At 40.8% G+C, this 288,358-nt stretch overlaps 5 protein-coding genes, 2 long non-coding RNA genes, 13 other non-coding genes and 3 pseudogenes across 25 annotated transcripts in view; 10 read left to right on the plus strand and 13 right to left on the minus strand.

Annotated features, from left to right (window-relative positions):
- Positions 1 to 3,657: 3,657 nt before the first annotated feature.
- LOC134328350 (NLR family CARD domain-containing protein 3-like) lies at positions 3,658 to 6,312 on the plus strand (annotated as a pseudogene).
- Positions 6,313 to 31,347: 25,035 nt separating this feature from the next.
- On the plus strand, positions 31,348 to 31,466 carry LOC134329730 (5S ribosomal RNA). The gene has a single exon (XR_010014951.1). It is a non-coding gene; the product is annotated as a 5S ribosomal RNA (ribosomal RNA).
- Positions 31,467 to 42,660: 11,194 nt separating this feature from the next.
- trnam-cau (transfer RNA methionine (anticodon CAU)) lies at positions 42,661 to 42,733 on the minus strand. The gene has a single exon. It is a non-coding gene; the product is annotated as a tRNA-Met (tRNA).
- Positions 42,734 to 42,986: 253 nt separating this feature from the next.
- Positions 42,987 to 43,059, minus strand: trnam-cau (transfer RNA methionine (anticodon CAU)). The gene has a single exon. It is a non-coding gene; the product is annotated as a tRNA-Met (tRNA).
- Positions 43,060 to 43,310: 251 nt separating this feature from the next.
- On the minus strand, positions 43,311 to 43,383 carry trnam-cau (transfer RNA methionine (anticodon CAU)). Its single transcript has one exon. It is a non-coding gene; the product is annotated as a tRNA-Met (tRNA).
- Positions 43,384 to 49,470: 6,087 nt separating this feature from the next.
- Positions 49,471 to 202,193, plus strand: LOC134328782 (zinc finger protein 239-like). Its single transcript, XM_063010007.1, has 4 exons — positions 49,471 to 49,529; positions 49,869 to 49,997; positions 51,778 to 51,897; positions 201,210 to 202,193. The coding sequence occupies exons 2-4, from the start codon at positions 49,952 to 49,954 to the stop codon at positions 202,010 to 202,012; spliced, it is 969 nt and encodes a 322-aa protein (XP_062866077.1). The 5' UTR covers positions 49,471 to 49,529; positions 49,869 to 49,951; the 3' UTR covers positions 202,013 to 202,193.
- On the minus strand, positions 60,241 to 71,991 carry LOC134328739 (serine/threonine-protein kinase pim-2-like). 4 transcript variants are annotated; one of them, XM_063009922.1, is made up of 13 exons: positions 71,933 to 71,951; positions 63,958 to 64,300; positions 63,636 to 63,687; positions 63,006 to 63,106; positions 62,781 to 62,889; positions 62,541 to 62,619; positions 62,196 to 62,411; positions 61,887 to 61,981; positions 61,659 to 61,709; positions 61,083 to 61,455; positions 60,817 to 60,993; positions 60,526 to 60,634; positions 60,241 to 60,331 (listed from the first exon to the last, which is right to left on the minus strand). In XM_063009922.1, exons 2-13 carry the CDS (start codon positions 64,170 to 64,172, stop codon positions 60,316 to 60,318), a joined length of 1,593 nt encoding a protein of 530 aa, XP_062865992.1. In that variant the 5' UTR covers positions 64,173 to 64,300; positions 71,933 to 71,951; the 3' UTR covers positions 60,241 to 60,315. The 4 variants fall into 4 exon arrangements, with proteins under 4 accessions (XP_062865992.1, XP_062865993.1, XP_062865995.1 ...); XM_063009923.1 differs by having other exon boundaries at positions 60,532 to 60,634; positions 71,933 to 71,948; XM_063009925.1 differs by lacking the exon at positions 71,933 to 71,951 and having other exon boundaries at positions 63,958 to 64,070; positions 64,151 to 64,300.
- On the minus strand, positions 183,122 to 183,195 carry trnai-aau (transfer RNA isoleucine (anticodon AAU)). The gene has a single exon. It is a non-coding gene; the product is annotated as a tRNA-Ile (tRNA).
- Positions 183,885 to 183,957, plus strand: trnak-cuu (transfer RNA lysine (anticodon CUU)). The gene has a single exon. It is a non-coding gene; the product is annotated as a tRNA-Lys (tRNA).
- trnan-guu (transfer RNA asparagine (anticodon GUU)) lies at positions 184,153 to 184,226 on the minus strand. The gene has a single exon. It is a non-coding gene; the product is annotated as a tRNA-Asn (tRNA).
- On the minus strand, positions 189,051 to 190,309 carry LOC134329114 (uncharacterized). The gene is made up of 4 exons (XR_010014765.1): positions 190,221 to 190,309; positions 189,562 to 189,630; positions 189,285 to 189,356; positions 189,051 to 189,156 (listed from the first exon to the last, which is right to left on the minus strand). It is a non-coding gene; the product is annotated as an uncharacterized LOC134329114 (long non-coding RNA).
- Positions 202,194 to 203,413: 1,220 nt separating the features above from the next.
- LOC134329653 (5S ribosomal RNA) lies at positions 203,414 to 203,536 on the minus strand (annotated as a pseudogene).
- A 307-nt stretch (positions 203,537 to 203,843) lies between these two features.
- LOC134329156 (uncharacterized) lies at positions 203,844 to 205,663 on the plus strand. Its single transcript, XR_010014811.1, has 4 exons — positions 203,844 to 203,994; positions 204,095 to 204,169; positions 204,841 to 204,904; positions 205,375 to 205,663. It is a non-coding gene; the product is annotated as an uncharacterized LOC134329156 (long non-coding RNA).
- Positions 205,664 to 206,287: 624 nt separating this feature from the next.
- Positions 206,288 to 208,066, minus strand: LOC134328754 (ring-infected erythrocyte surface antigen-like). Of its 2 annotated transcripts, none has more exons than XM_063009961.1 (3): positions 206,812 to 208,066; positions 206,568 to 206,724; positions 206,288 to 206,480 (listed from the first exon to the last, which is right to left on the minus strand). In XM_063009961.1, exons 1-2 carry the CDS (start codon positions 208,019 to 208,021, stop codon positions 206,609 to 206,611), a joined length of 1,326 nt encoding a protein of 441 aa, XP_062866031.1. In that variant the 5' UTR covers positions 208,022 to 208,066; the 3' UTR covers positions 206,288 to 206,480; positions 206,568 to 206,608. The 2 variants fall into 2 exon arrangements, with proteins under 2 accessions (XP_062866031.1, XP_062866030.1); XM_063009960.1 differs by having other exon boundaries at positions 206,568 to 206,727; positions 206,812 to 208,064.
- A 5,727-nt stretch (positions 208,067 to 213,793) lies between these two features.
- On the minus strand, positions 213,794 to 213,865 carry trnac-gca (transfer RNA cysteine (anticodon GCA)). Its single transcript has one exon. It is a non-coding gene; the product is annotated as a tRNA-Cys (tRNA).
- An 852-nt stretch (positions 213,866 to 214,717) lies between these two features.
- trnac-gca (transfer RNA cysteine (anticodon GCA)) lies at positions 214,718 to 214,789 on the plus strand. Its single transcript has one exon. It is a non-coding gene; the product is annotated as a tRNA-Cys (tRNA).
- A 143-nt stretch (positions 214,790 to 214,932) lies between these two features.
- On the plus strand, positions 214,933 to 215,004 carry trnac-gca (transfer RNA cysteine (anticodon GCA)). Its single transcript has one exon. It is a non-coding gene; the product is annotated as a tRNA-Cys (tRNA).
- Positions 215,005 to 215,151: 147 nt separating this feature from the next.
- On the plus strand, positions 215,152 to 215,223 carry trnac-gca (transfer RNA cysteine (anticodon GCA)). Its single transcript has one exon. It is a non-coding gene; the product is annotated as a tRNA-Cys (tRNA).
- A 5,372-nt stretch (positions 215,224 to 220,595) lies between these two features.
- Positions 220,596 to 220,713, plus strand: LOC134329673 (5S ribosomal RNA; annotated as a pseudogene).
- Positions 220,714 to 223,675: 2,962 nt separating this feature from the next.
- Positions 223,676 to 223,748, minus strand: trnak-cuu (transfer RNA lysine (anticodon CUU)). The gene has a single exon. It is a non-coding gene; the product is annotated as a tRNA-Lys (tRNA).
- Positions 223,749 to 224,452: 704 nt separating this feature from the next.
- trnai-aau (transfer RNA isoleucine (anticodon AAU)) lies at positions 224,453 to 224,526 on the plus strand. Its single transcript has one exon. It is a non-coding gene; the product is annotated as a tRNA-Ile (tRNA).
- A 432-nt stretch (positions 224,527 to 224,958) lies between these two features.
- LOC134328799 (uncharacterized) lies at positions 224,959 to 238,243 on the minus strand. The gene is made up of 10 exons (XM_063010028.1): positions 238,186 to 238,243; positions 233,638 to 233,832; positions 230,852 to 230,939; positions 230,608 to 230,774; positions 229,889 to 229,966; positions 229,395 to 229,463; positions 229,199 to 229,255; positions 228,876 to 229,098; positions 227,230 to 227,389; positions 224,959 to 225,245 (listed from the first exon to the last, which is right to left on the minus strand). Exons 2-8 carry the CDS (start codon positions 233,828 to 233,830, stop codon positions 228,992 to 228,994), a joined length of 759 nt encoding a protein of 252 aa, XP_062866098.1. The 5' UTR covers positions 233,831 to 233,832; positions 238,186 to 238,243; the 3' UTR covers positions 224,959 to 225,245; positions 227,230 to 227,389; positions 228,876 to 228,991.
- A 46,590-nt stretch (positions 238,244 to 284,833) lies between these two features.
- LOC134328709 (NACHT, LRR and PYD domains-containing protein 3-like) overlaps positions 284,834 to 288,358 on the minus strand; it is an 8,951-nt gene continuing 5,426 nt past the window's right edge. The window contains exons 7-11 of one of the 2 annotated variants that reach the window (XM_063009889.1): positions 288,345 to 288,358; positions 287,478 to 287,651; positions 286,662 to 286,835; positions 286,233 to 286,409; positions 284,834 to 285,998 (exon numbers count right to left, since the gene is read on the minus strand). The exon at positions 288,345 to 288,358 is cut by the window's right edge and continues 160 nt beyond it. In XM_063009889.1, coding sequence (XP_062865959.1) covers positions 285,992 to 285,998; positions 286,233 to 286,409; positions 286,662 to 286,835; positions 287,478 to 287,651; positions 288,345 to 288,358 — 546 coding nt within the window. In that variant the 3' untranslated portion in view covers positions 284,834 to 285,991. The remainder of the gene's footprint in view (positions 285,999 to 286,232; positions 286,410 to 286,661; positions 286,836 to 287,477; positions 287,652 to 288,344) is intronic. The other variant, XM_063009890.1, reaches the window with a different exon arrangement.

Here is a 288,358-nt window from a genome sequence, read left to right on the forward strand (position 1 = left end):
ATACAGCAACAATACATAATGGTTACTGAATAGTGCACTAGTGTATACTGTATACTACATACAGCAACAACACATACTGTATACTGAATACTGCACTAATGTATACTGTATACTTCATTCTGCACCAGTATATACTGCATACTACATACAGCAACAATACATAATGGTTACTGAATAGTGCACTAGTGTATACTGTATACTTCATTCTGCACCAGTATATACTGTATACTACATACAGCAACACTACATACTGTATACTGAATAGTGCACTAGTGTATACTGTATACTTCATTCTGCACCAGTATATACTGTACACTACATACAGCAACAATACATACTGCATACTGAATAGTGCACTAGTGTATACTGTATACTTCATTCTGCACCAGTATATACTGTATACTACATACAGCAACAATACATAATGGTTACTGAATAGTGCACTAGTATATACTGTATACTACATACAGCAACAATACATACTGTATACTGAATTTTGCACTAGTGTATACTGTATACTTCATTCTGCACCAGTATATACTGTATACAACATACAGCAACAATACATACTGTATACTGAATAGTGCATTAGTGTATACTGTATACTCCCTTCTGCACCAGTATATAATGTATACTACATACAGCAACAATACATACTGTATACTGAATAGTGCACTAGTGTATACTGTATACTCCATTCTGCACCAGTATATACTGTATACTGAATAGTGCACTAGTGTATACTGTATACTACATACAGCAACAATACATACTGTATACTGAATAGCGCACTAGTGTATACTGTATGCTCCATTCTGCACCAGTATATACTGTATACTGAATAGTGCACTAGTGTATACTGTACACTACATACATCAACAATACATACTGTAAACTGAATAGTGCAGTGGTGTATACTGTATTCTTCGTTCGTATGAGTAAAGTTTAGTAAAGAATCAGAAAAAGTACATTTAAATGTGCAGGAATTAAATCAGTTTCCTGTAAATGTTGTTATTAACATACCATGTCCTTGCTGGTGTTTCTCTGAACTGAAACGTGTAGGTGCCCCTGTGCTTTTTACATTGTCATTTATTTTTGGTTTTATCTTTACTTTAATGTTACTCTAGTGTGATGGAGGGTACAAGACCAGAGTCACCTGAACCCAGCTGTGTTTCCATGAAGAGCAACCAGTCAATGGATCCTCGACTTAACTTTAAAGATGGAGGATGTTCTACTGATATAAGGTCAGTATCATCTCATGTTCTAGTGCTTTAAATTCCACCTGATCTAACTTATTAACTTCATTAAACTTACTCAACGCATCAATTTATTCATGAAAATCTCCTTATCATGTCACGTGGGGAGATACAGGACCCAAGATAAAGAGATCAAATAACCAAAAAAACATTTATTAACAAAAACACCGAGAAGAACAGAAGATGACAAAATGAAAACAAAAAGTAAATTGGGCGAACCTCGATGCAATGGCTGGCCACTGGAACACTGAAACACAAAAAATCATCTGAACCAGTTCATACTATATACTACATACAGCAACAATACATAATAATTACTGAATAGTGCACTAGTGTTTACTGTATACTTCATTCTGCACCAGTATATACTGTATACTACATACAGCAACAATACATAATAATTACTGAATAGTGCACTATTGTAAACTGTATACTTCATTCTGCACCAGATTATACTGTATACTACATACAGCAACAATACATAATGGTTACTGAATAGTGCACTAGTGTATACTGTATACTTCATTCTGCACCAGTATATACTGTATACAACATACAGCAACAATACATACTGTATACTAAATAGTGCACTAGTGTATACTGTATACTTCATTCTGCACCAGTATATACTGTATACTGAACAGTACACTAGTGTATACTGTATACTTCATTCTACACCAGTATATCATGTATACTACATACATCAACAATGTATAATGGTTACTTAATAGTGCACTAGTGTATACTGTATACTCCATTCTGCACCAGTATATACTGTATACTGAACAGTGCACTAGTGTATACTGTATACTTCATTCTGCACCAGTATATAATGTATACTACATACAGCAACAATATATAATGGTTACTTAATAGTGCACTAGTGTATACTGTATACTCCATTCTGCACCAGTATTTACTGTATACTGAACAGTGCACTAGTGTATACTGTATACTTCATTCTGCACCAGTATATACTGTACACTACATACAGCAACAATACATACTGTAAACTGAATAGTGCACTAGTGTATACTGTATACTTCGTTCGTATGAGTAAAGTTTAGTAAAGAATCAGAAAAAGTACATTAAAATGTGCAGGAATTAAATCAGTTTCCTGTAAATGTTGTTATTAACATACCATGTCCTTGCTGGTGTTTCTCTGAACTGAAACGTTTAGGTGCCCCTGTGCTTTTTACATTGTCATTTATTTTTGGTTTTATCTTTACTTTAATGTTACTCTAGTGTGATGGAGGGTACAAGACCAGAGTCACCTGAACCCAGCTGTGTTTCCATGAAGAGCAACCAGTCAATGGATCCTCGACTTAACTTTAAAGATGGAGGATGTTCTACTGATATAAGGTCAGTATCATCTCATGTTCTAGTGCTTTAAATTCCACCTGATCTAACTCATTAACTTCATTAAACTTACTCAACGCATCAATTCATTTATTAAAATCTGCTTATCATGTCACGTGGGGAGATACAGGACCCAAGATGCAGAGATCAATGACCAAAAAAAAATTTATTAACAAAAACACAGAGAAGAACAGAAGATGACAAAATGAAAACAAAAAGTAAATTGGGCAGACCTCAATGCAATGGCTGGCCACTGGAACACTGAAACACAAAAAATCATAAAGGTAAACACAGCGGAGACACGAACCCCGATTGCCGGCTAGCGAGAGGGTCACGCTCACACTGTGGCATTTAGGAGCAGGTTTAGCCTGGAGGTCGTATGCTATGAAAGTTGCGCTGCACGCACTGAACTACAAAGTTCAGGGAAATTAGCCCGAACTCACGTAGGCGCAGTTTGGATCATCAGATAGCCACATCACCGCCGCGGATTGTTAGACTGGGAGGAAGCCGATCTGCTGAGCGCACGAAAAGAGAAACCAAACTCACCTAAGCGCAGTCCCGGGAATCAGATGGCCATGTCACCAGCTGCACGTCGCTGACATTGGGAAGGAGCCGATCTGTAGAGCACAAAAAAAGGGAAACCGAAACTGCATAAGCGCATCTTATCAGCTAGGAAATGTTTCAATAACTGGATGATGGAACATGCTAGTGTTCAGTACAGTACTGTTCTGTATATTTATTGGTTTTGTATAATAAAGACTGAAAAGCTGCACAATTGCTTATGTGTGTTTTTATTTACAGACAACAAAAGGAGAAATTAAATGTTACTTATAGAGATCAGCTGGAATCCATATTTAAGGTTTGTATGTATGTGTGTGTAATAATAATTATGTTGATTTTGGATTCTGGACCCTCCACAGAAGTTTTAAATGTTAAAACTTTAACATTTACTATTTATTAATTTAATAATTTAACAAAGAATGAGCTAAACAAGTTCAAAAAGCTCCTGAATGAAGTTTACCCATCATGCTCTGTGCAGGAAATGAATAAAGTGGATGATCTGAGTAGTTTCAGAGATGGGGCGCTACAGATCACATTGGATGTTCTGAAGATCATGAACCAGACAGAGATTGCTAACACCCTGCAGAGTGGTAAGACATCTAAATACTTTAACTTTATTAACTTCTTTAACATTAGATAAAAAATCCATATTCAAATTCGTTCTAGAATCATCTAGGCTTTAGATTGGCCATTAAATTACAGTATAACGTTTTATGAGAACCAGGTACTTGATATTAGATGAGAATTTTAACTATGATATTGGTCACTTCATCTCTACAAATCCATTATGATTAAAAAAATTGAAAATCCTATATTTAATATTATTATTATTTTTTTAATTCTATACTGTTTTTCTTGATCATGCAGTCAAATATTGATCATCATCTTCTGTTTATTGGAACTTTTAGGCCCTGTATATCAGAAAAAACTCAAATCAAATCTGAGAGAGAAATGTAAAAGAATCAATGAAGGAATCTCCCAGCATGGAAGCTCGGCACTTCTGAATGAGATCTACACAGAGCTCTACATCACAGAGGGTTGGAGTGGAGATGTCAATAATGAACATGAGGTCAGGCAGATTGAAGCAGCATCCAGGAGACCAGCAGCACAGGAGAAACCCATAAAATGCAACGACCTCTTTAAAGACACATCCATCAGAACTGTGCTGACTAAAGGAATCGCTGGAATTGGAAAAACAGTCTCAGTGCAGAAGTTCATTCTGAACTGGGCTGAAGGAAAAGCAAATCAGGACGTCATTTTCATATTTCCACTTCCTTTTAGAGAGCTAAACTTGATGAAGCAGGAAAATCTCAGTCTGATGGAACTTCTTCATACGTTTTTCCCAGAAGTAAAAGGTCTGCCATCATTAGACTGTGATGCTTATAAAGTTTTGTTCATCTTTGATGGTCTGGATGAATGTCGACTTCCTCTAGATTTTAACAATAATGAGCGATTGTGTAACATAACAAAGTCAGTAAATATGGATGTGCTGCTGACAAACCTCATCAAGGGGAACCTGCTTCCCTCTGCTCACCTCTGGATAACCTCTCGACCAGGAGCAGCCAATCAGATCCCTCCTGAGTGTGTAGCCCAGGTAACAGAGGTACGAGGGTTCAGTGACCCTCAGAAAGAGGAGTACTTCAGGAAGAGGATCAGTGATGAGAACCTGGCTAGTAAAATCATCACTCACATGAAGTCATCAAGAAGCCTCTACATCATGTGTCACATTCCAGTTTTCTGCTGGATCTCAGCCTCTGTTCTAGAGAGAATTCTGGATGAAGCCGAGGGGACAGAGATCCCCAAAACTATGACTCAAATGTTCACTTACTTTCTGATCTTTCAGATAAAACACAAGGAACAAAAGTACCATGGGAATTCTGACCCTGATCCACACCAGACAAGAAAGAGGATACTGGCACTGGGAAAACTGGCCTTCCAACATCTGGAGAAGGGAAACCTGATCTTTTATGAGGAAGACCTGAGAGAGTGTGGCATTGATGTCAAAAACACATTAGTGTACTCAGAAGTGTGCACCCAAATCTTCAGAAAAGAGGCTGGACTGCACCTGGGTCAGGTCTTCAGCTTTGTGCACCTGAGTATTCAGGAGTTTCTGGCTGCTTTATATGTATTTCTCACCTTCATCAACAAAAAAAGAAATGTGCTGGTGAAGAAACACACTGGATTCTTTAACATATTTAAAAACCATACAAACATGTCTGACTTTCTGAAGAGTGCAGTGGACAAGGCCTTACAGAGTAAGAATGGACACCTGGATCTTTTTCTCCGGTTCCTCCTGGGTCTTTCACTGGAGTCCAATCAGACTCTTTTACGAGGCATACTGCCACAAACAGGAAGTAGCTCTTATAACAAAGAGGAAACAGTCAGGTACATCAAGGATAAGATCAGTGAGAATCTCTCTCCAGAGAAATCCATCAATCTGTTCCACTGTCTGAATGAACTGAACGATGATTCTCTAGTGCAGGAAGTCCAACAATACCTAAACAGAAGAAGTTATGCTCATCATGATGGACACAGTTTGTTTCCTGCTCAGTGGTCGGCTCTGGTGTTTGTGTTGCTGAACTCAGATCAGGAGCTGGATAAGTTTGATTTAAGGAAATATTATCCATCAGATGAATGTCTTCTGAAGATGCTGCCAGTGGTGAAAGCTTCTAGAAAAGCTGAGTGAGTCATCTATAGACATTTGATTTAAAAGATCATCATTTAAACACTAATGATTAAATGTATAAAACTGAGAAGGTGCAATACTAAAGTGCTACAGTCTGATCTCAAAATTTGTCTGAAATTATTATAATTTACTAACTTAAAAAAAAAGACCCAAGAACAGTTTTACCAGAAACAGAGATGTGGATTTACTATCAAATAATTTATGAAGCAAAAGACAAATTCCAGTCATATTTACACATAAAACAGGTGAGGCTTAAATAATCAGATCCCATTTCTCTAATTGATCAGATTATTTTTCTCCAAGTTGGCTGGTTGTAATTTAACAGAGGAAAGTTGGGAAGTGCTGTCCTCCGTTCTCAGTTTAAACTCCTCCTGTCTGAAACATCTGTACCTGGGTAACAATAAACTAGAGGATTCAGGAGTAAAGCTGCTCTCTGCTGGACTGGAGAATCCACATCGTGAACTGGAGAAACTGGAGTAAGATCTTCACTTTCACACTGTAGATACAGAAGATCTGTACTAATTAAAAGCACACACTACAATGGCAGCTATTTAAATGCATATCAACCCTTACAGTGGACACTACAGTTTCAATCACTTCACTTCTACTTTGATTTGATGTTCATTATCCATACAGGTGATTTAACTTTTTAACTTTTTTTTTTGCTGACAGTCTCCTTATCATCTTTTATCTGTTGCACTTTATTCTTCTGCTTTTGACGATAAACACACACACACACCAGGATTTAGAATAAATGCACATAAATGCAGCTTCATTCTGTATTAGTTTTAATAGAAAAATTAAATAAGTTATTATTTTACATTATGATGCAAATGGTTCTTTTCACTTTTAAAATGTAATAAACAAATCATATTTTAATGTTATTTTAAAAACTAAGAAATTGTAATAATGTAACATAAATAATTAATAAATAACATGTATTTGTATCTTATCTGATTAAAAGTAAGTAAAGAAGACATGGTGTTGTGCAGTGTAAGTTAAAGGTGTTTCTCTGTTAAGCGTGATGATCTTAATGTAGAAACAGAAGAAAAGCTGCTGCTTAGTTTCTTATTCCCACAGAGCAGGCGAATCAACAGATGACGTTATAATAAGCCAGTGTGCTTGAGGTGCCTCAGCGACTCCACCTGCTGCGCATGCGCTGTTTGACTGAGCCTGTAAACGCGGACTGCTCACTCCGCCTCCTGCGCATGTGTAAACTTTCTCAGCACTTTTTATACCGCTCATTTATGTAAATACAGACAAAACAGACAGTCAGACAAAAAACATTAAGACTTTACATCCAAAAACTATTTCACGGATCATTTATTATTAAACCACTTTGTTTTTGGAGATATTTCATGTACATAAATACTTCTCAAAGCTGGATTTATATTTTATGTTTCCTCCTGTAAAGTAACAACACATTGAAGCCAGATTTATACTAGATGTGTTTTTCTTTGTCAGTGGCACAAGTAACTTGTTCATCTGTAAAGGTAATATTATTGCTGAGGAGTAGATTCACATTTTGGAGGAACTTGACGTTAGATATTTGATATTCGTTGTTTGTGTTGCCAAGTTATGGACTGTCTCAAAAGTGATCACTGGCAGCGAAAATTGTGCATTTGCTATTCAATAACTGCGGAATCTAATGATTGACCTTCCTTAAACCAACTGAGAATGATGTATAAAATAAAAGGTGTATAAATATTTGGCAATAATTACCCACAAGCTTTTAATAAGTAATAAACATGTACAATTATTTATGGAGATCTGGGATCCCAACAGCATTTAAACCATATTTTGTTAAAACTGACAGTAAAGAGTGTGATTATGTTTTAATAATGATGCTCAGCATTTTGATTTGGCATGTATTGCAGCATCTGCTTAACATGTATTTGTAAATCAAATTTTATTTAAATTTAACTGTGATATATGTGAAGTTTGTAAATATGTTACAGTAACAAGACAGTTAGACGTTGAAAGGTCACACTTGTTTTAAAAATATAATTTCAGTAGCATTTATACTGTGTTACACAGAGCATTAAAACGAGCTGTGAAATGTGTAACTACACTGTAAAAAAAACCAACATTTTTTTACAGGTTTTCCCAGTACATTTTTACAGTTTTTCCCTGTATTTATAAAAAACAGAAATTTTTTGTAAAATTACAAGAATAAACTGTATATTGAAAAGTGTCATGTGATTTACCAAAAAAAATCTGTATAAATGAAATACATAAAAAATCTGTTTTTTTACAGTTTTTAGATGACACTTTTAACAAAACTAACTGTAAAAATAAAGTAATCTTCATTGACAAAAATAGCAGAATCTTCTGTAATTTTCAAAAAGAAACCTTTTGTTATGCCGATATATCACTGTCAAATACATAAAAATACTGTTAATAATGCATTTAAAAATGTACAATTGCAAGAAAATATGTGAGCAAAGAAAGAAATATTTTGTAATTTTGCATTTCTTAACCACTACTTTACATACATAAATTGGAAAAACAAAGGTATTGCCTACCTTATGAGACAGGCAACAATACAATTTAAACAGATTTAAACTTTTACTTTATTTATGCATTTGTATTAATTTAAAGATTGAATTGTTAAATAAGTGCATTTATACAAACTGTGTAAAACCATAGTCAAATTTAAAACGTTATTAACTGTGATTTATTCTCACATTTATAATATTTAAATCAAGCATAATTTACCCATCCCCACATCCCCCAATAAACAGAAAGAGGTATTACACTCCATCTGTGCAACATGTTGGGTTCACATTCCAACCAGAGCACCACAGATATAAAATGATGCTCTAACCTACCAGTTACACACTCAAAAAAAGGGTTTTGAGTGCCTGTTGGTTTTGCATAAAGAATATGTGCTGGTGTGACACAAATCAATTACATTTTAGATTTAAACATGACTGCATTGTGTTTATTTAACTCAAATAAATGAACCATTCATGGACTCAACTTTACTTAGTTGCTTTATTTTCTTGGAACTACTTAATGCAATGAGTTTATCAGGTGAAACCGGATATGACGCACCGGGGATTACGCAATACATCGTGAAGGCACATTGTGTTTCAATGGCATCTCAGGTAATGTGAAGCTTTACAAAATATTTTTCCATATGTCTAATTGCATGCTAATCATGATGTTTATCTTATTATATTGTTTAATATATGTTACGGGGCTCAAACGCCTCGTGTTGTGTTTTCCCAGATCTTAAATAACAGTCTGGTGGGACCCAAAAGCAGATTTGAAAAATTGCAGTGAGTGAGATTCGAACCGGGATCGCGGGTGTTAAAGAGCTTTGCTCTACCCGATTCGCTATGGGCTTGGTTAAAGTGCTTGTGCCTTTAAACTACTTAACGGTGTAATGATAATCCTTGAATGTAAACAAATAGCAGAAGATATATGTGTATTTATTTGTATATATATATATATATATAACTGTGTGTTTGTTGAAAAAAGGGAAAACAGAGAGGAAAGACTGACTGAAATAGCGGAGACCGCAACTTGATAATAAAAAATAAAACGTGCGGTTTCGAACCCCGCACGTCACCGTACTGAGCTCGAGAGACTGATGCACTAACCACTACTCTATAGGGTGAACTAAAGAAACTTCGATCTGAATCACTTACTAACATATGCGCCTCAAACAGGCGGGAAACGAAACAAAGGATGCCAAACAAACCAAAAAATACACAAAGAAAAACTAATCTGATGAGCTACCCGCTGGCTGTTGGGTAGTCGTTTCAGAACTCAAAGAGACCTCAACAAAGGTGTGAGGTTACTAAAGAAATGATAAATTACTTTACTTTTCTAAAACTGTTCCAGTTATTTAAACAGGGAGATAACAAAAAGGTCTTTCTTTTAGGGGAAAACCAATGTTCCCGAAACAGAGAGAAAAAGAGGACGAAAGATGTCTTTTTTAAGAAGAGAATACCAAATTACCGGCGAGGTCTGGTATTACTAGATTAACACAAGACTCTGCGCCAAGTGAGCCGTGCGCAGCCTTTATAAAGGTGCTGCACAGCTGATGTCAATCAGCTTAATTATCCCTGGGTGTGGCACGCGGTCTCCCTCTAGTGGTGGGCGGATGGCGGTGTCTTACAGGACCCCCTCCCCGAGGGGTGTCTCCTGACATCCCCAGGCCGGTCACTCGATCCCAGTTAAAGGTCCGGATGAGATCGGGATCAAGAATCCGCGCTGCCGGTACCCAGGAACGCTCTTCCGGGCCATATCCCTCCCAGTCCACCAAATATTGGACTCGATTTTGGACTTGTCGGGAATCGAGTATCCTATTTACTGTGTAGGCTGGAGAACCGTCAACCATGCGAACAGGGGGAGGTTTTGGTGATCGGGTCCCAGGGGAACACAGGTATGGTTTGAGGCGGGAAACGTGAAAGGTTGGATTAACCCTGAACGAGGGCGGGAGTTGCAACCTGTAGGAAACTGGGTTGATGCGTCTGACTATTTTAAATGGTCCAACGTATCGAGGCGCCAGTTTTCTGTTACTGACCTTCAGAGGTAAGTCTTTTGCGCTTAGCCATACTCGTTGGCCCGGGCGGAAGGTATTTCCCAACCTTCTCTTACGGTCTGCTGTGCTCTTCCGTGAGGTTGTTTGGGCTACCAGGACCGCCCGAGCTCGTCGCCAGGTGGACCTGCAACGGCGTACCATATGGCTGGCTGACGATGTGGCCAGCTGAGTTTCCTGTTCAGGGAACAGGGGAGGTGGATAGCCAAACTGGCACTCAAAGGGGGACATGCCCAAAGAGGAGTGCCAGAGAGTATTGTGGGCGAATTCTGCCCACAATAGGTGATCCGCCCAGGTGGAGGGGCTGGTTGAAGCCAGACACCTTAGCGACTGCTCTAGATCTTGGTTCACCCTTTCAGTCTGCCCATTGGACTGGGGGTGAAAACCTGAAGAGAGGCTGACAGAGGCCCCTAGGGAAGCACAAAAAGCTTTCCAAAATTGGCTAGCAAACTGAGGACCCCTATCTGAAACCAGGTCTGTGGGCAGGCCATGATACCGCACAACCTGTTGAAGGATGAGGTGGGCCGTCTCTCTGGCTGAGGGAAGTTTGGGCAAGCCAATGAATCTGGCGGCCTTAGAAAACCTGTCTACCACCACCAGAATTACTGACAGGCCTTTAGATTTGGGCAGGCCAGTGATAAAGTCCAGAGACAGATGTGACCATGGACGATGGGGAATGGGCAAAGGGTGTAACAACCCTGGTGGCTTGGCTCTGGAGTCCTTGTTGCGTGCACACGTTTCACACGCAGAGACGAATTGCCTGATATCCCGAGCCATATTAGCCCACCAGAACCGCCTCTGAATTAACTTCAGGGTGCGAGTAGCTCCAGGGTGTCCTGCGAAGAAGCTCTCGTGCCCCCATTGCAAGACCTGAGTCCGGGCTGATGCGGGGACATACAGGCAATGGGTAGGGGTTCCCCCTGGGTCGGGTTCGGCTAGAAGGGCTCTCTTGACTACTTCCTCAATTCCCCAACGCAGCGGTGCCACTATGCGTTCTGGAGGAAGGATGGGTAATGTTGGTCGGGCTTGTAGCTCCTCCCACTGTCTGGAGAGGGCGTCAGGTTTGGCGTTCTTGGTGCCTGGCCGGTATGAGAGGGTGAAGTCAAAGCGACTAAAAAATAGCGTCCAACGGGCTTGCCGGGGGTTTAGTCGTTTGGCTTCCTGAATGTATGCAAGGTTCTTATGGTCCGTCCAGACCAAGAACGGATGTTTGGCCCCCTCTAGCCAGTGCCGCCACTCTTCGAGAGCCATCTTGACTGCAAGGAGTTCTCTATCTCCTACACCATAATTGCGTTCAGTAGGCGTTAGGCGATGGGAGAAGTAGGCGCAAGGATGAAGTTTCCTGTCCACGCCCGAGCGCTGAGAAAGGATTGCCCCTACCCCTACCTCGGAGGCATCTACCTCCACTAGAAAAGGAAGTTGGGGATCAGGAAGATGAAGAATGGGCGCCGAGATCAGTTTACGCTTAAGTTCGTCGAACGCCTTCTGTGCTTCGTCTGTCCACCGAAAAGGTCCTGGCACTTTTCGGGTAAGAGCCGTCAGGGGCGCTGCGACTGACCCAAAACCTCTAACAAACCGTCGGTAAAAGTTGGTAAAACCCAAAAAGCGTTGGACCAGCCTGAGAGAGGTTGGACGTGGCCATTCAGCCACAGCCTTGAGTTTAGCAGGGTCCATGGCCAGTTTGCCCTGGGAAACCACAAACCCTAGAAAGTGGACCTCGGGTATGTGGAACTGGGATTTCTCCAGTTTCACGAAAAGGTGGTTCTCAAGGAGTAGTTGAAGCACTCGTCGTACATGGCCGACGTGTTCCTTCACAGTTTTACTAAAGATGAGAATATCATCAAGGTATACAAAGGCGTAGAGACCAAGTGTTTCTCGGAGGACCTCGTGGATCAGGCGCTGAAAAACAGCTGGTGCGTTCATCAACCCGAACGGCATGACTAAGTATTCATAGTGACCGGTCGGGGTGATGAACGCTGTTTTCCATTCATCCCCAGATCTAACTCGCACGAGGTTATAGGCACTGCGAAGGTCTAGTTTAGAGAAAACAGACGCTTGTTGCAGTGTCTCGAAAGCAGATGTCATAAGGGGCAAGGGATATCGGTCTTTGACTGTGATTTTGTTAAGGCCTCTGTAATCGATACAGGGCCGTAGGCCTCCGTCCTTCTTGCCTACGAAGAAAAAGCCCGCTCCAGCGGGAGAGGATGAGGGTCTGATAAAGCCTTGGGCTAAGGCTTGCTGCAACATATTCCTGTCTGCTGGGTCCATGCTGGCAGAGTCTTTCTGTTACGGGGCTCAAACGCCTCGTGTTGTGTTTTCCCAGATCTTAAATAACAGTCTGGTGGGACCCAAAAGCAGATTTGAAAAATTGCAGTGAGTGAGATTCGAACCGGGATCGCGGGTGTTAAAGAGCTTTGCTCTACCCGATTCGCTATGGGCTTGGTTAAAGTGCTTGTGCCTTTAAACTACTTAACGGTGTAATGATAATCCTTGAATGTAAACAAATAGCAGAAGATATATGTGTATTTATTTGTATATATATATATATATATAAAGGAACTGTGTGTTTGTTGAAAAAAGGGAAAACAGAGAGGAAAGACTGACTGAAATAGCGGAGACCGCAACTTGATAATAAAAAATAAAACGTGCGGTTTCGAACCCCGCACGTCACCGTACTGAGCTCGAGAGACTGATGCACTAACCACTACTCTATAGGGTGAACTAAAGAAACTTCGATCTGAATCACTTACTAACATATGCGCCTCAAACAGGCGGGAAACGAAACAAAGGATGCCAAACAAACCAAAAAATACACAAAGAAAAACTAATCTGATGAGCTACCCGCTGGCTGTTGGGTAGTCGTTTCAGAACTCAAAGAGACCTCAACAAAGGTGTGAGGTTACTAAAGAAATGATAAATTACTTTACTTTTCTAAAACTGTTCCAGTTATTTAAACAGGGAGATAACAAAAAGGTCTTTCTTTTAGGGGAAAACCAATGTTCCCGAAACAGAGAGAAAAAGAGGACGAAAGATGTCTTTTTTAAGAAGAGAATACCAAATTACCGGCGAGGTCTGGTATTACTAGATTAACACAAGACTCTGCGCCAAGTGAGCCGTGCGCAGCCTTTATAAAGGTGCTGCACAGCTGATGTCAATCAGCTTAATTATCCCTGGGTGTGGCACGCGGTCTCCCTCTAGTGGTGGGCGGATGGCGGTGTCTTACAGGACCCCCTCCCCGAGGGGTGTCTCCTGACATCCCCAGGCCGGTCACTCGATCCCAGTTAAAGGTCCGGATGAGATCGGGATCAAGAATCCGCGCTGCCGGTACCCAGGAACGCTCTTCCGGGCCATATCCCTCCCAGTCCACCAAATATTGGACTCGATTTTGGACTTGTCGGGAATCGAGTATCCTATTTACTGTGTAGGCTGGAGAACCGTCAACCATGCGAACAGGGGGAGGTTTTGGTGATCGGGTCCCAGGGGAACACAGGTATGGTTTGAGGCGGGAAACGTGAAAGGTTGGATTAACCCTGAACGAGGGCGGGAGTTGCAACCTGTAGGAAACTGGGTTGATGCGTCTGACTATTTTAAATGGTCCAACGTATCGAGGCGCCAGTTTTCTGTTACTGACCTTCAGAGGTAAGTCTTTTGCGCTTAGCCATACTCGTTGGCCCGGGCGGAAGGTATTTCCCAACCTTCTCTTACGGTCTGCTGTGCTCTTCCGTGAGGTTGTTTGGGCTACCAGGACCGCCCGAGCTCGTCGCCAGGTGGACCTGCAACGGCGTACCATATGGCTGGCTGACGATGTGGCCAGCTGAGTTTCCTGTTCAGGGAACAGGGGAGGTGGATAGCCAAACTGGCACTCAAAGGGGGACATGCCCAAAGAGGAGTGCCAGAGAGTATTGTGGGCGAATTCTGCCCACAATAGGTGATCCGCCCAGGTGGAGGGGCTGGTTGAAGCCAGACACCTTAGCGACTGCTCTAGATCTTGGTTCACCCTTTCAGTCTGCCCATTGGACTGGGGGTGAAAACCTGAAGAGAGGCTGACAGAGGCCCCTAGGGAAGCACAAAAAGCTTTCCAAAATTGGCTAGCAAACTGAGGACCCCTATCTGAAACCAGGTCTGTGGGCAGGCCATGATACCGCACAACCTGTTGAAGGATGAGGTGGGCCGTCTCTCTGGCTGAGGGAAGTTTGGGCAAGCCAATGAATCTGGCGGCCTTAGAAAACCTGTCTACCACCACCAGAATTACTGACAGGCCTTTAGATTTGGGCAGGCCAGTGATAAAGTCCAGAGACAGATGTGACCATGGACGATGGGGAATGGGCAAAGGGTGTAACAACCCTGGTGGCTTGGCTCTGGAGTCCTTGTTGCGTGCACACGTTTCACACGCAGAGACGAATTGCCTGATATCCCGAGCCATATTAGCCCACCAGAACCGCCTCTGAATTAACTTCAGGGTGCGAGTAGCTCCAGGGTGTCCTGCGAAGAAGCTCTCGTGCCCCCATTGCAAGACCTGAGTCCGGGCTGATGCGGGGACATACAGGCAATGGGTAGGGGTTCTCCCTGGGTCGGGTTCGGCTAGAAGGGCTCTCTTGACTACTTCCTCAATTCCCCAACGCAGCGGTGCCACTATGCGTTCTGGAGGAAGGATGGGTAATGTTGGTCGGGCTTGTAGCTCCTCCCACTGTCTGGAGAGGGCGTCAGGTTTGGCGTTCTTGGTGCCTGGCCGGTATGAGAGGGTGAAGTCAAAGCGACTAAAAAATAGCGTCCAACGGGCTTGCCGGGGGTTTAGTCGTTTGGCTTCCTGAATGTATGCAAGGTTCTTATGGTCCGTCCAGACCAAGAACGGATGTTTGGCCCCCTCTAGCCAGTGCCGCCACTCTTCGAGAGCCATCTTGACTGCAAGGAGTTCTCTATCTCCTACACCATAATTGCGTTCAGTAGGCGTTAGGCGATGGGAGAAGTAGGCGCAAGGATGAAGTTTCCTGTCCACGCCCGAGCGCTGAGAAAGGATTGCCCCTACCCCTACCTCGGAGGCATCTACCTCCACTAGAAAAGGAAGTTGGGGATCAGGAAGATGAAGAATGGGCGCCGAGATCAGTTTACGCTTAAGTTCGTCGAACGCCTTCTGTGCTTCGTCTGTCCACCGAAAAGGTCCTGGCACTTTTCGGGTAAGAGCCGTCAGGGGCGCTGCGACTGACCCAAAACCTCTAACAAACCGTCGGTAAAAGTTGGTAAAACCCAAAAAGCGTTGGACCAGCCTGAGAGAGGTTGGACGTGGCCATTCAGCCACAGCCTTGAGTTTAGCAGGGTCCATGGCCAGTTTGCCCTGGGAAACCACAAACCCTAGAAAGTGGACCTCGGGTATGTGGAACTGGGATTTCTCCAGTTTCACGAAAAGGTGGTTCTCAAGGAGTAGTTGAAGCACTCGTCGTACATGGCCGACGTGTTCCTTCACAGTTTTACTAAAGATGAGAATATCATCAAGGTATACAAAGGCGTAGAGACCAAGTGTTTCTCGGAGGACCTCGTGGATCAGGCGCTGAAAAACAGCTGGTGCGTTCATCAACCCGAACGGCATGACTAAGTATTCATAGTGACCGGTCGGGGTGATGAACGCTGTTTTCCATTCATCCCCAGATCTAACTCGCACGAGGTTATAGGCACTGCGAAGGTCTAGTTTAGAGAAAACAGACGCTTGTTGCAGTGTCTCGAAAGCAGATGTCATAAGGGGCAAGGGATATCGGTCTTTGACTGTGATTTTGTTAAGGCCTCTGTAATCGATACAGGGCCGTAGGCCTCCGTCCTTCTTGCCTACGAAGAAAAAGCCCGCTCCAGCGGGAGAGGATGAGGGTCTGATAAAGCCTTGGGCTAAGGCTTGCTGCAACATATTCCTGTCTGCTGGGTCCATGCTGGCAGAGTCTTTCAGTTACGGGGCTCAAACGCCTCGTGTTGTGTTTTCCCAGATCTTAAATAACAGTCTGGTGGGACCCAAAAGCAGATTTGAAAAATTGCAGTGAGTGAGATTCGAACCGGGATCGCGGGTGTTAAAGAGCTTTGCTCTAGCCGATTCGCTATGGGCTTGGTTAAAGTGCTTGTGCCTTTAAACTACTTAACGGTGTAATGATAATCCTTGAATGTAAACAAATAGCAGAAGATATATGTGTATTTATTTGTATATATATATATATATATAAAGGAACTGTGTGTTTGTTGAAAAAAGGGAAAACAGAGAGGAAAGACTGACTGAAATAGCGGAGACCGCAACTTGATAATAAAAAATAAAACGTGCGGTTTCGAACCCCGCACGTCACCGTACTGAGCTCGAGAGACTGATGCACTAACCACTACTCTATAGGGTGAACTAAAGAAACTTCGATCTGAATCACTTACTAACATATGCGCCTCAAACAGGCGGGAAACGAAACAAAGGATGCCAAACAAACCAAAAAATACACAAAGAAAAACTAATCTGATGAGCTACCCGCTGGCTGTTGGGTAGTCGTTTCAGAACTCAAAGAGACCTCAACAAAGGTGTGAGGTTACTAAAGAAATGATAAATTACTTTACTTTTCTAAAACTGTTCCAGTTATTTAAACAGGGAGATAACAAAAAGGTCTTTCTTTTAGGGGAAAACCAATGTTCCCGAAACAGAGAGAAAAAGAGGACGAAAGATGTCTTTTTTAAGAAGAGAATACCAAATTACCGGCGAGGTCTGGTATTACTAGATTAACACAAGACTCTGCGCCAAGTGAGCCGTGCGCAGCCTTTATAAAGGTGCTGCACAGCTGATGTCAATCAGCTTAATTATCCCTGGGTGTGGCACGCGGTCTCCCTCTAGTGGTGGGCGGATGGCGGTGTCTTACAATATAGCTCTTTAGTTGAATAATATTCAAGTTTTATTGTTGTGCATGCTTTATTTGTTTAAAAATACTAATGCTAATTCGCGCGAGTGATTTATTTATTAACATCCTTCCAGGGTTTCTGTGAATCATATTAAAGTCTTGAGGCAGATTTTAATGGATTGCTGTTGGCTGACTGTATATTAAGTCCGGTTGCGCTGTGTGATAACGTTGCGGTGCCGTGGTGCTAGCTAGTGCTAAGCTAGTCAAGTTCAACAGCCAGTATTCTCAACTTGTGGCAGTACGGTTCTTTCCCGAAAGGTAAAAATGGCTTAAATTACTTCATGCGGAAGTATATTAGAAGAAGGTAGAAAATAAAAAGATGTGTAATATTTGCGGTGCCAGTGCATTAAAAAAACATGGACACACAACCTAGCTAGCTAGCTAAGATGTGAGCAGGCAGCTCGAGCCTGAGAGGAACGGCATGCTTTTCGTTTGGCGCTCACGTTCTGCACAAACTAAAACAAAGTGATTCTGTAACGTTAGTATCATTACAAACCTGAGTTTTGTGACTGTTATCCTCGAAAGCACACACATGTAAACAGTATTCAAGATTCAAGATTCAAGAGTTTTATTGTCATGTGCACAGAAGAACTAGCAGTTACACTGTACAATGAAATTCTTACTTTGTTCGTCCTCCAAACATCAATAAGTATTAAACATAAAACAAAATTAAACTAACAGAATATTACTAGAGAAAAACGTTTTAAAAATATATAAATTTAAACTATAAAAAAAACGTTTTATATACAGAGGAAAAAAATAGAAATAAAATAAGCAGTACAAAAGGCACATAGCAGCAGTTACATAAGGTGCAGAAATTATGCAGTGTTATACAGCATAAATACAGAAAAAATACAGCAGCAGTTATTTTAAAGTGTAAATTGTGCAACATTATGTGCAAGTAGCAGCAGTCATTTAAATGTGCAATAGTGCATTGTAGAGAATGTACAATGTTCATGAGCTAAGTTGTGTATGTGATAGTCCGTGTTTGTTCACAAGCCTGACTGCTTGTGGGTAAAAACTGTTTGTCAGTCTTGTTGTTCTGGCCTTTAGGCTTCTGAAACGTTTGCCCGATGGCAGAGGAGTAAAGAGGTAGTTTTGGGGGTGTGTGCTGTCCTTAATTATGTTGTGGACTCTCCTGACCACCCTGGTCTGATAAATGTCCTGTAGTGCAGGGTAGGACGTTCCAGAAATTCTTTGTGCAGTTTTTATTACACGCTGGAGTTCCTTCCTGTCCTCTGCAGTGCAGTTTCCGTACCAGACTGTGATGGAGCTGGTAAGGACACTTTCCACCGTACATCTGTAGAAGTTGCTGAGAATTTTGGTTGACATGCCAAATTTTCTTAGTCTTCTTAGGAAGTACAGTCTCTGTTGTGACTTCTGATCGGATAATCAATGAATTTGTAATGTTAAAGTATTTACTATAGAAATAATATTTTAGTTATTTACAACAAAATAATTGATGTCTTGTATCTTCTGTTTACAGATGGTTGGAAATGTGTATTTGCAGTTGGACTGACCTTTTACTGGTAATTTTTTCTACATTTTATGCTAAATTGAAGAATATTGAGCTACTTTTGACTGAACACTGAGTGATTAAGTTTAGATTAAGTGAAGAAGAAAAAATGTGGAAATTCTTACTATTTATCCTGTTTGGTTCTTTTACTTACTTTTTTGTTTTATGTATTTTATGTCTATTTTCTTATTTAAGCTGGTAATTTCTTTATAAATATTTGTCTTGCTGATTTTGATCCAATTTCATCTACAATTTAGGATTCCCCCAATCACACAATACCATCAGCACTAGGAGGGTGAAGGTAAGCACAAGTTTCCTCTGAGTTGTTACATCAACCACCCCATCTTTTCGAGTCAATGTACATCTGAGTTAAAATAAAGGTTGAAGTGAGATGTCAGATATGTTAAGTCCTAAATGGAAATTTGTGTACTGTTAAGTTTAAGAAAGTGATTTTCCCCCTCTGTTCCATTGTAGGATGGTGATATGGCAGCAACTGAACTGGTGATTGAGGAGACTGTTCTGGGGATCTATGTGACTAGAGTTGAGGGAGCTGAAGCCATGGACCCCCCTGCCAATACTGGAGTGGTATTAGAAGGTGGTGTGGTTCTAGAAGACTTGGGCAGTGTGTTCCTTGCCTTTGCAGTCCGGGCTGATTTATGCCTTATATATTTATAACCTTATGATTTAGAACTTGAGTTACCGTCCTACATTCAGATACACTTTTGATGTACTCCAAAAACTGTTTCTGGAACTAGATGCTAACAAACTGTCTCATAAAGCTCAATTACTAAATACCAAGCTGTTCAGTGAGATGTAGTCCATACTGAGTATTACACTTGTGACGTACGAATTCCACTGTGGTTGCACTTTCTGAAAACTTCAATGTTGGCACTGTTTTTTTGTACATAATTCAGATTTAGAAGTGTTTCATGCCCATGTTTTGCAGACATTTCACTTAACTGTATGCTGCTTTGTTAAACATTTTCCATTGAAATGAATTCTGATTGCACTTATTGTATGCTGTATTGTGTTAGACATCTGATTCTTACACTGATCAGCCATAACATTAAAACCTCCTTGTTTCTACACTTACTGTTCATTTGTGTGAAAATTATTTGGGTCAAAAATAGCTGAACTGTGGTGGATTTTGATCCATTTTGAAGCTGAAATTAACAAAAGCTATTTATATACTGCATTTTTAAAGTTCTATATATGTTCTAAAGTTCTATATAACATGTAACAGCTGCAAAATATCACAGTAAGTATTATGCAGACAAATCTTAACCTACTAAAAATTTTTGTATTTTGTATATTTTTTTAAATGAATAACAATTTAAAAGTACAGTTAACTTATGTTTTAGAGAAAGAAAATGCTTTTATTTTGACAGTTTATTAATGTATTTAGATAATAAAAAAAGACAATTTAACAGATATTTTTTGCAATACCTCTGACAGTTAATTTAAAATTGGGCTTTTGCTAAGTAAAATTACATGTTTTTTTTGTTTTATATGCTAATTTTTTGTGATAACAGTAGTAATTATCTGTACTTAAACTTTTCTTTATCATTTATAAAGATAATTATTCTGTATTTTTAGAGGTGTACGACACTCTTCTAACAATTAATATATGTTGAAAGTAGAAGATTTCATGAAATTATAGGACAATTTCCTGTAAAATTACAGTGATAGATGTTAATTATGGTAAATATAATTACCGTTTTTTACAGTTTATCTCTGTTTTAAATTTTACAGTTTTTTCCCGTTTTTTTACAGACATTCTCTGGCGCCCCTGCTGCCAGAAAAATACCGTTTTTTTACGCTTATTTTTTTTACAGTGTGGATTAGGGTGTAATTTGATTGGTCCACACTCCTGGACAAAATATGGGCCAAACCTAAAATTTGCACAGATATTTAGAAAGAAAAACAAGCCAGGCATTAGTGATGGGAATTATGGCTCTCATGGCGCATTATGGCGCTACTGGGTACCTCGATAATAATATCAATGATGAACAATCATGCACATTTGCTACCTTGCCTTAATCAAACAACACTTAAATGAGAAAAAAAGATTTATTTCAAAAGTATACGAATTGACAACAAGTATATTTTAATAACAATAGTTCAACAAAAAATAGTTTTAAATAATTGCAAATAAATAAAGTTTGTATCATCAGTTGTTTAACACATTACATTACATTTCAAGCATAAAAATCATTAAAAAAACACAAACAATTTTAGTAAAATTTACAAAAAAGTGCACAACTGCAGCATTTAGGGCAAGTTTGCATAAAAAACAAGTTCTCTGACTTTTGAAAGTTTCACTTGATTTCTCCACTCGGTAATACACGTGAAAGGCATGGCTGGATTACTGACCGGGCCAGTGGGGCCAGCGCCCAGGGGCCCTTGAGGTCAGGGTCTCTACCATACCATATCTTAATAAAATACTTTCTGCTGCACAATCTGTAGTTAATCTTAAGCACAAATCTACTATTTTATCTATGAGGATGTGAAAGGAGAAGAAAACGGTAAATAAATGGTATCATAGTGCTTTGGGGGCTATTCCGGCCCAGTTATGGGAGAGTCGGTGGAGATCTGGCAGCTGGATTTGGGTCAGTGTATTTGGCCTGATTCTGGGCAGTCATTCAAAAAGAGTCAGAGCCGACACGGGCTGCCGGCACTGAACCAGATGCGGCAGGCTCGGCTGGCAGGAGCTGCGCCGGAAGTGGGCCACAATTACAAGGCTAGCTGGGTACTAGGTTACTGGAGTGTTATTGCAAGGTTGTCTAAAGTTTTCAATAATTTAAAGGTTAGTACAAGGTTCCCTTAAAGGTTTCAATAATGTTAAGGTTACGGGAACGTTAGGGGAACGTTCCCAGAACTATAATGCACAACCAAACGGGAACGTTCTATTTCCGTAAAGAAAACTTTCCTGGGGAACCAAAGGGCAACCAAAATGATCCGTTTCCAGAACGTTCTGGGAACTGTTAGGTTTTTCGGAACATAAAAACGTACATTTAATATGGGAAGTTTTACGGCATTTTCCAAGCTTTACGACATCCAGGCCGCATGGTCCTTTGTCCAACATGGCGCCGGCTAGGCTCTCTCCCTGACTCCTACCGAGGGGGGGAGGCAGAGCCCGGGGCTTGTTAGCACACTTCATTGGCTCCACCAGCAGTAAAGGAGGAGGAGCCTAGCTGAGTTTAAAAACCGGCGGGGAGAGAGGCTCGGCCTCTTTCTTACGTGGTTGTGTGTCTAGACTGCAGGAGTAAGGAGCGCCGGTCGGCTTAGCTCTGATATATATTCACAGATCATTTTTACACTTAATAAAGTGTTTTTAAAGAGTACTTTCTGGACTTCCCGACTGCTTTCTTCAGGACCTTTTGAACAAAAGATTTATCCTAACAAATGGTAGCCAGAGGATGGTTCAAGAGGTCTGAGAATTGCATCAGAATTAATTCAGCTGACTGAGGTAAGACCAGGAATTCTGAAAAATCTTTTGTACTCAGTACAAGGCGCGCGCCTACTTAAGGTAAACAGACGTTCTCTGTATATATATTAGCTGCATTTATTATTTAGCGTACTGAGTGTGAAAGTGAATCTCAGAATCCGTAAGTGTCTGATTAAATTACTAAAGTATCATTAGATAGTTTAAAACTGTGAATATATGTTGGAGCTAAAATGTATGTTTCCTGATTGCTGAGTTTGAATCAGACCGAGCAAAATAAACGGTAAAGGGCTGTTCGGCAGGGCTTCACCCGGAACACCATTGGAGCGAAACGTGTCTGTCTGTTTCAAAAGCAGGGGCGCGTGATTCGAAAGATCTAAGTTTTAACGAGTCTGGGACTGGGTTAATTCTATAGATCTCAAATTTTCGAGCGTTGGATCTAGAAGTCTGGCAGTTTAAAAAACGGGATTCTATGATTCGAGCGTTGGAAATAATAGGGTCTGGCAGTTTAAAAAACGAGATTCTATAATTCGAGCGTTGTAAAACCTAGGATCTGGCAGTTTAAAAAACGGGATTCTATGAATGAGCGAGCGTTGGAAATCTATTACCTGGCAGTTCAAAGAACGGGGTTCTATGATTTGAACGTGGAAATCTTAAGAGTCTGGCTGTTCAAAGGACAGGGTTCTATGAAAAAGATTGTCCCAAAATTCGGGCTTGACTGTTATGGAAACGGAGTTCGGTTAATTAGACTACTTTAAATTCTAAATTCGGTTCGAAAACAGTACATCGGGAGTTTGTTTGTCAGTGTTTCTGTGCGTATTTATATGTAACCTTTTGTTTGTCCGCCATCTTGCACACGCGTGTTTTCTGTCTGTCCGCCATTTTGGCTCTGTCTGTCCACCATTTTGGCTCTGGGAGAGCTGAGCGTGGTTTTCTGTCTGTCCACCATTTTGGCTCTGGGAGAGCTGAGCGTGGTTTTCTGTCTATCCGCCATTTTGGCTCTATGTGAGCAGCTTGCCGTATCTCTTGTCCATCGGCTATCTTTGTCTTTGTACGCCTGGATTGGGTAAGTGCTGCAGTTAATTTTATAATCAACTTTATTTTTATAATCTTAAGATAACTGTGAGTTAAGACAAGTATTTGTTATGGTACCTTATTAAGTGTGTTTTAATGTGGGTAGCGTCATACATCAGTGCATGATGACGTACGCCACATACACGAAGCCAGTGTTCAGTGTTGCCGCTCTGATTCTGATTACACTGGCTACTGTAACAGAGTAGTTTTTAAAGCACATCACACAGACTGTAAGTTTACTTTTATTTGAGTATGTTACATTTTAAATAACATCTGTTACTGAGCAATATAAAAACGGTAAAGAAATCGCGGCTGGGGAACTGCTGCAGTGAATTTTACGACGGGGAGTCGATTCGTTTGTCTCGGTTCCTTTTAAAGAGCCGTTTATTCGCATAACGACTCCCGGAAGAGTCGATTCCTTTGTTTCGGTTAGAAGAGCCGGTTCATAGATTCGAATCATTTTACGACACATCGCTAGTGGTTATACAGTTTGAAAAAGTTTTATGTCATTTGAAATGACGCATTACACATCCCTAACTATTTTAATTGTTGCATCAACATGTTTCTTCTATTGCATTTGAGTTAAGGACAACGTTTCTTCTATTGCATTTGAATTAAATACTACTGTTGTGAGGTTTGTATCCACTCCTGTTTACATTACACAGAGGAGACCCCCTGCTGTTTACTCGGTGAGTACATTTTAAATGAGTTATTTTCTACTTTTTGCTTGAGTGGATTTTCAGAGTAGTAACTTTACTTGTAATTAGGTGGAGATTCATTAAGGTAATAGTACTTTTACTTGAATACAATTTTTTGGTACTCTTTCCACCTCTGATTAGGACATATGGTAATATATTAGATTATATATTGTCAAAGCTTATGTTTATTTGAGAGTGAGGTCGTGTTTTTCTCTGTATACAAATGCTGAATACAAGTAAAAGGTAAAAGCTATTATATTACTGTTTCTAAAATATTGTGTAGTTGTAAAGAGTGAGATTTCATAGCCCTATAAATCTTATGAGGTGTGATCATTTGTTTGCCTCTTGAATTAAATTGGAAATAATGCCTGAAGGTACCACTATTTCTGTAAAAGACAGGGACTCTGATCCCTTCTGGATTTGTGCAGAATTTTCTTTCTGTCTTTGTCTGCTACAGAAATATCCGTAGTTATACTAAGTGATCTTGAGGGTTATACTTATCTAACTCGGTTAGTGCCAAAGTATGTTCTATAACTGAAAGGAAAACATCTCACGTATCAAGTTAATGATTGTATAAATACTACAGTGTACTTCTAAAATTGAACATTATTATCAAATGCTGTAATGTACTTAATCCTACCACTTTTTACTAATTGCAGGAGATGGTGAACATCATGACTGTATTACTCTATCTATTTTTTCTGGGCCTGATAGGAATCCTGAATTGGAAATGTTTGTGAAAGGATTTGCATCCAGAGATGCTGCAACAGACAGGAAACAAGTGGGCTTAGTTAAAATTTTAGCAAATGATACTTTGTGTCATTGTCCCTCCTATTCAATTTATTGGCTTAAACTGTTGAACTACATGCTTTAATAACAGCCTCTAGACTGGCTGAAAGCAAAACTGCTGACATGTTTATGAACTAAACTTTCACATATGGAATCGAACAATTGGTTGTATTTGGTGGGAGAGTGTCTTGTTTTGACTAATTTAAATTTGGAAATCGCCCACCATACCTTGTTGCACAACTTGTGGATGCAATTCTGCTACCCAAACAGAGAGCAATTTTGTAAATTGTGCATATTCTAAAGTTTTGTTCCAATTTTACAGGACAATGCCAGAGGTGACACTGCCGACAAAGCTGTTGCACACCTTCCACTGCTCAATAACGACATTATTTGTTTACAGGTCCAGCTAATACCAGACTTTGATTGAACTAACTTTAAAATTCTGTGCTTTCCAACAGAATAGACACAATAAAACAATCTATGCAAATCTAGATAATAAAAATGCAGATTTAATGCTTGGTTGCCGTCAATTTTAATTATTTTTGTTTCAGTTGCCCACATCTGGTGGAAAGAGGTTAAGAGGGGTCGGTCTCTGCATATGCGGAGTCTCCACACTGATCTCGTTTAGGTTTATTTAATATTTTATTTTCAAGATTTGATTGTAAAATTTGAAAAAAGGGGGGAGTATAATGGCAGGAATGAGAGTTTAGGTTTAAATATGGCAGGAGTACTATGGCAGGAATAAGAATTTATGTTTAATATGCCGCTTTGTGTATTAAATTGCTTCTTTATTGAGATTTTGACGTTAAGTTTTGCACTTTGGTTGCATTTATGACAGGAGCGGTGGTTGCTCATTGCACAGGATTCAGGTTGTATCGGGCACAGACATGGACAGTTCGGTGTCTCTGGTTCGCCTCGCTTGCATGTCTTTGGACTGTGGGAGGAAGCCGGAGCACCCGGGGGAAACCCACACGACAACATGCGGGCTCCGCGGAGGGGGGACCTTCTTGCTGTGACAGTGTGCGACGGTGCTACCCACTGAGCCACCGTGTCGCCCAACTAATAAGGTTAAAAACAAAAGGAATAGGAAAAATGCATTGAAAAAATCAAAGCTCGGGTCTCAGGAGATTAAATATAATTGCTTACACGGACTCCGGTAAGATTCAATTTAATTGGTAATATTTTTTGGAAATTGTTAATTGGCAATTGTTAATATTTGATGCTTGTGTTGTATCCGATGAATCTTTTCTAGCTAATTGATCAGGTCAACTCACTCATTTTATATTATATGGTTTATTGAAGAAGTTAGATTGGTTCAATGTGGTGCAGTAAACCTTGTGGCAATACTATGCATGATCATAGATGAGTGGCAGACGAGTGCAATTTAAAGATTGAGGGAATAGTGAGAAGAAAATAACTTGTTAGGAGAGAAGTACATGAAGGGGGGTGACTGGAGACCCAGGTCATAGGTTTCACAGACACACAGCAACCCAGCGGGGGGTTGAGGCCATAAACTGCAGGCCCTGCATGAGTAAAGAGAAGTCTGATATTTAATCTACTGTGTACTGGCTGAGGATGGTGGACACTTATGCAGTACCAAAGATGATGTAAAAATTATGAATACCAGATCTTGCAGATGTGTGTCATGGCTGTTGTTGCATTCTGATGTTTGAGTAAAGCAGTGTTCAAGAGGCATATGGGGTGCTGAGGTACAGAATGCCAAAGTAATGACATCATCAGACAAGAGGAAGGGAAAGCTGATGTGAGACTGGATGGAGACGTTATGCAGTGAAATCTCAAGACCGTGTGGGACAGTAGTGTGTTTTAATAGACATCCACCTGAAGATCTGGGTTCCATAATAAAAAATGGCCAAAGTGGATCAAAGCGCTGGTGATGATGAGCATGAGGGATTGGCTGACTAGGAGCAGGAGATGGTCATGTGAGAGTCTGTTGGATTGTGGGAAATGGAGTCTGTATTGTTAGAAGCAGGAGGTGTGTTAGTACCAGTGACCAAAAGTTGGGGTAAAAATCTGAATGAATAAATAATATAAGTCAGGGGTTTGTAGGACTGATGGAAGTTGATATAGCAGAGCTGTTGTTATTTTAAGTATGGCAGAGTAAATAATAAATAGTGGATTGGTGATTTTGTATTGGAAAAAATGTGATTTAGAAAATTTGAAGGCTCTCTAGCATGCGGCGATGATGAAGTAGAATAAGTGTAGAAAATGTTAGATGTAATGTGTATGCACCTTCTGCTCTGATCAGTTTGAACTGTTTGAAGTGGAATTTTATATAGCAGGAAAGGGTTAATGCAGTATGAGAGACAAATAATGAAGTGATTGTTTGTTTCCAGGGGATCACTGTCGATTGCCCTGAAGTATATGTTTGTTTCCATAGGGCCATTGTCGGTCGCGGTGAAGTAATTGTTTGTTTCCAGGGGATCACTGTCGATTGCCCTAAAGTATATGTTTGTTTCCATAGGGCCATTGTCGGTCGCGGTGAAGTAATTGTTTGTTTCCAGGGGATCACTGTCGATTGCCCTGAAGTATATGTTTGTTTCCATAGGACCATTGTCGGTCGCGGTGAAGTAATTGTTTGTTTCCAGGGGATCACTGTCGATTGCCTTGAAGTATATGTTTGTTTCCATAGGGCCATTGTCGGTCGCGGTGAAGTAATTGTTTGTTTCCAGTAGACACTGTTGTTGTACTGAGGTTTACGTTCTTTTGTCTGAGTTGTGTTTGGACAACCGAGTGAGTTGTGCCAGTGAATGTTAAAAGAATACTCGTATTCTTCGACTAGGCAGGAATTTTCTGTTCTAGGGTGTGTCTCGTTAAAACCTATCAGTTTATCTTTTTCTTAATACGTGTTACAGATTTTGCTCGAAAGGTTGTTTAAAGCGGTCTAAAATGTCTAATTTCACACATAGAGAATTGAAACAAGTAGTTGTTAAGCGACTGGTAGAAACCTCCTCTGTCAAAGAGAAGGCGAAAACAGGCGCAAAAGTTGAGGAACTGAGTTGGACAGAGGTTGGTCTCTATCCACTGGAAACTAAAGCCCCACCTGGTTCTGAACAACGTATAAAAAAATTTCTAAATTTATCTAAAACATAGTTGACAAATGTAAAAGGGAATTGGAAGATGCCCCTGCAGTAAAGAAATTGAGCGTGGAAAAGCCCTTAGCGAAAGTCGTGTGCGCAGCTGCAAAACCTAATTTGGCCACACATCCAGTAATTTCAGGAAATTGGACATGCCTACTCTCATTGTTCAAAGAGATTGAGCCAGTAGGGTGTGAGAATTTATCCATGTCTCACCCACTAACTCAGGAACCAACCCCAACCAACATCAAAGCTTATAAAGACAATTACACCGGTTTCAGGAGCAACAAACCAGAACCGATAAACAGGGGACATTTTTCAGAAGGGATGTGTGTATGAATGGGTGTCTGTCCCTAAAACACTGAATGAACTGCCAAAGGCAGCTCACTTGCGGCCCTGACGCTAACCTTCCTTACTCGCCGGCGCCACATTGGTGTCAGAAGTGGGATCGTGGTGTTTGGGTGGCTCTGATGGTTTGGTGAGCCAATATGCCCGGTCTGTCCGAGTGCGCTAGCCCAGGTGGCTGTAGGGGCAGGGTGCCCGGTCCAGCAGTGGGTGGAAGAGCGACTCGGCAGTGTAATGGGGTGCGGTCCAGACATGGAGCCACCCAGTGGACGCTGGTGAGTGGGTCACCGGGACGGTTGACCATTAGGGAGGGGACAGTGTAGCGTCGCCACTGGGTCTGGCACGGGCTTTACCCAGAAAGCCTTGCGGCAGTGGTGTCTAAGCTCACCGTGGCCGTGTATCCCGTTGTTGGGAGTGGGGTGGCTGCGGTGAGGGCTGGGTAAGTAGCTTATATGTTTGTCTGTTGTATGATTGTATGTGTGTATGAATGGGTTAAGTGGCTAGAAGGGATGTTTGGGCCATGGAAGGAAGTTATTACGAGTTTAGCGATGTCAGTATGAGAGTGTGGGATTGGCAATTTTAGTGATATGTTGAGAATTCTCTTGTAGATAATTAGAAATAATTACTGATAAATGTTAAGGTGTGGTTCCTCTTTCACTGACAAAGGTATGGTGGGCATGCCTTGACTCCTGGTGAGTCCAAAGGATCCGGTGTGGTTAGAGTCCATGCCAGTTTGGTTAGAGTCCAAACTCAAAGCCTGGTACCAGGTCAGTTGGTCCGAGTCCAACTGTGAAAGCCTGAACGGGTTCAGGTCGGTTGGTTAAAGTCCAACCGTTTGTGTGGTAAGTTATTTTCTGGTCCGTGTCGAGCAGTCGGCCCTGAAAACCAATATAGCAATTGCTTTGTGGAATAATCAGTGGAATTGATTAAGTTTCCTATTGCATGGTTAGCAATTGGTTAGTAAAGTCAGTGAGGCTAGAACTGGTCAGGGAAACTACTTACCGGGGTCTTGGTTAGGTCAGTATGTGTAGGATTGATAATTTTAGTGATATGTTGTTGTTGTGGTATCCCGTGCATCAGGATATTAATAGAAAAATTTGTGATAGAAGTAGTGTGTAGAGGAAGCAGAGGGGGGCAGGATCCACTAGTTATCCAGATGATGTTGGCTGATTTGTCGAGATATCATGTAGATGATGATGAGGATGACCTTGAAGATGGGCCGGAAGACCCACTTCGAGCAGTATAAGTGCTACTAACTCTGCTTAATTAAAGGTAAAACCGACCAGAGAAGACGAGGAGAGAGGACCAGCACTACTGATCACACACCGTGATGAAGGAAGGAGACTTGGAAGGACTGGCAGAGGCAGACACTGAGGGGACTGGAAGACCCACTCCAAGGGACAGAAGTGGCACTAACTGGACCTGCCTACAGGGAACTAAACACAGCAGAAAGCCCGACAAAACCGACTATGTGGAAGAAGAGTCCAGCGGAATCAACGGAGCGGAACAAGACGAGGGTGGAGAATTTAGTTAGACTAGGAGAAAAAAAACATAAACATATAGTTCGCAGACACATAGTCCATCTTTGAAAACACTAGTTAAGTACAACACTCATAGTTTAGCTACAAAACGCAAGGGGTTAGCTCAGGATTGTGTATGATGTGTATATGTTTGGTACTCTGTTATTTTTAGAAAAGATATTCTCGGTGTTTCATCGTTTAAGTGTTTGTGCCGCTGCGGAAACAGGTAAGACCGACAGGGTAGAATCCATGGGACAGTAGGAGCCATGCAGAGAAACAGGAGCTATGGGCCCCTTCTGAATATCTGCAGCTCCGTCCGGTGGAGGACAACCTGAACGGACTTCCTGTGGAAGCTACGCACCCATTGTTTTCATTTTTTCTTCTCTTTTTGATTTCCTATTTTTTAAATTACTTTATTTTGATTTCCTGTTTTCATTATTTTTTGTTGTTTGTTTGTTTTTAGGGTTAGGAGCTGTTGCGATAGGTACGGTTCCTTTAGTTTAACTGGTAGCCTTTTTATTTTTAGAAACGTTTTATTGTATAAAATTCAGCCCAGTGGCCATGTAGTCAGAAGGGGTTAAATTGGGGGGTTGCTGACAGCTATCCTTATCTCCTGGGATCTAGAAACACCTAACCTATAGTTAAAAGTTATTGTGAAAGCATTAAGATGCTTTCAAGGGGGGAACTGTTAGGTTTTTCGGAACATAAAAACGTACATTTATTATGGGAAGTTTTACGGCATTTTCCAAGCTTTACGACATCCAGGCCGCATGGTCCTTTGTCCAACATGGCACCGGCTAGGCTCTCTCCCTGACTCCTACCGAGGGGGGGAGGCAGAGCCCGGGGCTTGTTAGCACACTTCATTGGCTCCACCAGCAGTAAAGGAGGAGGAGCCTAGCTGAGTTTAAAAACCGGCGGGGAGAGAGGCTCGGCCTCTTTCTTACGTGGTTGTGTGTCTAGACTGCAGGAGTAAGGAGCGCCGGTCGGCTTAGCTCTGATATATATTCACAGATCATTTTTACACTTAATAAAGTGTTTTTAAAGAGTACTTTCTGGACTTCCCGACTGCTTTCTTCAGGACCTTTTGAACAAAAGATTTATCCTAACAGAACCAAAAATTGTTAGCTGGGGTAATACTGTAAAAACTACAGAAATTTGTTACAGTGCACCGCTCAGCTGCTAAACCCTTTTTCACCTCCATTTTCTTCAAAACATCACAACAAATCAGCAGCATTCAGCTTTTCTTTCCTATTTACCAGAAAAGTCGTCATTTCATGCCTGCAACATTTTACAAAAACACTTGGGACGGGGGAGCCTTTATAAACTAATCAAGCTCGTCATATTTAAGGCGCTGTTTACTTCAACAAAAGTCTTAAGTGGAGGACCAAAGCAATTCATTCATTTATAGACGGTGGTGTTTATGCTGTTACGCTTCAACTTATGAACAGTTAAAAAAAAACTGACAACAAAATATTAAAACCTCGTGAAGTGGAAGACTGAATGATGGACGACTATAAAAGGGAAACTATTTGCAGTGTCTCTCGCTTACGGCCACACCACCCTGAGAACGCCTGATCTCGTCCGATCTCGGAAGCTAAGCAGGGTCGGGCCTAGTTAGTACTTGGATGGGAGACCGCCTGGGAATACCAGGTGCTGTAAGCTTTTATTTTATCCTCACACACCTTTACTTCAACCTCCTGCCAAAGGAACCGAAAATTTTCTTTGTTTCTTCATCATCAGAGCAATACGTGAAGAAAAAGGCCAGCTGACACTTTCATTCTGAGTAAAGTAAAGCACCTATCCATCCTGGCTGTACGAAAGGAAATTATTTTGTAAATATAACTAAAAAATATCAACGAATTACTTTGTTTTCCTGCTTTAGAAAATCTAACGTTTCCCTGAATTGCATTTATTATTAACTTTACTGAAAAGCCGAATTAAAATATTTAACGTTTAAAAACCCCATGGTGGTCTTTAGCCCGTGAACGGGCTTTGAATTTTTATGTTTGTGTTTCTCTGTATACTGTCACACCGTCAAAATATCATTGTTGGTAAACAAGGAACCTTCTGATAGCTTAAAATCTCTAGTTTTTAGCAACGTAAACATTGAGCTTATTTTGTTTATAAGTTCTTTTAAAAACACAAAAGAATTGTAGGTCTGAAAAATTTCTGCCAGAAATACAGCCTTTATATTTTGTAATATTATACTGCGGTACTTACTTTCATACCGACAACATTTATACCAAACAAGCCAGCACAACTTCACCATCACATTTCTGCTGTTTGTTTTACTTCAAATACATCAGCATCCAAAATATTACAGAAAAGTTTTACATCTGATAAAGCTCTGCCATCAATGCATGGCATGCAATGCATCAAGCACTCGGTAAACAACACCACCGCGACAAATGTATATCAAACAAAAGCATTAGAGCTAAACCAGCACATACCTGGATATTCTATCTTCAAGCTGAGTCCAAATTTATGTTCATTAGTCCTTCCATTCCAGATAAAATCCACTTTTTGTAAATGTTTACAAACACCGGCGGCCATTTTGAATAGTTGCAAGCATGTTGTATAAGTTTATAAGTCAATAACACGCGAATATCAGATCGTATCATAATGAGAGAGCGCTCACAGTAATCACAAAACCTTCCTCTAACAGATAGCGTTCACTTTTTGGCTGTGAGATTGCGCAATACCTCTACAGCCAATGTAGAGACAGTATCCATCTCACCACCTAATACTTGTTTTTCATTGGAGAAATGCAAAAATATTAGCATATTTTGCTTTTGATTGGAGGACCAGCTTATATCCCGCCCCACTTTTTGCATTTAGCCTCTCGGATTAGTCTAAACAGCTGTATTTCACCAGCCGTCACCATGGATACACATTACGCACGCTGGTATGTGAGCTTCTGAATCAGTAGAGTGAGTCAAACTTTTCAATACAGTGTGAATCAATTTAAACGACTCAGTTCGTGAAAAGTTCAACCGGCTGCATGTATTTTGTTACAAATGTAGCGGTTTTTATATGTGTGTGTGCGCTGGGGGAAGGGAGCGCTTACTGGCTCACTGTGAGAGTTCATCACTCCAAAAAACACTCAAATGTTATAAATAATGACTTTATAAAGTATAAATAATGCATTTTACACATTTTATCTGCAGTATAATCTGTTTATTGTCAGTTAGAAAGCTATGGAAAGCTTTGGAGAGCAGTAAAGTGTGATGCCACTCCAGGTGCAATAACTCAAAATCAGAATGAGTTAGAGGTCTAAAATTTGGGCCTGTGACAGAAAACCCTTTTGACTACAACTCTATATATGTTCTGTAGATGGTCTGCAGACCTGCAGTCCTACTTATACTCACTGAAACTTTGGCTTTAAAAATAAATGTAAAAAGCGCCTACATTTTGGGGTGTTTTTGTCATCATTTGATCATTGTAACATAACATCATGGCATTTGGCTGTGTTTTTCTGATACTTTAAAGGGTTTTCTATAACACTGAAGTATAATTTTTGTGTTATCTTATAAACTTTCTGAATGAGAAGCCTTAGAAACTAGGTATGTCTTTCAGGCGGAAAATGCACAAAAATAGGCCGGACTAACAAGGGGTTAAGTGAATTTGAAAGTGGAGTTCATAATTATGTACAGACATCATCCCCATCTAGTGGTGCTAGAAATAAGTTACATCTTGTTGATGGGGTAAAGATTTATGACATTATTATGTTTTATTATGATTTATTTTGCATCGTCGTTGTTGTATTTTTGATTATTTGTTGTTGTGTTTGTTGTTATTTTAAACAATTTCTTTTTTGAAAACTGTTCATAGGTTAAAGTGTAAAAGTATAAACACCACCGTGTATAAATGAATGAATCGTTTTGGTCTTTCATGTGAGACTTTTGTTTACTTTTAACCGAAGAACAGAAATTATGTTTAAAATAACAAATAATAAATGTACAAAAATCAAATGTAATTGTAAAATAATATTACAATCCCATCAACAAGATGTAAATTATTTCTAGCACCACTAGATGGGAATGATGTCTGTACATGATTTTAAACTCCACTTTAAAAGTCACTTAAAAGATTTTTTATTTAGTTACTATTATTAAACACAACCACACCACACCAACGTCTGCATTCCTAGTAAAAATACAGTGGCCATTGATTTGCTGATTAATACTAAATAGATCAGGTAGTCCTCTACACCAAGCATTTACAGACGTATTACAGTAAAGACGCAGAAGTGGCAAAGCATCGCATTCATCAGAAACGGCATTAATGTTTTTGTAGGTGTGTTTGTTAAAAGTCTAAAACCAAGTACATTTATAAACGTGTTTAAATTGGTACTTACACATCCTAACACAGCAGTGCTAAGATCTCCAGCTCTTCATTTTAAATATCAGCTCTGCTATCACCTGGTCTGGCTCCTTTACTCACGATTGGCTGTGGGTTTGTAAAGGGGCGGAACAAGGGCTGAAAAACGGCCGCATCTAGAGAGAGATAAATTCCAATTGGCTACGACTGGATTAGGGTGTAATTTGATTGGTCCACACTCCTGGACAAAATATGGGCCAAACCTAAAATTTGCACAGATATTTAGAAAGAAAAACAAGCCAGGCATTAGTGATGGGAATTATGGCTCTCATGGCGCATTATGGCGCTACTGGGTACCTCGATAATAATATCAATGATGAACAATCATGCACATTTGCTACCTTGCCTTAATCAAACAACACTTAAATGAGAAAAAAAGATTAATTTCAAAAGTATACGAATTGACAACAAGTATATTTTAATAACAATAGTTCAACAAAAAATAGTTTTAAATAATTGCAAATAAATAAAGTTTGTATCATCAGTTGTTTAACACATTACATTACATTTCAAGCATAAAAATCATTAAAAAACACATAAACAATTTTAGTAAAATTTACAAAAAAGTGCACAACTGCAGCATTTAGGGCAAGTTTGCATAAAAAACAAGTTCTCTGACTTTTGAAAGTTTCACTTGATTTCTCCACTCGGTAATACACGTGAAAGGCATGGCTGGATTACTGACCAGGCCAGTGGGGCCAGCGCCCAGGGGCCCTTGAGGTCAGGGGGCCCCGGGGGGGCCCTGGCCCAAAACATTTTGCGATGCCTATCAATATTTATGATACAATATATTTTTATTTCCGAGGGCACTCCATTTTAAGGATCCTCTGACTATTAGGGACTTTGACCCCAGGGCCTCTTGGGGGCCCTAGCCATTATTTTGGGGCCCCTATCCATGCTTTTGGGGGCCCTAGCCATGCTTTTGGGCCCCTTATGAAAATGGATGAGGTGTTGTGGCACTGCTCTGACTTCGACTTCTGGCTGTTAGGGGTCCTAGGAAAGAGGGGGGCATATTTTTAGAGGGCCCTGGTTATGAGAGCCCCTACCAGGGGGCCCTAGAGAAGAGCAGGGCATACCATTAGAGGGCCCTTGATCACGAGGGCCCCTGCTATGGGGCCCTTGACTTCCATAGAAGTCGTTTACCATGGCTCCTTGACTTTCTAGGGACCTACAAATTGCCAGGCAAGCTACCATATTTCATAACAGACGTTTTGTTGCAAATATGTGATTCAGGCCCTTACTTAATGTTTCTGAATTTGTATTGTTTCAAAATTATTATGTTCAATTTCTCTTAAGCGCAGAGACACAAATTAATTTAGCAATTTTGCAATTATTTAAATTTAAGACAAGCAATTTGTCTGATGAATGCTATCTTTGACACCGATTAAATTGAGTGAATTTGGCCAAGGGTGTGATTTCACTTATGTGAAAACAACAAGCCATTTGACTAGTTTCATGTTTCCCCTTTAATAAACAACAGTAAAGAGACCAGTGGTCACTGTAGCTCTAAAGGAATGCATGAAAGGAAAAGTGCCTTTTCATACAACAGAACTGCAAGCTAATTTTACTGAGTAGCACAATTTTGGTTTGGTGACAGATGATGAAACAGCAAGTGGTTTTGTTGTAGTAGCTGTGGCTGCGTATGCGTGTAACCCTGATATTTTGTTTGAGGATTATTTATTGGAAAACATATTTTATTCAGCTTGTTATTTAATGACTATTCAATGACAGTTTGACATGACTTGACATGTTTCAAGGCAGTGTGAAGGGGTCTCGACAATAATTAAACTTGATTTAATATCATTAACACAGCATTTTTAATATACTCAAAACCTTCCCCCTGTCTCCCTCTCCATGCTTCTCTCTCTCTCTCTCACACACACACACACACACACACACACACACACACAAAACAGCATTTTTTGTAGGAGATAGTGGCTGCCCCTCCCCCACTCTCTCACTCAGTGGTGAAAAATTGTTACATTGCCCTAAATTCCCACGGGGGCTGAGCCAATCAGGTGTTGCGAGAACTTCAAAGTGAATATGCAAGATCTATATAAAACCCCCTGCCAGTATCAAAACTCCTCACATTCAGACAGTTCAGCTTGCGAACTTGCTCTGTGCTTTTACTACAACTTTTACCTTGCTATTACCAGATCAGCAACCAACATTCATCATTGCCCTTTATACTGCATTATATTATTTTATAATATATATAAATATTTTTATATTATATTATACTATACTATATTGCATATATTCTGTTACATTCTTTTCATAGTCTTTTCAAAGGCTTATATATTATATTATATTATATTATATTATATTATATTACATGATATAATATTATATTACTATATATAATATATTAAACTTTGAAAGGTTCACAGCCTTTTTCAAGGCTAGTGTAACGTTGCTAACTAGCAACTCACAGCTTTTTTAAAAGCTTATTGTTATTTGCATATTACATTATTGATAATAGTAGAAGTGTAAGCTTTATAATATTAGTACATACATACAATACATTTACAATAACAACAATTTATAGCTAAATAGTTATAGGTCAGTCTTTTTTTATTACATATTGTATCTGGTTCTACAATTTTGTGATTGTATTTTTTTCCTGAACATACAACATAGAAACAACATAGTAAGTATTGGATAGGAATAGGAATTTGCAAGACAAGCGTCTATATTTGCATCTGAAGAAACACTTGCCATTAATAACATGGATCCCAAACAAAAAAGTGGTGCCTCAAAAAGAAAAGCAAAAAAGATTAAGGAAGCAAATCAGGCAGATTTCCTGAAAAGCGTTCCTTTGATCTCAAACTTCTTTGAGAAACCGCTGGATATGAGTGAGACAAGTATTGCTAATGTTAGCAGTGATCAGAGTTCTAGCAATAAAGATGTGATCACCACTGGCTTAGTGTCACCTGTCAGTGACTATGTACCTTTGCAGACCTAGTCAGGTGCAGAGCAGGAATGCCAGCCCTGCCAGGCTACCACAGACCAGCAGCAGAAAGACCATGAAAGGAAAGTTGCAGGTGTGTCAGACCCACAATCAGACCAGCCAGCTGCATCGTGTGAGTGTCGTTTTTCAAACGAGGAGGGCAAGGACCACAATTCCTGGTGTGAAACGGTCAACGACCCTGCTTTATGGCCCAGTACCATTACCGACCAAGCCAAGTCGATTCTTGTTAGTAGAGGAGAAGCTGCATTTCAAAACAGAAGTGCTAAGTACCCAGCCTCAGTCAGGGATAGAGGCATTGGGGGTACCAGTAGGCGCTTTACAAATGCTCTACTCAGTTGCTCTCTACCCAACAGGCAAACTGTGACTAGGCAGTGGCTACTTTACTCTCCTTCAACTGGCTGTGTGTATTGTTTTGCTTGCAAACTGTTTTCCAGTAAGCACAATACTTTTGTTCATGGATTTTCTGACTGGAAACATTCAGAGCGGATTGGTGAGCATGAGGGGAGTGTGGAGCATAGGGCTTGCATGCTAGCATTATATAATCGCTCCAGAGGCACAGCAACAATTTATTCTGGTATTGTCAAACAAGTTGATGCAGAAAGACAATACTGGCGGGAAGTTTTGAAAAGAGTTGTTGCAGTCATCCAGTTTTTGGGGGAGAGGGGACTTGCTTTCAGGGGAGATGATGAGCTATTAGGATCAGCCCACAATGGTAATTTTTTGGGCATTATAGAACTCTTCCTCTTAAGGGAAAAGGTTCTGTGTCCTACTTATCATCGACAGTGTGTGAAGAATTTATCCATTTGATGGGACAGAGAACAAAGCAGGCAATTGTTAATGAGATCAAAGAATCAAAATACTTCTCTGTTATAGTTGACTCCACTCCAGACCTTGCTCATGTGGACCAACTTACTTTTATTTTCAGGTTTGTTAATAATGACGGACATGTAGTTGAGCGTTTTCTAGCTTTTGAGCCTATTGAAAACCATAGTGGGGACAGTTTGGCAGAGTGTCAAGTCAAGTCAAGTCAACGTTATTTATATAGCGCTTTTTACAATATACATTGTCTCAAAGCAACTTTACAAAATCCAGGACCAACAGATACAAAAACCCCTGTTGAGCAAGCCGAGGGCGACTGTGGCAAGGAAAAACTCCCTGAAAATTACAGGAAGAAACCTTGAGAGGAACCAGACTCAGTAGGGCCCATCCTTCTTGGGTGGCCTGGAGGATACTTTAAATAAATACACGATTTACACAAATCATACAAACACAGAATTAAATGATCTAAAAGTCATAACTGGTAATAAATAGATAAATAAACAATTAAATAATAATAGAGTTGTTATCCGCTCTAGTCTTCAATAAAGTCTGTAGTGATTTCTTGTCGTTGCAATTACTCCAGACCAGTCACATCTGACAGGAGCAGCATCGTTGTCCCGGCAGTCTCGACTTTAATCCTTAACCTCGGCGGGTAAACAGGTTTCCATCAGAATGCCCTCGGGGTAAAACAACAGAGAATGTAGTTAATAATGTACAATGCTAGTTGACAAACAGTTTTACAGAGAGTTTTAGACTCCGGCAGCCCTAATTATTACAGCATAACTAAAAGGGAGAGCGAGCAGGTAACAAGGTCATGAAGGCTTTCACAGGACATCAGCGCCCATCTCCCCACCGTCATCAAACCTGAGTGATCGGACAAGAGAGGCAGGACGACAGCAACCCAACATCCCTGATCACCACAAGTTTCTATGACCTAGAACCCCCAAGCTCTGCGCCTTTGTCTATACTAATCAAAAGCCTGAGAAAATAAATATGTTTTCAGTCTAGACTTAAACATTGAGACTGTGTCCGAATCCCGAACAGAGGCAGGAAGATTATTCCAAAGTTGTGGAGCTTTGTAAGAAAACGCTCTTCCACCAGCTGTGGTCTTTTTAATTTTAGGAACTATAAGTAACCCTGCATCTTGTGAACGAAGTGGACGTGCTGGGTTGTAGTAATTAATAAACTCACTCAGATACTGTGGAGCCAGACCATGTAGCGCTTTATAAGTTAGTAAAAGTATTTTGTAATCAATGCGAAATTTAACTGGCAGCCAGTGTAGAGATGATAGAACAGGACTGATATGATCACATTTTTTAGTTCTAGTTAGCACTCGAGCTGCTGCATTTTGAACTAACTGGAGTTTGTTTATGGATCTACCAGAGCATCCTGTTAGAAGAGCATTACAATAATCTAACCGAGAAGTTATAAACGCATGGATCAGTTTTTCAGCGTCATTAACAGATAGTATATTTCTTATTTTAGAAATGTTACGCAAATGATAGAAAGCAACTCTAGTAATATTATTAACGTGTGTATCAAATGAGAGATCTGAATCTATTGTGACACCTAAGTTTTTTACATCTGGGCTGGGAGTAACAGATAACGTGTTTAAGTTTAGCACCAGGTTAGACAACTTGTCTCTTGCAGCTTTAGAGCCAACAAGTAAAACCTCAGTTTTATCTGAATTAAGAGTGTGTCATTGCTATGGTGGAGAATCTGGGCCTAGACTTATCCAACTGTAGGGGCCAGTCATATGATAATGCAAGTAACATGTCGGGAAAGTACAATGGAGTCCAAGCTCATCTTAAACAAAGAAACCATTTGATTTGTTATGTCCCCTGTGCAGCACATTCACTGAATTTAGTTGGTGTCAATGCAGTTGACAGTAGCCCAGAAGCTGGACGTTTTTTTGACTTTGTACAGGCAATGTACACATTTTGTGCATCATCTACACACAGGTGGGGAAAGGTTTTCCGTGATACTGATATCAAACTCACACTGAAATCACTGTCAGGTACTCGATGGAGCGCACGAGCTGAGTCAACTAAGGCTCTTTGGAAATATTATGCACAACTGAGAGAGGCATTGAATGATATGTCTAAAGATATGGAGGAGAAATGTGTAACTCGAAGTGAAGCCTCTGCACTCTGTGACAAATTGGACACATTGGAGATGGCCTTCATGGCATACTTCTGGGACACAATACTACAGAGGTTCCAAGCCACAAGCCTGCAGCTGCAGAAGCATGATATTGACATATGTACAGCTACACAACTTCTCTTGTCTTTACGAGACTTTGTGGCAGCACAGAGAGATAACTTTGAGGTGTTTGAAGGGGCAGCTTTAAATGTCACCACTGCTGTCTCCCAAGAGTACAGGCATGACCTCCAGCGTACAAAGAAGCGCAAAATTATGTCTGATGATAGTGCAGAGCCAGGTGTAGCATTTAACGGAAAGGACAAGTTTCGGATCGAAACTTTCAATGTTGTCATTGACAAACTTGTGTCCTGTCTCAACCACCGTTTGAATGCATACACACGCTTAACTGAGCTATTTGATGTTCTTTTCATGCCTGACAATATGTCTAACAGTGAGCTCACTTTAAAGGCTAACTCACTCGCTGCAGCATATCCTTCAGATCTGAACATGAGCCTGGCAGATGAATTGATACAATACAAATCATTCATAACAGAAAAAGAAAAATGTCCTAGTAAAATGCTCAAAACCATGATAAATTTGAATTTACAACTCTTTGCCCAGGGGCCCAGACTATCCTTAATCCGTCCTTGCATGAGTACTAGAGTAATTGTTCTTCATAACAATATGGGTGGCACTTGATAACAATTTGATTTGTTAATTTCATTGTATTGATCTTAAAATAGCGGTCTGTATACAAACAAATACACTTTTTTCATAAAAGAAGTCTGAATTTCTAACTTTTTAGATTGCTCTATACATAGATTGTAACACACTTTTGTTTCTGCTACACTTTATGTGCATCAGAACTCTGTAGTCATGTACTGGTGCTGGTCATAAAATTAGAATATCATGAAAAAGTTGATTTATTTCAGTAATTCCATTCAAAAAGTGAAACTTGTATATTATATCCATTCAATACACACAGACTGATATATTTCAAATGTTTATTTCTTTTAATGTTGATGATTATAACTGACAACTAATGAAAACCCCAAATTCAGTATCTCAGAAAATTAGAATATTGTGACCAGGTTCAATATTGAACCTAATTAACTCAAAACACCTGCAAAGACCTTTACATGGTCTCTCAGTCTAGTTCTGTAGGCTACACAATCATGGGGAAGACTGCTGACTTGACAGTTGTCCAAAAGACGACCATTTACACCTTGCACAAGGAGGGCAAGACACAAAAGGTCATTGCTAAAGAGGCTGGCTGTTCACAGAGCTCTGTGTCCAAGCACATTAATAGAGAGGTGACGGGAAGGAAAAGATGTGGTAGAAAAAAGTGTACAAGCAATAGGGATAACCACACCCTGGAGAGGATTGTGAAACAAAACCCATTCAAAAATGTGGGGGAGATTCACAAAGAGTGGACTGCAGCTGGAGTCAGTGCTTCAAGAACCACCACACACAGACGTATGCAAGACATGGGTTTCAGCTGTCGCATTCCTTGTGTCAAGCCACTCTTGAACAAGAGACAGTGTCAGAAGCGTCTCGCCTGGGCTAAAGACAAAAAGGACTGCTGAGTGGTCCAAAGTTACAGTATGTTCTCTGATGAAAGTAAATGTTGCATTACCTTTGGAAATCAAGGTCCCAGAGTCTGGAGGAAGAGAGGCACAGAATCCACGTTGCTTGAGGTCCAGTGTAAAGTTTCCACAGTTAGTGATGGTTTGGAGTGCCATGTCATCTGCTGGTGTTGGTCCACTGTGTTTTCTGAGGTCCAAGGTCAACGCAGCCGTCTACCAGGAAGTTTTAGAGCACTTCATGCTTCCTGCTGCTGACCAACTTTATGGAGATGCAGATTTCATTTTCCAACAGGACTTGGCACCTGCACACAGTGCCAAAGCTACCAGTACCTGGTTTAAGGACCATGGTATCCCTGTTCTTAATTGGCCAGCAAACTTGCCTGACCTTAACCCCATAGAAAATCTATGGGGTATTGTGAAGAGGAAGATGCGATATGCCAGACCCAACAATTAAGAAGAGCTGAAGGCCACTATCAGAGCAACCTGGGCTCTCATAACACCTGAGCAGTGCCACAGACTGATGGACGCAGTGCCACAGACTGATGGACTCCATGCCACGCCGCATTGCTGCAGTAATCCAGGCAAAAGGAGCCCCAACTAAGTATTGAGTGCTGTACATGCTCATACTTTTCATGTTCATACTTTTCAGTTGGCCAACATTTCTAAAAATCCTTTTTTTGTATTGGTCTTAAGTAATATTCTAATTTTCTGAAATACTGAATTTGGTGGCTGACAGCAACGTGTTTAGACTGAATCTGGCAGTTTTTGTAGTTGTAGTTTAGATAATAAATTTAAATATTGAAATGCAGAATCTAAATCTAAGCATAAAAAAATTGAATCAAACTCACACCCTTCTGACTGTAAGTGTATGTTCACCACCTGTTGTATTTACAGTGCTGATGAAAGTCACTAAATGACATAAAACCAGTCTGCAACTAAACTGGTCCCTCAAAGGACTTGCCCCGTGTGAGGATCAAACTCACGACCTTCAGATTATGAGACTGACGCGCTACCTACTGCGCTAACGAGGCTGACAAAGACATGTGGAGACATCTGAATCCGACCATTTCATTGGCTGAAGTTTAGGCACAATATTGAAAAGCAGAATCTAAATGTAAGCATTAAGAACAAGATGAGAATCAAACTCACACCCTTCTGACTGTAAGTGTATGTTCACTACCTGTTCTATTTACAGTGCTGGTAAAAGTCACTAAATGACATGAAATCAGTCTGCTAACTGGGCTTAGATTAGGCACAGTAACTAAACTGGTCTCCAAAAGGCCTTGCCCCGTGTGAGGATCGAACTCACGACCTTCAGATTATGAGACTGACGCGCTACCTACTGCGCTAACGAGGCTCACAGCAACATGTCTAGACTGAATCTGGCAGTTTTTGTAGTTGTAGTTTAGATAATAAATTTAAATATTGAAATGCAGAATATAAATCTAATCATAAAAAAATGGAATCAAACTCACACCCTTCTGACTAAGTGTATGTTCACCACCTGTTCTATTTACAGTGCTGATGAAAGTCACTAAATGACATGAAACCAGTCTGCTGACTGGGCTTAGATTAGGCACAGTAACTAAACTGGTACATCAAAGGCCTTGCCCCGTGTAAGGATCGAACTCACGACCTTCAGATTATGAGACTGACGCGCTACCGACTGCGCTAACGAGGCTGACAAAGACATGTGGAGACATCTGAATATAATATTAAATTGAATATAATATTGAAAAGCAGAATCTAAATCTAAGCATCAAAAACTGGATGAGAATCAAACTCTGACTTCTGACTGTAAGTGTATGTTCACCACCTGTTCTATTTACAGTGCTGATGAAAGTCACTAAATGACATTAAACCAGTCGGCTAACTGGGCTTAGATTAGGCACAGTAACTCAACTGGTCCCTCAAAGGCCTTGCCTTGAACTCACGACCTAAATGTAAGCATCAAGAACTGGATGAGAATCAAACTCACACCCTTCTGACTGTAAGAAGGCTCTCTAATTGTTCAATTTACAGTGTTGGGCTTAGATTAAGCTCAGCAACTAAACTGGTCCCTCAAAGGTCTTGCCCAGTGAGAGGATCAAACTCATGACCTAAATGTAAGCATCAAAAACTGGATGAGAATCAAACTCACACCCTTCTGTCTGTAAGTGTATGTTCACTACCTGTTTTTTTTTCCGTTAAAGCCGCACGTGATTGGTCAAGATGCGTGGTGACGTTTGTGTGTTTACACTGAGCAGGAGGGGCGGGGTTACATACACACACACACACACACACAGACACGGACAGCGTGCACATGAACAGGAGGGAGTGAAAGAGAGAGAAAGACAGAGAGCACTTGATGAAGTTTTACATTGTGCTTTACATAGCCAGACATTACACGCTGGAAAGGTGAGGAAAATGAGTGACAGGAAACAGTAAAGTTTGGACACGAGGAACCACTTTAACAGAGAAGTTCAGACCCACTGAGACCCACATCTTATACATGTCACTGTGTATTGTAGCAACATCTGTCCCCTCAGAGAGAATCTTTTCCAAAACAGGGCAGATCATAACAGAAAGGAGAAACAGGATCAACCCCTCAAAGATGAGCTCGGTTTTTCTGAATGCCAATCTTCACTAAATACTTACAAATACCGTCACCTGGATGCTGATTTTCCTTTTGCACATTTTCATTTATATTTTGTTGAGTGATGCTTTGTTGATGTGTTCTTTCACTCTAGATGCAAATTTACAAGTAATATACACAATCAGACCTTTTGGTCTAATTGAGATGGGTCTTTGTTTTTGTATTTTATAATTTATTGTTGTAGCACTCTGTTCCATGTTGAGTATATAAATAAAGCCATTTAAATAATAAACATTTGATACAATGTTTTTTTTTACATTAGTAATTCATTTTACATGTCATTTGTTAATACATTAGTTCAAGCAACAAAGAATATTTGTTTAAAGACTCAGCTCAGCTCAATGAGCTTGTTTGATTACTTTGATTTTCAATTTAAGATGGCAATAAGTAACTTAAATTTGGTAAACCTGTTAGGTTACAGTAAAGTACTCTGTTCTTGGTCATTACCTTTAATTGCAAGGGACTGAAGTTTTTTTTTGTTGTTGAAAAAATGTACAAGAAAATGTGCATTGCTTTGCACTGTTTACACTTAAAAAAAAATCGTGAGAAAATCGAATCGTGAACTCAGTATCATGAATCGAATCAAATCGTGAGCAGAGTGTATCGTACATCAAAGGCTTAGATTAGGCACAGTAACTCAACTGGTACATCAAAGGCTTAGATTAGGCACAGTAACTAAACTGGTACATCAAAGGCTTAGATTAGGCACAGTAACTAAACTGGTACATCAAAGGCTTAGATTAGGCACAGTAACTCAACTGGTACATCAAAGGCTTAGATTAGGCACAGTAACTAAACTGGTACATCAAAGGCTTAGATTAGGCTCAGTAACTAAACTGGTACATCAAAGACTTAGATTAGGCACAGTAACTAAACTGGTACATCAAAGGCTTAGATTAGGCACAGTAACTAAACTGGTACATCAAAGGCTTATATTAGGCACAGTAACTAAACTGGTACATCAAAGGCTTAGATTAGGCGCAGTAACTAAACTGGTACATCAAAGGCTTAGATTAGGCACAGTAACTAAACTGGTACATCAAAGGCTTAGATTAGGCACAGTAACTAAACTGGTACATCAAAGGCTTAGATTAGGCACAGTAACTAAACTGGTACATCAAAGGCTTAGATTAGGCGCAGTAACTAAACTGGTACATCAAAGGCTTAGATTAGGCACAGTAACTAAACTGGTACATCAAAGGCTTAGATTAGGCACAGTAACTAAACTGGTACATCAAAGGCTTAGATTAGGCGCAGTAACTAAACTGGTACATCAAAGGCTTAGATTAGGCACAGTAACTAAACTGGTACATCAAAGGCTTAGATTAGGCACAGTAACTAAACTGGTACATCAAAGGCTTAGATTAGGCGCAGTAACTAAACTGGTACATCAAAGGCTTAGATTAGGCACAGTAACTAAACTGGTACATCAAAGACTTAGATTAGGCACAGTAACTAAACTGGTACATCAAAGGCTTAGATTAGGCACAGTAACTAAACTGGTACATCAAAGGCTTAGATTAGGCGCAGTAACTAAACTGGTACATCAAAGGCTTAGATTAGGCACAGTAACTAAACTGGTACATCAAAGGTTTAGATTAGGCACAGTAACTAAACTGGTACATCAAAGGCTTAGATTAGGCACAGTAACTAAACTGGTACATCAAAGGCTTAGATTAGGCACAGTAACTAAACTGGTACATCAAAGGCTTAGATTAGGCACAGTAACTAAACTGGTACATCAAAGGCTTAGATTAGGCACAGTAACTAAACTGGTACATCAAAGGCTTAGATTAGGCACAGTAACTAAACTGGTACATCAAAGGCTTAGATTAGGCGCAGTAACTAAACTGGTACATCAAAGGCTTAGATTAGGCACAGTAACTAAACTGGTACATCAAAGGCTTAGATTAGGCACAGTAACTAAACTGGTACATCAAAGGCTTAGATTAGGCGCAGTAACTAAACTGGTACATCAAAGCTCTTGCCCAGTGTGAGGATCGAACTCATGACCTAAATGTAAGCATCAAGAACTGGATGAGAATCAAATAGGGCTGCACGATATATCGTTTCAGCATTGTCATCGCGATGTGTGCATGCGCAATAGTCACATCGCAGGACGTGCGATGTCACTTCATGCAAATTAAATCAAATACGTCATGCTACAACTTTTTTGCTGCTTGACACAAAAACGAAAATTCACACCGTTCTCATTTTCCATATAATATCTACCAGTGTGTTCAAAAACCTAGTGAGCCGCCTCGCTGTCTTACTACCTACACAGGCAGCTGCCTCAGTAGAGAGGATTTTAATAAGTCTTCGACTTATAAGGCAGGTTATTCGGATGCGCTACTTAGCGATTCCATCGGGTTTCGCATTTAGCATTTTGCCATTAAAACTAATAGAATGATGTGGGACGGCGCTAACATGTCAATATAACATCTGGATTCGTGTACAGATAACTGTTACATTTGCTGACAAGCCCAAACTTGCAAATAAAAACACTCCTTAAAAATAAATAATTATTTATTTACGTTTGAAAATAACTTCTTGTCTGCACCGTCAGCCATGTTTACTTTTCTGTGAGAGAGGAGATGCCGCAATGAATTCTGGGATTGCCTTCATCACTAAGGACGCTTCCGATTCTCACTCGTTCTTGAGTAAAAATAACGTTGAAATATTAAGATGCCTCAGTAGTGAGCTTAGTAAGGCATCTGGGATTTGGAACAGGTTTATAGCTGCTCTTTTGTTTGTATAGTTTTTTTTTAATAATATTTACTACTTGAAGAGGTTTTGATTGTGAAATAAAATATTAAATGACCCATTTTGTCAATCTTGTTAATTCCCTCATGTGATATTGAAGCTTTCTTAGTTTAATGCTCAGTTTCAACCGAGTACAAAGATGTAGCTTGTCATAATCTTTTGTATCACTTGTAGGCACCACCATTTTTCACAGATGAGCCCCTTATTTAGAGTAAGATACGTGCATTATTAAACTATTTAAATTAATCATGTTGATGCAAGATATTATTTCTCATTACTTTAAAATCAAGTTATTGATATCAAGTTTTATCATGTCACAAATTGTAATGCCAGCTACATTTTTATTGCCATAATTTAAAGATATTTTGTAACTCTGAAGCAATTTCATTACATTCATGGTACCATAGTCAAGTCCATGGTACCATAGTTAACTTGCTTTATAAAAATTAACTCCATTCAAATGTATCATAGAAATGTTAAGTGTACATCTATTAATACAAATATACTAATAAAATAAATGTAAAAATTTATAAAGGCAGAGTCAGAAATGTTGTACTAAATTGCTTTAGTCAGTTTGCTTTGTAAAACTTGAAGAACTTGCACAAACTTTATCATAAACTTAGTTCCCATAAACCAGTTTCACATCAAAACAAATACTGAACACTGTAAACCCTGCAGCAGTGTATTCAAACACAAATGCACAATGTAAACCATCATAGTGGATTCACAATGAAAAAGCATTAACATAAGTGTTACATCCCGTAGTGATCTATGGGTGATAGTACTACTACAATAATGAAATAATGAGGAGGAAACAATCTTTCCAAAACACACAATTTATTTATAAAATTTCTAAATAACAATGAAAACAACAACAAAGAGAAATCCAGCTCTAAGCAAATCTTTAAAGAAAAGAATTAAATGGACGAGACTAATAACAGAGATAAATATCAAATAAAGCAACACACTTAACCTAAAGAAAAAACACACACACACACTCACTCACACACACACTCACACTCACACTCACACACACACACTCCCTCAAAAACAGAGCTTAGTGTCACAACTTTTAATGTAACCTCAAGATCACTTTGAAACACACGAGTAAGCTCAGCCGATGCCAAGCGTGCAGACGACGCCCCACGATGCCGTTACAGAAACAAGTAATTACTGTAATGTGTTACTTTGTACCGTGTTACCCCCAACACTGCACACTGTAGTCCTCTCTAAATCTAACTCAGAGATACAGATACAGATATATGAGAGATACAGGGCTAATGGAGGTTTATTACTGCTGAGCTGCTGTTCAACTCCAGTCCAGTTGGTGGCGCTGGTGCGTCTTAAGTTGTTCTGCCATCCGCCATTAACCATCATAAGAAGAACAAGAAGCTGCTGTGTTTATACTGTAGAGCCTCATCTGTAAGTAAAATATGTATTTAATTATAACCCTTATATTTCATTATAACTACATTCTAATTCATAATAAAACTAGAGTTCATAATAAAACATCACTGTGAGGATTTGAGGAGCTTTAACTCCACTTCCATTTAAACACACAAACTATTAGCTGCTCCGCTAACTGTTAGCATCACACATGATTCAGTACTGATGAACCGATTCATTTGAACCGAGCCAGCAAAATGAATCAATTGAGCGGAACTGATTGAGTTTCTTCATGATTAAATCTCACATTTTTAAATAAACACGTGATATTTTTAAGCTTTGTTTACAGTTGAACTTTGTTTACAGGTGGTTTGTAGAGTTTTATAGTCACAGTCAGGTGAAAAGTGTAAGCGAGCGTCTTTAATTGTGTACTAGCTTGATGAAGTAAACGTTTTACTGCGCGTCTAAACCATGTATTACTGTACCCGAAGCGTTAAGGAGGGTAAAACCGTTTCTGATGCACAAAATCCACTCAATTCAAGAAGAGCATCGACTCTGTTATTAATGAAATACATTTCAGACATTTTTACTGGAGGAATTTGTTGTGATCGGATCTCAAACTCATGTGAAGTGTCTATTCGGTTGTGTTAATACCACTTTTTGAAAATCAAAAATTTGAAATCAAGTTAAATGTTACCCCTATGATCATAAAGAACATTTACTTTAGTACTGATGTTGTGATTTTGAGATAATTTTACTGTAGGAATTTGAAATGATGGGATGACAAACCTAATCAAAGTGTCAGTTTGGTTGTGTAAAGACCAGCTTCAGTTCATAATAATAACAACAGCCAGTTACAACAGTCTAAATAATTTCCCTTTAATTATGAATACAGCACATCTGTCTGTCTGTCTGTCTGTCTGTTAGAGCTTTAATAATGCAGTCAGCAGAAGAGGGACACGTCACCCCTGTGGATCTACAACATGAAGTATTCCAGAAGAAAATAATACAAAAGGAGGAGGATGAAGATGATGATTTCTTCTGTAAGTAAATGTGGAGCATGATGCCAGTACATTGTGGTACAGTACAGTGTGGTACAGTACAGTATGGTGTGGTACTGTACAGTATGGTACAGTACAGTATGGTGTGGTACAGTACAGTGTGGTACAGTGTGGTTAGTATTGGAGTCACTAATCAGTAATAAGAGAATGTGGATAGTGGGATTAGAACCTGTACTGTACCGTACTGTCCTGTGCTGATTCACTCCAGTCTGGATTTAAACTTTAATCTAACTAGGATTTATTTGTGATTGGAAATCAAACCCACAACCTTCAGTTTCCTCCAGTTGTTGAGTTTCTTCTTCTCATATTGATGAATTTCAGGTGAAGTCACTTTAATCCCTCCGGAACTTGTTGCTTGTGTGGAACTGCTCTTCTCAGAGGACCAACAGTGTGGAGGTTTCCAGATGAAGCCTGTGAAGAAAGAAGAACCTGAAGATACAGATGAACTCAGTAAGATATTTTTATAACGTTTTTATAAAATAATTTCTCCTAATTTGGTCGTGTCTGAATTACTTGTAATATTTGTGTATTTTTAGTGCATAAGTGAGCAGGTGAGTGAAATGAGGAGACAGAAGTAAAGAATATTAAACAGATCATGCTGACTGTACAGTGTGTAGACTAGTATATAATTACAGAGTAATGCCAGGTGAATACAAGTGGCTGAATGATTGGGTAATGAATGAGAATAAATAAAGTCGAGTATATAAGCTGATATATTCAATATATACATGATTGTTTGTGCTGATGGTCCTGGAGAGATGAGTCTGCAGCTTCCGTCCTGATCTTAACTGTCCTTATTGTGGGTATCAGACGTCTGATGACTGGGGTGTACTTGGGGATTTTGAGTCCCCTTCTGATGAAACTTTGGAAGTCCAGATCTTAAACTGCAGTGATTAAAGTCCCCAGAAACAATAAAGACTCCATCTGGGTTCACAAAGGTCTTTTATAGCTGTGTTAGCATTAGCATCTGGAGGGATATAAACTGCAGCAGTAACAATGCAGGAAACCTCTGGTGGTTATAATACCTGGTTATAAAGGGTCTACATGTTATAACCAGGTATTCCAGGTCAACAGAGCAGTAGGTATTAACTATGACAGAGTCCATGCACCAGGTTTTGTTTACATAAAGACAAACACCACCACAGAAGCTCTTCATCAGTTCCACCACACTGTGGTTTAGCTGCAGTCCATGATCCTCTTCTGTGTCAGGGTCCAGATTTTTATTTTGTCATGGCATATTGGCAAGGAAGATACAAGGTAGTTTTAGCTTAGCACGCTATCCTCCACATTTACCCTGTTTTGGCTCTTCCTCTTGGGATGAACAGCTCGCTTGGACGTGGTGTTCTGCTCACCTCTGGAAGTAGCTGGTTGAACTTGAATGGACGGTCCAAAACAACACTGAAAGCGGTATAAATGAATGTCCATCAGCGTCTGTCTGTCGTATGTGTAGTTCACACGAGTGATTCAAGTGAAAACGCAGTAAATTGGCAAATAAATAAACACTAGATCGCTAAGCCTGGTGAGACGCTCGGGTGCATGTGCCGCCATCTTGCCCAAAGGTGGAAACATGTATTGTGGTCAGATGAATCAGCATTTCAGGTCTTTATCAGCATTTCAGGTCTTTTTATGGAAAAATGAACAGCATGTGATCCGGACCAAAGATGAAAAGGATCCAGACTTTTATCAGCAACATGTGCTGCCTTCAAGACGTCGTCTTTTCCAGGGATGTCCAGCATTTTTTAACAAGACGATGCAAATCCACCTGCTGCACACATTACAAAGGCGTGGCTGAGGAATAAGAGGGTACGGGTACTGGACTGGCCTGCCTGCAGTCCTGACCTGTCCCTAATAGAGAATGGTCCCAACTTTTTTTGGAATGTGTTGCAGACCTGAAATGCAGGAATGGATGTTTATTAATAAATGAAATGAAGTTGAGCAGATAAAAGATGAAATATCTCAGCTTCATCCTGTCTGACATCAAATCAAAGTCAATGTAAGAAAATCTGTGTTTTATTATTTAGATTTTCCATACTGTCCCAAGTTTCTTTTTTTTATTATTATTATTATTAAATCTGCTGAAACCCTGTTTGAACAAAGGTTTATAGGTCGTCTTTTTTGACAGATAGTATAGAAGTACGTGTCTGTTAGTTCTAACTTAAGTGCTTAATAAAGAAGTTGGTTGTTACTACCAACAATAACAACCTTATTATTTTTTCTTCACAAAACAAAGAAATTTCAGGTGAAGGAACCTCGATCCCTGAGGAACACCTCACCCCAGTGGACCAACAGTGTGGAGGTTTCCAGATGAAGCCTGTGAAGAAGGAAGAAGCTGAAGATAAAGATGAACTCAGTAAGATATTTTTTATCTTGAGTAAAATAAGATTTGGATTGAATAGAATCAGAGGCAGCTGGGATGAAGCATCATACAGTGAAAGCTTGTATTGTGTTCATGCAGATCAGTGTGAGCAGGAAATGATGAATGCAGGATGAATCACGTTACAGGACTTTAGCATCAGATCTCAGTTTAACATTTACTAACAATCTTTATTATTTATAATGTTATAAATGTATTTGATTATTTATAATGTTATAAATGTATTAGATTATTTATAATGTTATAAATGTATTAGATTATTTATAATGTTATAAATGTATTTGATTATTAATAATGTTATAAATGTATTTGATGATTTATAATGTTATAAATGTATTGGATGATTTATAATGTTATAAATGTATTTGATTATTTTCTGCTTCAGAACTGAACAAGGATTTCTGCTGCTACTCGTGTCCACGTTCCTCTACAACCCAAAATCAGCTCCACAATCACATCAAGAGCTGCAACCATGTTAAATATGAGACTCTGGTGAAGATTAAGACTGAACATGAGTATCTGACGCCCACCAGAAGCTCCAGTAATCAGCAAACGTCCTCTGGTACTGTCAGCATTAACACGTCTCTCAGTCCCACACAGGAAGAAGGAAACATCTGCTCACAGTGTGGAAAGAGCTTCAGTACCCGGCGTGCTCTCAAAATACACCAGCACATTCACACTGGCGAGAAACCGTATCAGTGCTCACAGTGTGGGAGGAGCTTCAGTACCCGGGGTGCTCTCAAAATACACCAGCGCATTCACACTGGCGAGAAACCGTATCAGTGCTCACAGTGTGGGAGGAGCTTCAGTACCCGGGGTGCTCTCAAAATACACCAGCGCATTCACACTGGAGAGAAACCGTATCAGTGCTCACAGTGTGGTAGGAGTTTTAATCATCAGAGTGATCTCAAAAAACACCAGCGCATTCACACTGGAGAGAAACCATATCAGTGCTCACAATGTGGAAAGAGCTTCAGGGACCAGAGTAATCTCAAAATACACCAGCGCATTCACACTGGAGAGAAACCATATCAGTGCTCACAGTGTGGAAAGAGCTTCAGGTACCAGAGTAATCTCAAAATACACCAGCGCATTTACACTGGAGAGAAACCGTATCAGTGCTCACAGTGTGGGAAGAGTTTTAATCGACAGAGTAATCTCAAAATACACCAGCGCATTCACACTGGAGAGAGACTGTATCAGTGCTCACAGTGTGAGAAGAGTTTTAATCATCAGAGTGATCTCAATAAACACCAGCGCATTCACACTGGAGAGAAGCCGTATCAGTGCTCACATTGTGAGAAGAGTTTTTATACACAGAGTGATCTCAAAATACACCAGCGCATTCACAGTGGCGAGAAACCATATCAGTGCTCACAGTGTGGTAAGAGTTTTAATCATCAGAGTGATCTCAAAAAACACCAGCGCATTCACACTGGAGAGAAACCGTATCAGTGCTCACAGTGCGAGAAGAGTTTTAATCGACAGAGTACTCTCAAAGAACACCAGCGCATTCACACTGAAGATAAACCTTATCAGTGCTCACAGTGTGGAACGAGTTTTAATACACAGGGTGCTCTCAACAGACACCAACTCATTCACACTGGAGTAAAACCGTATCATTGCTCAGAGTGTGGAAAGAGTTTTATTCAAAAGAGTCATCTCAAAGGACACCAGCACATTCATACTGGAGAGAAACTGTATCAGTGCTCACAGTGTGGGAAGAGATTTACTCTAAAGAATATTCTTAAAACCCACCAGCGCATTCACACTGGAGATAAACCGTTTCAGTGCTCACAGTGTGGGAAGAGTTTTAATCGTCAGAGTAATCTCAAAACCCACCAGCGCATTCACACTGGAGATAAATCGTATCAGTGCTCACAGTGTGGAAAGAGCTTTAGGTTCCAGGGTGGTCTCAAAGAACACCAATGCATTCACACTGGAGAGAAACCATATCAGTGCTCACAGTGTGGAAAGAGTTTTAATCAACAAAGTGCTCTCAAAACACACCAGCGCATTCACACTGGAGAGAAACCATATCAGTGCTTACTGTGTGGAAAGAGTTTTAATCAACAAAGTGCTCTCAAAACACACCAGTGCATTCACACTGGAGAGAAATTATAGCAGTCCTCTCGGTGTGGGAAGAGTTTTATTACACAAAGTAATCTTAAAACACACCAGCGCATTCACACTTGACTTAAACCGTGTGAGTGCTCACAGTGCTAACCCTAGTTTTGACAAAAACATTTTAAGTTGGCTCACAAAAAAAACGTATCTGATTGTAAAAGTGAACTTTTAATATCACTAACATAATAACAGAACGAAATCTAAATACTGATTATATAGACTAAACAGCTCTAATACACAGAAATCAATACATGTGATTTAAACATGCAGTACAAATGTTCTTTAGCTTTGTGTTCAGGATATTGGTATAACATCATTCTTAACACTACATCTCCAATACAGTATTAAAATAGAAATGATACATAACTGGTAGACTTACGCAGACAGTCTGTCTGAGGATTTTATTCATAGACATTACAACATGTTGGATTGTCTTTGCTAGAATTAACTTAGCTTAGTTCTTTTCCAAATTGGATAGATCTGAGATAAAGCAAACCCTAGGCAGGAGGGGTTCTTTAAATGCATGAAGACCTCAGCATGAAATTATACAGATAAAGAGAGAAAAATAAAGAATAAAGAATAATTCATGGAATAGTCCTTTAGCAGCGTTCTGCTACATCAGTGTCTTCAGATAGATCGATGCTTTATCCAGCCAACTGTGGGGAATTTTCTGCCCTCCAGTAAACTGAACTTTAATACTTTTAAACTTGCTAAAAGTTGAAAGTTGAACAATTCCATGTAAAACACCTTAGTGTGAAACAATAAAAGTCTAAATATTATTACATATTACATATAATACATATAATATTACATATTACTAGAGGTGGAAAGTAACGAATTACATTTACTCGCGTTACTGTAATTGAGTAGTTTTTTTGTGTACTTGTACTTTTAAAAGTAGATTTTACAACCTGTAATTTTACTTTTACTTAAGTATTTTTTTATTAAGAATTGTAATTCGCTACATTTTAAATAACATCCGTTACTGAGTAAAAAAAAAAAACAATAAAAAAAACAATAAAAAAAACAATAAAAAAAAACTTGATCAAACCTAGACTGTATGATCCTGCTGCTGAGCATTTTTGAAACTGTTCACTGAGTTAACGAGTCAGAAAAGACTCACTCCGTTTCATTATGATGTTGTGCATAAACAACTCCATGAATCGGTTCATTTGGTGAAGAGATTCAAATGTATGAACCAATCAGAGCTTTAGAATTCAGATTCTGGGCGGAATTTCAATCTTTTTCTTCATTGGTTGGTGTATAAATGACACTTTAGTGAACGAATCAACAATTTAAGCTTTTTACCGAAAAAGTTGTGAGAATACATCTAGTTTTCATTAGTTAGGTGGATAAAACAGTTGGGTCTGGATTTATATATTCTGAACACATACAAGATGGTTTTATATTAAGTGGATTATATCCCTAATGGAACAACACATGGATATAGATCAGGTAAGTAGATAAGTGGTTATGATTTTCTGCTGCTATGTGATTGATCTGGGTCGCGGTTCTGCTGTTTACGGTTGGCTTTCATTTTGCAACCATAGCATTATGAAACATTGTGATTATTAATTAATTAATGAATAATTAGCGCACGCCACCTTCCTGAGACTTCCCTCAGTTATTTTAGGCAGAAATTTGCCAAGGTCCATGTGGTTTTTGTACTGTTGATAAGCTGTTAAAAGAGAAACTTGTGGAGCGCTCACAAACACGTCTGTCTCACAGAGAGGCGGAAACACTACTGAAGCCGGTTACTAAGGGCTCTGCCTTTAACCAGAGCCGTAGATAGAGAGAGTTGCGACACTCCTTGATCTCGCCGCTACGCGGTCACGTGGTTCATGTAACCCTCCAATAGTTCCAAACAAACCCGGCGCTGTCATGTTCTCATATGGGACAGGCAGCAGTGAGTGAAATATTAAACAGTAAATAATAAACATTTGTACAATTTCTGGGTATTTTCAACTGCGTTTACATTTACTGCATCTGCTTTAATATCAATTTGGTATATAAAGTGGAAGATTGATGTTTATAATGACTTAATAGGTCGTTCTTGTTAACACACAGTACATTATATTAGCATACATTACATAATGCGATATCATTAAGTAGTAGAGACAATATACAGTACAGAGATTAGACAGTTTTTTATGTTTTGTTTTTTACATAAACTAATCTCCCTTCACTTTCCTGAGGATTCATAATAATAATCATTTTGGTTAAACACTAAGCCATGTGGCTGGATTCATAAGGTTTACCTGCACTGAATGAACAGATTCATAAACACACTACCGTACCAATACCTTTAACATTATAGTGCAGGTACATGAAATAGCATTAATTCATGTCTTATTTCATGAGTAAGTAATAATTTATTCCTACATGTAATACATGAATTAATTCATAATTAATATGCACTAGTTCATTTTGTCTAATGTAAGTGGTGGACAAGGTACACAAACCATGTAGTTGAGTTGAAGTAGAGATATCCAAGGTAACATATTACTCCAGTAAAAGTAGTAGTAAAAGTAAAAATACTCTTTACCTCCACTAAAGTACTAAACTAAATTTACCTTCAAATGTACTTAAGAATGAAAGTAAAAGTATAATGATTTATTATGGCTCTGATGTTTTATTATCATTTCTGTAACAAGACTCTTGATTAATCAACTTTTAATTAATCAATTTTAGGTGAAAAGACTCTAGTGTCAATAATTTAGCTTAGCTGACTAAGCTAAATTCAGTTATACCTATTAATTAAGATAAACATGTAACATTTAGTGCTGAGCAAATGCTAAATAATAACAGTATTACGTATATTAATGACATCAAATTCATTATTTTTTTTAAAACAAAGCAACAAACAGCTAAAAATGCTTGATAAGTAGTGGAAATGAATGGGGCTCTATGGGATGTTTGGAACTATACAGAGCTCCACAACCCGGAAGCTGCACAGAAAATATGTCCCGCCCCCTTTCCAACGGTTCCCTATGGGAGTGTCGCCACTCTGTTCTCTCTACCGCTCTGCCTTTAACAACCTGAGAACCGGTCACGTGCTCATCACCGAATCATTTCATGAAATCAGAAACGTGTCTTATTTCGTTTTAGATATTTCATTCATTACATTTAAAAAGTTCCTAAAATAATAAATAAAACTCATAACAACTAATAATAATAATTGATTTGATTCTAGGAGTCGATCAGAGTCAGTGTACCGATTCCACGCTAAAATAATGAAGAGTCGATTCCTTGCCTTGTTCAATTCAACGAACCGATTCCACGGAACTCTCCAGTGTAGAATGGAAGCGAAACGGGCATTAGCACATTACAAAGCTTTTAATAATAGTATTTACATAACACACTTTACCATATGAATATTTTTTTTCAAGTTTCTAAACATGCACAAACTTTGCAAATTGCAATATTGTAAGTAATACAGGCACAGTGGTACAATACAGTATTTAGTGCGTGTGCGCGCGCGTGTGTGTGTGTGTGCAAGTAAGTAAAATTTATTTATATAGCACTTTTCACAGATAAGAATCACAAAGTGCTTTACAAAAACATTGCATGACAAAATATACACACACATCTACATAATAAAACACAAGATAAAATAAATTTAACAATAATAATAATAATAAATAAATAAAATAAAATAGATAAATGAATAAATAAAAAAATAATTCATTCAACATTATACATTTTTTTTAAGAATCTACAGAATCTGCAGATCTTAAAAAGTTAATAATTATAATGCATTTTATTTATAGGATATTGAACAATCAAGTAAATTACTTGTAGGCTAGTTTGAATAAGTGAGTCTTTAGGTGTGATTTAAAGGTGGAGAGGAAATCAATAGTTGATTTAAACGAAGAGTAAGCAGGAACAGATGCTGTGGAATCCTACATTTCTCTCTAAAGAGAATCACGGTACCCCCTCCTCATCCTGTGACACGAGCTTCTTAGATGTAAACAATCTCAGGTGAAGTGCACTGATTCAGCTGGGAGAAATCAGCAGGTTGTTGCGATGTCTCCGTCAGGCAAAGGAAGTCCATGATCTTTCAGGATATCATAAACCAGAGGACCCTTGCCGAATAGCGAACGGATGTTAAGTAATCCAAAGCGGAGTTTCATGATAGCCAACCCAGCCAGGCCAGCCAGCACATCACCAGTGCCATCAAACCCGAAACTCCCACGAGATCCCACGAGGGAGGAACGCGACATCCCGATGCAAGCACAAAGCCGAAGGTGGCCCGGGGGAGGCGTCCGCATCTTTCAAAATTATCCAGCACACTCCAGCCATCCAGTACCCAACAGACGCTGAGACCATCCGACAAAAAAGAAACAGAGCAACAGGAGCGGCGACAAACACAAAAAGACGAAAGCAAAAGAAAATGACAAAAATACAACAAAACACAGCAAAATATGACAAAAATACAACAAAACACAGCAAAACATGACAAAATACAGCAACGGCAGCGGCAGCCAAATGCGCCAGCGTTCACCATCACCATTACCAAAGTGTGCGAGTGTGCGAGTTACGTGTCACAGTCTAAGTGTGTGTGTATGTATGCACGCATGCATGGGAGTTTGTGAGTGCGAGTGTGTGTGTTGTGTGGGGATCTCGTGTGTGTGCGCGTGGGTGTGTGTGTGTGTGTGTGAGTGTGAAGCCCCAGCTCGTTAGCTGCATTAAACTCATGGCTAATTGTAATGCAGTCACCATTTTGTGAATCCACATGTGCATGTTAATAAATGTATTTGCAAATTGTTTGTACATTCACCTGTAGTAAGTCATGTCAGTTTAATGAGAGTTAACTCAGTTTTAGTTTCACATTTCTTACCAGTGTTAAAAGTGAGAAATATCTCAGGAAAACATTGTTAATGAGTTGTATATTATAATATATATATGATGTTATGATTTTGGAACATTATAATAGACATGTAGTCTATTGTATATTATATGAGTGCTATGTATCATAGACATCCTTTAAAAGGGTATTGTATTTTTTTGTTTCTTTGTTATATAAGTGTAACAAATATACTTTTGCATCTGACATTGAGTATTGTAGCTAAAATGTTTGAGTACTGTAGCTAAGATGTGAGTAAATGGTTTATGTATTTGTTCATTCATTCCAGTAAAAGTTCTAACTGAGAAAACATCAGGGGTAAAACACATGTGTATTTGTGTAAGCGTAATTGTGTCAGAATCTAAGTGTGGATGTATATATGAGTGTGTGTGCATGTCTATGTATACGTGTGTGAGCATGTCTATGTATGTATGTGTGTGAGCGTGTGTATGTGTGTGTGCATGTGAGTTTGTGGGTGTGCATGTCTATGTATACGTGTGTCTATTGTGTGTTTGCAGTGTGTGTGTGTGTGTGTGTGTATGAGTGTGCAGTTGCAGAGAGAGGTGTTCAGGCCCAGTGAGCTCAGCTGTCCAATCAGATGCTGAGGAATGATGGTGTTGAATGCTGAGCTGAAGTTAAACAGCATCCTAACATACAGATGTGTCATTTCTGTCCACATGTGTAAGAGCCAGATGAGGTGTGGTGGCTATGGCATCATCTGTTGAGCGGTTGGTATGATACGTGAACTGCAGTGGGTCCATTGAGGGGGACAGCGGGGTCTTAACATGCTTAATGACGAGTTTCTCAAAGCACTTCATGACAAGAGGTGTGAGAGCTACAGGACGATAGTGGTTGAGGCAGGACACTGACCACTTCTTTAACAAAGGCACGATGATAGTGGTCTTAGGTGTCACATAATTGTGGCACTATTCTGTATTCATTCATTCATAGTCTGTTTTACCAAAGCTTTATCTTGGTCAGGGTTGCAGTGGGTCTGGTAACCATTGGAGAATGAGCTGAGTGAGATTGTGTAGTTAATTGTTTATTATCTGTGTTTTTGCTGTTTTTGGTTCGACCTAAATCTATTTTAAGTGATTGTTTAAAATCTAGTGTGTGGTGCAGAGGTCTGGGAACAATTTGTGGTTCCAGAAACTTTTTACTTATAAATTCTCACACTAACAGATATTTGATCAATTATAAACTAGCTGAACTAACAAAATATTTGTGTCGTGGCTCTGTAGCTCTTTCAGTTCATGTGTTTTGTTAATCATTTTGTCTCTGAGAACTTGAGGAATCTTCTTCACATTCACAGTGATTGTTACATGAAACTACAATGAAACCAGGTGTTATTTACACAAGAACCTTTATTTTTATTTAAGGTCTTTCACACACACACACACACAGTCTTCTTTCTATAATCTTCATCCATGCAGATGCCTGTAGAATAAACACACAATAAATTACATTACAGAAACACAAAATACAATCAATATTTTAATAGCTTCATGTTATTACTTCTACTTATCCTAATTATATTAGCATTACAATCTTTGTTAGCATTCTCTGTGATCTAGACCATATCACAAGATCTTTTAGTTCTAACTTATTAAGTCTGTTTCATTCTTACTAACCCTAACCTCATACTGTTCTCTGTAAACCACTCATGCTGAAGGATTTCTTTAAGGCTGAGACGTTTTTCAGGCTGTTTCTCCAGACACCTACTTATCAGATGGTAGCATGCTGTGTGCAGTGATAAAATTAGATTAAAATGTTGTTGTATTTAAAACTAGATTTCTTATTTACACTTTCTATCATCGTAATGACAATATAAACTTGATCAAACTTTTTAAATCATGTTTTCATGCAGGTTTTACAGACTGTGTATTTCTAGATCTTAATGTGAGCTGTTTCCATTTTCTTACTATCAGAAAGTTCAGGTAAAAAGTCCAGACCCCCATCAACAATCTCCACTTCATCCCCGAACGGCATCTCTCCACAAACTATGGTGTGCAGGAGTACGCCCAGACTCCACACAGTAGCAGGGCAGCCATACATTTCCTTCTCAACTATCCACTCAGGTGGAGCGTATGACTCAGTGCCTGAGTGAAAGGGAGAAATGCTTTAGAGAAATACTTCTCCACTCAAATCCATTTCATTCTGTAACTAAGTACTTCTGAGGTGAACTTACCTGAAAATGAGGTGTACGCTGTTTCCTTGTGTAAGTCCCCACAGCCAAAGTCGATCAGCTTGACCTCCAGTGTCTCGGTGTTCACCAGAAGATTTTCTGGCTTGATGTCCCGGTGAAAAACTCCACAATCATGGCAGTGAATTGCAGCCAGAACCACCTGCCACATGATGAGCTGAGCCACAGCTTCATTCATTGGGAACTGCTGAATGAAGTCAAAGAGGTCCATACAGGGGATGGGTCGCTCCAGGATTAGGATGTAGTGCTCGGGCGTGTCAAACCAATCCAGTAGTTTCAGCACAGAATTACAGTGAGGTGGCTTGAATACCATCTTCATTAACGCCACCTCCGCAGGAAGTGGGTACTTCTCTTCAGGCTAATAGAACAACAGACAAGGTTTGGAATCAGTAGTAGGTCTAAACTATGATGAGCAGGTCTGTTAGTAAAGATCTGGGCTGGTCTAAGGCAGTAAGTGGACCAACAGTTTTGGTCTAGATCTGGTCTATGAAGGTTTTTATCTTGTTTAAACCTTGTTGAGCCTTGTGATACTTTATTAGTAAAAGAAAAAGATGAACTTACAATAGTGATGAATCTGTCGCGGGGGTCCTTCAGCACATATTTCACAGCAACCTGTTCACAAATACAAACACAATTAGTGGATTTAGTTGTACAGAAGTAATAATAATAAACGTTAGGGTTTAGTTAAAGAATCTCATCATCCAAATAGAACATTTCTCCTTCTGATTGTATCTTATTAATGTGTAATGCGCTACACTTCCTGTCTTGTGTTTATGTGCTGATGTTCACCTGTTTCCCATCTGCATTACAAACACCAGCATAAACCACACCACAGCCTCCTTCTCCCAGCAGCTCTCCCACAGTGTAGCAACAATCAAAACTCTCTGTAAAAGTGATTTTTATTCCATTTAAGTCAAATTCACATAGAAAATGTACATCATATCAGCAGTACTAAATATCTGTTATATAAAGGCTGTCAGTGGTGTTTGGCTGTATTCTGTATTTCTGCAGGTGTAATATAATCTCTATTGGTTGATGTAGCAGGTAACAGATGTACAACAATATATTATTACAGGAATTAGTGGAGATTAAACTGACCTTCATGGTTCAGGATGTTGAAGAAATGAACGGTGGTGGTTGGATCCTCTGGGCTTTCTTCATCGCTCAGGATTTCTTCTTCTGCACCTACAAAACAAACCCCTGAAAAGCTGTATGTACTATACTTACCACCGCTCTCAACAGAGGCATCAGAGTCATTCAACTCAGCAGCACATTCAAAGATCACTTCACCAAGGCTGATCTCAGCTACAGAGGCTAAAGGTCAAAGGTAGGAAGGTGTCGAGGGAAGAAGGTGAAACAGAAACAGTGAAACAGAAACAGTTCAGCTATTTTGAAGCTAAAGTCTGCAGGTAAGGTTTGATTCAGCTGTAATCTCAATATTACCTGAAGCTTCAGATGCTTTTTGGTGCTGATCTGATTCTGAACTAACTGCAGATGATGATGACGACTTCCTGTCTAGTGTCTATCAAACAGACCATACTGGTGTTACACAGATGCAGATAAAATATCATACAGGGAACAACATCACAATTCACACAATGTTTTTAAATGCAAGACTTTTTGTTGCTGTATTATTACATCATTAGATATATACACGTCTCAGTGATTCTCAGAAGGTGTTACCTCCGAGCTGTCTGATCTGTCAGCATCACCAGGCTTGGTAATGATGTTCTGTATTACTTTCATCCAAGCCTGTCCAATCTCCTCTGAATCAGCTTTCAAAAAACACCTCCTTCACACACACACACACAATACACATTTTAATTAAACGATTTATGTATTTTGTGTGAGAAAGGTGTTTACAAATGTAATATATATAAATGAGTATTATTATTGAACAGCACTCACTTAGTGGGTGAAACCAGCTGGAAGTGAAAGCTGTGTCTGATGTTCTCACAGTGTTCAATCCTACACAATCTCACATCTTCTATCAGCACAGTCGCCTCACGCTGGTTACAAACAAACAAAGTTTACACCAAAAATAACAGATGATCCTAAAAGCACATTTTAACAGTTCATGCTGTATAATGTTTAGTTTTACTGAATGTAAAGTGTTCTTGTGTCTATATGAGGTTCCTGCCAGGTACTTTGGTTACCTTACACAACCCCAAAACATGCAGAAGGTGGAGTGGCTACCCTGAAATGCCTCTGTGTGTACGTGGGTAATTAAATGGGTGAGTGAGTGGTGCTCTGCATGAGCAGGGACAGAGTAGTGTGTTTAGGACAGGACAAGATTCAGACGAATGATCTGCTGTGGTGACCCCTAACTGATTTAAATCCCAGCAGTGCTATTGACCAGCCAGACATCGACACAGACGTCATGGGCCATGTCTCAGGATTGGTGCTGAAGCCCCTGTGATGATTGGCACTTTGTTCAGGTGATTCCTGCCTTGTGATCTGTCTAGCGTGTGTTAACCAGACCCCCGAGACCCTGACCAAGGAAAATCAAATCAGGTTGGAAAAGGTCATGTGACTCACCTTAGACTTGCTCTTGTAAATGAGCTGATTGTCCTTAATCATAAACCAGCGCCTGCAGAGAAAAACACAGAAACACAGAAACAGCTGCAGCTACTGAATATTACTGACAATATTACTGCAGGAATGAAACTGTTCAGTACATCAGGGTTTGTTCAGTGCTTTATTTCATGTCAACCTGGACTTGGACTTGTTTTTATCTAATATAATATCTTATCTAAGGCTTTATTTATTTTGATCAGTTAATTAAGTGAATAAGTGAATAAAAAATACTGATATTTAATTAAAATAAAACGTTTTGAATCCACTTGAGCTTTCTACAAACCTGTTCCATGTCTTAAACACATTGCTGGCCCTCTTGAACAGAAATCCCTCCATAACGATCCTGTTCTCTCTGTCCACATCGTATTTCTGTCTGCTGTCCTCATTCAGGTCGTCCTGAGAAGACGTCCGAGGACGGGTCAGACAAACCGGCCAACAGAAGAATCTCTGCATTAAAGAAGCACGTTGGTTCTCACGTCTCTTCTGTTTCTCAGCCATGATGAGTGAAGAGGTGAAAACAGAGCAGCTTCACCAAACCTGAACTTTTATTCCATCAGGATTTAATAGAGCTCAGAACAGTGACTGTGACGTCACCCAGTTCTACAGTGGAGCTGAAACAACTTCAACTTCATTTACAGCCGATTACACACACACACACACACACACACACACACACACACACACACAATTACATATTACACACACACACACACACAATTACATATTACATGTGGTTACTGTGTGTGTATTGTACAATCACACACACACACACAAATAGGACTTAAAAATATCATGAATAAAAAACTGTGTTTACACTTTAATAAAGCCTCTATAGAGCAGTAAAGCACATGTTGCACAATAGATTAGGTATTTATTACATTAATGTGTTATCTTTGTGTTTTAATAATCTTTATATTAATAATTAATAAGCTTTAGGACTGAAGTCATTATTTACCCAGTAATTAAACTTTAGTATTTTAATAGTTAATAAAAGACTAATGTAGTTATTTAAAATAGTTTTTTAAATCATTAATAATTATCAGTGCGACCATTTTGTGTTTAAATTGTGTATAAAATTTATTATTCATTATTTTATTACTATGAATAACACAGTTGATGCTTTTGTATGAAACTGGTGATGTGGGTGTAGGTTTGGTTTTGTGTCACTAGGTGGATCCACTAACACAGTTCATTTAAACTTTCATGTAAATTATATAAACCCAAACCCAACAATATAAACCCAAAATAAACAAGCACTAACATGTTTTACCAGATCTACTTCATTTCTTCCAAAAAAAGATCTGAAATACTGATTTGTCTGACCACAATAAACGTTTCCACTGTGTGATGGTCCATCCCAGATACTGCTGAGCACAGAGAACCTGACACCACTTTTGGAAGCGTCTTCTGTCTTAAGTTGCATTAGTTGTGGCCCGCTAGCACAATCAAATAGAAAAAAAAATTAATTATACTAATTTAAGATGCAATTCTCCTTTTTACTAATTGGTGGCAGCAGCACTGTAAGTACGCATTCATGAGAAGTGACAAAACCGTGAATGAGACTCGTTGAGGTGATAAAAGCGACACAGGTTGTACAAACAACGATTAACGGGAACAAAATGTAACGTGACGTATTGTACTAAAACAACGACCTAAGAATTTGAGTGGTGGAGAGAACTTATGCCCAGTAATAATTTAGAGAAACTCAGAGTTCCTGTGTCGTTCTTTTAGTACATAAATCCACGTTAAGTTTTATTTTTGTAAATGTACCCCGTCTTATTTTACAGAGTTTCTAAAAGTTTTAAAGTTCAGTTAAAAATTCAGATAGCTTTTTCTGTATGTTCTGATTTGTTCACCTGAATGCGTACATTTGATTGTTATTCGCTGTGTGAAATGATTAAATAACAGCGTATTTATATGCATATTTTATTATTTTAAATAATGTCATCAGGGACTGTTGTCTCCCGGGTACTTTCACATTATCAAATCTGGCCCTCCTAGAAAAAAGTTTGGACACCACTGACATAAGGCTTCTTTTACACAGTAAAGTTTTAAATTGCATTTGTGCATGTAACTCCGTATTGTTGTGCTTTACAAAGGTTTACCAATATAATCCCTCACCCATGTGGTTATATTAGCTACTGATGAATAATGATTGTAGATACAGTTTTATCTGAGGCATTAAAGATCACTGGTGTTCAGTTTAGGCTTGTGCTCTTGACAATGACCCGAAGCACACACCCAAAGAGAACAAAGGAGTGGCTTTAGAGAAAGTCTGTTCATGTCCTTGAGAGTCCACACCTGAATCCAGTGGAGCATCTGTGGAAGGAGATGAAAATGGCTGTGTACAAATGCTCCCCATCCAACCTGATGGAGTTTGCAAGGATATGCCAAGAGGAATGTCCAGAAACAAGTGTGCCAAGCTCGTAGCTTCTTTCCCAAGATGCCTTGAAGCTGTAATTGCTGCCAAGCATGCATCATTCAAGCTTTAAGCTAAGGGTGTGTACAGATACGTAACCCCTAAATAAAGGATTTATGTCTGTAAAATAAAATTACTTATTTTCTAAACCCTGTTTTCACTTTGTATTTATTGGCGATTGTGTGTTAATGTTTGAGGCAAAAATTCTATTATAGAATAAGTCTGTAACATAATTAAACATGGAGAAGGTAAATGGAGTGTGCAGACTTTCCAGCTTGACTGTATATACCCTTCCAATATGCTGTTAAAACACAGAACACATAAGTGCAAAATAATATGATATACACAAGTGCAGATAAAAAAAAAACAGTATAATAAATACAAAGACCTACAACAAATACACAAAAAAATTTCTAATCTAAAGAGACTGAGAAGGACAGGACCAGAGACAAGAGTGGTGTTGGTCAGTACATGGTTCAGAGCGGGGGCGGCTCCTTCCTTTCTTCCAGTGTTAAACTAGCTGTGACCTGTCTGTCTGTCGGAATATCGTAGTCCAATCAGTGTCGAGTTGTGTTCCGTACAGTACGGACTAAAGTCTGATTGAAAATCGACTCTTATGTTAAAGCTTTTTTTTTTCGAACTGCAGGCACTGCAATGCATTTTGAGTGCAATGCAAAATGAGTGCAATGCAAAATGAGTTCCATGCACTGCAATGCATTTTGAGTGCAATGCAAAATGAGTTCCGGGAGGGCTCACACTTACGTGCTTGGGCTGGCACTTTTCCCACTGCCCCACTAAGCAACGCAGTCCAGAACCAGGGCTGCATGTCAGTGTGAAGATGGATTATGTAAAAATATTGTTTGCACTATTGAGAAATTTTTTTAAAAGATGTTCTTTATGTTGTTTTGCCTAAAATATGGTTCTGATTTATTATTACAAATAATGAAAATAATAAATGTTAAATAACCTAAATAAAACATTCTGATAATGTTCCTATGATGGTGTAAGACGCGTTACTTTTTTTTATAAGTGCAATCCAAACCGCCTACCCCCTGCTCAGGTAAACACCCGCCACCTCACCCCACCCTATACCTTCCACCAACCCGTCAGCCCAGGGTGTTCCTTATTTCCAGTTCTGAAAGTTGGCAACCCTAATTGGAGCAGCTAGCGATCTCGTCAACATGACTACCATTACCTCAGGATCTGCTGCACCTAAAATAAAATGCTATTTGATGAAGACTGAATTAAATTGTTAGTGTGAAGGCTTTACTTCATTTTATGATTAATAGTAAAGCTGGTCTCTCTACAATGCAGCTAACTATATACCAAAATGCATTAGTAATGACATACTATTTTTCAAATCAATGCAGTCTGCAAATGGAGGGGAACGTTCAGGACTCCCCAAAGACTTCAGCCAAAAGCAAAAGCAGTTTCTCTGTCAAGTCATTTCTGAAACGTCTTTTCAGGGTAAGTCATGATCATTTGAGAAGCAAAAATCAAAGATCATATTCAAATACAAGAACTTGGACATAACTGTGTGCTTATGTTTTCCTGAGTAGAAGAAGAAGAAAATTTCATTAACAGAAGAAAATGTTGAAGCTGTCAGCACTACAGGAAGGTAATAAAAGTGCAGAAGACTGAAAACTTTAGATATATGATTTTTTAGCAACAGATGGATATGAGCAAATGTTCATGTATTTTTTAAGGTTGTTTATGGCCTTGAGTACAGCTAGACAGCATGTCGTGTTCTATTATATCTTTTATTGTAAAATTCTTTAATTCTTAGTTTAAACAGACAGAGAAGTGTAATCATTTCTTCTGTGTTGAATATGGCATGTTGTGCTAATTTCCATGTGGTTTATAATGATGAGATGTCACCCTGTCTGTCTGTCTGTCTCTCTCTCCAAACTATAGTGTAACGGATGTGTGTAGGGTGGATGAAGCCCAGAGTGAAAAGGCTAAAACACCCACACCAGTCCTCTCCGACGACAGAAAACAGCAGCTACAGGACAGAGGGTAAGAAATGCAGCAGCGTATATTTGTACGTTCATAAAGGTTAATACTGAACATGAACCCTGATCAGTATTGTGTTTGTGTCTGTCTGATTTAATTGCAGGTTTGAAAACTTGGGAAACAGCTGCTACGTAAATGCCAGTATGCAGTGCCTGTTCAGCGCAGAATCTTTCTGCAAACAGCTCATGAAGAACATAAATGAGGACATGCCAGATGAATGAGCCAACCTCACTGGGTAGAGAAGAAGAAACAATGTTTTCTCAGTTTATTTATTATTTACTATTCAATTTCTTATTTTAGATTATGAGTGATGAGAATGCTGATCTGGTAAAGTGTGTTTTGTGCTTTTGCAGATGTTTTGCAAAGCTGTGGTCCATGAGAGAGAGCTCTGATTGGTCCACCAAGAACTCTCTTGTCTTGAAATTGATCGAGGCAGCTGCGCTTAACAACCCTGAATTTACACCTTACACTCAGAATGTAAGAAAACGCAACACAGACACCCTGAACATGATTGTTTTGTGTTTTAAGATGTGAAATGAACTCAGCTAACACAGTTGCCAGTAAGATTGAAATGTTTGAATGTTTAGGATGCTCAGCAGTTCATGTTCCACTGTTTGATGGAAATGGAGCAAACCATGAGTGGCGCAGGGGACATGGCTGTTGAATCCACAGTCAAAAAGAACTTCAACTTTCAGCTCTTGTGTATCATCACATGTAAAGGGTGAGAACCACTAATAAACTAAATGTTTACGCTCTTTCATTTGTTCTATTTTCACTAGAAATGACATGTCCACTTTGTGTGTGTAGATTTGGAGCTGAGAAAACCAGGATTGAGAACTATAACCACCTCTCACTTGGTCTTGTGCCTCAGGGATCCATCAAAGACGGCCTAAATGTATTTTTTAGGGTAAGTAGCACACACATCCATGCAAGTTCCAGTATGTACACAGTGAACAGGGCACTAATGCATTAAATGATGTCACACTCACACTAAAACCAGATTGAATTTTCTCTCAACTTTGCATTAAATGTGTGTGTGTGTGTGTGTGTGTGTGTGTGTGTGTGTGTGTTGCTCGCTCTCCATGATACTGAAAGTTTTCGGATTTGAAAATCGATAATAAACAGCTTTTATTACAAGTTACGATTAATTCTCTCTACTGATGCAAAGCTGAATGGGTTGATTAGATTACAGCCAATAAGAACAGTGCAGAAATAAAAGACTCGGTTCCTTTCGTTCATTTCAAAGATCCGTTCAATAGAATCGGATCGTTTGTGAACGACCCATCACTAGTATATCTGCAGTTAGCACTGAGCATGTGAGTGAGAGGGGAGCGCCTGTTTAGCGGAGCAGCCTTGTGATGTCAGGAACGAGATCAGTGAGCTTTAAACACAGATCTGCTCTGACAAAAGCGAGAGAGCTACTGATAACTTTACTGATAACTTTACTGAGAACTTTATTTCGAGATGGAAACCCCGAACGTGAAGTATAGACGTAATGAAGTACAGTGTCTGTGTAGCCCCGAATATTTTTTAAAAACACATTAGTTTGAATTCAACTGATTTTATTCAAATAGAATTATAAGAACTTTAAAACAGATTTTATTAGTAATTTACACATTTTGTTTCATATTTTGTATTTATAATTATTAAATAATTAATTTTTTCGGTGCATGTAATTACTTTTCCAGGATTATCTGGCGTACCACCTCGTGCTGCTTCACGTACCACCAGTGGTACGCGTACCACAGTTTGAGAACCACTGGACTATTCCATGAATTATTCTTTATTCTTTATTTTTCTCTCTTTATCTGTATATTTCATGCTGAGGCCTTCATGCATTTAAAGGACCCCTGCTACCTAGTGCTTATCTCAGATCTATCCAATTTGGAAAAGAACTAAGCTAAGTGAATTCTAGCAAAGACAATCCAACATGTTGTAATGTCTATGAATAAAATCCTCAGACAGACTGTCCGGGTAAGTCTACCAGTTATGTATCATTTCTATTTTAATACTGTGTATGACTGGATATATAGTGTTAAAAATGATGTTATACCAATATCCTTAACACAAAGCTAAATAACATTTGTACTGCATGTTTAAATCACATGTATTGATTTCTGTGTATTAGAGCGGTTTAATATATATAATCATGTATTTAGATTTTGTTCTGTTATTATGTTAGTAATATTAAGATTTCACTTTTACAATCAGATGCGTTTTAAGATTACTTTGTGTAATAAAACCTTCCCACACTAAGAGCAATGCTATGATTTCTCTCCAGTGTGAATGCGCTGGTGTCTTTTAAAATTACTCTGTTGATTAAAACTCTTCCCACACTGTGAGCACTGATATGGTTTCTCTCCAGTGTGAATGCGCTGGTGTGTTTTCAGATCACTTTGTCTATTAAAACTCTTTCCACACTGTGAGCACTGATACGGTTTCTCTTCAGTGTGAATGCGCTGGTGTATTTGAAGATCACTCTGTGTATTAAAACTCTTCCCACACTGTGAGCACTGATACGTTTTTTCTCCAGTGTGAATGTGCTGGTGTCTTTTAAAATGACTCAGTTGATTAAAACTCTTCCCACACTGTAAGCACTGATATGGTTTCTCTCCAGTGTGAATGCGCTGGTGTCTTTGAAAATGACTCAGTTGATTAAAACTCTTCCCACACTGTAAGCACTGATATGGTTTCTCTCCAGTGTGAATGCGCTGGTGTATTTTGAGAGGACTTTGATGATTAAAACTCTTCCCACACTGTGAGCACTGATATGGTTTCTCTCCAGTGTGAATGCGCTGGTGTTTTTTTAGATCACTCTGTGTATTGAAACTCTTCCCACACTGTGAGCACTGATATGGTGTCTCTCCAGTGTGAATGCGCTGGTGTATTTTGAGATCACTCTGTGTATAAAAACTCTTCTCACACTGTGAGCACTGATATGGTTTCTCTCCAGTGTGAATGCGCTGGTGTATTTTGAGATTACTCTGTGTATAAAAACTCTTCTCACACTGTGAGCACTGATATGGTTTCTCTCCAGTGTGAATGCGCTGGTGTATTTTGAGATTACTCTGTCGATTAAAACTCTTCCCACACTGTGAGCACTGATATGGTTTCTCTCCAGTGTGAATGTGCTGGTGTATTCTGAGATGACTCTGTGTATTAAAACTCTTCTCACACTGTGAGCACTGATACAGTCTCTCTCTAGTGTGAATGCGCTGGTGTATTTTGAGATCACTCTGTTTATAAAAACTCTTCTCACACTGTGAGCACTGATATGGTGTCTCTCCAGTGTGAATGCGCTGGTGTATTTTAAGATTACTCTGTGTATAAAAACTCTTCTCACACTGTGAGCACTGATATGGTTTCTCTCCAGTGTGAATGCGCTGGTGTATTTTGAGATCACTCTGTGTATAAAAACTCTTCTCACACTGTGAGCACTGACATGGTGTCTCTCCAGTGTGAATGCGCTGGTGTATTTTGAGATTACTCTGTGTATAAAAACTCTTCTCACACTGTGAGCACTGATATGGTTTCTCTCCAGTGTGAATGCGCTGGTGTATTTTGAGATTACTCTGTGTATAAAAACTCTTCTCACACTGTGAGCACTGATATGGTTTCTCTCCAGTGTGAATGCGCTGGTGTATTTTGAGATTACTCTGTCGATTAAAACTCTTCCCACACTGTGAGCACTGATATGGTTTCTCTCCAGTGTGAATGCGCTGGTGTATTTTGAGAGCACCCCGGGTACTAAAGCTCTTCCCACACTGTGAGCAGACGTTTCCTTCTTCCTGTGTGGGACTGAGAGACGTGTTAATGCTGACAGTACCAGAGGACGTTTGCTGATTACTGGAGCTTCTGGTGGGCGTCAGATCCTCATGTTCAGTCTTAATCTTCACCAGAGTCTCATATTTAACATGGTTGCAGCTCTTGATGTGATTGTGGAGCTGATTTTGGGTTGTAGAGGAACGTGGACACGAGGAGCAGCAGAAATCCTTATTCAGTTCTGAAGCAGAAAATAATCAAATACATTTATAACATTATAAACAATAAAATACATTTATAACATTATAAATCATCAAATACATTTATAACATTATAAATCATCAACTACATTTATAACATTATAAATAATCAAATACATTTATAACATTATAAATAATCAAATACATTTATAACATTATAAATAATCAAATACATTTATAACATTATAAATAATCAAATACATTTATAACATTATAAATAATCAAATACATTTATAACATTATAAATAATCAAATACATTTATAACATTATAAATAATCAAATACATTTATAACATTATAAATAATAAATACATTTATAACATTATAAATAATCAAATACATTTATAACATTATAAATCATCAAATACATTTATAACATTATAAATAATCAAATACATTTATAACATTATAAATCATCAAATACATTTATAACATTATAAATAATCAAATACATTTATAACATTATAAATAATCAAATACATTTATAACATAAATCATCAAATACATTTATAACATTATAAATAATCAAATACATTTATAACATTATAAATCATCAAATACATTTATAACATTATAAATCATCAAATACATTTATAACATTATAAATAATCAAATACATTTATAACATTATAAATCATCAAATACATTTATAACATTATAAATAATCAAATACATTTATAACATTATAAATCATCAAATACATTTATAACATTATAAATAATAAATACATTTATAACATTATAAATCATCAAATACATTTATAACATTATAAACCATCAAATACATTTATAACATTATAAATCATCAAATACATTTATAACATTATAAATCTATCAAATACATTTATAACATTATAAATAATAAAATACATTTATAACATTATACATAATAAATACATTTATAACATTATAAATCATCAAATACATTTATAACATTATAAATAATAAATACATTTATAACATTATAAATAATCAAATACATTTATAACATTATAAATAATCAAATACATTTATAACATTATAAATAATCAAATACATTTATAACATTATAAATCATCAAATACATTTATAACATTATAAATAATCTAATACATTTATAACATTATAAATCATCAAATACATTCATAACATTAGAAATCATCAAATACATTTATAACATCATAAATAATAAAATACATTTATAACATTATAAATAATCAAATACATTTATAACATTATAAATCATCAAATACATTTATAACATTATAAATAATAAAATACATTTATAACATTATAAATAATAAATACATTTATAACATTATAAATCATCAAATACATTTATAACATTATAAATAATAAATACATTTATAACATTATAAATCATCAAATACATTTATAACATTATAAATAATCAAATACATTTATAACATTATACATAATAAATACATTTATAACATTATAAATCATCAAATACATTTATAACATTATAAATAATAAATACATTTATAACATTATAAATAATCAAATACATTTATAACATTATAAATAATCAAATACATTTATAACATTATAAATAATCAAATACATTTATAACATTATAAATAATCAAATACATTTATAACATTATAAATAATCAAATACATTTATAACATTATAAATAATCAAATACATTTATAACATTATAAATAATCAAATACATTTATAACATTATAAATAATAAATACATTTATAACATTATAAATAATCAAATACATTTATAACATTATAAATCATCAAATACATTTATAACATTATAAATAATCAAATACATTTATAACATTATAAATCATCAAATACATTTATAACATTATAAATAATCAAATACATTTATAACATTATAAATAATCAAATACATTTATAACATTATAAATCATCAAATACATTTATAACATTATAAATAATCAAATACATTTATAACATTATAAATCATCAAATACATTTATAACATTATAAATCATCAAATACATTTATAACATTATAAATAATCAAATACATTTATAACATTATAAATCATCAAATACATTTATAACATTATAAATAATCAAATACATTTATAACATTATAAATCATCAAATACATTTATAACATTATAAATAATAAATACATTTATAACATTATAAATCATCAAATACATTTATAACATTATAAACCATCAAATACATTTATAACATTATAAATCATCAAATACATTTATAACATTATAAATCTATCAAATACATTTATAACATTATAAATAATAAAATACATTTATAACATTATACATAATAAATACATTTATAACATTATAAATCATCAAATACATTTATAACATTATAAATAATAAATACATTTATAACATTATAAATAATCAAATACATTTATAACATTATAAATAATCAAATACATTTATAACATTATAAATAATCAAATACATTTATAACATTATAAATCATCAAATACATTTATAACATTATAAATAATCTAATACATTTATAACATTATAAATCATCAAATACATTCATAACATTAGAAATCATCAAATACATTTATAACATTATAAATAATAAAATACATTTATAACATTATAAATATTAAATACATTTATAACATTATAAATAATCAAATACATTTATAACATTATAAATCATCAAATACATTTATAACATTATAAATAATAAAATACATTTATAACATTATAAATAATAAATACATTTATAACATTATAAATCATCAAATACATTTATAACATTATAAATAATAAATACATTTATAACATTATAAATCATCAAATACATTTATAACATTATAAATAATCAAATACATTTATAACATTATACATAATAAATACATTTATAACATTATAAATCATCAAATACATTTATAACATTATAAATAATAAATACATTTATAACATTATAAATAATCAAATACATTTATAACATTATAAATAATCAAATACATTTATAACATTATAAATAATCAAATACATTTATAACATTATAAATCATCAAATACATTTATAACATTATAAATAATCTAATACATTTATAACATTATAAATCATCAAATACATTCATAACATTAGAAATCATCAAATACATTTATAACATTATAAATAATAAAATACATTTATAACATTATAAATATTAAATACATTTATAACATTATAAATAATCAAATACATTTATAACATTATAAATCATCAAATACATTTATAACATTATAAATAATAAAATACATTTATAACATTATAAATAATAAATACATTTATAACATTATAAATCATCAAATACATTTATAACATTATAAATAATAAATACATTTATAACATTATAAATCATCAAATACATTTATAACATTATAAATAATCAAATACATTTATAACATTATAAATAATAAATACATTTATAACATTATAAATCAAATACATTTATAACATTATAAATCATTAAATACATTTATAACATTATAAATCATCAAATACATTTATATTATTATAAATAATCTAATACATTTATAACATTATAAATAATCTAATACATTTATAACATTATAAATAATAAAATAATAGGCATCCGTCAGTCTCGGGAGACTATGGAGTTGTGCACTGTTAAATTTTGCAGTATCGGTTGTGGCTTGTCAGTCCTATACGAGAATGACAGTCTCTTCCACATCTTGCGCAGATGAAGCTTGATGCTGGTCTCTCAACTGCACTTAGCGCTTTCCTCTTCTGGCGTTGTACCTCTGTCTTTTGGGCTATTTTCTCTTCAAACTTGGAGAGACCCTTCTGCACTGTATGCTTCCAGGATGATCGCTCGGTGGCCAGGGCTTCCCACGTGTTGAGGTTGATGTCCAGGGCTTTCAGGTCTCTTTTACCTACATCCTTGTAGCGTAGCTGAGGCCTGCCCGTGGGACGCTTTCCTTCGGCCAGCTCTCCATACAAAAGGTCTCTAGGAATGCGCCCTTCGTCCATCCGGACAACGTGTCCAAGCCAACACTGCCGTCGTTGTTTCAGTAGGGTGAACATGCTGGGGGTGCCAGCCCTCTCGAGGACTGTGGTATTGGGCACCCTGTCCTGCAGGTGATATTAAAGATGCGGCGAAGGCAGCACATGTGAAAGGTGTTGAGCTTCTGTTCTTGTCTGGCTCGTAGAGTCCATGTTTCGCTGCCATACAGGAGTGTGCTCACTACACACGCTCTGTAGACTTGGACCTTAGTGTGTTCTGTCAGCTTTCTGTTGTTCCACACTCTCTTTGCTAGTCTGGACATAGTCGTAGAGGCCTTGCCAATGCGCTTGTTCAGCTCACTGTCAAGAGAAAAACAGTCTGAGATTGTCGACCCTAGGTACACAAAGTCACGGACCACTTCCAGTTCATGTTCTGATATGCAGATGTTAGGTGGAAGGTCCACACCTTGTCCCATGACCTGAGTTTTCTTTAAGCTGATTGTAAGCCCAAAGTCGCAGCAAGCCTCACTGAAGCGATTCATGAGCAGCTGAAGGTCGCCCTCTGAGTTAGTGGTGATTGCTGCATCGTCTGCAAAAAGGAAGTCACGCAGGCATTTCAACTGCACCTTAGACAACGCCCTCAGTCTGGAGAGCTTGAACAGCTTTCCATCTGCTCTGGTGCGAAGGTAGATGCCTTCAGTGGAGGACCCGAAGGCGTGCTTTAGCAGGATGGAAAAGAAGATTCCAAATAGGGTGGGGGCGAGGACACACCCCTGCTTCACTCCACTTCGGATGTCAAATGCTCTTGAAGTGGAACCGTCATAGACCACTGTGCCCTTCATGTTTTTGTGGAAGGACCTTATGATGCTGAGGAGCCTTGGAGGACATCCAATCTTTGGGAGGATTCTGAAGAGACCATCCCTACTGACATGGTCGAAAGCCTTTGTGAGGTCGATGAAAGCGATGTAGAGGGGCTGTCTTTGTTCCCTGCATTTCTCCTGCAGCTGTCTCAAGGAGAAGACCATATCAGTGGTGGGCCTGTTCCTCCTGATTCTGGATAGATTCTCTCTGCGAGGACTTGTAGTCTTTTAAGTGCAACTCTGGCAAAAAGCTTCCAGACAGTGCTGAGGAGTGAGATACCGCGGTAGTTATTGCAGTCACTTCTGTCTCCTTTGTTCTTGTACAAGGTGACTATGTTTGCATCTCTCATGTCTTGTGGGACTTTGCCCTCTCTCCAGCAGAGGATCTTGTGTAGCTCTTGCAGGATGGGACCCTTGCAGCATTTTAAAACTTCGACTGGGAGGCTGTCTTTTCCTGGGGCCTTTCCAGAAGAAAGGGTACCGAGGGCCTCATCGAGTTCCGAGAGGGTAGGTTCTCTGTCAAGCTCATCCAAAGTGGGCAGACACTCAATTGCATTCAGGGCATCCTCAGTGACCATGTTTTTCTGTGAGTACAGCTCAGAGTAGTGCTCCACCCAAAACTCCATCTGCTGTACTCGATCCTGAATGACCTCTCCTGTGGCAGACTTCAAAGGAGCAGTTTTTCTCTGGATAGGGCCCAGCACCTGCTTGATCCCCTCATACATGCCCTTGACATTACCTGTATCGGATGCAGCCTGGATCTGAGAGCAGAGCTGAAGCCAGTATTCATTGGCACATTGCCTAGCACATCTCTGGACCTTGGCGCGAGCAGTTCTCAAGGCCTGCAGGTTTCTATCACTGGGGCAAGCTTTGTATGCCATCAGTGCATGCCTCTTTTCTTCGATGGTGGGCGTGATTTTATCAGAGTGTGCCTCGAACCAGTCCACTGATTTGTTAGTTTTCTTGCCAAAGGTGGACATTGCAGCATTATAGACGGTGTCCCTGAAGCGTTCCCATCTTTCTTGGGCATCAGTACCAGAAGAACCCTGAAGTGAGGTCTCCAAAAGGCATGCAAACTCTTACTTTTGCCTGGTCCCTTGTCTTGTTGGTGTCAATGCGAGGCTTGCCCTCTTTTTTGGAGCAGTGCAGCTTCCTCGCACACAATTTCACCTTGCTACATACCAAGGAGTGGTCGGTGTCGCAATCAGCGCTTTGAAAGCTGCGATCTTGACACTAGGAAGGCTGGAACACCTTGTAAGAATCAGGTCAAGCTGATGCCAGTGCTTGGATCGTGGGTGTCTCCAGGAGACACTGTGTTGGGGCTTCGTGTTGAAGAAAGTGTTGCTGACGCAGAGTCCTTGATAGCAGCAGAATTCCAGCAAGCGTTGCCCGTTTTCATTTATCTTGCCTATGCCAAACTGGCCCAGACAGGTAGGCCAAGAGTTGTAGTCAGCACACATTCTGGCGTTGAAATCACCAACGATGAAAAGAGATTCATTTTCAGGAATGTTCTTGACTGTGTCGTTCAGATCATCATAGAACTTGTCTTTGATTTCCACAGGGAATGTTAGAGTTGGCGCATAGGCGCTAATTAAGCTGACTGGTCCTGTTGAGGTATGGAGCTGTACCCTTGGTAAATAGGGTGATGGACCCCAGCAAGCTGTTTCGGACAGCAAACCCTACTCCATGTTCTCTGGACATTTCCAGCGATTTTTCTTTCCAGAAAAAAGAGAAATGTCTTTCCCTCACAGATCCTGATCCTGGAAGTCTGGTCTCTTGAAGAGCAACTATGTCCATCTGCAGTCTGTACAGTTCCTTGTCTATGACCGCTGTCTTACGAGCATCATTAACTGGTTCCAAGTCATCAGAGTAGCCTGGTGTCATTGTTCTAATGTTCCATGTGCCCAGCTTTAAAGCTGAGGACTTGTGCTGTTTCTTTTTCCTGTCGAAAGGTGCAAAGTTGTCGAACCGCTTGTCGGATTTTGCCCTACACCCCACGCACCCTGTGAGGTAAGCGGACCGTGGCGGGATAGCACCTTTTTGGCTGGGGGCTGCCCAGCTTGAGGCGGGCGGTAGCTGCCCAATGAGATGCGATGATCTCTCCCACCGTCGAAAGTAGCCCCTGGCGTCCAGCTCTACGCCAATCAAGCACTGGACTTATAACCGGTAAACTGCTTCCTTCCGTGTCGTGTCTACTCTGTAAAGCGTAGCTGGAGTATCCTCTCCAGTGCACAAAGCCTGGGTATTAAGATATGAGAGACAAACTGTTACCCATGCAGTAGGTCCCCCCTCTCCACGGCACTGAAATGGCAGTGCCAGTACACGTGGTTCCAGAGCCGTCGCAGGAGTTGCCAGAATGTTGTTGTAACAACCTCAAACTGCCTTAGGGACTCCAGCTCCGGATTTTTCCTCGAGGTTTCCTCCTGAAGCCTTTCCTGAAGATAGGTATAGCCGCAAGGCAGCGGCGGTTTAAGTTTTCCTTCTTTCTTTTTACGGGGTAAGGTTGCTGGCCCGACACCCAACCCTGCTCCTTTTACATCCGGGCTTGGGACCGGCATTGGCGAAGTATATTATAACATTACTATAACAAATCTAAATAAGGATGTTAAACCCTGATCTACACTACATTACCATAACAATTCTAAATAAACATGTTAAACCCTGATCTACACTACATTACCATAACAATTCTAAATAAACATGTTAAACCCTGATCTACACTACATTACCATAACAAATCTAAATAAACATCAAATAAATAAATAATAAATAATCAAATACATTTATAACATTATAAATAATAAATACATTTATAACATTATAAATAATCTAATACATTTATAACATTATAAATAATCTAATACATTTATAACATTATAAATAATCAAATACATTTATAACATTATAAATCATCAAATACATTTATAACATTATAAATCATCAAATACATTTATAACATTATAAATCATCAAATACATTTATAACATTATAAATCATCAAATACATTTATAACATTATAAATCATCAAATACATTTATAACATTATAAATAATCTAATACATTTATAACATTATAAATAATCTAATACATTTATAACATTATAAATAATAAAACACATTTATAACATTATAAATAATCAGATACATTTATAACATTATAAATCATCAAATACATTTATAACATAAATAATCAAATACATTTATAACATTATAAATCATCAAATACATTTATAACATTATAAATCATCAAATACATTTATAACATTATAAATCATCAAATACATTTATAACATTATAAATCATCAAATACATTTATAACATTATAAATAATCTAATACATTTATAACATTATAAATAATCTAATACATTTATAACATTATAAATAATAAAACACATTTATAACATTATAAATAATCAGATACATTTATAACATTATAAATCATCAAATACATTTATAACATAAATAATCAAATACATTTATAACATTACAAATCATCAAATACATTTATAACATTATAAACCATAAAATACATTTATAACATTATAAATCATCAAATACATTTATAACATTATAAATAATAAAATACATTTATAACACTATAAATAATAAAGATTGTTAGTAAATGTTAAACTGAGATCTGATGCTAAAGTCCTGTAACGTGATTCTTCCTGCATTCATCATTTCCTGCTCACACTGATCTGCATGAGCACAATACAAGCTTTCACTGTATGATGCTTCATCCCAGCTGCCTCTGATTCTATTCAATCCAAATCTTATTTTACTCAAGATAAAAAATATCTTACTGAGTTCATCTTTATCTTCAGCTTCTTCCTTCTTCACAGGCTCCATCTGGAAACCTCCACACTGTTGGTCCACTGGGGTGAGGTGTTCCTCATGGATCGAGGTTCCTTCACCTGAAATGTCTTTGTTTTGTGAAGAAAAAAAATAATAAGGTTGTTATTGTTGGTGGTAACGACCAACTTCTTTATTAAGCACTTAAGTTAGAACTAACAGACACGTACTTCTACACTATCTGTCAAAAAAGACGACCTATAAACCTTTGTTCAAACAGGGTTTCAGCAGATTTAATAATAATAACAACAATACAACCCCAAATATAAAAAAATTACTTGGGACAGTATGGAAAATAATAAAACACAGAGTTTCTTACACTGACTTTGACTTTGATTTGATGTCAGACAGGATGAAGCTGAGATATTTCATCTTTTATCTGCTCAACTTCATTTCATTTATTAATAAACATCCATTCCTGCATTTCAGGTCTGCAACACATTCTAAAAATAGTTGGGACCGTTCTTTATTGGGGACAGGTCAGGACAGCAGGCAGGCCGGTCCAGTACCCGTACCCTCTTCTTCCTCAGCCACGCCTTTGTAATGTGTGCAGCAGGTGGATTTGCATCGTCTTGTTAAAAAAATGCTGGACATCCCTGGAAAAGTCGACGTCTTGAAGGCAGCACATGATAACAGTCTGGATCTTTTTTGTCTTTGGTCCGGATCACACGCTGTCCATTTTTCCATAAAAAGACCTGATTTGCTGATTTATCTGACCACAATAGATGTTTTCACCTTTGGGCAAGATGGCGGCGCATGCACCCGAGCATCTCACCAGGCTTAGTGATCTAGTGTTTATTTATTTGCCAATTTACTGCGTTTTCACTTGAATCACTCGTGTGAACTACACATACGACAGACAGACGCTGATGGACATTCATTTATACCGCTTTAAGTGTTGTTTTGGACCGTCCATTCAAATTCAACCAGCTACTTCCAGAGGTGAGCAGAACACCACGTCCAAGCGAGCTGTTCATCCCAACAGGAAGAGCCAAAACAGGGTAAATGTGGAGGATAGCGCGCTAAGCTAAAACTACCTTGTATCTTCCTTGCCAATATGCCATGAGAAAGTAAAAATCTGGACCCTGACACAGAAGAGGCTCATGGACTGCAGCTAAACCACAGCGTGGTGGAACTGATGAAGAGCTTCTGTGGTGGTGTTTGCCTTTATGTAAACAAAACCTGGTGCATGGACTCTGTCATAGTTAATACCTACTGCTCTGTTGACCTGGATTACCTGGTTATAACGTGTAGACCCTTTATAACCAGGTATTATAACCACCAGAGGTTTCCTGCATTTTTACCGCTGCAGTTTATATCCCTCCAGATGCTAATGCTAACGCAGCTATAAAAGACCTTTGTTAACCCAGATGGAGTCTTTATTGTTTCTGGGGACTTTATTCACTGCAGTTTAAGATCTGGATTCCAAAGTTTCATCAGAAGCTCCACCCCTCCCCCACAGGGGTATACTACAGGGTATCTGCAGGTATTGGAAAATTAAATTTAAGACCTTTTTAAGACTTTTTAATACCACTCTGAGACAAAAATTAAGACCACTGTCGCAGTAACAAAGCAGTAAAAAGCACACATCAACATTATGTTTACAGACTTTATTGTAAGCATGCGAGAGCTGTATTTTCTGTTTAACCAACATTTAATGATTTAAACTTAAATGAACAGTTTTGTATAAACCAAAACCATTTATACTTATATTTTGTATATACCAGAACCGTCTGTACACTGAAGACGGGGTCTTAATTTTCTCAAATACGTACACTATAATTTTTCAAATACATACACTATATTGCCAAAAGTATTCACTCCCCCATCCAAATCATTGAATTCAGGTGTTCCAATCACTTCCATGACAACAGGTGTATAAAACCAAACACCTTGGCATGCAGACTGCTTCTACACACATTATTGAAAGAATGGGTCGCTCTCAGGAGCTCAGTGAATTCCAGCGTGGTACCATGATGCCACCTGTCGTGAAATTTCCTCACTACTAAATATTCCACAGTCGACTGTCAGTGGTATAACAAAGTGGGATTGGGAACGACAGCAACTCGGGCCCCGAAGTGGTAGACCACGTAAAGTTACAGAGCAGGGTCGCTGAGGCGACTGCATAAAAGTCTCGAACGCTCTGCTGTATAACTTGTAGCCAAACTGGGCTTACATTTCAAGCTTAAAAAAACCCAATTAGAAACACAAAAATAATTAAATTGCAGCATTTAGGGCAAGTTTGCATTCAAAAAAACACGTTCTCTGACTTCACTCAATTTCTCAGCTCGGGAATAATCTGTCCTGTTACATGTTAGCATAATTAAACAAGTTTATTTCTTAATTATGTCATTATACTAAGAGCACTGCTTATTTTCTGCATGTTCTATCTGTAGCTCCGTTACGGCTCTGTGTGTGTGTGTGTGTGTGTGTGTGTGTGTGCGCGCGTCTCTCGCTCGCTCTTTATTATGACTCTCATTATTACTGATTGATTCCCTCCACTGATGTGAAGCTGAATGGGTGGATTACAGTCGATAAGAACTGCGCAAAAATAAAAAATACACCTAACGGCTCCCAGAGGCGCGACTCGGTTCCTTTCGTTCATTTTAAAGAGCCGTTCAATGGAATCGAATCGTTCACGAATGAACCATCACCACCCACTGTCTCTTCGGACGGGTCACACATGAAAACAGACCGGCAGATCGCACTCACACACTAGCTGTCGGTCGCGAACGAGCTCTTTTAAGGATTTCAAGCACCCGTACGAACCCTGTAATTAATTTTACACTTCCCCATGCCAGCAGTGGCGTTTAGCAAGTAATGAGCGTAAGGTTACCTCAAATTAGCGCCCCCCGGAACTATCAAGACTGCCGTTGGTTCCGCTTAGTTCAGTCCGCCGTTTAAACAGTTAAACAATTTGCATACAAAATCTGGAAATTAGGAGATACAATCCGCGAAAATAAAAACCAAAATTATATTTACATTCTGTGGCATTTTTAAGACCAGTGGCAGATGAATTTAAGACTTTTTAAGACAAATTAAGGCCTTTTTTTAAGATAAACGAATTTAAGACTTTTTAAGGATCCGCGGACACCCTGTACTAGTCTACACACTGTACAGTCAGCATGATCTGTTTAATATTCTTTACTTCTGTCTCCTCATTTCACTCACCTGCTCACTTATGCACTAAAATACACAAATATTACAAGTAATTCAGACACGACCAAATTAGGAGAAATAATTTTATAAAAACGTTATAAAAATATCTTACTGAGTTCATCTGTATCTTCAGGTTCTTCCTTCTTCACAGGCTTCATCTGGAAACCTCCACACTGTTGGTCCTCTGAGAAGAGCAGTTCCACAGAAGCAACAAGTTCCGGAGGGATTAAAGTGACTTCACCTGAAATTCATCAATATGAGAAGAAGAAACTCAACAACTGGAGGAAACTGAAGGTTGTGGGTTTGATTTCCAATCACAAATAAATTCTAGTTAGATTAAAACTTAAATCCAGACTGGAGTGTAGCAGCACAGGACAGTACGGTACAGGTTCTAATCCCACTATCCACTTTCTCTTATTATTTCTACTGATTAGTGACTCCAATACTAACCACAATACTGTACCATAATGTACTGTACCATACTGTACTGTACCATACTGTACTGTACCATACTGTACTGTACCATACTGTACCACACTGTACTGTACCATACTGTACTGTACCACACTGTACTGTACCATACTGTACTGTACCACACTGTACTGTACCATACTGTACCATACTGTACTGTACCACACTGTACTGTACCATACTGTACTGTACCATACTGTACTGTACCACACTGTACTGTACCATTCTGTACTGTACCACACTGTACTGTACCATACTGTACTGTACCATACTGTACTGTACCATTCTGTACTGTACCACACTGTACTGTACCATACTGTACTGTACCACACTGTACTGTACCATTCTGTACTGTACCACACTGTACTGTACCATACTGTACTGTACCACACTGTACTGTACCATTCTGTACTGTACCACACTGTCTGGTGGAAAAGTGGCATCAAGCTCCACATTTACTTACAGAAGAAATCATCATCATCCTCCTCCTCCTCTTTTATTAGTTTCTTCTGGAATTCTTCATGTAGATCTACAGGGGTGACTGCTCCCTCTTCTGCTGACTGCATTATTAAAGATCTAATAGATAGACAGACAGACAGTCAGACAAATAGATAGATGTGCTGTAATCATAATTAAAGGGAAATTCTTTAGACTGTTGTAACTGGCTGTTGTTATTGTTATGAACTGAAGCTACTGTGGCACCAGGCAGCAAAAAGTTATTCGAATGCCTACAGTAAAATTATCTCAAAATCACAAGATTAGTACTAGAGTAAATGTTCTTCATGGATGTCGGGGTGGCACCTGATAACAATTTGTTTTGCTTATTATATTGCTCTTCAAAAAGTGGTATTAACACAACCGAATAGACATTTTACATGAGTTTGAGATCCGATCACAACAAATTCCTCCAGTAAAAATGTCTGAAATGTATTTCATTAATAACAGAGTCGATGCTCCTCTTGAACTGAGTAGATTTTGTGCATCAGAACACGGTAAATAATGTTTATTAAACTGTAAACAGCAGTTTTACCCTCTTCAACGCTTCAGGGGGGTATTCCAGAAAGCGGGTTAAGTGATTAAACCGGGTAAGTTAACTCAGAATTAAGGAAAAGTCGGGGTTTTCCGTTCCAGAAACCGAGATTAAAGAGAGCCTGTGTCAGTTACTATAGCAACTTACGCTCTGAAGCTAACCTGCTCGCTGGCAGGTTAACTTAAACCTAACCCGGGGTTACTCGCACTTTCCTCATGTAAACCCGGCATGTCCTTTACTCCAGGATCCAGTGGATACCGACGCGCTAAGCATTTGAACAGATCTTAGTCGGGAACGAGTCATTAAACTTAGTTTAGTCATTTCCGGATGGATTTATTCGCAAACCTTTTCGTTTTTATCACAGTCAGTCAATTCGGGGAGAGTGGGGGCGGTTGCCACAAGGGGCAGCTGCAACATTATTAATCACAATAATCACAATATTAATAAAAAGGCTTGTTACAACATTAATTATAACATTATGGATGAAATGTTATGGATTAATATAGAATACCTTAAACACACACAGTTTAGTAAGCTAAAATCATTAGTGGTTTAAATTGATTGTAGTAATTAACCCCAAACATAATTAGTGTGATTGCAGAATGCAAGCACACTATTGTTATCCGAAAGTCATATTATTATTAGTGTGATTGCAGAATGCAAGCACACTATTGTTATTGTTATTAGTGTGATTGCTGAAGGCAAGCACACTATTGTTATCCGTTAGTCATATTATTATTATTATTAGTGTGATTGCTGTAGGCAAGCACACTATTGTTATCCGAAAGTCATATTATTATTATTAGTGTGATTGCAGTAGGCAAGCACACTATTGTTATCCGAAAGTCATATTATTATTATTAGTGTGATTGCTGTAGGCAAGCACACTATTGTTATCCGAAAGTCATATTATTATTAGTGTGATTGCAGTAGGCAAGCACACTATTGTTATCCGAAAGTCATATTATTATTAGTGTGATTGCCTAAAGGCAATCATACTATTGTTATCCGAAAGTCATATTATTAGTGTGATTGCAGAATGCAAGCACACTATTGTTCTTGTTATTTTCGTTTTCAATACATTATTATTATTCTGCCCGTTTTTTGTCCGTGCTTCTTCTCCCGCAGTTTTCGAGATATCGACCCCGTTCCAGCGCCAAATCGTCCGGTCCATACGGGAATAGAGCGCTTGTATACAGCTTTTGGATCGAACCAACACTGTGGGCACAGTGCCCGTTTTAAGGTGCCCGTTTTTCTCCATTGACTCCCATTCATTTTGAAAAAAATTTCGAGCTATCAACGCCGTTCCAACCCTTGATCGACCGGGTTATTAATTAGCGCCCAAATCCAAAAAATCATCCGGATACGCCCATCCGTGTGGCATTTATGCCCGTATTTGCCCGAATTTTTGGACAAAAATCTTGACACCTTTGGCTTTCCACAGAACGTCAACGTGATGACGTAGGCGGCATCTTCAGTCCGTTCTGAGAACAGAAAATGGCCGCCGCCAAAAAATCTGACTTATTTTGGTCTGTAACTAAAGTATTAGTGATTTTTAAGGTGAAAACGCTGCACAGAATGAAATTATAAGCCAGTAACACTTAGCAGGGAGCGTCAAATCGTTCGCGTTGCAACAGAAAAGAAGATATTTATATCCGTTAGCTTCAAGGCTAACGAATGCATTCAAATCAATGGCAATGGCTACATGCTAAAGGAGGGACCGAAGTGTGAGCACTGTGTAAGTGCACTATGCCTGAAAGCTGTAAATGAGACACAGCCAATCATAGATTGCGCAATACCATTGACTTCCATTCATTTTTTTTGAATGGTTATTTAATGGTTATTTCTATAACCTTTATTTAACCTATAAGAGCCCCATTTACTTCCATTCATTTTTTGAAAGTTTGAGATATCGACACCGTTCCAACTCTAAATTGTACAGCCCACTGATGTAACCCCGACTCAGATACAGCATGGGGACTCGAACCCACGCCCACCTGCCACGCCCGGTTTTCAGCCCCATTTACTTCCATTCATTTTTTGGAAATTTCGAGATATCAACGCCGTTCCAACTGTAAATCATCCGGGCAGTTAATGACACCCCAACCTGGATACAGCATGGTCATACGCAGCCCCGCCCGCCTGCCATGCCCACTTTTTTTATATTTCGAGATATCAACGCTGTTCCAACTGTAAATCATCTGGCCAGTTAATGACACCCCAACCTGGATACAGCATGGTCATACGCAGCCCCGCCCGCCTGCCACGCCCACTTTTTTTATATTTCGAGATATTAACGCCGTTCAAACTCTAATTTGTTTAGCCCACTGATGGCACCCCGACTTGGATACAGCATGGTCATACGCAGCCCCGCCCACCTGCCACGGCCATTTTTTAATATTTCGAGATATCAACACCGTTCCAACTGTAAATCATCTGGCCAGTTAATGACACCCCAACTTGGATACAGCATGGTCATACGCAGCCCCGTCCGCCTGCCACGCCCACTTTTTTAATATTTCGAGATATCAACGCCGTTCTAACTCTAATTTGTTTAGCCCACTGATGACACCCCGACTTGGATACAGCATGGTCATACGCAGCCCCGCCCGTCTGCCACGCCCGTTTCTGAGACGTCCGGACGTCGACGCTGTTCCCAGCTTAGATACGGCATTCGGATAAGCGCGCACGCACGCCGACCAGCACACGGCAATCACACTCGCATTTTCTCCGGAAATGCACTCTCTAGTTATTATTATTTTTATTATTCTGCCCGTTTTTGTCCGCGTTTCTTCGTCCGCAGTTTTCGAGATATCGACCCCGTTCCAACGCCAAATCGTCCGGCCCATACGGGAATAGATCGCTTGTATACAGGTTTTCGATCCGCCCGCCCGTTCACCCGCCACGCCCGTTTTTCCGAGATTTTTTTCCCATAGACTTCCATTCATTTTCGAAAAAATGTTGAGATATCGACGCCGTTCCAACTCTCAATCATCCGGCCCGTTATTGACGTCACTTCTTGTTTTTTGCTTTTCGAACCGCCCGTCCGTTCACCCGCCACGCCCGCTTTTTTACCGTTTGAATGGTTGTTGAATGGTTATTTCTACAACCTTTATTTAACCTTTGAGTCCCATTCACTTCCATTCATTTTTTGAAAGTTCGAGATATCAACGCCGTTCCAACTCTATATCATAAAGCTCACTGATGTAACCCCGACTCAGATACAGCATGGGGATTCGAACCCACGCCCACCTGCCACGCCCGGTTTTCAGTCCCATTCACTTCCATTCATTTTTTGAAAGTTCGAGATATCAACGTCGTTCCAACTCTAAATCGTAAAGCTCACTGATGTAACCCCGACTCAGATACAGCATGGGGATTCGAACCCACGCCCACCTGCCACGCCCGTTTTTCGGCTCCATTCACTTCCATTCATTTTTTGAACGTTCGAGATATCAACGTCGTTCCAACTCTAAATCGTAAAGCCCCCTGATGTAACCCCGACTCAGATACAGCATGGGGATTCGAACCCACACCCATCTGCCACGCCCGTTTTTCGGCCCTATTCACTTCCATTCATTTTTTGAAAGTTTGAGATATCAACGTCGTTCCAACTCTAAATTGTAAAGCCCACTGATGTAACCCCGACTCAGGTACAGCATGGGGATTCGAACCCACGCCCACCTGCCACGCCCGTTTTTCGGCTCCATTCACTTCCATTCATTTTTTGAACGTTCGAGATATCAACGCCGTTCCAACTCTATACCGTAAAGCCCACTGATGACACCCCAACATGGGTACAGCATGGGGATACGAACCCACACCCACCTGCCACGCCCGGTTTTTGTCCCCATTCACTTCCATTCATTTTTTGAAAGTTCGAGATATCGACGCCGTTCCAACTCTATATCGTGAAGCTCACTGATGTAACCCCGACTCAGATACAGCATGGGGATTCGAACCCACACCCACCTGCCAAGCCCGGTTTTTGGTCCCATTCACTTCCATTCATTTTTTGAAAGTTGGAGATATCGACACCGTTCCAACCCTATATCGTAAAGCCCACTGATGTAACCCCGACTCAGATACAGCATGGGGATTCGAACCCACACCCACCTGCCACGCCCGGTTTTTGGTCCCATTCACTTCCATTCATTTTTTGAAAGTTCGAGATATCAACGCCGTTCCAACTCTAAATTGTAAAGCCCCCTGATGTAACCCCGACTCAGGTACAGCATGGGGATACGAACCCACACCCACCTGCCACGCCCGGTTTTTGGTCCCATTCACTTCCATTCATTTTTTGAAAGTTCGAGATATCAACGCCGTTCCAACTCTAAATTGTAAAGCCCCCTGATGTAACCCCGACTCAGGTACAGCATGGGGATACGAACCCACACCCACCTGCCACGCCCGGTTTTTGTCCCCATTCACTTCCATTCATTTTTTAAAAGTTTGAGATATCAACGCCGTTCCAACTCTATATCGTAAAGCCCACTGATGTAACCCCGACTCAGATACAGCATGGGGATTCGAACCCACACCCACCTGCCACGTCCGGTTTTTGGTCCCATTCACTTCCATTCATTTTTTGAAAGTTCGAGATATCAACGCCGTTCCAACTCTAAATTGTAAAGCCCACTGATGTAACCCTGACTTGGGTACGGCATGGGGATTCGAACCCACACCCACCTGCCACGCCCGGTTTTCGGCTCCATTCTCTTCCATTCATTTTTTTTAAGTTCGAGATATCGACGCCGTTTCAATTTTAAATCGTAAATCCCACTGATGACACCCCAACTTGGATAAAGCATTGGGTTACGCGCGCCCGCCCGACCAGCACACGGCAATCACACTCGCATTTTCTCCGGAAATGCACATCTCTAGTTATTATTATTTTTATTATTCTGCCCGTTTTTGTCCGCGTTTCTTCGTCCGCAGTTTTCGAGATATCGACCCCGTTCCAACGCCAAATCGTCCGGCCCATACGGGAATAGATCGCTTGTATACAGGTTTTCGATCCGCCCGCCCGTTCACCCGCCACGCCCGTTTTTCCGAGATTTTTTTCCCATAGACTTCCATTCATTTTCGAAAAAATTTTGAGATATCGACGCCGTTCCAACTCTCAATCATCCGGCCCGTTATTGACGTCACTTCTTGTTTTTTGCTTTTCGAACCGCCCGTCCGTTCACCCGCCACGCCCGCTTTTTTACCGTTTGAATGGTTGTTGAATGGTTATTTCTACAACCTTTATTTAACCTTTGAGTCCCATTCACTTCCATTCATTTTTTGAAAGTTCGAGATATCAACGCCGTTCCAACTCTATATCGTAAAGCTCACTGATGTAACCCCGACTCAGATACAGCATGGGGATTCGAACCCACGCCCACCTGCCACGCCCGGTTTTCAGTCCCATTCACTTCCATTCATTTTTTGAAAGTTCGAGATATCAACGCCGTTCCAACTCTATATCGTAAAGCTCACTGATGTAACCCCGACTCAGATACAGCATGGGGATTCGAACCCACACCCACCTGCCACGCCCGGTTTTTGTCCCCATTCACTTCCATTCATTTTTTGAAAGTTTGAGATATCAACGCCGTTCCAACTCTAAATGGTAAAGCCCACTGATGTAACCCCGACTTGGGTACAGCATGGGGATTCGAACCCACACCCACCTGCCACGCCCGGTTTTTGGTCCCATTCACTTCCATTCATTTTTTGAAAGTTCGAGAAATCAACGCCAATCCAACTCTAAATCGTAAAGCCCCCTGATGTAACCCCGACTAAGGTACAGCATGGGGATTTGAACCCACACCCACTTGCCACGCCCAGTTTTTGTCCCCATTCACTTCCATTCATTTTTTGAAAGTTCGAGATATCAACGCCGTTCCAACTCTATATCGTAAAACCCACTGATGTAACCCCGACTCAGATACAGCATGGGGATTCGAACCCACGCCGACCTGCCACGCCCGGTTTTTGTCCTCATTCACTTCCATTCATTTTTTTAAAGTTCGAGATATCGATGCCGTTTCAATTTTAAATCGTAAATCCCACTGATGACACCCCAACTTGGATAAAGCATTGGGTTACGCGCGCCCGCCCGATCGGCACACGGCAATCACACTCGCATTTTCTGCAGGAAATGCACATCTCTAGTTATTATTATTATTCCACCCGTTTTTTGTCCGCGTTTCTTCGTCCGCAGTTTTCGAGATATCGACCCCGTTCCAGCGCCAAATCGTCCGGCCCATACGGGAATCGAGCGCTTGTATACACGTTTTCGATCCGCCCGCCCGTTCGCCAGCCACGCCCGCTTTTGTAGCGTTTTTTGGTCCCATTGACTTCCATTCATTTTTTTAGAATGGGATTTTCCTATACCCGCCCTCGACTCAAATCGAGAGCTAGGATTTAAAGATAAAGTATTTACCCCCCCATCCACCAAACACACACTGTAGCTCTTCTATACAGCATTTAGATACGCTCACTTCCCACTGATGTAACCCCACTCACATACAACATTTAGATACGCTCACTTCCCACTGAGCATGGGCATTCGAACTCACACCCACCTGCCACGCCCGTTTTTCGGCCCCATTCACTTCCATTCATTTTTTGAAAGTTCGAGATATCGACGCCGTTCCAACTCTAAATTGTAAAGCCCCCTGATGTAACCCCGACATAGGTACAGCATGGGGATTCGAACCCACACCCACCTGCCACGCCCGGTTTTCAGCCCCATTCACTTCCATTCATTTTTTGAAAGTTCGAGATATCAACGCCGTTCCAACTCTAAATTGTAAAGCCCCCTGATGTAACCCCGACATGGGTACAGCATGGGGATTCGAACCCACACCCACCTGCCACGCCCGGTTTTTGGTCCCATTCACTTCCATTCATTTTTTGAAAGTTCGAGATATCAACGCCGTTCCAACTCTATATCGTAAAGCCCACTGATGTAACCCCGACTAAGGTACAGCATGGGGATTTGAACCCACACCCACTTGCCACGCCCAGTTTTTGTCCCCATTCACTTCCATTCATTTTTTGAAAGTTCGAGATATCAACGCCGTTCCAACTCTATATCGTAAAGCCCACTGATGTAACCCCGACTCAGATACAGCATGGGGATTCGAACCCATGCCCACCTGCCACGCCCATTTTCCGGCTCCATTCACTTCCATTCATTTTTTGAAAGTTCGAGATATCAACGCCGTTCCAACTCTATATCGTAAAGCCCACTGATGTAACCCCGACTTGGGTACAGCATGGGGATTCGAACCCACACCCACCTGCCACGCCCGGTTTTTGGTCCCATTCACTTCCATTCATTTTTTGAAAGTTTGAGATATCAACGCCGTTCCAACTCTATAACATAAAGCCCCCTGATGTAACCAAGACTCAGGTACAGCATGGGGATTCGAACCCACGGCCACCTGCCACGCCCGGTTTTTGTCACCATTCACTTCCATTCATTTTTTGAAAGTTCGAAATATCGACGCCGTTCCAACTCTTTATCGTAAAGCTCACTGATGTAACCCCGACTCAAATACAGCATGGGGATTCGACCCCACGCCCACCTGCCACGCCCGGTTTTTGTCCCCATTCACTTCCATTCATTTTTTGAAAGTTTGAGATATCGACGCCGTTCCAACTCTATATCGTGAAGCTCACTGATGTAACCCCGACTCAGATACAGCATGGGGATTCGAACCCACGCCCACCTGCCACGCCCGGTTTTTGTCCCCATTCACTTCCATTCATTTTTTGAAAGTTTGAGATATCAAAACCGTTCCAACTCTAAATCGTAAAGCCCACTGATGACACCCCAACATGGGTACAACATGGGGATTCGAACCCATGCCCACCTGCCACGCCCATTTTTCAGCTCCATTTACTTCCATTCATTTTTTGAAAGTTCGAGATATCAACGCCGTTCCAACTCTAAATCGGAAAACCCACTGATGTAACCCCAACTTGGGTACAGCATGGGGATTCGAACCCACACCCACCTGCCACGCCCGGTTTTTGGTCCCATTCACTTCTATTCATTTTTTGAAAGTTCGATATATCAACGCCGTTACAACTCTATATCGTAAAGCCCACTGATGTAACCCCGACTCAGATACAGCATGGGGATTCGAACCCATGCCCACCTGCCACGCCCATTTTCCGGCTCCATTCACTTCCATTCATTTTTTGAAAGTTCGAGATATCAACGCCGTTCCAACTCTATATCGTAAAGCCCACTGATGTAACCCCGACTTGGGTACAGCATGGGGATTCGAACCCACACCCACCTGCCACGCCCGGTTTTTGGTCCCATTCACTTCCATTCATTTTTTGAAAGTTTGAGATATCAACGCCGTTCCAACTCTATATCATAAAGCCCCCTGATGTAACCAAGACTCAGGTACAGCATGGGGATTCGAACCCACGCCCACCTGCCACGCCCGGTTTTTGTCACCATTCACTTCCATTCATTTTTTGAAAGTTCGAAATATCGACGCCGTTCCAACTCTTTATCGTAAAGCTCACTGATGTAACCCCGACTCAAATACAGCATGGGGATTCGACCCCACGCCCACCTGCCACGCCCGGTTTTTGTCCCCATTCACTTCCATTCATTTTTTGAAAGTTTGAGATATCGACGCCGTTCCAACTCTATATCGTGAAGCTCACTGATGTAACCCCGACTCAGATACAGCATGGGGATTCGAACCCACGCCCACCTGCCACGCCCGGTTTTTGTCCCCATTCACTTCCATTCATTTTTTGAAAGTTTGAGATATCAAAACCGTTCCAACTCTAAATCGTAAAGCCCACTGATGACACCCCAACATGGGTACAACATGGGGATTCGAACCCATGCCCACCTGCCACGCCCATTTTTCAGCTCCATTTACTTCCATTCATTTTTTGAAAGTTCGAGATATCAACGCCGTTCCAACTCTAAATCGGAAAACCCACTGATGTAACCCCAACTTGGGTACAGCATGGGGATTCGAACCCACACCCACCTGCCACGCCCGGTTTTTGGTCCCATTCACTTCTATTCATTTTTTGAAAGTTCGATATATCAACGCCGTTACAACTCTATATCGTAAAGCCCACTGATGTAACCCCGACTCAGATACAGCATGGGGATTCGAACCCATGCCCACCTGCCACGCCCATTTTCCGGCTCCATTCACTTCCATTCATTTTTTGAAAGTTCGAGATATCAACGCCGTTCCAACTCTATATCGTAAAGCCCACTGATGTAACCCCGACTTGGGTACAGCATGGGGATTCGAACCCACACCCACCTGCCACGCCCGGTTTTTGGTCCCATTCACTTCCATTCATTTTTTGAAAGTTTGAGATATCAACGCCGTTCCAACTCTATATCATAAAGCCCCCTGATGTAACCAAGACTCAGGTACAGCATGGGGATTCGAACCCACGCCCACCTGCCACGCCCGGTTTTTGTCACCATTCACTTCCATTCATTTTTTGAAAGTTCGAAATATCGACGCCGTTCCAACTCTTTATCGTAAAGCTCACTGATGTAACCCCGACTCAAATACAGCATGGGGATTCGACCCCACGCCCACCTGCCACGCCCGGTTTTTGTCCCCATTCACTTCCATTCATTTTTTGAAAGTTTGAGATATCGACGCCGTTCCAACTCTATATCGTGAAGCTCACTGATGTAACCCCGACTCAGATACAGCATGGGGATTCGAACCCACGCCCACCTGCCACGCCCGGTTTTTGTCCCCATTCACTTCCATTCATTTTTTGAAAGTTTGAGATATCAAAACCGTTCCAACTCTAAATCGTAAAGCCCACTGATGACACCCCAACATGGGTACAACATGGGGATTCGAACCCATGCCCACCTGCCACGCCCATTTTTCAGCTCCATTTACTTCCATTCATTTTTTGAAAGTTCGAGATATCAACGCCGTTCCAACTCTAAATCGTAAAGCCCACTGATGTAACCCCGAATCAGATACAGCATGAGGATTCGAACCCACGCCCACCTGCCACGCCCGGTTTTTGGTCCCATTCACTTCCATTCATTTTTTGAAAGTTCGAGATATCAACGCCGTTCCAACTCTATATCGTAAAGCCCCCTGATGTAACCCCGACTCAGGTACAGCATGGGGATTCGAACCCACACCCACCTGCCACGCCCGGTTTTTGTCCCCATTCACTTCCATTCATTTTTTGAAAGTTTGAGATATCAAAACCGTTCCAACTCTAAATCGTAAAGCCCACTGATGACACCCCAACATGGGTACAACATGGGGATTCGAACCCATGCCCACCTGCCACGCCCATTTTTCAGCTCCATTTACTTCCATTCATTTTTTGAAAGTTCGAGATATCAACGCCGTTCCAACTCTAAATCGGAAAACCCACTGATGTAACCCCAACTTGGGTACAGCATGGGGATTCGAACCCACACCCACCTGCCACGCCCGGTTTTTGGTCCCATTCACTTCTATTCATTTTTTGAAAGTTCGATATATCAACGCCGTTACAACTCTATATCGTAAAGCCCACTGATGTAACCCCGACTCAGATACAGCATGGGGATTCGAACCCATGCCCACCTGCCACGCCCATTTTCCGGCTCCATTCACTTCCATTCATTTTTTGAAAGTTCGAGATATCAACGCCGTTCCAACTCTATATCGTAAAGCCCACTGATGTAACCCCGACTTGGGTACAGCATGGGGATTCGAACCCACACCCACCTGCCACGCCCGGTTTTTGGTCCCATTCACTTCCATTCATTTTTTGAAAGTTTGAGATATCAACGCCGTTCCAACTCTATATCATAAAGCCCCCTGATGTAACCAAGTCTCAGGTACAGCATGGGGATTCGAACCCACGCCCACCTGCCACGCCCGGTTTTTGTCACCATTCACTTCCATTCATTTTTTGAAAGTTCGAAATATCGACGCCGTTCCAACTCTTTATCGTAAAGCTCACTGATGTAACCCCGACTCAAATACAGCATGGGGATTCGACCCCACGCCCACCTGCCACGCCCGGTTTTTGTCCCCATTCACTTCCATTCATTTTTTGAAAGTTTGAGATATCGACGCCGTTCCAACTCTATATCGTGAAGCTCACTGATGTAACCCCGACTCAGATACAGCATGGGGATTCGAACCCACGCCCACCTGCCACGCCCGGTTTTTGTCCCCATTCACTTCCATTCATTTTTTGAAAGTTTGAGATATCAAAACCGTTCCAACTCTAAATCGTAAAGCCCACTGATGACACCCCAACATGGGTACAACATGGGGATTCGAACCCATGCCCACCTGCCACGCCCATTTTTCAGCTCCATTTACTTCCATTCATTTTTTGAAAGTTCGAGATATCAACGCCGTTCCAACTCTAATTCGTAAAGCCCACTGATGTAACCCCGAATCAGATACAGCATGAGGATTCGAACCCACGCCCACCTGCCACGCCCGGTTTTTGGTCCCATTCACTTCCATTCATTTTTTGAAAGTTCGAGATATCAACGCCGTTCCAACTCTATATCGTAAAGCCCCCTGATGTAACCCCGACTCAGGTACAGCATGGGGATTCGAACCCACACCCACCTGCCACGCCCGGTTTTTGTCCCCATTCACTTCCATTCATTTTTTGAAAGTTTGAGATATCATTGCCATTCCAACTCTATATCGTAAAGCTCACTGATGTAACCCCGACTCAGATACAGCATGGGGATTCGAACCCATGCCCACCTGCCACGCCCGGTGTTTGTCCCCATTCACTTCCATTCATTTTTTAAAAGTTCGAGATATCAACGCCGTTCCAACTCTATATCGTAAAGCTACCTGATGTAACCCCGACTCAGATACAGCATGGGGATTCGAACCCACACCCACCTGCCACGCCCGGTTTTTGTCCCAATTCACTTCCATTAATTTTTTGAAAGTTCGAGATATCAACGCCGTTCCAACTCTATATCGTAAAGCTACCTGATGTAACCCCGACTCAGGTACAGCATGGGGATTCGAACCCACACCCACCTGCCACGCCCGGTTTTTGTCCTCATTCACTTCCATTCATTTTTTGAAAGTTCGAGATATCAACGCCGTTCCAACTCTATATCGTAAAGCCCACTGATGTAACCCCGACTAAGGTACAGCATGGGGATTTGAACCCACACCCACTTGCCACGCCCAGTTTTTGTCCCCATTCACTTCCATTCATTTTTTGAAAGTTCGAGATATCAACGCCGTTTCAATTTTAAATCGTAAATCCCACTGATGACACCCCAACTTGGATAAAGCATTTGGTTACGCGCGCCCGCCCGATCGGCACACGGCAATCACACTCGCATTTTCTGCAGGAAATGCACATCTCTAGTTATTAGTGTGATTGCTGTAGGCAAGCACACTATTGTTATCCGAAAGTCATATTATTATTATTATTAGTGTGATTGCAGTAGGCAAGCACACTATTGTTATCCGTTAGTCATATTATTTTTCTTATTATTATTCCACCGTTTTTTGTCCGGCCTTCTTCTTCCGCAGTTTTTGAGATATCAACCCCGTTCCAACGCCAAATCGTCCGACCCATACGGGAATGGACGGCTTGTATACAGGTTTTCGATCCGCGAGCTTGTTCGCCCGCCACGCCCGTTTTTCCGAAAAATTTTTCCCATAGACTTCCATTCATTTTTGAAAAAATTTTGAGATATCGACGCCGTTCCAACTCTATATCGTAAAGCTCACTGATGTAACCCCGACTCAGATACAGCATGGGGATTCGAACCCACACCCACCTGCCACGCCCGGTTTTTGTCCCCATTCACTTCCATTCATTTTTTGAAAGTTCGAGATATCGACGCCGTTCCAACTCTAAATCGTAAAGCCCACTGATGTAACCCCGACTCAGATACAGCATGGGGATTCGAACCCACACCCACCTGCCACGCCCGGTTTTTGTCCCCATTCACTTCCATTCATTTTTTGAAAGTTCGAGATATCGACGCCGTTCCAACTCTAAATCGTAAAGCCCACTGATGTAACCCCGACTCAGATACAGCATGGGGATTCGAACCCACACCCACCTGCCACGCCCGGTTTTTGTCCCCATTCACTTCCATTCATTTTTTGAAAGTTCGAGATATCGACGCCGTTCCAACTCTAAATCGTAAAGCCCACTGATGTAACCCCGACTCAGATACAGCATGGGGATTCGAACCCACGCCCACCTGCCACGCCCATTTTTCAGCTCCATTCACTTCCATTCATTATTTGAAAGTTCGAGATATTAACGCCGTTCGAACTCTAAATCATAAAGCTCACTGATGTAACCCCGACTCAGATACAGCATGGGGATTCGAACCCACGCCCACCTGCCACGCCCATTTTTCAGCTCCATTCACTTCCATTCATTTTTTGAAAGTTTGAGATATCAACGCCGTTCCAACTCTAAATCGTAAAGCCCACTGATGTAACTCCGACTCAGATACAGCATGGGGATTCGAACCAACGCCCACCTGCCACGCCTGGTTTTTGTCCCCATTCACTTCCATTCATTTTTCTAAAGTTTGAGATATCAACGCCGTTCCAACTGTAAATCGTAAAGCCCACTGATGTAACTCCGACTCAGATACAGCATGGGGATTCGAACCCACGCCCACCTGCCACGCCCGGTTTTTGTCCCCATTCACTTCCATTCATTTTTTGAAAGTTCGAGATATCAACGCCGTTCCAACTCTATATCGTAAAGCCCACTGATGTAACCCCGACTCAGATACAGCATGGGGATTCGAACCCACGCCCACCTGCCACGCCCGGTTTTTGTCCCCATACACTTCCATTCATTTTTTGAAAGTTCGAGATATCAACGCCGGGTCAACTCTATATCGTAAAGCCCACTGATGTTACCCCGACTCAGATACAGCATGGGGATTCGAACCCACGCCCACCTGCCACGCCCGGTTTTTGTCCCCATTCACTTCTATTCATTTTTTGAAAGTTCGAGATATCAACGCCGTTCCAACTCTATATCGTAAAGCTCACTGATGTTACCCCGACTCAGATACAGCATGGGGATTCGAACCCACGCCCACCTGCCACGCCCGGTTTTTGTCCCCATTCACTTCCATTCATTTTTTGAAAGTTCGAGATATCAACGCCGTTCCAACTCTATATCGTAAAGCCCACTGATGTAACCCCGACTTCGGTACAGCATGGGGATTCGAACCCACACCCACCTGCCACGCCCATTTTTCAGCTCCATTCACTTCCATTCATTTTTTGAAAGTTCGAGATATTAACGCCGTTCGAACTCTAAATCATAAAGCCCACTGATGTAACCCCGACTCAGATACAGCATGGGGATTCGAACCCACGCCCATTTTTCAGCTCCATTCACTTCCATTCATTATTTGAAAGTTCGAGATATTAACGCCGTTCGAACTCTAAATCATAAAGCTCACTGATGTAACCCCGACTCAGATACAGCATGGGGATTCGAACCCACGCCCACCTGCCACGCCCATTTTTCAGCTCCATTCACTTCCATTCATTTTTTGAAAGTTTGAGATATCAACGCCGTTCCAACTCTAAATCGTAAAGCCCACTGATGTAACTCCGACTCAGATACAGCATGGGGATTCGAACCAACGCCCACCTGCCACGCCTGGTTTTTGTCCCCATTCACTTCCATTCATTTTTCTAAAGTTTGAGATATCAACGCCGTTCCAACTGTAAATCGTAAAGCTCACTGATGTAACCCCGACTTGGGTACAGCATGGGGATTCGAACCCACGCCCACCTGCCACGCCCGGTTTTTGTCCCCATTCACTTCCATTCATTTTTTGAAAGTATGAGATATCGACGCCGTTCCAACTCTATATCGTAAAGCCCACTGATGTAACCCCGACTCAGATACAGCATGGGGATTCGAACCCACGCCCACCTGCCACGCCCGGTTTTTGTCCCCATTCACTTCCATTCATTTTTTGAAAATTTGAGATATCGACGCCGTTCCAACTCTAAATCGTAAAGCCCACTGATGTAACCCCGACTCAGATACAGCATGGGGATTCGAACCCACGCCCACCTGCCACGCCCGGTTTTTGGTCCCATTCACTTCCATTCATTTTTTGAAAGTTCGAGATATCAACGCCGTTCCAACTCTATATCGTAAAGCCCACTGATGTAACCCCGACTCAGATACAGCATGGGGATTCGAACCCACGCCCACCTGCCACGCCCGGTTTTTGTCCCCATTCACTTCCATTCATTTTTTGAAAGTTCGAGATATCAACGCCGGGTCAACTCTATATCGTAAAGCCCACTGATGTTACCCCGACTCAGATACAGCATGGGGATTCGAACCCACGCCCACCTGCCACGCCCGGTTTTTGTCCCCATTCACTTCCATTCATTTTTTGAAAGTTCGAGATATCAACGCCGTTCGAACTCTATATCGTAAAGCCCACTGATGTAACCCCGACTCAGATACAGCATGGGGATTCGAACCCACGCCCACCTGCCACGCCCGGTTTTTGTCCCCATTCACTTCCATTCATTTTTTGAAAGTTCGAGATATCAACGCCGGGTCAACTCTATATCGTAAAGCCCACTGATGTTACCCCGACTCAGATACAGCATGGGGATTTGAACCCACGCCCACCTGCCACGCCCGGTTTTTGTCCCCATTCACTTCCATTCATTTTTTGAAAGTTCGAGATATCAACGCCGTTCCAACTCTATATCGTAAAGCCCACTGATGTAACCCCGACTTCGGTACAGCATGGGGATTCGAACCCACACCCACCTGCCACGCCCATTTTTCAGCTCCATTCACTTCCATTAATTTTTTGAAAGTTCGAGATATTAACGCCGTTCCAACTCTATATCGTAAAGCCCACTGATGTAACTCCGACTCAGATACAGCATGGGGATTCGAACCCACGTCCACCTGCCACACCCTTTTTTTGGCTCCATTCACTTCTATTCATTTTTTGAAAGTTCGAGATAACAACGCCGTTCCAACTCTAAATCGTAAATCCCACTGATGACACCCCGACTCAGATAAAGCATGGGGATTCGAACCCACACCCACCTGCCACGCCCGGTTTTTGTCCCCATTCACTTCCATTCATTTTTTGAAAGTTCGAGATATCAACGCCGTTCCAACTCTAAATCGTAAAGCCCACTGATGACACCCCGAGTTGGATAAAGCATTAGGATACGCGCGCCCGCCCGACCGGCACACGGCAATCACACTCGCATTTTCTCCGGAAATGCACTCTCTAGTTATTATTATTTTTATTATTCTGCCCGTTTTTGTCCGCGTTTCTTCGTCCGCAGTTTTCGAGATATCGACCCCGTTCCAACGCCAAATCGTCCGGCCCATACGGGAATAGATCGCTTGTATACAGGTTTTCGATCCGCCCGCCCGTTCACCCGCCACGCCCGTTTTTCCGAGATTTTTTTCCCATAGACTTCCATTCATTTTCGAAAAAATGTTGAGATATCGACGCCGTTCCAACTCTCAATCATCCGGCCCGTTATTGACGTCACTTCTTGTTTTTTGCTTTTCGAACCGCCCGTCCGTTCACCCGCCACGCCCGCTTTTTTACCGTTTGAATGGTTGTTGAATGGTTATTTCTACAACCTTTATTTAACCTTTGAGTTCCATTCACTTCCATTCATTTTTTGAAAGTTCGAGATATCAACGCCGTTCCAACTCTAAATCGTAAAGCTCACTGATGTAACCCCGACTCAGGTACAGCATGGGGATTCGAACCCACGCCCACCTGCCACGCCCGGTTTTCAGTCCCATTCACTTCCATTCATTTTTTGAAAGTTCGAGATATCGACGCCGTTCCAACTCTAAATCGTAAAGCTCACTGATGTAACCCCGACTCAGGTACAGCATGGGGATTCGAACCCACACCCACCTGCCACGCCCGGTTTTTGGTCCCATTCACTTCCATTCATTTTTTGAAAGTTGGAGATATCGACACCGTTCCAACCCTATATCGTAAAGCCCACTGATGTAACCCCGACTCAGATACAGCATGGGGATTCGAACCCACACCCACCTGCCACGCCCGGTTTTTGGTCCCATTCACTTCCATTCATTTTTTGAAAGTTCGAGATATCAACGCCGTTCCAACTCTAAATTGTAAAGCCCCCTGATGTAACCCCGACTCAGGTACAGCATGGGGATACGAACCCACACCCACCTGCCACGCCCGGTTTTTGTCCCCATTCACTTCCATTCATTTTTTGAAAGTTTGAGATATCAACGCCGTTCCAACTCTAAATGGTAAAGCCCACTGATGTAACCCCGACTTGGGTACAGCATGGGGATTCTAACCCACACCCACCTGCCACGCCCGGTTTTTGGTCCCATTCACTTCCATTCATTTTTTGAAAGTTCGAGAAATCAACGCCAATCCAACTCTAAATCGTAAAGCCCCCTGATGTAACCCCGACTTGGGTACAGCATGGGGATTCGAACCCATGCCCACCTGCCACGCCCGGTTTTTGGTCCTATTCACTTCCATTCATTTTTTGAAAGTTCGAGATATCGACGCCGTTCCAACTCTAAATTGTAAAGCCCCCTGATGTAACCCCGACTCAGATACAGCATGGGGATTCGAAACCACGCCCACCTGCCACGCCCGGTTTTTGGTCCCATTCACTTCCATTCATTTTTTGAAAGTTCGAGATATCAACGCCGTTCCAACTCTAAATTGTAAAGCCCACTGATGTAACCCCGACTCAGGTACAGCCTGGGGATTCGAACCCACACCCACCTGCCACGCCCGGTTTTTGGTCCCATTCACTTCCATTCATTTTTTGAAAGTTCGAGATATTAACGCCATTCCAACTCTAAATGGTAAAGCCCCCTGATGTAACCCCGACTTGGGTACGGCATGGGGATTCGAACCCACACCCACCTGCCACGCCCGATTTTCGGCTCCATTCACTTCCATTCATTTTTTGAAAGTTTGAGATATCAACGCCGTTCCAATTCTATATCGTAAAGCTCACTGATGTAACCCCGACATAGGTACAGCATGGGGATTCGAAACACGCCCACCTGCCACGCCCGGTTTTTGGTCCCATTCACTTCCATTCATTTTTTGAAAGTTCGAGATATCGACACCGTTCCAACTCTATATCGTGAAGCCCACTGATGTAACCCCGACTCAGATACAGCATGGGGATTCGAACCTACGCCCACCTGCCACACCCGGTTTTTGGTCCCATTCACTTCCATTCATTTTTTGAAAGTTTGAGATATCGACACCGTTCCAACTCTATATCGTAAAGCCCACTGATATAACCCCGACTCAGATACAGCATGGGGATTCGAACCCACGCCCACCTGCCACGCCCGGTTTTTGGTCCCATTTACTTCCATTCATTTTTTGAAAGTTTGAGATATCAACGCCGTTCCAACTCTATATCGTAAAGCTCACTGATGTAACCCCGACATGGGTACAGCATGGGGATTCGAACCCACGCCCATCTGCCACGCCCGGTTTTTGTCCCCATTCACTTCCATTCATTTTTTGAAAGTTTGAGATATCGACGCCGTTCCAACTCTATGTCGTAAAGCTCACTGATGTAACCCCGACTCAGATACAGCATGGGGATTCGAACCCACACCCACCTGCCACGCCCGGTTTTTGTCCCCATTCACTTCCATTCATTTTTTGAAAGTTCGAGATATCGACGCCGTTCCAACTCTATATCGTAAAGCTCACTGATGTAACCCCGACTCAGATACAGCATGGGGATTCGAACCCACGCCCACCTGCCACGCCCGGTTTTTGTCCCCATTCACTTCCATTCATTTTTTGAAAGTTCGAGATATCGACGCCGTTCCAACTCTATATCATAAAGCTCACTGATGTAACCCCGACTCAGATACAGCATGGGGATTCGAACCCACACCCACCTGCCACGCCCGGTTTTTGTCCCCATTCACTTCCATTCATTTTTTGAAAGTTCGAGATATCGACGCCGTTCCAACTCTATATCATAAAGCTCACTGATGTTACCCCGACTCAGATACAGCATGGGGATTCGAACCCACGCCCACCTGCCACGCCCGGTTTTTGTCCCCATTCACTTCCATTCATTTTTTGAAAGTTCGAGATATCGACGCCTTTCCAACTCTATATCATAAAGCTCACTGATGTAACCCCGACTCAGATACAGCATGGGGATTCGAACCCACGCCCACCTGCCACGCCCGGTTTTTGTCCCCATTCACTTCCATTCATTTTTTGAAAGTTCGAGAAATCGACGCCGTTCCAACTCTATATCGTAAAACCCACTGATGTAACCCCGACTCAGATACAGCATGGGGATTCGAACCCACACCCACCTGCCACGCCCGGTTTTTGTCCCCATTCACTTCCATTCATTTTTTGAAAGTTCGAGATATCGACGCCGTTCCAACTCTATATCGTAAAACCCACTGATGTAACCCCGACTCAGATACAGCATGGGGATTCGAACCCACACCCACCTGCCACGCCCGGTTTTTGTCCCCATTCACTTCCATTCATTTTTTGAAAGTTCGAGATATCGACGCCGTTCCAACTCTATATCATAAAGCTCACTGATGTAACCCCGACTCAGATACAGCATGGGGATTAAAACCCACGCCCACCTGCCACGCCCGGTTTTTGTCCCCATTCACTTCCATTCATTTTTTGAAAGTTCGAGATATCGACGCCGTTCCAACTCTATATCGTAAAGCTCACTGATGTAACCCCGACTCAGATACAGCATGGGGATTCGAACCCACACCCACCTGCCACGCCCGGATTTTGTCCCCATTCACTTCCATTCATTTTTTGAAAGTTCGAGATATCAACGCCGTTCCAACTCTATATCGTGAAGCTCACTGATGTAACCCCGACTCAGATACAGCATGGGGATTCGAACCCACGCCCACCTGCCACGCCCGGTTTTTGTCCCCATTCACTTCCATTCATTTTTTGAAAGTTCGAGATATCGACGCCGTTCCAACTCTATATCGTGAAGCTCACTGATGTAACCCCGACTCAGATACAGCATGGGGATTCGAACCCACGCCCACCTGCCACGCCCGGTTTTTGTCCCCATTCACTTCCATTCATTTTTTGAAAGTTCGAGATATCGACGCCGTTCCAACTCTATATCGTGAAGCTCACTGATGTAACCCCGACTCAGATACAGCATGGGGATTCGAACCCACGCCCACCTGCCACGCCCGGTTTTTGTCCCCATTCACTTCCATTCATTTTTTGAAAGTTCGAGATATCGACGCCGTTCCAACTCTATATCGTGAAGCTCACTGATGTAACCCCGACTCAGATACAGCATGGGGATTCGAACCCACGCCCACCTGCCACGCCCGGTTTTTGTCCCCATTCACTTCCATTCATTTTTTGAAAGTTCGAGATATCGATGCCGTTCCAACTCTATATCGTAAAGCTCACTGATGTAACCCCGACTCAGATACAGCATGGGGATTCGAACCCACGCCCACCTGCCACGCCCGGTTTTTGTCCCCATTCACTTCCATTCATTTTTTGAAAATTTGAGATATCGACGCCGTTCCAACTCTAAATCGTAAAGCTCACTGATGTAACCCCGACTCAGGTACAGCATGGGGATTTGAACCCACACCCACCCGCCACGCCCGGTTTTTGTCCCTATTCACTTCCATTCATTTTTTGAAAGTTCGAGATATCGACGCCGTTCCAACTCTATATCGTAAAGCCCACTGATGTAACCCCGACTCAGATACAGCATGGGGATTCGAACCCACACCCACCTGCCACGCCCGGTTTTTGTCCCCATTCACTTCCATTCATTTTTTGAAAGTTCGAGATATCGACGCCGTTCCAACTCTATATCGTAAAGCTCACTGATGTAACCCCGACTCAGATACAGCATGGGGATTCGAACCCACACCCACCTGCCACGCCCGGTTTTTGTCCCCATTCACTTCCATTCATTTTTTGAAAGTTCGAGATATCGATGCCGTTCCAACTCTATATCGTAAAGCTCACTGATGTTACCCCGACTCAGATACAGCATGGGGATTCGAACCCACGCCCACCTGCCACGCCCGGTTTTTGTCCCCATTCACTTCCATTCATTTTTTGAAAGTTCGAGATATCGACGCCGTTCCAACTCTATATCGTGAAGCTCACTGATGTAACCCCGACTCAGATACAGCATGGGGATTCGAACCCACACCCACCTGCCACGCCCGGTTTTTGTCCCCATTCACTTCCATTCATTTTTTGAAAGTTCGAGATATCGACGCCGTTCCAACTCTATATCATAAAGCTCACTGATGTAACCCCGACTCAGATACAGCATGGAGTTTCGAACCCACGCCCACCTGCCACGCCCGGTTTTTGTCCCCATTCACTTCCATTCATTTTTTGAAAGTTCGAGATATCGACGCCGTTCCAACTCTATATCGTAAAGCCCACTGATGTAACCCCGACTCAGATACAGCATGGGAATTCGAACTCACGCCCAACTGCCACGCCCGGTTTTGTGCCTATTCACTTCCATTCATTTTTTAAAAGTTCGAGATATCAACGCCGTTCCAACTCTATATCGTAAAGCTCACTGATGTAACCCCGAGTTGGACAAAGCATTAGGATACGCTCCCGCCCGACCGGCACACGGCAATCACACTCGCATTTTCTCCGGAAATGCACATCTCTAGTTAGTGTGATTGCAGAATGCAAGCACACTATTGTTATTGTTATTTTCGTTTTCAATATATTATTGCCATTCCGCCCGTTTTTTGTCTCCCTTTCTTCGTCCGCAATTTTCGAGATATCGACCCCGTTCCAGTGCCAAATCGTCCGGCCCATACGGGAATGGACTGCTTGTATACAGCTTTTGGATCGAACCAACACTGTGGGCACAGTGCCCGTTTTAAGGTGCCCGTTTTGCCCCATTGACTCCCATTCATTTTGAAAAAAATTTCGAGCTATCAACGCCGTTCCAACCCTTGATCGACCGGGTCATTAATTAGCGCCCAAATCCAAAAAATACAGCCTGAAAGCTGTAAATGACACACAGCCGATCATAGATTGCGCAATACCATGGCCCCTGCAGTGATAATCACATGTAAATGAATGAGTACTGATTTGTAAGCAGTACAAACGTGCAGAAATGCATTTTTTTACAGGTTTGGCTTTTCAAACACACCCAGAGTGAACTTGTGCTCACACCACAGCTTGTGCACAGATACAGTGGCCTGTCTGGGAGAAAGTATTCACACCCCACGCACCGCACCACTTCTAAACGCATGCGCGCCCCCGACCTGCGCACGCCCGCCGACCGGCACACGGCAATCACACTCGCATTTTCTCCGGAAATGCACTCTCTAGTTATTATTATTATTCCACCCGTTTTTTGTCTCCCTTTCTTCGTCCGCAGTTTTCGAGATATCGACCCCGTTCCAGCGCCAAATCGTCCGGCCCATACGGGAATCAACTGCTTGTATACAGGTTTTCGATCCGCCCGCCCGTTCGCCGGCCACGCCCGCTTTTGTAGCGTTTTTTGGTCCCATTGACTTCCATTCATTTTTTAGAATGGGATTTTCCTATACCCGCCCTCGACTCAAATCGAGAGCTAGGATTTAAAGATAAAGTATTTACCCCCCCATCCACCAAACACACACTGTAGCTCTTCTATACAGCATTTAGATACGCTCACTTCCCACTGATGTAACCCCACTCACATACAACATTTAGATACGCTCACTTCCCCCTGAGCATGGGGATTCGAACCCACACCCACCTGCCACGCCCATTTTTCAGCTCCATTCACTTCCATTCATTTTTTGAAAGTTTGAGATATCGACGCCGTTCCAACTCTAAATTGTAAAGCCCCCTGATGTAACCCCGACTCAGATACAGCGTGGGGATTCGAACCCACGCCCACCTGCCACGCCCGGTTTTTGTCCCCATTCACTTCCATTCATTTTTTGAAAGTTCGAGATATCAACACCGTTCCAACTCTATATCGTAAAGCCCACTGATGTAACCCCGACTTGGGTACAGCATGGGGATTCGAACCCACGCCCACCTGCCACGCCCGGTTTTTGGTCCCATTCACTTCCATTCATTTTTTGAACGTTCGAGATATCAACGCCGTTCCAACTCTAAATTGTAAAGCCCCCTGATGTAACCCCGACTTGGGTACAGCATGGGGATTCGAACCCACACCCACCTGCCACGCCCGGTTTTTGTCCCCATTCACTTCCATTCATTTTTTGAAAGTTTGAGATATCAACGCCGTTCCAACTCTAAATTGTAAAGCCCACTGATGTAACCCCGACTTGGGTACAGCATGGGGATTCGAACCCACGCCCAACTGCCACGCCCGGTTTTTGGTCCCATTCACTTCCATTCATTTTTTGAAAGTTTGAGATATCAACGCCGTTCCAACTCTAAATCGTAAAGCTCACTGATGTAACCCCGACTTGGGTACAGCATGGGGATTCGAACCCACACCCACCTGCCACGCCCGGTTTTTGGTCCCATTCACTTCCATTCATTTTTTGAAAGTTCGAGATATCAACGCCGTTCCAACTCTAAATCGTAAAGCCCACTGATGTAACCCCGACTCGGGTACAGCATGGGGATTCGAACCCACACCCACCTGCCACGCCCGGTTTTTGGTCCCATTCACTTCCATTCATTTTTTGAAAGTTCGAGATATCAACGCCGTTCCAACTCTAAATCGTAAAGGCCACTGATGTAACCCCGACTCAGGTACAGCATGGGGATTCGAACCCACACCCACCTGCCACGCCCGGTTTTTGGTCCCATTCACTTCCATTCATTTTTTGAAAGTTCGAGATATCAACGCCGTTCCAACTCTAAATCGTAAAGGCCACTGATGTAACCCCGTCTCGGGTACAGCATGGGGATTCGAACCCACACCCACCTGCCACGCCCGGTTTTTGTCCCCATTCACTTCCATTCATTTTTTGAAAGTTTGAGATATCGACGCCGTTCCAACTCTAAATTGTAAAGCCCCCTGATGTAACCCCGACTCAGGTACAGCATGGGGATTCGAACCCACACCCACCTGCCACGCCCGGTTTTTGTCCCCATTCACTTCCATTCATTTTTTGAAAGTTCGAGATATCAACACCGTTCCAACTCTGAATTGTAAAGCCCACTGATGTAACCCCGACTCAGGTACAGCATGGGAATTCGAACCCACACCCACCTGCCACGCCCGGTTTTTGTCCCCATTCACTTCCATTCATTTTTTGAAAGTTCGAGATATCAATGCCGTTCCAACTCTAAATCGTAAAGCCCACTGATGTAACCCCGACTTGGGTACAGCATGGGGATTCGAACCCACACCCACCTGCCACGCCTGATTTTCGGCTCCATTCACTTCCATTCATTTTTTTAAAGTTTGAGATATCGACGCCGTTCCAACTCTAAATCGTAAAGCCCACTGATGTAACCCCGACTCAGGTACAGCATGGGGATTCGAACCCACGCCCATCTGCCACGCCCGTTTTTGGTCTCATTCACTTCCATTCATTTTTTGAAAGTTTGAGATATCAACGCCGTTCCAATTTTAAATCGTAAAGCCCACTGATGACACCCCAACTTGGATAAAGCATTGGGTTACGCGCGCCCGCCCGACCGGCACACGGCAATCACACTCGCATTTTCTCCGGAAATGCACATCTCTAGTTATTAGTGTGATTGCCTAAAGGCAATCATACTATTGTTATCCGTAAGTCATATTATTAGTGTGATTGCCTAAAGGCAATCATACTATTGTTATCCGAAAGTCATATTATTATTATTATTATTCCACCCGTTTTTTGTCCGCGTTTCTTCGTCCGCAGTTTTCGAGATATCGACCCCGTTCCAGCGCCAAATCGTCCGGCCCATACGGGAATCGAGCGCTTGTATACACGTTTTCGATCCGCCCGCCCGTTCGCCGGCCACGCCCGCTTTTGTAGCGTTTTTTGGTCCCATTGACTTCCATTCATTTTTTTAGAATGGGATTTTCCTATACCCGCCCTCGACTCAAATCGAGAGCTAGGATTTAAAGATAAAGTATTTACCCCCCCATCCACCAAACGCACACTGTAGCTCTTCTATACAGCATTTAGATACGCTCACTTCCCACTGATGTAACCCCACTCACATACAGCATTTAGATACGCTCACTTCCCACTGAGCATGGGGATTCGAACTCACACCCACCTGCCACGCCCGTTTTTCGGCCCCATTCACTTCCATTCATTTTTTGAAAGTTCGAGATATCGACGCCGTTCCAACTCTATATCGTAAAGCCCCCTGATGTAACCCCGACTCAGATACAGCATGGGGATTCGAACACACACCCACCTGCCACGCCCGGTTTTTGTCCCCATTCACTTCCATTCATTTTTTGAAAGTTCGAGATATCAACACCGTTCCAACTCTATATCGTAAAGCCCCCTGATGTTACCCCGACTTGGGTACAGCATGGGGATTCGAACCCACACCCACCTGCCACGCCCGGTTTTCAGCCCCATTCACTTCCATTCATTTTTTGAAAGTTCGAGATATCAACGCCGTTCCAACTCTCAATTGTAAAGCCCCCTGATGTAACCCCGACATGGGTACAGCATGGGGATTCGAACCCACACCCACCTGCCACGCCCGGTTTTTGGTCCCATTCACTTCTATTCATTTTTTGAAAGTTCGATATATCAACGCCGTTCCAACTCTATATCGTAAAGCCCCCTGATGTAACCCCGACTCAGGTACAGCATGGGGATTCGAACCCACGCCCACCTGCCACGCCCGGTTTTCAGCCCCATTCACTTCCATTCATTTTTTGAAAGTTCGAGATATCAACGCCGTTCCAACTCTCAATTGTAAAGCCCCCTGATGTAACCCCGACATGGGTACAGCATGGGGATTCGAACCCACACCCACCTGCCACGCCCGGTTTTTGGTCCCATTCACTTCTATTCATTTTTTGAAAGTTCGATATATCAACGCCGTTCCAACTCTATATCGTAAAGCCCACTGATGTAACCCCGACTCAGGTACAGCATGGGGATTCGAACCCACACCCACCTGCCACGCCCGTTTTTCGGCCCCATTCACTTCCATTCATTTTTTGAAAGTTCGAGATATCAACGCCGTTCCAACTCTAAATCGGAAAACCCACTGATGTAACCCCGACTCAGGTACAGCATGGGGATTCGAACCCACACCCACCTGCCACGCCCATTTTCCGGCTCCATTCACTTCCATTCATTTTTTGAAAGTTCGAGATATCAACGCCGTTCCAACTCTATATCATAAAGCCCCCTGATGTAACCCCGACTCAGGTACAGCATGGGGATTCGAACCCACACCCACCTGCCACGCCCGTTTTTCGGCCCCATTCACTTCCATTCATTTTTTGAAAGTTTGAGATATAAACGCCGTTCCAACTCTAAATTGTAAAGCCCCCTGATGTAACCCCGACTCAGATACAGCATGGGGATTCGAACCCACGCCCACCTGCCACGCCCGGTTTTTGTCCCCATTCACTTCCATTCATTTTTTGAAAGTTTGAGATATCAACGCCGTTCCAACTCTATATCGTAAAGCCCACTGATGTAACCCCGACTTAAGTACAGCATGGGGATTCGAACCCATGCCCACCTGCCACGCCCGTTTTTCGGCCCTATTCACTTCCATTCATTTTTTGAAAGTTTGAGATATCAACGCCGTTCCAACTCTAAATTGTAAAGCCCCCTGATGTAACCCCGACTTAAGTACAGCATGGGGATTCGAACCCATGCCCACCTGCCACGCCCGTTTTTCGGCCGTATTCACTTCCATTCATTTTTTGAAAGTTTGAGATATCAACGCCGTTCCAACTCTAAATCGTAAAGCCCACTGATGTTACCCCGACTCAGGTACAGCATGGGGAATCGAACCCACACCCACCTGCCACGCCCGGTTTTTGTCCCCATTCACTTCCATTCATTTTTTGAAAGTTTGAGATATAAACGCCGTTCCAACTCTAAATTGTAAAGCCCACTGATGTAACCCCGACTCAGGTACAGCATGGGGAATCGAACCCACACCCACCTGCCACGCCCGGTTTTTGTCCCCATTCACTTCCATTCATTTTTTGAAAGTTTGAGATATAAACGCCGTTCCAACTCTAAATTGTAAAGCCCCCTGATGTAACCCCGACTCAGATACAGCATGGGGATTCGAACCCACACCCACCTGCCACGCCCGGTTTTTGGTCCCATTCACTTCCATTCATTTTTTGAAAGTTCGAGATATCGACGCCGTTCCAACTCTATATCGTAAAGCTCACTGATGTAACCCCGACTCAGGTACAGCATGGGGAATCGAACCCACACCCACCTGCCACGCCCGGTTTTTGTCCCCATTCACTTCCATTCATTTTTTGAAAGTTTGAGATATAAACGCCGTTCCAACTCTAAATTGTAAAGCCCCCTGATGTAACCCCGACTCAGATACAGCATGGGGATTCGAACCCACACCCACCTGCCACGCCCGGTTTTTGGTCCCATTCACTTCCATTCATTTTTTGAAAGTTCGAGATATCGACGCCGTTCCAACTCTATATCGTAAAGCTCACTGATGTAACCCCGACTCAGATACAGCATGGGGATTCGAACCCACACCCACCTGCCACGCCCGGTTTTTGTCCCTATTCACTTCCATTCATTTTTTGAAAGTTCGAGATATCGACGCCGTTCCAACTCTATATCGTAAAGCTCACTGATGTAACCCCGACTCAGGTACAGCATGGGGATTCGAACCCACACCCACCTGCCACGCCCGGTTTTTGGTCCCATTCACTTCCATTCATTTTTTGAAAGTTCGAGATATCAACGCCGTTCCAACTCTAAATCGTAAAGCCCCCTCATGTTACCCCGACTTGGGTACAGCCTGGGGATTCGAACCCACGCCCACCTGCCACGCCCGGTTTTTGGTCCCATTCACTTCCATTCATTTTTTGAAAGTTCGAGATATCAACGCCGTTCCAACTCTAAATCGTAAAGCCCCCTGATGTTACCCCGACTCAGATACAGCATGGGGATTCGAACCCACACCCACCTGCCACGCCCGGTTTTTGGTCCCATTCACTTCCATTCATTTTTTGAAAGTTCGAGATATCAACGCCGTTCCAACTCTAAATCGTAAAGCCCACTGATGTAACCCCGACTCAGGTACAGCATGGGGATTCGAACCCACACCCACCTGCCACGCCCGGTTTTGGTCCCATTCACTTCCATTCATTTTTTGAAAGTTCGAGATATCAACGCCGTTCCAACTCTAAATCATAAAGCCCCCTGATGTAACCCCGACTCAGGTACAGCATGGGGATTCGAACCCACGCCCACCTGCCACGCCCGGTTTTCGGCCCCATTCACTTCCATTCATTTTTTGAAAGTTCGAGATATCAACGCCGTTCCAAATCTAAATCGTAAAGCCCACTGATGTAATCCCATCTGGGGTACAGCATGGGGATTCGAACCCACGCCCACCTGCCACGCCCGGTTTTTAGTCCCATTCACTTCCATTCATTTTTTGAAAGTTTGAGATATCAACGCCGTTCCAACTCTAAATCGTAAAGCCCCCTGATGTAACCCCGACTCAGATACAGCATGGGGATTCGAACCCACACCCACCTGCCACGCCCGGTTTTTGTTCCCATTCACTTCCATTCATTTTTTTAAAGTTCGAGATATCAACGCCGTTCCAACTCTATATCGTAAAGCCCACTGATGTAACCCCGACTCAGGTACAGCATGGGGATTCGAACCCACGCCCACCTGCCACGCCCGGTTTTTGTCCCCATTCACTTCCATTCATTTTTTGAAAGTTCGAGATATCAACGCCGTTCCAACTCTATATCGTAAAGCCCACAGATGTAACCCCGACTCAGGTACAGCATGGGGATTCGAACCCACGCCCACCTGCCACGCCCGATTTTCGGCCCCATTCACTTCCATTCATTTTTTGAAAGTTCGAGATATCAACGCCGTTCCAACTCTAAATCGTAAAGCCCACTGATGTAACCCCGACTCAGGTACAGCATGGAGATTCGAACCCATGCCCACCTGCCACACCCGTTTTTCGGCTCCATTCACTTCCATTCATTTGTTGAAAGTTCGAGATATCAAAGCCGTTCCAACTCTAAATTGTAAAGCCCCCTGATGTAACCCCGACTTGGGTACGGCATGGGGATTCGAACCCACACCCACCTGCCACGCCCGATTTTCGGCTCCATTCACTTCCATTCATTTTTTGAAAGTTTGAGATATCAACGCCGTTCCAATTCTATATCGTAAAGCTCACTGATGTAACCCCGACATGGGTACAGCATGGGGATTCGAACCCACGCCCACCTGCCACGCCCGGTTTTTGGTCCCATTCACTTCCATTCATTTTTTGAAAGTTCGAGATATCGACACCGTTCCAACTCTATATCGTGAAGCCCACTGATGTAACCCCGACTCAGATACAGCATGGGGATTCGAACCTACGCCCACCTGCCACACCCGGTTTTTGGTCCCATTCACTTCCATTCATTTTTTGAAAGTTTGAGTTATCGACACCGTTCCAACTCTATATCGTAAAGCCCACTGATATAACCCCGACTCAAATACAGCATGGGGATTCGAACCCACACCCACCTGCCACGCCCGGTTTTTGGTCCCATTCACTTCCATTCATTTTTTGAAAGTTTGAGATATCAACGCCGTTCCAACTCTAAATTGTAAAGCCCACTGATGTAATCCCGACTTGGGTACAGCATGGGGATTCGAACCCACGCCCAACTGCCACGCCCGGTTTTTGGTCCCATTCACTTCCATTCATTTTTTGAAAGTTTGAGATATCAACGCCGTTCCAACTCTAAATTGTAAAGCCCACTGATGTAACCCCGACTTGGGTACAGCATGGGGATTCGAACCCACGCCCACCTGCCACGCCCGGTTTTTGGTCCTATTCACTTCCATTCATTTTTTGAAAGTTCGAGATATCAACGCCGTTCCAACTCTAAATCGTAAAGCCCACTGATGTAACCCCGACTTGGGTACAGCATGGGGATTCGAACCCACACCCACCTGCCACGCCCGGTTTTTGGTCCCATTCACTTCCATTCATTTTTTGAAAGTTCGAGATATCAACGCCGTTCCAACTCTAAATCGTAAAGCCCCCTGATGTAACCCCGACTCAGGTACAGCATGGGGATTCGAACCCACGCCCATCTGCCACGCCCGTTTTTGGTCTCATTCACTTCCATTCATTTTTTGAAAGTTCGAGATATCGACGCCGTTCCAATTTTAAATCGTAAAGCCCACTGATGACACCCCAACTTGGATAAAGCATTGGGTTACGCGCGCCCGCCCGACCGGCACACGGCAATCACACTCGCATTTTCTCCGGAAATGCACTCTCTAGTTATTATTATTATTAGTGTGATTGCAGAATGCAAGCACACTATTGTTATTGTTATTTTCGTTTTCAATATATTATTGCCATTCCGCCCGTTTTTTGTCTCCCTTTCTTCGTCCGCAATTTTCGAGATATCGACCCCGTTCCAGTGCCAAATCGTCCGGCCCATACGGGAATGGACTGCTTGTATACAGCTTTTGGATCGAACCAACACTGTGGGCACAGTGCCCGTTTTAAGGTGCCCGTTTTGCCCCATTGACTCCCATTCATTTTGAAAAAAATTTCGAGCTATCAACGCCGTTCCAACCCTTGATCGACCGGGTCATTAATTAGCGCCCAAATCCAAAAAATCATCTGGATACGCCCATCCGTGTGGCATTTATGCCCGTTTTCGCCCGAATTTTTGGACAAAAATCTTGACACCTTTGGCTTTCCACAGAACGTCAACGTGATGACGTAGGCGGCATCTTCAGCCCGTTCTGAGAATAGAAAATGGCGGCCGCCAAAAAAGCTGACTTATTTTGGTCTGTAACTAAAGTATTAGTGATTTTTAAGATGAAAACGCTGCACAGAATGAAATTATAGTGCAGTTAGACTTAGCAGTGAGCGTCATATCGTTCGCGTTGCAACAGAAAAAAAGATTTTTATATCCGTTAGCTTCAAGGCTAACTGATGCATTAAAATCAATGGGAATTGCTAAATGCTAAAAGAGGGACCGAAGTCTGAGTGCACTATGCTTGAAAGCTGTAAATGAGACACAGCCGATCATAGATTGCGCAATACCATGGCCCCTGCAGTGATAATCATATGTAAATGAATGAGTACTGATTTGTAAGCAGTACAAACGTGCAGAAATGCATTTTTTTACAGGTTTGGCTTTTCAAACACACCCAGAGTGAACTAGTGCTCACACCACAGCTTGTGCACAGATACAGTGGCCTGTCTGGGAGAAAGTATTCACACCCCATGCACCGCACCACTTCTAAACGCATGCGCGCCCCCGACCTGCACACGCCCGCCGACCGGCACACGGCAATCACACTCGCATTTTCTCCGGAAATGCACTCTCTAGTTATTAGTGTGATTGCAGAATGCAAGCACACTATTGTTATTGTTATTTTCGTTTTCAATATATTATTGCCATTCCGCCCGTTTTTTGTCTCCCTTTCTTCGTCCGCAATTTTCGAGATATCGACCCCGTTCCAGTGCCAAATCGTCCGGCCCATACGGGAATGGACTGCTTGTATACAGCTTTTGGATCGAACCAACACTGTGGGCACAGTGCCCGTTTTAAGGTGCCCGTTTTGCCCCATTGACTCCCATTCATTTTGAAAAAAATTTCGAGCTATAAATGCCGTTCCAACTCTTGATGGACCGGGTCATTAATTAGCGCCCAAATCCAAAAAATCATCTGGATACGCCCATTTGTGTGGCATTTATGCCCGTTTTTGCCCGAATTTTGAGAGAAAAATTTTGACACCTTTGGCCTTCCATAACACGTCAACGTGATGACGTAGGCAACCACCTCGGACTGTTCCGAAAAAGCAACATGGCTGCCGATTTGAAAACGAACTTATTTTGGTCTGTAACTAAAGTATTAGTGATTTTTAAAGTAAAAATGCTGCACAGAATGAAATTATACTTCAGTTAGATTTGGCAGTGAGCGTCAAATCGATCGCGTTGCAACAGAAAAAAAGATATTTCTATCCGTTAGCTTCAAGGCTAACGGATGCATTGAAATCAATGGGAATTGCTAAATGCTAAAAGAGGGACCGAAGTCTCAGTGCACTATGCCTGAAAGCTGTAAATGAGACACAGCCGATCATAGATTGCGCAATACCATGGCCCCTGCAGTGATAATCACATGTAAATGAATGAGTACTGATTTGTAAGCAGTACAAACGTGCAGAAATGCATTTTTTTACAGGTTTGGCTTTTCAAACACACCCAGAGTGAACTTGTGCTCACACCACAGCTTGTGCACAGATACAGTGGCCTGTCTGGGAGAAAGTATTCACACCCCACGCACCGCACCACTTCTAAACACATGCGCACCCCCAACCTGCGCACGCCCGCCGACCGGCACACGGCAATCACACTCGCATTTTCTCCGGAAATGCACTCTCTAGTTATTAGTGTGATTGCAGAATGCAAGCACACTATTAGTGTGATTGCTGTAGGCAAGCACACTATTGTTATCCGAAAGTCATATTATTAGTGTGATTGCAGAATGCAAGCACACTATTGTTATTGTTATTTTCGTTTTCAATATATTATTATTATTCTGCCCGTTTTTTGTCCGTGCTTCTTCTCCCGCAGTTTTCGAGATATCGACCCCGTTCCAGCGCCAAATCGTCCGGCCCATACGGGAATAGAGCGCTTGTATACAACTTTTTGATCGAACCAACACTGTGGGCACAGTGCCCGTTTTAAGGTGCCCGTTTTTCCCCATTGACTCCCATTCATTTTGAAATGAATTTCGAGCTATCAACGCCGTTCCAACCCTTGATCGACCGGGTCATTAATTAGCGCCCAAATCCAAAAAATCATCCGGATACGCCCATCCGTGTGGCATTTATGCCCGTTTTTGCCCGAATTTTTGGACAAAAATCTTGACACCTTTGGCTTTCCACAGAACGTCAACGTGATGACGTAGACGGCATCTTCAGGCCGTTCTGAGAATAGAAAATGGCGGCCGCCAAAAAATCTGACTTATTTTGGTCTGTAACTAAAGTATTAGTGATTTTTAAGATGAAAACGCTGCACAGAATGAAATTATAGTGCAGTTAGACTTTGCAGTGAGCGTCATATCGTTCGCGCTGCAACAGAAACAAAGATATTTATATCCGTTAGCTTCAAGGCTAACGGATGCATTGAAATCAATGGGAATTGCTAAATGCTAAAAGAGGGACCGAAGTCTGAGTGCACTATGCCTGAAATCTGTAAATGAGACACAGCCGATCATAGATTGCGCAATACCATGGCCCCTGCAGTGATAATCACATGTAAATGAATGAGTACTGATTTGTAAGCAGTACAAACGTGCAGAAATGCATTTTTTTACAGGTTTGGCTTTTCAAACACACCCAGAGTGAACTTGTGCTCACACCACAGCTTGTGCACAGATACAGTGGCCTGTCTGGGAGAAAGTATTCACACCCCACGCACCGCACCACTTCTAAACGCATGCGCGCCCCCGACCTGCGCACGCCCGCCGACCGGCACACGGCAATCACACTCGCATTTTCTCCGGAAATGCACTCTCTAGTTAGTGTGATTGCAGAATGCAAGCACACTATTGTTATTGTTATTTTCGTTTTCAATATATTATTATTATTCTGCCCGTTTTTTGTCCGTGCTTCTTCTCCCGCAGTTTTCGAGATATCGACCCCGTTCCAGCGCCAAATCGTCCGGCCCATACGGGAATAGAGCGCTTGTATACAACTTTTTGATCGAACCAACACTGTGGGCACAGTGCCCGTTTTAAGGTGCCCGTTTTTCCCCATTGACTCCCATTCATTTTGAAATGAATTTCGAGCTATCAACGCCGTTCCAACCCTTGATCGACCGGGTCATTAATTAGCGCCCAAATCCAAAAAATCATCCGGATACGCCCATCCGTGTGGCATTTATGCCCGTTTTTGCCCGAATTTTTGGACAAAAATCTTGACACCTTTGGCTTTCCACAGAACGTCAACGTGATGACGTAGACGGCATCTTCAGGCCGTTCTGAGAATAGAAAATGGCGGCCGCCAAAAAATCTGACTTATTTTGGTCTGTAACTAAAGTATTAGTGATTTTTAAGATGAAAACGCTGCACAGAATGAAATTATAGTGCAGTTAGACTTTGCAGTGAGCGTCATATCGTTCGCGCTGCAACAGAAACAAAGATATTTCTATCCGTTAGCTTCAAGGCTAACGGATGCATTGAAATCAATGGGAATTGCTAAATGCTAAAAGAGGGACCGAAGTCTGAGTGCACTATGCCTGAAAGCTGTAAATGAGACACAGCCGATCATAGATTGCGCAATACCATGGCCCCTGCAGTGATAATCACATGTAAATGAATGAGTACTGATTTGTAAGCAGTACAAACGTGCAGAAATGCATTTTTTTACAGGTTTGGCTTTTCAAACACACCCAGAGTGAACTTGTGCTCACACCACAGCTTGTGCACAGATACAGTGGCCTGTCTGGGAGAAAGTATTCACACCCCACGCACCGCACCACTTCTAAACGCATGCGCGCCCCCGACCTGCGCACGCCCGCCGACCGGCACACGGCAATCACACTCGCATTTTCTCCGGAAATGCACTCTCTAGTTGTTATTGTTATTTTCGTTTTCAATATATTATTATTATTCTGCCCGTTTTTTGTCCGTGCTTCTTCTCCCGCAGTTTTCGAGATATCGACCCCGTTCCAGCGCCAAATCGTCCGGCCCATACGGGAATAGAGCGCTTGTATACAACTTTTTGATCGAACCAACACTGTGGGCACAGTGCCCGTTTTAAGGTGCCCGTTTTTCCCCATTGACTCCCATTCATTTTGAAATGAATTTCGAGCTATCAACGCCGTTCCAACCCTTGATCGACCGGGTCATTAATTAGCGCCCAAATCCAAAAAATCATCCGGATACGCCCATCCGTGTGGCATTTATGCCCGTTATTGCCCGAATTTTTGGACAAAAATCTTGACACCTTTGGCTTTCCACAGAACGTCAACGTGATGACGTAGACGGCATCTTCAGGCCGTTCTGAGAATAGAAAATGGCGGCCGCCAAAAAATCTGACTTATTTTGGTCTGTAACTAAAGTATTAGTGATTTTTAAGATGAAAACGCTGCACAGAATGAAATTATAGTGCAGTTAGACTTTGCAGTGAGCGTCATATCGTTCGCGCTGCAACAGAAACAAAGATATTTATATCCGTTAGCTTCAAGGCTAACGGATGCATTGAAATCAATGGGAATTGCTAAATGCTAAAAGAGGGACCGAAGTCTGAGTGCACTATCCCTGAAATCTGTAAATGAGACACAGCCGATCATAGATTGCGCAATACCATGGCCCCTGCAGTGATAATCATATGTAAATGAATGAGTACTGATTTGTAAGCAGTACAAACGTGCAGAAATGCATTTGTTTACAGGTTTGGCTTTTCAAACACACCCAGAGTGAACTTGTGCTCACACCACAGCTTGTGCACAGATACAGTGGCCTGTCTGGGAGAAAGTATTCACACCCCACGCACCGCACCACTTCTAAACGCATGCGCGCCCCCGACCTGCGCACGCCCGCCGACCGGCACACGGCAATCACACTCGCATTTTCTCCGGAAATGCACATCTCTAGTTATTATTATTATTCCACCCGTTTTTTGTCCGCGTTTCTTCGTCCGCAGTTTTCGAGATATCGACCCCGTTCCAGCGCCAAATCGTCCGGCCCATACGGGAATCGAGCGCTTGTATACACGTTTTCGATCCGCCCGCCCGTTCGCCAGCCACGCCCGCTTTTGTAGCGTTTTTTGGTCCCATTGACTTCCATTCATTTTTTTAGAATGGGATTTTCCTATACCCGCCCTCGACTCAAATCGAGAGCTAGGATTTAAAGATAAAGTATTTACCCCCCCATCCACCAAACACACACTGTAGCTCTTCTATACAGCATTTAGATACGCTCACTTCCCACTGATGTAACCCCACTCACATACAACATTTAGATACGCTCACTTCCCACTGAGCATGGGCATTCGAACTCACACCCACCTGCCACGCCCGTTTTTCGGCCCCATTCACTTCCATTCATTTTTTGAAAGTTCGAGATATCGACGCCGTTCCAACTCTAAATTGTAAAGCCCCCTGATGTAACCCCGACATAGGTACAGCATGGGGATTCGAACCCACACCCACCTGCCACGCCCGGTTTTTGTCCCCATTCACTTCCATTCATTTATTGAAAGTTTGAGATATCAAAACCGTTCCAACTCTAAATCGTAAAGCCCACTGATGACACCCCAACATGGGTACAACATGGGGATTCGAACCCATGCCCACCTGCCACGCCCATTTTTCAGCTCCATTTACTTCCATTCATTTTTTGAAAGTTCGAGATATCAACGCCGTTCCAACTCTAAATCGTAAAGCCCACTGATGTAACCCCGAATCAGATACAGCATGAGGATTCGAACCCACGCCCACCTGCCACGCCCGGTTTTTGGTCCCATTCACTTCCATTCATTTTTTGAAAGTTCGAGATATCAACGCCGTTCCAACTCTATATCGTAAAGCCCCCTGATGTAACCCCGACTCAGGTACAGCATGGGGATTCGAACCCACACCCACCTGCCACGCCCGGTTTTTGTCCCCATTCACTTCCATTCATTTTTTGAAAGTTTGAGATATCATTGCCATTCCAACTCTATATCGTAAAGCTCACTGATGTAACCCCGACTCAGATACAGCATGGGGATTCGAACCCATGCCCACCTGCCACGCCCGGTTTTTGTCCCCATTCACTTCCATTCATTTTTTAAAAGTTCGAGATATCAACGCCGTTCCAACTCTATATCGTAAAGCTACCTGATGTAACCCCGACTCAGATACAGCATGGGGATTCGAACCCACACCCACCTGCCACGCCCGGTTTTTGTCCCAATTCACTTCCATTCATTTTTTGAAAGTTCGAGATATCAACGCCGTTCCAACTCTATATCGTAAAGCTACCTGATGTAACCCCGACTCAGGTACAGCATGGGGATTCGAACCCACACCCACCTGCCACGCCCGGTTTTTGTCCTCATTCACTTCCATTCATTTTTTGAAAGTTCGAGATATCAACGCCGTTCCAACTCTATATCGTAAAACCCACTGATGTAACCCCGACTCAGATACAGCATGGGGATTCGAACCCACGCCGACCTGCCACGCCCGGTTTTTGTCCTCATTCACTTCCATTCATTTTTTTAAAGTTCGAGATATCGACGCCGTTTCAATTTTAAATCGTAAATCCCACTGATGACACCCCAACTTGGATAAAGCATTGGGTTACGCGCGCCCGCCCGATCGGCACACGGCAATCACACTCGCATTTTCTGCAGGAAATGCACATCTCTAGTTAGTGTGATTGCAGAATGCAAGCACACTATTGTTATTGTTATTTTCGTTTTCAATATATTATTATTATTCTGCCCGTTTTTTGTCCGTGCTTCTTCTCCCGCAGTTTTCGAGATATCGACCCCGTTCCAGCGCCAAATCGTCCGGCCCATACGGGAATAGAGCGCTTGTATACAACTTTTTGATCGAACCAACACTGTGGGCACAGTGCCCGTTTTAAGGTGCCCGTTTTTCCCCATTGACTCCCATTCATTTTGAAATGAATTTCGAGCTATCAACGCCGTTCCAACCCTTGATCGACCGGGTCATTAATTAGCGCCCAAATCCAAAAAATCATCCGGATACGCCCATCCGTGTGGCATTTATGCCCGTTTTTGCCCGAATTTTTGGACAAAAATCTTGACACCTTTGGCTTTCCACAGAACGTCAACGTGATGACGTAGACGGCATCTTCAGGCCGTTCTGAGAATAGAAAATGGCGGCCGCCAAAAAATCTGACTTATTTTGGTCTGTAACTAAAGTATTAGTGATTTTTAAGATGAAAACGCTGCACAGAATGAAATTATAGTGCAGTTAGACTTTGCAGTGAGCGTCATATCGTTCGCGCTGCAACAGAAACAAAGATATTTATATCCGTTAGCTTCAAGGCTAACGGATGCATTGAAATCAATGGGAATTGCTAAATGCTAAAAGAGGGACCGAAGTCTGAGTGCACTATGCCTGAAATCTGTAAATGAGACACAGCCGATCATAGATTGCGCAATACCATGGCCCCTGCAGTGATAATCACATGTAAATGAATGAGTACTGATTTGTAAGCAGTACAAACGTGCAGAAATGCATTTTTTTACAGGTTTGGCTTTTCAAACACACCCAGAGTGAACTTGTGCTCACACCACAGCTTGTGCACAGATACAGTGGCCTGTCTGGGAGAAAGTATTCACACCCCACGCACCGCACCACTTCTAAACGCATGCGCGCCCCCGACCTGCGCACGCCCGCCGACCGGCACACGGCAATCACACTCGCATTTTCTCCGGAAATGCACTCTCTAGTTAGTGTGATTGCAGAATGCAAGCACACTATTGTTATTGTTATTTTCGTTTTCAATATATTATTATTATTCTGCCCGTTTTTTGTCCGTGCTTCTTCTCCCGCAGTTTTCGAGATATCGACCCCGTTCCAGCGCCAAATCGTCCGGCCCATACGGGAATAGAGCGCTTGTATACAACTTTTTGATCGAACCAACACTGTGGGCACAGTGCCCGTTTTAAGGTGCCCGTTTTTCCCCATTGACTCCCATTCATTTTGAAATGAATTTCGAGCTATCAACGCCGTTCCAACCCTTGATCGACCGGGTCATTAATTAGCGCCCAAATCCAAAAAATCATCCGGATACGCCCATCCGTGTGGCATTTATGCCCGTTTTTGCCCGAATTTTTGGACAAAAATCTTGACACCTTTGGCTTTCCACAGAACGTCAACGTGATGACGTAGACGGCATCTTCAGGCCGTTCTGAGAATAGAAAATGGCGGCCGCCAAAAAATCTGACTTATTTTGGTCTGTAACTAAAGTATTAGTGATTTTTAAGATGAAAACGCTGCACAGAATGAAATTATAGTGCAGTTAGACTTTGCAGTGAGCGTCATATCGTTCGCGCTGCAACAGAAACAAAGATATTTATATCCGTTAGCTTCAAGGCTAACGGATGCATTGAAATCAATGGGAATTGCTAAATGCTAAAAGAGGGACCGAAGTCTGAGTGCACTATGCCTGAAATCTGTAAATGAGACACAGCCGATCATAGATTGCGCAATACCATGGCCCCTGCAGTGATAATCACATGTAAATGAATGAGTACTGATTTGTAAGCAGTACAAACGTGCAGAAATGCATTTTTTTACAGGTTTGGCTTTTCAAACACACCCAGAGTGAACTTGTGCTCACACCACAGCTTGTGCACAGATACAGTGGCCTGTCTGGGAGAAAGTATTCACACCCCACGCACCGCACCACTTCTAAACGCATGCGCGCCCCCGACCTGCGCACGCCCGCCGACCGGCACACGGCAATCACACTCGCATTTTCTCCGGAAATGCACTCTCTAGTTATTATTATTATTCCACCCGTTTTTTGTCCGCGTTTCTTCGTCCGCAGTTTTCGAGATATCGACCCCGTTCCAGCGCCAAATCGTCCGGCCCATACGGGAATCGAGCGCTTGTATACACGTTTTCGATCCGCCCGCCCGTTCGCCAGCCACGCCCGCTTTTGTAGCGTTTTTTGGTCCCATTGACTTCCATTCATTTTTTTAGAATGGGATTTTCCTATACCCACCCTCGACTCAAATCGAGAGCTAGGATTTAAAGATAAAGTATTTACCCCCCCATCCACCAAACACACACTGTAGCTCTTCTATACAGCATTTAGATACGCTCACTTCCCACTGATGTAACCCCACTCACATACAACATTTAGATACGCTCACTTCCCACTGAGCATGGGCATTCGAACTCACACCCACCTGCCACGCCCGTTTTTCGGCCCCATTCACTTCCATTCATTTTTTGAAAGTTCGAGATATCGACGCCGTTCCAACTCTAAATTGTAAAGCCCCCTGATGTAACCCCGACATAGGTACAGCATGGGGATTCGAACCCACACCCACCTGCCACGCCCGGTTTTCAGCCCCATTCACTTCCATTCATTTTTTGAAAGTTCGAGATATCAACGCCGTTCCAACTCTAAATTGTAAAGCCCCCTGATGTAACCCCGACATGGGTACAGCATGGGGATTCGAACCCACACCCACCTGCCACGCCCGGTTTTTGGTCCCATTCACTTCCATTCATTTTTTGAAAGTTCGAGATATCAACGCCGTTCCAACTCTAAATTGTAAAGCCCCCTGATGTAACCCCGACTCGGGTACAGCATGGGGATTCGAACCCACACCCACCTGCCACGCCCGATTTTCGGCTCCATTCACTTCCATTCATTTTTTGAAAGTTCGAGATATCAACGCCGTTCCAACTCTAAATCGGAAAACCCACTGATGTAACCCCAACTTGGGTACAGCATGGGGATTCGAACCCACACCCACCTGCCACGCCCGGTTTTTGGTCCCATTCACTTCTATTCATTTTTTGAAAGTTCGATATATCAACGCCGTTACAACTCTATATCGTAAAGCCCACTGATGTAACCCCGACTCAGATACAGCATGGGGATTCGAACCCATGCCCACCTGCCACGCCCATTTTCCGGCTCCATTCACTTCCATTAATTTTTTGAAAGTTCGAGATATCAACGCCGTTCCAACTCTATATCGTAAAGCCCACTGATGTAACCCCGACTTGGGTACAGCATGGGGATTCGAACCCACACCCACCTGCCACGCCCGGTTTTTGGTCCCATTCACTTCCATTCATTTTTTGAAAGTTTGAGATATCAACGCCGTTCCAACTCTATATCATAAAGCCCCCTGATGTAACCAAGACTCAGGTACAGCATGGGGATTCGAACCCACGCCCACCTGCCACGCCCGGTTTTTGTCACCATTCACTTCCATTCATTTTTTGAAAGTTCGAAATATCGACGCCGTTCCAACTCTTTATCGTAAAACCCACTGATGTAACCCCGACTCAAATACAGCATGGGGATTCGACCCCACGCCCACCTGCCACGCCCGGTTTTTGTCCCCATTCACTTCCATTCATTTTTTGAAAGTTTGAGATATCGACGCCGTTCCAACTCTATATCGTGAAGCTCACTGATGTAACCCCGACTCAGATACAGCATGGGGATTCGAACCCACGCCCACCTGCCACGCCCGGTTTTTGTCCCCATTCACTTCCATTCATTTTTTGAAAGTTTGAGATATCAAAACCGTTCCAACTCTAAATCGTAAAGCCCACTGATGACACCCCAACATGGGTACAACATGGGGATTCGAACCCATGCCCACCTGCCACGCCCATTTTTCAGCTCCATTTACTTCCATTCATTTTTTGAAAGTTCGAGATATCAACGCCGTTCCAACTCTAAATCGTAAAGCCCACTGATGTAACCCCGAATCAGATACAGCATGGGGATTCGAACCCACGCCCACCTGCCACGCCCGGTTTTTGGTCCCATTCACTTCCATTCATTTTTTGAAAGTTCGAGATATCAACGCCGTTCCAACTCTATATCGTAAAGCCCCCTGATGTAACCCCGACTCAGGTACAGCATGGGGATTCGAACCCACACCCACCTGCCACGCCCGGTTTTTGTCCCCATTCACTTCCATTCATTTTTTGAAAGTTTGAGATATCATTGCCATTCCAACTCTATATCGTAAAGCTCACTGATGTAACCCCGACTCAGATACAGCATGGGGATTCGAACCCATGCCCACCTGCCACGCCCGGTTTTTGTCCCCATTCACTTCTATTCATTTTTTAAAAGTTCGAGATATCAACGCCGTTCCAACTCTATATCGTAAAGCTACCTGATGTAACCCCGACTCAGATACAGCATGGGGATTCGAACCCACACCCACCTGCCACGCCCGGTTTTTGTCCCAATTCACTTCCATTAATTTTTTGAAAGTTCGAGATATCAACGCCGTTCCAACTCTATATCGTAAAGCTACCTGATGTAACCCCGACTCAGGTACAGCATGGGGATTCGAACCCACACCCACCTGCCACGCCCGGTTTTTGTCCTCATTCACTTCCATTCATTTTTTGAAAGTTCGAGATATCAACGCCGTTCCAACTCTATATCGTAAAGCCCACTGATGTAACCCCGACTAAGGTACAGCATGGGGATTTGAACCCACACCCACTTGCCACGCCCAGTTTTTGTCCCCATTCACTTCCATTCATTTTTTGAAAGTTCGAGATATCAACGCCGTTCCAACTCTATATCGTAAAACCCACTGATGTAACCCCGACTCAGATACAGCATGGGGATTCGAACCCACGCCGACCTGCCACGCCCGGTTTTTGTCCTCATTCACTTCCATTCATTTTTTTAAAGTTCGAGATATCGACGCCGTTTCAATTTTAAATCGTAAATCCCACTGATGACACCCCAACTTGGATAAAGCATTGGGTTACGCGCGCCCGCCCGATCGGCACACGGCAATCACACTCGCATTTTCTGCAGGAAATGCACATCTCTAGTTATTATTATTATTCCACCCGTTTTTTGTCCGCGTTTCTTCGTCCGCAGTTTTCGAGATATCGACCCCGTTCCAGCGCCAAATCGTCCGGCCCATACGGGAATCGAGCGCTTGTATACACGTTTTCGATCCGCCCGCCCGTTCGCCAGCCACGCCCGCTTTTGTAGCGTTTTTTGGTCCCATTGACTTCCATTCATTTTTTTAGAATGGGATTTTCCTATACCCACCCTCGACTCAAATCGAGAGCTAGGATTTAAAGATAAAGTATTTACCCCCCCATCCACCAAACACACACTGTAGCTCTTCTATACAGCATTTAGATACGCTCACTTCCCACTGATGTAACCCCACTCACATACAACATTTAGATACGCTCACTTCCCACTGAGCATGGGCATTCGAACTCACACCCACCTGCCACGCCCGTTTTTCGGCCCCATTCACTTCCATTCATTTTTTGAAAGTTCGAGATATCGACGCCGTTCCAACTCTAAATTGTAAAGCCCCCTGATGTAACCCCGACATAGGTACAGCATGGGGATTCGAACCCACACCCACCTGCCACGCCCGGTTTTCAGCCCCATTCACTTCCATTCATTTTTTGAAAGTTCGAGATATCAACGCCGTTCCAACTCTAAATTGTAAAGCCCCCTGATGTAACCCCGACATGGGTACAGCATGGGGATTCGAACCCACACCCACCTGCCACGCCCGGTTTTTGGTCCCATTCACTTCCATTCATTTTTTGAAAGTTCGAGATATCAACGCCGTTCCAACTCTAAATTGTAAAGCCCCCTGATGTAACCACGACTCAGATACAGCATGGGGATTCGAACCCACACCCACCTGCCACGCCCGGTTTTTGGTCCCATTCACTTCCATTCATTTTTTGAAAGTTCGAGATATCAACGCCGTTCCAACTCTAAATCGTAAAACCCACTGATGTAACCCCGACTCAGGTACAGCATGGGGATTCGAAACCACGCCCACCTGCCACGCCCGGTTTTTGGTCCCATTCACTTCTATTCATTTTTTGAAAGTTTGAGATATCAACGCCGTTCCAACTCTAAATCGTAAAACCCACTGATGTAACCCCGACTCAGATACAGCATGGGGATTCGAAACCACGCCCACCTGCCACGCCCGGTTTTTGGTCCCATTCACGTCCATTCATTTTTTGAAAGTTCGAGATATCAACGCCGTTCCAACTCTAAATCGTAAAGCCCACTGATGTAACCCCGACTCAGGTACAGCATGGGGATTCGAACCCACACCCACCTGCCACGCCCGGTTTTTGGTCCCATTCACTTCCATTCATTTTTTGAAAGTTCGAGATATCAACGCCGTTCCAACTCTAAATTGTAAAGCCCCCTGATGTAACCCCGACTCAGGTACAGCCTGGGGATTCAAACCCACACCCACCTGCCACGCCCGATTTTTGGTCCCATTCACTTCCATTCATTTTTTGAAAGTTCGAGATATCAACGCCGTTCCAACTCTAAATTGTAAAGCCCCCTGATGTAACCCCGACTCAGGTACAGCATGGAGATTCGAACCCATGCCCACCTGCCACGCCCGTTTTTCGGCTCCTTTCACTTCCATTCATTTTTTGAAAGTTCGAGATATCAACGCCGTTCCAACTCTAAATCGTAAAACCCACTGATGTAACCCCGACTCAGATACAGCATGGGGATTCGAACCCACGCCCACCTGCCACGCCCGGTTTTTGTCCCCATTCACGTCCATTCATTTTTTGAAAGTTCGAGATATCGACGCCGTTCCAATTTTAAATCGTAAAGCCCACTGATGACACCCCAACTTGGATAAAGCATTGGGTTACGCGCGCCCGCCCGACCGGCACACGGCAATCACACTCGCATTTTCTCCGGAAATGCACATCTCTAGTTAGTGTGATTGCTGTAGGCAAGCACACTATTGTTATCCGAAAGTCATATTATTATTATTATTTTTATTATTCTGCCCGTTTTTGTCCGCGTTTCTTCGTCCGCAGTTTTCGAGATATCGACCCCGTTCCAACGCCAAATCGTCCGGCCCATACGGGAATAGATCGCTTGTATACAGGTTTTCGATCCGCCCGCCCGTTCACCCGCCACGCCCGTTTTTCCGAGATTTTTTTCCCATAGACTTCCATTCATTTTCGAAAAAATGTTGAGATATCGACGCCGTTCCAACTCTCAATCATCCGGCCCGTTATTGACGTCACTTCTTGTTTTTTGCTTTTCGAACCGCCCGTCCGTTCACCCGCCACGCCCGCTTTTTTACCGTTTGAATGGTTGTTGAATGGTTATTTCTACAACCTTTATTTAACCTTTGAGTCCCATTCACTTCCATTCATTTTTTGAAAGTTCGAGATATCAACGCCGTTCCAACTCTATATCATAAAGCTCACTGATGTAACCCCGACTCAGATACAGCATGGGGATTCGAACCCACGCCCACCTGCCACGCCCGGTTTTTGTCCCCATTCACTTTCATTCATTTTTTGAAAGTTTGAGATATCGACGCCGTTCCAACTCTATATCGTGAAGCCCACTGATGTAACCCCGACTCAGATACAGCATGGGGATTCGAACCCACACCCACCTGCCACGCCCGGTTTTTGTCCCCATTCACTTTCATTCATTTTTTGAAAGTTCGAGATATCGACGCCGTTCCAACTCTATATCGTGAAGCCCACTGATGTAACCCCGACTCAGATACAGCATGGGGATTCGAACCCACACCCACCTGCCACGCCCGGTTTTTGTCCCCATTCACTTCCATTCATTTTTTGAAAGTTTGAGATATCAACGCCGTTCCAACTCTATATCGTAAAGCTCACTGATGTAACCCCGACTCAGATACAGCATGGGAATTCGAACCCACGCCCACCTGCCACGCCCGGTTTTTGTCCCCATTCACTTCCATTCATTTTTTTAAAATTTGAGATATCGACGCCGTTCCAACTCTAAATCGTAAAGCTCACTAATGTAACCCCGACTTGGGTACAGCATGGGGATTCGAACCCACACCCACCTGCCACGCCCGGTTTTTCGGCTTTATTCACTCCCATTCATTTTTTGAAAGTTTGAGATATCAACGCCGTTCCAACTCTAAATCGTAAAGCCCACTGATTTAACCCTGACTCAGATACAGCATGGGGATTCGAACCCACACCCACCTGCCACGCCCGGTTTTTGTCCCCATTCACTTCCATTCATTTTTTGAAAGTTTGAGATATCGACGCCGTTCCAACTCTAAATCGTAAAGCCCCCTGATGACACCCCGACTTGGGTACAGCATGGGGATTCGAACTCACCCCCACCTGCCACGCCCGTTTTTCGGCTCCATTTACTTCCATTCATTTTTTGAAAGTTTGAGATATCAACACCGTTCCAACTTTAAATCGTAAAGCCCACTGATGTAACCCCGACTCAGATACAACATGGGGATTCGAACCCACGCCCACCTGCCACGCCCGGTTTTTGTCCCCATTCACTTCCATTCATTTTTTGAAAGTTTGAGATATCAACACCGTTCCAACTTTAAATCGTAAAGCCCACTGATGTAACCCCTACATGGGTACAGCATGGGGACTCGAACCCATGCCCACCTGCCACGCCCGTTTTTTGGCTTTATTTACTTCCATTCATTTTTTGAAAGTTCGAGATATTAATGCCGTTCCAACTCTAAATCGTGAAGCCCACTGATGACTCTCCGAGTTGGATAGAGCATGGGGATTCGAACCCAAGCCCGATCGGCACACGGCAATCACACTCGCATTTTCTGCAGGAAATGCACATCTCTAGTTATTATTATTATTCCACCCGTTTTTTGTCTCCCTTTCTTCGTCCGCAGTTTTCGAGATATCGACCCCGTTCCAGCGCCAAATCGTCCGGCCCATACGGGAATGGACTGCTTGTATACAGGTTTTCGATCCGCTCGCCCGTTCACGTGCCACGCCCGCTTTTGTAGCGTTTTTTGGTCCCATTGACTTCCATTCATTTTTAGAATGGCATTTTCCTATACCGGCCCTCGACTCAAATCGAGAGCTAGGATTCAGATAGAGACACCTGTGAGTCTTCACCCACCCGACACCCCACATTACAGCTCTTCTATACAGCATTTAGACACGCTCACTTCCCACTGATGTAACCCCACTAACATACAGCATGGGGATTCGAACCCACGCCCACCTGCCACGCCCGGTTTTTGTCCCCATTCACTTCCATTCATTTTTTGAAAGTTCGAGATATCGACGCCGTTCCAACTCTATATCGTAAAGCTCACTGATGTTACCCCGACTCAGATACAGCATGGGGATTCGAACCCACGCCCACCTGCCACGCCCGGTTTTTGTCCCCATTCACTTCCATTCATTTTTTGAAAGTTCGAGATATCGACGCCGTTCCAACTCTATATCGTAAAGCTCACTGATGTAACCCCAACTCAGATACAGCATGGGGATTCGAACCCACACCCACCTGCCACGCCCGGTTTTTGTCCCCATTCACTTTTATTCATTTTTGGAAAGTTCGAGATATCGACCCCGTTCCAGCGCCAAATCGTCCGGCCCATACGGGAATCAACTGCTTGTATACAGGTTTTCGATCTGCCCGCCCCTTCACCCGCCACGCCCGTTTTTCCGGAAATTTTGTCCCATAGACTTCAATTCATTTTTGAAAAAATTTTGAGATATCGACGCCGTTCCAACTCTATATCGTCCGGCACGTTATTGAAATAACTTCTTGTTTTTTGCTTTTCGATCCGCCCGCCCGTTCACCTGCCACGCCCTCTTTTTTACCGTTTTTTGGTCCTATTGACTTCCATTCATTTTTTCTGAATGGTTGTTGAATGGTCATTTCTACAACCTTTATTTAACCTATAAGAGCCCCATTCACTTCCATTCATTTTTTGAAAGTTCGAGATATCAACGCCGTTCCAACTCTAAATTGTAAAGCCCACTGATGTAACCCCGACTCAGGTACAGCATGGGGATTCGAACCCATGCCCACCTGCCACGCCCGGTTTTCAGCCCCATTCACTTCCATTCATTTTTTTTAAATTTGAGATATCGACGCCGTTCCAACTCTAAATTGTAAAGCCCACTGATGTAACCCCGACTCAGGTACAGCATGGGGATTCGAACCCACACCCACCTGCCACGCCCGGTTTTCGGCTCCATTCACTTCCATTCATTTTTTGAAAGTTCGAGATATCAACGCCGTTCCAACTCCAAATTGTAAATCCCACTGATGTAACCCGACTCAGATACAGCATGGGGATTCGAACACATGCCCACCTGCCACGCCCGGTTTTCAGCCCCATTCACTTCCATTCATTTTTTTTAAATTTGAGATATCAACGCCGTTCCAACTCTAAATCGTAAAGCTCACTGATGTAACCCCGACTCAGATACAGCATGGGGATTCGAACCCACACCCACCTGCCACGCCCGGTTTTTAGCCCCATTCACTTCCATTCATTTTTTGAAAGTTTGAGATATCGACGCCGTTCCAACTCTAAATCGTAAAGCCCACTGATGTAACCCCGACTTAGATACAGCATGGGGACTCGAACCCACGCCCACCTGCCACGCCCGGTTTTTGTTCCCATTTACTTCCATTCATTTTTTGAAAGTTTGAGATATCGACGCCGTTCCAACTCTAAATCATAAAGCCCACTGATGTAACCCCGACTCAGGTACAGCATGGGGATTCGAACCCACACCCACCTGCCACGCCCGGTTTTTAGCCCCATTCACTTCCATTCATTTTTTGAAAGTTTGAGATATCGACGCCGTTCCAACTCTAAATCGTAAAGCTCACTGATGTAACCCCGAGTTAGGAACAGCATGGGGATTCGAACCCACGCCCACCTGCCACGCCCGGTTTTTGGTCCCATTCACTTCCATTCATTTTTTGAAAGTTCGAGATATAAACGCCGTTCCAACTATAAATCGTAAAGCCCACTGATGTAACCCCGACTCAGATACAGCATGGGGATTCGAACCCACGCCCACCTGCCACGCCCGGTTTTTGGTCCCATTCACTTCCATTCATTTTTTGAAAGTTCGAGATATAAACGCCGTTCCAACTATTAATCGTAAAGCCCACTGATGTAACCCCGATTCAGGTACAGCATGGGGATTCGAACCCATGCCCATCTGCCACGCCCGGTTTTGGTCTCCATTCACTTCCATTCATTTTTTGAAAGTTCGAGATATCAACGCCGTTCCAACTCTATATCGTAAAGCTCACTGATGTAACCCCGACTCAGGTACAGCATGGGGATTCGAACCCATGCCCACCTGCCACGCCCGGTTTTCGGCTCCATTCACTTCCATTCATTTTTTGAAAGTTCGAGATATCGACGCCGTTCCAATTTTAAATCGTAAAGCCCACTGATGTAACCCCGACTCAGATAAAGCATTGGGTTACGCGCGCCCGCCCGACCGGCACACGGCAATCACACTCGCATTTTCTCCGGAAATGCACATCTCTAGTTAGTGTGATTGCTGTAGGCAAGCACACTATTGTTATCCGAAAGTCATATTATTATTATTAGTGTGATTGCAGAATGCAAGCACACTATTGTTATTGTTATTTTCGTTTTCAATATATTATTGCCATTCCGCCCGTTTTTTGTCTCCCTTTCTTCGTCCGCAATTTTCGAGATATCGACCCCGTTCCAGTGCCAAATCGTCCGGCCCATACGGGAATGGACTGCTTGTATACAGCTTTTGGATCGAACCAACACTGTGGGCACAGTGCCCGTTTTAAGGTGCCCGTTTTGCCCCATTGACTCCCATTCATTTTGAAAAAAATTTCGAGCTATAAATGCCGTTCCAACTCTTGATGGACCGGGTCATTAATTAGCGCCCAAATCCAAAAAATCATCTGGATACGCCCATTTGTGTGGCATTTATGCCCGTTTTTGCCCGAATTTTGAGAGAAAAATTTTTACACCTTTGGCCTTCCATAACACGTCAACGTGATGACGTAGGCAACCACCTCGGACTGTTCCGAAAAAGCAACATGGCTGCCGATTTGAAAACGAACTTATTTTGGTCTGTAACTAAAGTATTAGTGATTTTTAAAGTAAAAATGCTGCACAGAATGAAATTATAGTGCAGTTACACTTAGCAGTGAGCGTCAAATCGATCGCGTTGCAACAGAAAAAAAGATATTTCTATCCGTTAGCTTCAAGGCTAACGGATGCATTGAAATCAATGGGAATTGCTAAATGCTAAAAGAGGGACCGAAGTCTGAGTGCACTATGCCTGAAAGCTGTAAATGAGACACAGCCGATCATAGATTGCGCAATACCATGGCCCCTGCAGTGATAATCACATGTAAATGAATGAGTACTGATTTGTAAGCAGTACAAACGTGCAGAAATGCATTTTTTTTACAGGTTTGGCTTTTCAAACACACCCAGAGTGAACTTGTGCTCACACCACAGCTTGTGCACAGATACAGTGGCCTGTCTGGGAGAAAGTATTCACACCCCACGCACCGCACCACTTCTAAACGCATGCGCACCCCCAACCTGCGCACGCTTGCCGACCGGCACACGGCAATCACACTCGCATTTTCTCCGGAAATGCACTCTCTAGTTAGTGTGATTGCTGTAGGCAAGCACACTATTGTTATCCGAAAGTCATATTATTAGTGTGATTGCCTAAAGGCAATCATACTATTGTTATCCGAAAGTCATATTATTAGTGTGATTGCAGAATGCAAGCACACTATTGTTATTGTTATTTTCGTTTTCAATATATTATTATTATTCTGCCCGTTTTTTGTCCGTGCTTCTTCTCCCGCAGTTTTCGAGATATCGACCCCGTTCCAGCGCCAAATCGTCCGGCCCATACGGGAATAGAGCGCTTGTATACAACTTTTTGATCGAACCAACACTGTGGGCACAGTGCCCGTTTTAAGGTGCCCGTTTTTCCCCATTGACTCCCATTCATTTTGAAATGAATTTCGAGCTATCAACGCCGTTCCAACCCTTGATCGACCGGGTCATTAATTAGCGCCCAAATCCAAAAAATCATCTGGATACGCCCATCCGTGTGGCATTTATGCCCGTTTTTGCCCGAATTTTTGGACAAAAATCTTGACACCTTTGGCTTTCCACAGAACGTCAACGTGATGACGTAGACGGCATCTTCAGGCCGTTCTGAGAATAGAAAATGGCGGCCGCCAAAAAATCTGACTTATTTTGGTCTGTAACTAAAGTATTAGTGATTTTTAAGATGAAAACGCTGCACAGAATGAAATTATAGTGCAGTTAGACTTTGCAGTGAGCGTCATATCGTTCGCGCTGCAACAGAAACAAAGATATTTATATCCGTTAGCTTCAAGGCTAACGGATGCATTGAAATCAATGGGAATTGCTAAATGCTAAAAGAGGGACCGAAGTCTGAGTGCACTATGCCTGAAATCTGTAAATGAGACACAGCCGATCATAGATTGCGCAATACCATGGCCCCTGCAGTGATAATCACATGTAAATGAATGAGTACTGATTTGTAAGCAGTACAAACGTGCAGAAATGCATTTTTTTACAGGTTTGGCTTTTCAAACACACCCAGAGTGAACTTGTGCTCACACCACAGCTTGTGCACAGATACAGTGGCCTGTCTGGGAGAAAGTATTCACACCCCACGCACCGCACCACTTCTAAACGCATGCGCGCCCCCGACCTGCGCACGCCCGCCGACCGGCACACGGCAATCACACTCGCATTTTCTCCGGAAATGCACTCTCTAGTTATTATTATTATTCCACCCGTTTTTTGTCCGCGTTTCTTCGTCCGCAGTTTTCGAGATATCGACCCCGTTCCAGCGCCAAATCGTCCGGCCCATACGGGAATCGAGCGCTTGTATACACGTTTTCGATCCGCCCGCCCGTTCGCCGGCCACGCCCGCTTTTGTAGCGTTTTTTGGTCCCATTGACTTCCATTCATTTTTTTAGAATGGGATTTTCCTATACCCGCCCTCGACTCAAATCGAGAGCTAGGATTTAAAGATAAAGTATTTACCCCCCCATCCACCAAACGCACACTGTAGCTCTTCTATACAGCATTTAGATACGCTCACTTCCCACTGATGTAACCCCACTCACATACAGCATTTAGATACGCTCACTTCCCACTGAGCATGGGGATTCGAACTCACACCCACCTGCCACGCCCGTTTTTCGGCCCCATTCACTTCCATTCATTTTTTGAAAGTTCGAGATATCGACGCCGTTCCAACTCTATATCGTAAAGCCCCCTGATGTAACCCCGACTCAGATACAGCATGGGGATTCGAACACACACCCACCTGCCACGCCCGGTTTTTGTCCCCATTCACTTCCATTCATTTTTTGAAAGTTCGAGATATCAACACCGTTCCAACTCTATATCGTAAAGCCCCCTGATGTTACCCCGACTTGGGTACAGCATGGGGATTCGAACCCACACCCACCTGCCACGCCCGGTTTTCAGCCCCATTCACTTCCATTCATTTTTTGAAAGTTCGAGATATCAACGCCGTTCCAACTCTCAATTGTAAAGCCCCCTGATGTAACCCCGACATGGGCACAGCATGGGGATTCGAACCCACACCCACCTGCCACGCCCGGTTTTTGGTCCCATTCACTTCTATTCATTTTTTGAAAGTTCGATATATCAACGCCGTTCCAACTCTATATCGTAAAGCCCCCTGATGTAACCCCGACTCAGGTACAGCATGGGGATTCGAACCCACGCCCACCTGCCACGCCCGGTTTTCAGCCCCATTCACTTCCATTCATTTTTTGAAAGTTCGAGATATCAACGCCGTTCCAACTCTCAATTGTAAAGCCCCCTGATGTAACCCCGACATGGGTACAGCATGGGGATTCGAACCCACACCCACCTGCCACGCCCGGTTTTTGGTCCCATTCACTTCTATTCATTTTTTGAAAGTTCGATATATCAACGCCGTTCCAACTCTATATCGTAAAGCCCACTGATGTAACCCCGACTCAGGTACAGCATGGGGATTCGAACCCACACCCAAATGCCACGCCCGTTTTTCGGCCCCATTCACTTCCATTCATTTTTTGAAAGTTCGAGATATCAACGCCGTTCCAACTCTAAATCGGAAAACCCACTGATGTAACCCCGACTCAGGTACAGCATGGGGATTCGAACCCACACCCACCTGCCACGCCCATTTTCCGGCTCCATTCACTTCCATTCATTTTTTGAAAGTTCGATATATCAACGCCGTTCCAACTCTATATCATAAAGCCCCCTGATGTAACCAGGACTCAGGTACAGCATGGGGATTCGAACCCACGCCCACCTGCCACGCCCGGTTTTTGTCCCCATTCACTTCCATTCATTTTTTGAAAGTTTGAGATATCAACGCCGTTCCAACTCTATATCATAAAGCTCACTGATGTAACCCCGACTCAGATACAGCATGGGGATTCGAACCCACACCCACCTGCCACGCCCGGTTTTTGTCCCCATTCACTTCCATTCATTTTTTGAAAGTTTGAGATATCAACGCCGTTCCAACTCTATATCGTAAAGCCCACTGATGTAACCCCGACTTAAGTACAGCATGGGGATTCGAACCCATGCCCACCTGCCACGCCCGTTTTTTGGCCCTATTCACTTCCATTCATTTTTTGAAAGTTTGAGATATCAACGCCGTTCCAACTCTAAATTGTAAAGCCCCCTGATGTAACCCCGACTTAAGTACAGCATGGGGATTCGAACCCATGACCACCTGCCACGCCCGTTTTTCGGCCGTATTCACTTCCATTCATTTTTTGAAAGTTTGAGATATCAACGCCGTTCCAACTCTAAATCGTAAAGCCCACTGATGTTACCCCGACTCAGGTACAGCATGGGGAATCGAACCCACACCCACCTGCCACGCCCGGTTTTTGTCCCCATTCACTTCCATTCATTTTTTGAAAGTTTGAGATATAAACGCCGTTCCAACTCTAAATTGTAAAGCCCACTGATGTAACCCCGACTCAGGTACAGCATGGGGAATCGAACCCACACCCACCTGCCACGCCCGGTTTTTGTCCCCATTCACTTCCATTCATTTTTTGAAAGTTTGAGATATAAACGCCGTTCCAACTCTAAATTGTAAAGCCCCCTGATGTAACCCCGACTCAGATACAGCATGGGGATTCGAACCCACACCCACCTGCCACGCCCGGTTTTTGGTCCCATTCACTTCCATTCATTTTTTGAAAGTTCGAGATATCGACGCCGTTCCAACTCTATATCGTAAAGCTCACTGATGTAACCCCGACTCAGGTACAGCATGGGGAATCGAACCCACACCCACCTGCCACGCCCGGTTTTTGTCCCCATTCACTTCCATTCATTTTTTGAAAGTTTGAGATATAAACGCCGTTCCAACTCTAAATTGTAAAGCCCCCTGATGTAACCCCGACTCAGATACAGCATGGGGATTCGAACCCACACCCACCTGCCACGCCCGGTTTTTGGTCCCATTCACTTCCATTCATTTTTTGAAAGTTCGAGATATCGACGCCGTTCCAACTCTATATCGTAAAGCTCACTGATGTAACCCCGACTCAGATACAGCATGGGGATTCGAACCCACACCCACCTGCCACGCCCGGTTTTTGTCCCTATTCACTTCCATTCATTTTTTGAAAGTTCGAGATATCGACGCCGTTCCAACTCTATATCGTAAAGCTCACTGATGTAACCCCGACTCAGGTACAGCATGGGGATTCGAACCCACACCCACCTGCCACGCCCGGTTTTTGGTCCCATTCACTTCCATTCATTTTTTGAAAGTTCGAGATATCAACGCCGTTCCAACTCTAAATCGTAAAGCCCCCTGATGTTACCCCGACTTGGGTACAGCCTGGGGATTCGAACCCACGCCCACCTGCCACGCCCGGTTTTTGGTCCCATTCACTTCCATTCATTTTTTGAAAGTTCGAGATATCAACGCCGTTCCAACTCTAAATCGTAAAGCCCCCTGATGTAACCCCGACTTGGGTACAGCCTGGGGATTCGAACCCACACCCACCTGCCACGCCCGGTTTTTGTCCCCATTCACTTCCATTCATTTTTTGAAAGTTTGAGATATCAACGCCGTTCCAACTCTATATCGTAAAGCCCCCTGATGTAACCCCGACTCAGGTACAGCATGGGGATTCGAACCCACGCCCACCTGCCACGCCCGGTTTTTGTCCCCATTCACTTCCATTCATTTTTTGAAAGTTCGAGATATCGACGCTGTTCCAACTCTATATCGTAAAGCTCACTGATGTAACCCCGACTCAGGTACAGCATGGGGATTCGAACCCACACCCACCTGCCACGCCCGGTTTTTGTCCCCTTTCACTTCCATTCATTTTTTGAAAGTTTGAGATATCGACACCGTTCCAACTCTAAATCGTAAAGCCCCCTGATGTAACCCCGACTTGGGTACAGCCTGGGGATTCGAACCCACGCCCACCTGCCACGCCCGGTTTTTGGTCCCATTCACTTCCATTCATTTTTTGAAAGTTCGAGATATCAACGCCGTTCCAACTCTAAATCGTAAAGCCCACTGATGTAACCCCGACTTGGGTACAGCATGGGGAATCGAACCCACACCCACCTGCCACGCCCGGTTTTTGTCCCCATTCACTTCCATTCATTTTTTGAAAGTTTGAGATATAAACGCCGTTCCAACTCTAAATTGTAAAGCCCCCTGATGTAACCCCGACTCAGATACAGCATGGGGATTCGAACCCACACCCACCTGCCACGCCCGGTTTTTGGTCCCATTCACTTCCATTCATTTTTTGAAAGTTCGAGATATCGACGCCGTTCCAACTCTATATCGTAAAGCTCACTGATGTAACCCCGACTCAGGTACAGCATGGGGAATCGAACCCACACCCACCTGCCACGCCCGGTTTTTGTCCCCATTCACTTCCATTCATTTTTTGAAAGTTTGAGATATAAACGCCGTTCCAACTCTAAATTGTAAAGCCCCCTGATGTAACCCCGACTCAGATACAGCATGGGGATTCGAACCCACACCCACCTGCCACGCCCGGTTTTTGGTCCCATTCACTTCCATTCATTTTTTGAAAGTTCGAGATATCGACGCCGTTCCAACTCTATATCGTAAAGCTCACTGATGTAACCCCGACTCAGATACAGCATGGGGATTCGAACCCACACCCACCTGCCACGCCCGGTTTTTGTCCCTATTCACTTCCATTCATTTTTTGAAAGTTCGAGATATCGACGCCGTTCCAACTCTATATCGTAAAGCTCACTGATGTAACCCCGACTCAGGTACAGCATGGGGATTCGAACCCACACCCACCTGCCACGCCCGGTTTTTGGTCCCATTCACTTCCATTCATTTTTTGAAAGTTCGAGATATCAACGCCGTTCCAACTCTAAATCGTAAAGCCCCCTGATGTTACCCCGACTTGGGTACAGCCTGGGGATTCGAACCCACGCCCACCTGCCACGCCCGGTTTTTGGTCCCATTCACTTCCATTCATTTTTTGAAAGTTCGAGATATCAACGCCGTTCCAACTCTAAATCGTAAAGCCCCCTGATGTAACCCCGACTTGGGTACAGCCTGGGGATTCGAACCCACACCCACCTGCCACGCCCGGTTTTTGTCCCCATTCACTTCCATTCATTTTTTGAAAGTTTGAGATATCAACGCCGTTCCAACTCTATATCGTAAAGCCCCCTGATGTAACCCCGACTCAGGTACAGCATGGGGATTCGAACCCACGCCCACCTGCCACGCCCGGTTTTTGTCCCCATTCACTTCCATTCATTTTTTGAAAGTTCGAGATATCGACGCTGTTCCAACTCTATATCGTAAAGCTCACTGATGTAACCCCGACTCAGGTACAGCATGGGGATTCGAACCCACACCCACCTGCCACGCCCGGTTTTTGTCCCCTTTCACTTCCATTCATTTTTTGAAAGTTTGAGATATCGACACCGTTCCAACTCTAAATCGTAAAGCCCCCTGATGTAACCCCGACTTGGGTACAGCCTGGGGATTCGAACCCACGCCCACCTGCCACGCCCGGTTTTTGGTCCCATTCACTTCCATTCATTTTTTGAAAGTTCGAGATATCAACGCCGTTCCAACTCTAAATCGTAAAGCCCACTGATGTAACCCCGACTTGGGTACAGCCTGGGGATTCGAACCCACACCCACCTGCCACGCCCGGTTTTTGTCCCCATTCACTTCCATTCATTTATTGAAAGTTTGAGATATCAACGCCGTTCCAACTCTAAATTGTAAAGCCCCCTGATGTAACCCCGACTCAGATACAGCATGGGGATTCGAACCCACACCCACCTGCCACGCCCGGTTTTTGTCCCAATTCACTTCCATTCATTTTTTGAAAGTTCAAGATATCGACGCCGTTCCAACTCTATATCGTAAAGCTCACTGATGTAACCCCGACTCAGATACAGCATGGGGAATCGAACCCACACCCACCTGCCACGCCCGGTTTTTGTTCCCATTCACTTCCATTCATTTTTTGAAAGTTCAAGATATCGACACCGTTCCAACTCTATATCGTAAAGCTCACTGATGTAACCCCGACTCAGATAAAGCATGGGGATTCGAACCCACGCCCACCTGCCACGCCCGGTTTTTGGTCCCATTCACTTCCATTCATTTTTTGAAAGTTCGAGATATAAACGCCGTTCCAACTATAAATCGTAAAGCCCACTGATGTAACCCCGACTCAGATACAGCATGGGGATTCGAACCCACGCCCACCTGCCACGCCCGGTTTTTGGTCCCATTCACTTCCATTCATTTTTTGAAAGTTCGAGATATAAACGCCGTTCCAACTATTAATCGTAAAGCCCACTGATGTAACCCCGATTCAGGTACAGCATGGGGATTCGAACCCATGCCCATCTGCCACGCCCGGTTTTGGTCTCCATTCACTTCCATTCATTTTTTGAAAGTTCGAGATATCAACGCCGTTCCAACTCTATATCGTAAAGCTCACTGATGTAACCCCGACTCAGGTACAGCATGGGGATTCGAACCCATGCCCACCTGCCACGCCCGGTTTTCGGCTCCATTCACTTCCATTCATTTTTTGAAAGTTCGAGATATCGACGCCGTTCCAATTTTAAATCGTAAAGCCCACTGATGTAACCCCGACTCAGATAAAGCATTGGGTTACGCGCGCCCGCCCGACCGGCACACGGCAATCACACTCGCATTTTCTCCGGAAATGCACATCTCTAGTTAGTGTGATTGCTGTAGGCAAGCACACTATTGTTATCCGAAAGTCATATTATTATTATTAGTGTGATTGCAGAATGCAAGCACACTATTGTTATTGTTATTTTCGTTTTCAATATATTATTGCCATTCCGCCCGTTTTTTGTCTCCCTTTCTTCGTCCGCAATTTTCGAGATATCGACCCCGTTCCAGTGCCAAATCGTCCGGCCCATACGGGAATGGACTGCTTGTATACAGCTTTTGGATCGAACCAACACTGTGGGCACAGTGCCCGTTTTAAGGTGCCCGTTTTGCCCCATTGACTCCCATTCATTTTGAAAAAAATTTCGAGCTATAAATGCCGTTCCAACTCTTGATGGACCGGGTCATTAATTAGCGCCCAAATCCAAAAAATCATCTGGATACGCCCATTTGTGTGGCATTTATGCCCGTTTTTGCCCGAATTTTGAGAGAAAAATTTTTACACCTTTGGCCTTCCATAACACGTCAACGTGATGACGTAGGCAACCACCTCGGACTGTTCCGAAAAAGCAACATGGCTGCCGATTTGAAAACGAACTTATTTTGGTCTGTAACTAAAGTATTAGTGATTTTTAAAGTAAAAATGCTGCACAGAATGAAATTATAGTGCAGTTACACTTAGCAGTGAGCGTCAAATCGATCGCGTTGCAACAGAAAAAAAGATATTTCTATCCGTTAGCTTCAAGGCTAACGGATGCATTGAAATCAATGGGAATTGCTAAATGCTAAAAGAGGGACCGAAGTCTGAGTGCACTATGCCTGAAAGCTGTAAATGAGACACAGCCGATCATAGATTGCGCAATACCATGGCCCCTGCAGTGATAATCACATGTAAATGAATGAGTACTGATTTGTAAGCAGTACAAACGTGCAGAAATGCATTTTTTTTACAGGTTTGGCTTTTCAAACACACCCAGAGTGAACTTGTGCTCACACCACAGCTTGTGCACAGATACAGTGGCCTGTCTGGGAGAAAGTATTCACACCCCACGCACCACACCACTTCTAAACGCATGCGCACCCCCAACCTGCGCACGCTTGCCGACCGGCACACGGCAATCACACTCGCATTTTCTCCGGAAATGCACTCTCTAGTTAGTGTGATTGCTGTAGGCAAGCACACTATTGTTATCCGAAAGTCATATTATTAGTGTGATTGCCTAAAGGCAATCATACTATTGTTATCCGAAAGTCATATTATTAGTGTGATTGCAGAATGCAAGCACACTATTGTTATTGTTATTTTCGTTTTCAATATATTATTATTATTCTGCCCGTTTTTTGTCCGTGCTTCTTCTCCCGCAGTTTTCGAGATATCGACCCCGTTCCAGCGCCAAATCGTCCGGCCCATACGGGAATAGAGCGCTTGTATACAGCTTTTGGATCGAACCAACACTGTGGGCACAGTGCCCGTTTTAAGGTGCCCGTTTTTCCCCATTGACTCCCATTCATTTTGAAAAAAATGTCGAGCTATCAACGCCGTTCCAACCCTTGATCGACCGGGTCATTAATTAGCGCCCAAATCCAAAAAATCATCCGGATACGCCCATCCGTGTGGCATTTATGCCCGTTTTTGCCCGAATTTTTGGACAGAAATCTTGACACCTTTGGCTTTCCACAGAACGTCAACGTGATGACGTAGGCGGCATCTTCAGGCCGTTCTGAGAATAGAAAATGGCGGCCGCCAAAAAATCTGACTTATTTTGGTCTGTAACTAAAGTATTAGTGATTTTTAAGATGAAAACGCTGCACAGAATGAAATTATAGTGCAGTTACACTTAGCAGGGAGCGTCAAATCGTTCGCGTTGCAACAGAAAAAAAGATATTTATATCCGTTAGCTTCAAGGCTAACGGATGCATTGAAATCAATGGGAATTGCTAAATGCTAAAAGAGGGACCGAAGTCTGAGTGCACTATGCCTGAAAGCTGTAAATGAGACACAGCCGATCATAGATTGCGCAATACCATGGCCCCTACAGTGATAATCACATGTAAATGAATGAGTACTGATTTGTAAGCAGTACAAACGTGCAGAAATGCATTTTTTTACAGGTTTGGCTTTTCAAACACACCCAGAGTGAACTTGTGCTCACACCACAGCTGGTGCACAGATACAGTGGCCTGTCTGAGAGAAAGTATTCACACCCCACGCACCGCACCACTTCTAAACGCATGCGCGCCCCCGACCTGCGCACGCCCGCCGACCGGCACACGGCAATCACACTCGCATTTTCTCCGGAAATGCACTCTCTAGTTAGTGTGATTGCAGAATGCAAGCACACTATTGTTCTTGTTATTTTCGTTTTCAATACATTATTATTATTCTGCCCGTTTTTTGTCCGTGCTTCTTCTCCCGCAGTTTTCGAGATATCGACCCCGTTCCAGCGCCAAATCGTCCGGTCCATACGGGAATAGAGCGCTTGTATACAGCTTTTGGATCGAACCAACACTGTGGGCACAGTGCCCGTTTTAAGGTGCCCGTTTTTCTCCATTGACTCCCATTCATTTTGAAAAAAATTTCGAGCTATCAACGCCGTTCCAACCCTTGATCGACCGGGTTATTAATTAGCGCCCAAATCCAAAAAATCATCCGGATACGCCCATCCGTGTGGCATTTATGCCCGTATTTGCCCGAATTTTTGGACAAAAATCTTGACACCTTTGGCTTTCCACAGAACGTCAACGTGATGACGTAGGCGGCATCTTCAGTCCGTTCTGAGAACAGAAAATGGCCGCCGCCAAAAAATCTGACTTATTTTGGTCTGTAACTAAAGTATTAGTGATTTTTAAGGTGAAAACGCTGCACAGAATGAAATTATAAGCCAGTAACACTTAGCAGGGAGCGTCAAATCGTTCGCGTTGCAACAGAAAAGAAGATATTTATATCCGTTAGCTTCAAGGCTAACGAATGCATTCAAATCAATGGCAATGGCTACATGCTAAAGGAGGGACCGAAGTGTGAGCACTGTGTAAGTGCACTATGCCTGAAAGCTGTAAATGAGACACAGCCAATCATAGATTGCGCAATACCATTGACTTCCATTCATTTTTTTTGAATGGTTATTTAATGGTTATTTCTATAACCTTTATTTAACCTATAAGAGCCCCATTTACTTCCATTCATTTTTTGAAAGTTTGAGATATCGACACCGTTCCAACTCTAAATTGTACAGCCCACTGATGTAACCCCGACTCAGATACAGCATGGGGACTCGAACCCACGCCCACCTGCCACGCCCGGTTTTCAGCCCCATTTACTTCCATTCATTTTTTGGAAATTTCGAGATATCAACGCCGTTCCAACTGTAAATCATCCGGGCAGTTAATGACACCCCAACCTGGATACAGCATGGTCATACGCAGCCCCGCCCGCCTGCCATGCCCACTTTTTTTATATTTCGAGATATCAACGCTGTTCCAACTGTAAATCATCTGGCCAGTTAATGACACCCCAACCTGGATACAGCATGGTCATACGCAGCCCCGCCCGCCTGCCACGCCCACTTTTTTTATATTTCGAGATATTAACGCCGTTCAAACTCTAATTTGTTTAGCCCACTGATGGCACCCCGACTTGGATACAGCATGGTCATACGCAGCCCCGCCCACCTGCCACGGCCATTTTTTAATATTTCGAGATATCAACACCGTTCCAACTGTAAATCATCTGGCCAGTTAATGACACCCCAACTTGGATACAGCATGGTCATACGCAGCCCCGTCCGCCTGCCACGCCCACTTTTTTAATATTTCGAGATATCAACGCCGTTCTAACTCTAATTTGTTTAGCCCACTGATGACACCCCGACTTGGATACAGCATGGTCATACGCAGCCCCGCCCGTCTGCCACGCCCGTTTCTGAGACGTCCGGACGTCGACGCTGTTCCCAGCTTAGATACGGCATTCGGATAAGCGCGCACGCACGCCGACCAGCACACGGCAATCACACTCGCATTTTCTCCGGAAATGCACTCTCTAGTTATTATTATTTTTATTATTCTGCCCGTTTTTGTCCGCGTTTCTTCGTCCGCAGTTTTCGAGATATCGACCCCGTTCCAACGCCAAATCGTCCGGCCCATACGGGAATAGATCGCTTGTATACAGGTTTTCGATCCGCCCGCCCGTTCACCCGCCACGCCCGTTTTTCCGAGATTTTTTTCCCATAGACTTCCATTCATTTTCGAAAAAATGTTGAGATATCGACGCCGTTCCAACTCTCAATCATCCGGCCCGTTATTGACGTCACTTCTTGTTTTTTGCTTTTCGAACCGCCCGTCCGTTCACCCGCCACGCCCGCTTTTTTACCGTTTGAATGGTTGTTGAATGGTTATTTCTACAACCTTTATTTAACCTTTGAGTCCCATTCACTTCCATTCATTTTTTGAAAGTTCGAGATATCAACGCCGTTCCAACTCTATATCATAAAGCTCACTGATGTAACCCCGACTCAGATACAGCATGGGGATTCGAACCCACGCCCACCTGCCACGCCCGGTTTTCAGTCCCATTCACTTCCATTCATTTTTTGAAAGTTCGAGATATCAACGTCGTTCCAACTCTAAATCGTAAAGCTCACTGATGTAACCCCGACTCAGATACAGCATGGGGATTCGAACCCACGCCCACCTGCCACGCCCGTTTTTCGGCTCCATTCACTTCCATTCATTTTTTGAACGTTCGAGATATCAACGTCGTTCCAACTCTAAATCGTAAAGCCCCCTGATGTAACCCCGACTCAGATACAGCATGGGGATTCGAACCCACACCCATCTGCCACGCCCGTTTTTCGGCCCTATTCACTTCCATTCATTTTTTGAAAGTTTGAGATATCAACGTCGTTCCAACTCTAAATTGTAAAGCCCACTGATGTAACCCCGACTCAGGTACAGCATGGGGATTCGAACCCACGCCCACCTGCCACGCCCGTTTTTCGGCTCCATTCACTTCCATTCATTTTTTGAACGTTCGAGATATCAACGCCGTTCCAACTCTATACCGTAAAGCCCACTGATGACACCCCAACATGGGTACAGCATGGGGATACGAACCCACACCCACCTGCCACGCCCGGTTTTTGTCCCCATTCACTTCCATTCATTTTTTGAAAGTTCGAGATATCGACGCCGTTCCAACTCTATATCGTGAAGCTCACTGATGTAACCCCGACTCAGATACAGCATGGGGATTCGAACCCACACCCACCTGCCAAGCCCGGTTTTTGGTCCCATTCACTTCCATTCATTTTTTGAAAGTTGGAGATATCGACACCGTTCCAACCCTATATCGTAAAGCCCACTGATGTAACCCCGACTCAGATACAGCATGGGGATTCGAACCCACACCCACCTGCCACGCCCGGTTTTTGGTCCCATTCACTTCCATTCATTTTTTGAAATTTCGAGATATCAACGCCGTTCCAACTCTAAATTGTAAAGCCCCCTGATGTAACCCCGACTCAGGTACAGCATGGGGATACGAACCCACACCCACCTGCCACGCCCGGTTTTTGTCCCCATTCACTTCCATTCATTTTTTAAAAGTTTGAGATATCAACGCCGTTCCAACTCTATATCGTAAAGCCCACTGATGTAACCCCGACTCAGATACAGCATGGGGATTCGAACCCACACCCACCTGCCACGTCCGGTTTTTGGTCCCATTCACTTCCATTCATTTTTTGAAAGTTCGAGATATCAACGCCGTTCCAACTCTAAATTGTAAAGCCCACTGATGTAACCCTGACTTGGGTACGGCATGGGGATTCGAACCCACACCCACCTGCCACGCCCGGTTTTCGGCTCCATTCTCTTCCATTCATTTTTTTAAAGTTCGAGATATCGACGCCGTTTCAATTTTAAATCGTAAATCCCACTGATGACACCCCAACTTGGATAAAGCATTGGGTTACGCGCGCCCGCCCGACCAGCACACGGCAATCACACTCGCATTTTCTCCGGAAATGCACATCTCTAGTTGTTATTGTTATTTTCGTTTTCAATATATTATTATTATTCTGCCCGTTTTTTGTCCGTGCTTCTTCTCCCGCAGTTTTCGAGATATCGACCCCGTTCCAGCGCCAAATCGTCCGGCCCATAAGGGAATAGAGCGCTTGTATACAACTTTTTGATCGAACCAACACTGTGGGCACAGTGCCCGTTTTAAGGTGCCCGTTTTTCCCCATTGACTCCCATTCATTTTGAAATGAATTTCGAGCTATCAACGCCGTTCCAACCCTTGATCGACCGGGTCATTAATTAGCGCCCAAATCCAAAAAATCATCCGGATACGCCCATCCGTGTGGCATTTATGCCCGTTTTTGCCCGAATTTTTGGACAAAAATCTTGACACCTTTGGCTTTCCACAGAACGTCAACGTGATGACGTAGACGGCATATTCAGGCCGTTCTGAGAATAGAAAATGGCGGCCGCCAAAAAATCTGACTTATTTTGGTCTGTAACTAAAGTATTAGTGATTTTTAAGATGAAAACGCTGCACAGAATGAAATTATAGTGCAGTTAGACTTTGCAGTGAGCGTCATATCGTTCGCGCTGCAACAGAAACAAAGATATTTATATCCGTTAGCTTCAAGGCTAACGGATGCATTGAAATCAATGGGAATTGCTAAATGCTAAAAGAGGGACCGAAGTCTGAGTGCACTATGCCTGAAATCTGTAAATGAGACACAGCCGATCATAGATTGCGCAATACCATGGCCCCTGCAGTGATAATCACATGTAAATGAATGAGTACTGATTTGTAAGCAGTACAAACGTGCAGAAATGCATTTTTTTACAGGTTTGGCTTTTCAAACACACCCAGAGTGAACTTGTGCTCACACCACAGCTTGTGCACAGATACAGTGGCCTGTCTGGGAGAAAGTATTCACACCCCACGCACCGCACCACTTCTAAACGCATGCGCGCCCCCGACCTGCGCACGCCCGCCGACCGGCACACGGCAATCACACTCGCATTTTCTCCGGAAATGCACTCTCTAGTTAGTGTGATTGCAGAATGCAAGCACACTATTGTTATTGTTATTTTCGTTTTCAATATATTATTATTATTCTGCCCGTTTTTTGTCCGTGCTTCTTCTCCCGCAGTTTTCGAGATATCGACCCCGTTCCAGCGCCAAATCGTCCGGCCCATACGGGAATAGAGCGCTTGTATACAACTTTTTGATCGAACCAACACTGTGGGCACAGTGCCCGTTTTAAGGTGCCCGTTTTTCCCCATTGACTCCCATTCATTTTGAAATGAATTTCGAGCTATCAACGCCGTTCCAACCCTTGATCGACCGGGTCATTAATTAGCGCCCAAATCCAAAAAATCATCCGGATACGCCCATCCGTGTGGCATTTATGCCCGTTTTTGCCCGAATTTTTGGACAAAAATCTTGACACCTTTGGCTTTCCACAGAACGTCAACGTGATGACGTAGACGGCATCTTCAGGCCGTTCTGAGAATAGAAAATGGCGGCCGCCAAAAAATCTGACTTATTTTGGTCTGTAACTAAAGTATTAGTGATTTTTAAGATGAAAACGCTGCACAGAATGAAATTATAGTGCAGTTAGACTTTGCAGTGAGCGTCATATCGTTCGCGCTGCAACAGAAACAAAGATATTTATATCCGTTAGCTTCAAGGCTAACGGATGCATTGAAATCAATGGGAATTGCTAAATGCTAAAAGAGGGACCGAAGTCTGAGTGCACTATGCCTGAAAGCTGTAAATGAGACACAGCCGATCATAGATTGCGCAATACCATGGCCCCTGCAGTGATAATCACATGTAAATGAATGAGTACTGATTTGTAAGCAGTAGAAACGTGCAGAAATGCATTTTTTTACAGGTTTGGCTTTTCAAACACACCCAGAGTGAACTTGTGCTCACACCACAGCTGGTGCACAGATACAGTGGCCTGTCTGGGAGAAAGTATTCACACCCCACGCACCGCACCACTTCTAAACGCATGCGCGCCCCCGACCTGCGCACGCCCGCCGACCGGCACACGGCAATCACACTCGCATTTTCTCCGGAAATGCACTCTCTAGTTATTATTATTATTCCACCCGTTTTTTGTCCGCGTTTCTTCGTCCGCAGTTTTCGAGATATCGACCCCGTTCCAGCGCCAAATCGTCCGGCCCATACGGGAATCGAGCGCTTGTATACACGTTTTCGATCCGCCCGCCCGTTCGCCGGCCACGCCCGCTTTTGTAGCGTTTTTTGGTCCCATTGACTTCCATTCATTTTTTTAGAATGGGATTTTCCTATACCCGCCCTCGACTCAAATCGAGAGCTAGGATTTAAAGATAAAGTATTTACCCCCCCATCCACCAAACGCACACTGTAGCTCTTCTATACAGCATTTAGATACGCTCACTTCCCACTGATGTAACCCCACTCACATACAGCATTTAGATACGCTCACTTCCCACTGAGCATGGGGATTCGAACTCACACCCACCTGCCACGCCCGTTTTTCGGCCCCATTCACTTCCATTCATTTTTTGAAAGTTCGAGATATCGACGCCGTTCCAACTCTATATCGTAAAGCCCCCTGATGTAACCCCGACTCAGATACAGCATGGGGATTCGAACACACACCCACCTGCCACGCCCGGTTTTTGTCCCCATTCACTTCCATTCATTTTTTGAAAGTTCGAGATATCAACACCGTTCCAACTCTATATCGTAAAGCCCACTGATGTAACCCCGACTTGGGTACAGCATGGGGATTCGAACCCACGCCCACCTGCCACGCCCGGTTTTTGGTCCCATTCACTTCCATTCATTTTTTGAACGTTCGAGATATCAACGCCGTTCCAACTCTAAATTGTAAAGCCCCCTGATGTAACCCCGACTTGGGTACAGCATGGGGATTCGAACCCACACCCACCTGCCACGCCCGGTTTTTGTCCCCATTCACTTCCATTCATTTTTTGAAAGTTTGAGATATCAACGCCGTTCCAACTCTAAATTGTAAAGCCCACTGATGTAACCCCGACTTGGGTACAGCATGGGGATTCGAACCCACGCCCAACTGCCACGCCCGGTTTTTGGTCCCATTCACTTCCATTCATTTTTTGAAAGTTTGAGATATCAACGCCGTTCCAACTCTAAATCGTAAAGCTCACTGATGTAACCCCGACTTGGGTACAGCATGGGGATTCGAACCCACACCCACCTGCCACGCCCGGTTTTTGGTCCCATTCACTTCCATTCATTTTTTGAAAGTTCGAGATATCAACGCCGTTCCAACTCTAAATCGTAAAGCCCACTGATGTAACCCCGACTCGGGTACAGCATGGGGATTCGAACCCACACCCACCTGCCACGCCCGGTTTTTGGTCCCATTCACTTCCATTCATTTTTTGAAAGTTCGAGATATCAACGCCGTTCCAACTCTAAATCGTAAAGGCCACTGATGTAACCCCGACTCAGGTACAGCATGGGGATTCGAACCCACACCCACCTGCCACGCCCGGTTTTTGGTCCCATTCACTTCCATTCATTTTTTGAAAGTTCGAGATATCGACGCCGTTCCAACTCTAAATCGTAAAGGCCACTGATGTAACCCCGTCTCGGGTACAGCATGGGGATTCGAACCCACACCCACCTGCCACGCCCGGTTTTTGTCCCCATTCACTTCCATTCATTTTTTGAAAGTTTGAGATATCGACGCCGTTCCAACTCTAAATTGTAAAGCCCCCTGATGTAACCCCGACTCAGGTACAGCATGGGGATTCGAACCCACACCCACCTGCCACGCCCGGTTTTTGTCCCCATTCACTTCCATTCATTTTTTGAAAGTTCGAGATATCGACACCGTTCCAACTCTGAATTGTAAAGCCCACTGATGTAACCCCGACTCAGGTACAGCATGGGGATTCGAACCCACACCCACCTGCCACGCCCGGTTTTTGTCCCCATTCACTTCCATTCATTTTTTGAAAGTTTGAGATATCGACGCCGTTCCAACTCTATATCGTAAAGCCCACTGATGTAACCCCGACTCAGATACAGCATGGGGATTCGAACCCACACCCACCTGCCACGCCCGGTTTTTATCCCCATTCACTTCCATTCATTTTTTGAAAGTTCGAGATATCAACGCCGTTCCAACTCTATATCGTAAAGCCCACTGATGTAACCCCGACTCAGGTACAGCATGGGGATTCGAACCCACGCCCACCTGCCACGCCCGGTTTTTGTCCCCATTCACTTCCATTCATTTTTTGAAAGTTTGAGATATCGACGCCGTTCCAACTCTATATCGTAAAGCCCACTGATGTAACCCCGACTCAGATACAGCATGGGGATTCGAACCCACACCCACCTGCCACGCCCGGTTTTTATCCCCATTCACTTCCATTCATTTTTTGAAAGTTCGAGATATCAACGCCGTTCCAACTCTATATCGTAAAGCCCACTGATGTAACCCCGACTCAGGTACAGCATGGGGATTCGAACCCACGCCCACCTGCCACGCCCGGTTTTTGTCCCCATTCACTTCCATTCATTTTTTGAAAGTTCAAGATATCAACGCCGTTCCAACTCTATATCGTAAAGCCCACTGATGTAACCCCGACTCAGATACAGCTTGGGGATTCGAACCCACACCCACCCGCCACGCCCGGTTTTTGTCCCCATTCACTTCCATTCATTTTTTGAAAGTTCGAGATATCAACGCCGTTCCAACTCTATATCGTAAAGCTCACTGATGTAACCCCGACTCAGATACAGCATGGGGATTCGAACCCACACCCACCTGCCACGCCCGTTTTTTTTCCCCATTCACTTCCATTCATTTTTTGAAAGTTCGAGATATCAACGCCGTTCCAACTCTATATCGTAAAGCTCACTGATGTAACCCCGACTCAGGTACAGCATGGGGATTCGAACCCACGCCCACCTGCCACGCCGTTTTTTGTCTCCCTATCTTCGTCCGCAGTTTTCGAGATATCGACCCCGTTCCAGCGCCAAATCGTCCGGCCCATACGGGAATCAACTGCTTGTATACAGGTTTTCGATCCGCCCGCCCGTTCGCCAGCCACGCCCGCTTTTGTAGCGTTTTTTGGTCCCATTGACTTCCATTCATTTTTTGAAAGTTCAAGATATCAACGCCGTTCCAACTCTAAATTGTAAAGCCCACTGATGTAACCCCGAATCAGGTACAGCATGGGGATTCGAACCCACACCCACCTGCCACGGCCGGTTTTTGGTCCCATTCACTTCCATTCATTTTTTGAAAGTTCGAGATATCAACGCCGTTCCAACTCTAAATCGTAAAGCCCACTGATGTAACCCCGACTTGGGTACAGCATGGGGATTCGAACCCACACCCACCTGCTACGCCCGGTTTTTGGTCCCATTCACTTCCATTCATTTTTTGAAAGTTCGAGATATCAACGCCGTTCCAACTCTAAATCGTAAAGCCCACTGATGTAACCCCGACTCAGGTACAGCATGGGGATTCGAACCCACGCCCACCTGCCACGCCCGGTTTTTGGTCCCATTCACTTCCATTCATTTTTTGAAAGTTCAAGATATCGACACCGTTCCAACTCTATATCGTGAAGCCCACTGATGTAACCCCGACTCAGATACAGCATGGGGATTCGAACCTACGCCCACCTGCCACGCCCGGTTTTTGGTCCCATTCACTTCCATTCATTTTTTTAAAGTTTGAGATATCGACGCCGTTCCAACTCTAAATCGTAAAGCCCACTGATGTAACCCCGACTTGGGTACAGCATAGGGATTCGAACCCACACCCACCTGCCACGCCCGGTTTTTGGTCCCATTCACTTCCATTCATTTTTTGAAAGTTTGAGATATCAACGCCGTTCCAACTCTAAATTGTAAAGCCCACTGATGTAACCCCGAATCAGGTACAGCATGGGGATTCGAACCCACACCCACCTGCCACGCCCGGTTTTTGGTCCCATTCACTTCCATTCATTTTTTGAAAGTTCGAGATATCAACGCCGTTCCAACTCTAAATCGTAAAGCCCACTGATGTAACCCCGACTTGGGTACAGCATGGGGATTCGAACCCACACCCACCTGCCACGCCCGGTTTTTGGTCCCATTCACTTCCATTCATTTTTTGAAAGTTCGAGATATCAACGCCGTTCCAACTCTAAATCGTAAAGCCCACTGATGTAACCCCGACTCAGGTACAGCATGGGGATTCGAACCCACGCCCACCTGCCACGCCCGGTTTTTGGTCCCATTCACTTCCATTCATTTTTTGAAAGTTCAAGATATCGACACCGTTCCAACTCTATATCGTGAAGCCCACTGATGTAACCCCGACTCAGATACAGCATGGGGATTTGAACCTACGCCCACCTGCCACGCCCGGTTTTTGGTCCCATTCACTTCCATTCATTTTTTAAAAGTTTGAGATATCAACGCCGTTCCAACTCTATATCGTAAAGCCCACTGATGTAACCCCGACTCAGGTACAGCATGGAGATTCGAACCCACGCCCACCTGCCACGCCCGGTTTTTGTCCCCATTCACTTCCATTCATTTTTTGAAAGTTTGAGATATCAACTCCGTTCCAACTCTGAATTGTAAAGCCCCCTGATGTAACCCCGACTCAGGTACAGCATGGGGATTCGAACCCACGCCCATCTGCCACGCCCGGTTTTTGGTCTTATTCACTTCCATTCATTTTTTGAAAGTTCGAGATATCAACGCCGTTCCAACTCTAAATCGTAAAGCTCACTGATGTAACCCCGACTTGGGTACAGAATGGGGATTCGAACCCACGCCCACCTGCCACGCCCGGTTTTTGGTCCCATTCACTTCCATTCATTTTTTGAAAGTTCGAGATATCGACGCCGTTCCAATTTTAAATCGTAAAGCCCACTGATGACACCCCAACTTGGATAAAGCATTGGGTTACGCACGCCCGCCCGACCGGCACACGGCAATCACACTCGCATTTTCTCCGGAAATGCACTCTCTAGTTAGTGTGATTGCTGTAGGCAAGCACACTATTGTTATCCGAAAGTCATATTATTATTATTATTATTATTCCACCCGTTTTTTGTCTCCCTATCTTCGTCCGCAGTTTTCGAGATATCGACCCCGTTCCAGCGCCAAATCGTCCGGCCCATACGGGAATCAACTGCTTGTATACAGGTTTTCGATCTGCCCGCCCCTTCACCCGCCACGCCCGTTTTTCCGGAAATTTTGTCCCATAGACTTCAATTCATTTTTGAAAAAATTTTGAGATATCGACGCCGTTCCAACTCTATATCGTCCGGCACGTTATTGAAATAACTTCTTGTTTTTTGCTTTTCGATCCGCCCGCCCGTTCACCTGCCACGCCCTCTTTTTTACCGTTTTTTGGTCCTATTGACTTCCATTCATTTTTTCTGAATGGTTGTTGAATGGTCATTTCTACAACCTTTATTTAACCTATAAGAGCCCCATTCACTTCCATTCATTTTTTGAAAGTTCGAGATATCAACGCCGTTCCAACTCTATATCGTAAAGCTCACTGATGTAACCCCGACTCAGATACAGCATGGGGATTCGAACCCACGCCCACCTGCCACGCCCGGTTTTCGGCTCCATTCACTTCCATTCATTTTTTGAAAGTTCGAGATATCGACGCCGTTCCAACTCTGTATCGTAAAGCTCACTGATGTAACCCCGACTCAGATACAGCATGGGGATTCGAACCCACGCCCACCTGCCACGCCCGGTTTTTGGTCCCATTCACTTCCATTCATTTTTTGAAAGTTCGAGATATCGACGCCGTTCCAACTCTATATCGTAAAGCCCACTGATGTAACCCCGACTCAGATACAGCATGGGGATTCGAACCCACACCCACCTGCCACGCCCGGTTTTTGTCCCCATTCACTTCCATTCATTTTTTGAAAGTTCGAGATATCAACGCCGTTCCAACTCTAAATCGTAAAGCCCACTGATGACACCCCGAGTTGGATAAAGCATTAGGATACGCACCCGCCCGACCGGCACACGGCAATCACACTCGCATTTTCTCCGGAAATGCACTCTCTAGTTATTAGTGTGATTGACTAAAGGCAATCATACTATTGTTATCCGAAAGTCATATTATTAGTGTGATTGCCTAAAGGCAATCATACTATTGTTATCCGAAAGTCATATTATTAGTGTGATTGCAGAATGCAAGCACACTATTGTTATTGTTATTTTCGTTTTCAATATATTATTATTATTCTGCCCGTTTTTTGTCCGTGCTTCTTCTCCCGCAGTTTTCGAGATATCGACCCCGTTCCAGCGCCAAATCGTCCGGCCCATACGGGAATAGAGCGCTTGTATACAACTTTTTGATCGAACCAACACTGTGGGCACAGTGCCCGTTTTAAGGTGCCCGTTTTTCCCCATTGACTCCCATTCATTTTGAAATGAATTTCGAGCTATCAACGCCGTTCCAACCCTTGATCGACCGGGTCATTAATTAGCGCCCAAATCCAAAAAATCATCTGGATACGCCCATCCGTGTGGCATTTATGCCCGTTTTTGCCCGAATTTTTGGACAAAAATCTTGACACCTTTGGCTTTCCACAGAACGTCAACGTGATGACGTAGACGGCATCTTCAGGCCGTTCTGAGAATAGAAAATGGCGGCCGCCAAAAAATCTGACTTATTTTGGTCTGTAACTAAAGTATTAGTGATTTTTAAGATGAAAACGCTGCACAGAATGAAATTATAGTGCAGTTAGACTTTGCAGTGAGCGTCATATCGTTCGCGCTGCAACAGAAACAAAGATATTTATATCCGTTAGCTTCAAGGCTAACGGATGCATTGAAATCAATGGGAATTGCTAAATGCTAAAAGAGGGACCGAAGTCTGAGTGCACTATGCCTGAAATCTGTAAATGAGACACAGCCGATCATAGATTGCGCAATACCATGGCCCCTGCAGTGATAATCACATGTAAATGAATGAGTACTGATTTGTAAGCAGTACAAACGTGCAGAAATGCATTTTTTTACAGGTTTGGCTTTTCAAACACACCCAGAGTGAACTTGTGCTCACACCACAGCTTGTGCACAGATACAGTGGCCTGTCTGGGAGAAAGTATTCACACCCCACGCACCGCACCACTTCTAAACGCATGCGCGCCCCCGACCTGCGCACGCCCGCCGACCGGCACACGGCAATCACACTCGCATTTTCTCCGGAAATGCACTCTCTAGTTATTATTATTATTCCACCCGTTTTTTGTCCGCGTTTCTTCGTCCGCAGTTTTCGAGATATCGACCCCGTTCCAGCGCCAAATCGTCCGGCCCATACGGGAATCGAGCGCTTGTATACACGTTTTCGATCCGCCCGCCCGTTCGCCAGCCACGCCCGCTTTTGTAGCGTTTTTTGGTCCCATTGACTTCCATTCATTTTTTTAGAATGGGATTTTCCTATACCCGCCCTCGACTCAAATCGAGAGCTAGGATTTAAAGATAAAGTATTTACCCCCCCATCCACCAAACACACACTGTAGCTCTTCTATACAGCATTTAGATACGCTCACTTCCCACTGATGTAACCCCACTCACATACAACATTTAGATACGCTCACTTCCCACTGAGCATGGGCATTCGAACTCACACCCACCTGCCACGCCCGTTTTTCGGCCCCATTCACTTCCATTCATTTTTTGAAAGTTCGAGATATCGACGCCGTTCCAACTCTAAATTGTAAAGCCCCCTGATGTAACCCCGACATAGGTACAGCATGGGGATTCGAACCCACACCCACCTGCCACGCCCGTTTTTCGGCCCCATTCACTTCCATTCATTTTTTGAAAGTTCGAGATATCGACGCCGTTCCAACTCTAAATTGTAAAGCCCCCTGATGTAACCCCGACATAGGTACAGCATGGGGATTCGAACCCACACCCACCTGCCACGCCCGGTTTTCAGCCCCATTCACTTCCATTCATTTTTTGAAAGTTCGAGATATCAACGCCGTTCCAACTCTAAATTGTAAAGCCCCCTGATGTAACCCCGACTCGGGTACAGCATGGGGATTCGAACCCACACCCACCTGCCACGCCCGATTTTCGGCTCCATTCACTTCCATTCATTTTTTGAAAGTTCGAGATATCAACGCCGTTCCAACTCTAAATCGGAAAACCCACTGATGTAACCCCAACTTGGGTACAGCATGGGGATTCGAACCCACACCCACCTGCCACGCCCGGTTTTTGGTCCCATTCACTTCTATTCATTTTTTGAAAGTTCGATATATCAACGCCGTTACAACTCTATATCGTAAAGCCCACTGATGTAACCCCGACTCAGATACAGCATGGGGATTCGAACCCATGCCCACCTGCCACGCCCATTTTCCGGCTCCATTCACTTCCATTCATTTTTTGAAAGTTTGAGATATCAACGCCGTTCCAACTCTATATCATAAAGCCCCCTGATGTAACCAAGACTCAGGTACAGCATGGGGATTCGAACCCACGCCCACCTGCCACGCCCGGTTTTTGTCACCATTCACTTCCATTCATTTTTTGAAAGTTCGAAATATCGACGCCGTTCCAACTCTTTATCATAAAGCTCACTGATGTAACCCCGACTCAAATACAGCATGGGGATTCGACCCCACGCCCACCTGCCACGCCCGGTTTTTGTCCCCATTCACTTCCATTCATTTTTTGAAAGTTTGAGATATCGACGCCGTTCCAACTCTATATCGTGAAGCTCACTGATGTAACCCCGACTCAGATACAGCATGGGGATTCGAACCCACGCCCACCTGCCACGCCCGGTTTTTGTCCCCATTCACTTCCATTCATTTTTTGAAAGTTTGAGATATCAAAACCGTTCCAACTCTAAATCGTAAAGCCCACTGATGACACCCCAACATGGGTACAACATGGGGATTCGAACCCATGCCCACCTGCCACGCCCATTTTTCAGCTCCATTTACTTCCATTCATTTTTTGAAAGTTCGAGATATCAACGTTGTTCCAACTCTAAATCGTAAAGCCCACTGATGTAACCCCGAATCAGATACAGCATGAGGATTCGAACCCACGCCCACCTGCCACGCCCGGTTTTTGGTCCCATTCACTTCCATTCATTTTTTGAAAGTTCGAGATATCAACGCCGTTCCAACTCTATATCGTAAAGCCCCCTGATGTAACCCCGACTCAGGTACAGCATGGGGATTCGAACCCACACCCACCTGCCACGCCCGGTTTTTGTCCCCATTCACTTCCATTCATTTTTTGAAAGTTTGAGATATCATTGCCATTCCAACTCTATATCGTAAAGCTCACTGATGTAACCCCGACTCAGATACAGCATGGGGATTCGAACCCATGCCCACCTGCCACGCCCGGTTTTTGTCCCCATTCACTTCCATTCATTTTTTAAAAGTTCGAGATATCAACGCCGTTCCAACTCTATATCGTAAAGCTACCTGATGTAACCCCGACTCAGATACAGCATGGGGATTCGAACCCACACCCACCTGCCACGCCCGGTTTTTGTCCCAATTCACTTCCATTAATTTTTTGAAAGTTCGAGATATCAACGCCGTTCCAACTCTATATCGTAAAGCTACCTGATGTAACCCCGACTCAGGTACAGCATGGGGATTCGAACCCACACCCACCTGCCACGCCCGGTTTTTGTCCTCATTCACTTCCATTCATTTTTTGAAAGTTCGAGATATCAACGCCGTTCCAACTCTATATCGTAAAGCCCACTGATGTAACCCCGACTAAGGTACAGCATGGGGATTTGAACCCACGCCGACCTGCCACGCCCGGTTTTTGTCCTCATTCACTTCCATTCATTTTTTTAAAGTTCGAGATATCGATGCCGTTTCAATTTTAAATCGTAAATCCCACTGATGACACCCCAACTTGGATAAAGCATTGGGTTATGCGCGCCCGCCCGATCGGCACACGGCAATCACACTCGCATTTTCTGCAGGAAATGCACATCTCTAGTTATTAGTGTGATTGCCTAAAGGCAATCATACTATTGTTATCCGTAAGTCATATTATTATTAGTGTGATTGCAGAATGCAAGCACACTATTGTTATTGTTATTTTCGTTTTCAATATATTATTATTATTCTGCCCGTTTTTTGTCCGTGCTTCTTCTCCCGCAGTTTTCGAGATATCGACCCCGTTCCAGCGCCAAATCGTCCGGCCCATACGGGAATAGAGCGCTTGTATACAACTTTTTGATCGAACCAACACTGTGGGCACAGTGCCCGTTTTAAGGTGCCCGTTTTTCCCCATTGACTCCCATTCATTTTGAAATGAATTTCGAGCTATCAACGCCGTTCCAACCCTTGATCGACCGGGTCATTAATTAGCGCCCAAATCCAAAAAATCATCCGGATACGCCCATCCGTGTGGCATTTATGCCCGTTTTTGCCCGAATTTTTGGACAAAAATCTTGACACCTTTGGCTTTCCACAGAACGTCAACGTGATGACGTAGACGGCATCTTCAGGCCGTTCTGAGAATAGAAAATGGCGGCCGCCAAAAAATCTGACTTATTTTGGTCTGTAACTAAAGTATTAGTGATTTTTAAGATGAAAACGCTGCACAGAATGAAATTATAGTGCAGTTAGACTTTGCAGTGAGCGTCATATCGTTTGCGCTGCAACAGAAACAAAGATATTTATATCCGTTAGCTTCAAGGCTAACGGATGCATTGAAATCAATGGGAATTGCTAAATGCTAAAAGAGGGACCGAAGTCTGAGTGCACTATGCCTGAAATCTGTAAATGAGACACAGCCGATCATAGATTGCGCAATACCATGGCCCCTGCAGTGATAATCACATGTAAATGAATGAGTACTGATTTGTAAGCAGTACAAACGTGCAGAAATGCATTTTTTTACAGGTTTGGCTTTTCAAACACACCCAGAGTGAACTTGTGCTCACACCACAGCTTGTGCACAGATACAGTGGCCTGTCTGGGAGAAAGTATTCACACCCCACGCACCGCACCCCTTCTAAACGCATGCGCGCCCCCGACCTGCGCACGCCCGCCGACCGGCACACGGCAATCACACTCGCATTTTCTCCGGAAATGCACATCTCTAGTTATTATTAGTGTGATTGCAGAATGCAAGCACACTATTGTTATTGTTATTTTCGTTTTCAATATATTATTATTATTCTGCCCGTTTTTTGTCCGTGCTTCTTCTCCCGCAGTTTTCGAGATATCGACCCCGTTCCAGCGCCAAATCGTCCGGCCCATACGGGAATAGAGCGCTTGTATACAACTTTTTGATCGAACCAACACTGTGGGCACAGTGCCCGTTTTAAGGTGCCCGTTTTTCCCCATTGACTCCCATTCATTTTGAAATGAATTTCGAGCTATCAACGCCGTTCCAACCCTTGATCGACCGGGTCATTAATTAGCGCCCAAATCCAAAAAATCATCCGGATACGCCCATCCGTGTGGCATTTATGCCCGTTTTTGCCCGAATTATTGGACAAAAATCTTGACACCTTTGGCTTTCCACAGAACGTCAACGTGATGACGTAGACGGCATCTTCAGGCCGTTCTGAGAATAGAAAATGGCGGCCGCCAAAAAATCTGACTTATTTTGGTCTGTAACTAAAGTATTAGTGATTTTTAAGATGAAAACGCTGCACAGAATGAAATTATAGTGCAGTTAGACTTTGCAGTGAGCGTCATATCGTTTGCGCTGCAACAGAAACAAAGATATTTATATCCGTTAGCTTCAAGGCTAACGGATGCATTGAAATCAATGGGAATTGCTAAATGCTAAAAGAGGGACCGAAGTCTGAGTGCACTATGCCTGAAATCTGTAAATGAGACACAGCCGATCAGAGATTGCGCAATACCATGGCCCCTGCAGTGATAATCACATGTAAATGAATGAGTACTGATTTGTAAGCAGTACAAACGTGCAGAAATGCATTTTTTTACAGGTTTGGCTTTTCAAACACACCCAGAGTGAACTTGTGCTCACACCACAGCTTGTGCACAGATACAGTGGCCTGTCTGGGAGAAAGTATTCACACCCCACGCACCGCACCACTTCTAAACGCATGCGCGCCCCCGACCTGCGCACGCCCGCCGACCGGCACACGGCAATCACACTCGCATTTTCTCCGGAAATGCACTCTCTAGTTAGTGTGATTGCAGAATGCAAGCACACTATTGTTATTGTTATTTTCGTTTTCAATATATTATTATTATTCTGCCCGTTTTTTGTCCGTGCTTCTTCTCCCGCAGTTTTCGAGATATCGACCCCGTTCCAGCGCCAAATCGTCCGGCCCATACGGGAATAGAGCGCTTGTATACAACTTTTTGATCGAACCAACACTGTGGGCACAGTGCCCGTTTTAAGGTGCCCGTTTTTCCCCATTGACTCCCATTCATTTTGAAATGAATTTCGAGCTATCAACGCCGTTCCAACCCTTGATCGACCGGGTCATTAATTAGCGCCCAAATCCAAAAAATCATCCGGATACGCCCATCCGTGTGGCATTTATGCCCGTTTTTGCCCGAATTTTTGGACAAAAATCTTGACACCTTTGGCTTTCCACAGAACGTCAACGTGATGACGTAGACGGCATCTTCAGGCCGTTCTGAGAATAGAAAATGGCGGCCGCCAAAAAATCTGACTTATTTTGGTCTGTAACTAAAGTATTAGTGATTTTTAAGATGAAAACGCTGCACAGAATGAAATTATAGTGCAGTTAGACTTTGCAGTGAGCGTCATATCGTTCGCGCTGCAACAGAAACAAAGATATTTATATCCGTTAGCTTCAAGGCTAACGGATGCATTGAAATCAATGGGAATTGCTAAATGCTAAAAGAGGGACCGAAGTCTGAGTGCACTATGCCTGAAATCTGTAAATGAGACACAGCCGATCATAGATTGCGCAATACCATGGCCCCTGCAGTGATAATCACATGTAAATGAATGAGTACTGATTTGTAAGCAGTACAAACGTGCAGAAATGCATTTTTTTACAGGTTTGGCTTTTCAAACACACCCAGAGTGAACTTGTGCTCACACCACAGCTTGTGCACAGATACAGTGGCCTGTCTGGGAGAAAGTATTCACACCCCACGCACCGCACCACTTCTAAACGCATGCGCGCCCCCGACCTGCGCACGCCCGCCGACCGGCACACGGCAATCACACTCGCATTTTCTCCGGAAATGCACTCTCTAGTTAGTGTGATTGCCTAAAGGCAATCATACTATTGTTATCCGTTAGTCATATTATTATTATTATTATTCTGCCGGTTTTTTGTCCGTGCTTCTCCTCCCGCAGTTTTCGAGATATCGACCCCGTTCCAGCGCCAAATCGTCCGGCCCATACGGGAATGGAGCGCTTGTATACAACTTTTTGATACGCCCGCGCGTTCGCCCGCCACGCCCGCTTTTGTAGCGTTTTTTGGTCCCATTGACTTCCATTCATTTTTTAGAATGGGATTTTCCTATACTCAAATCGAGAGCTAGGATTTAAAGATAAAGTATTTACCCCCCCCGTCCCCCAAACACACACTGTAGCTCTTCTATACAGCATTTAGATACGCTCACTTCCCACTGATGTAACCCCACTCACATACAACATTTAGATACGCTTACTTCCCACTGAGCATGGGGATTCGAACCCACGCCCACCTGCCACGCCCGGTTTATGTCCCCATTCACTTCCATTCATTTTTTGAAAGTTCGAGATATCAACGCCGTTCCAACTCTATATCGTAAAGCTCACTGATGTAACCCCGACTCAGATACAGCATGGGGATTCGAACCCACACCCACCTGCCACGCCCGGTTTTCAGCCCCATTCACTTCCATTCATTTTTTGAAAGTTTGAGATATCAACGCCGTTCCAACTCTAAATCGTAAAGTCCACTGATGTAACCCCTACTTGGGTACAGCATGGGGATTCGAACCCACGCCCAACTGCCACGCCCGGTTTTCAGCCCCATTCACTTCTATTCATTTTTTGAAAGTTCGAGATATCAACGCCGTTCCAACTCTAAATCATAAAGCCCACTGATGTAACCCCGACTTGGGTACAGCATGGGGATTCGAACCCATGCCCACCTGCCACGCCCGTTTTTTCTGCTCCATTCACTTCCATTCATTTTTTGAAAGTTCGAGATATCGACGCCGTTCCAACTCTAAATCGTAAAGCTCACTGATGTAACCCCGACTTGGGTACAGCATGGGGATTCGAACCCACGCCCACCTGCCACGCCCGGTTTTCGGCCCCATTCACTTCTATTCATTTTTTGAAAGTTCGAGATATCAACGCCGTTCCAACTCTAAATCATAAAGCCCACTGATGTAACCCCGACTTGGGTACAGCATGGGGATTCGAACCCACACCCACCTGCCACGCCCGGTTTTTGTCCCCATTCACTTCCATTCATTTTTTGAAAGTTTGAGATATCGACGCCGTTCCAACTCTAAATCATAAAGCCCACTGATGTAACCCCGACTTGGGTACAGCATGGGGATTCGAACTTACCCCCACCTGCCACGCCCGTTTTTCGGCTCCATTTACTTCCATTCATTTTTTGAAAGTTTGAGATATCAACACCGTTCCAACTTTAAATCGTAAAGCTCACTGATGTAACCCCGACTCAGATACAACATGGGGATTCGAACCCACGCCCACCTGCCACGCCCGGTTTTTGTCCCTATTCACTTCCATTCATTTTTTGAAAGTTTGAGACATCAACACCGTTACAACTTTAAATCGTAAAGCCCACTGATGTAACCCCGACTCAGATACAGCATGGGGATTCGAACCCACGCCCATCTGCCACGCCCGGTTTTTGTCCCCATTCACTTCCATTCATTTTTTGAAAGTTCGAGATATTGACGCCGTTCCAACTCTAAATCGTAATGCCCAATGATGACACCCCTACATGGGTACAGCATGGGGACTCGAACCCATGCCCACCTGCCACGCCCGTTTTTTGGCTTTATTTACTTCCATTCATTTTTTGAAAGTTCGAGATATCAATGCCGTTCCAACTCTAAATCGTGAAGCCCACTGATGACTCTCCGAGTTGGATAGAGCATGGGGATTCGAACCCACGCCCGATCGGCACACGGCAATCACACTCGCATTTTCTCCGGAAATGCACATCTCTAGTTAGTGTGATTGCAGAATGCAAGCACACTATTGTTATTGTTATTTTCGTTTTCAATATATTATTATTATTCTGCCCGTTTTTTGTCCGTGCTTCTTCTCCCGCAGTTTTCGAGATATCGACCCCGTTCCAGCGCCAAATCGTCCGGCCCATACGGGAATAGAGCGCTTGTATACAACTTTTTGATCGAACCAACACTGTGGGCACAGTGCCCGTTTTAAGGTGCCCGTTTTTCCCCATTGACTCCCATTCATTTTGAAATGAATTTCGAGCTATCAACGCCGTTCCAACCCTTGATCGACCGGGTCATTAATTAGCGCCCAAATCCAAAAAATCATCCGGATACGCCCATCCGTGTGGCATTTATGCCCGTTTTTGCCCGAATTTTTGGACAAAAATCTTGACACCTTTGGCTTTCCACAGAACGTCAACGTGATGACGTAGACGGCATCTTCAGGCCGTTCTGAGAATAGAAAATGGCGGCCGCCAAAAAATCTGACTTATTTTGGTCTGTAACTAAAGTATTAGTGATTTTTAAGATGAAAACGCTGCACAGAATGAAATTATAGTGCAGTTAGACTTTGCAGTGAGCGTCATATCGTTCGCGCTGCAACAGAAACAAAGATATTTATATCCGTTAGCTTCAAGGCTAACGGATGCATTGAAATCAATGGGAATTGCTAAATGCTAAAAGAGGGACCGAAGTCTGAGTGCACTATGCCTGAAATCTGTAAATGAGACACAGCCGATCATAGATTGCGCAATACCATGGCCCCTGCAGTGATAATCACATGTAAATGAATGAGTACTGATTTGTAAGCAGTACAAACGTGCAGAAATGCATTTTTTTACAGGTTTGGCTTTTCAAACACACCCAGAGTGAACTTGTGCTCACACCACAGCTTGTGCACAGATACAGTGGCCTGTCTGGGAGAAAGTATTCACACCCCACGCACCGCACCACTTCTAAACGCATGCGCGCCCCCGACCTGCGCACGCCCGCCGACCGGCACACGGCAATCACACTCGCATTTTCTCCGGAAATGCACTCTCTAGTTATTATTATTATTCCACCCGTTTTTTGTCCGCGTTTCTTCGTCCGCAGTTTTCGAGATATCGACCCCGTTCCAGCGCCAAATCGTCCGGCCCATACGGGAATCGAGCGCTTGTATACACGTTTTCGATCCGCCCGCCCGTTCGCCAGCCACGCCCGCTTTTGTAGCGTTTTTTGGTCCCATTGACTTCCATTCATTTTTTTAGAATGGGATTTTCCTATACCCACCCTCGACTCAAATCGAGAGCTAGGATTTAAAGATAAAGTATTTACCCCCCCATCCACCAAACACACACTGTAGCTCTTCTATACAGCATTTAGATACGCTCACTTCCCACTGATGTAACCCCACTCACATACAACATTTAGATACGCTCACTTCCCACTGAGCATGGGCATTCGAACTCACACCCACCTGCCACGCCCGTTTTTCGGCCCCATTCACTTCCATTCATTTTTTGAAAGTTCGAGATATCGACGCCGTTCCAACTCTAAATTGTAAAGCCCCCTGATGTAACCCCGACATAGGTACAGCATGGGGATTCGAACCCACACCCACCTGCCACGCCCGGTTTTCAGCCCCATTCACTTCCATTCATTTTTTGAAAGTTCGAGATATCAACGCCGTTCCAACTCTAAATTGTAAAGCCCCCTGATGTAACCCCGACATGGGTACAGCATGGGGATTCGAACCCACACCCACCTGCCACGCCCGGTTTTTGGTCCCATTCACTTCCATTCATTTTTTGAAAGTTCGAGATATCAACGCCGTTCCAACTCTAAATTGTAAAGCCCCCTGATGTAACCCCGACTCGGGTACAGCATGGGGATTCGAACCCACACCCACCTGCCACGCCCGATTTTCGGCTCCATTCACTTCCATTCATTTTTTGAAAGTTCGAGATATCAACGCCGTTCCAACTCTAAATCGGAAAACCCACTGATGTAACCCCAACTTGGGTACAGCATGGGGATTCGAACCCACACCCACCTGCCACGCCCGGTTTTTGGTCCCATTCACTTCTATTCATTTTTTGAAAGTTCGATATATCAACGCCGTTACAACTCTATATCGTAAAGCCCACTGATGTAACCCCGACTCAGATACAGCATGGGGATTCGAACCCATGCCCACCTGCCACGCCCATTTTCCGGCTCCATTCACTTCCATTAATTTTTTGAAAGTTCGAGATATCAACGCCGTTCCAACTCTATATCGTAAAGCCCACTGATGTAACCCCGACTTGGGTACAGCATGGGGATTCGAACCCACACCCACCTGCCACGCCCGGTTTTTGGTCCCATTCACTTCCATTCATTTTTTGAAAGTTTGAGATATCAACGCCGTTCCAACTCTATATCATAAAGCCCCCTGATGTAACCAAGACTCAGGTACAGCATGGGGATTCGAACCCACGCCCACCTGCCACGCCCGGTTTTTGTCACCATTCACTTCCATTCATTTTTTGAAAGTTCGAAATATCGACGCCGTTCCAACTCTTTATCGTAAAACCCACTGATGTAACCCCGACTCAAATACAGCATGGGGATTCGACCCCACGCCCACCTGCCACGCCCGGTTTTTGTCCCCATTCACTTCCATTCATTTTTTGAAAGTTTGAGATATCGACGCCGTTCCAACTCTATATCGTGAAGCTCACTGATGTAACCCCGACTCAGATACAGCATGGGGATTCGAACCCACGCCCACCTGCCACGCCCGGTTTTTGTCCCCATTCACTTCCATTCATTTTTTGAAAGTTTGAGATATCAAAACCGTTCCAACTCTAAATCGTAAAGCCCACTGATGACACCCCAACATGGGTACAACATGGGGATTCGAACCCATGCCCACCTGCCACGCCCATTTTTCAGCTCCATTTACTTCCATTCATTTTTTGAAAGTTCGAGATATCAACGCCGTTCCAACTCTAAATCGTAAAGCCCACTGATGTAACCCCGAATCAGATACAGCATGGGGATTCGAACCCACGCCCACCTGCCACGCCCGGTTTTTGGTCCCATTCACTTCCATTCATTTTTTGAAAGTTCGAGATATCAACGCCGTTCCAACTCTATATCGTAAAGCCCCCTGATGTAACCCCGACTCAGGTACAGCATGGGGATTCGAACCCACACCCACCTGCCACGCCCGGTTTTTGTCCCCATTCACTTCCATTCATTTTTTGAAAGTTTGAGATATCATTGCCATTCCAACTCTATATCGTAAAGCTCACTGATGTAACCCCGACTCAGATACAGCATGGGGATTCGAACCCATGCCCACCTGCCACGCCCGGTTTTTGTCCCCATTCACTTCTATTCATTTTTTAAAAGTTCGAGATATCAACGCCGTTCCAACTCTATATCGTAAAGCTACCTGATGTAACCCCGACTCAGATACAGCATGGGGATTCGAACCCACACCCACCTGCCACGCCCGGTTTTTGTCCCAATTCACTTCCATTAATTTTTTGAAAGTTCGAGATATCAACGCCGTTCCAACTCTATATCGTAAAGCTACCTGATGTAACCCCGACTCAGGTACAGCATGGGGATTCGAACCCACACCCACCTGCCACGCCCGGTTTTTGTCCTCATTCACTTCCATTCATTTTTTGAAAGTTCGAGATATCAACGCCGTTCCAACTCTATATCGTAAAGCCCACTGATGTAACCCCGACTAAGGTACAGCATGGGGATTTGAACCCACACCCACTTGCCACGCCCAGTTTTTGTCCCCATTCACTTCCATTCATTTTTTGAAAGTTCGAGATATCAACGCCGTTCCAACTCTATATCGTAAAACCCACTGATGTAACCCCGACTCAGATACAGCATGGGGATTCGAACCCACGCCGACCTGCCACGCCCGGTTTTTGTCCTCATTCACTTCCATTCATTTTTTTAAAGTTCGAGATATCGACGCCGTTTCAATTTTAAATCGTAAATCCCACTGATGACACCCCAACTTGGATAAAGCATTGGGTTACGCGCGCCCGCCCGATCGGCACACGGCAATCACACTCGCATTTTCTGCAGGAAATGCACATCTCTAGTTATTATTATTTTTATTATTCTGCCCGTTTTTGTCCGCGTTTCTTCGTCCGCAGTTTTCGAGATATCGACCCCGTTCCAACGCCAAATCGTCCGGCCCATACGGGAATAGATCGCTTGTATACAGGTTTTCGATCCGCCCGCCCGTTCACCCGCCACGCCCGTTTTTCCGAGATTTTTTTCCCATAGACTTCCATTCATTTTCGAAAAAATTTTGAGATATCGACGCCGTTCCAACTCTCAATCATCCGGCCCGTTATTGACGTCACTTCTTGTTTTTTGCTTTTCGAACCGCCCGTCCGTTCACCCGCCACGCCCGCTTTTTTACCGTTTGAATGGTTGTTGAATGGTTATTTCTACAACCTTTATTTAACCTTTGAGTCCCATTCACTTCCATTCATTTTTTGAAAGTTCGAGATATCAACGCCGTTCCAACTCTATATCGTAAAGCTCACTGATGTAACCCCGACTCAGATACAGCATGGGGATTCGAACCCACGCCCACCTGCCACGCCCGGTTTTCAGTCCCATTCACTTCCATTCATTTTTTGAAAGTTCGAGATATCAACGCCGTTCCAACTCTATATCGTAAAGCTCACTGATGTAACCCCGACTCAGGTACAGCATGGGGATTCGAACCCACACCCACCTGCCACGCCCGGTTTTTGTCCCCATTCACTTCCATTCATTTTTTGAAAGTTTGAGATATCAACGCCGTTCCAACTCTAAATGGTAAAGCCCACTGATGTAACCCCGACTTGGGTACAGCATGGGGATTCGAACCCACACCCACCTGCCACGCCCGGTTTTTGGTCCCATTCACTTCCATTCATTTTTTGAAAGTTCGAGAAATCAACGCCAATCCAACTCTAAATCGTAAAGCCCCCTGATGTAACCCCGACTTGGGTACAGCATGGGGATTCGAACCCATGCCCACCTGCCACGCCCGGTTTTTGGTCCTATTCACTTCCATTCATTTTTTGAAAGTTCGAGATATCGACGCCGTTCCAACTCTAAATTGTAAAGCCCCCTGATGTAACCCCGACTCAGATACAGCATGGGGATTTGAACCCACACCCACCTGCCACGCCCGATTTTTGGTCCCATTCACTTCCATTCATTTTTTGAAAGTTTGAGATATCGACGCCGTTCCAACTCTAAATCGTAAATCTCATTGATGTAACCCCGACTCAGATACAGCATGGGGATTCGAAACCACGCCCACCTGCCACGCCCGGTTTTTGGTCCCATTCACTTCCATTCATTTTTTGAAAGTTCGAGATATCAACGCCGTTCCAACTCTAAATTGTAAAGCCCACTGATGTAACCCCGACTCAGGTACAGCCTGGGGATTCGAACCCACACCCACCTGCCACGCCCGGTTTTTGGTCCCATTCACTTCCATTCATTTTTTGAAAGTTCGAGATATCAACGCCGTTCCAACTCTAAATTGTAAAGCCCCCTGATGTAACCCCGACTTGGGTACGGCATGGGGATTCGAACCCACACCCACCTGCCACGCCCGATTTTCGGCTCCATTCACTTTCATTCATTTTTTGAAAGTTTGAGATATCAACGCCGTTCCAATTCTATATCGTAAAGCTCACTGATGTAACCCCGACATAGGTACAGCATGGGGATTCGAAACACGCCCACCTGCCACGCCCGGTTTTTGGTCCCATTCACTTCCATTCATTTTTTGAAAGTTCGAGATATCGACACCGTTCCAACTCTATATCGTGAAGCCCACTGATGTAACCCCGACTCAGATACAGCATCAGGATTCGAACCTACGCCCACCTGCCACACCCGGTTTTTGGTCCCATTCACTTCCATTCATTTTTTGAAAGTTTGAGATATCGACACCGTTCCAACTCTATATCGTAAAGTCCACTGATATAACCCCGACTCAGATACAGCATGGGGATTCGAACCCACGCCCACCTGCCACGCCCGGTTTTTGGTCCCATTTACTTCCATTCATTTTTTGAAAGTTTGAGATATCAACGCCGTTCCAACTCTATATCGTAAAGCTCACTGATGTAACCCCGACATGGGTACAGCATGGGGATTCGAACCCACGCCCATCTGCCACGCCCGGTTTTTGTCCCCATTCACTTCCATTCATTTTTTGAAAGTTTGAGATATCAACGCCGTTCCAACTCTATGTCGTAAAGCTCACTGATGTAACCCCGACTCAGATACAGCATGGGGATTCGAACCCACACCCACCTGCCACGCCCGGTTTTTGTCCCCATTCACTTCCATTCATTTTTTGAAAGTTTGAGATATCAACGCCGTTCCAACTCTAAATCGTAAAGCCCACTGATGTAACCCCGACTCAGATACAGCATGGGGATTCGAACCCACGCCCACCTGCCACGCCCGGTTTTTGTCCCCATTCACTTACATTCATTTTTTGAAAGTTTGAGATATCAACGCCGTTCCAACTCTATATCGTAAAGCTCACTGATGTAACCCCGACTCAGATACAGCATGGTGATTCGAACCCACACCCACCTGCCACGCCCGGTTTTTGTCCCCATTCACTTCCATTCATTTTTTAAAAGTTTGAGATATCAACGCCGTTCCAACTCTAAATTGTAAAGCCCCCTGATGTAACCCCGACATGGGTACAGCATGGGGATTCGAACCCACACCCACCTGCCACGCCCGGTTTTTGGTCCCATTCACTTCCATTCATTTTTTGAAAGTTCGAGATATCAACGCCGTTCCAACTCTAAATTGTAAAGCCCCCTGATGTAACCCCGACTCGGGTACAGCATGGGGATTCGAACCCACACCCACCTGCCACGCCCGATTTTCGGCTCCATTCACTTCCATTCATTTTTTGAAAGTTCGAGATATCAACGCCGTTCCAACTCTAAATCGGAAAACCCACTGATGTAACCCCAACTTGGGTACAGCATGGGGATTCGAACCCACACCCACCTGCCACGCCCGGTTTTTGGTCCCATTCACTTCTATTCATTTTTTGAAAGTTCGATATATCAACGCCGTTACAACTCTATATCGTAAAGCCCACTGATGTAACCCCGACTCAGATACAGCATGGGGATTCGAACCCATGCCCACCTGCCACGCCCATTTTCCGGCTCCATTCACTTCCATTAATTTTTTGAAAGTTCGAGATATCAACGCCGTTCCAACTCTATATCGTAAAGCCCACTGATGTAACCCCGACTTGGGTACAGCATGGGGATTCGAACCCACACCCACCTGCCACGCCCGGTTTTTGGTCCCATTCACTTCCATTCATTTTTTGAAAGTTTGAGATATCAACGCAGTTCCAACTCTATATCATAAAGCCCCCTGATGTAACCAAGACTCAGGTACAGCATGGGGATTCGAACCCACGCCCACCTGCCACGCCCGGTTTTTGTCACCATTCACTTCCATTCATTTTTTGAAAGTTCGAAATATCGACGCCGTTCCAACTCTTTATCGTAAAACCCACTGATGTAACCCCGACTCAAATACAGCATGGGGATTCGACCCCACGCCCACCTGCCACGCCCGGTTTTTGTCCCCATTCACTTCCATTCATTTTTTGAAAGTTTGAGATATCGACGCCGTTCCAACTCTATATCGTGAAGCTCACTGATGTAACCCCGACTCAGATACAGCATGGGGATTCGAACCCACGCCCACCTGCCACGCCCGGTTTTTGTCCCCATTCACTTCCATTCATTTTTTGAAAGTTTGAGATATCAAAACCGTTCCAACTCTAAATCGTAAAGCCCACTGATGACACCCCAACATGGGTACAACATGGGGATTCGAACCCATGCCCACCTGCCACGCCCATTTTTCAGCTCCATTTACTTCCATTCATTTTTTGAAAGTTCGAGATATCAACGCCGTTCCAACTCTAAATCGTAAAGCCCACTGATGTAACCCCGAATCAGATACAGCATGGGGATTCGAACCCACGCCCACCTGCCACGCCCGGTTTTTGGTCCCATTCACTTCCATTCATTTTTTGAAAGTTCGAGATATCAACGCCGTTCCAACTCTATATCGTAAAGCCCCCTGATGTAACCCCGACTCAGGTACAGCATGGGGATTCGAACCCACACCCACCTGCCACGCCCGGTTTTTGTCCCCATTCACTTCCATTCATTTTTTGAAAGTTTGAGATATCATTGCCATTCCAACTCTATATCGTAAAGCTCACTGATGTAACCCCGACTCAGATACAGCATGGGGATTCGAACCCATGCCCACCTGCCACGCCCGGTTTTTGTCCCCATTCACTTCCATTCATTTTTTAAAAGTTCGAGATATCAACGCCGTTCCAACTCTATATCGTAAAGCTACCTGATGTAACCCCGACTCAGATACAGCATGGGGATTCGAACCCACACCCACCTGCCACGCCCGGTTTTTGTCCCAATTCACTTCCATTAATTTTTTGAAAGTTCGAGATATCAACGCCGTTCCAACTCTATATCGTAAAGCTACCTGATGTAACCCCGACTCAGGTACAGCATGGGGATTCGAACCCACACCCACCTGCCACGCCCGGTTTTTGTCCTCATTCACTTCCATTCATTTTTTGAAAGTTCGAGATATCAACGCCGTTCCAACTCTATATCGTAAAGCCCACTGATGTAACCCCGACTAAGGTACAGCATGGGGATTTGAACCCACACCCACTTGCCACGCCCAGTTTTTGTCCCCATTCACTTCCATTCATTTTTTGAAAGTTCGAGATATCAACGCCGTTCCAACTCTATATCGTAAAACCCACTGATGTAACCCCGACTCAGATACAGCATGGGGATTCGAACCCACGCCGACCTGCCACACCCGGTTTTTGTCCTCATTCACTTCCATTCATTTTTTTAAAGTTCGAGATATCGACGCCGTTTCAATTTTAAATCGTAAATCCCACTGATGACACCCCAACTTGGATAAAGCATTGGGTTACGCGCGCCCGCCCGATCGGCACACGGCAATCACACTCGCATTTTCTGCAGGAAATGCACATCTCTAGTTTTTATTATTATTATTCTGCCCGTTTTTGTCCGTGTTTCTTCGTCCGCAGTTTTCGAGATATCGACCCCGTTCCAACGCCAAATCGTCCGGCCCATACGGGAATCGATCGCTTGTATACAGCTTTTGGATGCGCCAATCGGTGTGCCCGTAGTGCCCGCTTTTCCGACAAAAATTTCCCATAGACTTGCATTGAGTTTGAAAAAAATCTCAAGACATCAACGCCGTTCCAGCCCTCAATGGACCGGGTCATTAATTAGCGCTTAAACCCAAAAAATCATTCCCATACGCCCATCCGTGTGCCAGTTATGCCCGCTTTTCTACAAAAATTGGCACCAAATTTTTGACACTTTTGGGATTCCACAACACGTCAACGTGATGACGTATCCGAAAGTTTCCAGGTCGTTCTGACAGAAAAACATGGCTGCGCATCAAAAAACAGACTTATTTTGGTCTGTAACTCCAATATTACTGATTTTTAAGGTGAAAATGCTGCACATAATGAAATTATAGGGAACTTACACTTGGGATTGAAAGTTAAATCGATCGCGTTGCTTCCAAAAATAAGATATTTACTTTCGTTAGCTTCAATGCTAACGATTGCATTAAAACCAATGGTAACGGGCTAACCGCTAACGCAGGGACCGAAACCTGAACTATTTTATGTGGAAGTGCACCAGAATTAGTGCATTTCTGCCTGTAAAATTGTAAATGACACCCCCCCCGCTCAGATTGTGCTCAAAAACAATGTCCACTGCACTTATTTTCACATATAAATGAATGAGCAGTGATTTGTATGCAGTAAAAACGTGCACAAATGCATTTATTGACATTTTTAGCTTTTCAAACACAGAGTGAACTTGTGCTCACACCACAGCTTGTGCACAGATACAGTGGCCTGTCTGGGAGAAAGTATTCACACCCCACGCACCGCACCACTTGTAAACGCATGCGCACCCCCAACCTGCGCACGCCCGCCGACCGGCACACGGCAATCACACTCGCATTTTCTCCGGAAATGCACATCTCTAGTTGTTACTTGTTACTTGTATAAAAAAAAAAAAAGAAAAAAAAAAAAAAAACTATATATATATATGTGTGTGTGTGTGTATAATTTTACTGGTAGTAGTATTTTTACAGCCACATTAATGAGTGAAAACCCTGTCTGTACAAAAAAAGTCTTTGCAAAATTATGTTAAAGAATGATTTTACTACATATCAATGAATGTTGCAACTGCCCTGTTATGGGTCTGTTCAAGTATTATTTTTTACACATATGCATACAGTGTATCACAAAAGTGAGTACACCCCTCACATTTCTGCAAATATTTTATTATATCTTTTCATGGGACAACACTATAGACATGAAACTTGGATATAACTTAGAGTAGTCAGTGTACAACTTGTATAGCAGTGTAGATTTACTGTCTTCTGAAAATAACTCAACACACAGCCATTAATGTCTAAATGGCTGGCAACATAAGTGAGTACACCCCACAGTGAACATGTCCAAATTGTGCCCAAAGTGTCAATATTTTGTGTGACCACCATTATTATCCAGCACTGCCTTAACCCTCCTGGGCATGGAATTCACCAGAGCTGCACAGGTTGCTACTGGAATCCTCTTCCACTCCTCCATGATGACATCACGGAGCTGGTGGATGTTAGACACCTTGAACTCCTCCACCTTCCACTTGAGGATGCGCCACAGGTGCTCAATTGGGTTTAGTCCATCACCTTTACCTTCAGCTTCCTCAGCAAGGCAGTTGTCATCTTGGAGGTTGTGTTTGGGGTCGTTATCCTGTTGGAAAACTGCCATGAGGCCCAGTTTTCGAAGGGAGGGGATCATGCTCTGTTTCAGAATGTCACAGTACATGTTGGAATTCATGTTTCCCTCAATGAACTGCAGCTCCCCAGTGCCAGCAAAACTCATGCAGCCCAAGACCATGATGCTACCACCACCATGCTTGACTGTAGGCAAGATACAGTTGTCTTGGTACTTCTCACCAGGGCGCCGCCACACATGCTGGACACCATCTGAGCCAAACAAGTTTATCTTGGTCTCGTCAGACCACAGGGCATTCCAGTAATCCATGTTCTTGGACTGCTTGTCTTCAGCAAACTGTTTGCTGGCTTTCTTGTGCGTCAGCTTCCTTCTGGGATGACGACCATGCAGACCGAGTTGATGCAGTGTGCGGCGTATGGTCTGAGCACTGACAGGCTGACCTCCCACGTCTTCAACCTCTGCAGCAATGCTGGCAGCACTCATGTGTCTATTTTTTAAAGCCAACCTCTGGATATGACGCCGAACACGTGGACTCAACTTCTTTGGTCGACCCTGGCGAAGCCTGTTCCGAGTGGAACCTGTCCTGGAAAACCGCTGTATGACCTTGGCCACCATGCTGTAGCTCAGTTTCAGGGTGTTAGCAATCTTCTTATAGCCCAGGCCATCTTTGTGGAGAGCAACAATTCTATTTCTCACATCCTCAGAGAGTTATTTGCCATGAGGTGCCATGTTGAATATCCAGTGGCCAGTATGAGAGAATTGTACCCAAAACACCAAATGTAACAGCCCTGCTCCCCATTTACACCTGGGACCTTGACACATGACACCAGGGAGGGACAACGACACATTTGGGCACAATTTGGACATGTTCACTGTGGGGTGTACTCACTTATGTTGCCAGCTATTTAGACATTAATGGCTGTGTGTTGAGTTATTTTCAGAAGACAGTAAATCTACACTGCTATACAAGCTGTACACTGACTACTCTAAGTTATATCCAAGTTTCATGTCTATAGTGTTGTCCCATGAAAAGATATAATGAAATATTTGCAGAAATGTGAGGGGTGTACTCACTTTTGTGATACACTGTATATGTTACAGTTGTGTGTGGGTGGGTAGCTGACAGATGTGGATTTTATTTTATTAAAATGTTGTCTTTTATTATTTGAACAGCAGACAGAATATCCCTCCACATACAGGTAGTGACCATTATCTTAAAAAACGAATAAATGTCAAATAAAACAGTGTAACATTTAATACTACTGTTCTCCATCTTATGCAGATGCTTTCATCAAGATTCTATGTGATGCTCCCCACATTACAAACATTGAAGCCAAATGGTCAAGCTCTGTGCATAATCACTGAAAATAAAACAATGCAACAAGTTCATTTCCTTGTCCTTATTCTTTAGTGAGAACATTTATATTTATACACCTGTAGCACCGACACCCATCTTAAATTCAAGCAACTGAATTTTTAGCCTTGACTGTTTTATATGCTCCACCTGAGGATCACACTTTGCAGTTTGTTTCCCCAGATAGACCTTGTATAGTCCATTTTATTTACACCCAACTTGAAAGAAAGAGACAAAAATAGCATGTTATGATCAAACATAGCTTAATGTGTTCTAAATATTTCAGATATTTGGTAAGAAATTTTTACTGTTCTAAGCTGAGCTTTGGAGGTGGATGGTCCCTCATTTGAATCGGAACTGCCCATCACATTCTGTTAGAGGACAGTCACACACATTATCATGGTAGATCAAATGAAATGCCATGCTCTATGTTCAACATATCCTGTTCCTCTGTAGGCCTCCCAGTATCATCCCACTCTGAGCAAGGACGGATTAAGGATAGTCTAGGCCCCTGGGCAAAGAGTTGCCCAGGGCCCCACCCCCTCCAAAAACATAAATAAATTAATACATTAAACAACCTGTCAATAACTAACCCTAACATAAGAATCTATTTTATATAAGTTTCTTTCTACTCTTCTTTCTTGCAAAGTCATCCACTAATTCATCAAAATTAAGCTGTCTGACCAAATCTGATTCAATGGCCAGAAGTGACAGTGAGTTCAGGCGGTTTTGGCGCATCCTAATCCTGAGTTCATTCTTAATACGAGCCAGTTTGGAGAATGAACTCTCCCCTTCACAATTTGTGATAGGCACAGTCAAAAAAAGTCTAAGTGCTATGTAGACATTTGGAAAGGTTGACTGTAAATTCAAATTGATCATGGTTTTGAGCATTTTACTAGGACATTTTTCTTTTTCTGTTATGAATGATTTGTATTGTATCAATTCATCTGCCAGGCTCATGTTCAGATCTGAAGGATATGCTGCAGCGAGTGAGTTAGCCTTTAAAGTGAGCTCACTGTTGGACATATTGTCAGGCATTAAAAGAACATCAAATAGCTCAGTTAAGTGTGTATGCATTCAAACTGCTTGAAATTGCTTGTCTTAAATTTAAATAATTGCAAAATTGCTAAATTAATTTGTGTCTCTGCGCTTAAGAGAAATTGAACGTAATAATTTTGAAACAATACAAATTCAGAAACATTAAGTAAGGGCCTGAATCGCATATTTGCAACAAAATGTCTGTTATGAAATATGGTAGCTTGCCTGGCAATTTGTAGGTCCCTAGAAAGTCAAGGAGCCATGGTAAACGACTTCTATGGAAGTCAAGGGCCCCATAGCAGGGGCCCTCGTGATCAAGGGCCCTCTAATGGTATGCCCTGCTCTTCTCTAGGGCCCCCTGGTAGGGGCTCTCATAACCAGGGCCCTCTAAAAATATGCCCCCCTCTTTCCTAGGACCCCTAATAGCCAGAAGTCGAAGTCAGAGCAGTGCCACAACGCCTCATCCATTTTCATAAGGGGCCCAAAAGCATGGCTAGGGCCCCCAAGAGGCCCTGGGGTCAAAGTCCCTAATAGTCAGAGGATCCTTAAAATGGAGGGCCCTCGGAAATAAAAATATATTGTATCATAAATGTTGATAGGCATCGCAAAATGTTTTGGGCCGGGGCCCCCTGACCTCAAGGGCCCCTGGGCGCTGGCCCCACTGGCCCGGTCAGTAATCCAGCCATGACTCTGAGGCAGCGGAGATGGTTTCTTTATCGTTCTTCAACAGTGTTTTTTTTTTTTAATTAAAGAACATTATTTATACTCATCAGGATCTAGGGACATTTAGATCACTAACAATTGCAGGAGGCTCAAAACCACTCCACCAATCACTGAAGAGATGGCAATAAAAAGTGTTCAGACTGTACCAATGCAGTTCTTAATATTCCACAGTTTATGCACTACAAACTAATGATTTACATGTAATAAACATGCCTTGAACATAGGCAGTTTTTGTATTTTATTTTTATCTGCTGCTATGTGCATCTGATTCCACTTGGATTACACCTAGATTGAGTAAATGAAAGGGAAAAAACGTGTAAAATCGTGACAAACTGACATATTAAACATTTTGCCCTATCCTTCTGCTAAATGTTGAATTGTTTCAACAAGTTTTTTTATTGAATTTAAACTCACGCATTAACTCACATTTAACTTTTTTTTTTGCCATTTGCGACATCTTTTTTTACGGACAATGCTGTATTACTTTTACATTTAAAACATTTTCATGATCTGCACATGCAAACATTAAAATAAACACTTCTATTGGTGTAAAATATGACGCACTACTTTTTCTTTCATTCACATCCATGATGAATCCATTTATCGCCACTCCATTGAGAATGCCTGTTTATAGTTAACCGTGAACGCACTTCTGCCGGGTTTAATCTACTCAGAGTTGAGTAATCTAACCCTGATCCGCTTTACTGGAACAGAAAACTCCGGCTATGACACGGTGAGATAAGTCAACTCGGAGTTCAGGGTTAAGTTTGAAGTTTGTTAAACCCGCTTTCTGGAATACCCCCCAGGTACCGTAATACATGGTTTAGACACACAGTAAAACATTTAGTGTAGATGGCGCAGTGATAATTAAGTACACAATTAAAGACGCTCGCTTACACTTTTCAGCTGACTGTGACTACAAAAGTCTACAAAACCACCTGTAAACAAAGTTCAACTGTAAACAAAGTTCACCTGTAAACAAAGTTCCACTATAAACAAAGTTCCACTGTAAACAAAGTTCAACTATAAACAAAGTTCAACTGTAAACAAAGTTCAACTGTAAACTAAGTTCAACTGTAAACAAAGTTCAACTATAAACAAAGTTCACCTGTAAACAAAGTTCCAGTATAAACAAAGTTTAAAAATATCACGTGTTTATATAAAAATGTGAGATTTAATCATGAAGAAACTCGGTTCCAATCAATCGATTCATTTTGGTAAATCGGTTCAAATGAATCGGTTCATCAGTACTGAATCATGTGTGATGTTAACAGTTAGCGGCTAATAGTTTGTGTGTTTAAATGAAAGTGGAGTTAAAACTCCTCAAATCCTCACAGTGATGTTTTATTATGAACTGTAGTTTTATTATGGATTAGAATGTAGTTATAATGAAATATAAGGGTTATAATTAAATACATATTTTACTTACAGATGAGGCTCTACAGTACAAACACAGCAGCTTCTTGTTCTTCTTATGATGGTTAATGGCGGATGGCAGAACAACTTAAGACGCACCAGCGTCACCAACTGGACTGGAGTTAAACAGCAGCTCAGCAGTAATAAATCTCCACTAGCACATCTGTATCTCTCTATTGCCGAAGAGTTAATATGTGTCTTCATCACTTCATGTATCTATACGTATCTATTCTATTAATATTCATAAGCATGCACACACACACACACACATACACAACACACACACATGCTTCCACGTTCACATGTTTTTGCTGTATGTGTTATGTAGATAATATTTAGGTGATTTGATGTATTTTTATGTTGTTGAGCTTTGAATGTTATTTTTGCTTCACTGTATGTATGGTGCATCATTAAACTGTTATACATTATTTTATTCTATTTTGTTAGATGAGATGGTTTGTTTTTGTATTTTTAAATGACAGCTAACGATAGTGATCCGACTCTTTTAAGTATTGTGTATAACATATAAAACGTTGACTTCATCAAAAAGAATCGACTCCCTTAGCTTCCAACTGCTCATTGCTGAGTACAATCAAATTAGTGTCGTTTGACTTAAAGAACCGGATTAAGGAATTGACTCGTTTGATTCATTTGAACGCGCAGACTCACTCGCTCTCACGCTGTGCGCTTCTCAAACTGAACTGCGTCTTTCTGTACATGAGGAAGAAATCTATGTAGAAATCTCAAATAACATGAACCTGAAGGTCTGAACTTACATTGTAGAAAAGAAAAACAAGCCAGTAACAGCAGTGTGCACATTAAACCATTTACAGAAGGGTCATTAAGTTTAGTAAATTGAGATAATGGCATGTTTCTGACTTGAATGAGAGGGGCAGTAAAAAAAACCTCACTGTCAGAGACAACGTTTGAAGTCCAGGTTAATAGGACCTGCTAGTTAGAGAAGGATCACTTGTTTGTTAGTTTAAGTCCAATAGTGGGTGTGGCCCGCACGGGGATCGAACCCGCGACCTTGGCGTTATTAGCACCACGCTCTAACCAACTGAGCTAACCAGCCAGTACATCTATTCTCTCTTTAGATCCTGACCTAATTCAACAGCTGAAACAGACTTTCTTAATACACATCTATTATATTATATGGGTTCTTATATGTGTGAACCATCTAAACTATATATTTCTTAAAGTTCTTGACTGAGCTTAATGTCACCAACCAGTGATTGGAGCAGATACGACTCAGGTCCTGCACACAGTAAGTAGTGCTGATACACAGTACCAGCCTGCACACCAGAGGGGCTCCAAACATCAAGTTTTCACTCATTAAATCATGTAGTTTGTGAACTTTGTGGAATGAATGTAGGATTTATACATGTAGATTCTGGGTTTTAGGAAGTTGAGCTAATGTTAATATTTTTTCAATTGAACTAAAAACAACCTGAATTGATATTTTAATTGTTCATTAAGATTTCACTAAGAGTTATTACCATCAAGCAAATGTAAAGTATATTTCTATATGAAGAGCATCTGTTTCCAGATAATATACACTGAGGTGTAAAGCACAATGGAGCGGGATCAGTAATTGTGTTTAAAAGTGACAGTAAGTCTGTGTCTGTTTCTGTTACTTGTTCTGAATTGTGTTTGTTTGTAAACTGTGAATTAGTTCTTAATCTGGTCGTGATGTTGGTGAATTAAACCTACATCTCTCTGATGATCTGACCGATGAGCTTAAGCAGCTGACTTGCTGCTTAAGCCCGGCTAGCTCAGTCGGTTGAGCATGAGACTCTTAATCTCAGGGTCGTGGGTTCGAGCCCCACGTTGGGCGACTATCTTCATTTAACATCTACAGAAACCAGAACAGCCGGTCTCCAGTGACTTATCAGGTGGATATTTGTGCTTGTAGGACTGTTGTTTACTGGATGTTTTCAGTTACTTATTTCCACTATTCTGTAAGATTACACATTGTTGTTGTGTCTCATATCCGTTTGATCAACAGGCAGGTTGTGCAATAAAAGACTCTCGTCCCTGGGTGGGCTCGAACCACCAACCTTTCGGTTAACAGCCGAACGCGCTAACCGATTGCACCACAGAGACACGCGCAGCTCTTTTACATGACAGTACACACCAGTCACATGACTTGCTAATGTTTACTTCATGCTAATAAACAGTATAACATTTTATTTACGTGTCCAGCCCTGCTACATAAACTGTCATTTTTGTCCCTGTTAAAAACTGTAGCTTAGTTAAAGCAAATAAAGACACATTAAAATTTTTCATCTATTATTACAGGTTTAAAGTTGCATAAAACAAATGTTTGTACAAATAATAAAAAACCAAAGTACAAAATAAACATTTCACTTATTTTAATGATCTCACAAATCACTTCTCAGTTTTAAAGGTCAAAGGCAGCAGCATCTTTTAGATCCGAAAAGCTATTAACATTAAATATCACTAAAGTGGAAATCCTGAACACAGCAATGTAAACCTTTCATTTAAATACAAGCTGCAGTAAAGTTACATAGTTGATCCATGGTAAAAAAAGAACCTCACAACTCAGCACAATGGTTAAACTGCACAACCCAACAAGTTAAAATAACCCATCATGTGTTCTGTCCAATATTTACACAGTGCTCTCTAATTTTTATATATTACAAAAATGAAATAATAATAATAACTAGAGATTGCATTTCCCGCGTGGCGGGCGGGCGTTTCAGTAGATGTTAAAGGAAGATACTCACCCAACGTAGGGCTCGAACCAACTACCCTAAGATTCAAGAGAGTCTCAAGCTCGAGTGACCGACTGAGCTAGCCAGGCTTAAGCAAAAAGCCAGAACAGACAGCTCATCGGTCAGATCATCAGAGAGATGTAGGTTTAATTCACTAACATCACGAGCAGGGGGTATTCCAGAAAGCAGGTTAAGTGATTAAACCGGATAAGTTAATTCAGAATTAACGAAAACTTGAGGTTTTCTCATGCAAACCTGGCGTGTCCTTTCCTCTAGTATCTAGTGGAGACCGACATACAATGTTTCCGTTCATATAAGCATTCATATGATTCCCTCAGCACTACTTACTGTGTGCAGGACCTGAGTCGTATCTGCTCTAGTCACTGGTTGGCGGCTTTAAGCTCAGTCAAGAACTTATATACAGTGGAGCCAAAAAGTATTTAGTCAGCCACTGATTGTGCAGGTTCTCCTACTTAGAAAGATGAGAGAGGTCTGTAATTTTCATCATAGGTACACTTCAACTATGAGAGACAAAATGAGAAAAAAATAATCCAGGAAATCACATTGTAGGATTTTTAAAGAATTTATTTGTAAATTATGGTGGAAAATAAGTATTTGGTCAATAACAAAAGTTCAACTCAATACTTTGTAACATAACCTTTGTTGGCAATGACAGAGGTCAAACATTTCCTGTAAGTCTTCACCAGGTTTGCACACACTGTAGCTGGTATTTTGGCCCATTCCTCCATGCAGATCTCCTCTAGAGCAGTGATGTTTTGGGGCAACACAGACTTTCAACTCCCTCCACAAATTTTCTATGGGGTTGAGGTCTGGAGACTGGCTAGGCCACTCCAGGACCTTGAAATGCTTTTTACGGAGCCACTCCTTCGTTGCCCGAGCGGTGTGTTTGGGATCATTGTCATGCTGGAAGACCCAGCCACGTTCCATCTTCAATGCTCTCACTGATGGCTTAAAATCTCACGATACATGGCCCCGTTCATTCTTCCCTTAACACGGATCAGTCGTCTTCAATGCTCTCACTGATGGAAGGAGGTTTTGGCTTAAAATCTCACGATACATGGCCCCGTTCATTCTTCCCTTAACACGGATCAGTCGTCCTGTCCCCTTTGCAGAAAAACAGCCCCAAAGCATGATGTTTCCACCACCATGCTTCACAGTAAGTATGGTGTTGTTGGGATGCAACTCAGCCTCCAAACACGACGAGTTGAGTTTTTACCAAAAAGTTCCATTTTGGTTTCATCTTCATTTGAGTCCCTCTCGGCGTAGTGTGTTACTGATGGTAGCCTTTGTACTTTGGTCCCAGCTCTCTGCAGGTAATTCATCAGGTCCCTCCGTGTAGTTCTGGGATTTTTGCTCACCGTTCTCATGATCATTTTGACCCCACGGGATGAGATCTTGACCCCAAGGGAGATTATCATTGGTCTTGTATGTCTTCCATTTTCTTACAATTGCTCCCACAGTTGATTTATTCACACCAACCTGCTTGCCTATTGTAGATTCACTCTTCCCAGCCTGGTGCAGGTCTACAATTTTCTTCCTGGTGTCCTGCGACAGCTCTTTGGTCTTGGCCATGGTTGAGTTTGGAGTCTGACTGTTTGAGGCTGAGGACAGGTGTCTTTTATACAGATAACGAGGTCCAACAGGTGCCATTAATACAGGTAACGAGTGGAGGACAGAAGAGCTTCTTAAAGAAGAAGTTACAGGTCTGTGAGAGCCAGAAATCTTGCTTGTTTGTGGGTGACCAAATACTTATTTTCCACCATAATTTACAAATAAATTCTTTAAAAATCCTACAATGTGATTTCCTGGATTTTTTTTTCTCATTTTGTCTCTCATAGTTGAAGTGTACCTATGATGGAAATTACAGACCGCTCTCATCTTTCTAAGTAGGAGAACTTGCACAATCAGTGGCTGACTAAATTCTTTTTGGCCCCACTGTATATACTTAATATATAGTTTACATGGTTCACACATATAAGAACCCACAAAACCATTTAGATGTGTATTAAGACATAAGAAATGACTAGACAGTGATGTCTGAAGTAGGACTGAGATCTTGGATCATTAAAATAACATGAAACTGCTGCATTTCTGGTGCAATAACAACCAAATTCAGTTTAGGAGCTGCTCATTTTTACAGATCTTCACTGAAAGTGTGCAGAATCTCAAATGGTTGTTGTGCTGCCATGCAGCTGGTTGAATGGAGTTAGTGTAGAATTATGTACAAAGATCTAAAGCAAACAGCTGAACTGGCCGGTTAGCTCAGTTGGTTAGAGTGTGGTGCTAATAACGCCAAGGTCGTGGGTTCGATCCCTGTATGGGCCACACACCCCTTAACGATTAAAGGCAGCATGGTTGAGAGAGAGTCAGGTGAGCATGTGCTGTGTATCAGAACTTTCTAACCTGAGTAATTTAATCACTGCGAATAAGAATATTATCCTGTTCTTCTGCCATCTTCAATTCTGGCTTCATTTCACCTAATGAACGTGGCATGGCCTTCATAAATGCTTACAATCATTTTTGAAAATGGCAAAAATAAAAAATAAAATAAAAAAATTAATAAATAAATAAAAAGAGAACTGCTGTGTAATTTAGTGAATTCTTGCACTGCACATGGCAGAAGACTAAAAGAAATGTAGACCGTGTAGAATAAAAGTATTAGGGAACTATAAGGTTACAGCATCAGCTTTTATTTATTCTTGAATCATAACAGTTGACCAGATAAAACATGAAATATCTTGAGTTCATATCTTACATTTACAGCATTTAGCGGACGCCTTTATCCAAAGCGACTTACATTACAGTATACAATCTAAGCAACTGAGGGTTAAGGGCCTTGCTCAAGGGCCCAACAGCAGCAACCCAGCAGTGGTAGGGCCTGAACCAGCAACCTTTGGATTACTAGTCCTGTGCCTTAACCACTAGGCTACGGCTTGCATATATCTGCAGTGAAATAAGAATCAGTGTAAATGTAAGAAACTCTGTGTCTGTTTTATTGGCATTTTATTGAGCAAAACTCAAGAGAGTTTAACAAAACGTGAATTTTCCTGAACATCATAAATCTTTCCTTTTGACTTATTATTACTTGTAGTGACCTTCTTCATCCAATAAAAACGATTCTACATTAGGGCACTACATGTGAGGAAAAAGAGTAGGTCTACCAATTTTGACGCGTTCCTTTGTTTCCACAGATAATCCACGTTGTTTATACCGTTGGATATGTCAATCCATTTATTGTCTATTTTTCCACATCCCAAGTACAAACTCATACGGTACTTTTCATATACTACATACGTTTCCATTCAGTACATGCGCTACTCACACGATATTCAAAACGGTACATATGCTTCCTTACGTTCACCATACGGTCAAAAAACAGTTTGACTTCTTTACTCGTTTTCCCTCTGCCAGCATCTTTGAACCACCTTTTATACATACTGTGCCACCTATTGGCCGAACCAAGCACAACCATAAAATCAATGCAAATGGCTCTTACATTACTTATTATTATTATTATTATTATTATTAATATTAACATAAAGTGTAAAACCATGAACACTATTTATAAATAAATACATTTAATTAATCCTATTAATCCTCCTTTTGAGATTTGTGTACATAAACAACACCTGAAATTTAACGAACTAACCTAAACAATGTTAAGGTTTTAATTACTTATTTATTTATTTATAAGGCTGAACGACGGACGTCTATAAGAAGCAGCTTGTTTCCCAGCTAGCAAAAAATGTATGGCCCAGTTCTGGGCCATATCCGGCATGCCGGAACTTTTTGTGTCGGCCCACATCCGGCAGCCGGATCTGGCCCGGTGTCAAAATGAATGACGGTTAGATTGTGGCCCGTATACGGCTGCCCGGATCCCAGCCATGACTGCCAGCAATATACCAGCACTTAACCACCTGCTAGCCAGAACAGCCATTATCGGGCCAAATATGGCCCAGTTCTGGCCTGCAGTAGATTTTCAAAAGGCTTTCCCCAGCCATATGTAACATTTAATGGTCACTGGGACTACTACAACTGTTCTTGCCTCTTATTGCTATGAAAATACTCTGTAAAATATATATATATATATATACTTTATTATAATTATAAGTAATAATAATAATAGAGTACAATTAAAACAGTAACAGAAAAAAACAAATGTACACCAAAACACATTTTTCAATATTTTATTTCAAGTATTTTTATTTATTATAAAAATGTTTTGTCCTGCCATAATTGACTGCTGATCTCCTGCCTCCTGACACTGGTCTGTAATTCTGAAATGAAAACAAAAACAATTTTTCACAGATCAATGTGGATCTTATTCAATTTTTTCAGTTCCACTTAATGGTGGAAAAGAAATGTTGAATAAGAAAAAAAGTAACTGTAGTTTAAATATGTTTACCTGGTTAAAATGGTTTATTGATTCACTCAGGCAGCAGGAGTGGCATCACGAACAGCAGTTTCCAGAACAGTGCTAGAGCAGAAGAAACAGTGCCTTTAGTAGGCTGAAGAACATAAGCGCAAACTTGGAAATATGTGCTTTAGACATGATAATGTGCTTTTTGATTATAATATTTTACAGTGTTATGTACAGTGCTTGCATACATTATCCCTAATCGATCCTAAAACATGTCTTTCAAACTGTATGTTGATAAAAGCAGCTTTTGTAAACATCTTACCAAGATCAGTGTAGGACAAATAACACAAGGTGGCTGAGTGAGCTGGACTCAGGGGTGCACAAAAAGTCACTGCAGAAATATAAACACTTAATTAGTTAAATCATTAAATCAAATAAATGTATAAAGACTTGTAAATATGTGCTTTAGGCATGATAATGTGCTTTGTCTTTGTTAACATGTTTCCTGGGTTATTTATGCCAGCCAATGACTAAAAGTTTTTATAATATTGTCAACTGCCAGGAAGAGGGAACTAATGTAACCAACCTTTTATATACATCAAACCCCTTACTCAAAAAAGATGGACCACCAGCTCCATACAGCTGTAGGTATAGGTAACATATAGGTAATATAACTTGGCTATATTGTTTGATGGTTTATATCGTATTCATAATATAAGTTTCCTTTAGATGCATGTTTTAAATTAAGTTTGATAGCCTTTTGCTGCCATATTGATGTATAGCTGGCTAGATAGTTAATTTACCGTACCTGCCAAGCTAGCATTTTGGCTAACGTTAAAACATAGCTATAATATATTTATTAATCATCAAAAATACGAAATTATTTGATTATATATATTGTTCTGTTACTACAGTATATCAGTATTTTTAATATAATGTTTTAGTAAGTCTTTAGTCCTAAAGAGGAACAGTTAACGTTACCTTGAAATCCTCAGTGAATAAGTGTAAAAAATAACGGTTTTCTTATTTAAACTGAACTAAACGCGCGAGCCTCCTCGCGCATGCGTTCAGGGAACCTTTCGTATTGAAGTAGTGAACTGATTCTATCTGACACCACCCATGTATTAACATTAAGGTAATAGTTAAAAATCACTTGCCAGTTCTCATTGTTATAAACAGTTATCATGGCTTAGAGTATGTACATCTGGTTCAATTCACACAAGCTTATCAAGCGACTGTAAAATAATTTTACACATACATATACAACTATTATATTGGATAAAAAAATTTGCTTTGAGTCTCAGTCAGCCGACATGCAGCCATATTCGTGGCAGATGTGGGGTGCCGCAATGTAGCCGAGTCTCAGTCAGCCGACAGTGCCGACATGCAGCCATAATCGGGCCAGATGTGGGGTGCCGCAATGTAGCCGAGTCTCAGTCAGCCGACAGTGCCGACATGCAGCCATATTCGTGGCAGATGTGGGGTGCCGCAATGTAGCCGAGTCTCAGTCAGCCGACAGTGCCGACATGCAGCCATAATCGGGCCAGATGTGGGGTGCCGCAATGTAGCCGAGTCTCAGTCAGCCGACAGTGCCGACATGCAGCCATAATCGGGCCAGATGTGGGGTGCCGAGCCGACAGACAGCCGACACTGCCGAACCGGAGCCGGAATCGGCCCAGATCTATCTTGCTAGCTGGGTTACAGCATCTCTCGCTTACGGCCACACCACCCTGAGAGAACCCCTGATCTCGGAAGCTTAGCAGGGTCGGGCCTGGTTAGTACTTGGATTGGAGACCGCCTGGGAATACCAGGTGCTGGAAGCTTTTATCCACACACACCCACCTTCACTCCAAACCTCCAGTTACACACTGACCCAGCGGCTTTTTCTTCATCAAAGCTACACAATGAGACAAAGATCAGCTCAAACTTTCATTCTTACTACAGTAAAACACATTCAACTGACTTTTAAAGTGAAATTGAACATGTTGTACAGACATCGTCTCCATCTAGTGGTGCTAGTGATGTGTGAGTTGGAAAACGAAACATGACATTAGAGAAACTGCTTGGAAGAACGTCTAGGACTGACTGTAGTCCTCTCTAAAGCTACCTGAGCAGTGTTGGGGTAGTTACTCAAAAAAGTAATCCATTACTCATTACTTATTACTTAACTAAAATTGTAATGGGATTACTTTACTCATTACATCCTGAAAAATGTAATATCGTTCCTCATACACACAAATACTGTATACTGGAATCACATCTACAAACAAATTCCATTTGTTTAGATTATTTATTTAGTTTCAGAAAAATCATCTCTTGTGCAGAGATGTGCTTGTGTTTGTTTCTGCTTTAAAACATACACGCCATGAACCAATCAGATTTAACATTATTAAAGTTTATTCCTTAATTATTTGTCCTTATACTAGAGGAGCGACTCGGTTCTTTTATTTCGTTTCAAAGAGTTGTTTAATAGAATCGGTTCGTTAGGTTTATTACTGCTGAGCTGCTGTTCAACTCCAGTCCAGTTGGTGGCGCTGTTGCGTCTTAAGTTGTTCTGCCATCCGCCATTAACCATCATAAGAAGAACAAGAAGCTGCTGTGTTTGTACTGTAGAGCCTCATCTGTAAGTAAAATATGTATTTAATTATAACTCTTATATTTAATTATTACCACATTCTAATTCATAATAAAACTAGAGTTCATAATAAAACATCACTGTGAGGATTTGAGGAGCTTTAACTCCAGTTTTATTTAAACACACAAACTATTAGCTGCTCCGTTAACTGTTAGCATCACACATGATTCAGTACTGATGAACCGATTCATTGAACCGATTAATCAGTTGATTGTAACGGATTCAGAGTTTATTCATTATTAAATCTAACATTTTAAATTTAACATTTTACAGGTTTATAGTAAAAGTTAAAAGTATTAGTACAGCACTGTTATTGGGAGTGGATGAGAAACTAGATGTAAAAAACCTCAGACTTAATCATTTAACTTTGGGCCACTAAACCACTTCCACCAAACTCAAAGGGTTGTTTCCCAGACAGGGATTAAGGCGTATAGTCCAGGACTACATTTTGCTTTAAATAGAGAATCTCCATTCAAAATGCTGTGTAGTCTAGGACTAGGCTTAATCCCTGTCTGTGAAACCAACCCAAAAAGTTCTATTAGAAGTCTTTTCTGTCTGATGCTGCTCAGTCCCACAATAATTTCAACATTTTCACTTTGTTTACAGCCTCACTGCATTAAAAATAAACAGTTAAAGAGTCTAAAAGAGTATTCCTGGATTTCTAATTAATAGGGAATAAACTACATTTGTCTATCTGTCTGTCTGTCTGCCTGTCAGATCTTGTAATAATGCAGTCAGCAGAAGAGGGACACGTCACCCCCATAGATCTACAAAATGAAGGATTCCAAGAGAAACTAATAAAAAAGGAGGAGGAAGAAGATGGAAGTTACTTCTGTAAGTAAATGTGGAGCAATTTGCCATGTTAGTACAGTACAGTTTGGTTAGTATAGTAGAAATAATAAGAGAATGTGGATAGTGGGATTAGAACCTGTACCGTACTGTCCTGTGGAGAAGTGCTGATACTTCCAGTCTAGATTAAATCTAAGTAGTATTTATTTGTGGTAACCAAACCCACAACCTTCAGTTTCCTCCAGTTGTTGAGTTTCTTCTTCACATATTGATGAATTTCAGGTGAAGGATCTTTCATCCCTGTGGAACACGTCACCTCTGAGGAACACCTCACCCCAGAGGACCAACAGTGTGGAGGTTTCCAGATGAAATCTGTGAAGAAGGAAGAACCTGAAGATAAAGATGATCTCAGTAAAATATTTTTTATCTTGAGTAAAATAAGATTTGGATTGAATAGAATCAGAGGCAGCTGGGATGAAGCATCATACAGTGAAAGCTTGTATTGTGCTCATGCAGATCAGTGTGAGCAGGAAATGATGAATGCAGGATGAATCACGTTACAGAACTTTAGCATCAGATCTCAGTTTAACATTTACTAACAATCTTTATTATTTATAATGTTATAAATGTATTTGATTATTTAATGTTATAAATGTATTTATTATTTATAATGTTATAAATGTATTTGATTATTTATAATGTTATAAATGTATTTGATGATTTATAATGTTATAAATGTATTTGATTATTTATAATGTTATAAATGTATTTGATTATTTATAATGTTATAAATGTATTTGATTATTTATAATGTTATAAATGTATTTGATGATTTATGTTATAAATGTATTTGATGATTTATAATGTTATAAATGTATCTGATGATTTATAATGTTATAAATGTATTTGATGATTTATAATGTTATAAATGTATTTGATGATTTATAATGTTATAAATGTATTTGATTATTTATAATGTTATAAATGTATTTGATGATTTATAATGTTATAAATGTATTTGATGATTTATGTTATAAATGTATTTGATGATTTATAATGTTATAAATGTATTTGATTATTTATAATGTTATAAATGTATTTGATTATTTATAATGTTATAAATGTATTTGATGATTTATAATGTTATAAATGTATTTGATGATTTATAATGTTATAAATGTATTTGATGATTTATAATGTTATAAATGTATTTGATGATTTATAATGTTATAAATGTATTTGATGATTTATAATGTTATAAATGTATTTGATGATTTATAATGTTATAAATGTATTTGATGACTTATGTTATAAATGTATTTGATGATTTATAATGTTATAAATGTATTTGATTATTTATAATGTTATAAATGTATTTGATTATTTATAATGTTATAAATGTATTTGATTATTTATAATGTTATAAATGTATTTGATGATTTATAATGTTATAAATGTATTTGATTATTTATAATGTTATAAATGTATTTGATTATTTATAATGTTATAAATGTATTTGATGATTTATGTTATAAATGTATTTGATGATTTATAATGTTATAAATGTAGTTGATGATTTATAATGTTATAAATGTATTTGATGATTTATAATGTTATAAATGTATTTGATTATTTATATAATGTTATAAATGTATTTGATGATTTATAATGTTATAAATGTATTTGATTATTTATAATGTTATAAATGTATTTGATGATTTATAATGTTATAAATGTATTTGATGATTTATGTTATGAATGTATTTGATGATTTATAATGTTATAAATGTATTTGATTATTTATAATGTTATAAATGTATTTGATGATTTATAATGTTATAAATGTATTTGATTATTTATAATGTTATAAATGTATTTGATTATTTATAATGTTATAAATGTATTTGATGATTTATGTTATAAATGTATTTGATGATTTATAATGTTATAAATGTATTTGATTATTTATAATGTTATAAATGTATTTGATGATTTATAATGTTATAAATGTATTTGATTATTTATAATGTTATAAATGTATTTGATGATTTATGTTATAAATATATTTGATGATTTATAATGTTATAAATGTATTTGATTATTTATAATGTTATAAATGTATTTGATGATTTATAATGTTATAAATGTATTGGATTATTTATAATGTTATAAATGTATTTGATGATTTATGTTATAAATGTATTTGATGATTTATAATGTTATAAATGTATTTGATTATTTATAATGTTATAAATGTATTTGATGATTTATAATGTTATAAATGTATTTGATGATTTATAATGTTATAAATGTATTTGATTATTTATAATGTTATAAATGTATTAGATTATTTATAATGTTATAAATGTATTTGATTATTTATAATGTTATAAATGTATTTGATTATTTATAATGTTATAAATGTATTTGATGATTTATAATGTTATAAATGTATTTGATGATTTATAATGTTATAAATGTATTAGATTATTTATAATGTTATAAATGTATTTGATGATTTATAATGTTATAAATGTATTTGATGATTTATAATGTTATAAATGTATTTGATTATTTATAATGTTATAAATGTATTTGATTATTTATAATGTTATAAATGTATTTGATGATTTATAATGTTATAAATGTATTAGATTATTTATAATGTTATAAATGTATTTGATGATTTATAATGTTATAAATGTATTTGATGATTTATAATGTTATAAATGTATTTGATGATTTATAATGTTATAAATGTATTTGATTATTTATAATGTTATAAATGTATTTGATTATTTATAATGTTATAAATGTATTTGATTATTTATAATGTTATAAATGTATTTGATTATTTATAATGTTATAAATGTATTTGATGATTTATAATGTTATAAATGTAGTTGATGATTTATAATGTTATAAATGTAGTTGATGATTTATAATGTTATAAATGTATTTGATGATTTATAATGTTATAAATGTATTTGATGATTTATAATGTTATAAATGTATTTGATGATTTATAATGTTATAAATGTATTTGATTATTTATAATGTTATAAATGTATTTGATGATTTATAATGTTATAAATGTAGTTGATGATTTATAATGTTATAAATGTATTTGATGATTTATAATGTTATAAATGTATTTGATGATTTATAATGTTATAAATGTATTTGATGATTTATGTTATAAATGTATTTGATTATTTATAATGTTATAAATGTATTTGATTATTTATAATGTTATAAATGTATTTGATTATTTATAATGTTATAAATGTATTTGATGATTTATAATGTTATAAATGTATTTGATGATTTATAATGTTATAAATGTATTTGATGATTTATAATGTTATAAATGTATTTGATGATTTATAATGTTATAAATGTATTTGATGATTTATGTTATAAATGTATTTGATGATTTATAATGTTATAAATGTATTTGATTATTTATGTTATAAATATATTTGATGATTTATAATGTTATGAATGTATTTGATGATTTATAATGTTATAAATGTATTTGATAATTTATAATGTTATAAATGTATTTGATTATTTATAATGTTATAAATGTATTTGATGATTTATGTTATAAATGTATTTGATTATTTATAATGTTATAAATGTATTTGATTATTTATAATGTTATAAATGTATTTATTATTTATATTGTTATAAATGTATTTGATTATTTATAATGTTATAAATGTATTTGATTATTTATAATGTTATAAATGTATTTGATTATTTATAATGTTATAAATGTATTTGATGATTTATAATGTTATAAATGTAGTTGATGATTTATAATGTTATAAATGTATTTGATGATTTATAATGTTATAAATGTATTTGATGATTTATAATGTTATAAATGTATTTGATGATTTATAATGTTATAAATGTATTTGATTATTTATGTTATAAATATATTTGATGATTTATAATGTTATGAATGTATTTGATGATTTATAATGTTATAAATGTATTTGATGATTTATAATGTTATAAATGTATTTGATGATTTATAATGTTATAAATGTATTTGATGATTTATGTTATAAATGTATTTGATTATTTATAATGTTATAAATGTATTTATTATTTATATTGTTATAAATGTATTTGATTATTTATAATGTTATAAATGTATTTGATGATTTATAATGTTATAAATGTATTTGATGATTTATAATGTTATAAATGTATTTGATGATTTATAATGTTATAAATATATTTGATTATTTATAATGTTATAAATGTATTTGATTATTTATAATGTTATAAATGTATTTGATTATTTATAATGTTATAAATGTATCTGATGATTTATAATGTTATAAATGTATTTGATGATTTATAATGTTATAAATGTATTTGATTATTTATAATGTTATAAATGTATTTGATTATTTATAATGTTATAAATGTATTTGATTATTTATAATGTTATAAATGTATTTGATTATTTATAATGTTATAAATGTATTTGATGATTTATAATGTTATAAATGTATTTGATGATTTATAATGTTATAAATGTATTTGATTATTTATAATGTTATAAATGTATTTGATTATTTATAATGTTATAAATGTATTTGATGATTTATAATGTTATAAATGTAGTTGATGATTTATAATGTTATAAATGTATTTGATGATTTATAATGTTATAAATGTATTTGATGATTTATAATGTTATAAATGTATTTGATGATTTATGTTATAAATGTATTTGATGATTTATAATGTTATAAATGTATTTGATTATTTATAATGTTATAAATGTATTTGATGATTTATAATGTTATAAATGTATTTGATGATTTATAATGTTATAAATGTATTTGATGATTTATAATGTTATAAATATATTTGATTATTTATAATGTTATAAATGTATTTGATTATTTATAATGTTATAAATGTATTTGATTATTTATAATGTTATAAATGTATCTGATGATTTATAATGTTATAAATGTATTTGATGATTTATAATGTTATAAATGTATTTGATTATTTATAATGTTATAAATGTATTTGATTATTTATAATGTTATAAATGTATTTGATTATTTATAATGTTATAAATGTATTTGATTATTTATAATGTTATAAATGTATTTGATGATTTATAATGTTATAAATGTATTTGATGATTTATAATGTTATAAATGTATTTGATTATTTATAATGTTATAAATGTATTTGATTATTTATAATGTTATAAATGTATTTGATGATTTATAATGTTATAAATGTAGTTGATGATTTATGTTATAAATGTATTTGATGATTTATAATGTTATAAATGTATTTGATTATTTATAATGTTATAAATGTATTTGATGATTTATGTTATAAATGTATTTGATGATTTATAATGTTATAAATGTATTTGATGATTTATAATGTTATAAATGTATTTGATGATTTATAATGTTATAAATGTATTTGATGATTTATAATGTTATAAATGTATTTGATGATTTATAATGTTATAAATGTATTTGATGATTTATAATGTTATAAATGTATTTGATTATTTATAATGTTATAAATGTATTTGATGATGTATGTTATAAATGTATTTGATTATTTATAATGTTATAAATGTATTTGATGATTTATAATGTTATAAATGTATTTGATTATTTATAATGTTATAAATGTATTTGATGATTTATAATGTTATAAATGTAGTTGATGATTTATAATGTTATAAATGTATTTGATGATTTATAATGTTATAAATGTATTTGATGATTTATAATGTTATAAATGTATTTGATGATTTATAATGTTATAAATGTATTTGATTATTTATGTTATAAATATATTTGATGATTTATAATGTTATGAATGTATTTGATGATTTATAATGTTATAAATGTATTTGATGATTTATAATGTTATAAATGTATTTGATGATTTATAATGTTATAAATGTATTTGATGATTTATGTTATAAATGTATTTGATTATTTATAATGTTATAAATGTATTTATTATTTATATTGTTATAAATGTATTTGATTATTTATAATGTTATAAATGTATTTGATGATTTATAATGTTATAAATGTATTTGATGATTTATAATGTTATAAATGTATTTGATGATTTATAATGTTATAAATATATTTGATTATTTATAATGTTATAAATGTATTTGATTATTTATAATGTTATAAATGTATTTGATTATTTATAATGTTATAAATGTATCTGATGATTTATAATGTTATAAATGTATTTGATGATTTATAATGTTATAAATGTATTTGATTATTTATAATGTTATAAATGTATTTGATTATTTATAATGTTATAAATGTATTTGATTATTTATAATGTTATAAATGTATTTGATTATTTATAATGTTATAAATGTATTTGATGATTTATAATGTTATAAATGTATTTGATGATTTATAATGTTATAAATGTATTTGATTATTTATAATGTTATAAATGTATTTGATTATTTATAATGTTATAAATGTATTTGATGATTTATAATGTTATAAATGTAGTTGATGATTTATAATGTTATAAATGTATTTGATGATTTATAATGTTATAAATGTATTTGATGATTTATAATGTTATAAATGTATTTGATGATTTATGTTATAAATGTATTTGATGATTTATAATGTTATAAATGTATTTGATTATTTATAATGTTATAAATGTATTTGATGATTTATGTTATAAATGTATTTGATGATTTATAATGTTATAAATGTATTTGATGATTTATAATGTTATAAATGTATTTGATGATTTATAATGTTATAAATGTATTTGATGATTTATAATGTTATAAATGTATTTGATGATTTATAATGTTATAAATGTATTTGATGATTTATAATGTTATAAATGTATTTGATTATTTATAATGTTATAAATGTATTTGATGATGTATGTTATAAATGTATTTGATTATTTATAATGTTATAAATGTATTTGATGATTTATAATGTTATAAATGTATTTGATGATTTATAATGTTATAAATGTATTTGATGATTTATAATGTTATAAATGTATTTGATTATTTATAATGTTATAAATGTATTTGATGATTTATGTTATAAATGTATTTGATTATTTATAATGTTATAAATGTATTTGATTATTTATAATGTTATAAATGTATTTGATTATTTATAATGTTATAAATGTATTTGATTATTTATAATGTTATAAATGTATTTATTATTTATATTGTTATAAATGTATTTGATTATTTATAATGTTATAAATGTATTTGATTATTTATAATGTTATAAATGTATTTGATTATTTATAATGTTATAAATGTATTTGATTATTTATAATGTTATAAATGTATTTGATTATTTATAATGTTATAAATGTATTTGATTATTTATAATGTTATAAATGTATTTGATTATTTATGTTATAAATGTATTTGATGATTTATAATGTTATAAATGTATTTGATGATTTATAATGTTATAAATGTATTTGATGATTTATAATGTTATAAATGTATTTGATTATTTATAATGTTATAAATGTATTTGATGATTTATGTTATAAATGTATTTGATTATTTATAATGTTATAAATGTATTTGATTATTTATAATGTTATAAATGTATTTATTATTTATATTGTTATAAATGTATTTGATTATTTATAATGTTATAAATGTATTTGATTATTTATAATGTTATAAATGTATTTGATGATTTATAATGTTATAAATGTATTTGATTATTTATAATGTTATAAATGTATTTGATTATTTATAATGTTATAAATGTATTTGATTATTTATAATGTTATAAATGTATTTGATTATTTATAATGTTATAAATGTATTTGATTATTTATAATGTTATAAATGTATCTGATGATTTATAATGTTATAAATGTATTTGATGATTTATAATGTTATAAATGTATTTGATGATTTATGTTATAAATGTATTTGATGATTTATAATGTTCTAAATGTATTTGATGATTTATAATGTTCTAAATGTATTTGATGATTTATAATGTTATAAATGTATCTGATTATTTATAATGTTATAAATGTATCTGATTATTTATAATGTTATAAATGTATCTGATTATTTATAATGTTATAAATGTATTTGATTATTTATAATGTTATAAATGTATTTGATTATTTATAATGTTATAAATGTATTTGATTATTTATAATGTTATAAATGTATTTATTATTTATAATGTTATAAATGTATTTGATTATTTATAATGTTATAAATGTATTTGATTATTTATATAATGTTATAAATGTATTTGATTATTTGTAATGTTATAAATGTATTTGATTATTTATAATGTTATAAATGTATTTGATTATTTATAATGTTATAAATGTATCTGATGATTTATAATGTTATAAATGTATTTGATTATTTATAATGTTATAAATGTATTTGATTATTTATAATGTTATAAATGTATTTGAATTTTTATAATGTTATAAATGTATTTGATTATTTTCTGCTTCAGAACTGAACAAGGATTTCTGCTGCCAAACGTCCTCTGGTACTGTCAGCATTAACACGTCTCTCAGTCACACACAGGAAGAAGGAAACGTCTGCTCACAGTGTGGGAGGAGCTTCAGGTACCAGTGTCGTCTCAAAATACACCAGCACATTCACACTGGAAAAAAACCATATCAGTGCTCACAATGTAAGAAGAGTTTTAATTCACAGAGTAAGCTCAAAATCCACCAGCGCATTCACACTGGAGAGAAACCGTATCAGTGCTCACAGTGTGGAAAGAGTTTTAAGACAAAGACTGAGCTCAAAGTACACCAGCGCATTCACAGTGGAGAGAAACCGTATCAGTGCTCACAGTGTGGGAAGAGCTTCAAGTGCCTGAGTGCTCTCAAGATACACCAGCGCAATCACACAGGAGAGAAACCGTATCAGTGCTCACAGTGTGGAAAGAGCTTCAGGACCCAGGGTGCTCTCACACCTCACCAGCGCATTCACACTGGAGAGAAACCATATCAGTGCTCACAGTGTGGAAAGAGTTTTAATCAACAGAGTGCTTTCAAAAGACACCAGCACATTCACACTGGAGAGAGACCGTATCAGTGCTCACAGTGTGGGAAGAGTTTTAATCAACAGAGTGCTTTCAAAAGACACCAGCACATTCACACTGGAGAGAAACCATATCAGTGCTTACAGTGTGGAAAGAGTTTTAATATAAAGAGTGAGCTTAAAATACACCAGCGCATTCACAGTGGAGAGAAACATTATCTGCATCCGGAATCAGATACTAACAGAGTCTGTACTAGATTTTAATCAGCAGAGTTTGTGCTGTTAATACAGTTCATGTGGTAAATGTTTACTGTTTGTTTAAGAGTTGTTTGGTAACTGATGATGATTCATAGCAGCGGTTCGTGCACGAGAATGTAGTGGAGCCTCGTGAAGTTAATTTCATGCCTTTGGATGCATTGTGGGTATGTTTATTTGTTAATAGACGTTTTAATTGATGTTTATTAAGAGTATTAGTTGATTTTGTATTACATGCTTGAATCAGGTTAGCTCATGATGCATTAAGTTAAATGAATTTGCACATGTTGGCTTATTAGTATTAAAATGCATAACCTGGAATAATATGCATATGGACTTCAAACTTAAACATCATTTGATATTCATGTCTTGATGTGCTGAAGTTTATAAACATGTTGTTTTTACTTCTTGTAGTTTTACCCTACTTCCAGTTTGCCATTAAACAGAGTTGAACTAAACACCTTCTACAGCGTGGTGATTGGTGGAGGAGTTATCTATCTGCCAGTTTATGCAGGGCGTATAAAGGTGGCAGAATCGAGTTAATTACACCAGCGCATTCACACTGGAGAGAAACCGTATCAGTGCTCTGTGTGAGAAAAGCTTTAATATACAAAGTGACCGTAAAATACACCAGCGCATTCACACTGGAGAGAAGCCTTATCAGTGATCTCAGTGTGGATCTCAGAGTTTTCATCAACATTGTCATCTCAAATTACACCAGCGCATTCACACTGGAGATAAATTGTATCTGGACTCTAAACACTGTAATACACAGGACTCAAACTCAGATGATCAGATTGTAAAAGGTCTGAGAAAGAAAGAACCGAGTTAGAGAAGCATGTTGGAGAACTAAACATGACATTAGAGGAACTGCTAGAACGTCTAGGACTGACTGTAGTCCTCTCTAAAGGACAACTCCAATTGCTGCTGTTCAACTCCAAACATGCCATTATTTCAATTTACCAAACTTAATGACCCTTTTGTAAATGGTTTAATGTGCACACTGCTGCTACTGGCTTGTTTTTCTTTTCTACAATGTAAGCTCAGACCTTCAGGTTCATGTTATTTGAGGTCTGTGTTTTGTTCTTCATATGAATGCTGTGTACTTTTGGTCCGTGGAAGTAGTTTTACAAACACTTTGTAATTTTTATATATTATACAAATAAAATAATAATATTGGCACAAATCTGTACCCAAGCAACAAGCTGTAATTTATTTCTAGCACCACTAGATGAAGACGATGTACAACATGTTCAATTTCACTTTAAAAGTCAGTTGAATGTGTTTTACTGTAGTAAGAATGAAAGTTTGAGCTGATCTTTGTGTCATTGTGTTGCTTTGATGAACAAAAAGCCGCTGGGTCAGTGTGTAACAGGAGGTTTGGAGTGAAGGTGGGTGTGTGTGGATAAAAGCTTCCAGCACCTGGTATTCCCAGGCGGTCTCCCATCCAAGTACTAACCAGGCTGTATCGACCCTGCTTAGCTTCTGAGATCGGACAAGATCAGGTGTTCTCAGGGTGGTGTGTCCGTAAGCGAGAGACGCTGTAAACAAGCTGCTTCTTATAGACGTCAGTCGTTCAGCCTTTCACTCCACTGTGTGTCGTCTTTTACTTTCTCTGTTCTACACGCAGCTTTTCAAATAAAAGATCCTGAAACAGAGACAAAACACACAGAGAACCACACACACCGCTCAGCTAATAATAATAATAATAAATATAATATTAATAAATATAGAAATGATAATATAATAATAATAATAAATATAATAATGATAATGATGATAATAATAATAAATATAATAATAATAATAATATAATTAACCTTGATGTTGTAGATCTTTGGGCCGGTTCAGTGTATTCAGAAGTTTAAGATTCAGGAAGAGGTGATCGAGCAGGCGAACAGTACCCAGTACGACATGGCAGCGGCGGTGTTTACCCGGAGTGTGGAGCGGGCACTGAGTGTCTCTGCTGCGCTGGAGGCTGGTACCATGTGGTGAGTGATCGTACCGTTGGGCTGAGGAACCGTCGTGTGTGAGTGAATAGTCGGAGATGAAACAGTATCAAGGTGATGATTGTGTTTAATCTGGTTTTAGGGTGAACTGTTATAACACCCTCCACGCCCAGACTCCGTTTGGTGGTTATAAGATGTAGGGGAATGGACGAGAGCTGTGAGTGTCCCTCAATTCTGCTCTTATTATTAAACCTAAAGAATTCAAGTGACTAAAAATGGAACCGATTTCAGAACTGAGAGGATTTTCTCCCAGATTGTCACCTGTTTAGTCATATCCAGTTCCTGAGTGTGTATTAACCCACTCGTTCCACTTACATTCTGGTTAAATAGAGCCTCGGACCACACACACTGTACCTGTGGGTTTGCATAAGGAGAGACACGCTGTGCTCACCAATATGTGTCTGTTGGACACCTGGCCAGGTTGGTAGCACTGCTGAGATTCAAACCCATGACCTCAAACACTATTTTATTTTATTTTTCATGCTCTGTGTAAGGAAACATTTGTGGAGTGGCCAGAACGAGCTCCTCGTCCTTCTCCTGGGCCTAAAAATCCATTTTATGTTCCTCAGATGGAGAACCAATCAGATTCTGTTTTTCTGATTAGCCTGAGGAACAATTTTAGTGACCGAGGCGACGCCCAAACGCCCGACGGTTCCTCCCTCTGATGTGAACTAGAAGATCTGGGTTTTATTGTTCCTGTTTTTAAGCGGTGCTGATATTGTTTGATCGTGGTTCCATTTTCAGTCGTTATGAGAAGCTAATCTGTTGTGTGGTTTGTACCGCTGCGGCGGTGGTGAGATGCTAACCGTAGCGGCGCTCTGTGTGCAGGGGCGAGTACGCGCTGGCGGAATACTGTGAGGTCAAAGCCGTCACCATCAAGCTTAACGAGCAGGTGAATATCTGAGAGACGCCGCCGCCCTTCAGCCGAGCTCGACTTTTACTTTAATTTAAGGATCAGAAAGTTCTTTTATTGTAAGCCTCTCAGAAATCTGCTGCATCATAAATATATGGACAGTCGATGATTCATCAGCAGCCTCTTCACCCACGTCACTCTAAAGCTGGCTGGACTGTGGACGGTGTCGCGTGTGGTGGCACAGAAACCCAAATCCTTCCTCTAAACACGTTATAATCAAAACAAAACATGAACCGCTGTAGCCTAGTGGTTAGGGTACTGGACTAGTAATCAGGAGGTTGCTGGTTCAAGCCCCACCACTACCAGGTTGCCTCTGTTGGGCCCTTGAGCGAGGCCCTTAACCCTCAATTGTTTACACTGTATATTGTCACAGTACTTTGGATAAAGCATGCTGATAACGTAAACTCACTGACCCCAGAACAGTTCTGTTTTTACTGTGTACACTACAGGGCCAAAAGTATTGGGACGCCTGATCATGAGCTCGTCTGAGAGCCGGAGCGGCTTCGAGGCGAATCTCCGAATGTACTAAAGCGACTCGACCAAAACCCACAACATATATAGAGAGACCAGAAGCAGTTCACAGACGAACGTCATCCAATCGGACGGATTTTGAGAGGATCTGGCTTGACGAACGGGGTAAACAGCCTAAATCCAGATGTGTGAAGCTTGTAGAGACGCATCCAAGTGACCTGCAGCTGTAATCGCTGTCAAAGTGGCATCCACAGACTTCTGAATAAAATGTCCAATATTTTTGAGGTTTCAGTTTTTAATTGTTAAACATTCGTTTTTTTATGTCGGGTGATTAAGTGCAAATTAAATGATGAATTTAATTCATTTAACATTAAAATAATGTGAGAACAAAGTCAGGAGGTCTAAGGAACCACCAGGTCTTACGAACCACCAGGCCTGAGGAACCACCAGGCCTGAGGAACCACCAGGTCTGAAGAACCACCAGGCCTGAGGAACCACTTCTGAACCTCCTCTATCACATCATGGCAAGAATATCAAACCATATTTAAGGATCTAAATGTCCAGCACCACCATCTCCTTAATTCTTCTGATAGAGAAGAACTTTGGTACGACTCTTAACCTTCCCAAATCAGGGAGGTAAAGAAGAACCCAGCTGGATCTCTAAAGCACTTCTGAAGGTCCTGAGATGGGAGAACATGTTGAACCTGTTGAACGGACAGTTATTTTTGCAGCCTCCACAGATCAGATCTTTATACAGAGCGGCGAGACGGTAGCACCACTGAGAAAACTGCAGAAGAACCTCTGAAGATCTGAAGATGGCAGTTCAGCTGGGTTCCTCCATGTTCACCAGATGTTTCCACCTTTAATAAGCACCAGAACTAAATCCAGCTGTTTATTTTTAAAGAACTTTATTTTGATTTAGATGATGGAAAGTTTCTGGAGCTTGTCGGGTTGTCTGGTGGTTCTTCATTCCACTCCTCCAGGTTCTCCAGATGATCAGGAGAAACGATGCATGCAGAGCTCATCCTCTTCAGCTTCATCATGGAGACTGGGGGCACGGGAGCATCGGCGGGCACGGACACGCCTATACAACACACACACAGGTGTTAGAGGTACACTCCAGCCTTCACCTGCTCATTATGATGAAGATTTAGATCTGTTAATAATCCACCTGGGTTCTCCACCGTGGTCTCCATCAGTCTCAGACACTCTTTAGGTTGGTTCATGAAGGTGGGAGCAATCAGAACGTGCTCGACCGTTCTGCTGCTGCACCAATTCATCAGACGAGGACCCGAAGACGTTCTCCAGAACATCAGCCTGAAGTGGATCTGCTGGAGAAATGAAACCTGATTCAGCGCCATGATGGATTAGACACCACACAGCTCATAAACCCCCTCAAGATGTAACTTCAATACCTTCTGTAATCGAGATCTGCTCCTCTGAGTTCTCTTCGTCTTGGTTCTCCACAGCCACCCAGTTCACTTTCCTTGTCATATCTGGTGTGGCTACCTCCTCCAGATTCCTGCTCTCCACCTCCAGGTTCAGCTGTTCCTCTGAGTCCTCCTCATCCAGGTTTATCTCTTCCTCAGCCACCCAGTTCACTTTCCTTGTCATATCTGGTGTGGCTACCTCCTCCAGATTCCTGTTCTCCACCTCCAGGGTCAGGTGCTTCTCCAGTTTATGCAGTTGGTCCATAAGAACATCCTGCTTCTGGTTTTTCAGAATCACATCATCTATCAGGTCCTGCACTTGGTCCAGCACACTTACCTGCTCCTCCATTCTATGAAGCTGGTCTATTAAAACCCCAAGCTCTTTCGGTTCCTTCACTCGGCTTTCCAGAACCACCTGCTCCTTTGGGTTCTTCTCCAGAACCACCTGCTCCTTCTGTTCCTTCTCTTGGTTCTTCAGAACCACCGGCTCCTCCAGTTCTTCTGCTTGTTTCCTCAGAACCAGATGCACTATGCGTTCGTGCACCTGCCTCAGCTGAAGAAGCAGCTCATCCATTTTATGCATTGGGTCAATTTCCACCTGATCCTGCTTCTCTAAATCCTGCCCTTGGTCAATTTGATCCACCAGATCCTCCAGGACCTGGGCTTGGTCCATCAGAACCACCTGATCCTCCAGGACCTGGGCTTGGTCCATCAGAACCACCTGCTCATCCAGGACCTGGGCTTGGTCAGTTTGATCCACCTGATCATCCAGGACCTGGGCTTGGTCAGTTTGATCCACCTGCTCATCCAGGACCTGGGCTTGGTCAGTTTGATCCATCTGATCCTCCAAGACCTGGGCTCGGTTCAACAGAAACATTTGATCTTCCAGGACCTGGGCTCGGTTTATCCGAATCCCCTGCCCCTCCAGTTCCTGGATGTAATTCTCCAGAACTGCCTGTATTTCCAGGTCCTGCCCTTGGTCCGGCAGAACCTGTGTGCTTGGTTCTGGGTTCTCTTCATTTCCCATCCTCTGATGTTCCTCCACATTGGTGTTCTCCTGTCGCTCTGTCCTGTTGCGTCTCCACCATCTCCACCATCTCCTCCTTCTTACCCTCCTCTCAGGTCTGGGTCTCAGAGGCTCGTCGTCGTCATCGGCCGGGACGCTAAAACACCACAGCCTCCTGAACCAGGACATTTTAGATGTTGCCTCTTCGATGCTCAGACTCAGAATGAAGCAGCAGCAGCAGCAGCGGAGCTTATATAGGAGCCTGTAGAATGTTGTGACATCATCATGATGTCACAGTGTGAGCTGGAGCTGAGAGCAGAGCAGCACTCAGTCTCACTAACATTCACCTCAGGTGTGGCCACGCCCACTAATCTGTACAGCCAAAAGTGTGTGACCCCTCTCTAAAGTGTAGAGCTGTGTGTAACCAAAAGTATATGGATATGAGTGTATGTGTGTGTGTGTGTCTGTAGCTTTCCATGTGCAGCAGCTTGTTTATGATTGTGTATAACAAATGTATCTATATTTAATTTTACTTATCAAGATAACCTACATAGGGAAGAGTCTATGTAAGTAGGTATACTAGGTGATGTTACAGAATACCCACAGTGCGGTGTGAGACAGCTCATGCAGTTAGCAATCAGAATGAGAAATAAAAACATGTAGCTGTTTTAGTGATTTTTTTTTTCTAAAAAGAAAACAAATCTCTTAGTTCCATGCAGGCACGTGCACAGATAGACCCCTAGTGGTGCTCAAGCACCTGCCCTTTTGCCCTGGATGAGAAAAGTGCCCTTTCTGCTGAAGCCCAATTTTTTCTACATTCATCAATATTTAAATATAAAAATTACCCTCTCTGTCATCAATTCCCCCAAAAGTGTTTTGATATCTGACGGGCATTTATTTGAGTTATTGTGAGAATTCCGCCCCGACAGTTTTACTGTTTTACAAATTAGACAAGTGCACTAGTTTTGTCTCATTTAAAATCTGACTTATTTTAATGTAAAAGCCTGAACAAAAAAAGGGCATGAGCACAAACATTTTGCAGGAGAATGTTAAGTAGCTCTCACAGTAAAGTGTTAAATTAGATACAAACATACAATAATTTATAATTACAGCATCCTGGCCAAAACGCCGTGTAGGAAAAGTCACCTTTAGTCAAGGAGTTATTTTCATGCAAGCATTTATACTTCAACAGTTGAGGTTTACAAATGAGGAATAATTTTGCTAGGTAATTAACATTACAAACTAATATATGTTTATATAATGTAGAAGGCTAAATATAATGCTCTATGATATAGAACAGCATACAAAAAATGATGAATAAATAGGAAAATGTTATTTGGCTGTCTATTTCATTTTATTGGCATAATAATAGGCCCATTGTTAACATTAACTACCAAAAGTGGGTTTCTGATATGAAATCAAAGGTAGGTCTTAAGTTGAGCTACATGACAGTCTGGTGAGGTAAATGGATACTAGTAATGGTATATTATTAGTGTAATGCTTCAACTCTGTCAGAAAAGAGTAAAATAATGTATACTGTGTTCTCCCCTTTATGGAGATTCAGTAAGTCGCTCTTGATTACTGTGCAAAACATTGATTTATCTCATTTACAAGTTTTGCAGTATAATGCCAAGAAAAGAAAGGTTACAAAAGCAGAAAGAAAAGGAACTACAGCAAGCAGCTCAGGGTAGCAGCTCTCTTTTATCCTGGATTGGGCCATCTACCAGTAAAGCAAATGAGGGAGATGTATCAGTATCAGTTGTTTGGTTATTAAAAAGCGTGCACAATATGGCCTGTTTTTGCCTGTTTTTCATTAATTTATGCAGCTTGAGTTTTTTTTTTTAAACTCAAATTTGAGTTATTTGATTAGATGTGTATTGACTGTGTTAACAAAAATAAATATATAAGTTAAATGTCCTGTGTTTTTTTTATTATTTTATTAATAATTTTGGGTGTCCTTTTTTTTGGTTTAAGCACCTGCCCCCAAAAATGTCTGTGCACGTGCCTGGTACACATACTGTACATTGCACTGTATGGTAGTGAGGTATGGGGGCGCCTAACTCATAATTATTTTTCTAACTGGGACAAGCACGCAACTGAAACTCTGCACACAAAGTTCTGCAGAAATCTTCTCAGTGTGCAGAGGAACACCCCCAACATGGCCTGCAGGGCAGAATATTAGTGGACAATACCCACTAATATTCTGCATTCAGAAAAGAGCTCTAAACTTCTGGAAACATATCAAATCCACTGTCCCCCACTCACTCCATTATAAAGCACTTACATGCCAAGAGCTGAATCACCAAGAGTGAGACACCAATCAGCCTCACCACACACTCGCCCAAAACATTACACCCAACCAAATTATGACCAAACAAAAACAAAATTACAATCAAATACTGGACTGAGACAATACAACAACAACACAGACTCCAGTGCTCTTCAGCCCTGAATCGAGATTACTCTCTGGCTGCTTACCTGACAGAAATGAAAGAGAAAAAACTGAGGAAGGTTTTGACGATGTACAGACTCAGTGAGCACAGCCTGGCCATCGAAACCGAGCGGCACAGACAGAGCTGGACACCCAGAGAGGCCAGGCTGTGCTCTCACTGTGAGCTGGCAGTGGTGGAGACAGAGCTGCACTTCCTAACAGAGTACCTGAAGTACAGTCTATCAGGAGTCTATACTATGGGAAGATCAGCAGCATCTCCCCTGAGTTCCTACACTGCAGTAACACACACACTGTAAAAAGTCTAACTTCCAAATCGTAAAATGAAATTAGGATTTAAAGTTGAATGAGCAAACAGCCCTTACAAATGTTGACATAACGCATTGAGCGGATTTTTTTCATCAGAAGCTCTACTGACGTTACAAACAGAGTTAAGCTAAATTACATTCTTTAGTTCTCATTGAAACTGATTACGTTCTGTCACCGCGCATGCGCACTTCTCCGAGCTGAGTTGTAACGGACGAGAACGACGCTGAGAACGAGCTGAAGTTTTGGATTTTGCCCTGACCTGCCCTGAGGTGGGTATTCAGCTATACATTTATGTTTAAAACTTAACAAATGCATGAACTATAAACTGACTGATTAATGAGGGGAATTACTAGCATTTTAGCGGCACATATTTTCTTACCAAATATTTAAAATTTTGTATGGCAGGTGCAAAGCAAGAAACTGTCGGTTCTTTTCAAAAGTAAATACATTCTCATTGATTTTTAATTTATATAAAGGTGTACGAGTGTAATCTATTTGTAAATTCGGGCTTAACATTTAAAAAGCACACAATCAACTACCGTCAGCTAACAGACTGTTAATGCTAATGTTATGGTTTAGCTAACGTCCCAAGTAACTAATATGAAGACATATAATCCTGACACCTGTGTTATTTTCGGCTTTCTAAAATGGGCACTTATTTTTAATAACATTTTAGGCAGAGTAAAGATATCATTGTGTATTATTATAAACTGTTTAAGTTAATGACTTACCATCGAACTTCAGGGTTTAGCAGCGCGCCGCTTCACCAACGTCTTTTTATCCATTTCTCACTTTCCAGGTAACAGTTTAGCCGTTGACGAGATTACCGTCGTCAGATTCTTGTGTCTTTTAATAAGCTCTGACTCAATAACACATGTAGCAGGAACTTTATCTTTAAGCAGATACACAGCGCGGACTTTAACAGACTCGTTTCTGAGAATTAAATCACTGAAACTGAGACTAAATTTGTATTTCGCGCGGTTCACCTGACGCCAAGCTCGAGACGCTGGGTTGAGATAACGGTCTCAAATCAAGTGCGCATGTGCGCATGCCCAGATGTCCAGACTGACATGATGTGTGTAGAAGAGAGGTTTGTGCAGAACAAGCATAATAAATGGCGCTATAAAGTCATCTGTCTGATGTAATATTGATGTAATGTAATATTTGTCCTGTCTGCCTGAGGTTATTTGTATTTTTGTAATATTATAAATAGGTAAATCTGTGCTGTATTCTTTTTTATTGGAGTATTGTTAATCATCTAATTTTTTAGATGTAAATAATGTCTTTTTGACATGTTTTTCATGTCATGTAATTAACTTACTTCCACACACATACACTTACACCCTTCATTCACATACCTACTTTAAATAATACATAAATATTACATACATTATTATTGTCTTGATATTTGTATCTTGTCATTTACCTATATGATCATAGTTAAACTGTAAATTACTGTCAACATCAAACATTAGAAGAGGTGACTGAACTATTCTTAGTTGAACTGTAAACTGTAAGTTGACTGAATTTCACAATTCAACAATATCATATTTACAGTTGAACTGCAAACTTCACAGTCAATATTATTAAACACCGGAAGAGGTGGCCATAAACTTCATGGTAACATGAGAGTTCACAGTTGTACTCATGGTCAAACTGTAAAAATGACAGTAGAAGTATGAACTTTTATGGTTTAACTGTAAACTTAACAGTTGAACTGTAAACTTCACAGTTACTATTATTAAACACTAAAATGGTTATCATGAACTTCATGGTAACATGAGAGTTCACAGTTGTACTCATGGTCAAACTGTAAAAATGACAGTAGAAGTATGAACTTTTATGGTTTAACTGTAAACTTAACAGTTGAACTGTAAACTTCACAGTTACTATTATTAAACACTAAAATGGTTATCATGAACTTCATGGTAACATGAGAGTTCACAGTTGTACTCATGGTGAAACTGTAAAAATGACAGTAGAACTATGAACTTTTATGGTTTAACTGTAAACTTAACAGTTGAACTGTAAACTTCACAGTTACTATTATTAAACACTAAAATGGTTATCATGAACTTCATGGTAACATGAGAGTTCACAGTTGTACTCATGGTCAAACTGTAAAAATGACAGTAGAAGTATGAACTTTTATGGTTTAACTGTAAACTTAACAGTTGAACTGTAAACTTCACAGTTACTATTATTAAACACTAAAATGGTTATCATGAACTTCATGGTAACATGAGAGTTCACAGTTGTACTCATGGTCAAACTGTAAAAATGACAGTAGAAGTATGAACTTTTATGGTTTAACTGTAAACTTAACAGTTGAACTGTAAACTTCACAGTTACTATTATTAAACACTGAAAAGGTTACCATGAACTTCATAGTGACATGAGAGTTCACAGTTGTACTCATGGTGAAACTGTAAAAATGACAGTAGAACTATGAACTTTTATGGTTTAACTGTAAACTTAACAGTTTTACTGTAAAACTTCACAGTAAATTTTTTCCTGGGCAAAGCTAGAGCGTATACTTTTAAAGCACTGGTTAAGTAAATACAGCTACAAGGCTATGTTAAGAGCACATGCAGGTAGACAGACCACTGTAATTTTGGCCTTGTGTTTATTTGTGGCCACCAGTTTTCTTGTGGCCATGGTAAAAAAAATTGAGATGTCTACCTCTTGTGGCACTTTTGGAGAATTGGTATAAAAACTAATATGATATGGTAATATGAGATCATGTGACCATGTTGGTAAAAAAATTATTGTAATGTCGCCCTGTTGTGACACTGTTGGAGAATTGTTATAAAAAGTAATATGATATGGTAATAAAAGATCTTATGTCAATGTAAAAAAAAAAATATTAAAAGTTAATTATTAAAAATGTTTTCAGCTGCACAATTGGTTAGACAGACGCTGACTAGCTGACCCCATGCTCACCAAACGATGACTGCTAGGAGAAATACTGCCCTTTACTGCCCTAAAAGGTACAGGATGATTTTTAAGACATATGTAATAAAAGTGCAACAATATTAGATATGAAGACAAAATATTTCTTGTTATACTGAATTAATGATTGTCGTGCATTGCCCCACAGTGACATCTGGTGGGGCAAGAGAGGTTAAGTCTGATTATACAGAAAAATTGTACTGCCCTTTAGTTAAACATGGCACCAAAAGTTTAAAACTAAGAAAATCTTGAGGGGGCACCCAGATTCGAACTGGGGACCTCTTGATCTGCAGTCAAATGCTCTACCACTGAGCTATACCCCCACATATAGAGGCCCCTTTTTTATTAAATCTCAAAATACAACCAGGAATAGTAGCAACACAACTGATAAATTGGGTAGGTTTTATTGACATTAGATTACTAAATATACATCACTCCAAGAATGATCAGTAAATTTAAACCAACTTTGATAAAGAGGGGGCACCCAGATTTGAACTAGGGACCTCATGATCTGCAGTCAAATGCTCTACCACTGAGGAATAGTAGCAACACAACTGACAGACTGGCTGGTTAAACAAAAAAAATTGTCCATTAGTTAAATGTGGCACCAAAAGTTTAAAACTATAAAGGGCCAATTTTTTTTTTTTTTTTACTTTGGTGTCATGTTTAATTAAAGCGCACAATGACTTTTCTGTTTAACCAGCCAATTTTATCACTTGGATTGCTACTATTCTTGGTCAGATATTCAGGCCCAATGAAAAGTCAGGCCAATGGGTGGGGGTATAGCTCAGTGTAGAGCATTTGACTGCAGATCAAGAGGTCCACAGTTCAAATCTGGGTGCCCCCTCAAGATTTCTGTAGTTATAAAACTTTGGTGCCACATTTAACTAAACGGCTGTACGTTGTTTCTGTTTAACCAGCCAATTTTGTCAGTTGCATTGCTACTATTCCTGGTCGATTTTGAGGTCCAATAAAAAAATGGTGCCATTGTGTGCGGCTATAGCTCAGTGGTAGAGCGTTTGACTGCAGCTCAAGAGGTCTCCAGTTCAAATCTGGGTGCCCCCTCAAGACCTCTTTATTCTTAAAATGTTGGTGCCACGTTTATCTAAATGGCTGTACAATTTTTCTGTTTAGCTAGCCAGTATTGTCAGTGGACTTTGAGCTCTAGTGTAGCCGGGGGTATAGCTCAGTGGTAGAGCATTTGACTGCAGATCAAGAGGTCCCCAGTTCAAATCTGGGTGCCCCCTAAAGATTTCCCTGTTTTTAAAACATTGGTGCCACGTTTATAACATGCACCATGAGTTTTCTGTTTAACCAGCCAATTTGTCAGTTGATTTGCTACTATTCTTGGTCAGATTTTGAGATCTAAGGAAAATTGACCTTTACGGGTGGGGGTATAGCTCAGTGGTAGAGCATTTGACTGCAGATCAAGAAGTCCTCAGTTCAAATCTGGGTGCCCCCTCAAGGGTTCTTTAGTTTTAAAATTTTGGTGCCACGTTTAACTAATGGGCAATACAATTGCTTTCTGTTCATCCAGCCAGTTTGTCAGTTTCTTTGCTACTATTCTTGGTCGCATTTTGAGATCTAATGACAACTTGCCCCTATAGGTGGGGGTATAGCTCAGTGGTAGAGCATTTGACTGCAGATCAAGAGGTCCCCAGTTCAAATCTGGGTGCCCCCTCAAGATTTCCCTATTTTAAAAACTTTGGTGCCACGTTTAATTAAAGCGCACCATGACTTTTTTATTTACCCAGCCAAGTCAGTTGCATTGCTACACTGTAAAAAGTCTAACTTCCAAATCATTAAATGAAATTAGGATTTAAAGTTGAATGGGCAAACAGTCCTTACAAATGTTGACATAACGCATAACAATTAGTTGAGCCGATTTTTTTTTCATCAGAAGCTCTACTGACATAGTTAAGCTAAGTTACATTCTTTAGTTCTCATTGAAACTGATTACGTTCTGTCACCGCGCATGCGCACTTCTCCGAGCTGAGTTGTAACGGACGAGAACGACGCTGAGAACGAGCTGAAGTTTTGGATTTTGCCCTGACCTGCCCTGAGGTGGGTATTCAGCTATACATTTATGTTTAAAACTTAACAAATGCATAAACTATAAACTGACTGAATAATGAGGGGAATTACTAGCATTTTAGCGGCACATATTTTCTTACCAAAGATTTAAAATATTGTATGGCAGTCGAGTGCGAAGCAACAAACTGTCGGTTCTTTTCAAAAGTAAATACATTCGAATTGATTTATATAAAGGTGTACGAGTGTAATCTATTTGTAAATTCGGGCTTGTCGGTGACAATTTAATCATTTTTGGTACACAGAGAAAAATGTTAGCTGATATGCTAGTGGGTTATGCTGTGCATTGGTTTAAATGACCTGGGGCTAATTGTGTTAGCTTAGTAAGCTAAACTTGTCTGTGGTACACTACACCACAAAAACGTCTGTTACTCTTAATTATGATGCAGTATGATTGCTACAACCGCCTCATATTGCGCTTCATATTTCATACTGTACGCAAATGAAAATGTTAAATCGCTAAATACAAGAGTTATGTTTTGAGTTTCAGAGCAAATTGCATATTTCACAGTAATTGGCTCATTTCACGGTCTGTGATGCGATTTTCACGCCCGTGAGTTAGGTAGGGTTTTATTCATGGTACATGGTGTATGCTCTTGAAACATTTCAGTCCATGCCTGTGTGTGTTTGTAGTAGCAAATTTACCCTGATTTATGCACACAGACACATTTATCCAAACTAACTATAGGCAGAATTACAGTACATGGACAGTTGGATATAGTTGCAAACTTTTAAACATTAATATGCTTATTGTCATTTATTGGAATTTTGCTAATTTCATTCACACTTAAAGTTTAGCTGATTTACTGTGCATGTCTTAATTGGTTATTAAACGAGATCTAAATCATCATATTCTTTAAATTTAAATGTAAAAATATATTATTGAATTTTTTAATTTTTTATTTTTTGCAGATTGATATGCAATGCAATCCCAGTCCAGAAGTACTACTGAAACATTACAGATTGTGTCATTACCAAGGGTGCTCCTGCCCATTGCCATGTTTGTATCCTGACTCTGCTTACCTGGAAAACCAGTTTGTTTATTGATGCTAATTATACTTTTGCTGGAGTGGCACAGGTTTATGGCTTAAAATAAATGTCTGTTGTGAAAGTCAAATAAACATTTTAATAAAAAATTTGTATTGTCTTACATTTCTTTCATAGCTACTTGTTAAGAGCATAACATATTCATTTACATTTACATTTTTGTCATTTTGCAGACACTTTTACCCAAAGAGACTTTGTGGCTGAATACGATACAAGCAATTGAGGTTTAAGGGCCTTGCTCAGGGGGCCAACAGTGGCAACTTAGTGGTGGGGCTTGAACCGGCACCTTACTGAATACTAGACCAGTACCTTAACCACTGAGCTACCAACTGCCAGTTCAGATATGTTAAAACTTGAGCCTGTAAAAACATTTTAGTAACTGATTTTTTTAATATACAAAAAAAAAACAGTTCAGTAGGCTGCCTCACCTTTTTGAGTTTTCTCAACTTCAGGAGCCCAAGCAGTTAGGTTGTTAGTTCACTCAAATCACTATTTAAAGTTGGACAAAATTACAATTACTATTTTATTGTGTAGAGGTCCTGGGTTGAAGGGTACATAATCAGAGCACAGGGTTTTGTACAGGCTATTACCCACAATCCACTGTGATCCTGTGATGTTTTTATCAGTAACCAGTGGGTTGTTGGAATTGTATATATTTGCAAAAATTCTGAGTACATTTTATTTCCATTTACATATTTGGCATTTAGCAGATCCTTTTATCTAAAGTGACTTACAGTACTGTGACAGTACACTGTCTAGGCAATTGAAGGTTAAGGGTCTTGCTCAAGGGCCCAACAGTGGCAACCTGGGAGTGGTGGGGCTTGAACCAGTGATCTTTCGATAACTACTCCAGTTCATTAACCATTAGGCTATTTAACCATACATTTTATCTAACTAACTGATTAAAGCAATAAACTACAATACAGTAGATTGAAATGATGATAAACAAAGTGATGATTCTTATTAATGACGTTAAATATAGAAGATGATGATGTAAGTATTTGATAAAAGATGCAGTAAGTGTAGCAGTTCTGTTAATAATTAATAATAATATTAACCCTCTGATGCATAGTGGTCACTACAGTGGCGGCTATTTAATAGCTGTTTTTACAAGCACAGGTTTCCATGCTTCAAATGTATATTAACCTCTACAGTGGACACTACAGTTATAATCACTTCACTTCTACACTGACTTGATCTTCATTATTCATACAGCTGATTTAAGTTTGTTTTCTTGCTTATTCTTCTGCTCATGACAATAAAAGATTTTGAATTCATGCACATAAATGCACATAAATGGAGCTTCGGAGGTGTCGTCGTTGTCATTGTCTGCATGCTTATCATCGGCTGAGCTTACTCACGTGTGTTTGAAAGTGATCTTGAGGTTACTTTGAAAGTTGTGACCGTAAGCTCTGTTTTTGAGGGAGTGTGTGTGTTAACTTTAGGTTAAGTGTGTTGCTTAATTTGTTATTTTTCTCTTGTTATTAGTCTCGTCCATTTCATTCTTTTCTTTAAAGATTTGCTTAGAGCTGGATTTCTCTTTGTTGTTGTTTTCATTATGTAGAAATTCTATAAATAAATTGTGTGTTTTGGAAAGATTGTTTCCTCCTCATTATTTCATTATGTTAGCAGTATTATGTTACATCCCTGTTGCCCATAGATCACTACGGGACGTAACACTAGTATTTTATGTTAATGCTTTTTCATTGTGAATCCACTATGAGGGTTTGTGATGTACATTTGTGTTTGAATACACTGCTGCAGGGTTTACAGTGTTCAGTATTTGTTTTAATGTGAAACTGGTTTATGGGAACTAAGTGAGTTTTCTGTTCATGGTAAAGTTTGTGCAAGTTCTTCAAGTTTTACAGAACAAACTGACTAAAGCAATTTAGTACAAACTTTCTGACTGCCTTTTTGTCTTTGCAAGTATGTATTTTTACATTTATGTACATTTATTGCATTGTTATAGTTATATTAATAGATGTACATTTAACATTTCTATTATATTTGAATGGAGTAAATTTTAATAAAGCAAGTTAGATTTTCAGACTTAACTATAGTACCATGAACATAATAAAATTGCTTCAGAGTTACATAATATCTTTGAATAATGGCAGTAAAAATGTAGCTGGCTTTACAATTTGTGACATGAAAAAACTTAACATCAATAACTTGATTTTACAGTAATGAGAAATAATATCTTGTATCAACATGATTAATTTAAATAGTTTAAATGTGAATGAAATGTTTCGACTATATTCTGATCATGTGGAAGTGATGTACACATTAAAATCAAGTAAATTCAAAAGATTGTTTTTTTTGTGTGTAAAATTTATTTTATTAAATGTCCTAACATCTGTAATTTGAATTATAATTTAAAACAGTATTAATAATAATAATAATAATAATAATAATAATAAGTAGTAGTAGTAATTATATAAAAGGCAAATCAAGCAAACCTATCAGCAGAAGTTGAGTGAAGTCAGCAGATAACTCTAGTAGTGGTAAGTTAGTAACATCTGATCTGCATTACAGTTAAAACTCAGCTCACATTTAAACAGCAGCTTTGTGACGTCACAGTAAGGTGTTCTATAAAGCGGGGAGTAAGAGGGGTGAAGGATCAGTTGTGTTGAGACCCCCCGCAGCGTTCACTGTGTTTTCTATCTCTCTCTTAAAACTATATTTATTATATTAAATATGAAGCGTTTATGTGGAATCTCTCCGCTGGACTGAGGGAGGTGAACTTGCGCCCCTGCTGTTCGTGGCCGGAGCCGCTACTGTCACCGCAGGAGTTTATTATTTCTATAACAGCTTCACCGATCAGCAGCGGAGGAAAATGATGGAGGATGAAGCAACACAGACTCATCCTGAAGCAGTGGCGGCTGCTGGTCTTTTAAAGAGGGGAAGCTCATTGTCGGCTTACATCAAAAAATTTGTCAATTTATTTACACATAAATTCTGCCCTCCGTTCCTTTAACAAGAAAATGTCCTGAAATGGGTTGCAGTTTCCCAGCTAGCAAAAAATTTATGGCCCAGATCTGGGCCATATCCGGCATGCCGGAACTTTTTGTGTCGGCCCACATCCGGCAGCCGGATCTGGCCCGGTGTCAAAATGAATGATGGTTAGATTGTGGCCCGTATCCGGCTGCCCGGATCCCAGCCATGACTGCCAGCAATAAGCCAGCACTTAACCACCTGCTAGCCAGAACAACCATTATCGGGCCAAATATGACCCAGTTATGGCCTGCAGCAGATTTTTAAAAGGCTTTCCCCAGCCATATTTAACCTTTAATGGTCACTGGGACTACTTCAATTGTTCTTGCTCTTTATTAATAAGTACAACTATTGCTAATAATGTATTAATAAGAAGACAAAGGTGAAGAATAAGAATAATAGTAACAAAAATGTACACACGTTAAACATGTATTTACATCTCTTGTAAGCACTTACCTATAAAAATACTCTGTAAAATATATATATATACTTTATTATAATTAAAAGTGAAAATGTCTTAAATATATATACCCACAAAACCTGTTAGATGTGTATTAAGAAAGTCTGAACATAAGAAATGACTAGACAGTCGGACTGAGATCTCGGATCATTAAAGTAATATGAAACTGCTACATTTCTGGTGCAATAACAACCAAATTCAGTTTAGGCGATGCTCATTTTTACAGATCTTGATCTTGATCAGATTTTGTGCAGCTGGTTGAATGGAGTCTAAAGCAAACAGCTGAACTGGCCGGTTAGCTCAGTTGATTAGAGCGTGGTGCTAATGACGCCAATGTTGTGGGTTTGATCCCTGTACAGTTGAGAGCGAGTCAGGTGAGCATGTGCTGTGTTTCAGGACTTTCTAACCTGAGTAATTTAATCACTGAAAGTAAGAATATCACCCTGTTCATCTTTAATTCTGACTTCAGAGAACCACCCTGAGAACACCTGATCTCGTCTGATCTCGGAAGCTAAGCAGTGTCGGGCCTGGTTAGTACTTGGATGGGAGACCGCCTGGGAATACCAGCTGTTGTAAGCTTTTATCCACACACACCCACCTTCACTCCAAACCTCCTGTTACACACTGACCCAGCGGCTTTTTCTTCATCAAAGCTACACAATGACACAAAGATCAGCTCAAACTTTCATTCTTACTACAGTAAAACACATTCAACTGACTTAAAGTGAAGTTCAGGCCCGGAGTGGCTAATCTGGAGATTCGGGAGGATTCCCGATGGGCCGGCTTATGTCAATCTCGAGTTTGGGCCGGTTGGGAAAAATAATCTTGACACTTGTAGATCCAAAGTTCGTGAAAGTTTTAAGATGATGCGGAGACCTATGGCTGAAGCGTGTTCCACTAATATCCAATCCACTCGATCCCCAAAAAAGCAAAAAAGACTGCACTTTTCTTTGTATGTTGAACTTTATTTAACTATAAACATATAAAGTAACTTAAAATGCATGTACTTGTACATGTACAGTACATCTACAGCGTCTAATTATTATAACGAATTCATTTAAATTGCATGACACGGTCAAAAAGCCGTTTGGCTCCATCCTCAATCGTCCTAAATCTAACCTGCACAATCACTCAGCATAGCAAATATGACAGTAGCTCTTAAAGTGACAGCTATCACTTAAACATGAGAAAATAACAGAGATTAATATAAACAAATATGGACTTCCAAATTCAGCAATAACTAAATTATTTCAATACAAACAATATCCACATATGAATATAACCTAAACATAAAAAAATTTAATTATTAAATTATCTAGGGGCATTTTGGCACCTACACTTATCTGTCACTTATCTAATCTTCTTCTTGCATTCATCTTCCATTCATCTAACAGCGCAGCCCTACATTACAGTAGATTAGATGGGTTCTACCATCTGAGGGAATTCTCCTCTCCAAAATGTTTAAGTTGGTTGGGCCCACGAGGCGTCTTTTCTGGAGCCGGTAAAAGTAACAGCAACAGAATATCGCAACCATCAGTCGGTGGTGATGGAGGGCAGGGAGAGGCCAGGTGGAGCCGAAAAGGCCAGGTTAAAAAAAAAGAAATCTGCCAAATGAACAGACCTGTTTTCCAGAGGACAGACCCCAGTTGCAGCCGGTAAAGAGAGATATGGAAATAATTTTGTATTGTCACTGTAAGGCTATTGCGCAACATTTGCAACGTCAACTTAGCGTAATTTATTTTGTAGAACCCGATACACACCATTAATGACAAATATCCAGCTTCAAGCTGAAAATAATAAACATAATTTGAAGTGTAATGTATTAAATAGCCTACCTCATTAATGGAATGATTTTATTTCGACGCTACTGTACTGATGATCCTGAGGAGGCCATGACTACAGAAGGGTAGAGGATAGTCTAACAAAGTTATTTAAACTAAGATAGTTATCTGTAATGTAAAAGATAACGTAGAGATTATACATGATATATGTTAAATTGTTTAGACATTCAGAAAGATGTCAGCACAATAGCCTAATTTATTTTAACAAATAGAGACAAATTAGCCTAAAGCCTAAATCAATTTTACACCATCATAATATAGGCTAAATTGTTTAAAAAAAAAAAAAAAAAAAAAAAAAAACATCTTCAAGCATGTTATGTTATTCAGCAGAATAGGCTAACCCTTAATGAAATGTTTTTTTTTAGCCTCAGAGCAGCAGATAAACCATGTCTCATGTCTATAGACAATGACACCGTTAACTTATTGCTCCTGTACAAATGTAAATAAGTTTTCATCTTTATCACATTTTTTTTACCTTTTAAATCTTTATCTGATTTAAATTTGAATTAAACATGTTTAAGTGAAGTGTTTTCTGTTATATACCCAATAAAAAGGCATTGTAAGAGCTATCTGCTGTTTCATTTATTTAATTATTTATTATCCTCCTCCATGGAAAAAATGTGGGCCGGGTTTGGGCATGAAACTCCCGGGCTGAAAAAGGGGCCCACTCCGGCCCTGGTGAAGTTCAACATGTTGTACAGAAATCGTCTCATCTAGTGCTGCTAGAAATAAATCACAGCTTGTTGCTTGGGTACAGATTTTATAATATATAAAAATTAAAGAGTGTTTATGACTTTTCTGTCCCAAGTGTTTTTGTAACGTGTTGTAGACCTGCAATGGCGACTGTTTTTGGTATACAGGAAAGAAAAGGCCGAAAGTAGGCGATAAAGTGTTATTTGGCAACCCAGCACTGTGTAAATATTGGACAGAACACATGATGGGTTATTTTAACTTGTTGGGTTGTGCAGTTTAACCATTGTGCTGAGGTGTGAGGTTCTTTTTTTTTTTACCATGGATCAACTATGTAACTTTACTTTATTTAAATGAAATGTTTACATTGCTGTCTTCAGGATTTCCTCTTAAGTGATATTTAATGTTAATAGATGTTCTGATCTAAAAGATGCTGCTGCCTTTGACCTTTAAAACTAAGAAGTGATTTGTGAGATAATTAAAATAAGTGAAATGTTTATTTTGTACTTTGGTTTTATATTATTTGTACAAACATTTGTTTTATGCAACTTTAAACCTGTAATAATAGATGAAAAATTTAAATGTGTCTTTATTTGCTTTAACTGAGCTAAAGCTTTTAACAGGGACAAAAATGACAGTTTGTGTAGCAGGGCTGGACACGTAAAGTAAAATGTTATACTGATTATTAGCATGAAATAAACATTAGCAAGTCACGTGATGCGTGTGTATCGTCATGTGAAAGAGCTGTGCGTGTGTCTCTGTGGCGCAATCGGTTAGCGCGTTCAGCTGTTAACCGAAAGGTTGGTGCTTCGAGTCCACCCAGGGACGAGTGTCTTTTATTGCACAACCTGCCTGTTGATCAAACGGATATGAGACACAACAACAATGTGTAGTCCCACAGAATAGTGGAAATAAGTAACTGAAAACATCCAGTAAACAACAGTCCAAATAGCCACCTGATAAGTCACTGGAGGCTGTCCTGGTTTCTGTAGATGTTAATTGAACATACTCGCCCAACGTGGGGCTCGAACCCACGACCCTGAGATTAAGAGTCTCATGCTCTACCGACTGAGCTAGCCGGGCTTAAGCAGCAGGTCAGCTTAAGCTCATCGGTCAGATCATCAGAGAGATGTAGGTTTAATTCACTAACATCACGACCAGATTAAGAACTAATTCACAGTTTACAAACAAACACAATTCAGAACAAGTAACAGAAACAGACACAGACTTACTGTCACTTTTAAACACAATTACTGATCCCGCTCCATTATGCTTTACACCTCAGTGTATATTATCTGGAAACAGATGCTCTTCATATAGAAATATGTTTTACATTTGCTTGATGGTAATAACTCTTAGTGAAATCTTAATGAACAATTAAAACATCAATTCAGGTTGTATTTAGTTCAACTGAAAAAATATTAACAGTAGCTCAACTTCCTAAAACCCAGAATCTACATGTATAAATCCTACATTCATTCCACAAAGTTCACAAACTACATGATTTAATGAGTGAAGACTTGATGTTTGGAGCCCCTCTGGTGTGCAGGCTGGTACTGTGTATCAGCACTACTTACTGTGTGCAGGACCTGAGTCGTATCTGCTCCACTCACTGGTTGGTGACATTAAACTCAGTCAAGAACTTTAAGAAATATATAGTTTAGATGGTTCACACATATAAGAACCCACAAAACCTCTTAGATGTGTATTAAGAAAGTCTGTTTCAGCTGTTGAATTGGGTCAGTGTAGAATTATGTACAAGGATCTAAAGAGAGAATAGCTGTACTGGCCGGTTAGCTCAGTTGGTTAGAGCGTGGTGCTAATAACGCCAAGGTCGCGGGTTCGATCCCCGTACGGGCCACACCCACTTTTGGACTTAAACTAACAAACAAGTGATCCTTCTCTAACTAGCAGGTACTACCCAGACAGCACAAATACGTCGCTGCTACGTCGCTGCTCCCTACTTAGAATGGTTGGCGTTACATAGTATTTATGTCGTTTGCACATTGGCACTACGTAGCTTTGATGAAAAAGCGCCCTTAAAACGACGCTGATCTGGTGTATCCGCGACGTATTTTCCGACATACCTACGTCCAGCTTCCCCTTCTACGACTTTCATCCGATGTCTCCGCGATGTATTTTCCAAACTCCCTTTCGGCGACATGAATTCTGTACTACTTGTTTTATTGTTTTATTTTTATTTTGTGTTTTGTCTTTTAGCAAAACTGAGTTCAAATTATGAAAGGTTTAACAATAAACTTTTATTAGGAATTAAAAATTTTAAAAAATTGCAAAATTATGTAAAACATTTGATATAAAATGTTTCTTATTTTAACATACACATATAAATATATAATAACTTACATACTACTAACTTAGCCTTAACTTTTAAAAAACAGAACATATTTACAAGTATTTATATATACATAAACTATTATATATATAAAACATAAAATAAATGTAAAAACTATCGCTGCCTTTTTCTGAGCCTGTCACTGGAAAGGCGAAGCCACTCTTTAATTATCTTCTCAGCTTCAGCCTCATTTGGAGTGGGGAGCAGCGGGTTTCTCATTGCTGATACTGAAAAAAAAAATCGGATTACTAAAAGAGTAGGTATATGTAGCTGTAACATTAGACATGAGTAATAGAATAAATAGTCTCGCTGTATTAAATGAAATTTTATTCATCCCAATGACTCAGTTTCTTTTTTTTTTTTTTCTCCAGTGAACAATTTAAGACAATGTACAATACAAAAATATGAAATATAACAACTCATTCAACTAATTAGCACATGGAGGGCAGTATGCAAGTGCACAGCCTTTGCAGAAATATTTCTTACACCTGCAGCACACAGTATGTGTTTTACAGTCCTTCTTTTGAGGGCAGAACTGACATCTCTTCCTCTTACTTGCCCTAGCTGGGGAAGTGGCTGTGGTAGCTGGATCCTCAGGTTGATCAGGGGCTCCTGCACTCTGAATAGCTTTCACAACTGCTGCTGAGGCTTCTGTGTGGGGGACATGCTTCCTTCTTTCAATGAGTGGAGTTACAAGTGCCTTTCCTAGCTGCTCCAGGAACACCCTCCTCTTGTTCTGCTTACGAGACATCCAGGTCGGGTTGATCTCTCTCCAAATCACAAAGGCATTGTAGGAGGAAACATCAATGATGTTGTGGAAGATGACCAGGGGCCAGCAGGCAGTCATTCTTCTGCAGCTATCTGTTCCAATCACCTTATCTAGGTTGTCCACACCTCCTTTGTTGCGGTTGTAGTCTAGGATGATGATTGACTTCCTGTCCTCACGATCGCTAATGTCACCATCTGCGTGCAGTGTGCTCAGAAGAACTACATTCTTGTTTTTCTTTGGGAGGTAGGACACTGGAGTGGTGGTGGGCGTGAAGGCAAACTTTGAGGAGAAGACCTTTCTCTCCTTTGACGCAAGCAGTGCAGGTGGGAGCTCAGGCTTGTTCTTTCGAACTGCACCAACCATGGTGATCTTCCTCTTCAGGAGCTGCAGTCCGAGTTCATAAGAGGTGAAGAAATTGTCACATGTCACATTGTGACCCCTCAGTCCCTCTGTCACATCAAGCACAACGTTTTGTTCTGCATGCCTGCCGTGTTGGTCATATGCTGCTGAGGACCATGTTATTTTGCCATTTTTTGAAAGGAAAGTCTCTCTTTTAGCTTCAGGGTTTTCTTCTTCTTCTGAAGATGATTCATCATGCTCTGGGTTGTATTCCTCCCCATCTTCTTCTTCGGATACATGCTCCACTTCTTCTTCTGAATCAGAGTTGTCTTGCTGGACATCTGAGAAAATCAGCTCTACAGCCTCTTCAACGCTATAACGCACACTCATGGCTTCAGTACAGACAGAATTCTGGGTCCTGTTATCTGCAGCACCTTTATAACCTCTGGAAATAAACAGGTGGTCTTCTGAAGTCTGCGAGAACACCACCTGATTACTTCTGCTACTGATTGACACAACTAAAACATTGTAACATTCTGTGGGTTGTAAATAACTCTGTGACCTTGATTTCAACTCTATTTGCCTCACGGGTCATTTTGACCCGAAGACCACCTTTGTACCTTTTTTTGTACAGCTTACATGGAAATGTGAATAAAAGCAACATTTCACTTTTTCTATTGTTGGGGCCAATCTAGGAAAAGTCATAAAATTTCAAGGTAAAAAAATAGCATTTAGTGGATTTTTGGGGGGGTTTTAACACAGTGGCGGGTCATTTTGACCCGAGGACAACAGGAGGGTTAATACCATTAGACTGCAATAGCTTGTCATCTTTTGATAGAGCTATGAATTTTTGGCATATTAAACAATTCCACATGAGAATGGTAAGGCATTCATCTAGGATTAAAGACTACAGCCTATACACCATATAAAGACTACTGTACTCTGTTAATCAATGGAAGATCACAAAAATATCCATCCAGCAATGATCCTGTGGTTAGAAAATGACTACTGATTATGGTCTAGTGGACTAGAAGGTGCACAAACAAGATATCTTAAGTCAATATACAGAACTAAAAATTGTTGACAAAAATGTTTATACTTACAGACAATTGTGTCTTTCAGGTGTGTGTTTTTGATGGCCGTTTTCTCTCCTCTGCCACACCAGTTCAACTGCACAGCTAGTTGAGGAGCAAACACTTTGCCACAAATCCGCCACACTGTTTTTTTAAGTGTTTGCCCCCCAACCAGTGACAGTTTTGACACCTGAAGTTGACAAAAATATTCGGTAAGTAATGTACATGCAATGTACAATATATATATATATATATATATATATATATATATATATATATATATATATATATATATATATATATATACTGTATATATATATATATATATATATATATATATATATATTAGGGCTGTCGAAGTTAACGCGATAATAACGCATTAACGCAATCTCAATTTAACGAGATTAAAAAAAATAGTGCCGTTAACGCACTAATTACATTACGAGATTTTTTCACTTCTAAAACTAAAGCAATTCATTTTTCACCCACGGGAGACAGATTGAATTATTCTCACTGACCACGCTCACACGCACATTTAATGTTATTTAGTTCCGTTTGACAAAAAAACCCCTTAAAAATAGAGCTAACAGCGAAGATAAACCGGTTACAAAAGAAGCGACCGCTGTGTTTGTGTTCAATACTCTGTTCACAGTGTCGATACAAGTGATTCAAGAATCGATTCATTGTAAGCGCAGCGTAAGTTTATTTTCTCAGTCATCTCTCAGTGTTTACTGTTATGATGAATGATGCGGTTGTAAATAAACACCAAATACTACAGAACATTTTGTGTGACTCGCTTACCTTATAAAGCTCAGGCTTAATTATACTGGTTATTACCACAGAGCGGGAGCCGACTCAGAGTCGTTTACGATTTACCGAGGTGAACCACGAACGTGCTGATAGAATCGGCTCAGATGTGATCGGACTGTATTATCTTTTTAAAGTAAATATTTCAATCAGCAGAATCGCATCGCATGTATGATGTGCACAACGTTAATTACGTGCGTTTATTAATGAACGTTTACGTTAGCTTGTCAGAAGCTTTCTCAATGATGTCTGTGCGGTGTTTTTTTTTTACAATTAGTGATGGCAACCCAAGCAACTGTTCCACTGCACTATTTTACACTAAAAACTAAACTATTCCATAATGCTCCAGATTGCATCATTCTAAATAGGTATCGGCGAGTACAAAAATACATGTACTTGTACTCGGTTGGGAAAAAATGGTATCGATGCATCCCTAGTGAAAACACACTCACTTTGTGTAGAAACGTCCATCAAACCATCGTCACGATACAACCACAGAAAAGTCTGTTACAATAACTACGCATCTGACATTTATACGAAGTCAAGGGTCTCTGCTAGATAGTATTACTGCCTAATATGTGAGTGAATAAAACTCCCTTACAGTTTTCTCTTGTCCCAGCAGTTTTTAACATCAGTACATTTAGCATAAAATGTGTTCACCATTTTAATTGTAACATTTCACTTAAAATCCTTGTTTTCTATAACATTTACACAGATTTTTTTTTAATGCGATTAATCGCGATTAACTATGTAAAATTCTGAGATTAATCGCGATTAAAAATTTTAATCGTTTGACAGCCCTAATATATATATATATATATATATATATATATATATAGTGTGTGTGTGTGTAAGGTACGTTAAATTACCAATTTTTGCTTGAAGATCTTGTTTTGAAGATGGACTTCAAAGTCATTCAAGGCCTGAATGCTTTCCAGTGGAAGTCCATCTTCTTCCTCTTTATCTGCTGGTGCAGGTGGCATCTTCAGGCTGCTGTTACCCAAAAAGGGGCCTCTTTGGGTAATAACAGAAGTGAGATGCTGGACCTGGAGCTGCAGTTTCCCAGCATCTCTAAGATGGCCCTCTCTGCTGCTGGGAAGTCACATAATAATATCATGGTTATTCACACATCTTTATTAGATCAATAAATAAGACATGTAATGTAATGTTAATGACTGTAGAGAAACCTTACTTTGTTCTGTGATGGTGGACTGTCCATCTTGACTGAGCAATTGGATTTGTGACATCACTGAAAGCAAATAATTATGCATGGGTGATTAAACTTTTTATGAATTTGTAAGGTTATGTATATTTCTCTATTTGTTTTGATAAATACTTATCAAGCAGGGGGTTTCTATGAATAGCATATATGACAAATGTGATTTTACTCTGCTGTGTTGGTTCAGTGAACCAAGCATCCTGAATTCTTCCCTGATAGGACTGGGCCTTTGACATCACTGAAAAAAAGAAATAGGTATGTACTATATTCATAATTTAAATTTGTTATTCTAAGTTTGTTTTATTGTGGACTGAAATTAAAACTGCACTTCAGAACTTTTATTAGTTGGACAGGATAAAAGGAAAAAAATACTGTAAGCTCTCTTAAATCTAGTCATTTCCACAGCATGAAACATTTTTGTTCCATTGCTTAATTGAATTTATTTAAATATGTTAAACTTGTTTTATTAATTAATAGGAGAATATCTCAGTTTCAACATTTGATATGTTTTCTTGGTACTATTTTCAATTAAAAATACAACGTAAATAATTTGCACATCATTGTATTCTGTTATTATTTATATGTTGCCCAGCATCCCAACTTTTTTGGAAAGTGTTGTAATGTTTTTATATATTTAATTTCTTCATTTTCAATTAACTTTACCTTGTCTAGATTCTGGGAAGGAGATTTCATCCGAGTATCCCTGAACATTTGTCTGGAAGCACTCATCCTGTGACATCACTAAAAAATCATAATTTGGTAAGTACACTGTCCATTTTAAAAACCTGCTTTTTTCAATATGCGTTTATGCGTGATGTTTGAAATACTAAGCTTCTATAAATATGATGGAACTTAAAAAAAATGATTTTATTTTTCTCTGGGCATTGGTTATATTATTATAGACTAGCTTTGCACTGCTTAGTCCTCAAACAGTTTAACAAACACATTCTTAACAGTATCTAACTAATTATAGTGAATATTAACAATCTTCAGTATGAGATTTCTAATAAACGCCCAGTAATACTTGTGGAAATGTGAAATATCATAAGCTTTAAAGCCAGTGTTGTGTTTTAAAGATTTGCCAGGCTTTTCCCAGTCTTTCAAACTATATTTTATTCAGGCAATGGAATGAAAAGATTTAAGTCTTCTGAGCTATTGTGTTTCCTAAAATTTAAGGGGCCCTATAAGGTGGTATAAGTATATAAACAAGATTTTTTTTTTGTTTTTGTTTTTTGGTGATGTCACAAAAATGCCAGGCGCATGTATGTATCTGTTCAGCCTTCAGCCATTTAGACCCATCTAGTCCAGCTCAAGTTGCAAAGAGTGTTACATCTTGGACTGCTTTTTTTTTTTTTTTGGGAAGAAAAATACACTAAACTTACTACTTCTGTTTGTTCCAGGATTTCGATGGTCAGCAGGTGGTGGTGGTGGTATTGGTGGTGGTGGTAGGGAATGCACTGTTTTCTTTTTCATTTTGAGATTCTGTTTTTGAGGGCTGGGATGCCATTTTGCTTGAGACTTTTCAATAAATTCAAATGGCTTTTTAGGTCTAAAAAGTAAAAGAAAAATCAAATAGAAATCTTCATGAAGTACTACACAATGTTGTGTGACATGTTATAAAATTACTTTCGTTTTCGTGGGAAATCATTGTCTGAATTTAAATCCGAGGTCTCGCAGGATATTCTCCATTTCTGGACGACCTTGTCCAAACAATCTGTAATATATTTTGCATGCAGACAATTAAATGCATAATATACAGTCATGGGAAAAAGTAAGTACACCCTCTTTGAATTTTATGTTTTTATGTATCAGGACATAATATAAATCATCTGTTCTTCATCAGGTCTTACCATTATATAAATACAACCTCAGATAGACAATAACACATAACAAATTACACCATCTCATTATTTATATAAAAAACTAGATCAAAATACAAAAAGCAGTGTGTGAAAAAATAAGTACACCCTTACTGTTTCTAAAGGAATTAAGAGGGTATTTATCAGTCAGGTTCTGCTAATCAAATGATCTTGATTAACTGATGATTAGTAAGTGTGATCACGTCTATAAAATCAGAAGTTTTGGCACTTATTGTGGTCTGGACCATTCAGGTGTGTGTAAACACAATACCAAGTAGGAAAGACATCAACAATGATCTTAGACAAAGAATTGTTCCTGCTTATTATTCTGGGAAGGGTTATAAAGCCATTTCCAAATCTGAAGTTCATCGTTCTACAGTAAGAAAGATCATTTACAAGTGGAAAACATTCAAGGCAGCTTCCCAGTAGTAGACGTCCCTGCAAGTTCACCACGAGATCAGACTGTGCAATGCTCTGAGAAATTGCAAAACATCCAAGAGCTTCATCTAAGACTCTACAGGCTTCGGTTAGCATGTTAAATGTTCAATTTAATCACTGTTCAACTAAAACAAAAAGACTGAACAAGTTTGGCCTGCTGGAAGGGTTTCTGAAAGAAAATGTTCTCTCTTTAAAATGAACATGACAAAACAGATTAAGTTTGCAAAGTTGCATCTGAAATAAACCACAAGATTTCTGGAACAATGTCCTGTGGACAGACGAAACCAAAATTGAGATATTTGGCCAAAATTCACAACGGCACATCTGACAAAAAACAAACACAGCATATCAGCACAAACACCCCATACAAACTGTCAATCATGGTGGTGAAGGGGTGACGATTAGGGGTTTGTGTTACAGTCACAGGATCTGGACAGATTACAGCCATTGAGTCGACCATGAACTCCTCTTGAAACCAAAGTATTCTAGAGTTAAATTTGAGATCATTTACAAATGAATGGACACAAGCCTCAGTGAACTGAAGTAATGTTGTAAAGAAGAGTGGAGTAAAATTCCTCCAGAACGATGTTAGAGACTGATAAAGTCATACAGAAAACCATTACTACAACTTATTACTAATAAATGAGATTCTACATGCTATTCATTCATGGGGTGTACTTATTTTTTCACATACTGCTTTTTCTATTTTGGTCTTGTGTTTTTATACAAATGAATGAATGAGTGTAATTTATTATGCATTATTGTTTATCTGAGACTGTATTTATATAATTTTAAGACCTGATAAGAAATAGATGTTTTTCATTTTGTCTGAATACACAAAACCATAGAATTCAAAGAGGGTGTACTTACTTTTTCACATGACTGTACATACAGTACAGACCAAAAGTTTGGACACACCTTCTCATTCAAAGATTGTTCTTTTTTTTCATGACTATGAAAATGGTAGATTCACACTGAAGGCATCAAAACTATGAATTAACACATGTGGAATTATATACTTAACAAAAAAGTGTGAAACAACTGAAAATATGTTTTATATTATAGTAACCACCTTTTGCTTTGATTACTGCTTTGCAGTAGAGTACATCCGTCCACCTTTTCTGCGCCGCACAAAGACACGGTGGTTGGAACCAAAGATCTCAAATTTGGACTGATCAGACCAAAGCACAGATTTTCACTGGTCTAATGTCCATTCCTTGTGTTCTTTAGCCCAAACAAGTCTCTTCTGCTTGTTGCCTGTCCTTAGCAGAGGTTTCCTAACAGCTATTTTACCATGAAGGCCTGATGCACACAGTCTCCTCTTAACCGTTGTTCTAGAGATGTGTCTGCTGCTACAACCCTGTGTGGCATTTACCTGCTCTCTAATCTGAGCTGCTGTTAACCTGCGATTTCTGAGGCTGGTGACTCGTATGAGCTTATCCTCCGCAGCAGAGGTGACTCTTGGTCTTCCTTTCCTGGGGCGGTCCTCATGTAAGCCAGGTTCTTTGTAGCGCTTGATGGTTTTTGCGACTGCACTTGGGGACACTTTCAAAATTTTCCCAATTTTTCGGACTGACTGATCTTCAGTTCTTAAAGTAATGATGGCCACTCATTTTTCTTTACTTAGCTGCTTTTTTTCTTGCCATAATACAAATTCTAACAGTCTATTCAGTAGGACTATCAGCTGTGTATCCACCTGACTTCTGCACAACACAACTGATGGTCCCAACCCCATTTATAAGGCAAGAAATCCCACTTATTAAACCTGACAGGGGACACCTGAGAAGTGAAAACCATTTCAGGTGACTACCTCTTAAAGCTCATCAAGAGAATGCCAAGAGTGTGCGAAGCAGTAATCAAAGCAACAGGTGGCTACTTTGAAGAACCGAGAATATAAAACATATTTTCAGTTGTTTCACACTTTTTTGTTAAGTATATAATTCCACATGTGTTCATTCATGCCTTCAGTGTGAATCTACAATTTTCATAGTCATGAAAATAAGTCATGAACTCTTTGAATGAGAAGGGTGTGTCCAAACTTTTGGTCTGTACTGTATAATGTACATAATATAGATAATGTTTATCTAATCAATATTCTTATACATTTTAGATTACCTGAGCTGTAAAGGATACGAGCTTGGTGCTGTGTCCATCCTCTGCTCACATTTGGGACCTCACTGCCTCGGATACTTTTTAGAAGTTTGGCTTTGTCTGTGTATGGAGGCCACCATGATATGCCCTCATGGTACCACTCTGCTGCCACCGGGCTTGTTGTTCCCTCATCCACAAATTCAACCAGTAGGTACATTCCTATCATACAGGGATCTATCATGCTACTCATATGTCATGAAAACTATAAAAAAAAAAAAACTTGATTATGAAGAAGAAAATTAAAAAAAAACTCAGTGGGGATGAAAAGGGAGGTTCTGGTAGCAAATTTCTCATGAACTGGTATGCAGAAGGGGAAAAGATACAAATTTCATCTTATATGGCAAAACAAATGCCTTCTGTTGAACTTCTGAAAATTTGCAATATTCAGTGGCCCCTGAGACCTTGTCTATTAAGTAGATGCCAAGTGTGGCTGAGGAAAGAGGGTATTCGAAGAATGATTCCTGTTCGAGAAAACAGCAGTATGCAATGTAGACCTCATTTCCATGGGAGAAAATATTTTTCACTCTGGCAACTTTGTTGTTGATGTAAATAAAGCTGTTGGCTTCATCTAATCTCAATGAGAAACTCTGTGTCCTCAGTTCGCGATACTGACTGGCTGTTTGGATGGACCTGGGAAGTGGACCACATGCATGAACTTTGTATAATCCCATTCTTTTCCTATTTCGATTCAGTTTTTTGGGCCTCTCTGACAGTCTTCTAATGACCTGACTGAGTGGGAAGCCAGGTTTTCTAATTAGCTTTTTAATCTGGTGAAGGAAAGATTCAAATTTAAATGCACTGAAATTATCGAGTGCACCATGTATTTTTACATCTTGTGCCAAGTGAACAAGGTTGTGTACATTGTAAGACATGAACTTTTCCCCATAGAGCTCTTGAAAGTGTTTCACAAATAAAACCAAAATGTCATTAGCATACTCAAGATGGTCTCGGAGTAGCTGTTTGCTGGATAAAATGAACACTCCCACAAAAAGTAGAAGAAAGTTTTGGTATGCTGTTGTAATGAGTGTGCTATTTAAAAGAACAGGCCCACTGTACAACAAAAACTGCCGGAACTCAGTAGCTTTCCACCTGTCTAACTCTCTTACAGACCTTGGTTGTCGCGAGAATTCCAAGGGAACATTTTTACGGATTTGCTGAAGTCTGCTTGAAAGGTTGTCAACAGTAGAGGCAGGCAGTCTGCAGGACAAAGGACCCCGTAGCCACAACAAAAGGAGCCTGCGCATAACACCAAGGCACACAAGGTGCATATAGTCTAATGGAAAGCCTGTTACCATTTTCAGTGATGTTCTTTGCAGTGGTGTGGGACCATGATGATGTTCTTCATCTATTTGAGCCCTGAATGACTCATCTGTTCTCAGTAAAGCATCAATTTCAGGAAAAACAACTCGATTCTCAATATACTTTCCCTCTTGGGTACATTTCCCACAGCCACTATAGCCAGAGTGACCTTTTATGTTTTTCACAAAGGCACATGCCGGAGCATCACAAACTACTGTGCACAGCCTTAAGTACAGGAAATCTCCTTTGTAATTAAATCCTTTTTCCAGATTAGAAATGTCTGACACAAAATCTTCTAGGAAGGCATCCAGGGATCCTGGTTTTTGGTTGCCACAAAACAAACCTATTATGACTGGGTCATGTTTTGGAAGATTTTCAATGATTCCTAGAATTGGCCAAAACTGTGTGGTGGAACTCTTGAATAAAGGTAAACCATCAATATTGACCTGGAGGTTCAGAAGGTGTGTTTCTTTTATGACATGCTTGTGTTCTTCTAAGAGATGTGTAATAGCTTCAAGCACACCAAAATGGTAATACTGTCCCCCAGCAATATCTTTGCAGGTCATTTTTGTAGAACGAACAGTTCCAAGCAATGTTCTTGCATCATGAGGGAGTTTTGGGTGGTAATCTGCCAGGATCTTTAGGAGACTGTTTAAAGCAGAATGTGTAACATTTTGCTCAACAGCCCATGATGCCAGTCTACTATGCAGAGAGGCTTGGACTTCTGAATCTGAGTCTGTGTCTGATTCTGTTTCTGTGAGTTCAAAGGCATCAAAAAATTCCTCGTTGTCCTCATTGGACAAAGGATCTTCAATTTCCTCAGTATTTTGTTCCTGCCTTTGATATGGACTCCCACAGCCCAGTTCATTTACATAGACAGAAATTAATTGTTCATTAACTCTGGCTTTGGATTTTCTTCTTATTGTCCAATATGAGGGTGTTGTGAAAGCCATACTGAGAATTTTAAAAGACCAAACATGAAACATAAAATAAATGTTTTAAACATTCTGTTCCATCTTGACAATGGTTACTTACTGGATGCAGATGAAAAACTTCACAGGATAATCACAGAATTGGAAATCTGTTTTAAGAGAAATATATTAATTATAACAAAAACTATAGTATTACTTATGTCATGCTTCGTTACTGTAGAACATAATTGTAGAACTTCACTATTTAAGTTATAACTCAAGTATTTCAAAAACAGTCATAATATTTCAAGATTAAAATAATTATTTTAAGATTAAACTTAAAATTTTAAAATAAATTACACATCATTTACTGATGTTTAATCACAAACCTGACCGAGGAAAGTGTTAGTAATATTATCAGAAAACCCCAATGCAGCCCTAAAGATGGTCATGTGTTTTTACGGTTAGAATTTGGATTCTGGTAGTCCAATGATGCTCTAAATATTACACATTTATTCTCAAACTATTACAACTTTAATCTCAAAATAATTATGACTTTGATCTCATTACGATTTTAAACTTTACATTTTTTGGTCACCATCATAAATATGACTTTAGTATTAAATATTTTGATAATCTTGAAGTAGAGCTTAATCACAAAATATTATGTCTTTCTTGATATCTTATATTTTGACCCTAACTGACCCTAAAACACTATTTCAATAAACTTCTTCAGTTTGTAAGTTTTGTTTGTTGTAATGGGATTGATGGCAGACGTGGGTGTGGTTAGACCTGTAGCCCCCCTAAAAAGTGAGAAAAAGAAAGACGTGTCTGTTATATTTAGGGTGGACAATGTGTATTTAACTGTTGTGGATAACATACTAGTCATAATTATTTTATTCACTTGGGCCAATCCATTAAATTATTCTGGAGCATTTTCTGAATGTAGGCAATGTGTTCCCAAAACATTTTAAATAGTCTCTAACAAAACATAAAGATTGTATTTGTTTTATCTGTGATGAACAAGTAAACGTAGATTTATTGTAAGAGGTTTTGCCCAGGTGGGATTCCACAGCGCTTCTTCAGATATAGATAGGCGCGCATATTTTCTAAGCTCCAGCGCATCTGTTACTGATTGACCCGCTCTCCCTCACCAAAGCTCACTAAGTGTGAGTGATCTTGGCTAATCGCCTCTCTTTGTCTTCCTCCAAGTCCCTGTGTCAATCACTTCTTCTGACCCAGAGTTGTAAGCGAATCCCTGGCCAGAGCGCACTGCACATAACAATATTGCATCTCAATTTTTTTTTACCCTTTTAATATAAATCACAAAATACAATATCTATTAAAATGTAAAAAATATTCGAACATTTAATATTATTTACATATTTAATTTGCATATGGGACATGAATTTAGTCCCGCCCTCAGCTCGCTGGTCCGATCGGCGTAATTTGTTGATTGGTGGTTCTGGATGTCAGTCAGATCTTTCTCTGAAAGTAGGCGCTTCTTGTCTGCAGTGAGCTGTAAACAGTTAGTCCACGTGTGGGAGCAGAACGGGGGATGCTCGTGGATTTTTCCTCCTCTGTTATCAGATGAGGTGAGTCTTTCATGTTGTTGAACTTTATAAAGTAGTGGCACGTAATTAAGCTTTAAGAAATGTCGGTAATGTGTTAAGTTCTTGTTTAAATGGTAATTGTCCAGTATATGTCAGTGATATTGTGCTGAACGTGAGCAGCCCAGCTGTTTAGCCTGTTGGAGTCAGACACGTTGGACATTTAGTTTAAAGTGTGTGTTTAAACTGTGCCTAATGTTTTACTACTGAACATCTTAGAGCTTAAGATAATTTACAGTGTTCCGTTTTGTTGGTGCTCGATGGTCAACTAATAAATCACGACTCTGAGTCGACTCAATGTTAACCACGGCACCACGCATCGCGGACCAAAGCGGGATCCACGATTCCGTTACACTTTACAATAACAACAGTAATCGGCGTAGAGGAATCGACTCCTCTGGCGATGGGTGTAGAGGAATCGACTCCTCTGAATTATATATTTCGAGAATTAATAAAATATTAAACGTTTAATAATGTTCTTCCTCTCAAACTGAAAATGAAAAATATTGTTTGGTATTTTATTTACCACAACAATCCATCTGTGTTAGCCTCAAAGCTAACTCAAGTTAACCTGGTTAATCTAAAAAGATTTATTTTATTCTGATTAATATACCGGTATATTATATTGTTTTGTCACCCATTATAACATATTAATTTTTCATATCTTTTGTTTTATTTTATTTATTTCTTACCTCTAAACTCTGCTCTGGTAAACTCCTTAAAGCCAGAAATAACGAACTGAGGGTTAAAAACGGCTTTTTATACCCTCAAACTGCGCGAGACTGCTAGCGCGTGCAGTCACTTTCACACTTTCCCGCCGCCCTCCTCAGGGTGTTCAGTCTAGTAAATATAATCAGCTACACTGTATGGACAAAAGTATTCTTTTATAACACCCCATTCTAAATCCATAGACATTTATATATAGTCTGTTCCCCTCTGCAGCTATAACAGCTCCCATTCTTCTGGGAAGGCTTTCTACAAGAGTGTGTCTGTGGGAAATGTATCAGTTCATATAGCATCTGTGAGATCAGACAGTGATGTTGGATGAGAGGACCTGGCTCACAATCTTCATTCTAGTTTATCCCAGCAGTGTTTGAGGGGGTTGAGGTCAGAGCTCTGTATGGGCATTCACTAAGTGCTTGATTTTATACACTATATGGACAAAAGTATTGGGACACACTTCTTAATCACTAAATTTAGGGGGTTTGTTCAGTCCCATTGCCACAGGTATATAAAATCAAACACCTAGTGAATGCCAGGAGAATGAGTGCACAGTGTCAACCCAGTTTGGTGGAGGAGGGATAATGTTATGGGGTTTTTCAGGGCTTGGTCTAGGCCTGGGAATGAGAATTCTTAATGCTTCATTACACCAAGTCATTTTGGACAGTTATTTGGTTTCAACTTTGTGGGAACTGTTTGGAGAAGGCTCTTTTCTGTTTGTACATGACTGTGTCCCAGTGTACAAAGAAAGGTTCATAAAGGCATGGTTGGGTGAGTTTGGTCTGGAAGAACGTGATTGGTCCACACAGAGCTCTGACCACAACCCCATCGAACACCTTTGGGGGGAAATGGAGATTGTGAGCCATGTCCTCTTGTCCATCACTTCCTGACCTGGACCAAACAAAAACCACAGCACTGGGAAGCTTAAAGTTTGATTTATTTAAAGTAAGGAATAGGGAAAGGTCATTGGGATCTGTTAAAAAAATATAGACAAAAAAAAAAAGCAAAAGCAGCACTAAAATAATAAAGAACGATAATGCTGCTCTCAAACAAAGTGAATTGGGGGCAAATCATTTAAAGACCACTTTTTCAAAATGACCAAATTGAGGCATTAGTCAGACTAAACACAAAAGGGACGAAATAGATCAATCACTTTGCTGCTGGTCCAACAGGTTACAAGACCCTGCAGGTAGTGCAGGGTTCCTCTACCAAGAATAAGAGCCCTGCAAAGATGGATGCAGGGTGTTAGAACTGGGCCTGGTGTGTTCACATAGGTTTTTGGTTTTCTAAAACTGAAGGTAAATGGATTGACATAACTTGAAATGGAATGGGTGTTGACCTTGAATGAAATTGCAGCCACAGCAAATGTTGAATTTTAATCTAGCCATGGTCCACTTGGCAGTCTGTAGCATCACTGTGGCATCACCGCTCCTTCACCATGCAGCACCCAGTGCTCCTACAGTAGGTTATTAATATACACCATCAAGATTGCTTAAGTATAACTTACATTTAATATAGTAAAAGAGTAACTTTTTTATTTTTTACATTTTACTTTTATACGGTAGTACAATATTTTTGTACTGAGCATGAGCTTCCCATAAAGCCTATTATGATCAATTGTTTAAGACGTTTAACTCGCCTTGTATTTTCAGTCTCACTAACTTTTTCTTTTTCCTTTGTTATTAATTTAAAATCAGATGAGTTGCAACATAAGGTGATAGTCAAAAGAATCACAATGCCTACAGCATAATAAATAGGCTGTTTGTGGTTAATGTGTTGCATACTTTATTCAGTATACTAGCCTTATTTGTTAATGTTCCCTAAATTGACTAATTTAGTATGGGATAATTCACTAAGATGTGTTAATGCACAGATATTCAGTCTTATGCTTTAAATATTTTACCCTTTGAATGTGCATCACTCCATGCTCCACCACTGGGGTAAAAAATGTGACCCGTTGGAGTGATATTTTATATTTTAATATTTATTATTTTCACAAAACAGAATTAAACAAATGTGAAAATAATGACAGGTAATCACAGTTTATAGGTATTACCAGACTTAATGTTTTATGTGTCAAATATATGACTTAAAGATATTGCTAGAATTGAAAAACTATACAGGCGAGTCTCGCTTCAGCATCTGTCTTTGAGGAGTTTGGAGCTTCTCCCTGTGTCTGTGTGGGTTTTCGCCAGGTGCTCTGGTTCCCTCCCTGCTCCTGAAAAACACAAAGGGTAGGCTTATTGGATACACGTAATTGCCCCTCGGTGTGTGTGTGTGTGGTATGTGGTATATGTATTCCTGCTTTGTGCTGAGTGATTCCGGGTGGGCTCCGGACAAACCACCACTCTGACGGACTAAGCAGATGAGAAAATGTCTGACTGACTATCGGAATACACTGCTGTATTGCTTTTCAAAGATTATTGCCCTAATTTTTGTTTTTCTATTAGTTCAACCCTACTAAAAACAAGTTTGGCGTAAAGGACTGCCTGAAAGATCAATCTGAGGTGCTGCATGCAGTACATGTGATGTTTAAGGAACTAAACCACTTAATGTTTGGTTATTATGTAATGTGTACAGCAAATATACTTCTTCTGCAACTTGATCTATTGAGCTATTTTAGCTGAAACACTCATTTGTTGTGTATATATTTTGTAAAAAAAAAAAACAGATCTGATGCCACTGCAGCAGGACAGTACAGCAATAACAATATGGCAGTGTTCGTCATAACCTAATTTGGTGATGTTTTCTTCACTTGGCTTTGTCTACCATTGTTTTGCTTAACAACACTTAACTTATTCTTTCTTTTCTTCCTTTTGACACAGGTTTTGGCTCGAATCTAAGCATGTACAACGGACATCATCTTATGGAGCAGCAGCTTAAGTTGTCTTCAACCTTCAAAAGTTCAAACACATCACTTCCCTCCTGTGTACCCTTCCCTGGCTTCCTGTAGCAGCCTCCCTTTGAGTGAACAGCAGAATGACTGTCTTAGAACAGAGTCAAACTTAGGAGAGTCTCCTAAATTATAGAAAAGCTCTTAGTGCTGCTAGAGCAAAATATTTCTCCTCGCTAGAAGAAAACAAAACTAATCCTACATTTAATACTGTAGCAAAACTAACTAGGAAGACCACCACTACAGAAGCATCCACACCATCAGTATTTAGCAGCGACAACTTTATGAATTTTTTCAGTGATGAAGTTGAAAACATATGGCACAAAATTAATACTATTAATCTAAACCTGAGCAATCTGATGACAAACCAACTAGATGTCAGTATAGTTACATCAGATCAGCGTTTAGAGTCTTTTAACCCTCTCCGTGAGACCTAATTTCTTGATCAAAATCGACAACATGTATACTAGATCCCGTACCCACAACTTTCCTAAAACAGATACAACTCTTTTAAAAAAGATCAATTCATCTCTTAGTACTGGCTATGTCCCTAAATCATTTAAAGCAGTTATCAAACCTCTGGCAAAAAACCTAACCTAGACCCCTGCCAGTTGTCTAATTACAGACCGATATCAACCCTCCCCTTCATCTCCAAAATCCTAGAAAAGGTTGTAGCACAGCAGCTATGTTCATACCTGCATAGAAATAACATTTGTCAGTCAGGGTTTAGGCCTCATCATAGCACAGAGACAGCGCTGGTTAAAGTTGTGAATGACCTGTTACTGGCCTCTGATCAGGGTTGTGTCTCCCTGCTTGTACTGCTTGACTTAAGTGCAGCTTTTGACACCATTGATCTCCTTTATAGGCTAGAAAATATTGTTGGAGTTTAGGGAACAGCCTATTTGAGTGACCGTTATCAGTTTGTAGATGTAAATGGTGAATATTCTATGCACAGTAAGGTTAAGTTTGGTGTTCCACAAGGTTCTGTTTTAGGCCCATCTATGTATGTATAGATATGCTACCTCTGGTTAATATTATTCTTAAACATGGTATCAGCTTTCACTGTTATGCTGATGATACACAGTTCTATGTGTCAGCACATCCAGATGAGAGACACCAGTTTAGACTCTGGATGTTGAACAATTTTCTTTTACTAAATTATATAATAAAAAATATTAGGACCACAGGCAGCTAGAAGTAAACTTTCTGATTACATAGTAACTCTGGATGGTATTTCAGTTACACCATGTACAGCTGTTATAGACCTTGGTGTGATTATTAATTCCAGTTTTTCTTTTGAAGCTCATGTAGCTATCACCACCAGGATAGCCTTCTGTCATCTTAGAAACCTTGCTAAGCTATGATGTCACTACATGACGCAGAAATACTTGTCCATGCTTTTGTTACCTCTAGGTTGGATTATTGTAATCCCTTTTGTCTGGTTGTTCCAGTAGGTGTATAAACAAACTGCAGTTAGTCCAGAATGCAGCAGCCAGAATCCTTACTAGAACCAGAAAATATGAACACATCACCCCTGTCTTATGCACACTGCACTGGCTCCCGGTCAGATTTCGCATTGACTATAAAATAATGTCTTCCGCATTTAACCCATCTGTGGCAGTGAACACGCACACACCAGTGCACCAGTCAACACACACCCAGTGTGTCGGGCAGCCATCCCCGGTGCCCATGGCACTTCAGCCATGGATCCTGGGAATTGAACCGGCAACCTTCTGGTACCAAGCCCAGTCCTCTAATTATTAGGCCAAGGCTAATTATTCGTTATTCTTATTAATTTTTCTAGTTTGGACCAGTGTAGGATGAGTCTCTTAAGGTTTCTTCCTCTTGCTCTGAGGGAGTAGTTTTCCTTGCCAATGTTTTGCTTAGCTTGTTCATTAAGGTTTGGACCAGGGTTTTTTGTAAACTACTTCGAGTCTGATTGTGAAAAGTGCTGTCATTTTCATTTTAATTTATGTAATGTATCACATTTTCCCAGCTGTATCTAATGCAACTCAAGTTCAATTTATGTTGTATTTTAACATGATTGGTTCTACCATCATTCGTAAATGTGTTTAAATCGATAAATATTTTATTCAGTCAACTCTGAACTGAAACTATATTACAGGTGGCTGTAATCTCATGCAGGCTCACTATTTTTAAGGTTACATCATGTTCTATATTGTTATATGTACATTAAACTCAATTTTTATCTGTTGTATGATGTTGACCTTATAATATTTTTATATTTTCTGCAGGTTTCCATGTAATAAAGGCTACTTGGCATCAGCTGAAGCATTTCTACAAATTCATTTTTTGTAAATCAGAAGAGAAAATTTGCCAGCATTAATAAGCCTAATGTACAAATGAAGCAAGTGTTGCTGATTGGATCATAAACAGCCACAGCAACCTTAATTATTAGCTGAAGGATTTATTTTATTGCAAACTGCTAAATGCTCAACATTACATGATAAATTATGTTTTGCTTATCAGATCATAAATGGCCACAGCAATCTTTGGTGTTAGGTGTAGGATATCATTTCCTTTAAATGTTCATTGATGGATAACAGAAATTCTGTTGCTGCTGGCAGGAAGAGAGTGAGCTGGGCACTATGTGAAGCTGTAATGGGCTGGCAAAGAATATTTTATATCTTAAAAATTACATATTTTACACCTGTGTATACAGTTAAAGGTGTGGAAAATGCTCTTATTGAGCTTTTTGTGTTGTTGTTGAAACAATATTTTTATTAATGCCACTGCATTTCAAACTACCATTGCAGTAAACCAACCTGATTTGTTTGTGACTGTAAATGTTGCTACTGTCTGGTTATCATTTTACACCTGACATTGATTTATTTTTTTAATGAAAGGCCACATTACATTCTCTGATACAGTGGTTGTTATAGTAACCAGGGTTGGCAGTGTACACAATATGACCAGTTACAGATTCAGATTTCTATACAGTAGCTATAGTTCATGGAACCAGGGGGCAGTGCATATAAATCTAATATAGCAATTTCATTTTCTGTCCACAACCAACAGTGAATTTCGTGTGTCTTGAGTTTATATTTATTGTTGACGATAGTATCAGTAAAATATCTTTTTCTTATGGGTAATATTTGGCTTTACTTTTCCTGCATGTACATCTCTGCTCCTTTAAAATCGTTGATACAGTCTGATGAATAGAACCGGTGATCTTTCAGTCCCAAGCGGGCTTCCCTGACCACGGCTCCATGTGACCCTGATGCGACAGTGGAGCTGAAAACGCGATGTTCCGATCTTCAGCCGATGCACGTTGCATAGGAAAGTTCCACGTTTTGCCTCCCAATATCCTACGTCTAAAAATAGAACGCGATGAATTTCCTTCACGGCGGTGTTTTACCGATGCTTCACCTACGTATTGTGCTGTCTGGGTAAGGCAGCGTCGGAGCTCACTCGTTCTTGAGCCAAAATAACATTGAAATATGAAGATGCCTCAGAAGTGAGGATTTTAAGTCATCTAGGATTTCGAACAGCCTCCTTCTCGGGAGCACGCACAGGATGACGTAAAATGCTGCCTATGTAGACAGCACACTAGCTTTTCGAACACACCCAATATGTATTGTTGCTGTATGTAGTGTACAGTATATACTGGTGCAGAATGAAGTATACAGTATACACTAGTGCACTATTCAGTATGCAGTATGTATTGTTGCTGTATGTTGTGTACAGTATATACTGGTGCACTATTCAGTATACAGTATGTATTGTTGCTGTATGTAGTGTACAGTATATACTGGTGCAGAATGAAGTATACAGTATACACTAGTGCACTATTCAGTATACAGTATGTATTGTTGCTGTATGTAGTATACAGTATATACTGGTGCAGAATGAAGTATACAGTATACACTAGTGCACTATTCAGTATACAGTATGTATTGTTGCTGTATGTAGTATACAGTATATACTGGTGCAGAATGTAGTATACAGTATACACTAGTGCACTATTCAGTATACAGTATGTATTGTTGCTGTATGTAGTATAAAGTATATACTGGTGCAGAATGAAGTATACAGTATACACTAGTGCACTATTCAGTATACAGTATGTATTGTTGCTGTATGTAGTATACAGTATATACTGGTGCAGAATTAACTATACAGTATGCACTAGTGCACTATTCAGTATACAGTATGTATTGTTGCTGTATGTAATGTACAGTATACACTGGTGCACTATTCAGTATACAGTATGTATTGTTGCTGTATGTAGTGTACAGTATATACTGGTGCACTATTCAGTGTACAGTATGTATTGTTGCTGTATGTAGTATACAGTATATACTGGTGCAGAATGAAGTATACAGTATACACTAGTGCACTATTCAGTATACAGTATGTATTGTTGCTGTATGTAGTATACAGTATATACTGGTGCAGAATGTAGTATACAGTATACACTAGTGCACTATTCAGTATACAGTATGTATTGTTGCTGTATGTAGTATACAGTATATACTGGTGCAGAATGAAGTATACAGTATACACTAGTGCACTATTCAGTATACAGTATGTATTGTTGCTGTATGTAGTATACAGTATATACTGGTGCAGAATGTAGTATACAGTATACACTAGTGCACTATTCAGTATACAGTATGTATTGTTGCTGTATGTAGTATAAAGTATATACTGGTGCAGAATGAAGTATACAGTATACACTAGTGCACTATTCAGTATACAGTATGTATTGTTGCTGTATGTAGTATACAGTATATACTAGTGCAGAATTAAGTATACAGTATACACTAGTGCACTATTCAGTATACAGTATGTATTGTTGCTGTATGTAATGTACAGTATACACTGGTGCACTATTCAGTATACAGTATGTATTGTTGCTGTATGTAGTGTACAGTATATACTGGTGCACTATTCAGTGTACAGTATGTATTGTTGCTGTATGTAGTATACAGTATATACTGGTGCAGAATGAAGTATACAGTATACACTAGTGCACTATTCAGTATGCAGTATGTATTGTTGCTGTATGTTGTGTACAGTATATACTGGTGCACTATTCAGTGTACAGTATGTAGTGTTGCTGTATGTAGTATACAGTATATACTGGTGCAGAATGAAGTATACCGTATACACTAGTGCACTATTCGGTATACAGTATGTATTGTTGCTGTATGTAGTATACAGTATATACTGGTGCAGAATGAAGTATACAATATACACTAGTGCACTATTCAGTATACAGTATACACTAGTGCACTATTCAGTATACAGTATACACTAGTGCAGTATTCAGTATACAGTATGTATTGTTGCTGTATGTAGTATACAGTATACACTAGTGCACTATTCAGTATACAGTATACACTAGTGCAGTATTCAGTATACAGTATGTATTGTTGCTGTATGTAGTATACAGTATACACTAGTGCACTATTCAGTATACAGTATGTATTGTTGCTGTATGTAGAATACAGTATATACTGGTGCAGAATGAAGTATACAATATACACTAGTGCACTTTCCAGTGTACAGTATGTATTGTTGCTGTATGTAGTGTACAGTATATACTGGTGCAGAATGAAGTATACAGTATACACTAGTGCACTATTCAGTATTCAGTATGTATTGTTGCTGTATGTAGTGTACAGTATACACTGGTGCACTATTCAGTATACAGTATGTATTGTTGCTGTATGTAGTGTACAGTATATACTGGTGCAGAATGTAGTATACAGTATACACTAGTGCAAAATTCAGTATACATTATGTATTGTTGCTGTATGTAGTGTACAGTATACACTGGTGCACTATTCAGTATACAGTATGTATTGTTGCTGTATGTAGTGCACAGTATACACTGGTGCACTATTCAGTATACAGTATGTATTGTTGCTGTATGTAGTGTACAGTATATACTGGTGCAGAATGAAGTATACAGTATACACTAGTGCACTATTCAGTATACAGTATGTATTGTTGCTGTATGTAGTATACAGTATATACTAGTGCAGAATGAAGTATACAGTATACACTAGTGCACTATTCAGTATACAGTATGTATTGTTGCTGTATGTAGTGTACATTATATACTGGTGCAGAATGAAGTATACAGTATACACCGGTGCACTATTCAGTATACAGTATGTATTGTTGCTGTATGTAGTATACAGTATTAACTAGTACAGTTTAGTGTATACCGGTGCAGTATGTAGTACGCACTATGCAGTACATGAGTATATGAGTATTCTGAACACAGCTAAAGTTTGTTGTTTAAACTATTAAATGTGCACTGATTAGTTGTAAGAATCTGCTGAATAATCAGTATTTGCCTGCTGAGTTAAACTTTTCCTTTCTCACTGAAACATAAAAACATAATGGGTATAAAAATACGTTCCTTTAATCTTACATGATTGTTTCACTTTTATTTAATTTTTGCAATTGTGTATTAATACCCAACTGGGTTTAGAAACATAGATGTCTGACTAGATTAATCCTGCTGTTTTAATTAAATCATTTCACTTCTACACTGATTAGATGTTCATACAGCTGTTTCAAGATCTAATATCAGTTTATGACTTGTTTCTTACTCTTCTGTAGTGCTGACAGTCCCCTCATCATCTTTTATCTGATACACTTTATTTTTTCTGCACATGAGAACAAACATACACGCAGCATCATTCAGCACTAGTTATCACTTTAACAGAATGTAAATGTTTCTTTATATTTTTGAAATGCAAAAAATAAAACACATTTGTATGTTATTTAAAAATGTGTAGTAATGAAATAAATGTACATATATTTATATCTACATTACCCACTTAAAAATAAGTAAAGGAGACATGGTGTTGTGCAGTGTCTCATCACTTCTGTAAAGATACTCCAGAACCTAGAGTAAGTATTTTTGATTACGTAAGTAACCTCCAAATGCATGGAGCCCTTATGGCCCTGGATGCTGGGTGTAGCCTTATCAAGACCTGGAATGGATCAACCTTGATATGGTCTAGCAACGTATTTTGGCCTCTGTTGCGGAAGCGTTCATCTAACGGGAAAAGAGAAACAGTTACTATATGTGCGTGTTTTCAAAACTGGGAAGCTGAAATGCAGAAACTCTTGTCTCACCCAGACATTATTATGAACTATGAGTCTAGATTCCCTCTTGAGATGGAAGTCAGGCTCAGTGTCTTATGTGTTATCAAAAAAGAACGTTCACAGCCAGAGTGCAGTATTTGTTTGGCCTTTCTCCCTGTGAGAAAATAGAAATTGTACATGGGTAAAGTAGTAACCAACTAATTTAATATAAAGTCATTGTATGTATAGAAATAGTTTATGCCATATGTAAGTATTGAATTATTTGTGAATGAATGTTATATAGTATGTTTATAGCTGTATCGTCCTGTTCTTGCCAGTTAAAATATCCATAACATAATTAAAATGTAATCTGATTATTTAAGCATGTTTATGTGGTGAGGACCGAGGGGGCTAGTTGAATGAAATTGATTTAGTTTTGTTGGTTTTATTTTGTCCGACCACGCCACCTTTCACCCCAGGAAATATAGACGTGAGATTAACATGTACTAGACATTTGAAAAAGAATACATATCAACAACGAAATACATGCACTGGAAAAGTCATCAATGCATGCCTGCTACACCTAACAAAAACACTTAAGACAGAAGAGCATTTAACTCTCTCTTCCTTTTATTTTCATTTTTTTTGCGAAGTTGTTTTGAAACCAAAAATAAATAAATGAATAAATAAATTAACAAAAACTTAAAAATGAAGCGTTTATGTTCATTCATCATCTTAACACATATTACAAACTAATCAAGTTTGTCATTTTTCAGACATTGTTTACATAAGCAAAAATCTCAAGTGAAAAACCAAAGCAATTGTTTTAAAAAACAACAAACACAACAGCAACAATTCATAATAATGAAAAATTTATATTGATATCAACAACAACAAAATAATAAAAAAGATTAGAATAACAAAAACAACAATAATAATAACAGAAATAATAATAATAATAATAATTCAAGTCACAAATCCTGACCCAATCTACAAGATGTAACTTATTTCTAACACCACTAGATGAGGATGATGTCTGTACATAATTTAGAACTCCATTTTAAAAGTCAGTTAAATGTTGAAGATTTTAATTTAGTTTTTCAATTTAGCTTATAATAAATGCAATTAGAGGAAACACAGGGCAGCTTATTATTATTATTATTATTATTATTATTATTATTATTATTATTATTATTATTGTTGTTGTTGTTGTTTCGCTCTTCCTGCCACTTTAATAGGATCCACCAATGGATCGCGGATCCGCTCGGACAGCGTTGCAGGTTCCATCAACCAATCCTCGCGGCGGATCCTGAAGCAGAGGCGGGAGTTAGAAATGAAAAGCCTGTCGTTCATTCAGGTGAGCAATGTTCTGCTGCTCGTGTTCTCACGCTGGTTAGAATGGAGATTTCTGCTTGTTGTGCGGCTTTGTTCAAACTTAGTGGCTAGCTTACCTGTGTTTATGTTTGTGTTTTGTGATTTTTTGCTCTGTTTTGTTTTCCTCCCACCTCTCCGCATATCTTTATTAATGTTACAGCCATTCCCCTAGACTGGGTCGTAACACTAGTAGTGTGGTGTCCTTTTACTTTACACATTTAGGTTAAAGAAAAATAAACTAGACTACGTTAGACATATTGTTTTTAACATATTGACAATCAGAAAATGTCATTCTAAATACTGTGCTTGGTTTCAGACCCTTAAAACATCAGTTAAAGACCACACACTTAGAAGAGATGTCTGGAACATGCTCAAGTATCTCAAAATTTGTTGGTGACCTAACTGAGGCAGTGCATGGACAGGACTACTGCAGTACCCACTCCTTCAGTGGGAAGCAGTCTTCCCAAGTAAAAGACTTAATCCAACCAGTCAAATCAGCTGCAGATAGGCTCACAATCAGATCCATAACAGGTAAGTTTAGTGTGCCTAATATTGGAATGTTTAAGCAATATGGCATCAGTAAGAGAGGGGTTAGTAAAAGCACAAGCCCAGAGGCATGTCATCACAGCCATGGGTATATCCTTTACCAACCCCACTTTCACTTGTGCCAATGGTACCTCAGATTTAAAAATCAACCATCTGATTCACCAGTAGCATGGGTTAATGCACCTCCAAATTTGACCCAATGGTGGCGCTAGAGGTTATAAGGTGCTGACATGAACCTTGATGAAAAATTTTAGAGGAATGCCCCCAAAGACTGTGTGCCAAATGTCACAACTTTTACTGCAGTAGACTCCCATGGCAGAAGAAAAACAAAGAAAAATAATAAGAATGCCTGCTCCCCTCCCCCTTCCTTCAAAAATGTGCCCCATGAACCCTAATTTGTAAGGCTGGTCTTACGCCTTAAGCCTTAATGGGGTTATTGAAATACACTTAAATATATTTTTATATATTTTTTATATTCTCATACTGCATATAATGTGCACCTATATATTGAGGAGCCCATCAATTCACATAATGTTTAGTTTATGCTTTATGACACATCAGATGTAAGGCATTGCTGATTAAACAAATTAGGGCCCCTTAAGTTAGTGTAGCTTAAAGTGATGGCAAATGTTTAAGGGTTTTTTTTCCATTTGTGGATAATGGCTTTTACTGTGGTTTGTTGGAGTCCCAGAGCTTAAGTAATGGCTTTGTATTCTATTTCAAACTGGTACATTTCAATAATTTTGTTTCACATCTGAGTTTAAATCTCTGCTGCCTGCTACCAGAAAGGTTTTATTTAAACCAAATAGTTAATAGAACTGGGTTAACTGGTTGATTTAGTAGCTAAGGGTGCGGTGACTTTTCCTCATAGATCCACACACATCATTTTAAAAAAAATGTGTTTTATTGTCTGATACATACAGTACAAGTGTGACCAACGCATAAATAGAGAAAACTGGAAAATGTGGTAAATACTTTTTTTTTACTGCACTGCATTTCTGCAGGATAAAAAGTAATTAAGAATATAAACTCCATACAAAATATATTTCCAAAATAATAATTACACAATACTGTCAGTCATTACAGTATCATGAACACAAGGTTTATTCAAATTATCAATGATAATGTATTAGTGTTATTATCATTATTATTAGTCATTAACAGAACTGTTACACTTACTGTCACTTTTATCGAATATTTACATTATCATCATGTTCTATATTTAACATCATTAATAAGAATTATCACTTTGTTTATCATCATTTAAATTTATTGTAGTTTATTGCTTTAATCTTTATTGTAGTTCATTGCTTTAATGCCACATTGCCACTGTTGGGCCCCTGAGAAAGACCCTTAACCCTTAATTGCCTAGACAGTATACTGTCACAGTACTGTAAGTCACTTTGGATAAGTATCTGCTAAATGCCAAATATGTAAATGTAAATAAAAATGACTCATTTTACAAATATATACAATTCCAAAAACCAACTGGTTTTGCCCCGTGTGAGGATCGAACTCATGACCTTCAGGTCATGATACTGATGCGCTACCTACTGCGCTAACGAGGCTGACAAAGGCATGTGGAGACATCTGAATCCGACCGTTTCTTTGGCTGAAATTTAGGCACAATACTGAAAAGCAGAGTCTAAATGTAAGCATCAAGAACTGGATGAGAATCAAACTCACACCCTTCTGTCTGTAAGTGTATGTTCACTACCTGCTCCATTTACAAAGCTGATGAAAGTCACAAAATGACATGAAACCAGTCTGCTAACTGGGCTTAGATTAGGCTCAGTAACTAAACAAGGCCTTGCCCCGTGTGAGGATCAAACTCACGACCTTCAGATTATGAGACTGACACGCTACCTACTGCACTAATGAGGCTGACAGCAACATGTCTAGACTGAATCTGGCAGTTTTTGTAATTGTAGTTTAGACACAACATTGAAAAGCAGAATCTAAATGTAAGCATCAAAAACTGGATGAGAATCCAATTAGGGCTGGGCGATTTTCACGATTAATTTGTTTACATACTTTATATTTTAATTAAAATACCAACATGTCACGAGGCAGAAAGTGACCAGACGCTCGCGGAATATAAATCAGGGAAAGTTTAATATCAAAAGGGCAAAACAGTGTACAAAATCAGGTAGAGTCTAAAACCAGAGAGGATAGACTAAAACAGTAAACGGAAGACAACAAGTGTCATACATGGTAACGGTTAGATTAAGAAATAAGGAGCACAAACACGATTGGAAAAACGAGACAGAAGCAGAAGAGTTTAATTAAGAGTGAATCAAACACAGCCAAACTGAATCAAAACTCCGGAGCCGATGAGCGCGATCAGTATTGGCTGACCGGGACATGTGATAGTCACGTGACAGTCCGTGGGAGCATGGGAATTGTAGTCCATATTGTTAGAAGCAGAACTTGCCCCCTCCATCCACCCCCCAATCACAAGAGGACAAAATCAAAGCTGAGCTGAGTGATTACTTGATGCCCCCCAGTGTAGATACTGATACAGACTCACTCAGTGGTGGAAACAGTAAACAGGCTCGTGTTCCTTCTAAGAAACCTGTAAAGAACTTTTTGTAGTTCTTTTCCTAATGTAGGGAGGTTCTGCTGCACATTATTTAAAATAAGAGTTTGTTTGTGAGCTATTCTTATAAAGGATATAGATCATTCAGATTTCTATTTTGTTTCAATTATTGTTAATTATTGGGATATTGTTATTGTTATAAAGTTCAAGTCCCTTAAAAGGATAATTATAGGTGTTGTTACTATTTTTGCACTTCTGCAGTCTTTTCAATTTAAGAAATTTGAGTCTTATTTCAATTGCATTATACAAGAACAAAAAAAAACTAAATTGAGAATCGTTTATAATTTTAAAATAATCAAGATTTTTTTTTTGGGGGGCAAAATCGCCCATCCCTACTTCAAGCTTCTACACTGTAAAAAATCGGAGGTAACTTCAACAAAAAAAAAAGTCAACATTCTGCAATCATTTTTTTAAGTAAGCAGACCCTGTTTGTGCAAAGTTGAATTAACTCAAAAAAACAAGTACAACTCAAGTGCACCCGACTTATTTAATTGTGTTACAGCAAATAACATTTAATGTCCTTAGTACTTGTTAATTTAAGTAGACATTACATATTGTTGTAGGTAATATAAACTTAAACCAATTTAGAATTAGTGTACTAAACTTGTTTATGTTGCATCAAATTATATTAAAAAGTAATCTGCATTTTTAAATGTCAATTTAAATTGGCGTGACTTACTATTTTAAGTAATAAAGTTGTGTACATATAAAATGAATTTGAATTAGCCCTTTCTATAGTTACTGATGTATACAAAATAAACAAAAAGGTCAACATTGTGTTTTTTTATTTTTAAAAAATAAATATTTCAAGTAAGTAATGAGGTAGAACAATGCTTCATCCACATGAATCAAAAAGCAATCCACAGGTGGCAACATACACAGATCAGCCATAACATTAAAACCACCTCTTTGTTTCTACACTCAGTGTCCATTTTATCAGCTCCACTTACCATATAGAAGCACTTTGTAGTTCTACAATTACTGACTGTAGTCCATCTGTTTCTCTACATGCTTTGTTAGCCCCTTTCATGCTGTTCTTCAATACTCAGGACCTCCACAGGACCCCCACAGAGCAGGTATTATTTATGTGGTGGATCATTCTCAGCACTGCAGTGACACTGACATGGTGGTGGTGTGTTAGTGTGTGTTGTGCTGGTATGAGTGGATCAGACACAGCAGCACTGCTGGAGTTTTTAAACACCTCACTGTACCTGCTGGACTGAGAATAGTCCATCAACCAAAAATATATCCAGTCAACAGCGCCCCATGGGCAGCGTCCTGTGACCACTGATGAAGATCTAGAAGATGACCAACTCAAACAGCAGCAATAGATGAGCGATCGTCTCTGACGTTACATCTACAAGGTGGACCAACTAGGTAGGAGTGTCTTATAGAGTGGACAGTGAGTGGACAGTATTTAAAAACTCCAGCAGTGCTGCTGTGTCTGATCCACTCATACCAGCACAACACACACTAACACACCACCACCATGTCAGAGTCACTGCAGTGCTGAGAATGATCCACCACCTAAAAAAAAAATTCCTACTCTGTGGGGGTCCTGACCATTGAAGAACAGCATGAAAGGGGACTAACAAAGCATGTAGAGAAACAGATGGACTACAGCCAGTAATTGTAGAACTACAAAGTGCTTCTATATGGTAAGTGGAGCTGATAAAATGGACAGTGAGTAGAAACAAGGAGGTGGTTTTAATGTTATGGCTGATCGGTGTATCTGTGCAATAAATGCAACACTGCAATAAATGCACACAAGAATCAAGCAGTGCAATACATTTAGCACTGGATTCACACAGCTAGCAACAAAGTGCTTCACACAATAGGCAACAGCACACTAAAAGTGCAATAAAAGTAACTCTGCTTCCACACATTTTCAAAACTGCATTTACAACCCCAAATCAGAAAAAGTTGAGACAGTATGGAAAATGCAAATAAAATAAAATGCAGTGTTTCTTACATTTACTTTGACTTTTATTTAATTGCAGACAGTTTGAACCCAAGATATTTCATGTTTTGTCTGGTCAACTTCATTTTCATTTGTTAATATAGCTTCATTCCTGCATTTCAGGCCTGCAACACATTCCAAAAAAAGTTGGGACGGGGCAATTTAGGGCTAGTAATGAGGTGAAAACACTATATAATGATGTGATTTTAAACAAGTGATGTCAACAGGTGATTGTAATCATGGTTTGGTACAAAAGCAGCATCCAAGAAAGTACCAACCTTTTATGGAATGTGTTGCAGGCCTGAAATGCAGGAATGGATGTTTATTAATAAATGAAATGAAGTTGAGCAGATAAAAGATGAAATTTATCAGGTTCATCCTGTCTGCAATCAAATAAAGTCAAAGCAAATGTAAGAAACTCTGTGTTTTTCATTATTTGCTTTTTCCATGCAGTCTCAACTTTTTCTGATTTGGGGTTGTATGTCTAGTTGACCTGACACTTCTGCATAATGATGGACGTAAGTTTTCTTTTTGCTGTGGTATGTAAAGTAGGACACTACTGCTAAATTGTCACTGATATTAATCTTTATGGTAAAAAATAAACAGACTTATACAACTGTTATATACCCTTATGTGTCTATGCTATCTCCTGATTCTGCATCAAGTCAGCCCATTCATGCTGTATTCATGTACCTCATGCCTCTAAATTTTAGGAAATTTAAAATAAAAGAAAAAGAAGTCTGTTTTTAGCATAAATATTAATATTGGGGACAATTAAGAAGTCGTGCCCCACTTTACATACCACAACAGCTAAACTTTCTTTTGAGAAAGAAGGCTTACGTCCATCATTATGCAGAAGTGTCAGGTCAACTGGACATATATGCAATTTTAAAAAATCAACACTGATACACATCTCTTTAACCCCATCAATTATCAATCAATAAAGTTGTGAAATTATCATTTCAACATGAACAAATACAATGCAACCAAACATGTAAATATTAGTTTTGTGAACTCAACATACCTCTGTGAGGTGAAGTAACAGCAGAACATAGCTTGGAAGTCTTGACTCAGCACATGTTAAGAGGTTAAAAGTTTGTTTTTAAAAGACTGTACCCTTGCTAAAAAATTGGTTCCAAGCCCTAAAAAAACTTTCTGAATGATCTCAAATGTATATTTTAGCTCTTTGGGGTACTCAATATTTAAAGCATAAAAAAGGCCGAACAGTAGAAGAAAAGCACTCGGCAGATCACTGATGCCTTCCACAACCACATTCTCCTCTCCTCCTCAAGCAAAGCAAACCACATCTGGCGGAGAACACTGAGCACCTCCATAATCATCAAGGACAGTGAAGATCGCCACTTTCACATCTTTTGTGAACTTTTCTTCAGGATCAGTGGTCTGTTGGACACATTAAAAAGAAAAAAAAGGAAATTAACAAACCTTTAAATCGCAAATCACATGCATGGTTGTATGCCAAAAAAAAATAAACAAAACATTTGTGTTTACCAAGCAGGTCTTTAAAACAGCATCTGCATGCACCTCCCTCAAAAAAAGTGGAAGACCTTTAAGTGCTGCAGTCTTTCGATGCATCATGATGTCCGAGGTCTGTAAAAAAGTGTGTTCAAATATTTTAAAGCAATTTTCTGAAATTCATCACAGTTTTCTCAAAAACATCACAGTTAATATATAAAAGTACAATGAACTATTTGGTTACATTAAATAGGTAGTTGTGCATCACACCTGTTCATCAAGCTCATCAAGAAGAGCCTGCATATTTTCTCCAAAGGCTTCCCTTCGAACCCTGTACAGTTCAAAGAGTTTTGGTGCATTTGTCCAATGCACCAATAAACTGTTGCTTTAGACTGACCGTGGTTATTCTTTGAAACTCACTGCATATCTACAAAGAAAGAACAAGAACAAAGAACTAAATGTATAACCAGTCATGATAGTAAGTTTGTTTGTATATTAGGATGTGTCATGTTTTACACTTTGGTTACATTCATGACAGGAACGGTAGTTACTCATTTCACAAGGTTCATCACTTCACAAGGTTATATTGAACACAGTCTTGGACAATTTAGTTTTTTCCAATTCACCTCACTTCCACGTCTTTGGACTGTGGGAGGAAACAGGAGCAACCGTAGAAAACCCATGCGGACATGGGAAGAACATGTAAACTCCATACAGAAAGGATTTGGGCAGGGGGGGGGTCATCATACTGTGCTTGTCCACACTGGTAGACACATTAAACCAGTTATCTAGAATAGAGAAGCCAGCTAAAATTACATTAGTTGAGAGGCCACACATCATATAAATTTTTTCTGGTCTTCCAACACCAGCCAATCACCTTCACTTACTACCAAGCTACTAGTAACTACTGACAGAATTTTAATACTAACTAGCTACTTCTGGTTAGCAGCATTGCTAAGTTTAAGCCTTTACAAATACTAAATTGTAGAGTTAAAACAAATAAATAAACATAATAAAAACATACTAACCTGATGCTCCAGGAACAATGCTGGCCATCGTTCTCTGACAAGACCAACTGGAGGTTCCTGCTCAACTACCTCCTTACGCCGCAATGAAAATGTTCGTTCCATACTTGCTCACAAAGTTCATGTTTGGACTCTTCTTTGCCATCTCTATCCGCATTGCTTCTCTTTCTTGATCTAGGGAATCGTCACTCACTCCAATTGGGTGGTCCGGCAAATAATTCACCTCAGCTCTTCGTGTTTTTTTCAAAAAATTCCTTCCATCCTCTGTGCTTTTCTTCCTTGCCTTGACAGTGACTTCTTTGCAGCCTGCATTGCGAAGTTTAATTCTGTAATTTCCTATTTTAAAACGAATACTCTGCCTCAATCCATGCCAACCATCTCCTTCACCTGGCTCACATAGGCAGGGATGTTTGTGGATCAGTGCCATTGCTACAGAATCTACCTCATGTTTTGCTGGATAAGCTGTTACACTGAACACAGCCTGTGCAATCTTTTTAAGTCCAAGTTCCACATCATAAGAGAAAACGGGGATGATGAAGGGGGATGGCCACTGACAACTCCGGCGAGTATTCAGTGAGTATGTGGAAGTGCTAGGGGAATCAGATGAAGTGGACATAGCGGCAGTATCAAGAGATGATACCGATACATCTGATCCCTTAAGGTCAAGGCATGGATCATAGAGAACTTTCAAAGTTGCTTTTTCTGTGGGCAGCTTAGAAATATCTGAAAAATTGCACAATTCATTCCCAAATTCTGGATCTTCATATTGGAGACTAAAACCTACTTTCAGTAGAAATAAGCAAAATGTAAACAAAACATACTAATAAATTAATGAAGCAGGAATTTCTTGGGCATTACAAAAAGCTTCCCTCCCACAGGGTAGGCTGCCAATGGATAAGTCATTGAGATCATTAAGGGAAAGGACTTGTATTGCAGCATATTGACTCATGTAGTTCATACGATCTAAGATGTTCAACATACCAGGATGGCAGGTGTTTGCAAAGAAATCCAATCTTGTTCTCAACAACAATCTTTTCAATTTTATAAAACTCTGGCAGTCCTCCACACTGCCCTGCAGAAATGATCATACCCTCTGTGTATCTGACTCCATTGAATTGGACATTGGAGGCCAAGGACACTTCATTGCGATTTGGAAATCTCTTCTGTATTGCAGCTCTCCATGATGCATCTAAAGAAAGGGTGTTTACCACTTTAACACTTTCAATATGAAGAGGAGACTTGAGCAGCTGTGAGCCATCAAGATGGTATGCAACCATTAGCTGATGCCTAGATGCAAGGGTCTGAAGAATATTCTTGAAAATTATGGGCATCACTGACAACCTTCTTAAAAAAAAAGCTAGGTTTAGCTTCGAATCTCATGGTCCATAATTCCACCAATGGTCCAAAGCACCTAATCAGATGTGGATAATGTTCCACATAGTGATGTTTGGGGCACAGACGCACACCAGGAAAGGTCTGAAGAAATAATTTCCGGTGGTCAGATATTTTACACTGCAAGTAATTCAATGATTTATCTGAGAATTTCGAAGAAACTATCTCAGTAATATCTTTAAGATCCATTAGTATCTTCCAGGCAGGTTCATTTTCAGGCACAAGGCCACCGATCATAAGAGGTAACAACCTTAAATGTCCAGTTTTCATGGCTATTGCCCCCAATTGTTCCTTTCAAAAAACTAGACTTGGGGATTTTGTGAGGTTTGTTGATTTTATCTGTGCCTTTATAAGGAAATGATGTTATAACATAACGCTAATTCAATAGGGACAATTCCCTCCAACAGGTCATGCAAAATATCTGGTGGAAAGCTGGTGACTGGGTGGAAATCTGTTAAGTACTTGCTGATCACACACTCACTCTTAACGCCATCAACACAGGCTTTATCACTGTCCTAAAGCTCATTTAAAGCAGCATTGTGCTGTGCTGGAGATCTCAATTGAAAATGTGGGTACACTGAATCTACCAATGTTTCTCGGCTAACTAAACAAAACCTACAAAAATGTTTGACAGAGAAACTCTCCTGGAAGCCAGCAAGTCCATGTGCTGCAAGGTTGTCTGCACAAACACAGAAAATTGTTCCTTTTACTCGACGATTCAGTGGATCAAAAAATGGACCAAAAAGTTTCAAATCTTTACTCTTGCCAAGAGCAGCTAACTGAATTGTATGTAGGGAAGAACGTAATTCTGCTTATATGTTAAGCAGCACCCAGTATACAGCAGTGATTTTATGTATTTTTTTTTATGTTCCCAGTGGATTGCAGACTTCAGATTCATCAATATACAGTGCTAAGGCAAGGCCAAATTCCTCTTTGCCAAAAAATTCTGTGTTTTAAAATACTTCCCATCTTGATATGACTGGTAAAAACCATGTAAACTTTCATGACTGAACTGGATGTTTTCCAACACATCATGGCAGCTAAGCAGATGAGCAAGAACTAGATTAACTGGTACATATACAAAGGAATTCTTTTTCTGCCCATCAGATATACTCTGTTGGTTCAATTACAGGAAAATTCCCTTTAAAGTAGACATTTCTTTTGTAAATCAGTGGAAAGAATACCTTTCTTGGAAGTTGCAAATAAGGGATTTGCTCTAAAGATGGCTTCTAATACTTCTTAAACAACAGAGTCATCAATGTCCCTATGATGTTTGATAAGAATGTCTTTTACACTTTGATGTGCATGCAAACTTGAAAAATAAACAATATCGTTCAACTCTTCAATTATCTTTTGTGTTGCTTGTCTGGAGACATGTAGAACAGTTTGCATACAAAGAAAAAGTGAAGCAAGTTTATGCTAGTGTTAGCGCATCTACGTTTTCTGTTCCCGCTGAAGAGGCAGTGAGTGTCTCATTCCCAATCTGCCCAGTTAACTCCTGATCCAAAATTGCCATTTCATCAGCATTACTATCTCCCACCTCATGAACAATTGCTATCGAAGTCCTGAAGTCTTTTACTGTTTGATCTTTATGCAACCTGCTCCTGTGACTACTAAATGTTGAAATAAAGTTGCTTTTAAAATCACAATTACTAAATGGGCACCTCACTGTATCATGTCTCCTTAGATGTACTCCTAAGTGGCTGAAAAATTGCTTTTCGTTACAAATATCTCTATAATCACAAAGCTCACACTTAAAGGTACAATTTTTGTCACTTAAAGAAGCTTTAGTATGGCATCTAGAAAGGTGACATCTCAAAGAACCTGCTGTTTTAAATGAACATACGCAATTAAAGTGGAAACAGGGCCAACGTGCACCTTGGAACCCGTGACGCACTCTGTGGTGTTTCAGCAGAACATCTGCGGATTGGCTCGTAAACAAGCCGATTTTGCATTGCATGGTGCAAACAAAACAATCGGATAAGCATAATTAGCTGAGATGGCAAACGTTACAATGTAAAAGAGCTAAAAGTTTAGCACAACTCCTCCATAAAGCCACTACAGTTATTTAATACTTTTCTTAATTAACACTTTTTACTTTCACTCATTCATCAACTTTGAAACATTTCATGAACTATTAACTTACTTTTAGTATTCAGCCAAGCAGTCTTCTAGCCAGCACTTAGAAAAAATAACTGTCGCTCCCGCGTTCTGACCGATGGTCACAGAGCATTCGCAAAGCAGACAAAGCGCATGCACGGCTTACTCTTCAGCAACACGCAATATCTTAATTTTTCCCAACACGATTTTTAAAGTTTTGTGTATTTTCTGTTAAATGTTAAGTACAACAACACATTTTGAATTAAGTCCCCAACTTACTATTTCAAGCAGCAATAACTAATTGTTAAGTTCAATTTTTTACAGTGCAGTAAAGATTGAGGTCCATCAGCAACTTAAACCAACACAGAAACAAAACAATACAAAATCACAGGTTAGTAGCAACAATAAAAACAGAACAATCATTAGCAATGACAGTTTACCTGAAACATTTAATGATATTTCCTCACTCTCTCTAGATGCATCACAGAGAGGGGGCACGGGGGACCATGAGAGAGAGGAAAGGGACAAAATTATGTTTAAGCCTTCTAAAGGACGGCTGTCCACTCAAACGAAGGCTTTCTCTAAACCCTCGCTTCTTCTCCCTTCATTTCCCCTGAGCCCTCTCAATGTGAGCAAATCAATTGAGCCAAATACATGTAATACCTCTTTTCAGGACAATAGATCCATACATAAGGAGGAGATGAAGTTTCAGGTACCTACAAAACATCCTAGAACAAACAAAAAAATCACAGATTGGTCAATTGACATTACTAAACCCATTCTATTTACAGGAGATTCGAATCTGGCTAGAATACCCTACTTTGACCACCCAGATGTGCAGATAGATAGCTTCCCAAGTGCTAACTTTTTACACATGGCCAAAGTCCTGCAGAGGCTAACTCCCAATCCCAACACACAGAAGGTTATCCTGTCCTTGGGCATAAATAATAAAGACCAGTCAGTGGACAAGACAGCAAAAAAACAATTACAGGAACTGTGGAGGGTGGCAGGCACGGAACAGCAGCAGAACAATCTTACAAAATTGAACGATTTCATTTGGGAGCGGGGCAACCCTTTACAGGAACTCAGGAAGTCAACTCAGATTTAAGGTGGACCCTAGGGACCCTGTCCACTGGACCAGGGATACAGCTCTACAGATTCTTAATTATTGGTTAGACCAGTTATACTTTTGAAGATTCCAAAGTGCCGAACACAACACTTTAAAAGCAGTGAAAAGAAAAACATCATTAACCTGTCAAAAACCTTCACCCTCACAGCAGCTCAGGAGGACCTCTTGAGTAAAGGATTAACCTTTGTTCCAGTCCCACAAAAAGGTAACCTGGATGAACTCAGAGGTGACATCCATGCATTCAACAGAAAACTCAAAATCTTTGATTATTTTCAATATCAAAACAGTAACCCTATAATTCCTTTCACAAATAGATCCACATGGCAATCTCCCACAGACACCATTAGCTCACCAGTCCGTAAATTCATCAAATCTAATTTAAAAGTACTTACCAATACTTACCCAATTAAAAATCCAAAAGGCGATAACCTCAGTGTGGAGGAACACAGAGCTCTGTCAGACCTGAGGAAGAACAATGATATTGTTATTAAACCGGCTGACAAAGGGTCAAGTATTGTCAACCTAGACAAAAAAACAGTACATATTGGAGGCAAAAAGACAATTAAATAATAACCAACATTATAAACAATTGAACCACTCACTACAGGCTAAAACCCAGATCATGGTTGGGGAAATCTTGCAGGAATTAAAAACTGGTGCACAGCAAAAAGTCCAGTGTTGAATTGACTCCCACAGAGTTTATTTGAACACTTTCAGGGTTTATATAGCTCCACACTCTTCAGAGTTAAATCAACACTTTTAAAATAGTTAAATGTTTAACACCATGTCAGAGTTCCTGTTTTAGCTTATAAAACAGAGTTAAAGTAACACTAAGGGTACAACATTTTGACAAACTTGGGCAGTGTAAGCCTAGTGGGTAAAGCTTTGGGCTATCAACTGGAAGATTGGCAGTTCAAATCCAGGCTCTGCTACACAGCCACTGTTGGGTTCTATCTAAAAAGAACACTGCTCCGAGTTATATTTTACTAGTTCAGTGTTCATTTAACTCCCTAAATTATTCTTCTAATAATTAGAAGAATTAATTCCAATACACCAAATAATTTTCAAAAATAACATTTATTTTTCCTGGTGGTGGCGGGTAAAGATGCAAAAGCAACAACAGGGAGGCCATTTGTTGGTCATAGACTGAAGACAAAGTCACAATCAAATAATGGAAAATTCATCAAATTTAATACTTTTACAGAGAGGTGTTGAGTTTTAAAATGTTTATCCATTGGTCATATTTTCCCCCAAATCAGATCAACTTAGAAACAGAATAAACAAACTAAATCTTAAACTCTAAAATAATGAATGCATGAATTAATGCAAAAAAAAGACTGCAATTATTAGATTGGATTCAACTTCGTCACTGTGCAGAGTACAAGTACAGAGCCAATGAAACGCAGTAGCATCTAACCAGAAGTGCCAGATATATAGAGATTATTTACATATTGTTGACATAATATGTATGATTGACTGTGATGTATTCTGTACTGTGTGTTTCTGTTCCACACCAAAAGGGGGTGCTATCGTTTTGATAAGAGATGTAATATGGTTAGTGACTTTTGCCCGCTCCCAACATGACGGCAGTTAGAACAGTTTGTTTATTTCCTTAAAATAAATATGCCCTAGAGGTTGAGGAAAGATTTCATCTCGTTTCTTTCTATGTTGTAATTATTGGACTCCTGCTGTGTGTTAGTGGTGTTCCTGCTAACAGGTTATGGGCCCAGCAACGACGACAGTAGTTGCAACAAAGAAAAGTGTGGTAGCTAGTTTAGCGCGGTGAAACCGGGGAGCTAAGCTAAAGCTGAGAAGAATGGCAAACCAAAAGGCAAAGTGGTCGACGTTCGACGGTAGGGCCGAAGAATATGAGCTCTGGGAAGAACGGATGCTGTGTTGCATGCACCGTGTTGGATTAAAAGAGACTATTCAGAACGAGCCTCCTGGACCGCTGACCGCTGAGGAACGAGCCAAGGATGATGAGCTGAATGCCGACGCATACTGCGCGTTGGCACCATTGCTGGACAACGTGAGTTTGGGACTGATATTCAGAGACACTAAAAATAAGGGACGTGAGAGTCTGCAAGTGCTGAGAGAGCACTACATTGGCAAAGGTAGACCACGGATTGTTTCCTTGTACATTACATTGACCTCGCTGAAGAAAGCGGATACAGAGACTGTAACTGAATACATTATCCGGGCAGAGCAGATCTTCACGGCGCTCAGAGGTGCAGGCGAGGCACCAAGTGAGGGCCTTATGATGGCAATGATTATGAGGGGACTTCCAGAAAAGTACAAACCGTTTACGCTGATGGTAACCCATAGTTCAGCGGAGATGAAACTGGCGGAGTTCAAGGCTAAACTGCGAAACTTCGAGGCGTCGGAGGATGCAGAGCCAGTAGCCGAGATGACGGGAGAAAGGGTTCTGAAAGCTCGCGCAGCACTGAAGAAAAGGAGCGGTGGATCTTCGACAGACATGGCGTGTTGGAGATGCGGAGAAAAGGGACATCGAAAGGATGAATGCACACGGAAAGTTTGGTGCGGTTCCTGCAAAAGCACAAGTCACACAGACAAAGCCTGCAGAAAGAAAGAGCGCACGCAAAGCTCCAAGTGCGCTCGCGCTGAAGGTAGCGGCGGTCGTGCAGCGAGTAGTGGAAGACAGATCGGCGCACAACGACTCGCGGGAGACGACGTCACATTCCGGGCCGAGACCGAGGACACCTGCAAGCCAGCGCAGCAGCGGCAGATCGAGGGAAAAGGACTGATCGTCGATACAGGCGCGACATCCCACATGTTGAACGACAGAAGCCGGTTCAAGACCTTCGACAGCACATTCAAACCAGAGAGCCACAGCATGGAGCTGGCCGACGGGAGGCGGACATTCGGTTTAGCGGAAGGCAGAGGAGACGCACAGGTGTGTCTCATGGACAGCAACGGACGCAGATGTACAGTGACTCTTAAAAACACCCTGTACATCCCTTCATTTCCACAAGGACTCTTCTCCGTGAAGTGTGCCACGGCACACGGTGCCAAGGTACTCTTCGAGGAAGGTAATAATGTTCTTATGACGCCTAATGGCACAAGGTTTAACATTCAAGTGTGTAACAGAATGTACTACTTGCAAACTGAGTGTGATGAAAATGATGTGTGCAATGTTAGCCATGATATCCAAACCTGGCACGAGATTATGGGGCATTGTAACTATGATGATATACTGAAACTGCAGGATGTAACCGTAGGCATGCACATTAAGGGTGCAAAGCGTAAACCTGACAAAGAATGTCATGTGTGCATAGAGGGGAAGTTTACTCAGACGAGAAACAGAAATGCAACTGACAAGGTGGAGACACCACTTGAGTTGGTGAATACCGATCTAGCTGGTCCAGTGACCAATGGTTCAATTGATGGTTACAGGTATATGCAATCTTTTACAGATGTGTGCACAGGAGTAGTTTTCACATACTTTCTCAAGGCAAAGAGTGATGCTGTACAGGCTACTGAAAAATTCCTGGCTGACGTAGCGCCTTATGGCAGTGTAAAATGCATTCGATCAGACAACGGGACCGAGTTTACTGGCAGAGAGTTTAAGACCTTACTGAGAAAGAACAAAATCAGACACGAGACGTCCTGTCCTTACTCCCCACACCAGAACGGGATAGCTGAGAGGGAAGGGCGCACTCTCTTTGAGATGGCAAGGTGTAAACTTATTGACAGTAACTTACCTAAGAGCCTATGGCATTATGCCGTTCAGGAAGCAGCCTACACCAGGAACCGATGCTTTAACAAGCACGTTGGCACAACACCATACACAGCACTGACAGGGAAGAGGTGTGATCTAGCCAAGATGCACAAATTCGGGTCAGAGTGTTACACGTACCAACAAGACAAGGGTAAACTAGATCCAAGGTGTGAGAAGGGGCTCTTCGTAGGGCACGACAAGGACAGCCCCGCCTTTCTAGTTTACTACCCTACCAAGGGAAAAGTGCAGAAGCACAGACTGGTCAAGTTTGTCACAAAGACCACATGTGAGAGCGAGACTCAGACTCAGGACCTAGGATTTGACCCTATTGTAAATAGTGAAAAGACAGACGCATCACAGCCCGGTGCTACGAGCACAAACATACAGACCGACAGCCCACAATCCCCAGGAGATGATGGCGAGAAGCACCACTGGGTGACGCCACAGGCCCCAAGCAGTGGAAGATACCCCACTAGAGAGCGTAAGCCCCCGAGTTATCTTAGTGATTATACTCAGGAAGATAATGGTGATGATGATAGTACACTCACCAGTGTTGACTATTGCTACCGAGCAGTGTGTGGTGCGCCGCTGACCTTTAAACAGGCTATGGCATCACCACAGGCAGGTAAATGGAAGAGGGCAATGGACGAGGAGATGCAGTCACTAGAGGAAAACCAGACCTTTACCTTGACCATATTGCCAGAGGGCAGAAAGACAGTGGGAGGTAGGTGGGTATACTCTATTAAAGAGGATGGTGACGGACGCGAACAGTACAAGGCCAGATTTGTGGCGAAGGGATATAGCCAAAGGGCGGGGATAGATTATGGCGAGACATTCTCCCCCACGGCCAACATGACCAGTGTGCGTGTAGTCATACAAAAGGCAACCCAAGAAAACTTGATAATACACCAAATGGATGTAAAGACGGCGTACTTACATGCACCCATAGACCGAGATATATACATGGACCAACCTGAAGGTTATGAAAAAGTAGGAGAAAACCTAGTGTGTAAACTAGAGAAGTCTATTTATGGTCTGAAGCAATCAGGACGTAACTGGAATGAGATGCTGCACAAATGTTTGATAAATGACAACTTCACACAGAACCCAGCGGACCATTGTGTCTACACTAAAGAATCTAAACAGGTAGGGAAGGTGATAATTGTCATTTGGGTGGATGATCTTTTCATCGCAGCGAACAACATGAGAAGTTTAGAGCAAGTGAAGGTAATGTTTTCCACCAGATTTAAGATGAAGGACCTGGGCAGGTTGAAGCATTTTTTAGGCATAGACTTCAGTCAATCTGATGATTGTATAACAATGTCACAACAGAGATATGTTGAAAGGATTCTCAACCGATTTGATATGCAGGAGTGCAGAACACGCGAGACACCATGTGAACAAAAGGTTAACTACACTGATGATGCACCTAAGATGACTGATGTAAGGAAATACAGGGAAGCTGTAGGTAGTCTCATCTACTTAGCTACCTGTACGAGACCTGATCTATGTTTTGTGGTAGGCAAGCTATCACAACATTTTGCAAATCCCACAGAGGAAAACTGGATTACAGTGAAACATGTACTGCGTTACCTAAGAGGTACCACAGACAAGCAGTTAACTTTTAGAAAAAGCAGCGATGGTTTAGGCCTCCGGGCATACAGTGATGCAGATTGGGGGGCAGACACAAGCGATAGACGGAGCACATCTGGCTACTGTGTAAGCATGAGCAAAGACAGCTCACTGGTATCTTGGAGAAGCAAAAAGCAACCCACAGTAGCGTTATCGACATGTGAAGCCGAATACATGGCTTTAGCTCTTACTATACAAGAGTGTATCTATTTAGAGCAATTACTTAAGGGTATGGATTCCTATGAATATGTTCGAACTGTTGTTCATGAGGATAACCAGGGCACTATTGCACTTGCGAAGAACCCTGTGTGCAGACAAAGGTGCAAACATGTGGAGATCAAGTATCATTTCATAAGGTCAACCATTAAAGAAGGAAAGATGGCACTTGTTTACTGCCCTACAGAGGAGATGGTAGCAGATGCTATGACCAAGCCTGTCTCAAAGGTTAAATTGGTGAAATTTTCGGGAGTCATGTTTGGTACAAGTGTCTGATGAATTGTAAATATGTTAAGTACTGTATGTACTGTAAATGCCTGATTTATTTCCGGGTTTATTCTGATCGTTAAAAGCTGTACAGGATACAAGTCACTCATAAGTGGGAGTGTTGACATAATATGTATGATTGACTGTGATGTATTCTGTACTGTGTGTTTCTGTTCCACACCAAAAGGGGGTGCTATCGTTTTGATAAGAGATGTAATATGGTTAGTGACTTTTGCCCGCTCCCAACATGACGGCAGTTAGAACAGTTTGTTTATTTCCTTAAAATAAATATGCCCTAGAGGTTGAGGAAAGATTTCATCTCGTTTCTTTCTATGTTGTAATTATTGGACTCCTGCTGTGTGTTAGTGGTGTTCCTGCTAACACATATAATTCAGTTAAAGTGCAGTAGTAACCAGATAAGTAACAATGAAGACATATTAAGAACAGTAAACAGACAATGATTGTCCAGTGTATAAACTAGTCTATAATTACAAAGTTATGAAAGGTGAAAATTATAGCGAATGCATTAACACACGTCGCCTCGAGATCACTTCCTGGTGAACTTTCTGCTGACTGCAACATGTGATGCAGCTCTGGTGTTGAAGTGAGCCTTCTTGACCTCTTTTATGATATTTGGCTTGTAGAACACATCCCATTTCTGAAGCATCCTGGAGGATGTCTCGTCATCAAACAGGAGAGTAAAGTCTTGATTAACCTTTAATAAAATAATTGATTTTAAACTAGTAGTTGTACTACTACATTAAATGCTTAATTTCAACCCAGTATAAACATCATTCCAAACTCACCAATCCTTTTGAAATCTTGGGAAGGTGGAAATGATATCAGCACTTCTGCCTGGATCATTAACAAGTTTCTGGCAGTGCTGAAAAATCTCCCATCATCCTCTCAGATTCTCATTTAATCTGAAAAGAGATCTAATTTAAATTCATGCAATAGTCATGCAGTTATACTAAACATAAAATAAACTTCCATCACACAGCCACACATATATCATGCTGCTAAACAGAACAAATACCTCTTGCATTAGGTTAAATAAGGACAAAATCAAGGGAATAGGTGGGACCAGGTGATATCAATTAAACAAGTGAACAGAAAACAATCAATTTAGTGAAAAGGTAAACCATTAAATAACTTCAAGTTAAGTTTTTTTTTACAGCTGTGTTAACCATTTGCCCAGAATAATAATTGGAAAAAGAACACAAAACAACCACAGTACACAGTTCCCCTGCAGGCAGGGAGAAAACAAGCAGCTGAACTTAAGTGGCAGCAATCAGCTGCTGTCAATTTGTGCAGCATTCTTACAACAGAGACTTTCTCTCTCACTCTCACACAGCTCACACACACATCCTTCAGTACACCTGTGTTTTATACTGACAATATCATCATCAATGTATACTTTTATTAAGACTGAATTAATTACACTTACCCCGTAAAGAGGAGGAAAATGACGCCGTCGTCTCCTTGTCTCCAACCGAAGAAGTAAAATGCATGGGCAGAGTTTAATTAAATCTAAATGCATGGGCAGAGTTTAATTAAATCTAAATGCATGGGCAGAGTTTAATTAAATCTAAATGCATGGGCAGAGTTTAATTAAATCTAAATGCATGGGCAGAGTTTAATTAAATCTAAATGCATGGGCAGAGTTTAATTAAATCCAAATGCATGGGCGGAGTTTAATTAAATCTAAATGCATGGGCAGAGTTTAATTAAATCTAAATGCATGGGCAGAGTTTAATTAAATCTAAATGCATGGGCGGAGTTTAATTAAATCTAAATGCATGGGCAGAGTTTAATTAAATCTAAATGCATGGGCAGAGTTTAATTAAATCTAAATGCATGGGCAGAGTTTAATTAAATCTAAATGCATGGGCGAAGTTTAATTAAATCTAAATGCATGGGCAGAGTTTAAATAAATCCAAATGCATTGGCGGAGTAAAATTAAATCTAAATGCATGGGCGGAGTTTAATTAAATCTAAATAGAGTTTAATTGAATCTAAATGCATGGGCGGAGTTTAATTAAATCTAAATGCATGGGCGGAGTTTAATTAAATCCAAATGCATGGGCAGAGTTTAATTAAATCTAAATGCATGGGCGGAGTTTAATTAAATCTAAATGCATGGGCAGAGTTTAATTAAATCTAAATGCATGGGCAGAGTTTAATTCAATCTAAATGCATGGGCAGAGTTCAATTAAATCTAAATGCATGGGCGGAGTTTAATTCAATCTAAATGCATGGGCAGAGTTCAATTAAATCCAAATGCATGGGCAGAGTTTAATTAAATCTAAATGCATGGGCAGAGTTCAATTAAATCTAAATGCATGGGCGGAGTTTAATTAAATCTAAATGCATGGGCAGAGTTTAATTCAATCTAAATGCATGGGCAGAGTTTAATTCAATCTAAATGCATGGGCAGAGTTCAATTAAATCTAAATCCATGGGCGAAGTTTAATTAAATCTAAATGCATGGGCAGAGTTTAATTAAATCTAAATGCATGGGCGGAGTTTAAATAAATCCAAATGCATTGGCGGAGTTCAATTAAATCTAAATGCATGGGCGGAGTTTAATTAAATCCAAATGCATTGGCGGAGTTTAATTAAATCTAAATGCATGGGCGGAGTTTAATTAAATCTAAATAGAGTTTAATTAAATCTAAATGCATGGGCGGAGTTTAATTAAATCTAAATGCATGGGCAGAGTTTAATTAAATCCAAATGCATTGGCGGAGTTTAATTAAATCTAAATGCATGGGCGGAGTTTAATTAAATCTAAATAGAGTTTAATTAAATCTAAATGCATTGGCGGAGTTTAATTAAATCTAAATGCATGGGCGGAGTTTAATTAAATCTAAATAGAGTTTAATTAAATCTAAATGCATGGGCGGAGTTTAATTAAATCTAAATGCATGGGCAGAGTTTAATTAAATCCAAATGCATTGGCGGAGTTTAATTAAATCTAAATGCATGGGCGGAGTTTAATTAAATCTAAATAGAGTTTAATTAAATCTAAATGCATGGGCGGAGTTTAATTAAATCCAAATGCATGGGCAGAGTTTAATTCAATCTAAATGCATGGGCAGAGTTCAATTAAATCTAAATCCATGGGCGAAGTTTAATTAAATCTAAATGCATGGGCAGAGTTTAATTAAATCTAAATGCATGGGCGGAGTTTAAATAAATCCAAATGCATTGGCGGAGTTCAATTAAATCTAAATGCATGGGCGGAGTTTAATTAAATCCAAATGCATTGGCGGAGTTTAATTAAATCTAAATGCATGGGCGGAGTTTAATTAAATCTAAATAGAGTTTAATTAAATCTAAATGCATGGGCGGAGTTTAATTAAATCTAAATGCATGGGCAGAGTTTAATTAAATCCAAATGCATTGGCGGAGTTTAATTAAATCTAAATGCATGGGCGGAGTTTAATTAAATCTAAATAGAGTTTAATTAAATCTAAATGCATGGGCGGAGTTTAATTAAATCCAAATGCATTGGCGGAGTTTAATTAAATCTAAATGCATGGGCGGAGTTTAATTAAATCTAAATAGAGTTTAATTAAATCTAAATGCATGGGCGGAGTTTAATTAAATCTAAATGCATGGGCGGAGTTTAATTAAATCTAAATGCATGGGCAGAGTTTAATTAAATCTAAATGCATGGGCGGAGTTCAATTAAATCTAAATGCATGGGCGGAGTTTAATTAAATCTAAATGCATGGGCGGAGTTTAATTAAATCCAAATGCATGGGCAGAGTTTAATTAAATCTAAATGCATGGGCGGAGTTCAATTAAATCTAAATGCATGGGCGGAGTTTAATTAAATCTAAATGCATGGGCGGAGTTTAATTAAATCCAAATGCATGGGCAGAGTTTAATTAAATCTAAATGCATGGGCGGAGTTTAATTAAATCTAAATGCATGGGCGGAGTTTAATTAAATCTAAATGCATGGGCGGAGTTTAATTAAATCTAAATAGAGTTTAATTAAATCTAAATGCATGGGCAGAGTTTAATTAAATCTAAATGCATGGGCGGAGTTTAATTAAATCTAAATGCATGGGCAGAGTTTAATTAAATCTAAATGCATGGGCGGAGTTTAATTAAATCCAAATGCATGGGCAGAGTTTAATTAAATCTAAATGCATGGGCGGAGTTTAATTAAATCTAAATGCATGGGCGGAGTTTAATTAAATCTAAATAGAGTTTAATTAAATCTAAATGCATGGGCGGAGTTTAATTAAATCTAAATGCATGGGCGGAGTTTAATTAAATCTAAATGCATGGGCGGAGTTTAATTAAATCTAAATGCATGGGCAGAGTTTAATTAAATCTAAATGCATGGGCAGAGTTTAATTAAATCTAAATGCATGGGCAGAGTTTAATTAAATCTAAATGCATGGGCAGAGTTTAATTAAATCTAAATGCATGGGCAGAGTTTAATTAAATCTAAATGCATGGGCGGAGTTTAATTAAATCTAAATGCATGGGCAGAGTTTAATTAAATCTAAATGCATGGGCAGAGTTTAATTAAATCTAAATGCATGGGCGTAGTTCAATTAAATCTCTGTAGAGTTAGGTTAACACCTGTCTAATCAACTCTGCCAAATAACTCCAACACTGAACACTTGACACTTTGAGAGTGAAAATCAACTCTGAAATGATTAACTCCGAAATTTCAACACTCCAGTTTTTGAATGTCATTTATGATTTCTGGATTCTGCTTCACATCAAGTAGTTCATTGCTTTTCAAAGCTATTATTACCTTATCTCTGGCTTTGCCCATTAATCTGCTTAAAATCTCCTCTGCTTGTTCTGTCAACAATTCTGCTTTTTCAGGCATGTCTTTGTTATAACCACACACTTTTTGACTGTATATTTGTCAGTGCTGTCCCCCCTAAACACTTTGGACTCGCGTTCAGTTTTAACATGCACAGTCACTTCAGGTGTGTCTTGTTTGATCGAACATTGTATTGGACTGGTCTTTGTTTTGTCACCGTTACTGTCTCTATCAAAAAGTCCTGTTGTCATTAATCTAGTTGCAATTAAATTACCTGTTTGCATTCCCAACTGACCTATCATATTAGCTAAGTGCTGAAAGTTAACACTGTCACTTGTGGGAGTAGAAGTTTCTGGACCTTCACTTAAGTACTGTCCCATAGAAGACCACCCTGGGCTCCAGGCACATGCACAGATATCTTTTGGGGCAGGTGCTCAAGCCAAAAAAAAGGGCACCCATTGCCAAAATTATTAATAAAATAAATTTTTAAAAAATGCAGTAGGACATTTAACTTATATTTTTATTTTGTTAACACAATCAATACACATCTAATCAGATAACTCAAATGATTAAATTGCATAAATTAATGAAAAACAGGCCAAAACAAGGCCATATTGTCCGTGCTTTTTAATAACCAAACAACTGATACTGATACATCTCCCTCATTTGCTTTAGTGGTAGATGGCCTAATCCAGGATAAAAGAGAGCTGCTACCCTGAGCTGCTTGCTGTAGTTCAGTTTCTTTCTGCTTTTGTAACCTTTCTTTTCTTGGCATTATGCTGCAAAATTTGTAAATGAGATAAATCAATGTTGTGCATAATAATCAAGAGTGACTTACTGAATCTCCATAAAGGGGAGAACACAGTATACATCATTTTACTGTTTTCTGACAGAGTTGAAGCATTACACTAATAATATACCATTACTAGTATCAATTTACCTCACCAGACTGTCATGTCACCTTTGATTTCAAATTAGAAACTCACTTTGGGTAGTAAGCGGCCTATTATTATGCCAATAAAATCAAATAGACAGCTAAATAACATTTTCCTATTTATTCATCATTTTTTGTATGCTGTTCTATATCATAGAGCATTATATTTAGCCGTCTACATATATTAGTTTGTAATGTTAATTACCTAGCAAAATTATTCCTCATTTGTAAACCTCAACTGTTGAAGTACAAATGCTTGCGTGAAAATAACTCCTTGACTAAAGGTAAATTTTCCTACACAGCATTTTGGCCAGGATGCTGTAATTATAAAATATTTTTCTTCAGGCTTTCACATCAAAATAAGTAAGATTTTAAATGAAACTGTCACGGTGGAGCTAAGGACTAGACAAAGACAAGACAAAGGGGGCGGACACACACGCAGAGATGTAGGACAAGGTATTTATTAAAGACTTAAACAAGGGAATGACAAGAGTATGGAACATGAACTAGGTACACGGACTGGGAACACAGACTGGGAACACGGACTGGGAATATAAACTAGGGATACAGACTAAACACGGGTTAGGAACATAGGCTAAACATAAGCTAGGAACATTGGCTAAACACCGGCTAGGAACACTGGCTAAACACAGGCTAGGAACACTGGCTAAACACAGGCTAGGAACACTGGCTAAACACAGGCTAGGAACACTGGCTAAACACAGGCTAGGAACACTGGCTAAACACAGGCTAGGAACACTGGCTAAACACAGGCTAGGAACACTGGCTAAACACTGGCTAAACACTGGCTAGGAACACTGGCTAAACACAGGCTAGGAACACTGGCTAAACACAGGCTAGGAACACTGGCTAAACACAGGCTAGGAACACTGGCTAAACACAGGCTAGGAACACTGGCTAAACACAGGCTAGGAACACAAACTAGGAACTGACTACAAACAAATGCAAGAAACAGAGCAAACCAGAGTCCAAAGAAACCAAAGTAATCACCTGAGGAAGTCCAACACAAACAAGTCAAAAATAACCACCATAAACCAAAATAACCCCTGCCAGCCTGTTCCTCAGCTCTCCTTATAAAAGGTCCCTGATTAGGATCAGCTGGGGCTGATTGCTCAGGGGGACCAATCAGGAGTGAGGCATGGCAGGAGTGAGTGTGCTCACCGAGAAGAGGGGCGTGGCACACACGAGCACACCGAGGCCAGCAGTGTGACAGATGCCCCTCCCAAAGGCACTACACCTGGAGTGCCTTAAAAAAAACAAAAACAAGGAGGTCCTGGGCCCTGCGGGGTAAATTTGAAGTCATTAAAAATGTCCTCAGGCAGACATGACAAAAGTTCAGATGCGCCGTCGGTGGGTGCTGATAAAGAACCAGGAGCACCCTCTGGGGGTGCTGACTTGACAGGAGCGCCTTTGGAGACAGGAGTGCCATCAGGGGGCACCGACTCGGGAACAAGAGCGCCATCGGAGGACACCAACTCAGGAACAGAAGTGCCGTCGGAGGATACCAACTCAGGAACCGGAGTGCCATCAGGGGGCACCAACTCGGGAACAAGAGCGTCGCCGAGGGACGCCAATTCGGGAACAGAAATCAACTGCGGTGAGCCTGGCAAAGAGGCTTCGGGAGTCAGCTGCGATGAGCCTGGCGAAGAGGCTTCGGGAGTCAGCTGCGGTGAGCCTGGCGAAGAGGCTTCGGGAGTCAGCTGCGGTGAGCCTGGCGAAGAGGCTTCGGGAGTCAGCTGCGGTGAGCCTGGCGAAGAGGCTTCGGGAGTCAGCTGCGGTGAGCCTGGCGAAGAGGCTTCGGGAGTCAGCTGCGGTGAGCCTGGCGAAGAGGCTTCGGGAGTCAGCTGCGGTGAGCCTGGCGAAGAGGCTTCGGGAGTCAGCTGCGGTGAGCCTGGCGAAGAGGCTTCGGGAGTCAGCTGCGGTGAGCCTGGCGAAGAGGCTTCGGGAGTCAGCTGCGGTGAGCCTGGCGAAGAGGCTTCGGGAGTCAGCTGCGGTGAGCCTGGCGAAGAGGCTTCGGGAGTCAGCTGCGGTGAGCCTGGCGAAGAGGCTTCGGGAGTCAGCTGCGGTGAGCCTGGCGAAGAGGCTTCGGGAGTCAGCTGCGAGGACCCTGGCGAAGAGGCGTCCGGAGTCAGCTGCGAGGACCCTGGCGAAGAGGCGTCCGGAGTCAGCTGCGAGGACCCTTGAGAAGCGTCCGAAGTCACTTGAGAAAACACTGGAGAAACGTCATTCAGCTGCGAGGACCCTGGAGAGGCGTCCGAAATCAGCTGCGAAAATACTGGAGAAACGTCATACAGCTGCGAGGACCCTGGAGAGGCGTCCGAAGTCAGCTGCGAAAACACTGGAGAAACATCACTCAGCTGTGAGGACCCTGGAGAGGCGTCCGAAGTCACTTGGGAAAACACTGGAGAAATGTCATTCAGCTGTGAGGACCCTGGAGAGGCATCCGAAACCAGCTGCGAAAACACTAGAGAAACATCACTCAGCTGTGAGGACCCTGGAGAGGCGTCCGAAGTCACTTGGGAGAACACTGGAGAAACGTCATTCAGCTGCGAGGACCCTGGAGAGGCGTCCGAAATCAGCTGCGAAAACACTGGAGAAACGTCATACAGCTGCGAGGACCCTGGAGAGGCGTCCGAAGTCAGCTGCGAAAACACTGGAGAAATGTCACTCAGTTGTGAGGACCCTGGAGAGGCGTCCGGGGTTAGCTGCGAAAACACTAGAGAAACATCACTCAGCTGTGAGGACCCTGGAGAGGCGTCCGAAGTCACTTGGGAGAACACTGGAGAAACGTCATTCAGCTGCGAGGACCCTGGAGAGGCGTCCGAAATCAGCTGCGAAAACACTGGAGAAACGTCATACAGCTGCGAGGACCCTGGAGAGGCGTCCGAAGTCAGCTGCGAAAACACTGGAGAAACGTCATTCAGCTGCGAGGACCCTGGAGAGGCGTCCGAAGTCAGCTGCGAAAACACTAGAGAAACGTCACTTAGTTGTGAGGACCCTGGAGAGGCGTCCGAAGTCACTTGGGAAAACACTGGAGAAATGTCATTCAGCTGTGAGGACCCTGGAGAGGCGTCCGAAACCAGCTGCGAAAACACTAGAGAAACATCACTCAGCTGTGAGGACCCTGGAGAGGCATCCGAAGTCACTTGGGAGAACACTGGAGAAACGTCATTCAGCTGCGAGGACCCTGGAGAGGCGTCCGAAATCAGCTGCGAAAACACTGGAGAAACGTCATACAGCTGCGAGGACCCTGGAGAGGCGTCCGAAGTCAGCTGCGAAAACACTGGAGAAACGTCATTCAGCTGCGAGGACCCTGGAGAGGCGTCCGAAGTCAGCTGCGAAAACACTAGAGAAACGTCACTCAGTTGTGAGGACCCTGGAGAGGCGTCCGGGGTTAGCTGCGAAAACACTAGAGAAACATCACTCAGCTGTGAGGACCCTGGAGAGGCGTCCGAAGTCACTTGGGAGAACACTGGAGAAACGTCATTCAGCTGCGAGGACCCTGGAGAGGCGTCCGAAGTCAGCTGCAAAAATCCTTGAGAAACTTCTTGAAACAACAGTGAGGACCCTGGAGAGGTGTCCAAAGTCACTTGCGAAAACACTGGAGAAGTGTCCGAAATCAGCTGCTTGGACCCCGGAGAGGCGTCAAAAGTCAGCTGTTTGGACCCTGGAGAAACTGGACTCAGCTGCGAAAACACTGGAGGGGCGTCCGAAATCAGCTGCTTGGACCCTGGAGAGGCGTCAAAAGTCAGCTGTTTGGACCCTGGAGAAACTGGACTCAGCTGCGAAAACACTGGAGAGCGTAAAGCTACCCAAACAGGCAGGATACGGTCATAAACTTTCCTCACAAACGCCTTGGACTGACCACGAGTCACGGAAACAGACGGACCTGGCAAAGGACTCACCCGAACCTGAGCATCTGAAAATTGATCTCGCATGAGTCCCTCAAACCCCTGCACTGAGTTGAGCTCAGCTCCCTTCTCAGTCCAGAGCCACCTAGCCCATTTGCGAGCTGCACCACTCAGCCGAGACATCATAAACAGCACTTGCTGTCTTTCAGTGGGCTGAGGATCGCTAAGGTACTGCAAATAGAGCCGGCTCTGCAGAAGGAATCCTTCAACACTGTGGTTGCTTCCATCATAGGGAGCTGGCCTACAAAGTGCAAAGGTCTGCGGGAACCTCATGGAGTCAAACTCCGGAAAATTACTACCACTAAACATCTCGCTGTGTCCTAGTGCAGAGGGGTTATTATGTCACGGTGGAGCTAAGGACTAGACAAAGACAAGACAAAGGGGGCGGACACACACGCAGAGATGTAGGACAAGGTATTTATTAAAGACTTAAACAAGGGAATGACAAGAGTATGGAACATGAACTAGGTACACGGACTGGGAACACAGACTGGGAACACGGACTGGGAATATAAACTAGGGATACAGACTAAACACGGGTTAGGAACATAGGCTAAACATAAGCTAGGAACATTGGCTAAACACCGGCTAGGAACACTGGCTAAACACCGGCTAGGAACACTGGCTAAACACAGGCTAGGAACACTGGCTAAACACAGGCTAGGAACACTGGCTAAACACAGGCTAGGAACACTGGCTAAACACAGGCTAGGAACACTGGCTAAACACAGGCTAGGAACACTGGCTAAACACAGGCTAGGAACACTGGCTAAACACAGGCTAGGAACACTGGCTAAACACAGGCTAGGAACACTGGCTAAACACAGGCTAGGAACACTGGCTAAACACAGGCTAGGAACATTGGCTAAACACAGGCTAGGAACACTGGCTAAACACAGGCTAGGAACACTGGCTAAACACAGGCAAGGAACACTGGCTAAACACAGGCTAGGAACACTGGCTAAACACAGGCTAGGAACACTGGCTAAACACAGGCTAGGAACACTGGCTAAACACAGGCTAGGAACACTGGCTAAACACAGGCAAGGAACACTGGCTAAACACAGGCTAGGAACACTGGCTAAACACAGGCTAGGAACACTGGCTAAACACAGGCTAGGAACACAAACTAGGAACTGACTACAAACAAATGCAAGAAACATAGAGCAAACCAGAGTCCAAAGAAACCAAAGTAATCACCTGAGGAAGTCCAACACAAACAAGTCAAAAATAACCACCATAAACCAAAATAACCCCTGCCAGCCTGTTCCTCAGCTCTCCTTATAAAAGGTCCCTGATTAGGATCAGCTGGGGCTGATTGCTCAGGGGGACCAATCAGGAGTGAGGCATGGCAGGAGTGAGTGTGCTCACCGAGAAGAGGGGCGTGGCACACACGAGCACACCGAGGCCAGCAGTGTGACAGATGCCCCTCCCAAAGGCACTACACCTGGAGTGCCTTAAAAAAAACAAAAACAAGGAGGTCCTGGGCCCTGCGGGGTAAATTTGAAGTCATTAAAAATGTCCTCAGGCAGACATGACAAAAGTTCAGATGCGCCGTCGGTGGGTGCTGATAAAGAACCAGGAGCACCCTCTGGGGGTGCTGACTTGACAGGAGCGCCTTTGGAGACAGGAGTGCCATCAGGGGGCACCGACTCGGGAACAAGAGCGCCATCGGAGGACACCAACTCAGGAACAGAAGTGCCGTCGGAGGATACCAACTCAGGAACCGGAGTGCCATCAGGGGGCACCAACTCGGGAACAAGAGCGTCGCCGAGGGACGCCAATTCGGGAACAGAAATCAACTGCGGTGAGCCTGGCAAAGAGGCTTCGGGAGTCAGCTGCGATGAGCCTGGCGAAGAGGCTTCGGGAGTCAGCTGCGGTGAGCCTGGCGAAGAGGCTTCGGGAGTCAGCTGCGGTGAGCCTGGCGAAGAGGCTTCGGGAGTCAGCTGCGGTGAGCCTGGCGAAGAGGCTTCGGGAGTCAGCTGCGGTGAGCCTGGCGAAGAGGCTTCGGGAGTCAGCTGCGGTGAGCCTGGCGAAGAGGCTTCGGGAGTCAGCTGCGGTGAGCCTGGCGAAGAGGCTTCGGGAGTCAGCTGCGGTGAGCCTGGCGAAGAGGCTTCGGGAGTCAGCTGCGGTGAGCCTGGCGAAGAGGCTTCGGGAGTCAGCTGCGGTGAGCCTGGCGAAGAGGCTTCGGGAGTCAGCTGCGAGGACCCTGGCGAAGAGGCGTCCGGAGTCAGCTGCGAGGACCCTGGCGAAGAGGCGTCCGGAGTCAGCTGCGAGGACCCTTGAGAAGCGTCCGAAGTCACTTGAGAAAACACTGGAGAAACGTCATTCAGCTGCGAGGACCCTGGAGAGGCGTCCGAAATCAGCTGCGAAAATACTGGAGAAACGTCATACAGCTGCGAGGACCCTGGAGAGGCGTCCGAAGTCAGCTGCGAAAACACTGGAGAAACGTCATTCAGCTGCGAGGACCCTGGAGAGGCGTCCGAAGTCAGCTGCGAAAACACTAGAGAAACATCACTCAGCTGTGAGGACCCTGGAGAGGCGTCCGAAGTCACTTGGGAAAACACTGGAGAAACGTCATTCAGCTGTGAGGACCCTGGAGAGGCATCCGAAACCAGCTGCGAAAACACTAGAGAAACATCACTCAGCTGTGAGGACCCTGGAGAGGCATCCGAAGTCACTTGGGAGAACACTGGAGAAACGTCATTCAGCTGCGAGGACCCTGGAGAGGTGTCCGAAATCAGCTGCGAAAACACTGGAGAAACGTCATACAGCTGCGAGGACCCTGGAGAGGCGTCCGAAGTCAGCTGCGAAAACACTGGAGAAACGTCATTCAGCTGCGAGGACCCTGGAGAGGCGTCCGAAGTCAGCTGCGAAAACACTAGAGAAACGTCACTCAGTTGTGAGGACCCTGGAGAGGCGTCCGGGGTTAGCTGCGAAAACACTAGAGAAACATCACTCAGCTGTGAGGACCCTGGAGAGGCGTCCGAAGTCACTTGGGAGAACACTGGAGAAACGTCATTCAGCTGCGAGGACCCTGGAGAGGCGTCCGAAGTCAGCTGCAAAAATCCTTGAGAAACTCCTTGAAACAACGGTGAGGACCCTGGAGAAGTGTCCGAAATCAGCTGCTTGGACCCCGGAGAGGCGTCAAAAGTCAGCTGTTTGGACCCTGGAGAAACTGGACTCAGCTGCGAAAACACTGGAGGGGCGTCCGAAATCAGCTGCTTGGACCCTGGAGAGGCGTCAAAAGTCAGCTGTTTGGACCCCGGAGAGGCGTCAAAAGTCAGCTGTTTGGACCCTGGAGAAACTGGACTCAGCTGCGAAAACACTGGAGAGCGTAAAGCTACCCAAACAGGCAGGATACGGTCATAAACTTTCCTCACAAACGCCTTGGACTGACCACGAGTCACGGAAACAGACGGACCTGGCAAAGGACTCACCCGAACCTGAGCATCTGAAAATTGATCTCGCATGAGTCCCTCAAACCCCTGCACTGAGTTGAGCTCAGCTCCCTTCTCAGTCCAGAGCCACCTAGCCCATTTGCGAGCTGCACCACTCAGCCGAGACATCATAAACAGCACTTGCTGTCTTTCAGTGGGCTGAGGATCGCTAAGGTACTGCAAATAGAGCCGGCTCTGCAGAAGGAATCCTTCAACACTGTGGTTGCTTCCATCATAGGGAGCTGGCCTACAAAGTGCAAAGGTCTGCGGGAACCTCATGGAGTCAAACTCCGGAAAATTACTACCACTAAACATCTCGCTGTGTCCTAGTGCAGAGGGGTTATTATGTCACGGTGGAGCTAAGGACTAGACAAAGACAAGACAAAGGGGGCGGACACACACGCAGAGATGTAGGACAAGGTATTTATTAAAGACTTAAACAAGGGAATGACAAGAGTATGGAACATGAACTAGGTACACGGACTGGGAACACAGACTGGGAACACGGACTGGGAATATAAACTAGGGATACAGACTAAACACGGGTTAGGAACATAGGCTAAACATAAGCTAGGAACATTGGCTAAACACAGGCTAGGAACACTGGCTAAACACCGGCTAGGAACACTGGCTAAACACAGGCTAGGAACACTGGCTAAACACAGGCAAGGAACACTGGCTAAACACAGGCTAGGAACACTGGCTAAACACAGGCTAGGAACACTGGCTAAACACAGGCTAGGAACACTGGCTAAACACAGGCTAGGAACACTGGCTAAACACAGGCAAGGAACACTGGCTAAACACAGGCTAGGAACACTGGCTAAACACAGGCTAGGAACACTGGCTAAACACAGGCTAGGAACACTGGCTAAACACAGGCTAGGAACACAAACTAGGAACTGACTACAAACAAATGCAAGAAACATAGAGCAAACCAGAGTCCAAAGAAACCAAAGTAATCACCTGAGGAAGTCCAACACAAACAAGTCAAAAATAACCACCATAAACCAAAATAACCCCTGCCAGCCTGTTCCTCAGCTCTCCTTATAAAAGGTCCCTGATTACCAATCAGGAGTGAGGCATGGCAGGAGTGAGTGTGCTCACCGAGAAGAGGGGCGTGGCACACACGAGCACACCGAGGCCAGCAGTGTGACAGAAACAAAACTAGTGAACTTGTCTAATTTGTAAAACAGTGTTTAAATTCTCTGTTTGTCTGCTGCAGTTTGTCCCCCTCCCCCTTCATTAAACATGACAAACGTCAGTAAACAGCTGGACAAGGCTTTAAAATCCCGTATTTCATGACTCATGAGTACAAAACATGTAGGCTATGCGTTATGCATGGATGCTCTTTGTATGGAACACTGTCATTACCTGTCTGTCTGATGCTGCGGGTCAGAGAAGAAGTGTGTAGCAGCGGTTTCACCTGGCGCTCAGCACTGCATGAGTGCTAACCGGAGGAGGAGGATGGAGGGGCAAGGCGGGAGCTTGTGCGCGCCGCGGATCAGATCGGGGCGGAATTCTCACAAGAACTCAAATAAATGTCCGTCAGATTTCAAAACACTTTTGAGGGGAATTGATGACAGAGAGGGTAATTTTTATTTTTAAATAATGATGAATGTAGAAAAAAAAAATTGGGCTCCAGCAGAAAGGCCACTTTTCTCATCCAGGGCAAAAGGGCAGGTGCTTGAGCACCACTAGGGTTCTATCTGTGCACGTGCCTGCCTGCTACACCTAACAAAAACACTTGAGACAGAAGAGCATTTATCTCTCTCTTGTTTTGAAACCAAAAATAAATAAATGAATCAATTAACAAAAGCTTTTAAATGAAGTGTTTATGTTCATTCATCATCTTAACACATATTACAAACTAATCAAGTTTGTTATTTTTCAGACATTGTTTACATAAGCAAAAATCTCAAGTGAAAGACCAAAGCAATTGTTTTAAAAAACAACAAACACAACAGCAACAATTAATAATAATGAAAAGTGAATAACTTATATTGATATCAACAACAACAAAATAATAAAAAAAGATTATAATAACAACAACAATTTTATTATCATTATTATTATTATCACTTTTATTATTATTATTATTAATTATTATTATTATCATTAGCATTATTATTAGTATTATTGTTATTATCATTGTTATTATCATTGTTATTATTATTATTATCATTATTGTCATTCATTATTATTATCATTATCTTTATTATTATTATTATTATCATTATCATCATTATCATCATCATCATCATTATTATTATGGTTTCGCTGTTCCTGTCACTTTAATAGGATCCACCAATGGATTGCGGATCCGCTCGGAGGCTGTACGAACAGCAGCGAATCGATTGCAGCGTTGCAGGTTCCATCAACCAATCCTCGCGGCGGATCCTGAAGCGGAGGCGGGTGTTAGAAATGTTCTGCTGCTCGTGTTCTCACGCTGGTTAAAATGGAGATTTCTGCTTGTTGTGCGGCTTTGTACAAACTTAGTGGCTAGGTTACCTGTCTTTATGTCATGTGTTTTGTGATTTCTTCTGTTGTAAATAGTGCGACGGTGTAAATAACGCTGTAAATAGTTTGTTGTCATATAACCACTTACTACTTTTATTTGTTTTGCTTTTGCACTAAATATCACATCAATTGTTTTGATTACATTTCTTTGCAACTCAGTTGTCACCTTTTGCTCTGTTTTGTTTTCCTCCCACCTCTCCACATATCTTTATTAATGTTATGGCCATTCCCCTAGACTGGGTCGTAACACTAGTAGTTTGGTGTCCTTTAACTTTACACATTTAGGTTAAATAAAAATAAACTAGACATATTGTGTTTAACATATTGGCAATAAGAACATGTCATTCTAAATACTGTGCTTGATTTCAGACCCTTAAAACATCAGTTAAAGACCCCACTATTTGGAGAGATGTCTGGAACATGCTCAAGTATCTCAAAATTTGTTGGTGACCTAACTGAGGCAGTGCATGGACGGGACTACTGCAGTACCCAATCCCTGAGTGGAAAGTGCTCTTCCCAAGTAAAAGACTTAATCCGACCCATCAAACCAGCTGCAGATAGGCTCACAATCAGATCCATAACAGGTAAGTTTAGTGTGCCATACATTGGAATGTTTAAGCAATATGGCACCAGTAAGAGAGGGGTTAGTGAAAGCACAAGCTCAGAGGCATGTCATCACAGCCATGGGTATATCCTTTACTAATCCCACTTTCACTCGTGCCAGTGGTACCTCAGATTTAAAAATCAACCATCTGATTCACCAGTAGCATGGGTAAATGCACCTCCAAATTTGACCCAATGGTGGCGCTAGAGGTTACAAGGTGCTGACATGAAACTTAAAAATTTTTTATAGGTTGCTGCTGTTGGGCCCTTAAGCAAGGCCCTTAACCCTCAATTGCTCAGACTGAGACTGTAACTGTACTGTAAGTCGCTTTGGATAAAGGCATCTGCTAAATGCTGAAAATACAAAATATTAATATATAATATAGAGGAATGCCCCCAAAGACTGTGTGCCAAATGTCACAACACTACTGCAGTAGACTCCCATGGCAGAAGATAAACAAAGAATGCCTGCTCCCCTCCCCCTTTCTTCAAAAATGTGCTCCTTGAGCCCTAAGGCTCTTAAATATTACTTAAATATATTTTTATGTATTTTTTATATTTTCATACTGCATATATTTGCATTTATATATTGAGAAGCCCACCAATTCACATAATGTTTAGTCTATGCTTTATGACGGATGTACGGCATTGCTGATCAAACAAATTAGGGCCCCTTAATTTAGTAAAGTTTAAAGTGATGGCAAATGTTTAAGGATTTTTTGTGTTCAAGTTTTTTTCCATTTGTGGATAATGGCTTTTACTGTGGTTTGTTGGAGTCCCACAGCTTAAGTAATGGCTGAGTTTAAATCTCTGCTGCCTGCTACCAGACAGGTTTTATTTGAACCCAATAGTCAATACGTAGAATTGGGTTAACTGGTTGATTTAGTAGCTAAGGTTGTGGTTACTTTTCCTCATAGATCCACACACATTATTTTCTTTTAATGAATGAAACCATTGTTTAAAACACATTTTGTTTTTATTTGGTCTTTAATATTAAAATCGTATTTGTTTTATTGTCTGATACATACAGTACAAGTGTGACCAGTGCAAAAATAGAGAAAATTGGAAAATGAGGTAAATAGTTTTTTCACTGCACTGCATTACTACAGAAAGATAAAAGTAATTAAGAATATAAACTCCATACAAAAGATATTTCCAAAAAAATAATTACACATTACTGTCAGTCATTACAGAAACATGAACACAAGGTTTATTCAAAATATCACTCATAATGTATTAGTATGATTATTATTATTATTATTAGTCATTAAATATGCCAAATATTTAAATAAAAATGACTCATTTTGCAAATATATACCATTCCAAAAACCCACTGGTTACTGGGAGAAACATCACAGGATCACAGTGGATTGTGGGTAATAGCCTGTACTAAACTGTTGTCTGTTTTGGACTTGCAAAAAAAGGGGATTATGTACCCCTCAACCCAGGACCTCTACTGTTTGATGTCTGTTTAGGTCTGTTCTGACCATTCAACAAGATCCCTTGGAAAGTTCCAGGATTGGAATCATACAGAAGAGACTTTCTTCAGTCAGTCCTCTAAATATCTTGTGGTTATGTAGGAAGACGTTCTGACCTCAAGACCTCACTAACATCTGTAATTTCCCAGTAAAGATCCTTAGAGATTCTCTGGCCACTCGAGTAATCCTCATCATGTTCTCCTCCAGGCAGAATCTCAACATCTCCAGTGGCTTTAAACATCTCCATTACAGGCCAGTGAACAGCATGCTAATGCATCAAGCTAATGTAGGGTTTTCTAAAGCAGTCCTCATGGACCCTCAAACCATTTTGCAGCCCTTATCCCTGTCCAGTGTACCAGATTAACACAGATGGTACCAGACACCTGATGGACTCTCCAATCCCATTACTTCAGTAGTGATGTATAGAAGGGGAAGATGAAGGTCCATCAGGACTTCAGAGTGGATTTGAGAGCGTTGATCTTGTACAGGAAGTGATGTTATGAGAGGAGCACACCTTCCTTTTTAGAAAGCTTTGTTCGGCTATGAGCAGTAAGAAGCTGAAAAAAGCGTCACTTTGTAGAATCCCAGTGTGAAGAGTAGATGGTGTTTATCTCCACTGCTCTTCATCTTCTTCTTCTCTTAATTCAATGTGTTACAATCAGATGCTGTAGAAGAGATCAGACATGATCAGATGTTTCTGTCACCTATCAGACTTGAACCAGTATAAACATCAGCACACACAGATACCAGCTGGAACAATGATAGAACATTTTACATGATTCATTGTATACAAAAAAACCCTGATACAGATGAGATACAATAAGAAAGACATACATGTGTATGTAACGTGTGCATGTATGTGTTTAGGTGTGTCTGTGTATAAAGCAACAGTAACTCACTGTAGCTCTTCCAGGTTACATTGTGGATCCTCCTGTAGATTTCTGAGCAGTTTTACTCCTGATTCTCTTGAATAATTTTCGCTCAGATGCAGTTTTCTCAGACGTGATGATGGATTTGATTTTAGAGCTAAAGCCAGAGCAGTAAAACCTTCATCTGTAATACTGCAACAATTTAACCTGCAGAAGAAAATAATTTAATAAAAATCCTCCATCATCTTCTTCCACCTCCTCCTCCATCTCCATTCAGATCCACAATCAGACAACATCACTGAGAAATCTTCAACATGTAAAACTATTCTATTATATTAATGATAAAGTGTTTTATCTTGTGTGGGGAAAATGAGTAAAATATCAAACTCATACACACATCAATAACAGTTTCTGTATGAATGATCTTCTGTATCTACAATGTGAAAGTAAAGATCTTACTCCAGTATCTCCAGTTTACAGTGTGGATTCTCCAGTCCAGCAGAGAGCAGCTTCACTCCTGAATCCTTCAGTTTATTGTAACCCAGGTTCAGATGTTTCAGACTGGAGGAGTTTAAACTGAGAACTGAGGACAGAACTTCACAACTTTCCTCTGTTAGATCACAATTCCACAACCTGGAGAGAAATAATCAGATCAATCAGAGAAATGAAAGACATCACCCTGCAGCAGTAGGTGGAATCCAAGTAGCAGATCTGATAATATTACCCAGACTGCATTGCAGAAAGAAGTGAAAGCTGTTGAATTTATGATGCTGAATCAGCAAAATGAGTGTAAAATGTGATTTCAGACTTAAAGTGGGTTTTCAAAATTCACATGTGGAATATTCAGTACATCTTTGGTCAACTGGTCATTTAGAAACAATAATACTACGACATCTACACATTCAAAACCAAAAACCCTCTCAAACACCAACCAATGGAACCTGGGGTTTCAGTTCAAGTTTAATTAAAGGTACTTCATAATCAGAGAGGAGGAATCAGATTATCAGTTGTTTTATAGTGGTGGATTTATTGTTTACATTCTTAGGTTAGCATGCTAACAGTGAACTGAACAAACAGCTTAATCACCACCTTAAATTAGATCCTACTTCAGGATCCAATCTCAAGTAGGCTAGTGAGCTGCAGTAAAGAACCATGCTAGGATGTGATGACGTATGAAGAATCACATACAACAACTGCTAAGGTTGTTTTTATTAAAATGATGCTTCAGAGTGAAACAGATCTTTTGTATCTACAGTGTGAAAGTGAAGATCTTACTCCAGTATCTCCAGTTTACAGTGTGGATTCTCCAGTCCAGCAGAGAGCAGCTTCACTCCTGAATCCTTCAGTTTATTGTAATCCAGGTTCAGATGTTTCAGACTGGAGGAGTTCGAACTGAGAACTGAGGACAGAACTTCACAACTTTTCTCTGTTAAATCACACCACACCAACCTGGAGAGAAATAATCAGATTAGTATTTTTTCTTTATTAATTACAAACAAAACAGTTTCAGCTCTGTATAATGTTTAAAATGCTCACTTTATACTGTAGAGTCTAATATGGAGAAATACTTTACATTGTTTTATTTGTCAAACATTTGTTCAATTTATAATAAATTAAACATTCTACTGTTCATTGTATTTCAAGCAACCAAATATATGTAATAATGTATAATTTTTTTTTTTTTTTTAATGTCTGTTCCCACTTACTGTGGCTCTGTGATTGTGCATGCATAATAACAAAAAAATTTTTATTCCTGAAAAGAAAATAAAGTAAAAGAAACAATCCTGCTAGGATGTGATGACGTATGATGACTCCTAAACATTGTCTGTTAAATTCATTTTCTGGTTTAAATGATGCTTATATATTGTAGCATCAGCGTCAAAGAGGCAGAGGAAACAGCTCTTTTATTGATACATGCGGACATACACTCATTCATACACATAGACATTCATACCACATTCACACATGCCGGGCCACTTCTCAGCATTGTCACACCATTCCCAACACTGAGCTGCACGGTCATGTTAGATCTAGATACCACTGCCGCAAGTCCTTCTGGGTAAAGCTCCGCCCCCTCCTAGTCCACAGCAGCGGGTTGCTACAATATCTTCTGTATCTACAGTGTGAAAGTGAAAATCTTACCCCAGTATCTCCAG

Source organism: Trichomycterus rosablanca, chromosome 15 (assembly GCF_030014385.1).
Source record: "Trichomycterus rosablanca isolate fTriRos1 chromosome 15, fTriRos1.hap1, whole genome shotgun sequence".
Taxonomy (NCBI): domain Eukaryota; kingdom Metazoa; phylum Chordata; class Actinopteri; order Siluriformes; family Trichomycteridae; genus Trichomycterus; species Trichomycterus rosablanca.

Coding starts and splice junctions, on each gene's coding strand:
- LOC134328782 (XM_063010007.1), top strand. CDS start 49,952: ATGAAGCCTGTGAAGAAAGAAGAACCTGAAGATACAGATGAACTCA. Junction 49,998..51,777: donor TGAAGATACAGATGAACTCA/GTAAGATATTTT, acceptor CACAAAACAAAG/AAATTTCAGGTGAAGGAACC. Junction 51,898..201,209: donor TGAAGATAAAGATGAACTCA/GTAAGATATTTT, acceptor TTTCTGCTTCAG/AACTGAACAAGGATTTCTGC.
- LOC134328799 (XM_063010028.1), bottom strand. CDS start 233,830: ATGTACCTACTGGTTGAATTTGTGGATGAGGGAACAACAAGCCCGGTG. Junction 230,940..233,637: donor TCGTATCCTTTACAGCTCAG/GTAATCTAAAAT, acceptor AATATATTACAG/ATTGTTTGGACAAGGTCGTC. Junction 229,464..229,888: donor CTTCCCAGAATCTAGACAAG/GTAAAGTTAATT, acceptor TCTTTTTTTCAG/TGATGTCAAAGGCCCAGTCC.
- LOC134328739 (XM_063009922.1), bottom strand. CDS start 64,172: ATGGCTGAGAAACAGAAGAGACGTGAGAACCAACGTGCTTCTTTAATG. Junction 61,982..62,195: donor CAACATCCTGAACCATGAAG/GTCAGTTTAATC, acceptor TCACTTTTACAG/AGAGTTTTGATTGTTGCTAC. Junction 60,994..61,082: donor AGCGTACACCTCATTTTCAG/GTAAGTTCACCT, acceptor CCTTTCACTCAG/GCACTGAGTCATACGCTCCA.
- LOC134328754 (XM_063009960.1), bottom strand. CDS start 208,021: ATGTCCTGGTTCAGGAGGCTGTGGTGTTTTAGCGTCCCGGCCGATGAC. Junction 206,728..206,811: donor GCAGATCTCGATTACAGAAG/GTATTGAAGTTA, acceptor TCATTTCTCCAG/CAGATCCACTTCAGGCTGAT.